A 288358-nucleotide genomic window follows, 5' to 3' on the forward strand; every position below is an offset into this window, starting at 1 on the left:
TCTTGCCTGCCTTGATTGGCCTCTGGAAGTCTCTTTGACCTCCATAATTTAGGTTCCTGACACAGTCCTGCTCCTGACCAGCTCCAAGCTGTTGCCGTTTAATTCCTTAGAAGGCAAATGGGAACAGAAATACGCCACGAGGAGTCTTGAATAGGAGGAGAGATCGATGGTTCTGTTGACATTGTGGAGTCCACTTCTCCCCAACAGATCAGTGTTTAGTGAAGTGGACCACACTACAGAAAATATTAAAGAAGCAGTCGTTGGCCACCATTCTAGCCACAGAAGGAGGTGTTGGGTGGGACCACAGAGTTCAGGGATGCTGATCTTCTACCTTATTTCAAGATGGCAGACTAAAGCACAATTTGGACTCGAGGTGTCCCTTGAAATTTTAAAATAACAAATTAAATTTTGCCAAATTTGATCAGTAGCCATCAGAACTGAAAAATTTTAAAACTGTATCAGAATGGAAAAAGGCTTATGATGCTTTAAAATGCACCAAGTTTCCAGCTATCTAGGAAGAAAAACAGCAGAAATATTATGATGAAATATTTATTGAAAAGAACAGAAAACAAATTAATATGCATACAAATAAGAACAGTGTGTAAAGTTTATTGTCATATGAAAAGATTACATGCTCTACAATTTAATAAGAACAAAACCCCCCATGAAAAAATGAACAAAATATTTGAACAGACCACAAAGGGAGACACAAATGGTCGATAAGCATGTGAAAAAGTGCCCAACATCATTAGCCATCAGGGAAATTCGAATCAGACCCACAGTGAGTTATCACTCATCCCCACCAGGATGGCTAAAGTTAAAGAGACTGACAGCACCAAAAGTTGGTGAGGGTGTGGAGCAGCCAGGACTCTCATGTGTATTTGATGGGTGCGTAAAATGGTACAAGCTCTTCAGGAAAGGTTCTGGCAGTTTCTTTTAATTTTATAACTGTATACCTACCCTCTGACCCAGCAATTCCGTGCCTGGATATTTGCCTGGGTATTTATCCAACAGAAAGGAAACATACTCACAAAAAGACTTGTACAAGAATGTTTGCAGCATCTTTGTTTGTGATAGCCCCAAACTGGAAACAACTCAAATGTCCAACAACAGGCGAATAAAGAAACAAGTTGTGATACGTCTGTATAATGGAATACTCCCCACCAGGAAAAATAAATGACTTACTGATAAACACAACGACTTGGAAGAATATCAAAACTATTACGCTGAGTAAAACCAAGCCAGACACAACCACAACATACTGTGTGGTCCTACTTACCTAACGTTTAATAGCAAGCAAAACTACTCTGTGGTGACAGAAGCCAAACACTGGTTCGCCTCGGGGGACTGAGGCCGGGGATTGACTGGAAAGAGGCGCGAGGTACCTTCTGCAGGGGTGGGGTTATTCTACATCTTGATTAGGTGTGAGTTACACATGGGTAGACATTCGTCAAAATTCATCAAACACAAGATTGGTGCATTTCACTGTGTGCAAATTTTAACTAGAAAAATTAAGAGCCATAAATAAATATTGAACTTTAGCTAATCATATGCGTGCTGAAGTATTTAGAGGTGAAGGGCACTGATTTCTGGAACTTATTTCTAAATGCATAAAAAAATAAATAACATGGATTGATGGATATGTGATAAAATATAGCAAAATGTTAATTACAGAAGCTGGGTGGTAAATATGAGTGTTTAATACAATTTTTTCAGGTTTTCTGTATGTACGAAAAATTTCAGGATGAAATAATATGAAGACAACATGCAAAACAAAGATACATTATAGAATTAAGATTATGAATGATTTAAAAAGAAATTTGTGTGTGTGTGTGAGGAATATTTGCCCTGAACTAACATCTGTTGCCAATCCTCCTTTTTCGTTTGTTTGAGAATGATTAGCCCTGAGCTAACATCTGTGCCTGTCTTCCTCTATTTTGTACGTGGGTCACTGCCACAGCAGGGCTGATGATTGGAATAGGTCTGCACAGGGGATCCAAACCCACAAACCCAGGCTGCCAAAGCAGAGTGTGCAGAACTTTAACCACTATGCCACAAAGATTGGCCCTGAACTACCATCTGTCGCCAATCTTCTTTTTTTTCTTCTTCTCCCCAAAGCCCCCCAGTACATAGTTGCATGTTCTAGTTGCGAGTGCCTCTGCTTGTGCTGTGTGGGACGCTGCCTCAGCATGGCCTGATGAGCAGGGCTAGGTCACGCCCAGGATCCTAACTGGCGAAACCTTGGGCCAACAAAGCAAAGTGCGCGAACTTAACCACTCGGCCACGGGGCTGGCCACAACTTTATATTTTATATTCAACTAAGATACTTTAACATCTTTCTTGTATTCCCAAAGAAAAAAAAAGCTTATTATAGAAATTTTGGAATATACAGAGAAGTAGAAACAAAAATTTTTAATCTGTAATCTCACAGAAAATCACTTAATGACATATTAGTATGTTGTTTTACTTAACATATCTTGAACACTCCCCTGTCATTAAATAGTCTTAAAAACATGACTTTTACCTAGTAGTACATTCCATCACACATATGTACTATATATAAATTGTTCATCTCTCCCTATTGTTAAATCGTGGCTTGTTTCCAAGTTTTTCTATTGCAAACAAAGCTGGGATGAGCGTTACTCTGCATGCATCTTTGACAACATTTTTATTTTCCTGAGGATGGATTCCTTGAAGTTGGGTTACTAGGTCAAAGTTAGAAGCATTTTGTACATTTAACACTCGCAAACTGCTTTCCAGAAAGGTTCTACAATTTACATACCCCACAAGTAGTGCACAAGAGTGCTTTTTTTCCCTGTTACTTAGTCACCTTTGTATATTTTTTAATTAATTTACTTTTTTGACCATTTCATAGGAAGAAGATTGTGTTTTATTATGGTTTTAATTTGTATTCCTTTGAATACTATTAAAGTTAAACATTTCTTTTTCCAAATTCTTATTAGTAATTTGTATTTCTTCTCTGAATTATCTGTCCATATCCTTTTCCCTACCATTCTGAGGGGATTTTTACTATTTTTATATTGATTTATTAAAGCTTTTTAAAAAATATTGATATTAAAGCTTTTTGTAAAATGAGTTTATGACTCCCACGCTGTATGTGTTTGCTACAGATATTTTCCTCTGTTGATCACTTCTCTTTTTTTTTGTTGTTGAACTTTTTATTTTGAGATAATTGTAGATTCACATGTGGTTATATGAAATAATGCAGAGAAATTACGTACGCCCTTCACCCAGTTTCCAGGTAAGATATTGCAAAATCATAGTATGATATCATGACCAGGATATTAACATTGATCCAGTCAATATACAGAACATTTCCATTAACACAAAGATCCCTCGTGTTGCCTTTTTTATAGCCACACCTCCTGCCCCCAATCTCTCATTAACCCCTGGTGACCATTATTCTGTTCTCCATTTCTATAATATTGTCATTTGAGAAATATTATATAAATGGAATCATACAGTATGTAACCTTTTGGGATTGTCTGTTTTGACTCAGCGTAATTCTCTGGAGATTCATCCCATTTGTTGCAGGTATCAACAGTTTGCTTTTTATTGCTAAGCAGTATTCCATGATACAGGCGTACTGTAGTTTATCAGTTCCACCCATTCTGGGACAACTGGGTTGTTTCTAGTTTTTGTCTGTTATAACTAAAGCTGTTGTAAGCATCATGTATAGGTTTCTATGTGAACACATCTTACTTTCTCTGAGATACGTGCCCAGGAGTGCGATAACTGGATCGGAGGGTAGTTTTATGTTTAGTTCTCAAAGAAACTGGCCAACTTTTCCAGAGAAGCCATGCCATCTTACATTCTCACCAGGAAGAAATAAATGGTGCGGTTTCTCATACTTGCCAGCATTTGGCCTTGTCACTATTTTTTACTTTAGAAATTCTGATAGGTGTGTAGTGATATCTTATGGTGGATTTAATTTGCCTTTCCCTAATGAGGAATCATGTTAAACATCTTTTCGTGTGCTTATTTGCCATCGCTACATCCTTCTTTGGTGAAAGGTCTCTTCACATATTTTGTCTATTTTCTGATTGGATTGCTTCTTTCTTTCTTCTACTTTTTTTTTACTGTTGAATTTTGAGAGTCCTTTATGTATACTAGTTTCTAGTATTCTGTCAAGTATATGGTTTGCAAATATTTTCTCCAAGTTTGTAGCTTACCTTTTCATCCTCTTAACATGGTCTTTTGCGGATCAAATTTTTTAATTTTGATGAAGTTCAATTAATCCCTTTATGGATGACACTTCTGGTGTCAAGACTAAGAGCGCTTTGTTTAGCCCTATATCTGGGAGAATTTCTCTTACGTTTTTTTCTAAAAGTTTCATAGTTATCCATTTTACGTTTAAATCCATGATCCATTTTGAGTTAATTTTTGCATAAAGTGTGAGGCTTAGGCTGAGGTGTTTTGTTTTGTTTTGTTTTTACCTGTGGATGTCCAATTGCTCCAGCACCGTATTCTGAATAGGCTTTCTTTCCTCCGTTGAATTGCTTTTGCACTTTTGTCGAATATCAGTTGGGTGTATATGTGGGCATATACGTATGTCTATTTCTGGGTGCTCTAGTCTGTTGACCTATCTGTTAATCCCTCCACCTATAGCATGCAGTCTTGATTACCATGGCTATTTAATAAATCTTGAAATTAGGTAGGCAAATTCCTCCCACTTTATTCTTATTATTCAAAATTGTTTTTGCTATTCAAGTCTCTTTGCCTTTTCATGAAAATTTTAGAAAAACCTTGTCTATTTCTGCAAAAAAATACTTTGTGGGATTTTAATAGAAATTGCGTTAAACTTATATATCAATTTACAGATAAGTGACATCCTTACTAAATTGAGTCTCTCAATCCATTAATGCAATCTGTCTCTCCATCTAGTTAGGTCGTTTTTTATTTCTTTCATTAGTGTTTTGTGGTTTTCAGCACACAAGTCCTGTATATTTTTTGTTAGATTTATACTTATGTCATGTTTTTAGCAATTTTAAACGGTATTTTATTATTAATTTCAGGGTCCACGTGTTCATTACACGAATAGGCCAGTTTTATTTCTTCCTTCCAATGTTTACGCCTTTAATTTCCTTCTCCTGCCTGAATGCTCTCACTAGAACTTCCTGCATTATGTTGAGTGATGAAAGTGAACATTCTTTCCTTGTTCCTGAAATTTGGAAGAAAGCATTCAGTCTTTCTCCAGTAAGTATAATGTTAGCTATAGATATTTTTGTATCAAATTGAGGAAGTTCCCCTCTGTTCCTTTTTTTCTGAGTCTTTATTAGGAATGGATCTTGAATTATATCACATGCTTTTCCTGCAGTGATTGATATCCTCACAGAATTTTTCTTCTTTAGACTGTTAACGTGGATTACATTAATAGAGTTTCAAACGTTGAACCAGCCTTGCATTCTAGCAATAAACCTCTCTCTGTCATATTGTAAAATTATTTTTATACAGTGCTGAATTCTCACTGCTAATATTTTGTTAAGGATTTTTGCATCTATGTTTATGATGGATATCGGTTTGTGATTTTCTTTTTTGTAATACTTTTATTCAGTTTTGGTATCAGGGTGATACTAGCTCCATAAAATGAGTTGGTAAGTATTCTTTTCTATTTTCTGGAAGAGATTGTATAGAGTTGGTGTCAATTCTTTAACTATTTGGTAGAATTTTCCAGTGAAACCACCTGGGCCTGAAGATTACTTTTTTAGAGGCTTTTAAGTTGTGAATTCAACTTCCTTAATGGTTACAGGGCTACTCAAGTTATCTATTTCACATTAAGTGAGTTGTGGCAGTTTGTGTTTTTTGAGGAATTGGTCTTTTTTTATCTAAGTTGCCAAATTTGTATGTTAGAGTTGTTCATACCATCATTACCTTATGGGTTTTTTTTTCTCTCTTCAGGGTTTGTAGTGAGTGCCTCAATTTCATTCCCGATATTGGTAAGTCATGCCTTCTCTCATTTTTTTTCTTTGTCTTCCCAGTTTCTTCAATTTCATCAATCTTTCCAAAGAACCAGCTCTTCTTTTCACTGATTTTTCTCTATTGTTTTTCTATTTTCAGTTTCATTAATTTCTCTTCTTGTCTTTATTATTTCCTTCCTTCTTCTTGCTTTGAGTTTATTTTGCTCTTTTTCTAGTTCTTTCTTTTTTTGAGGAAGATTAGCCCTGAGCTAACTACGGCTAATCCTCCTCTTTTTGCTGAGGTAGACTGGCCCTGAGCTAACATCCATGCCCATCTTCCTCTACCTTATACGTGGGACGCCTACCACACCATCGCTTTTGCCAAGTGGTGCCATGTCCGCACCTGGGATCCGAACTGGCAAACCTCGGGCCGCTGAGAAGTGGAATGTGCACAATTAACGGCTGCGCCACTGGGCTGGCCCCACTCTTTTTCTAGTTCTTGAGGTGAGAGTTTAGATTGTTGATTTGGAAGTTTCCTTCTTTTCAAGTGTATGCATTTTGTGCTAAAAATTCCCTCTCAGCACTGCTTTAACTGCATCCACAAATTTCGACGTTTTATTTTCATTTGACTTCAGTTCAATATATTTTTTTCTCTTGCGACATCTTTTTTGACCTATGGATTTTTTAAGCAGTGTTTTGTTTAGTTCCCAATTGTTCGAAAATTTCACTGTTATCTTTTTGTTATTGATATCTAGTTTGATTCCATTATGTTCTAAGAACAAACTCTGTATGATTTTGATTCTTAAATTCATTGAGGCTTGTTTTATGGTCCAGGACATTGTCTATCTTGGCATATGTTCTATGAGTGCTAGAAAGGAGTGAGGATTCTGCTGTTGTTGGGTGGAATGTTCTAAAAATGTCAATGAGGTCTCATTGGTTGTTGTGTTCTTCTCCATCCTTGCTGATTTTCTGTCTAGTTGTACCCATTGTTGAGAAAGTGGTATTGAAGTCTTCAACTGTAAGTGTGGGTTTGTCTATTTCTCCTTTCAGTTCTATCAGGTTTTGCTTCATATATTTTTCAGCTTTGTTGGTTGTACACACACATTTAGGGTTGCTATGCTTTCTTGGTAGACAGGCCCCATTATCACTGTGTAACGTCCCTGATAAAATTCTGTGCTCTGAAGTCTAATTTATCTGATATTAATACAGCCACTACTGCTTTATCTTGATTGATACTTGCCTGACAGCTATATTTTCTAAAGGGCTTCTTTAATGTGGAAAATGGATGATGAGAATTCTAGTTAATTCTCTTTTTTTAAATGGAGAGAACTCTTAGGTATCCACAGTGGAAAGAACCTAACAGTGCAAGGGCTAAGCAGCATGGCTGAATTTACTTCTTTGCTCCCAATGTGCCTTCTCATGGGTGAGCAAACTCATAAAAAATAGAAATGATCACAGGAACTTTGAGATGCCTGACTCAAAGCTGGCTACTACCAATCCTTAGAGAACTTATGCCAAAGAGCAGAACTACAGTCGGAGGTCTTCTCCAAATTTCTATTTTGTGTGACGAATTCTCTCCAGCCTCTAGAATTTTGCTGGATTCCCCCAGGCCTCATGTTCACAGAACATCTTTTTTTTTTTTTTTCATGCTTTATCTCCCCAAATCCCCCCTGGTACATAGTTGTATATCTTAGTTGCAGGTCCTTCTGGTTGCGGTATGTGGGACACCACCTCAGTGTGGCCTGACGAGCGGTGCCATGTCCATGCCCAGGATCCGAACCAGCGAAACCCTGGGCCACTGCAGTGGAGTGCGCAAACTTAACCACTCGGCCACGGGGCCGGCCCCAGAACATCTTAAATATAGAAGTTTAATCTTATTTCCAAATGAAATTATACATATAACCAGAGAGACACTATAACAAAGCTGAAAGAAGATGTTTACCCTACAACTTTAAACTTTTGGCCCATTACTGGACCATGCTGCTGCTCATGTGCTGTGAATTAATATTTTTTTTTTAAGATTTTATTTTTTCTTTTTTCTCCCCAAAGCCCCCCAGTACATAGTTGTATATTCTTCATTGTGGGTTCTTCCAGTTGTGGCATGTGGGACGCTGCCTCAGCGTGGTCTGATGAGCAGTGCCATGTCCGCGCCCAGGATTCAAACCAACAAAACACTGGGCCACCTGCAGCGGAGTGCACGAACTTAACCACTCGGCCACGGGGCCAGCCCCTGTGAATTAATATTTTTGCCAATTCTGTAATTATCTTCTGATAAGCACAAATATAGTGAATTTTGTTATCTCTGGGTTTTGTCTCAAAAAGGCCAATTTTAAAAATGTAGATATTGAAAATACTTAAAATTTTGGTGGCCCCATTTGGGCATCTCATCATTTTATAACTTATCAGGAATCTTAAAAACTGGCCTTAGCCGAGGTCGCTTTTGATGGTTCAGGGGGTCTACAGTGGGCCCTGAGTCCTTTGAATACAGTATGCCCTGATTTAGGATGACTGGATTCATATTAGCTGACTATTTAGGCCTTTATCTAGAAAGAAACAGAATCCGGGTATTTTCCCCTTGCGCTGGAAGAGCACCCTGGAAGAATCAGCACTTAGATGGCTGCTTTCTCCTCATCCCCACGGAGCATCAGGCTGGGATGCTGACCTGCAAACTCGAATAAACCGTTTAACAAAACCAAAAGGTACCACATCATGTCCTTCCTGTAAGTAATAGCAGGGGAGCTTCGCAAACTAAATACAAACTAAAAGTAGACATTTTACCATCTGTTCAGGGAAGCCAAAACTTTCTCTAAATTTACTTGAAAGCTGACGTCACAACTGTATAATATAAATACCGGCAATCCAAGCCTTCAGGAAAGATAGGATTTTGGGGAGAATCTAGATATTCAAGAGATTCAGCTCCTCCAAATTATGATGGAGGAAAATGCCGAGAGAGTCAACGGCGTTGCTAAATTGAACATGATAGTGAGTTAAAAGACAAAAAATCAATACACAACACAACTGATGGTCATACTGCTTCCCTGTTCACTCCCTGGAGCCAACAGCCCGAGACAGCACAGTGGTCAAAGAGAATGGTGGATTATGCGTGGGTTATACGTCACCCTTCTTGTGTCGGCATGATCTAGCAGAGCCACATATACGGGGTTACGGCAGGATTCAAGCCTTGAAATCATGGTATTTGTTTATCAGGATTAATGGAGGTTTGCATCTGTTATCCGTTGCTACTTTAACAATGATAAAACAAAATCCTTCTGAGGCTTAAAAGATAAATATTAAAACAGCAAGTGGGTACAGAAATCTCGTTAACTGAATACTTAGGACCACTTCTCTCACACCACCGGTATATGAATTCGAGGCAAAGTTAAAATTGTTGTTTTGTTTTAGTTTAAATAGGTAATACATTCACACGGATCAAAACTCAAATAACAAAAAGGTGTCCAATAAAAACTTTCATTCCCACCTCCCTCCAGTTACTCAGTTCCTACCCATGACCCTACTGATACTCTTACATTGTATTTTTTATCCATTTTTTTGCATTAATTTTTTTATTCCTTCTACGATTCCATTTTGCAAATAGGCATACATCATTATAATTCCCTCCTTTCTTTATACAAAAGATTTGCATAAGGAGCATTAAAGGCGTGATCTCTGAAGCAAGATTGCCAATGTTTTAACCTCAGTTCTCCCACTGATTGGCTGTGGGACTTCAAGCAATTTTCATAACCTCGTAGCACTTCGATTTCCTCATCTGCATAATGAGGTAATAACAGCATCCCTCTCACATGGTTATTTGAGGATTAGATGAGCTAATACATGTATGAAGCACTGAGGACAGGGGCTGGCCCCCAGGGAGCCCTGTCTATGTGGTCTGTGGTGCTGTCATCACAGGGAGAGTTGGTGTCAGGAGTCTAAGAGCACAGACTCTGGAGCGAGACTGCCCAAGGTCAAATCACATGTCCTTACCTGTAAAATGTACAAAATAATAGTACTTACCCTCCCAGAGTTGTTGTGAGATTGAAACGGATGGTGCCTCGCACTTGGTAAGCACTACTGTATTTCATCAAATCCAAGGTGCCATGGATTGTAAGACACATCATTATTTTATGGACTAGGAAAGAAAAACCATTCCAATTAAATTATGGCATGCCTTTGACTACAACACATCCTCATTTCAAAAATGTTACAAAGTGAAAAAAGGCACATCTTAGAATTGATGAAATACGGGATACAACTGTTAGCTATTACACTCCTATTTTCACTTAAAAATACCTCTCGGATATTGCTCTGTATTGGTACAACGGGAGCTTCTTCTTCTTTTTTTTTTTTAAATGACTATGTAGTAATCCATTGTGCGGATGAGCCATAAATTATTTAACTAGTCCCCTATTAGTTTCCAGTCTATTGCTGTTACAAACAATACCGCAATGAATAACCTTGTAGACATGTCATTTTGCAAGTCTGCCAGTATATCTGTAGGATAAATTCCCAGAATTGGCAATGCTGGGTCGAAGAGCATACGTATTTGAAATTTTGGCAGGTATTCCAAGCTCAAGTTTAAATTGCCAGGCTACTTGAAAGGGAGAAAATCATGGATCAAGAATGTTTGAAAAGGACCCACCTAATCTAAGAGGAGAGCTGAATAGCAGAGTCCCACCCCACAGGCACCGGAGAAAGTACATTCTCATACGTTACTCTGGCCACATAAATCGGTTAGACTTTTTGAAAGGCATTTTGGCATATCTGTTAAATTCTACTTCTAGAAAACAATTTTACAGAAATATTAGTACAAGTTGCAAAGACATATGTAATAATAATAGCAAGCACTTACAATGTGGCAGACACAGTGCAAAGGGCTGTACAGATATGAACTCACTAATCCTCTCAGCATTACTGGAGGGGCTACCATCCCAGCTTTACAGAATGGAGACTTGGGGCACAGAGAGGATAAAGCTCATAGGCTACAGAGGGAAGACTGGGCTCAAGAAGCCTGACACAAGTCTGTGCTCTTTAGCATTATACAAATAACTATTTCGAAAAAGTAAAAAAATATTTGAGAAGCCTAAATGTCCCAAAATGAGTTAGTTAATATTATTAAAAACACACACCGTGGGAAACAATGCAATAATGATAAGAATGAAGTAAATCTTTATACAGCAACTGCACCATATGAACATAATGTATTGTCATTAAAAAAATAAAAAGGAGAGTGACGTCAGCATCATGGCAGAGTGAGTCTTTCCCTTTGTCTCTCCCCTCTAAGTTGCAACCAGTCAGACATCCAGCTACCATCAAAGGACTCCCTACACAGCACAGCAGAACGCCTGAGTGATCCATGCATCTGTACAGCTGAAAGTGGGTGGACTGGACCTCCGGGAGGCAGTGAGGTAGGGAGCATCCCCCTGCCTCTCCTCCCGTGGTGGCGATCCAAAACGTGGATCTTCACACTGGTGTGCACACCAGTGACCACAGGCTACAAGGGCAAACACAGCACTCATGATTTGGCCCCTGCCCTCCCCAGTGGTGGCAAGTGGCACACAAGTCTTGAGGCTCTAGGACACAGTGAAGCTAGCGATGTGGCCTCTGCCTCCCCTGACAGTGGCACTGGTCTCTCCAGAAGTGAGGACAGCAACTAAAGTGGAGGTTTCACTGGCAGGAGTAGGGTGCCCTGACTTGAGATCTCAAAAAGCACATTGGCAGGTGTTAGTGACCAGAGACTTCAGGGCCAGCAACAACACTTGCCACTTAGCCCCCACTCCTCCCCTAGCAGTGACAGGTAGCATCTGTGACCTGAGACTTCAGTAACCACAGCAGAACCTGAGATCCTGCCCCAGTGGAGGCACCCCCAACATCGGCTCTACTAGCAAGGGGGGCTACATATAAGAACCTGGACCCCTGACACCATAGTGACACCTGTGTACCCAGCACCCCTGCCAATGGTGCTGCCAGCACCTCCAGATAACCCAGAAGCAGCAGCATAGGTGGTGCATGGGGAAGCAGTAACCAAGCCCATAGAGAGCCCATGGAGAGCAAGTGGAGGAACATGAGACCCAGGTGGCCCCAGAAGTAGCGGAAGTGCTCATAACTTGGTGAGCCCAGTGGCATCACCTGTGTCTGCAGTGACATCAAAAGCAGCAAGGCACCAGCAACCTCAGAGGCACAAGTGGCACAAAGAGGGCACTGACAATACCTCTAACAGAGGCAATGGATGGTAGGAAGTGCAGGCTCTCAAATACAACCAGAAGCGGCTCAGGACCAAAATAACCAAAGCTGTACCCAAATAAGAAAGCTGGTTACTACCACAAATGTGCCAGCAGAGGATCAACTCATCAAACGTCATAACGAGCTACAGTAACCCAGCAGAACAGAAGGATAATGACAGCACTCCAGAAGCCAAACTTGAAGTCACAGAAGATTACAATTTGACTGACAGAGAATTCAAAATGGTTGTCATAAAGAAACAATTAGTTACAAGAAAACTCAGACAGTTCAATGAGCTCAGGAATAAAATTAATGAACAAAAGGAATACTTCACCAAAGAGATTGAAACTCCTAAAAAAGCCAAGCAGAAATTCTGGATATAAAGAACACAATTAATGGATAAAAAATAATGTAGAAAGCATAAAAAATAGAGCAGATCTTATGGAGGAGAGGATCAGTGAGCTCAAAGATAGAAACCTAGAAATGATGCAGGTGGAGGAGGAGAGAGAAGTAAGATTTTTTAAAAATGAAGAAATTCTTTGAGAAATACCCAACTCAGTTGGGAAAAATAATATAAGGATTATAGGTATCCCAGAGGGAGAGAGAGGGAGAAAGGAGTGGAGAACTTATTCAAAGAAATAATAGCTGAGAAATTCTCAAACCTGAGGAACAAACTGGACATGCAAGGACATGAAGCTAACAGAACTCGCAATTACATCAATGCACAAAGACCTTCTCTAAGGCATGTAATCTTAAAAGTGTCAAAAGTCAAAAAAAAAAAAAGAGAGGAAGATTGGCAACAGATATTAGCTCAAGACCAATCTTCCTCATCAAAAAAAGATATGATAGGGCCAGCCCAGTGGTGCAGCAGTTAAGTGCACATGTTCTGCTTTGGCAGCCCGAGGTTCACCACTTCAGATCCCAGGTATGGACATGGCACTGCTTGGCAAGCCATGCTGTGGCAGGCATCCCACATATAAACTAGAGGGAGATGGGCACAGATGTTAGCTCAGCACCAGTCTTCCTCAGCAAAAAGAGGAGGACTGCAGCAGATGTTAGCTCAGGGCTGATCTTTCTCAAAAATACTAAATAAATAAATAAATAAATAAATAAAGAGAATTTTAAAAAAAAGATATGATGGAGAAATAAAAGCTTTCCCAGACAAACAAAAGCTGAGGGAGTTCATCACCACTAGACTTGCCTTACAAGAAATGATGAAGGGAGCCCTCTTACCTGAAATAAAAAGGCAAAGATTTACAAAGCTTTGAGCAAGAAGATAAATAGACAAAATCAGAAAGTTGCAGCTCCATATCAGAATAGGTTAATAAACATTTAATTATAAAATGAAAGATAAAGGGAAAGAAAGCATTAAAAATAACTATAACCACTTCAATTTGGCCACAAATTCACAGCACAAAAAAGAATAATTTGTGACAACAAAAACATAGAAAGGGAAGAGGGAAGGGATGGAACCTGCATAGGCTAATGGCGATAAGAGGCTTTCAGAAAAATGGACTATCTCATCTTTGAGATCTTTTATACAAACCTCACGGTAACCAAACACAAAAAAATCAGAGCAGAGTCACAAATATATAAAGAGAAAATCATCATGGCAAACTAAGAAACTGAAATGGCAGACAGAAATACAAGGGAAAAGAAACAATGGAAATATAGAACAACTGGAAAACAAAAGATAAAATGGCAATATTAAGCCCTCATATATCAATAATCACTCTAAATGTAAATGGATTGAATTCACCAATCAAAAGACACAGAGTGGCTGGATGGATTAAAAAACAAGAACCAACAATATGCTGCCTCTAGGAAATGGATCTCAGCTCTAAAGACAAGCATAGGCTCAGAGTGAAGGGATGGAAGATGGTAAGAAGAAGAAAGCGAGTATAACCATACTTATATCAGACAAAGCAGACTTCAAGATAAAAAAGACAATGAGAGACAAAAATGGCCATTATACAATGATAAAAAGGACATTCCACCAAGAAGACATAACACTTATTAATATAAATGCAACTAATACAGAAGCACCAAAGTATATAAAGCAACTATTAACAGACCTAAAGGGAGAAATTGACAGCAGCAATAATAGTAGGGGGCCTTAACACCCTACTTGTGTCAATGGATAGATCATCCAGACAGAAAGTCAACAAGGAAACAGTAGTCTTATATGAAACACTAGACCAGATGGACTTAATAGATACATAGGGAGAACACTCCATCCAACAACAGCAGGATACACATTCTTCTCCAGTGCACAGAGAACATTCCCAAAGACAGACCGTATGTTGGGAAACAAAGCAGGCCTCAATAAATTTAAGAAGATTGAAATCATATCAAGCATCTTTTCCAACCACAATGCTATGAAACTAGAAATCAAATACAAAAAAAAAAAACCCTGGGAAACTCACAAATATGTGGAGATTAAGCAACATGCTACTGAACAACTATTGGATCAATGAAGAAATCAAAGGAGAAATAAAAAAATACCTGGAGACAAATGAAAATGAAAACACAACATACCAAAACTTATGGGGTATAGCAAAAGCAGTACTAAGAAGGAAATTTATAGTCATACAGGCCTACCTCAAGAAACAAGAAAAATCTCAAATAAAAAAGCTTACTCCTTACCTAAAAGAACTAGAAAAAGAATAACACACAAAGCTCAAAGTCAGTAAAAGGAAGGAAATAATAAAAACCAGAGCAGAAATAAACAAAATAGAGACTGAAAAAAAACAATAGAAAGGATCAATGAAATTAAGAGCTGGATCTTTGAGAAGATAAACAAAATTAACTAACCCTTTGCCAAACTCACTAAGAAAAAAAGAGAGAAGACTCGAATAAATAAAATGAGAAATGAAAGAGGAGAAATTACAGTGGACACCACAGAAATACAAAGGATTATAAGAGAATACTGTGAAAAGCTATATGCTAACAAACTGGATAACTTAGAAGAAATGGATACATTCTCAGAATTATACAACCTCCCAAAACTGAATGAAGAAGAAATAAAGAATCTGAATAGACCAATCACAAGCAAAGAGACTGAAACAGCAATCAAAAACCTCCCAAAAAACAAAAGTGCAGGACCAGACAGCTTCTCTGGTGACTTCTACTCAACATTCAAAGAAAGTTTAATTCCTACCCTTCTCAAACTATTCTGAAAAATTAAAGAGGACAGGACACTTCCTAACTCATTCTACAAGGCCAACATTACCCTGATACCAAAACCAGACAAGGACAACACAAAGAAGAAAAATTACAGGCCGCTATCTCTAATGAATATAGATGCAAAAATCCTCAACAAAACATTAGCAAATCAAATACAACAATACATTTAATGGATCATACACCATACTCAAGTGGGATTTATTCCAGGGATGTAGGGATGGTTCAACATCTGCAAATCAATCAGTGTGATACACTACATTAACAAAATGAAGAATAAAAATCACATGATCATCTCAATAGACACAGAGAAAGCATTTGACAAGATCCAACAACCATTTATGATAAAAACTGTAAACAAAATGGGTATAGAAGGAAAGTACCTCAACATAATAAAGGCCATATATGACAAACCCACAGCCAACATCATACTCAATCAAGAAAAACTGAAAGCCATTCCTCTGAGAACAGAAACGAGACAAGGGTTCCCACTCTCACCACTCTTATTCAACATAGTACTGGAAGTTTTAGGCAGAGCAATTAGGCAAGAAAAAGAAATCAAAGAGATCTAAATTAGAAAAGAAGCAGAGAAACTCTCACTATTTGCAGATGATATGATTCTATACGTAGAAAACCCTAAAGAACTCACCAAAAATCTATTAGAAGTAATCAACAAACAAAGCTGCAAGATACAGAATGAGCATACAAAAATCAGTTGCATTTCTATACACTAATTGCAAACTAGCAAAGAGAAGTCAAGAATACAATCCCATTTACAATCACAACAAAAAGAATAAAATACCAGGGCCAGCCTGGTGGCATAGTGGTTAAGTTCGCATGATCTGCTTTGGTGGCCTGGGGTTCACTGGTTCAGATCCCAGGCATGGACCTATGCATCGCTTATCAAGCCATGCTGTGATAGGTGTCCCACATATAAAGTAAAGGAAGATGGGCATGGATGTTAGCTCAGGGCCAATCTTCCTCAGCAAAAAGAGGAGGATTGGCAGTGGATGTTAGCTCACAGCTTCCTAAAAAAATAAATAAATAAAATACCTAGGAATAAATTTAACCAAGGAGGTGAAAGACCTATACACTGAAAAACGTAATACATTATTGAAAGAAATCAAAGAACACATAAAGAAATGGAAAGATACTCCATGCTCATGGATTGGAAGAATAAACATAGTTAAAATGTCCATACTACCTAAAGCAATCTACAGATTCCATTCAATCCCAATCAGAATCCCAATGACATTCTTCATGGAAATAGAACAAAGGATCCTAAAATTTACATAGAACAACAACAACAAAAAGACCCTGAATAGCCAAAGGAATCCTAAGAAAAAAGAACAAAATTGGAGGAATCACACTCCCTGAATTCAAATTATACTACAAAGCTACAGCAATCAAAACAGTATGGTACTGGCAGAATAACAGACACACGGATCAATGGAACAGAATTGAGAGCCCTAAAATAAAACCACACATCTACGGACAGCTAATCTTTGGCAAAGGAGCCAAGAACATACAATAGAGAAAGGAAAATCTCTTCAATAAACAGTGCTGGGAAAACTGGACAGCCACGTGCAAAAGAATGAAAGTAGACCATTGTCCTACACCACACAAAAATTAACTCAAATTGGCTTAAAGACTTGAACGTAATAAGTAGGACATGAAACCATAAAATTCCTTGAAGAAAATATAGGCAGTAGACTCTTTGACATCAGTCTTAGCAATATCTTTTTGAATACCATGTCTACCCAGGCAAGGGAAACAAAAGAAAAAATAAACAAATGGGACTACATCAGACCAAAAAGTTTCTGTAAGGCAAAGGAAACCATGAACAAAATGAAAAGACAACCCACCAACTGGGAGAAAATATTTGCAAATCATATATCTGACAAGGGGTTAATTTCCGAAATATATAAAGAACTCATACAACTCAAGAAAAAAATGAAGGGGCCGGCTCCGTGGCCGAGTGGTTAAGTTCGCACGCTCTGCTGCGGCGGCCCAGGGTTCGGATCCTGGGCACGGACATGGCACCGCTCGTCAGGCCACGTTGAGGCGGCGTCCCACATCCCACAACTAGAAGGACGTGCAACTAAGATATACAACTGTGTACAGGAGGGGTTTGGGGAGATAAAGCAGAAAAAAAAAAAAAATGAAGAGCCCAATCAAAAAATGGGCAGAGGATCTGAACAGACATTTTCCCAAAGATATACAGATGGCCAACAGGTACATGAAAAGATGTTCAATGTCACTAATTATTAGGGAAATGCAAATCAAAGCTGCAATGAGATATCACCTCACACCTGTCAGAATGGCTCTAATTAATAAGACAAGAAATAACAAGTGTTGGAGAGGTTGTGGAGAAAAGGGAACCCTCATATACTGCTGGTGGGAATGCAAACTGGTGCAGCCACTATGGAAAACAGTATGGAGACTTCTCATAAAACTAAAAATAGAAATACCATATGATCCAGCTATTCCACTACTGGATATTTATCCCAAGAACTTGAAATCAACAATTCAAAAAAATTTATGCACCCCTGTGTTCATTGCAGCATTATTCACAATAGCCAAGACATGGAAGCAACCCAAGTGCCCATCAATGGATGAATGGATAAGGAAGATATGGTACATTTATACAATGGAATACTATTCAGCCATAAAAACAGACAAAATCGTGCCATTTGCGACAACATGAATGGACCTTGAGGGTATTGTGCTAAGCGAGATAAACCAGACAGAGAAAGACAAATACCATACGATTTCATTCACATGTGGAAGATAAACAAACACATAGATAAGGAGAACAGATTAGTGGTTACCAGAGGGGAAGAGAGTCGGGGGTGGGGCAAAAAGGGTAAAGGGACCCATGCGTGTGGTGACAGATTAAAACTAGACTATTGGTGGTGAACACAATGCAGTCTATACAGAAACTGAAATATAATAATGTACACCTGAAATTTATACAATGTTAAAAGCCAATATGACCTCAGTAAAATAGATTAAAAATAAATAATAAAAATAAGTAAAATAAAAAATAAAAAAGGAGGCTGCAGGGCGGTCTGCACAGCATGAGTACATCTCGATACATGTGAGTATGTGATGTATCAATCAGATAGATAGATAGACACATATTAAACGTTCTGGAAGAATAATTAAACAATTAAGGAGATTCACTCCACATCCCCCTGGATGTGAGAGAGTGGGAGGGAAGGTTTGATTCTCTTTAATGACAAGCGTGTTCTTGTCCTGAGGTTTTTGTTGTTATTAAGAGGGCATTTAATTCCAGACTCCTAAAATTTTACTTCATCCCTACACCAATGTAATCAGAAACAGCAAAAGTGATAGGATGTAAAATAGCACTATGGACCCTGTGAGTTAACGAAAGAGAACCAACTTAGACTCCGAGAGAAACAGCACTGAGCTGCCCCGCGCTCCCTGGAAATGATGCAGCGTGCTCATCTACCAAAGTCGCTTATCAAATACCGATATTCTTTAAGTCTTTAAAAGATGGTCCAGTTTTCTTTAGTATTTTTAGTACTGTTTCCTCCATTTCTAAGTTCTTTTTATTCCCTAGAATCTTCCCAAGCTGCTGTAATCTCTCTCTAAACACCTACCCCTTAAAGTAAAATGTAAGATATTTTACACCAGGACGTGCAAGGCGTCTGTGAGCGATCCTGAAGGGAATCTCTTTTTTGAAGGTCCCATCTCGGCTGAGGTGGTGGAGGAGGCCTGGGCACAGTGGCGAGGGGAAAGTCATTGATGATTCAGGTGAGCAAGGCGCAGCTGCCCGGAGAGGGAGGCAGTCTCGCCCCGACAGCCCAGCCTATGAAGGAACCCTGCCCCGCCCACTCACGGAGTGGGGTGCATGACCAGCTCACGGCTTCTTGGGAAGAGACTTGCTCTCAAGGAAGGAGGAGAATCAATGACGAGTGATGGCTTGATGTTCGGAGAAAGTCATTTGAAATCATTTAACGGGAATTTTTCAGGAATTGGTTCTCTCCCAGGAAAGCCGAGAAGAGAGGATCTGCAGTTTCGTCCTCTACTGAACTCGAGTGCAGGAAGCATCTACTTTAGAACACCCGGCCCTCTGAGGACAAAGTTGTTGCCCTCTAGCTTCAGGCTCTGGATAAAGTCCCCGACAGAGCATCCTAATTTCCCAAGCCTATTCCCCTTTGTATCACCCTTCTCAGACTTCATGAGGTCGTCAGCCTGCCTTCCTCCTTCCCCTTAGCAGTTTTTTTTTTTTTTTTTGCACTATTCTACTGAGAGTTTTCTGGAGTATAGGGCATTTGGAATCTTTTTTAGGAGAAAGATTCTTGGTTCTGCCTCCTTTCTTGTGCATCTTAAAATATGATGTTTGCTGTATCTTGGGGACCCTGCTCTACTGTCCTGTGACTCACTTTCCCATTTATTATCCTGCTCTGGTGTGTTGGAGGTGACTGGAAGGGGTTTCTTGAACTGAGAGGGTTCCTGAACTTGTAAATTCCCTTTGTGTCCAGAAGCCAGAGGAATCTGCAGTCTCTGGCCCTGGTGGGGAAGGCGTAGGCAGGGCTTTACAGCAGAAAGGGACGGACTTTGCCATCTTCCTTGAGATCTTTCCCGTCGGTGCTCATCCTCACTGGTGGACTTTTGCTACTGGCACTTTGGTGTTTGTGCTGCTTTTCCTTTTCCCTCTCCTGTTCTTTATTTTCCTTATTTAACTAAAGTGTTGTCTTGATTGCCTTCTGCTTCACAGAAGTATTCAAATGTCTATTCTTGTCAACTGTTCTTCCCTCATGATGAAAGAGGGTAAATGTGGAGCCTGGACGAAACCTGCTTCCTGGTCGTGTGTCATCTCAAGAACAGACTTGTTGATAGAGCCTTCCTCAGGGCTCGCTGCCTCCCCAGGGGTGACGCGTCCAGTTCTGTCTTCCTTCTCCTTTCTCCTCAGCTCTCACTTCTCCTGCAGAGCTCTGCATCTTACCCTGAGCCCTTTGCTCAGGAAGCTCCCTGTGCAGAGTCTCAGCAAGAAAGTCAGCCTCCCGTGCCTTCAACTGGAATGAATGCGCCGCTTCCTGGAGCAAGTCCCTAGGTAGGTAACTTCCCGGATTACAGCACTTCCTGGAGTTGAGCATCTCACTGGGCCCAGGGAACCAACTTCCCCATTCAATCTTGTCCTTGTCATCTACAGGTTACTTGGAAATCAGCCCCTGACTTTAGTCCCTGATTCCGTAATCAGGGACTAACCGTGCACCTCAAAATTTGTTAAGAGGGTGTTAAGCGTTCTTCTCACAAACAAACAAACAAAAAAGAACAGGAGGAAATTTTAGGAGGTAGTGGATGCGTCTGTTACCTTGTTTATGGTGAAGGTATCAGAAGTGTGTGCATATGTCCAAACTCATAAAATCGTACACATTAAATATGTGTAATTCTTTGTATGTCAGTTGTGCCTCAGTAGAGCTGGTTTAAAATAAATAACCCCAGTCTTAGAACGTTCTGCAGTCCAACCTGCCCAAGTCTTTTATAATGTTTTGCTCTGGAGGGACAAATGCAAGTGACTATCTTTTTTCAGGATATTATTCTTTCTAGTTTTTTTTTTTTTTTTTTTTTTTATTTCTCAACCAACTCTTCTCTTCTGAATATCATGTGTGCGCACACACTCAGTGGTGAAATTGAAGTGTCATATCTCTGATGGGCCGAAGGTGTGCTTCTCAGACTCCCTGTGAAGGATTTGGGGTTTAGCTGGTAGATGCCAGCCACACCAAACAGGTGTGTGTGGTAGGCCTGAGACTGTTTCCCTCATTTCTCAGTGTTGCTATTTGCTGTAAATGTTCTCTAGGCCCTCATTTCCCTAGAAGTCAGTGGGGCATCACAAATAATCCCCATATTTCAGCAGTACTTTTTTATCACTTAGAATTTTTTTATGTTGTATTTATTGAAAGTGTTGTTTTAGACTTATTTAGACATAGATTTTCCTTTATCATACATCTCTCTTATACACACATAAAAAAGAAAATATAAGTAAAATAAATTGGTTTGGGCATTCCTAAACTTGTCCACATTTAGAGTCTGGCTCTCGTGAAGCACCAGGGCTCGGCACCAGCAACGTCTGTGTTTTTCTACACAAGGTCGTCCTCCGCGCCATGAGGAGGCTGAGGAGGCAGTGTTTCTTAAATGGACCTTCACTCTAATCTTTGGAATTTTATTCCTAACCCCTGACACTGATTTTGGAAGCATAGGCAATAAAACTACCTAAAGATGCTGTGTGGCTAATATGGTTATGAGACACGTCCCAATACCAGAGATGTTAAAAGGGGGGAAATGGAGGTCTTTGAATTGGAGAAGTATAGCACGGAATATGTTTTTCCTCACGTGGTGTGATGATCAATAACCTGCCTATTGTTTCTTCATAACCTTTTGTGATGTAGGTCATATTATCGTCTCTATTTTTTATGTTTGGAAACTAAAGCTGAGAAAGGTACAGTAACTCGTGCAAGCAGTTGGAGGAAGGGCTTGCACCCACTTGTGTCCGACTCTCCATCCTCTTTCCACGTCCCTTCCCATTCCGCATGCTCCATCTGTCTGACCCTTTAAAGCCTCTTATTTTGCCCTTGGAGGTTGATAGACCTTTGGGCACAGTTTCTCTAGGCCACACCAGCTTGGGGGACAGAGTATAACTGTTTCATAAATAACATGAATAAAACAACATTTTCTGACTCAGCCTCTACCCAAGGGATTTCAGGAGTCCCAGAGCTTCTCCAATCCCTCCCAACCAGTTTAGGGAATACCCGGGGGGGCCTCACATGTCCTTCCCAATGAATCCTCCTGGCCCTTACTCAGTAGGTGTCCCTTCTCCCATTTGTCCTTCTGTGGGCCAAAGGTCACCGGCCGGATGTTCCAAAGGGAAGACCCCCCCATCCTGTGCTCCATCTGCTCTAAATACCCTCCATGTGTGGTGGGGCTCTCCTCCTGTTCCCTGCTCCAGGGCTGGGTCTTTCTTCTGAGAGAGGCTCTCTGACCTTCATGGAAAATGATTCTCCTTTTCCAGCCTTCTTGTCTGTGGCCTGCACCCCGCCCCCCTCAACCTTCCAGACACGCTCGGATACATGGGAATTTATAGCTGCGGCAGCTTAAGGCTAAGCTCTTAGTCAAGGAACTCCAAGACATCAGCCCCATCTCCCTGTATTAGTTTTCTGTTGCTGTAGTAACAAATCACCACAAATGCAGTGGCTTAAAACAACACGCATTTATTGTTCTGTGGGTTGGAAGTCCAGGCAAGCTTGGTTGACTGCTCTGCTTGTGGTTTCTATACGGCTGAAATCAAGGTGTCAGCAGGACCGAGCTCTGGTCTTGAGGCTCTGGGGGCGAATCTGCTTCCAGGCTCCTTCAGGTTGCTGGTTGAATTCAGTTGCTTGTGGTTGTAGGACTGAAGTCCCTGTTCCCTGACTGTCAGTCAGGGGCTGGTCTTTGCTCCTAGTCGCTGCCCTCATTCCTTCCGCTGCTTTCCATGTGCACCCCCCTCCACTCCTCAAGAAATAGTCAGTTGCCCTCATGCTCTGACTTTCTCTTCTGCCTCCTCTCTCTGATCTGGCTAGGGAAAGTGCTCTACTTTTAAGGGCTCATGTGATTAGATTGGCCCCACCCAGGTAACACAGGATATCTCCCTATCATCTTAAGATCCAAAACCCTTAAGTTTCTTGTGCTCTGCTTTGGCAGCCCGGGTTCAGTTCCCAGGCGTGGACCTACACCACTCATCAATGGCCATGCTGTGGTGGCGACCCACATACAAAATAGAGGAATATTTGCACACGTTAGCTCAGGAACAATCTTCCTCACCAAAAAAACCTCCCAAAACCCCAAACCTTAATTATATCTGCAAAGTCCCTTTAGTCACATAATAGAACACATTGACAGGTTTCAGGGCTAAGTGCATGGACGTCTTTGGGGGCCCATGATTTGACCTACCACTCTGCCCCCAACTAGTTTGGAATGTCCTTGAGGAGTGGGGCTACTGCTCAGTCCTGACACTGTGGGCATCTAATAAATTCTGTTACTGGGGGAACTTGGGAGTCCCACTGTCTAACACAGAGGATTAAAGAGAAGAGTTAAAATATTCTTTACTCAAAAATTGATGGGGGAAGAGACATTGCCTTCTTGTGGGAGGTAAATGCCTTCGAGTCAGTGGCTCTGGCTGGTGGTACTCATCAGAACTTGGTGTGAGGAAGGCTCTGGGTACCGTCTGCTGTTATCTGGGTGGATGGACCGGATGGCCCAGCTCCTGTTGGTGATCAGACTGGGCAGAGTGGGTTTGCTTGGGGCCCGGGAGCTGGGTGTAGAGAGGTGCAGTCTCCTCTATGCTAGCTTTCAGCCAGAGCTTTGGGAAACCTTGGAAGGGGAGCCTGTGTGGCTGAAAACAGTGCCACAGGCATTTGGTCAGGTCCCCTTTGTGCTGGAACTTCCACATTCAGGACCTCACCAGACCTCACAGAAAGCCCTCTAGGTAGGTTGTAGAAGCCCCATTTTATATAGGTGAGGAAACTCAGGCTCAGAGAAGTTAAATGGCACGCTCAGAGTCACGCAGTGAGGCACAGAAGCAGGACTAGAGCCTGCTCTTGTCTCATAGTTCAGTGCTCTTTCCTCTGTACTGTAGCTGCTTCCTGGGTTGGAGGTACAGAGCCATGGTTTGTCACTGATGTACTGGGTGACTGTGGAAGCTTCTCCACTTGTCATTCAAGTCCTAGCCTACCTCTTTCCTGACCACCTCAGTCTAAACTGATCTTTTTTTCCTGCTGAAAGAAAAAAAAAGGAACAGCATTCATTCATTCTGAACTAATACACTTATTGAGTATCTATGACACAGTCAGCACTATGCCAGATGCTGGATATGATGGGGAGAAAGACAGACGTGGTTCATCTGTCAATGAGCTTGCAGAGCTATCTTCACTCTTGGAGAAGACAATTCTATAACTAACAAGTGTGAAGTGTGATGAGTGTTGAGATGAGGAAGTCAAGGATGCTATGGGAGCAGCAGGGTGTAGATTCTAACCCCTTCCAGTGTTAGTAAGGACCTCCCTTGGGAGGTGGCAGTGAAGTTGAGACCGGAAGGATAAGAGGAAATTAGCTAGACCAGGAGAGTGGGCGGGAGTGATGCAAGCAGAAGGGATATGGTATACAAAAGTCAGGAGGCAAGAGAGTGCCTCCAAAAACAGCTCAGGAAATCAGGAAAACAAAAAGTATCCATCTGAGATGTTTTCTGACACCAGCCAATTCTCCAACACCAGTGGAGTGTTCAACAATTCAATTCTGAAACTAACTACCCAGAGTTAACACAGACCCGACTGCATACGGGCTCAGTCCCACAGGAGTACCCCCACTTCAGATGCCAATTGCAAGTCTCAGGCCTCCTGTACTTCTGACTGACCAACTATAAATTGGGGGCTCCCATAACCCACTCCTTGGATTTGATGATTTGCTAGAACAGCTCACAGAACTCAGGCAGACACTTTACTTACATTTGCCTGTTTATTATAAAGGATACAAATGAACAGCCGGGTGAAGAGGTACATAGGGAGAGGTTGGGAAGGGTCCCAGCAGAGGAACTTCTGTCTCCATGAAGTTGGGGTGCACCACCTTCCCAGCATGCAGATGTGTTCACCAACTCTGAAAATCTTGGAATCTTGTTGTTCAAGAGTTTTTTTTTTTTTTTAAAGATTTTATTTTTTCCTTTTTCTCCCCAAAGCCCCCCGGTACATAGTTGTGTATTCTTCGTTGTGGGTTCCTCTAGTTGTGGCATGTGGGACGCTGCCTCAGCGTGGTCTGACGAGCAGTGCCATGTCCGCGCCCAGGATTCGAACCGACGAAACACTGGGCCGCCTGCAGCAGAGCGCGCGAACTTAACCACTCGGCCACGGGGCCAGCCCCTGTTCAAGAGTTTTTATAGACCTCAACCTCCAGCCTCCTCTTCTCAACTCCCAGAAGGTCAGTGGGCGGGGCTGGAAGTTCCTACGCTCTAATCATTTGGTCATTCTGGTGGCCAGTCCCATCCTGAAGCTATCCAGGGACCCCATCCTAAGTCATCTCGTTAGTATAAATTCAGATGTGATGGAAAGGGAATTCCTAGGAACAACACAAGACACTCATCACTCAGCAAATCCCAAGGGTTTTAGGAACTCTGTGCCAGGAAAAGGGACAGAGACCAAATGTTTATTTTATTATACAGCAGTCTGTAGGGAGCAGAGAGTTTCAGGCAGGAAATGGCAAGAGATGAGGCCTGAGAGACAAGAGGACCAGATCAAGAAAGACTTGTTGATGAAGTTAAAGAATTTCAACTTTAGATTAGGGCAGTGGGAAGCCACTAAGGGTTGAAGTAAGGGAGTGACAGGGATGAGATTTGCATGTTATAAAGATCACTCTGTTTGAGAACTGATTAGAGGCCCAAGCCTGGAGTCAGAGAGACTAGTAAGGAAGTTATTATGATAATCCCGGTGTAGATAATGATGCCTTGGGTGGTCATGAAGGTGGAAAGAAGTGGGTGGTATCATGAGAAGGCTGAGCTGGCCCGACTTTGATTTTGGACACATTGTGATCTCTATTACTCTTGAACAGTTAATCATGCTCCTCCTTAAGACACTTATTTTTATTCCTATTTCTTTAACGGTGTTATTTGACATTTCATGCATTTCTATCTTGTCTCTCCAACATTCCTTAAGATCTGAGATTCTCTCTCGTACCAAATCCAAATTTAATATTTTGATTCTTTGGGCCTTGGTCTCCTCCTTGTTAACATGGAGTTGATAATCTATGCCTTTCCTGCTTCACAGGGTTGTTTTGAACACCCCGTATTCAATGAGACAAAATGGTGAAGAAACTTTAAATAGCATGCAGATGCAATAGATGATTATCATAAAGGAATTACCTGTCTGCATTAGATTAGCACTGCCTCCAGCATATATTGGTCAGGATGCAGTCAGAAAAGAGAAGAAAAAAGCTGATGTACTCTATCTTGTCTGGTTGATTCTTAAATTATGACTGAAGTTTAACCAATAATAGCCAAATAATATTGGCTTCAGCTAAAGAAGCCTGGAAAAATGTTTATTGTGATAATAGACAAGAATTGGGTGGCCGATGGTTTCAGATATCTACTGGGGTAATCCTAACACTTCAACTGTACAAGTGGCTGGTTTAAATTTCATCTCACAAGCTAGAGTAAACCCAAGCTTTGTCCAAGATGTCAGCAAATCCCCTGGATTTGTTTCTCAGTGTCATCTCTGGCTCTAAATTTCCCTCTTTGCTGTCTTGTGGCCACACCTTTATCTCTATCTCAGAATTTCCCCCAAAGTTGAATACAGCCCCTTCTCTTTGATGCCCACTAACCCTGCTCCCATGAGGTAGCTTGTGTACTAGACATGCACTGGAGTTTTGGGGAATGGATTACATTGCAGGGAGGGTTGGATTGCAGAATTTCAGTCAAGAGTTCTCTCTGTTCTTAAAAAGCTTCCCCAATTTCCCACCAGCTAGGGCTTTAGTCTCTGACTGATACTGAACCTCTAAATTTCAAGTGCATATGCCTGACGTGCAATAACCCAATCACTGAGACACCTGTGCTTGGAGATGGAGAAAGATTTATTCTAATTGGCCAGAACAAGAAGGTGGGAGGATAGGTTCTCTCAAATCCACCTTAGCAAAAGAAGAAAGCCGGGGGTCTTTATAGAGCTAAGAGGCTTGGGAGGAGGAGTTTTGGAGAAACAAAGGGGGAAATCTGTGTTTCTTTCACTCCAGATAAGCCCTTGGGCAATCAAACTTCTAGGCATCAATGCCAGCTGGGGGCTGGGTATCTGGTGATCACAACTTCCTTAAAGGCATTCTTTCTCTTCTGCAAAACAAGCTCATAAATCCTTGTGACCCTTAAGGCACCCCTCAGGTTAAACAAGAAAACAGCTAATTAACAAGGTAACTCCTTTTCACGTGTGTCTGTGCTGGGAACAAGGTCGAAGGGTAATCATGTTCTTGTTGAATATTTACAGTAACCTTCAGGTACCGGCTTCATGATCATATTGCTTAGTTTTCCTTTTTCCTCTGTTCTTCCTAGTACCCAAATTCTTGTTCACTTTTTGGGCAGATCTATTTAGCTATCTTTGTTTTTTCCTCCCCACTCACGTCCTCAGGGCCTCACCTTCTACCCCCAAGGGGTCTATCAAAGTATTTTCCTAAACAAACACACTTCCTTTCCTAAAAGGAACTCTGGTGCCCGCTGATAAAATAATAACTTGTCTCATCTGCTACAATGACAAGGTTGCCAAATCATGTTTCTTCTTGGGGAGATCTGATATTAGTTGGGCCTTCTGGCCAATGGGAAGAGTAACTGGTCTGCAGTCCCAGTAATTTAGGTTTGCACTCATGGTGTCATTTGATCTGATGTTCACCAGTTTGGGATAAAGCCTGGGTAGTTCTGTTTAGCCCATTTTATGATGGGCAAAAATGGGGTTTGGAAATGGCCCGTGACTGGATGAGTGAGCTTCTGAGCTAGGACTTGAACCCGGATCTCAGCTCATTCAATTCTCTTTCCCTTGAGAGTTTTCATGAAAATAGAAAATGTCCCTTGTTTGTTCATCCGGTGAGCTGTTTCAAGAATGAGCTTGATGCCCCTGTTTAGAAGGTCAAAAGAGATATGAGTTATTTGGCAGACAGGTTTTACATAAGTGCTAGAAGAAAAGATAAGCTGTCAGCAGATGCATTTCTGTGTTGAGACTGAAATATTATCCCCCCAAGATAACCATCTTGAGGCTTTTAGGAACAGGTCAGGCTAGGGCGGAATCTGGCAGGGCTGCTTGGGACTCATCTCTCAAGGCCTTCTCTCTCCGTGGACGCGTTTCCCTCTCCTCTCTCCTAATCCTTACCCAACTCTTCAAGGCCCACTTCCGACTTCTTTTTTTTGAGGAAGATTAGCCCTGAGCTAACATCTGTGCTCATCTTCCTCTACTTTCTGTGTGGGACGCCAACCACAGCATGGCTTGCCAAGCGGTGCCATGCCCGCACCCGGGATCTGAACTGGAAAACTCCGGGCCACCAAAATGGAATATGCGCACTTAACCGCTGCGCCACCAGGCCAGCTCCCCACTTCCCACTTCTGAACATCCTCTGGGAGCCATCCCGGACAGCTACACGTGGACTGAATCTCTCTCTCCTGGGAATCCCATTGGGAGTTACTCTCTGCTTTGCACCATTAGTGTATTCTAGACCAGTGGCTTTCAAACTAGATTTTGACCCACAGTGAATAACACATATTTTACCTTGCATCTCAGTACACACACCACACCACCCTCTCCCTCTTTCTCTTGCCTTCTGTCTTTCTCTCTCACACACACACAGCAATACAAACATGCATACTACTGAACAAAGTTTCATGCACAGATATTTACCCTTATTTTGTGAGATGTACACTAATATTTCTTTTCTGTTCTACTTAATTCTATTCTATTATACTAAAAAATGCTGGTTGAGACCCACTAAATTGACTTCATGACCTACTAAGAATCATTATTCCATTAATCTCTCTGCAGTGTAGAGTGTGATATTTTATTATATATTGCAGCCCACCTCCCACCCCTCCCTACTGCTCCTGATTCTCATGTTGGTGGGGGGGATTCCCTTCACTTTTCACCTGGGTACTCCCAGAAGTTCCTCACTAGCCTCCAGCCATTGGTCTCTCTCTTTTCCATCCTTCCTATTGATTTTTCTTAAATGCAAATTTCATCTGATCATTCCCATGCTTAAAAACCTTCTGAGGCTTTCCATTGCATAAAAGTGCATTCCAAATAAATAGCCTGAGTATAAGGTCCTTTGCAGACTGTCCACGTGCCAGCCTTCTCTTTGGCTTCAGCAACTCAAGGCCCTTTGTGACCACCCCAAATGCCAGCTGTTTCCTTTCTCCTTGACTTTGCACATGCTGTTCCCTGACTGGAATGCCTCTCTCTCTTCTCTGGTGGAAAACTGCTTTCACTTCAAGAACTCAGATTATTAGAAAGAAGGAAATCCTGCCATTTGTGACAACAAGGGTGGACCTTGAGGGCATTATGCTTAGTGAGATAAGCCAGAGAGAGAAAGACAAATACTGTACGATATCACTTCTATGTGGAATCTAAAAAAGCCAAGAGAAGAATGGTGGTTCCAGGGCTGGGCTGGGGGCGGGGGGAGGGGGAGTGGAATAGAGAGAAGTTGATCAAAGGGTAAAACTTGCAGTCAGAAGATGAATAAGTTCTGGGGATCTAATGTACAGCATGTTGACTATAGTTAACAAAACTGTATTATATACTTGAAAGTTGCTAAGAGACTAGATCTTAAAAGTTCTCACCACAAAAAAGAAATGGTAATTATGTGCCATGATAGAGATGTTAGCTAACGCTACAGCGGTAATCACGTTGCAATGTATAAATGTATCAAATCAACAATATTGTACACCTTAAACTTACACAATGTTATATGTCAATCATATTTCAATAAATAACAAATAGAACTCAGATTATCTATCACAATGAGGTCTTCTTCTGTCTTCCATGTTTTGATTGCTCCTATACATGGTTCTGATATAGGACTTATTACACTGAATTGTAGTTACTGATTCAATGTCTGCATCCCTCAATAACCCCAAGGCCAGCGACTTGTGTATCTGAATTGATTTTATGTCCCTGGCACTTAATGTAATGTCATTGTCTAGATGTTAATTGAAAATTAGTAAAAGAACACTATTCTCCAGTTCCATATCATTAACTCAATGTCTACTATTCTATGTAGTATTACTCTCTCTGGCCATTTTAATGATCCACTTATATATGTGTGTGTGTGTCTGTGTGTGTGCACATGCATGTGGTAGGCGGGTCAGTGGAGAGGGTGGATTTTGGAAAGATAGCAGTTGTAGATCCTGTAGTCCCTGATGTGCCTTCTCCCCACCCTGGACAGAGGTATTCTTTGCTCCAGGGAGGATCAGGATTCTGATAGCGGGAACGCATAAACAAGCCAACAAATAAATACTCAATACTCAGACTTTGAGTTTCCAAACAGATTTTCAAAATTTCGTGGTTGAGACAATAAAATAGTCTTGAAGGCCAAGAGTTTTGATTTGAAGAGGAGAAAGGGCTCCACGCCAAAGGAAGTGGGTTATAGGGTTCATGCCACAAACGATAGATTGTGAAGGGGCTGGGTGAAGAGCCAGTGTACCAGGAAGATTAGGGGTACAGCCACCTGGGGTGGAAGGGGATGAGGTCAGTGGGTGGACCAGAACCAGAGGGATCCGGGAAGGCCAAGTCAGCAACAAGAGGATGCAGGCAAGGCTGAGCCAAGGCCCGGTGGGCATCTTTGCCTGTGCAGGGATGTGAGCTGTGCATCTCAGTGGCAGGTTGCTGGGGGCTTCCTGTCAGGACCCTGCCTGTCAAGTGTCCAACAGAAGTAACACCTGGCCAGACCTGAGTCTGTTCCCACCATCCGACTACTCATGTGGGCAATCTCTTCTGGTCCAGGGGGGCAGTGCTAATGTGGGAGCAAAAGCCCCACAACCCATACCTGGCGAACTGAATGGAACAAGCCTGAAGTTTCATCCCCAGGGACACAGTTGGTGGCAAATCCTAAGGTGTTACTTGCGTTTAAAATATCTTTAAAGCTAAAAAATACCTCCCTCTCTTATTGGAAAAAAACGATTCTTGTAGAAAAATGCAGATATTCAAAATGAATAGAATTAATCCTTTATCCCATGGCCGTGAGACAATCACTGTTAACCACCTCAGTTCCTCCAGTCATTTTCTCTGCACTGCATATGAATTTCAGTTATAAATTAGACTGGAACCTCTTTGAGAGCAAGAACCATGTCTTGTTCATTTCTTTAGTCCCAGCACCTAGGATATCACTCGATGCAGACAAGGTGCTTGATAGATATTTGATAACATAGTTTTTGAATGAAAACTGTTTCTAATTTCCCAGTAGGCAAAGAAAGAGAGAAAAATAACCTATTTTCATTATCATTACAAATGCCTTAGCCGAAGGATGGACATATGTGTGAATTTCGGGCATCCTGAGAGGTTGGTGGGGGACAAGTTAGGGTGAGAGACCCTAGGGCGCATGGGGGCTTTCACATGACAGTGCCAGGCAGCCCCAGGGACAGCCAGGTCTTTTAGTCATGAAAGAACCCGACAGGTTTCTAAGAAAAGCCCTGCCTCTGTCAGCTGGTGGAAAGGACACCTGCGAAGCAGGGTGCAGCCAGCACTGTCCTAGGTTCCTTTTGGGGTGGTGCTGGGTTATGAGAGGTATAAAATGCCGTGCCTACCTCTGTGCAGTGCCCTATCTGATGGCAGGAGTTGGCTCGTCTCCCATCCCAGCTCTGGCTCCATTCCTGGGAGGTGTCCTAACGCGTCCCCTCCCTTTGCCTCTTCCCCACCTCCTCCCACCCCCAACCCAGTCTCCCCTCCTGACCAAAGATATCCATTCTCAAGTCTGCCTTGACCACTGAGCCAGCCACCCCACCCCCCACCCCCAGCTTCCCCCGGGATCACTAGCTCGCCAGCCCCAGCCTGGCTCCCTGCTTCAGTGCTGCCCTCGCATCCTTTCCCCTCGCAGCAGCCAGAGGGAGGTGTCCATTCCTGCTTCGAGCCCTTCCATGGCTCCTCGTTGTGGAGTCCAGCCCCCTGGGGCAAGGATTCCAGGCTTCCACGGTCTGGCCGCGACCCCTCTTCCTCTGCCCCCCGGGCTGTATCCGTGCCTGGGACGCCGCTCCTGTTTCTCTCATCAGTAACTTCCTGGAGACGGAGTGGCTGGAGCTGGGGGGCCCCGGGGCCCGGATGGGCTGTGACCACCGGGCTGCAGAGGTCTAGCCAGGACCCCTCCTGTGCCTCCCCTTGTTTTCTTCCCTCCCCTTCATATTCACGGCTCTACTTTCTGCTACCTCCTCAGTCCCAAGCTTCATCGATTGTAGACTCTCCAGGCAGAAAGGGCCCCTCCCTGTCATTGTCCCTGCTGGGAATCTGCTCAAGGTCAAAGAGCAGGACAGGGGCTGGGCTGGGACAGGAATCCAGATCCCAGTCTCTTTCCAGCTCTTCAGGGCAGGCAGCCTCACAGGAAGAAGGTGAGGGGAGCGCCCTCCTCTGGCTGGTCCTTGGAGACAGCTGACCTGAGGCAGTGGGAGGGTCTGGCTGCCTCCTTTTGAGCATCCCTTCTCTCCGATACTTGGGCTGTTTCAGATCCTGGCTGTTCTGTGTGCCTGCCTTGCCACAACGCCCTGGTGCCTCTGGTTGGGTCGTTAATTCTGGGGTGGAGTGGGAAGTGGCAGAAGGGATCCAGCTCAGGAAAAATGGGCTTGATAGGAAGACGGTAATCTGCCATCTGCTGGCTGGATTTAAGCTCCTACCAAACTCTTCCTGGTCTTTGAATCTTGCCTTGATCACTGTGACCTTGAAAGCCAAGATCTCTGTCCTCAGTGTCCCCACCTCCACTCCCACTGGAGACCCGTCCTTTTTCATTGTCTCCAGGTTCCTTCCCTCAGTCTGTTAACCCCGTTCACATTAGCATCCCAGTGCCAGGGGATTTGTACATGAAGAGGGCTCTGACAAGGCCAATGCTTAACCCAAAGGGACTGTGTGCTAATGGGGGGATTCCAGGCAGTGTGACAGTCCAGGTATAAGGGAGGGGCTCTGGGACAGGAGCTTCCTGGAACTCCTAAGACCCTACCCTGTAGACACTTACCTTCTCTAAGTAAGGCTGACCCATTTGTGTTTGTTACCGAATTAAAATTCCAAGGGAAGACAGGCTGCAGGTTGTTCCCAAATAGAAACACACATGCACAGAGAACAAGGAGCTCCTGCCAACATCCCAGACAGGGCCCTCTTCCCCTCCCTGCTCCACAGGCTGGCAGTCCCGGCTGGCCGACTCGGGGGAGGAGAGGGTCTGGTAATGCTTCCTGTGGTCGAAGTAAGTGTCTGCTCCTGCTCCAGGCAGCCCTTCCAAGCAGGGAGGCTGAGGGGCGGGGGCCCTAGGGTGGGGGTGTTTTCAATATGAAGTCATTTCCCACAGTAAAGAAGCAGCCACGTTCTGCACGGTCCACTGGTAGTCTGGGATGTTTGCCCAGCACCAGGAGAGAGTCTAAAAATGCCCAAGCCCATCTTGGGATCTCAGGAGGCTGTCTGGAAGAGAAGCCGGGAATCAGCAAACCCCAAAACCACTGCACCCAGCAGAGAGTGGAGCTCATTCCAGTCTCCAGGGGCTCTGCGTCCCGCTGGGTGACATTATGCCCATAGAGTGGCCACTGGCCGGAGCCCCTCAAGGACAGGCCTGTTTTTCTCCCCCATCTCTGGGTTTTCAGTGCCCAGTACTGAGTAGATCCAGCTACTCAGTGTGTTAGACTGAGTTGAAAATCCAAGTAGGTGTTGGGGGTGGGATAAGGAGTTCTAGGCATGCCCAGGAGGGACCTCTCCACAGCAGAGAAGGGTCTGGAGTTTAGCTTAAGGTGCCCTTACCTGGAGAAAAGAGGGGAGAAAGCACCTGGTGGGGGCATGGCAGTGGGAACGGGTTCAAAGTACCAGGAGAGGCTTGCTCTCCTACATCCTGACAATGATCAAAGCAGTGTGGTGGGATAGGCCGCAACTGGCAGGAGAGTACATCCTAATAGAGGACACGAGGACAACCAGGCAGGATGAGGAATTCATGGCCTTTCAACAAATGCAGCTGGAAAAATGGGCTACTTGTGGGGGGAAGTCCAGTTCAACCTTGACCTTGGACAATTGGCCACAATAAGAAATGATTAAAGAGCTGTCCAGTTGGGCTCAGAATTAGGGATTTGGTGGGAGAGAGGCACACAGGAGACATCACCTTATCTGTTCACCTGCTCTGGGCCCAGGCAGGGGAGGCCTCGGCCAGGCAACCAGCACCATCTTCCTCAGCATCCCTGGAGAAGGAGCTTATGAAAACAAGATTCTCAATGACTTGAGCATTTCTTTCAAGCACGGGACTTTGTGAACTGACCTAGGGCAAAAACTCCAGGGGTGTCTTTGTTCAAATTCACCTTCAGCAAAAGTACTTTTCTGCACCCAAGCCCTTGCAGGAAGCCATCCTACTGCTTCCCTTCTCCTGACATATTTCCTGTTGGCACCACTCATGCTAGACAATGGATGGTCTTGGGGATTTGTCCCCTTCTCCCAACTGCTGGGATAATGGCAACTTAAGATATTAGACCAGGAAGGGACCCTAGAAATTGTTCTGTGCCCTCATGTGATAGATAGAGAAAGTAAGGTCCAGAGAGGAGACGTGAATTACTCAATGTTGCATAACCAGTCGGAGGCCCAGTCTCCGATGTCCTGCCCACTGCTCCTCTGCTGCTCTTTATCTTTTCCTCTCCAGCCATCTTTTCCAGGACTTCATTGCTTTCCTCTGGCCCTTCCAAGTCTCCTGAGGTGTCCACACTGCTACTTGCCTGTCTACTTTGCAGCCTGACAACTCTGCTCCATGACTGTCCTGGCTTGGTGAGAGAGTGAGGGTGTCCCAGTGGCCTGGCCGTCCCTGCCCAACATCCCTTGTATCATGATGGCCACCTCCCCCAGAACAGACTGCGCCCAGCTCTGAGCCTGGCTGGGGGCTGCGAGCATGTACATTCTCTGGCTCTGGGCTCAGAAGATCCATGTCCCCGTGTGTCTCCCTCACTACATCAGCAGAGTGACCTACAGCATGTCACCACTCTAGACCTGACTGCTCTTCTTAAAAATAGGGATAACATTAGAACACACCACCCAGAGCTGCTGTGAAGATCAAAAGAGTCAAGGACGCGGAATAGTGCTTTGTAAACTGCAAAGCATAATTCCACTGTGAAACGCTGGTGTCCCCCAGGTCCCGACACAGGGCTGGGTATAGAGCAGATGCCTGCTGAATCACTGTAGGACACAGGTTCTCAACTGGGGGCGATTTTGACACCCTAGGGGACATTGGGTGATATCTAGAGACACGTTTATTTGACACAACTGGGTAGGGTTGCTATGGCATCTTATTGCAGAGGCCAGGGATGCTGCTAAACATCTTACAGTGCATGGGACAGCCCTCACAGCAAAAAATTACCTGGCCCCAAATGTCAATCATGCTGAGGTTCAGAAGCCTTGCTGTAGATGAATGAAAGCGTGAGATTATATCTGTAGATACAGACGTGGCTTGTTGTTCCAGAAGGAACCATGACTGGGGAGTTGACCATCAAGATACCATGGTGGCCAAGAGCAGGAACCCACTGGGGTTAAATGAGATGGCCGTGCCCAGCTTTGATAAGTTGAAAACATTTTATTTCAGTTCTATCCTTGGGAGGCAGCATAAATAATCACAGAAGACCGCAAAGGTCAATGGGGAAGAAAGAAAAGCTTGAGAAGTGTGCGGAAGAACAGATGAGAGCGGACACTGTCTAGCTGCAGGGAGTGGGCGGTGAGGAGACCCTGCTTTAGCAGGCCGGGGGCGGGGGGGAAGGTTATTGGAGGGAAAGCCCAAGGAGTGGGGGGCTTTCCCTGCCCAGGTCACCTGGAGGGGCCGAGGGAGCTCTGGCCTCTCGATGGATGTCCTGCAGGGTGGCCATGGGACGAGCAGGTGAGGAGTATAATGCATCTAGTTGATCCTAGCTAATGAGAGAGAAGAGTGGACACCCATTTCTTGATCCCCAGGCCAGATCTCACCTCAAACCGTGACTTTTCTGACAAGAACAGTGTTTATGGACTCTATGGGTGGTGGGAAATGAAGGGAGAAAAGGAGGAGAAAAAGAAAATGTGTAGAAGACCGAATGAAATGTGGCGGTTGAGAGTCCCGTGACCTCGGGCTACTTCTTGGTTTCTTCATCTGTAAAACGGAGAGAATGAGCCCTACCTCCCGGAGTGGATGTGAGGCTCCGTGATATCTTACGTGTCAAAGAACTGCGTAAACTTTAAAGTGCATACTGACGTGAGGGGCTGTGGTCATCCTGCTAGTGTAAGGCTGAGAGTGGCTGAGATCGCAGTGGCGAGAGACATGCAGAGCCTCTCTTGAAGCAATCAGACCCTGCTCTGCCTTCCCCAGGGCCGAGCTCCACCCTCCTCAGCCTCATCTTCCAGGAGGAAGAGGCCTCATCTCAGAGGGAGTCCCCGGAGGGGTGAGAGCCAAGGGCGGGGGCCAGGGGAATGTAGGGGCACTGAGTGTGAGGGGCCTCAACTGGGCAGTGTGACGCATTGGCACTACTGGTGTGGGGCAGACAGTAGAAGTAGCTTCCAGTTCTCAATCTCCACAGAGACTTGGGCACTGGCGAAGCCCCCATGGAATTGGCATCTTGATGCAGTGGGAAGGGCCCTGGCCTCGGGGTCTGGATACCGTAGGTCTTGGTCCTGTGTCCACTGTTGACCCGCTGGGTGACTTTGTAAGTCACTTCCCCATTGCAACCCTCGGTTCTGTCATTTGTAAAATGGGGACACTTTTCCCTACCCTCCCTGCCTCACGAATTAAATGGGAAAAGGGTGTTGCAAGAGCTTCGAAGAGAATCATGGGAAGGCAAGGGGTCATTATGGCCTTGGCGAGCAATCCTCTTAATTCCCTGAAGACAAGAAAGAGAGGGCAAGAGACAGAAAGGAGCTGGGCTGCTTGCAACCCTTGTCAGGAGAATCAGGCTTGCAGGGCTTCAGGGGAATAGAGGGAGGTGGGAGGAGGCAAGGGAGAATGGCTGACACCTGCAATCCGGCCCTTACGGTGTGGTCCATCAGGGACGTTGCGAGCTGCAGCAGGGAATGCTGAGATGTCCTGCCAGCCCCCTTTGCAGGGGAAAAGGTCAAGTTCTAAGTCTACTGGGATCCTGGCTTCCCCCTCTGCTCCCTGGTCCATTGACAGCACCCCTCAGGGAGTCCATGGTCTTTGCCTGGCCAAGGAGAAGCCGAGACTCCTGCTGGGGTGGCAGGTAAAGGGGCTGGTAGCGGTGGGTCTCCAGGGGAGGCTGGGGACTTGTATTAGCATGAGTTCAAGAGGTCAAAGGTCAGCTTCCAGTTCTTGAGGTGGCAGGTGAGGTCCTCAGGCTCTCCCCCAGCTCCAGTCCTGGCTCTGTCTCTGGGATCACCAGATAAGGGAAAGTTAAGGGATGAGTAGAAACAACGGAGAGATCGGCTTAGAAAGCAGCCCAGCCGGGGAGCTAACAGTTCTTGGGGCTGTTGCGCAAGTTTTTCAGTTCCAGCTGTAGCTGCCGAATGCGGATGTCCTTCTGCGCCAGCTCCTCTTTCAACCGCCGAATCTCATCCTGCTGCCGGAAGAACATTCGGAGAAGCTGGGGTGGACGAAGAGAGGGGGCCGTGGAGGGCCAGGGAGAGAGCAGGTGAGAAGTGACTTCCTGAGTCCAGACCCCCGCCCCGCCCTCCCCATGGCAGCCTCTGCCCTTCTCCCCCCAGGCCTTCCAGTGCCCCCCCACTTTAGCGTCCCAGGTGACTCATGTCACTGCAGCTCTCCTTTCTCCGGGCTCAGCTCATAGCCCCTACTTTCCCCTGTGAGGTGGGAAAAAAAGAAAGCTGTGGCCTGTGCAGAGCTGCCTCAGGCAGCGGCTCAGGGTCACCAAGGAAGGGGGAGTCCACACGGGCCAGTTTTCCAAACATCCTAAGCGTACCTTTTTAGGGGTCCAAATCTAACAAATTTATTTACCATTCTGGATGGAAACCTTTCTAAAATGTTTTACATCCTTCTCTTCTTAAGAAAGCTTAGGGTACAGAATGGAATCTAGCTTTTTTCCTGCTGACATGGGACTACCAAGGGGATACCGCGGTTTGCACTGGGCAGTGATGCATTTGTGGCCATGGGTGCAGGCAAAGCACAGGTATCCTGACAGCCCTTCACGGAGATGAGTCCCTGGATCAACCAGTCTCTCCATTTCTTGCGTAAAACAGATCGACAGATGCTCACAAAACACTGAGCCCTGGAAGGCAGGCGGCTACTTGAGGACTCCAACATGTTTAAGTTGAACGTTACCAACAAGCAGTTGTGTTTGTCCTCAAATTTCCTGGTGTGAGTCGAATTTGTTCTTATAATTGCATAATTTAATTAAATCTGATATAAACACAAGAAAGAGAAGTTGCTGTTTCTATAAAAACTAAGTTGAATGCATTAGAAAGTCTTGATAGAGGTGATGCTAAAAACCTTGCTGCTGAGCTAGGTGTGGATGACGTCACCATAGAAGATTGGGGAATATTCTACATCTCGACTGTGGGGTAGTGGTTACACAGCTGTATGCATTTGTTAAAACTTGTGGAACTGTGCATTATGAAGAGTGAATTTTACCATAGGTAAATTAGACCTCAATAACCAGTCTTAAAAAAAAATGCGGAAAACTCCGAGAAAACTAGGGCTTTGTTTTCAGATTGACATTAAGTTCCTGTTCCACCTAAAAGAAACTGAAACTGGAAATTGGAGTTAAAGTGCGATATATGTGAGAGGGACATAGCTGACCCCAGCCGGGGGAGGCCTCAAAGAAAAGACCTTGATGCTGCATCAAAATATGTTGGAGGAATCTATGTTTTTGTTTTAAATGAAAATAAATGGTTTAAAGAATGTATATATCATTTTTATGATTCTTTCCTTTAATTGACTTTAAAAAAAATTAACCAACAAACCAGCCCTGGTTACGTGTCTTCAGGGGGCTGATAAGCTTTTTGCCCACACCAAATGATTCCATGCAGTCTTGTGCCTTCCAAGTTCTTGAAATTTCTTTGCATAATTTATTGGTTAGCTTTTTCCACAAAAACAGCTTTATTGAGGCATAATTCACATACAATAAAGTTCACTCATTTTAAGTGTACAATTCAGTGATATTTAGTAAAGTTACAGTTATGCAACCATTAAACTCCTCCCCTGGGTCAAGCTACCAATTGTCTCTTCACACAGACCAATGTGTCCAGCACCTACAGCCCCATTTTCTAATTAGTTGCTTCTGATCTGCTCTGATGATTAAAATTGCTGGTAAACCAGAGTTAGCAGGCTCTAAGCGAATTTCTTCCTAACGAAGAGGTGCACAAGCTTTAATGTAGAGAGACTGTGGCATCTGTGTTGTTGGCTCAGAGACCCTTTAAAATTGTCCTCCACGTCCTCAGTTCTGATTCATATAGACAAGCCTATAGCTAGATGTTACTCAGTGTGACTACTCTTCCACTCTGCCTTCTCCACACTCGATACTAGAACTGGATTCAGGCTCTTGTTCTGACTCACGCCCACCTGGGCTACTGTGGCAACTCAGGTATCTCTATCTTCTCAGGATACTTAAAAATATATTTTTTTAAATGGAAAATGCCAAATATATGCAAAAGTATAAAGAATAGCCTCATGAACCTTCAGGTACTCATCAGCTAGCTTCAACAGATAATATGTGACCATTTTTGCTTTGTATCTACTCCTACCCACTTCTCCTGCACACCCCCCCGGGGGATTATTTTGAAACAAATCCTATTTATCACATAATTTCATCCAGCCCTAGAAATCTGAACATCCCTCTTATAGACTTGTCTATATGACTCAGAACTGTGAAGTCCCAGAGGTCAGGAATCATTTTATTTTTATGAATCATAATGGTAATTGTAAGTTGGTGTGACAAGAAGCCTCTAAGATTCCCCCCCACCACGTTCTCCCCTCCCCTCAATGGTGGACTGGACCTAGTCACTTATTTCAATGAATAGAATATGGCAGAAGTGATGGGATATCATTTCCAAGGTTAGGTCACAAAAAGACTGTGGCTTCCATCGTGGACACCCTCTCTTGCTCACTCACCCTGAGGGATGCCAGCTGCCATGTTTTGAGCTGCCCTCTGGAGAGGTCCATTTGGCAAGGACCTGAGGGAGGTTTCTGGCCAACAACCCATGAGGAACTGAGACCCTCAGCCCAACAGCCTGTGAGGAAACGAGTCCTGCCAACAACCATGTGAGTGAACTTGGAAGGAGATCCTTCCACGGCTGAGCCTTCAGATGTGGCTGCGGCCTCAGTTGACAGTTTAACTACACCCTCATGAAGACTTTGAGCCACAGGCACCCAAAGAAACGATGAGATAAATGTTTGTGGGTTTAAGTCACTCAGTTTTGGGGCTAATTTGTTACATGGCAATAGTTAGCTAATACGGTTAGCCACTTTGAGCACTTGATATGAGCCAGGAAGACTGGTAGACACTTAGGGATTATCTTTTTAATGCTCACAGCATTTCATATCTCCATTTTACCATGAGGAAATGGACTTAGAAAAGTCAGGAAACTTGCTCAGGCACAGCCAGGAAATGGCAGAGCCGGGATTCAAATGCAGGTGGGTCCATGCAGCCATCTCTACTTCAGCTGCATCAAGCCAAGTGCCTGGCACAGGGAAGGCATTCTGCAGATCACGGCTGAGCTGAACTGTATTGGCACCAGGGAGTGAGGGTGTGGTTGGAAGGAGAAGCCTTTGGGGGACACGGACAAGGCCTAGCTATGGTTGCCCCTGACTGAGCTGCTCCCATTCTAACGGCACAAAGAATACTTTCATAAACACTCAGCCTCTTCCACAAAAACAGGAAATTGTCAGACCCCATGGCCATGCAACACCAGGGGGAAGGCAGTGCTGTAATGCACGAGGCCGGCTGTTCCCTGTGAGTCAGGACTTTATAACTCCCGTAACACCAAAGACAGTGACATTCTGAAATGGATTCACGAGGAGACACATAACTCTGTGGTTTAGTGAATTTGAGGTAGGGGGAGGGGCATCAATATCCGTTCCATATGCCAGCCTCTATTTATTGGGGTCAGAGGCAATGGAAGCCAATAGCAGGTTACTTATGGTATTTGTCACCAAAAGAAAAATGCCTCAGAATGGAGCTGGCTTAAAGGCCTGAAGCCCATAATTGAAATGTAAGGTCTCACTCCTCCAGGGCCTGTGGAGGTAATAACTTATTTCCTTACCTCGTTCTCTGTCCGAGGTGGGACATTTTCTAATAAATCTATTCCATTGACCACAACACTCTTCTTTTCTTTGATGGGAGCCTTAAATACCATTTTTGAGGACTTCTTATAGCCTTCTTTCAGTGACATCAACACAGGATCTAGGAAAGGCAAGGAACATATTCTCACTGACCATTCGATGGACTGTCAGGTGACGGTGTCTCTCATTGACACCATGCTTGACAGTTGGCCATTGTGAGGGGAAGTTCAAACAGGAGGATGTGCAAGGGAAATGGGGCAAGCTAGACCGCAGGCGAAGGCTGCAGTCCCTGCGCCTCTTCTGTGAAGCCCACCCCTTGCAGTACCTCGGTCGATGCCTCCCAGCCATTCATCGGGGGTCAGAGCTGGCTCCGTGCCTGGCGTCATGGGGTAAATGTCTTCCTGGTAGGAATCCGACTGCAATGAGGGGAACAGAAGAGTGGACAGATGGGGGGCTGCTGAGAGAAGCCCTGTTCTCCAGCCAGACGCTTCTCCTTGCCAACCTCCAACCGTGTTACCTGCTTTGCTGCCTCCAAGGCTTTGCACTCAGTGTCTCCCCCCTGGAATTCCCACCCTGCATACATGAGCAAGCCAAACTGTCCCCACCTCAGAATCACCCCCACCCCCACCCCAAATTGGGCCTGAAGACCCCAGTCCACAGGACCTATAACTTATGTCTTCTTCTGGGCTTCCCCAGGCTTACAGTCAGCGGCGAGTGAGCTAGGATTCAATGCAGGGGGCCCTTGGAGGCGGGCCCAGCCTCACTCACCCTCCGGGGCACGATCATGGAGATGGGCTCGATCAGGCCCTTGAGAGTCACCAGCTTGTAGAAGCGGAACACCTCGCAGGCCGACACATCCAGCCCGTGCTTGGGCATGACCCCTGTGGACAGGCACACACGACTCCAGGGGGGCCTGGGATTCCCCCTCCATGCCCCTCCTCCCTGAGGTCCTTGGCCAGGGGAAAGGCCCAGGGTGTGGGCACTAGGTGTGTAGGCAACGATCCAAGGAGAGGGGAGCAGGTGGGCTGGGGGCTTCTTGAATCGGGCCTGTCTCTGGGTGGTAGCTTCTCAAATAAGCCCCGTGGGCTAGACCTGCCTCAGGAAGGTGCACACTTTAGGATCGGGGCCTTTCAGAACTGGACGGTGCTGCAGAAATATTTGAATCTAGTCCATTCTGTCTACAGATGAGACTCATGAGGGTCAGAAGGGAAGGGGCTTGCCCAGGGTCACAGAGTGTTGTCACAGCATAAGCCACAGAGCCTTCTGAAACGAACTGGCTTCCCTAAGCCTCTGTGTCACTGGTCCTCAGAGAGAAAGAAGGAGGGAGAAACCTTCCCCCGCGCACCCCAGGAATTTAAATGCAGCCAAAGACAGCTGTTCTCTCATACGTCTTCCAGGACCAACAGCGTGTGTGTATATTGTCCGCGTGTGTGCACTAGCCACGGTGTGCCTAGGAGCTGCACCGACTGGACACTCACTGGGGGAGTTGTGCAGTGTGGTGTTGAGAGCACAAGCTTTGGGGTCGTACAGACCTGGGTCTGAATCCTGACTCTGCCCCTCTTCCTGGCTGGGAGCTCTTGGGCAAATCACTACTCCTCGGAGCTTCGGGTCCCTTGGCTGCTCAGTGGAGGGCCGTGGTGCCCTCGTGAGGGGGTCAGGGGACTGAGCACAAAGATGCTCAGTAACTACCCGGCACCGTGACGAGCACAGGTAACACTAGTTCTTTCCTCACGATGTGAGTATGAGTTAAGGTTCTACCTCTTCTCGACTGGAATGGAGGGCTGTTCTTCCAGATAAGGGAATTCCAGGCACTGGAGAGAAGTGGCCTAATGGTACCCAAGTGGAATTTGAAGCCACTGGACTTGGGTTTGAGTTCTGGCTCTGCCACTTACGTGACCTGCCTGTGGTGAGCTCCTTAGGCACTTTGAATCTACAGGAAGTGCCTGGCTCATGGTAAATGCTCAGTAGTCGCCACAGGTGAGGAGGATGAGTAGAAATTGTTATCCTCGGCTCCTCCCTCTCCTCCCTACGTCCTGCTGACAATACTGTCCACACATCTTCTGGGCTTATCTTCTCCTCCCTGTCTTCAGGCCATCCCCCAAGCTACCATCCTCTCTTGCCTAGAAGTTCACAAAGGCCTCTAACTGGCCTCTCTGCCTCCCTCCTGCCCTTTCAAAATCCATTCTCCCAATCCAATCTCCCTACAGAAGCAAGAGCAATCTTAAATTAACCTTTTAGGTCACATAGCATTGCCCCATCTCCAACGCCCGTCACCCCCAAGAAAAAGAAGACCTTCCAGTGAGTTCCCCAAAAATCCAAACCCTTCCCCCGTGTGATGGTTAATTTCACATGCTGGTGGACTCGGTAAAGCAGACTGCCCTCCTCGAGGGGGGTGGGCATCACCCAATCAGTTGAGGGCCTGAGTGGAACAAAAGGCGGAGGAGGGGGGAGGGGCCTCTTTTATTCTGCCTCCCTGCTTGAGCTGGGACGTCTCCTCTCATCTTCTTCTGCCCTCAGACTGGGATTTACGTCATCGTCTCCCCTGGTTCTCAGGCCTTCAGACTCAGACTGAATTACACCACTGGCTTTCCTGGCGTCATTCTCCAGCTTGCAGATGGCAGATTGTGGGACTTCTCAGCCGCCATAATCATGGGAGCCAATTCCTCATAAATCCCTTTCTACATACATTTGGTTGTTTCTCTGGAGAACCCTAATACACCCTGTCTAATGCACCCCCCCGGATCTGGCCCCTGCCCACCTCTCCAGCTCAGTCTCCTGACGCTCTCTCCATCTTGCGCTATGTCAGAGTCTACTCCGTGCTTAGCCATGTTGACCGCCCTTCCATTCCTAGAACATGCCAGGCTCATTCTTTGAACTAACTGGTCTTCCTGCTGTCTTTCCTTTTGCCCCTTCCTGCCTTTCAGAGCTTATCTTAAAATGCCACCTCCACAGTGAGGCCTTCTCTGACCACCTGGTCTAAAATCACCGCCAGTCACTCTGTGTCCTATCACCCCATTTGATTCTCTGCTTAGAACTTACTACCATCAATATTTTCCTTCCTTCTTTGTTTATGGTCTGTCTGCCCCTCAGTGGAAAGTGAGTAAGGTCGTGTTCTGTTTTATTTATCACTGCACCCTTGGACCTAGTGCAGCGTCTGGCACCTGGCTGGCACGCATTAAATGTTTGTTGAACAGCTACATGAAGGAGCAGGTGCTCTGCCAGGTGCATTGTACACACGGCTTCTAAGCTTCACAAGAGCCCCTCAAGGTAGGTTTGATTATCCCTATTTTACAGATGAGGAAAACCGAGACTCAGAGGGGTAAGTATGCAGTTGAATCCGAAAATAAACCTAGTTCGGGCTCCAAAGTCCAGGCTGCTTTTTATACTATCTGATAAAGAGATGACAGTGAGGAAGCTGAGGATGACAGAGAGTTGGGGAAGGGTGAAGTCAATGGAACGGCCGTTAGGACCGCAGGGGTTGTTAGGACCTTGGGCATACGTCTGGGCCTCCATTTTCCTGTTGGTCACTGGGCCAGGCTTCTAGCCCTGATGTCTTTGAAGCTGGCCCTAAGGCCCTGTCCATAATACCAGATCCTCTGAGGGAACAAGCCAGACTCAAGTCCTAAGGAGGGTGGGAACAGAGCCTCTGAAGAGATTTCTTCTACTGGGTGATTTGGACCCCAAATGGGGAACAGCTGAATAGTGTGCACTGCCAGGGTTAGTTAATAAGAATGACAATTTCACTGTAAGATTTTCGTGGCGGGAGAGTGTGGGGTGTCCAGAATGTCTCGCCCCCCACCCTGACTCACTACACTCCGTCAATCCTGGGTCCTCTCTAGGATTTGCCTGAGAACCTGGGGGTCCTGGGGATGCAGTGATGGGGACAACCTGGAACTTCCTCCTTCCTCTCAGGCAAGGATAGAGCTGTTCCTGGGGACCAGGAATCCTGGCTTCTCAGAGGCTTCCAGAAGGGGCCTGCGTCTAGCCCCTGCTCTGACCTTTGGCTGCTGAACCACCTCCCCCCAGTGTCAGAACCATGCTGGGCTTCAGCTTCCCCCTCTGCAATGGGGATGAAGATATGGTGTGGGCTGCTGATAACCAGAGGTGGCGGAGGATGCCAGCGTCACGGAATGATGGAGCCGGTCAAGTGGGTGGTGACAGGCTGGCTGGAGGAGGGCAGGCTGGCCTTCATAGGGGCAACACCTGTAGGTTCAACTCTGACTTGCCCATGAGCTGTGGCCTTCTGCGTCTGAGTTTTCATTTGGCGGGGAGGGAGATCCCATGAGCCAAATGTCCAGGCTCTTCTTCCATAGCCTAACAGCCACGGCAGCCTCTGGACCGCCTTACCGAGGCCTTTCTGCGGGGCTGGGGAGCGGAACTCCATGAGGTAACTCAGGTAGGGCTTCTCAGTGCTGATCTCGTAGTACCGGATGTTTCCATCTCCCTGGGGGCAAGGAGAGGGAGGTGAGGAAGGCAGGGGGAGGCGAGGGCTGAGCAGGCTCTGGTCCCTGAGGTCTGCTGAAAGAGCCTCTGCTGTGCCCCAGAGGTGGTCAAAAGACCAGGGAGACCTGGCCTCTAGACCCCCGGTGGGTCTGCCACAGGGGACTTGCTGGGTGTGTGTGTGTGTGTGTGTGTGTTTTTGCGCACCGTGCGTGTGACTATGGACAGCCTTTCTAACAAACAAGGCCATATTTGTCAAAGATCTCCTGGCAGGTTCCTCACATTCCATCACTAGTCATTGTCCTCTGCACTTCAGGCTCTGATCTTATTCCAACAGAAAACCCTCTCCAGCCCACCTCTGAGGGAATTCTTCGTGATTGAATTTCAGTGAGAATGAGTGTCCAACTTGAGGGTAGGTTTCGATGGAAGAGGGTGAGACCCAGGCTGGGTCAGGGGAAGGCCAGAGAGGTCAGGCTGGCTCTTCTTAGGGGAGCAGGGCGGGGTCTCTCACAGGCTGCCCCAGTCCCACCCCCCCCAACCTTCTAGTACCTTTCCAGCCAGGTAGAGCATGTGGGTGTCAGCGTCATAGAAGGGGAACAGGAGGCCGGAGAGCCCATCAATTTCCTCCTCTATCAGGGGCATGGACAGGTCCTCCTGTGGACCGGAGCGGGGCCAGCGTCAGCCGATGTCCAGGCAGGACAGCTCCTCACCTTCCCAAACCCCAGCAGAGGCCCCAGAGTTAACATGAAACATCCTTTTCTGTTAACACTCAGCCTCCCTGCGGCTGACCTGGTCCCAGAGGGCGATCTGTCTTGTGTTCCACCTGGAGACCCCCGTGGTGAGCAGCCGCTTCATGTTTCCCAGGAACACCACCCGGTTCACTCTGTGGTTTTTGCAGTTCGCCTCCTGACGGGGACAGAGACAGCTGGTGAGCCAGGGCCCCCAGACACCAGGGGACTGTGGTGGGCTGGATGGCGGCCCCAAAAGATATGTCCACGTATTAATCCCCGGAAGTGTGAATGTTTCCTTATTTGGAAAAGAGTCTTTGCAGATGTAATTTTAAGTTAAGGATCCTGAGATGGGAGATGGCCCTGGATCATCCAAGTGGGCCCTCAGTGCCATCATGAGTGTCCTTATGAGAGACAGGCAAAGGCAGATCCCATAGACACACGGAGGAGAAGGTGACGTGACTGCGGAGACAGAGACCAGAGTGATGCGGCCACAAGCTAAGGAAGCCAGCAGCCACTGGAAGCTGGAAGAGGCCAGGACGGGTTCTCCCCGGGAGCCTCCGGAGGGAGTGCGGCTCTGCCATACCTTGACATCGGACTTCTGAACTCCAGACTGTGAGAGGATCCCTTTCTGTTGTTGTAAGCCGCCCCATTTGTGGTATTTGTTGTGGTAGCCCCATGACACGAATACGGGTGATGTGGAGCACTGAGCCCCGGGACCAGGACAGAGGTCTCTCTGCACATCCCAGAGCCACCCGGGAGGCAGGGAGCTAACACTGACAAAGTCCAGCAGCACCAGAACTGCAAGCGCTCTCGCCACAATACCTCACAACCATCCCTACCGGGAGGAAGCTCCAAGGGGAGGACCCAGAGGTGCAGGAGGACCCGGACTCAGCCGGACTCAGCCGGTTCCCTGAGCAACACTTCCCCTTGCCAGGGGCTCCATCTGAGCTGGGCCATCCTCTGCCTCCTCTCCTGCCTCTCAGCTCATGACACCTCCTTTTCCTCCTGACCCACATGGTTCTTTGCCAGGATGAGTCAGCATCAGGCCAGAGACCAGAGGCTGGTGGAGCCATGCAAAGACCCAGGCTGGTGTCACTTGCTCTGGATTTTAGTTCCACGGTCTGTCAAAAAAGTGTAACCTGGGAGGAGTCCCTCACCCCTTCTGGGCCTGCGTCCATGTCTGTGAGGTGGAGGCTGGATTCTCTGCCCTCTAACGTCTTTTCTGCTCGGCATCGGCGCCGGGTTTGAATTCTAGCTCCTCCTGTAACTGAGATTCAAGTCTCCGACGCTCTCCAAGGCTCAGTGTTCCCATGTGTGAAATGGGAGGGTAACAGCAGCCCCTCAGAGGGACTGTTCTGAGTACTGACTGAGGTGGAGCTCTTGGCGTAGTGTGTGCCACACAGCGAGCTCTGAGTCAATGCTGGTGAGTACTGATGCTGCTAATAACCATGATTATTAGTATTTATAGTAGTATCAGTACATGACTTTCTCTTTTTTTTTTTTGAGGAAGATTAGCCCCCAGCTAACATCTGCGGCCAATCTTCCTCTTTTTGCTGAGGAAGACTGGCCCTGAGCTAACATCCGTGCCCATCTTCCTCTACTTTACATGTGGGATGCCTACTACAGCATGGCTTGCCAAGCGGTGCCATGTCCGCACCCGGGATCCGAACCAGCGAACCCCAGGCCGTCGAAGTGGAACGTGCGAACTTAACTGCTGTGCCACCAGGCCGGCCCCAGATGACTTTCTGGTCTTGCAATATTGGACTCTTTCAAGATAAACACAACCAGGTCATGCATCAGTCCTTTCTAGTGTAGGAGGTAAACCTCAAATTTCATCTAAATTTTCCATCCCACCTAGCTCCATGACTGGCACACAGTAGGTGCTCAAGAAATGTTAATTTCTTACTCCCAAATGGCATATAATCCCTTCCTCACAGTCAAGACACAGGAGACTCAAAGACTAAAACTGGAGCTACGTTCACAATCAACCTCCCCACTTGGAGGTGAGCTGGCACTCTGAGCCATTTCTGCCAGGCTCATCCCATGAAGATGGCTGGGCAGTGAGTTCAAAGGCCCCTCCTCCTGTGCCCATGATTGGGTTCGGTCAAAACCCAGGGATTTATATGTTGAAGGATTTCACCAGCTGGGCCCCCAGAGCAGGCCAGAAGAAACCCAGGGCTGATGAGAAAGGGTACTGAGGTCCCTCGCCACCCAGAACAAGGCAGGGTTCCTATGAGCTGAGAAGGGCCCAGAACAGACAGGCTGGTCAACAGGTGCAGGACCGGTGCATGAGAGAAGGAGAGCTGGCACAGCCTTTTCCTCCAGGTCTGGCTGAAAGCAGAACCCCAGGTCCCAATATCTTCCCTTCCCCCCGAAAAAATGTGGGGCTTCACCTGCAGAACGCGGCCGGAGCGGGGCTCGATCACACGCAGTTTCTTGTCCTTGCATGTGGTGGTGAGCAGGCTCCCGTCGGTGTTGAAGGACATGCAGAGGATCACGTCCGAGTGGCAGTCGATCATCTTGACTGGCTCACCCACGTCCAGGTTCCAGATGAGGACCTGGGAGGGTGGACATGCAGGAAGTGGGGCCAGTGCTGCTGCTGCTGTCATGGGGCGCCTGTCCCTGGTCTGCACCAACTGGCTCTGGGAGAGACACCCTGTGCAGAGCCCCAGGTGTCCTGGGATGCAGGACGGTGTCATTGGGTTCTGCATCATAGGCTGATGTGTCCCGGTCACACAAATCCACGAATATCCTTGGGTCAATCCCAGACCCAGCCTGGGCTCAGTTTCTGCAACTAGCAAGAAGGATAAACATTCCTTGCCAAGTCTGAGCAGCTGGCACTCCTCTTTTGAGGGCCTCCCTGCGGGTAGGGGCTGGGCTCTTTTCTCTTCCCTCTAGCAGCTTCAGTTGCTCCTTTTTCCTACCAGGAGGGCAGCATCCACTTCTTAGTTAAGAAGTGGCCAGGCAGAGAGGGTGGGCATTCTCCTCCAGTCCATCAGTGCCAGAAAAGGCAACAGAGATGCCTCCAGCCTCTGTGGAGCCCAGGAATGATGGGGTGCAGAGAAGATGCTCAGTCATGTGTAGTGAATGAATGAATGGATGAGATAGTATTGGTTAACATGCTCAGGAAAGTAATAGTGCTCCCTACAGGCCCCCCCAAAGATGCCCTTCTCTCTCCCTGCCCCTCCCCACTGAGTTGGCTCTGGCCACAGCTGCCCCCCCCAGTTGCCCACCTTGTAGTCGTAGCCAGCACTGAACAGGATGTTGTTGGTGGTGGGGTGCCACTCGACCAGCCCCACGCGCCGGCTGTGCCCGTGCAGCTCCAGGAGAGCCTCTGTCATGTTCCGCTTCAGCCCGCCCTCGGGGATCTCCCAGATCCGCACCTGCAGGGGCAACAGAGAGCCTAGGTTGGGTGGGCAGGCCCAGGAGAAGCTTTCCGAGGTCTTCCTGGTGAGGCACCTCCCTGGCAGGGCAGTGGGCAGAGCCTGACCGAGGCCTGAGGGAGGTTCCAGGGTGTGGTCAGAAAGGAAAGAGAACATCTCCTCTTTACTTTTGGGAGGGTTTTCTCCGAGAAGTCTCTGCAGATCTCGGCAACTATTATTACTGGCATGTTGTTATTGTTATGGTCTAACCAGGCCCAGAGGACCACACCCCAAGCAGCTTTCAGCAAGGGCTGTGTCAGAAGCCTATCTCTGCTTCCCTTTCCACACCCTTCTAGAGATGTGCCTTCAGCCCCAGCTCCTCTGTTTGACCACGTGGCCTTGTCCCCCACCCTCTCCCCAACCCAGGGTGGACACCTGAGCAGAGGGAAACCCATCTGGGAGGCTGGGAGGCCCTGAGTCTCTCCTGAGAGATGATGAACTAAGGGGCAGAGACTGAGGAAATGTTGGGCCCAAGCCGAAAGGACGGGCAGAGCCTGGACGCAGCTGCTATTTTCAGACGTACGGATGCTGATAAAGAAGCAGAAAGAGATGATCTGCAGAGAGGAGGATGAGACACACAGAGAAGCAGAGAGAAGAGACCATGTGGTCCCAGAGAGAGAGAAACTCAGTTTCTCTGCAATCCTTGAATAACCCCCTGGTCATTTGCATCAGCCCTGGTGAACCTCTGTTTCTCTAGCCAAACATGCTCTGCGTAGTTTCAGCCGTTTCATCTATAAATGGGGAAAAAAATCTTTGCCTTGCCTACAGGTAGAATAAAATAAGCTACTGGTTATGAAATTTGTAAATTGTAAAGTGCTCTGAATACCTAAGGAATTGACATTCTTGTTATAGTTGTTGTTATTATCATCATTAATGCTATTTGTTATGATCTAACTGGAAGGAGAGGAAAGAACACACGTGACTACAACTGAGGACATCTTTAAAACAAACGTTTTGAAAATCTGAACTCCACCCTTGCTAGTAAGGAGAAAAACAGGAAAAACAGCTTTGAGATACCATTCATGATCTTTTAAAATAGCCAACTGGAAAAAAAAAAAGAGCCAGTGTCGGTAAGATCATACTGCCACTCGTAGATTCAATCAGGGTTGGTAGTATTACCGATCAAGGTAATCTTTTAGAAGCCATTTGGCAATCTTTAGCAGGAATCATAAAGACATCTGTATTATGTTCTTTGACCTAGTAATTTCACTCCTAAATCCAGTATAGACAAAAACCTCCACATGTGAAGATGTTCGTTGCAACACAGCAAATGCAGAAACACTAAGGGACCAACATTAGGGGAACCATTTCACATGTCCTATCAACATGGAATCTTAGCCATTCGACTGTAATTCTGAAGGCTATGAAGAAACAGGGGAAGTATGTGAAAGAAAGCCAAAGGCCGTCCCAGGGAGGGGTAGCAAGGCTGGGAACTGGGGGTGCCCCAGAGGGAACTCCCTTGGCGGGTGTCCCTCCTTGGCACTTTGCTCTCAGACTATAGGAATTAGGATTCCCCACAAGTGTGTCTCCCAAAGACCCAGCTCTGTGCCTGTAGACACGGGAGGTTTCAGGGTAAGGAAGGAGGGTCCCATCAAGGATTTGGGGTCACCTTTAGGTGCACCATTCTCAGTTTAAGGACACACTCGAGAAAAGTTTATAATTAGGGGACAGTTGAATGTTTTCCCATCCCCACTGTAATCTCCTTTGCTTGCTCCAGCTCTCAGTAAAGCCCTCCCACGCAGCCCTGCAAGGTGATGGGGCCTTGGAGAGGGAGGTGACATAAAGGGCATCCAGCATGCCCCATGATCTGTCCTGGACAGGCCCAGTGCAAGGGCATTCCAAGATGAGGTCTGATCTGGAAATGGCAGGGAGGGCAGAGTAGGGACCGAGGTAGATGACTCAGTAGTCACCGGTAAGACACACAGTCCTCTTGTCCCCAAATGTACTAGAGGAAGTGATCCTTGAAGAGAGGAGACTAATGCTTGGGTTAGGCACACACACACCACATACACATCACACCATACCCCACCCCAATACACACCACACCAGGCACACACCCAACTACAACATCCCCTCACCCCCCCACATACCACATACCCCCACCCCACTACACACACACACATACCACACACACCACACCCCACACACACGACACCCCGACACACTCCTCTCACACACACAGACACACATTTGTTTTTACCCAAGGGATGCTATCATACTCGTGCTTCTGCAACTTTCTTCTCTCACGTAACAGCAGAGAGGGCATCTTTCCGCACCACTACACGCAGATCTACCTTATCTTTTTTCTTTCTTTCTTTCTTTTTTTAAAGATGGGCACCTGAGCTAACATCTGTTGCCAATCTTTTTTTTTTCTTTCTCTTCTTCTCCCCAAAGCCCCCGTACATAGTTGTATATTCTAGTTGCAGGTCCTTCTATTTGTGGCATGTGGGACGCTGCCTCAACGTGGCTGACGAGCAGTGCCATGTCCGCGCCCAGGATCCGAACCGGCGAAACCCTGGGCCGCTGCACATGGGCTTAACCATTCGGCCTCAGGGCTGGCCCCCTGCCTTCTCTTTTTAAGTGGCCAGAGGGACATCTGTTGTATGCCTGTGCCATGATGGGTTTAATCACCCTTCATCCACGGACGTCTGAGTCCTGCCCCATTTGCACCGTACAATTCATTTATGGTTAATAGCCCTGTAATGCGGTTTGTGCACGGGTGTGAGTATTCCTGTAGGACAACTGCCTGGCAGCGTTTCATTTTTTTATAGTTACTATGAAATTGTCCCCAAAGGCTATCCCAGTTTTCCCCAACAGAGTCTGAGGGTGCTGCTTTCCCTGTCTCTCTAAAACTGTATCTTCAAACATGGATGTGCCCCTCGGATGAAATGCCTTCTGTCTGGATTTGCATTTCTTTTATCCCTAGAAATACTGGGCACCTTCTTCCATGCTCACTGGCCACCCTTGTTTGCACTTGAGTAGGAAGCTCAAGAAGCTTTCAGACTCAAGGAGATGAGAGTTCAAGGGGCCGAATGTCAGGCTGGTGTGGAGGCGTTTGGGGGCAGAGGACCGTGTCTATAGACACCTCATACAGCATCTTGAGGACAGCGGACAAGTATGCACATGCACGGATACCAAGTCATTCAATGCGTAAATGTTGACTGAGGCAGGAGAGTGGCCTCTGGGCTTTGAGAAAGATCTTTGAAACAGAAAGTTGAGCCTCATTCATTCCACACGCACCTCTTAAGAGCCAGACCCTTGCCAGTCATGGGATGGGTGCAGAGCTGGCCCCGTGCCTGCTCTTGAGCAGCACACAGTGGGGCTGGCAAGGCTGAGAACCCACAGGAGCACAGATTGAGGGGAGCCTCGAATGCAGTCTTGGGGGTGACGGGGTGGGATGGTCTGGGAGGAGCAGGTTAGAAGAGGGCATGTTGACCCATGTTTGAAAACAGACTGGGAATGTGGGGAAGGGTGAAGAGACACACAAACGGCCGGGGTGTGTGGGTTTGGGGACAGTGAGTGGGGCAATTGCAGGCAGCTGGCCTGGCTGGTGTGGAGCAGGCTGGCAGGGAACAGCGGAGGCCGGAGGCCATGTGTGTCACACCTGGTCACCAGGGCCCAAAGAAGCCCTGCTTGGGTGGAGTTTCAGAAAGACCCTGGCCCAGAATAGTCTAATTCCTGAGCAGCCAGTTGAGGTTTCCCTGGGTGCCTCAGGGGCCAGATGGAGGCAGTGGTACGCAGAGCTGTGTGGCGAGGCTGCACCCGGGCTCCTATCTCACTGACCGGCTATGTGATCTTGGACCAGCCAGTTAACCTCTCTGGGGTTCAGGCTCCTCGTCTAGAAGATCAACTGGGACGTGTGCACCTTTAGAGGGGTGTGCATTAAACCAACTGGGCTTCAGAGTCCTCGTAAGTGTGAGCCTTTCCAGCCACAAGCTGATTTGTTGGTGTGACAGCTCTGCGTGAGAAGCTAGGGGCTAAGCCAAGGGGACAGGGAAGGCGGGTAGTGTCTGTCCCCAGCTCAGCCCCTGGACTGGATCCAAGTCCTGGGGAGCCAAGGGTGGCAGGGGGAAGCCAAGAGCTGTTTTTACCAATAACTGTGAGATGTAGGGTCCTGGGCAGGGTTTGGGGAACCCAGGTGAAAAATGTCCCACAGAGAAGGAGAAAGAGCCTTGCCTTATCTCCACTAGATAGCAGCCACTTCCTCCCTGGGCCCTGGTTTTCTCAGCTGCACATTGACAAGGTATTAGTTAACCTTTCACACTTCTCTGCTTTTGACATCACTGAATACATCATGGGGTGGAGGGTGGGGCAATGGCTCTGCTTGATCTGTCCTTACAGCAAAGAGTGGGTACCACAAGCTATAGGAGTGCAGAGGAGGAGCTGGAGTTCACAGTGGGCCTAAGTAGCTGGAAAAGGAATTCTAATCCCTCAGTATTCAAGGGATTTGTTGGAAACAAAGAGTGGATGGGTGGGAGGAGCGCTGTGGACCTGCCCGGAGGTCGCTCTGGGAGGGTGCTTTAATTCAACAGGAAATCCAATAGGGTCTGCCAAACCGGATTTCTGGAAGGAAGGGGAGGGGGAAAGTGGCAAAAGCACTCTCTCCAACGAGCCAGCTGTGCCCGGGACTGTCCCCTCCACAGGTCCTGGGGTCAGAGCCCTGTTTAACTCAGTTACATTCAATCCAACAAAATATGCTCAGCCCCTCCCTGTGTCACACACGTTAGACACGGGGGACAGTCCTTGGTCTCAAGTGGCTCACAGCACTGTGGTGGGGAGAGCAGACGCCTGCGGCCAAGGCTAAGGAAAGGTGGCTGACAAGCACGGTTAATAAGGCTACAAAACCAAGTGTCCCTGTGTCCGGGGGAGGGAGCCGCTGGCCAACCAGGTGAGAGCTTTGGGGTGAGACAAGCTCAGTTCAAATCCAGGCTCTGACCTTATTGGCTGTGAGACTTTAGCCAAATTACTTAGCGTCTCTGAGCCTCAGTCTTCTCACCTGTAAGAATAATCACACCCATAATTGTAGTTGCTATGAAGACTAAATAAAGATAAAAACATATACCCTATCAAGCAGGTTACCAAGCACTTAATAATACTTAACAATGCTTGCTTAATATTAATTACGGATTATATACAAGTTTTATAGAGATCAAATTTTAGATGTGATTTATATTTTTCATGTGCATTTTGTTGCCCCCTGTCTAGTCAATGTATGTAGTATGAAGTTTGTCTCCATTTTATGGAATGCAGCATAAATTTCCTCTTTAAAATTATTATGTGATTATGAAGGTGTCTGGTTGGGTCTCTCCGCTTTGCGACACACTAAGAGTCGTGGCCATTAGTGACTGAGTGTCAGGGCCCTGTGAAGGCCTGCTGAGCCCCTCTGACAACACTGCTCCCAAGGGAAAGAATGCTCCATTTAGGGGATCTGCTTGTTATACAGCTACAGCAAACGGACACTATTTATTGTCTGTATCTTGGTATAGGAGCTCAGAGGAAAAACTGGAGTTCCCAGTGGCCCTAAGTAGCTGGGAGAAGATATGGATTCCAACTCCTTAGTATTTACTTAAAAAGCAACTCTGTTTTGAGTAGTGTGGGGCGGAACAGGAAAGTATAAGACATGGGTTCCACGCTCTGGAAGCATCCAATTTAGCTGTACTACATCACAGAGTCATCGGCCCTAGGATTTCCATCCAACCCCTCCACAGATACATTGCTTGGAGCCAGGATCACAGCAACTTTCACGTCTTCTGCAGTGAGATGAGCTCAATGGTGAGGGTCTTGCCCAGAGCCAGGAGGCTCCTGGAACTCTCACCTCCCCATTTCTTGCCAATTATTCTGTTTACTCCTAGAAACTGAGTTTATCGTCACTCACCTAAACAAGAGGTAGAATCTCAAAGTCTACCTTAATGTTGATATCTTCTGACCACCTCACTGTTTGCCACCATGGGAAACAAATCCCTCCAAACCCAGGGAGGTGAGAGAGGCTGCCTGAGGCCCCAGGAGGGAGCACGGCTGAGCATCTACTGCTGAGTCCTGTGAGGCGGCTGCGAGAGAACTTAAGGAAATGAGTAAATGTGGGGCTGGACACATAAAAGGATACGTGCTACCTAATACTACTACTATTATTATTTTGATAATTATCCTTACACAGATAAGGAAATGAAGTACAGAGAGGGTAGGAAACTTGCTCAGGTCGCACAGCTAGGAAGCGAGGATCTGGGACTCAAACTCAGGATTTGAATCAGGCAAACTATCCAGTTCCTTTCTTCTGAAGCCCTGCCCCTGCCCCATCCCTTTCTTCTCCCCTGGATGGAATCTGACAACCTGGAGAGGGCATAGTCTGTCCTTCTGCCCATCTATTCCAGGAAAGAGATGCAGCTCCCTGACTCCAAGGATCTAGAAGTCACCCTTCTTGGGGCACAGACAACCTGCCAGGCCACCCATTGGATGGTCAACTCCTCCATAGAGGGGTGGGGTCTTTTAATTCACTGCCCTATCTCCGAGGCAAGCAACAGTGCCCGGCACAAGATAGGCATCCAAGACATACTTGTTGAAAGAATGAACCAATGGAAGAACCCAAGAAACCCAGACACCTTTCTGCCATCAGCAAGTTCAGCAATGACTCAGCCCCCAATCCGGGGGGCGCAGGCTGGCTCTTACTCTGGCTAGCGGTGAGCTGGGTAGATAGTCCTGGATTGCAAGGGGGACCTAGCGGGGAGTTTCTTTCCTGGATTTTGAGGCTCAGCTCTTAGTCCTTCTTGGATACCAGTGATGGCAGGCCTATCTGGGGCTCAACGAGCACAGAGTGAGATACGGTGGAAAGAGCACTGGGTCTCTGACTCCCAGCCCTCTGGCCACCCCTCACTGGGGCCACTTATTTGCTTTGGTCCCCACTTAGGGCAAGAAAGTAGCAAGAAAGTAGCAGTTAATGTTTATGGAGTTCTTAGTAGCTAAGACACACTTTTACATCCATTTAGTTCTCATACAAGTCCAATGTGATCACCATTTTACAGCAGAGAGGTAAAGAAGCTAGCCTGAGGTCAGAGATCTGGGAAGTGGCAGAGGCAGGATTTGAGCCTAGGCCTGTGGCCTCCTGAGTCTGGCTGCTTAACGATTGAGCCACACTGCCACCCTGCTAGCTTCTCTGCCAGGTGCGCTGGTGAGGCCTCTTGGGGCTGCTGTCCTTCCATCTCTAAAAGGAGTGTGTTGCTCCCTTCCAGCTTCAAGAGGTATTGGTTCTCGAGCTTGCGTGTGTGTGTGTGTGTGTGTGTGTGTGTGTGTGTGTGTGTGTGTGTAGGAGGGCTGGGTGGTGGGTGGCTTCTGGCTGCTTCCAGCAGGGCTGACATCCTGTCCCATCCCACCCCCAGCTCCTCCAGGAGAGGCAGCATCTCTCCTGGGAAGGGGGTGGGGTGAGGGCAGCCGCTGGATGGAGGAGCAAAGGAATAGAAGGCAGAGAAAAGATGCTGAGCTGGGCCCACCGGGCAGAGGGGCCTGCCTCTCGTTCCTCCACCTCTCTCCTGGGATCACTCTCTCCTCTCCTTGAGATGTCAGCGACCTCTCTCTCTCTCTCTCTCTCTCTCTCTCTCTCTCTCCATCTCTCTCTCTCTCTCTCTCTCTGTCTGTCTCTCTGTCTGTCTCTCTCTCTCTCTCTCTCTCTCTCTCTCTCTCTCTCTCTCTCTCTCTCTCTCTCTCGGCGGCTGCTGCCGAGAAGAGCCGGGAGCACGAGGCCTGGAGACTCACAGCGCCCTTCCCTGCCGCCTGCCAGCCGCTCTCCTCAGCTGCGGCAGGGGCTATAAAAAGCACAGCCCTTCAACAATAGGTGACATCACCCAGCGGCGGAAAGAACTGGATTCTGCCAGATGCCAGGAGAGTTACAGCCCCCACCCCTCCCTCAGGACAGAAGCCCTTGGAAAAGGGCTCGGGTATGTTCCACTGGCCCCCTGGAGGGATGGGGCTACACTCCTGAGGACCCAACCACATTGCAAGAGGGAAGGCTGATCCAGAGGGGCACGGGCAATGGGCTTGACTGGAGAGTTTTCAAGGGGTGGGAAAATGGGAAAGGAGCTGGGAGGCGGGTGGAGGCTTGCTGGACCCCCTCAGGGTCCTCTGAATCTTCTGAGACAAGTAGAGGTGGGCGGGCTGGGAGTAGGTACACAGGCATTGCCAGGAGACATGGGCCAAACCTGCTGGAACAGCGTCTTCCTGGGGCCCTTCCGGCAGGTTCCCCCCAGCCCTGGTGTGCAGCAGTGTCTGGCATGTAGCAGGCTTGCTGACTGACCTCTTAGACCTGGTTCTGGATGCCACGTCTGCTGCACAGTACGTTGACCACTTGGGCTGGAGTGGGTGGAGGAAGGGTGGCTCAGGGGCCTGCCCCACCCCCTGCCACCGTGGTGCTTTGATGGAGGCAGGAAGGGCAGTCAGAACAGCCCCGCAGTGCTGCCGGCCTCCTCAGCCCACCCTGGGAGCTGCAGCCTCCATCGCCTGCACATCTCATCCCTCCCAGGGCTGGCTGAGGATGCCTCTGCTCCGTGTGCCCCTGGTACCCCGCACAGCTCTGCACAGAGAGGACCCCGAGATGTAGATATTGAGTGCTTGACGGGTCGGAACTGTCAGCCCTTCACGGCTCTGAGCCTCAGCTTCCTCACCTGTAAAACTAGGGCTGCTGGGGAGGTGCTCAGAGCACCGGCCGGCTGGGGAGTCAGGAGACCTGGCTCCCCTGCCAAGATCCCGGGCCCTGAGGCTGGGGAGGGGCAGAGACCTGAGGGGCAGTCGGCCGGAGCCTGCTTCTGGGGCAGTTGGACTGGCAGGCGTAACACAAGAGCTTAGTTCCTCTCTGGCCTCCTTCTTAATCTCCTTCTCTCTAGATCAGCAGCCCCAGGCCAGCCCCTCCCTCCCTGTGCCCCCAAGCCCAGCGTCTTTTCTTTTTACACATCCCCCAACCATGCCCCTCCCCTGGGTGCTCCCCTTCTCTCTGCTCAGCCACATTCCAGCACTTGTTCAGCTTGTTTGGGCCCCACCTCCTCCACAAAGCTGGCCATGATCCCTCCAGCCGGACTGGCTCCCCTTCCCTGATCCCCCGGAGTGTGTGGTGTCTCCCACACAGTGACACAGTGCAGGTGGGGCGTCCCGCCTCGTGCGGGATGGCTGGAGAAGCACAGGTCTCACTTCAAAGTCCAGCCGCTCACCCTGGCATCCTGAGCCTTCTCTCTCTGGTCCCAACCTCCCTTGGTAGCCTCCTCTCCTGCCCACTCTCCTCCCTGGCCACCATCCCAGGACTCCAGCCACACCAGAGGACTCGGTTTTCCAAACACACCATATGAACTCTGCTGTGGTCTGAATGTTTGTGTTGCCTACGAATTCCCATGCTGAAATCCTACCCTCAAAGGTGAGGATATTAGTAGGTGGGATCTTTGGGAGATGATTAGGTCATGGGGGTGGAGCCCTCATGAATGGGATTAGCGCCCTTATGAAAGAGGCTCCCGAGAGCTCCTAGCCTTTCCACTGGGTGAGGACCCAATGAGAAGAGGACCTTCCTGACCTTGCTGGCGCCTGATCTTGGACTTTCTAGCCTCAGAACTGTGAGCAATAAATTTCTGTTGCTTATAAGCCTGGTATTTTGTATCTAGCAGCCTGAGCGGACTAGGACACACTCCTCCAGGGCTTTGCCTGCGCCCTCTTCCTGGGCCTCCTTCAACCCTTTCTCTGCCATCAAAGTCCTCCTTCTCCAGGGCCCAGCTCTCTCTAAACCCTCTGCCCTGCCTGCACCTCGCTCAAAATGAATCCCTCTCTCCTGCCCATGCACACAGCTCTCTGCGTGACTTCGGTGGCTGCAGTGACGTCATTCTGCATTCCTTCTTGGTGAGTGGGTAGGATCCTGTCCTACTGGCAAGGTTTCCAGGGCAGGGCTGAGACCAGCAGGCATAGTGCTGGCTAGCTCTCCTTTCATCCCCATAGCAACTGCCGAAGGGACATATCATCATGAGCAAACTGAGGCTCAGAGAGGGTGAGGAACACGCCCTGCTGGTAAACGGTGAGGCTGAAGTTCAATCCTGGGTCCACCAGATTCCACGGTCGAGTTGCTTTGAAGCCCAGCACCCAGGAGCAGGGGGCACATGGTGGTCCTTCCGTCAGTGAGCGAAACTGAAGAGAGCTGCTTGGCCTGTGTGGCCAGGGCAGGGGCCTTGTGCTCGTCTTGAACACACCGCATGGATGTCTGGTTTCTTAGCACGGGTCCCAGAGCATGAGGCACATCTCAGGTGAAACACGTGCTGAGCCAGAACCGGCCAGGGCCACTAGGGCCAGTGTCCCCTCCCACCCTCGCCCCTGTTTCTGCAGAAGTTTGGCCCTGAGGCAGAGCCAGAGTGGTAGGGACTCTGAGAGCCCCGGCCTGACTGCCCCTCCCTCATCGTCCCTGGACACTGCTCTTCTCTTTCCCAGCTGGCTCCCCTAGCGACACACGACACCAAGAGGGGCCTGAGGCTTGCGGCCCAGACTCTGTGGATTCGTGTCATGATGAGACTTCACAGAACAGAAAGAGCACGGGCTATGGGGCTAGCAGCCCTCCTCTGCTTCCTAGCTTGTGACCTGCCCCCAACTCTTGGTTTGGGGGCGTCAGTGCCTGTCTCTCAGGGTGGGGGCTAACTGTGTGCAAAGTGTCTAGCCTCGAGTGGGTGGAGGAGCTGGGTATAAGGTAGCCCCAAGTTTCAGGGGTGTTTGCTCCCTGATGGCCGATGACAGTGCTCACTGGCACTCCTTCTTGGGCTTCCTGAACCCAGAAGAGAAGAATGGGCAGCACCCCACCTGCCCTCTCTCCCACTGAGCCCAGTCCTTACCCGCACTGACCACTGAGCTCTCCACCCCCACCAGCTCCATCTGCCTCCTTCACAACCCAGGAAGCAACCAGTGACCTTGTTCTCCCCAGGCTTCCTCATTTGTCCTGGGATCCATCACCTCATGCCCATCCTCTGGCCCGCCTGTCCTCTGACCCCTGGTCACTGTCTCCATTTTGCTAAAGAAAGTAACCAAACCTGAGGACCATATTCACCACAAGTTCCTGCTCTCTCTGCTCACACAGACCCTGCTCTCACTGTTGCTGCTCTCAGGAATCCTCTTGGGTTGACTTAGGGCTTTGACCTTCAGGAGGTGGTCAAGCCCATTCCGCTCTCTTAGCCCCCTCTTCAGCACTCCCATTTACTAGGTACTGTGCCAGCTGACCTCCTCCCAACTTTATTAACCAACGGGGACTATTTACTGTGAATCTCTCTCTTTCTTTGGATAATTAGTTAGTTGGGCTATATTCATTCACTCATGCATTCATTTGTTTATCTTTCCATTCTTCCATCTATCCATTCATCTTCATCCAGTCATCCATTCATTGAGTCATCCTTTCCTCCTTCTGTTCGTCTATCCATTTTCTGTCCATTCAGGCATCTCTCTATCCATCAGTGTAGGCATCCATGCAACAATCCATCCATTTAGCCTTCTGTCCAGGCACGCATGCAGGCATGCATCCATCCATCTATCCAGGCATCCACCCATTTATCCATCTATCCAGGCACCCATCCACCCACCACCCACCCACCCACTCACCCATCCATCCATCCATCCATCCATCCCATCTAGTACCTACTAAGCATTTCCTAGGTAGTAGGCTCTGTGCTGGATGCTTGGGATTCAGAACCAAACAGGCCATGGTCTCTACTCTCAGGGGCTCACAGTCTAGTATGGGAAGACAGGAGACATGAGCTCCAAAGTTCCTTCCATTTCCAATCTCCTGGGAGCCTATGATCTGTCCCCAGGCTCTGCCAGTGAGCACTAGGTAGATACTTGTGGCCTGACAGCAAGGCTGATCTTCCTCCACCCGGGACACTTGGGGTGCAGGCAGCCCTCCACGCCAGCTCAGCTGAGGCCCTGAAATCCCCTCTTGCTTCTAAGCTGGTGTGTTGATGTTGCTCAGGGCGGTGTGAGGAAAGGCATGGGGCCCCTCTCCAGAAACACGGAGGCCACTGCCAACACCTGACCCCACCTGCACTGTGAAAATCAGCAGAGCCCGGGGACAGGGTGGTCAGAGAGCAGCTTCAAATTTTACTCTCCCTGGATTCTTGATTTCCCCTCTGCAAAATCTCTCTCCTTTCTTCCTTCCTCCCATCCCCATCTCTCCTGTCTGTTCTCTCTTCCCCTTCCCTCCCTTTCCTCCAGGCTCCCTCCTCCTCATTTCCCTGCTCCTATTTTTTCTGTCTTCCCATTAAGTGGTGGGACACATGGACTTCAAATTCTGGGCCACCGTTGTGGGACAATTCATGACGGTTCTTAGTCAGTGTCCTTCCCTAAAACCATGGCTCACAGAGGACAAAAGCAGATGGTGCGTTCGCCCCGCCCAGCCTGCAAGAAGGGGCTCCTTCCCCACGGCTCATGCATTGCCTTCCTTTTCCCCTTCCTCCTTGTCCATCGTCTTCCCCCGGCCCCTCTCCTTTTCAGACCACAGACGGGTGCTGAATCACATACTTAATCTTTTTGCTCTAATTCTCACCTACAAAATCAACACCTCCAAGCGAAATCAGGCTAAAGGCACAAGAGCTGCCAAATAGTTCATGGATTCGATCTCTGGGGCCTTTTCCTAACTCCCTCCCCAGCCCGGGGTTAGCTGGAAAGAGGCAAGGAAGAGAGAAGAAGGGCAAAGAAGGGAGAGGAGGCGGGAGGCTTCCAGGAGGAAGCAGAGAGGAGCCCCCGTGGCCCCCCCCCGCCTTGGGGAGCGCCCCCCTGCTCACCGACGTGTCCTCCGAGCATGAGGCGATGATGTTGTCGATGAAGGGGTTCCACTTGATGTCCAGCACGTTACCCTGGTGACCACAGACCTTGGGGTAGTTGGGTTCAATCCTGCCTGTCTGCCGAGGAGACAGAAAGAGAAGGAGATTAGTTTGAAGGTCCTGGGGTGGCCCTGAAAGGACGGCCCTTATTCTGGGCTTCTCAACTGGACTGGAAAGTCCTCGAGGATCCACCGATGTCTTATTCGTCTTCAGGTCCCTGCCACAGGCTGGGCCAAAGTGCTCTGTGGCTGCGTCCTCCCCAACACCCACTGCGATGGAGAGGGCCACACAGCACGGTGGGGGGCAGGGCCGCTGTTGGTCCAGACGTGGCCTCTGAGCAAGTTAGGAAAAGGTGCCTCTTCCTCAATAGAAACGTTTAAAGTCAAGATGTTCCCCTCTGCCTGAGTGACCAAAGCCTGGCAGTCGGTGGCCCCGGCAGTGCACACACCCAGACATGGGGTGCTCATGCTCACCCCAGTACCCACTTCCCCCATGCCCAGGGAGGTGCCGCCATTGGGTCCACATCAGGAGGAGGCTCTTTGCTGCTGCTCCAGGACTCAGTAGAGAGGCCTGAACCACTGGGTCCACCTACACACTCCCATGTAAGTTATCCTGCCCATGATGTGAACAGTGCTGCTCCCAGATGTAGCATCCTTGTTCTGTGTGCATCTTAAACTCCTGTACATAGTGCCCTGTGGTTGAAAGCATAGTCTTTGGAGTCACACAGGCCTGTGTTTGAATCACAGCTCTGCCACTTTTTAGCTATGTGGCCTTGGGAAAGTCGATGACTTTCTCTGAGCCTCAGTTTCCTCACTTCTAAAATGGGGATAGCAACAGCTACTTAGCATTGTCGTGAAGATTAAATGAGCTAATGTGCTTAGCAAAGTGCTTAATGTGCAGATGATCATCACAGTGAACACTCAGTATAGACAGTAGTTATTATTATGGTACATGCTAGGTGACATCTCCTCCAGGAAGTCTTCCTGATCCCTCAGTGGGTTAAGAGCTCCTCCTCTGTGCCCTCACAGCATTCTGTGCTTCCCTCTAGTACAGGCATCACTATGCGGAATTGCAGTCTGTTTTTATTTGTCTGTGAGCAACTGAGGACAGCGTCTGCATCTTCCTCATCTCTGAACCTCCAGCTCCTTACAAGCCTGGCACACAGTAGGTGCTCAGCACATGATCTGAAAGACATCCTGTGAGGGGAATGGAGTCCCCAAAAGATGGAACAAGGGAGGTGAGGGTGTGAGGAGGGAAGGGTAGGCCCATGTTTGGTGCCTATAAAGGTGGCAGGAAAGGGAAGGAAGATTGTAGGCAGAAGCTGTGTCTCCATCCCAAAGTCTTTCTGATGCCAGCTTTTGGTGGGTGTGGGGGGAACAAGGTTTTCCGGTCACTGCCATCTGCTAATAGTGCTGGGGGTCAGAGACACCTTGGGCAGGTCACCCCTCACTCTCCTTTTGGTTCCTTGACAGAATAAGGAGGAAGAGAACCAGTTTCTGCCAAACCCTTGCTACACGCCGTAGAGTTCACCAGTGTGATGGGCAAGAGCTGTTTCAGAGGGTGTGTCCTGTCCGACCTCTTCCCCACCCACTTCCTGCCTGCGTCTCTACCAGCTCATTTCCAGAGCCTTTGATTTTTTGTGACACAGCAATGGTGAGATAAGTAGAGAAAAAAGAGACCTAGAGAAAATGGCAGTGGTGTGGAGGATGAGGAACGAGGCAGAGAAAGAAAGAGGGGCAATTGCCTCCGAGGTTGCACCCAGGAGAACTTCACTGGCACTGTATGTTGTGGGGAAACTAAAGAATGGAGGAAAAGGGCTTGGGGAGTATTGCTACCAGGTAGAAATGGAATCCCCTTCAACATTCTATGAGGGAGGCCATTCCAATTGGAATATCTTTTCCAGTTACTTTTGGGCTGTCAGATTATGTTTCTTTAAATGAGCCTCTGAGCAGAGACTGGGCCACATGTGACCCTGGGATTTAGTACGGTTACACCTGATCTTCCCTAATTCTCACAACCACCTTGTGGGTTAGGCAGGAGGAAATTAAGGCCCAGAAAGGCTAAGCAAGTTGCTCAAGGTTACCCAGCTGAAAGCAAAGCTGGGATTCCCACACAGGGGTGACTCTCAAAGCTGAGCTTTCTGAACCCCACTGCTCATTGTTGGCCAGCTCCCCCCTCCAGCTCTGACTGCCACGCAGACAGGCCCTGCATTGTCTGCTTCCACGACTCACTTACTCTCTGACAGAGCCATTCCTTACGTCTGATCCCAAAGGCTGCACTGGAGCCACCCCTGAGCAAAGCAGTCTGCACTGAACTTCTGGCACCCAGCCCAGCCCAGGCAAAGCTGAGGGGTGCCAAGTCAGTCAGTAGGTGGCCCTCAGCTACCAGCAGCTTCCGGCCAGCAGCCTGTGGGGGGTGCAGTGGAGGGACAATGCAGCAACATCACTGGAACCTAGTCAGACGGGGAGAGGTCAGAGCCGTGCGCCGGGAAGGGAGTAAGTCCTTCTCAAGCAGAGTGTGATCCCCAATTCAGGTATCCTGCCAGGTGGACCTCTCTTTACACAATGGATGCATCCCCAATGCAGCGGGTGAGTATGATTTTCGTGACTGAATCACATTGTTGTTTGCGTGAACAGTGAGCCCTAGGGTTGTGCAGTGCACAACCCGCTTGGCTAGACCCAACAGCCCTGGAGGGAGGGACCACCTTTCAACCTGGCAGCTCTGATTTTTCTGTCGTATACAGTAGGGTTCCAAAATTTTGTTTGAAAGACAAGTTCCATTGCTAAGAAGAAAAATTTGAAAACCATTGTTCTATGGAGAAATCAAGCAAATTAAAATACAATTATTAACTCTAGGAAAACTTGTATAAGAAAGCTAATGTAATCATAGTGATAATGATTTATGCACAATATTTACATAGTTATAATAATGTAAATCCTGCATATTTATTTAAACAAGAGTTGTGCTATACTACACTGGCAGGACAGAGGTAGGGAAAGGCGTGTGTGTGTGTGTGTGTGTGTGTGTGTGTGTGTGGTAAGAGGGGAGACAGAGCTGGAAGAAAGCGAGATCCTCATCGTCCATAATAGGAAGTCAACAGACAATGTCTAAGATTTAAAAAATCTAGCCATGGTAGTAAAAGCATGTAATTAAGAAATACAGGGATAAGTGCAAAAAGAAATAGCTAAAAGCAATGAAAGCAGCTACATTTAGGGGGTAGGAAATGGGGGGTTGTATCAAAGTGGGACAGGGAGGGAGGTTATAGGTGGTGGTATGCTGGTAAATGCTTAACAACTGGTTCTCCAGGTAAAAAAGGCCCTCTTTAACATTCACCAATTTCCAAGGTGTAATATTCCCACCGTGGCTGACTTCAAGTTACCGAGGTGAAATCACCAAAAGTAGAGTTAGCGACTCACCATCATTATATAATATTTCTACCATACACATATAATAGATACAAATAATCGCAAGAACACGGAGAGTAATCCAATAAGCAGGAAGCATTGAGTTTTTAATATTTACTACCTCTGTTTTTAATATAATTTACTTAATCAAAAGTTTGCATAACTTAATTTTTAATAATGGCCATGTTTAACAACTGGTTTGCAAAACTCCTAAAAATTTAACCATAGGCTCTCACGAGCCAGCGCCGGCCGGCTCCAGCGCGTCACTTGCAGTGCCACGGGCCTCGCGGCCCTATTAGCCTTTATGAACTCTGCTCAATTATTACTTGGACAGACATAAAAATTAAAGAACAAACAACTAAAAGGCATGTGCCAAGTGTTCTAAAGGATGCTTGACCTGAATTTTTTAAAAATGTGAATAATCCTCTCCTCGGACCCCACAAATGCCTCTGTTTTCTGTTCCAAGTTCTGCGAGGGGGTGTGGCTGGAGACCAGCCCCAGATCTGATTCCTACCTGCTACACAATACTGCCTTCTCATACTCGTACTCACACTCCTACCAACCCACACCAACACTAATAGCTACTATTAGCATAACATTATATGAAAACAATCAACTCAATCCTCCTAACAGCCCATCTAACAGCTGAGAACACAGAGGTTTAGAGAGCTTCTCCGGAGCGGAGTCGAGGTTTTGCGACGTTTCCTAACCGTAGAATAGCATTCAGATGGTCAGCTCACAGAAGTGTCCTGATGGTAGGGTTCCCAGGGGTCCTGGGGTCTAACCTGCCATCTGGTCCTCGAACTGCAAAGAGAGCCCCAGCATCAACAGGGCTGGGGCAGAGCCCCCGCTGCACGGGGCGGGGTGGGGGAGCCTGTTACTTGGAGTCTGTAGTCACTAGGGAGACCTTCACAAGGTTGCAGTCCGTGTGGCCTTATCCTGAGGCCTCAAAGGACGATCCAGCCCCCTTCACTGGGTGGACCTTCAGCATCAAATGTTGGAGGGCAGCTGCTGCATGCGCTGCGTCTCCTCAAGGCGGAGCCCGGCGCTGAGGACCAGGCTGTATCTCAGACACACCCCACCTGCCCAAAGACAGAGCTGGGAGGCGCTGGGACGCAGGCAGGCCTCTCCAGGGCGGGGGAGCGTGGAGGAGGGCAACTCTCCCCGCAGGCCCCTTTGAAAGGGTCTCTCAGAGACTTGTAAAAGGCTCAGAGCCTGCGACCAGTAACTGTGCTTTGGGACTCTGCCCCAGGGAAAACAGAGGAGCACAGAGCACTCACTGCTGAGTGGTTTCCAAGAGGGAAGAATGGAGCACATGCCCAGACGGTATTGCCAGAGGGCGTTACAGGCCACCAATGTGAGGGGACACTGGGAAGCTGTCTAAAATCATATTTCCAAAGAATATCCAATGTCATGGGAATTTCTCAAGACCTAATGTTTAGCGAAACAGAATCGACTTATATACACATTAAAATGATGCCAATCTATTAAAAAATACCCAGTCGGTAAGAAAAAACATCAAAATGTTAATAGTGGCGCTCTCTGGTTTCCAATTCTTCCGCAATGAACATTTAAGATTTCTATTAAAAAGGCAGATGTTATTAACAACACCCTACACACCCCCCCCATCCCCCCCCCCCCCATAGATTTGATCGAAAACCATTCCTCTCTGGTTTTGGTCAAAAAGGCCTTAAGGAAATGAGATGCAGCTGCTGTCTACCAGATTCACACATCTCAGAAGCTTTTGTGGAACATAAATGTGTTTGCTATACAGGCTTCTCTACTCCCCTGTTACCACATGCATGGTTTGGGGGAAAATAAGATCCTTGAAATTGTATAATTAATTGAAAGTGGGTTTCAGAGTGTGTGTGTGTGTGTGTGTGTGTGTGCATGTGTGTGAGTGTGTGTGTGAGGCGTCCATGCAGGCAGCCGAGCTCAGGCCCGCCCTTGGAAAGGCTGGCGGGTGCAGCTCACCCAGCAGGCTGCCCCGGGGAGTGGCGGGTGCTCAGGCCTCAGTCCAGGCTTTATCTGAACCCAGTGAACTGACTGAGGACAAGATATTTTCAAAACAACCCGCATTGCAGCTTCAGCGTCCTAGAACCTCCCATTGCTGCAAAGCTGAGTTTTGTAGAGAGAAGCACAATGTTTTCTCACCTGGGGAATCAGCTTAGCGAGGCAGAAGGAACAAACTTTGAGCAGGAGGCAGGGTTTCTAAGCTCAGTCCTGGCAGTCATGTCACCAGCTGAGTGACTTTGAACATGGCCCCCGGCCTCTCTGGGTTTCCCAGATTCCCAGACCCTGGGATAAAGCCCTTTCTGCTTCTTTGTGGCTCCGCTTTTTATTTGATGAAACAAGGCACACCAGCAACCAGAGTGCCTTGCTTGTGGCCTCCCAGCTCAGAATGCGGGGATCCACGTCAAGTCATGGGATGGCAATACTAATGATGACAATGGAAAAGACAAGGATGGTAATCAGAGACCATTTGACAAGAGCTTACAAAGCGCTAGTCCTTCTGCTAAGCAATTTATATACTTCATTTAATTCTTGAAACAACCCTATAAAATTGTATTAAGTGTTTATAACTCTCCTGTAACAATCCATTTTATGGATGAGAAAACTGAGCTCTGGGACATGACCTGCGAAGGGTGATGCAGCTGGCAGTGAGGAGCTGCCGTGTGGACTGGGCGCCATCTGGCTGCGAGGCACCTCGGCTATGCCGCCTCCTACTTCTGAATGTAGGTGGGACACTTGCTAAATTAGGGGGAAAGTTGTCACAAATCAGAAGTAGGACCTCAGAATTTCTAGTGGGGTTCTCAAAGGAGCCAGCTGGCACCTCCGTTGTGGAGCCCCTTAACCTTCTCTTGGAGACTCTCCCCTCCCTCCAGTGGTTCCCAAACTGCAACATTTTAGAATCACGTAGGATATTTAAAAAAATCCCAGCGCCCAGGTTGCACTCTGTATCAACTTTTTTAATCTTTTTCTTCTTCTGCTTCCTAAAGCGCCCATTTAATACACAGCTGTATATTCTAGTTGCAGGTCCTTCATGGTTGTGCTGTGTGGGACACCCCCTCACCATGGCTTGGTGAGCAATGCCATGTCCGTGCCCAGGATCCGAACCGGGGAAACGCTGGGCTGCTGAAGGGCGAGCGCGCGAACTTAACTACTCGGCCACGGGGCTGGCCCACACTCTGTACCAATTTAATCACAATGTCTGCGAGCAGGGAGCCAGGCATCTGTATTTTTTAAAGATCCCCAAGTGACTCCAAAGGCAGTGAAGTTTGGGACCTGCTACCCTCGAAGCTCCATCTTCTGCTAGGGGCTCAGGGAAGCACCTGCAGTGCACATGCATCCTGAGACAGGGTCCGAGAGGGCCGATGCGGGAGTGGGGGGCAGTGAGACAGCAAAGAACCTTATTGCACATTTAATACAGGCTCATTTGTGGAGACCACAGATAAAGAGAAGAGCAAGATAACAGTCACATCATCAGGTGATGCACGATTGAAAGGAAGACCTGGGGCAATGGAGAATGCTGAGCCAGGAGATGGGTGTCTAATGCTGGAATCCCAAGCTTCAGTGGGGGAGACCTTTTTGGATGGGCCACCCGGGTCATCAGACTCCCTCCTCCACGTCCTGCCCCCCGCACCCCAGACCATCTGGTCAGCCTGCGTGCAGTCTTCTCTGCCCTCTCTTCTCTGGATGGAAGTTGGTATTAAATGAGAGTCATTATAAAATGGGCACTGTAGTCCTTCTCCCCAGAGCCCTGGGCAAAGGTCAGGCCCCTGGAGTCTCAGCCTCCTGGGCCTGAAGGAGACCTTGCCCCCAACTCACAGCACTCGACACTTCACAAAGCTCTTACACATACACAATCTTAATTGATATTGCCCAGGGAAGGTGTGAGTCAAGAGACCAGGAAACTTGCCTCTGGCCAGCCCACCTGGCAGCAACAGCCAGAGGTTGTGCAGGTTCAGAGCTCTGGGTCCAACCATGGCCTTCTCGGCAGGGGTGGGGGCCAGGTCTCATGCTCCTAAAAATTGTGTGCCCTTCATCCACAGTGCGGGTGCCCCCACCCCTGAGTGTGCCCCATTTGCCAGTGACTGTCCCCCACACTCTTGCACACACACTCACACATTTATACACCACCCCCCTATGCCAGCTCCTCTCCATGGCCATTCCTGCCCACGCCGCTGGCTCTGCGTTCCCTTCCTCTGTCCCATAACTTACTGGTCTCACGTCCCATAGTGCGGGACCCTGCTCTTTTCAGCCAGTTAATCCAACAAAAGAACCCTGCTAAGGAGGCCGCCAGGGGATAACCGGCAAGTCCCTTTCTCCTCGCAGGTCATCTGTGTCCATGGGGACAGGCGCCTTTTCGAGGGAGCCTTTTGGCCCCGAGGCGGGCCCTCCTGGCTGTGCAGGCTCTCGGGCAGTCTGCTGGGAGGGCTCTCTTGGCTGGAGGGGCTCACGGGACTGTTCTGCAGGATTTCCAAAGCAGGTCCGCTGGTCTGTCACCGAGCCTCTGTGTCTGCCCTCTTCAATTCTCTCTCCAATCCATCTTACATACTGTTGCCTAATTTTTCTAGAGTACAGCTCTGCTGCAATAACTCTCTCCCTCCCAAATCTTCAATGGCTCCCTACTGCCGAGACTTTAAAAGCCAAACTCCTTGTCCAGACATCAGAGCTGTTGTAGTACTGGCTTGATCCTGCTGACACCATCCCTCACCCCACTGCCTGTGCCATACACATGACTACACACTCCCCTCCACACCCCGGCCTGCAATGCTCCCACCGCCTGGATGACCTTTGGTTCCTGGTTCGTCCCTGCCCTAGGCTAAGCACCATCAGGATGGTGACCTTGACCAAGGCGTCTCCAGGGGCCTCCTTCAGTGCCCAGCTCACAGGAAGATCTCAAGCTGGGTGAACAAATGTCACCCTGTCCCCACCTCTGGGCCTTTGCTGACGCAGCTCCTCCAGCTCAGACCCCTCTTCCCTTCTCTGTGCACATCCATCCTCAGCACCCAGGAAACATCATCCAGCTAACAGACAGACGCTCTCTCCCTTCTCCTTGCTGGGAGATGATTCTGGATCCTGCTCTTCTGGCTTGAGAAATTCTAGATCTGGGCTGATGGGTGTGGAGTGCAGTCAGAGGGCAGAGTGTGATAAAGCTGGCGAACGCACTGAAGTTTGAGAGAAGTTCAGGTGAGACCTCAGCAAGCCTCCTCACTTCCTGTTTTGACTTCCCCTCGCTCCTTCTTCGTCTTTGTGTCTTTCAGATGGAAAGGGTTTGCTGGTTTTTCAGGTTAGAGCCCCTGGCAGTGCCTGTGCTGGGGAGGCGGCTTTGTCTGGGGAAGAGCAGTAAGGAATTCTATTTCTTGGAGAGGAACTTGTTCTCCAGGCTCCAGGAAGAGAGGGCACGGGCCACCTTGTCCTTGGTCCTAGGCCCCAGGAGGAGAGATAAGAGGCTCCCTGAGCCAGACATGGGAAGATGTTGAGTGACAGTTGGGGGCGTGTGTGTGTGTGTGTGTGTGTGTGTGTGTGTGTGTGTGTGTGTTAGGGAGGGGCTGCCTGGGACCTCAGGTTTCCTGATTACTGGCCCTTTCTATAAAACCCTGTGAAACACACATAAGAAAGGAACTCCAAACCCGGGCCTGACAGAGCTGCCTGGGGTGGGGTTTCTGATGGGGTGTCCTGGAAGTGTGAATCTCCACCCCGGCTGCTGACAGTCTAGCGGGGGAGCCAAAGAGCCAGACAATTGAAGCGCACGGTGGGGGCTGTGGGAGCACAGAGGGGAGGCAAGTACTGCAGATTCTGAAATCAGGCAGCACCTCCCCGGGGGAGGTGCCGGGGGCTCGTGATAGCACGCAGCCAGGGATGGCACGGGGAGTGCCTGAGACAAAAGGATCTGCACCTGCAGAGGCCCAGGCGCATTTGGGAAAACCAAGTACGCGGAGAGAGACGAGGCCACAGAGGAAGGCCCAGACCAGACGGTTCAGGAACTCACTGGCCTCATGAAGGAGTCTAGGCTTTATACCCCACGGCAATGGGGAGCCACTGATGGTTTAATGCAGGGGAATGGACTGCAGTGGGATCCATAATTGCACCAGGCAATTACTACACTGTGAGAATGATGTTCAGGGCACCCAGGGGCCTGAGGGAGGGCAGGAGGGGCCCCAACCCAGGGAGCAGGTTTCCGGGCATCAGAGGCCTGAGTATGATGAAGGGGGAGACCAGCAGAAGGAAGGAGGGGGGGTGGGCAAAAATCTGTAACTGTTGGAAACGTGAAAGAATTGGCAAAAAATACATGACAGCATCTATGCAAATTGTGGGGAAAGCCTTAGTTTCGTTTGTTCTATAACGAGCAGAAAAGCAAATTTCTGGTTCAGGCAGAAAATCAGAAGAAAAAGAGAGTGCTTGCACCACCACGGGCCGTCCACACCAGCACTGGCCTCCTCCTGCCACAGAGCAAGGCCTCCCAGGAGGCGGGCAGCGCGGGGGACATGGGGTCCCAGTGCTCTCCAGTGTCTCCCCGTTTCTGGGCCCCAAGCAGGCCTTGTCCTTCATGCTCCCCCCAGAGCCCGGTGCTTCTCCCTGAGGCCCTGTCCCGGAGAGGGCCCAGTGGAAACCCACCCCAAATGTGGGTGACCCAGGGGGGGACGGAGGCATGCGTGACCCTGAGGTGGAACCAGGTCAAGGTCAGGAGCAGTTCCCAGGTGACAAACAGAAATGGCAAGTGATCGGATATACTGGAGTACATGAGGAAGCCATTTGGTAAAACTAATTCGGCCTGACTTTGTTTTTTCCAAAAGGGCCTGACATGGCTGTTGAGCACGCATTGTGTATCTGCTTTAAACATTTACTGTGGCAAGAACAAATGCCCTTAAGATAAAGGTGCAACTTCCCCCCACATTGGCATTTCCTTAAGGATAAGCATCTCTCCCTAGGCTAGGAACTGATTTCTGTGCTCACCTTTGACCACCTAGCTTACCTGTGGACCACCCAGCTCGAGACAACAGACCTGCCACCCTGCTGTGTCCACAGAGACAGCAGACCTACCTGCCGTGTCCATCAATCACTGTGCTGACAGAGCAGTCTCCCGACTATTGTAAAAGGGACATTTCAATCCTAAGTGAAATATCCTCTTTGGGGGTATATAACCACTCTGTGCACCCCACTTCTTGGGTGCCTTTTCTTCCTGGGCCATGGTCCTCACATTTTAGCTCAATCAACTCACCCAAATTTTCATTTATAGGTTGGTTATGGATTATTTTCGTCAACACAGGTCAGCCCTCTGTTTTTTGGCCCAGAGGTCTGGACCTCTGCTGTATTAAGGGCCATCTTAAGAGAGGCCCCAGCAGACCCTGTCGTGTTTTTCAGGGGCTGCTGCCAAGAGTATAAAAAATCCCTCCTTCCGTTTGCTGACTGGCCCAGGGAGGGAGGGAGGAAGGGGGACCCGCCCCCAGAAGCCCTTCAGGCCTCCTGCAGGTGAAAGGAACTCGTTCTGGGCTACTTCTGCCCCGCCCGCCGGGGGTTCCCAGAGCATCACCAAACTTCTGTTCCAGTGGACAAGGCAACAGCCCCAGAGTCAGGGCACCTGGCTCGTCTCAGCCCTGCGGCTCCCTGGCTGGACGGCCTGGGACAAGTCTCTGCCTCTCTGGGCCTCAGTCTCTCCCTCTGGAAAGTGGAGACATTCTAGAGGGATGGAGATACCAAACACGGGGTACACCTGCCACCCTCGGGTCTCCCTCTCTACACCAGGCACGGCCGGTCACTCACTGCATCCCACAATCCTTCCCAAAGATCAGAGTGAGCAAATGAGATGGAGGCTGACAGGCTGCCTGGGGCCACGTGAGCCCCCAGAGCTCTGACAGCTGTTTGCTAAGCCTCAGAGACTCCGCGATGTCTCCACATTCAGAGCGGATTCCCAGAAGCCTCCGGTAAGTTAATCCTCACAAATGCCTTCACAGCTGCCCCTCCTCTCCAGGCCCACCCGCCCCCACCCCAGCGCTCCAACTGGTGGGCTCGGTGCTCGTCTCTTCTCAAACACCAGTGAGAGATTGGCATTCCATAATTAGCACTTTCACTGTGCAGCTCCTCCAGAATCTTCCGTGGTTGTAACCATTTGCAGGGGTTTTGGTGGTTGGGCAATCAAGCCCCCTTCCTGATTTGGGGGACTGTCTGCTGTCCTGATGGGATGCAGGGCGTCACCTTCCATCACCAGAGCTAGGGCAGGGGCTCCTCCCACCTGGGGTCCTCTGCTGGCTGAGGAGGGGCACACGTGCGTGGAACTTGACCAATCAGACCCTCCCACGCAGCGCGGCCACAGACTGACTTACCTTCCTGCTCCGGCCCCCAGGAGCTGACCCGGTGCTCACCTGCGTTCCGACTCGGGCTCTCCACTGCCCCCAGCCCCTGGAATCTGTGAAGGCCCCCATCCCTCTCTGCTTAAGAGGCCTCGGTGACTGCTGCTGCTGTTGTTGGCAACCCAGAACCCTGATGGAGGAGCTCCCTTGTCCCCACCTCCGCAGATCCAGCTCGTCTTCTTGGCCTTGCGCAGGCCCACACACCCTGTTTCCGCCCCCAACTGCTCCAGCCCCACCGGTCAGTTTGCTCACCCTATTGGGGCCACACTTCTTAGACTGTCAAGAGACAGACCCAATTTTAACTGTTATGCCTCAGGTCCTAATAAATACTGAAATCTCCCCAAATCCTAATACTTTGCCGACCACACAGTTTCTCAGACTGCTCCTCACATCCAGAAGAAATACAGAACTTCTCTGCCAGATCACGTGTGTCCTAACCCTTGGTTTCGGAAAATATGGTCCTCAAATCAGGGTGTTCCTCATCGTCCCCGACAGCATCCTCCCCCTCCCCACCTTCCTCACGACACCCATCCTCGGAAGGACCTGCTCCTCCAGGCCTCTGCAAGCATAGCCGTCATTCAAGAGCCCCCGGCACTTGCTCCTGCTCAGACGTCTCCTCCTCCTCCACGTCTTGTGATCTCCCTTTTCCTCCAACTTTCACAAGCCTGTCTCCCCATAACCCACCATCTGTGATAACACTGGCTATCACTTGCTACGGGCCCATGTGTCAGACCTGAAACCAAGTGTTATTTCAATGACTCACTACAATCACCTTACGAACTACATGTCATTGTGTCCATTTTATAGATGAGGATACTGAAGCTCAGCGATATCAGTTAATACAGCGGCAAAGCCAGGACTCAAGCCTCAGTCTGACTTCTGAACTAGAATGTCAGCTGCATAAGGGGTGGTGCTTTGTCTTGTTCTGCTGTAATCCCAGTGTGTGGAATCATGCCTGAGTGATGGTAGGCTCTCAGCACATTTTTGTTGAAGGAATTAATGATGCCATAAACTGTAGACATAATCAGATCCCCTGTACAGTTGCAAGGGTTGTACACTGCACAACTCAAGGAAGAGGGGTACCAGTCACATGGTATGCAGCCTTCTTTGGTGCTCTGGGCATAACCAGGATACTGCCCTGCTTCTCAACTTAGCATTGCCTTGTATTGTTTGCCTTATTTCAGGCTCTTGGTTGCCTTCCCCAAGAGATTATCAGCACCTTCATCTTAAATAAGATAATCATGCAGGATTCCCAGCAGAATGGGATGCAAGTGAAATCTAAGAAGTATAAGACATGCTTCTTATGCCCTCTGGCTCCAAACACAATGTCAAGTCTATATTCAGGATCTAATGATCCCCCAACCACATGGCGCCAGTCACACAGATGCTGCTTTGCTCAGCCGTGGGAGTGGATCACAGGGCACTATCCAGGCTCCCCCGAGCGGGGCCACTCCTCTGCCTTGCCTCTTTGGGATTATCCACTGATAGAACCCACCATCCATCAGGAGCATGCAGACTCTGCAGGGGCCCACTGCCTGCCATAATCCCTGACTAGACACCACCAAGACTCAGCCCTGGGCCGCCACTGCCCACATGGAAGCTGTGGAATCAGTGGGCAGGGCAGAGGACCTGTGGCTCCGACCCCCAGCCCTGCTCCATCAGGGACATCTAAGAGGCCAGAGAAGGGGCTGCCCCACCTCCCAGGCAATGGCCCTGGGACCTCAATGGCCTTGAAAACGCCCTTTAAATGGAAAGAGAGCAGCTCAGTCCTTGGATGCTGTACCTGCCCCAAGCCGTCCCCCTGCTCAACCTGCTGGGGGTGCTGCTCAGGGGCTGGGGCCCGGAGAAGGAACCTGGTGCCCTCCAAGCTCCTAGGATCTGGGCTCCAGTTTTGGCTCTGCTCACACGGCTGGGTGATGAGCGAGCTCCCTGCTGCCTGGGCTTCAGTCTCCTCGTGAGACAATAAACGGACGCTCACTCCACACGGCGCCTGGCACCAAACAAGCTGAGCAAATGGCAGTCATCATTCTCGTTGCAAAATGAGGGTTCGGTCCCCTCTGCCCTGTGCTCCGCACACGCCCTCCCCTTGCCGTGCTCAGTGTCTCGTGGCTCCGTCCCTTACCTGACAGTGAGCTCTCGGGCATGCGTCTACCCATCTTCGCTCTCCCACACCCAGCTCAGCCCCTGGCACACGTGCTCAGAAGCCTCTGCCGAACAGAAGCGAAACACCAGGGCCCCTCTGGCTCTGACGGCCTGTGGTTATACACTGACCCTCCACCCCTCCGCCTACCAAACGCAGACAAGGACCCTCCCTGGGCTGGGCGTTGGCCCCTAGAGATGAACCCCTCCTTCAAAGTCAGCTCCATGACAATCTGTCTGTCTGGTCCCTGCTGTATCCCCAACACCTACACAGGGCCAGGCGCACAGGAAACTCTTAATAAATGTCTATCTAATGAGTGCGTGGGTGAGAAGCAGGTGACATTTCCAGGCATCCCACACCCTCCCTCACCCGCCCAGGGCCAGGGCAGGACTGGCTCCCACTGTCAGGCAGAGCTGGGCTGTCAGAGAGGGCAGGGAGGGGAACGCCTCCCTCAGACCCTGTCACCTGGCCTCCAGGCAGATCCATTATCTTTCAGTGACCTGGGGCCACTCTAATCCTCCACCGATAAACCAGACGTGAGCCCACGTTGAGCACTGGGGGATGCAGCCCTGAAGGCTGGAGGTTGCTTGGGCAGCGCCTGTGCATCCATCGCTCCACACGGGAGACAGTGTGGGCAGCTCCTCCGAGCGGGCCCTGCCTGCCCCACCTGTCCATCCCTGGGACCACGCAGCCACTGCCTCTTCCCCTCCTGCCCCGTGGCCCCGCAGCCACCTTCTGGAGGCTCTGTCGAGAGAGGGCAGACAGGGCTTCCATGTGCATGGAAACTGGGGCTTCCTCGTGTTCCAGAGCCCATACTCCAAGCCGTAGAGCCCCGCCATTCTGCCTGGCTCCTCGCCAGGGCAGCACCAGGCTCAGCGGTTTCCCCAGTCTGGGTTGGGGCGGGGGCTCTTAACCCACCCGCGGTTGCAGGATGAGCTGGCAGCCAGCGGCAGGGGTGCTGAGCAGCTCTCCTGGGATGCTAAGTGCACCTTAGGCCTTAGAAAAGGACTGTAGCTTTAGGTGCACAAAGGGGCTGCTGTCAATTACAGAGGGCAGGGTCAGCCTCTTCTGTTGTCAATTACGGGAGGGCAGGCAGGGCATCTCCCTGAGGCCTGGTCTCCGCTTGGGAGGGGAAGGCAGCCCCCAGCCCCATCCAGCCTCCCATCTTTCTGCAGGTGTGGAGAACCTGTGGCCAGCTGAGCCAGGGGATGCGGATCTGTTCTTGACAGGACAGCAGAGGGAACGTGCCCACCCAGCCGCTGGTGCAGGAGAGAGGAGAGAGAGGTGGTGGGGGAGGGGGAAGGACACGCACGCAAGGGGGCTGGGCAGCGGGAGAGTGATGCCTCTGACCCAGCAGGTCTGTTTCACTAGCGAGGGGGATGGGGTGGCCCAAGCGGGCAATCTCCCAACACACAGTCACCGACCGACGCCTGTGGGTAGCAAGAGCAGCTATTTCCTTTCTGTTCATGGAGGCCTTGACTTCCAGCTCCCAAATAACCTTTGCCTCTCCAAGCAAACCCTTGAAACCTCTGGTCACAGCCTCATCCCATCCTGCTGGGCCACCTGGAAAACCCACCTCCCAGCCGCCCAAGGAAATGCCTTCTCTGCAGCAGAAAGAGCCCTGCTCCTCCGCGTCCCCTGGCAGGAAGGTCTCAGCGCCCCCACTGCTGTGCGGCCTTGAGCCACCCTGTCCCTGGCTGGGCCTCATGTGTACCATTTGTACAATGGGGCTTTGCGCTGGGAGACCTCTGAGGTTCTGGAATTTTCTGACTCGTGGACTCAGACTCAGTGGAGGTGAACAGTGACGCGTGGGTAAATACAGCAGCGGGATCAGAAGTGAGGGGACACGGGCAGCAGGGCTGAGGAGTAGCAGGGGCGGGACCCTGACAGGTGGCCCAGAAGAGCGGGAGGGTGTGCGCGCAGGGCTCCAGGCCTGGCCGGGATGGCGGCCCCAGAGGCACTGTCCAAAGACAGATCCGGGCCTCCTCCACATCTACCGAGTCAGGGTCTCTGGGGAAGCAGCATTTTAAACACACTCCCCAAGTGGCTCCGATGTCCCAGACCAGCACCGAGGCGGCAGCAGGCTGTGGGAGCCACTGCTGCAGCGGCCTGAGCACCAGCTCAGGAGTCTCATGGCCCTGGGTTCGAGGCCTGCCTCTGCGGCTCTCTGGGAATATAGCCCGTCTTGCAAGGAACCAGAGACAGTGTGTGGATGTGCCGGCATCTGGTGGGTTTAGTCAGTGGGTTCTCCTCGCTGTCAGTGCAGCCCCCCACCCTCTGTCGCCTCAGTCCTGACAGGTGAAGAAAACGACCTTTGGCTGGAATGGTCCTGGGAAGTTGAAGGCCAAGGTGGGCCAGGAGGAGGAGGAGGGTCTGCCTGAATTCAGGGTGCCTTCCAGTGTCTGCGCAGCTCACAACGACTCCCTAACTATGGCTCTGACCCACAGATGCCAGGCTGACAGCCAAGGTAACCACCCCGACGCACATGTTAAGCTGATTGGATCAGAACGAACGTTGAATTCAAGCTGAGCCAATCAGATTCCTGATCCTCGGTCCCACACACATACCCACAGCCCATTGGACCAGGATGAGCATCTAATTCACATGTAAGCCAGTCAGATTCCCTGACAACCTGTTTAAAGTTGTAACTACCCTCTATCCTCCCACATCCCTGTCCCCTTCCCTAATTTGTTTCTCTTCCCAGCATTAACTAGCTTCTGTTATACTCTGTGATTTACTTAATTGTCTGTCTCCCATACTAGAATGTAGGCCCCACGAAGGCCAGGATATTTGCCTGTTTTGTTCTCTGCTGGGTCCCCAGTGCTCCCCACAGTGCCTGGCCCATAGGCAGTGCTCAGTAAAAACTGGTGAGTGAATGAAGTCTCTCTCCCAGGTGATGTGATAATGGCTAATATTTACTGAGAACCTACTATGTGTTAGTGTTTTCTAAGCACTTTAAATATGTATTAACCTATTATTATCTCCATTTTATGACTTGCCCAAGGTCACATCGGGGAGAGGCAGTTCAAAGCTGTCTCGCAGGGCCTGGCAGTGTGTATACTCTATTAGTGACCTTACTTTTATGGTTTACAAACATGTTTATAAACATCTTTCTTGAGTCTCACCACTCCCCGCTCCACCACTCCCCAGATATTATTTCCCTAATTTTAGAGATGAAAGAACTGAGGCTCAGAAGGGCGAATTGACTTGCTCAAGGTCACACAGCAAAAAAGTGACAGACCTGAAACTAGAACCTAGGACTTCACACCTTCCCCTGACGTCCCCATTCTTTCCAGACCCCAGGCTACCCCTCCTGTGTCTAGAAGATGCTGTTCCTGCCTGCAGCAGCTTACGCTTTTCCTGTGAAGAAGAAGGGACTGATCTGCAGGCCCAAGCGGAGGCTGAACTGACTCAGGCAGGGAAGTGAACGCAAGCTTGTTTCCCCACAGCCCTTGTGAAATCCACGCAAAGGACCGACGGCAGAGCGGAAAGTGCACGCTGAAAGAGGACCCCCAGAGCTCGCTGAAGCGGGGACAATCACCTTAATTCACGCTGGATCAGAAGAATTTTCACCATCATGGCTCCTTCTTCAGATTACCTTCTGCTCTATTTCCCAATTAAAGTATGGCTCACGGAGCTGAGAACAATACTGTACTTCCAGCCTGTGGTCTGACCCGCACAAAAGGGAGGGGAAAGATTTCCTCCTTTCTGATTCTAAGATCTTGCCACCTCATAGAAGGATCTCTGACTCTCCAGTTGACTTATATCTGAGATTCCATCATTAGGGATTCATTCCTTTGGTGGTACACCTTGCAGCTCTTAAAATGTACATACTACTGAGGAGGGCATAGTGGTGGAAAATGTTGTTGGTCACTGCCACTCCTTCTGAACGAGCTTTAGGAACTTTCCTAGGGGTGGATCTGAGGAGACAGAGCAGGAGGGCACTGGTGGAAAGGGTGGAGAGGGGAAAATACAAAAGAAAGAATAAGGCGATTAAGGGCCAGCCCCAGGGGCCAAGTGGTTAAATTTGGCACACTGTGCTTCAGTGGCCTGGGTCCAGTTTCCCGGCGCGGACCTACACTACTTGTCTGTCAGTGGCCGTGCTGTGGTGGTGGCCTACATACAAACTAGAGGAAGCCTGGCAGTGGATGTTAGCTCAGGGCAAATCTTCCTCAGCAAAAACAAAAATAAAAGAATAGGTGGCTGAGGTCAGTACAAACTCTCAACTTCAGCCTGTGCCTGAAGAAGTCATTGGGTGTCACTGAGTTTGGTGTTCTGCACACTGTCCCACAGAGGAGCTCCTACCCATGATCCTCTCTGGCAGTCAGAGCTCCTGCACCCCCACCCCACCAACAATGTGAGGACCAGAGAGGGGAGGGCACTTGTTCAAGGTCACCCAGTGAACAAGGGGTCGATGGCTATGCCCAGGGCCACACCCAGGTTTGCAGAGACCCAGGTCAGTGCCGAGTGCTGGCCCTGTCAGTTCTGGAGGCCCTGCTCACAGGAAGGGGCAGTAAGGTCACCTTGGAGGATAGAGGGCACACACCAGTCACCAGAGGGCAGTTCCCATCTGGCTTCACTCCCGTCTACAGACACTGGTGGGGCATTTCGCCGGTCTCGCCTGCCTTCCTGCAACATGTGTGCAGAGGATACCCTCACCCCCTCCTCTGAAGCCCACCGCGGGAGCTCTCAGAGCCGGAAGGGTTGCCTCCCTTCTGGAAAGCCTGGCCCGGCGGAGGACAGCATAGCGGCCAGGGAGGGGAGCCGTGCTGCCCGCGTTCCGCCAGCAGAGGGCGACGGCTGCGCTGATCTCCGCAGGTCCAGACAGTGGCCCAGGCGGGTGGAGACAGCTGGCCAGCTCCTCCCAGGCTGGGGTTCCTGAGGCACGCTCCAGCCTTGGCTTGGTCGCTTCCAGGCCACTCCAGCTCAGGACTGTGCTCCACTCACTAGAAGATTCTGTACATGGAGATGGAAGTCCGCCTCCTTGTAATTCTCACCATAAGCACTTAGCTCTGCTCCTGGGGCCACACTGAAAAAGTCAACCCCTTTTTTATTTGCCAGCTGTTGGGAGCTGGAACCCCTTTCTTAGTTGGCCACCCATAGTGCTGTGTGACTTTGGGCAAGACACTTTGCTTCTCTCAGTCTTTATTTCTTACCTATAAGACAATGTGCTGGACCCTGATAAATTCTAAGCTCCTTCTCACTCTGACATTCCAAATGACATCCCTTTCACAGTTACCACTGAGGGCAGAAGGGGGGACACTCTGCACCCCTCACTCTTGGCCCAGGGTTCTAGCTCCCAGGTCCTCCTTTACGGCACCTCCAAGCTAAGCCCGTTCTTAGACCTTTCCCTTGGGGTTTGGGTTCTCCTGGCTGCTGCAGGCTCACACTCACTTCCGCTGGAGCCCGTTCTCAGCCCAGGCCGCCCCGACACCTTCCACCAAGTGCATCCGTCCCCAGGGCCCTGTGGGGGGGTGCTCGCAGTCACCCCCTGGCTCACCCCCTGGCTCGCGCCCTTGCACCTGTGGTCCCATAGGGCCTGGCCTCCTGGTGGGGAGTGGGGAGGAGAGGGTCATGGGGGCAGGCCCCCACCTCCTAACCTGGAGGTGCCCTGATTGGCCGTATTTGCTTTCTACCTCCCCCAGCCTCTCTGTCCTGGACCAGGATTCTTCCTGGTTCTCGCGGGGACTTTTCTTCTCACTTCCAGAGCTGGGCCACTGCATCATCTGTGGTTTCTTTTGAGAGTCAGATGAACACCCTGTCCTCGGACATTTTTGTTTTAATTTCAAAAGTTAGGCATACGCAAAGAAGACAATTTGAAAAACACCTAAAAAGTACACACACACACACAAACACCCCTACTCCGAATTACCAAGTTGTTTTAGCCCTCTCCCCAGGGATAATACTATTAGTTTTGGTCTAAGTCTTCCCTCAGCTGCACTCAGTGAACAGGTGGAGTAGGGTCCTTTCATTCCTGTTCACTATCCCTGTGGGCTCCCCATCACCCCAACTCCAGGGCTTCCAAAAAAGTCGAGCATAGTCAGAATCTTGTGAGCTGACGCAGCCCCCACTGCCCCCTGTGAAGCACCTGACCCCTGGGATGTGGTGGCAGGCAGCCTCCAGGATGGCCCCTGCAATCTTCACCCTTGTGTAGCCCCCTCCCACATCGCGCCGGGGCTGGTCTGTGACGCTAACAGAACGTGGCGAGAGCTATAAAAGCTTGTGGCTTCTTCCACGGGCTCCCTTCCTCTCTAGGATCGCCCCTCGGGGGAGACCAGCTGCCATGAGTGAGGACACTTAGCTTACGGAGAGGCCCAGGAGGTGGGGAACCAAGGCCGCCTGCCAGTCGCCATGTCAGCGAGCCTGGAAGTATAAGTTCCCCTAGTCGAGCCTTCAGCTGACTGCAGCCCCAGGGGACAGTCTAACAGCAACCTCACGAGAGATCCTGAGCCAGAACTACCCAGCTCAGTTTTGGGGTAATTTGTTATGCAATAGTAGAAACCTAATACCGACATATTTTCCATTTGTTGTGAGGGAGGCAGAAGAGGCATATGTCAGATTTCGATGTGAGAAACTGAGGCCCACAGCAGGTAAGCCCTGTGGGTGAGACTTTCACCTACATGTGGGTCCACAGCAGGTGGGGAGTGGACCTGGTGCGCGAACTTTTCTGGGTCCCCAGTATGGGCTCCAACCCCTGACATTTCAGAGGCTCCCTCCTCACTTTTTAAAAAAGTCGTAAAAAAAAGAAGGATAGGAAAGTTGAGAAATATAGTGAAGGGATAACTGTTACGATGTCCTGGGGAATACCAGCTCCATTTTACACCCAGCTGGAGAGAGTTTGCTTTGTTTTTCCTGTGCCATTAAATATTCATTGACATCATTTTTAATGGATGCATTGTATTTCATAGGATGGCTTCTCACGGTCTATTATGCAACCCACTGCTTTTGGACCCATAAGTGGTTTATAATTTCCAATACTTTAAAAAGGTTGTGGTAAATATAGCTGAATCTTTGCACATATTTGTGATTTTTTTTTTAAAGGACAAATTCCTATAAGTGAAAATGCTGGGTTAACAGGACTGCACTAAAAAAATGCTTTTGTTATGAATTTTCAAATGCCCTTCAAAAAGGTTGAACTAATTTGTATTCCCATCAGCAGCTCAAGAGAATGGCCATTTCCCCACACCCCTGACAGCACAGGATACTACAGTATTTTTAATTTGCTTATTTTTAGATGCATAATAAGACCTATTGTTTTCATTTGCAAGTCTTTGGTGCCTAGTAAGGCTGATTGTGTCCTCATTTACTTATTGGACATCTGCATTTCTTTGCTTGTGAATTAGCTCATTAAATGAGGTACTCAATTTTTTTCTAATGAGATGTTTATCTTTTTCTTAATGATTTATAAGAGCTCTCTGTATATTAGAGATATTAACTCTCTGTATTAATTCTTTACCACATTTATTGTCCCTTTTTAGTTTTGATCCATCTACAAAGACTGACGACTCTAAATATTTCTACTTTGGCTTCTTGGTCCCTATCTAGTTCTCCAACTAGTTGGTCATCTATAAACAATCCTTTTATTAGCAGGAAAGTGTCAAGGATTTCTTCATCGAGCCCTAAAACCACCCTTGGAATGATTTCTTCAGAAAGTTCAGATTTATTTCTGGCCCAAAGGCGTAAAATCAGAGCTGGCTCAGGGATGGCCCCACTCATTGCCCCCAGAGGAAGTGGGGCCGCCCAGTGATACACCAAAAGTCAGGGCAGTCTCGGGCACGGGTTCCTCTTGTTGGCTCTCGTGGCCCCGGCCCACTCCTGTCTTTATGCAAAGCATTGCAATTTCTTTCAGAGAACATGTCCTACCCACTGGGCCAGAAAGATCTGCTGCACTCTTCACACCCACACCCACTTTACTGTGGCCAGAGAGAGGCCCTGTTTGGATCCCAGCGGGGAGCCTGCCCACTCGCAGGCTGGCAAAGGCGCGCGTGCAGATTTCAAATATGCAAATTGCAAAGATGCAAATAAGCCAAGTCCAAGTGTTACAAGGTGCCCTGCTTCTCAAGGCCCATCCAGTCTCAGGCTTTCTAAGGGATGTATTACGATGTGTATTTCTTTGTTCAGTTCCAGTAAGAGGCACTCTTGAGCTTGAAATCCTCCAGCGGCTTCCCATAGCAACTAGTGAAAATTCAAGCTCCTTGGGACGATCTCCACACTTCTGGGTAATCTAGCCCCTGCTGGTCTCTCCAACTGCCTCTCCCACTGCTCTCCTGCTCACCCACAGTTCTTCCCCTATGTTGGCCTTCTTTTTTGCCTCGGGCCTTAGCACATGCTGTTCCCTCTTGCTGAGACAATCTTCCCTGTGGTCTTTACATGACTGCCTCCTTCCCATCTAAGTTTTCAGAGAGGTCTTTCTCTTTTTTTTCTCTGAGGAAGATTAGCCCTGAGCTAACATCTGCCACCAATCCTCCTCTTTTTTGCTGAGGAAGACTGGCCCTGAGCTAACATCCGTGCCCATCTTCCTCTACTTTATATGTAGGACGCCTACCACAACATGGCTTGACAAACGTTGTATAGATCCGCACCTGGGATCCAAACTGGGAAACCCTGGGCTGCCGAAGCAGAGTGTGCGAACTTAACTGCTGTGTCACCGGGCTGGCCCCCGGAGAGATCTTTCTTGACCATCTTATCTAACAGAGCCCTCCGGAGCCTCTGTTACATTACTGAGTCGGGTTTTTTTTCACAGCTCTATCGCCATCTGAAACAATCTTCATGACCAGTTTGTTTGCTTCTTTACTGTTTATCTCCTTGACTGGCCCACACGGCTCCTGAGAACAGGGACCTTGTCTGTACACCTCATCTGTGTTGTCTACATGATCTAGAATGTTCTCTGACCTCCTGTAGCTCTCCTTGCTGCTCTCCCTTCCCCTCCCTTCCCCAATCCTGCCTCCAGATGGCCAAGTGGCAACCGCAGACGACCCAGGCCATCTTGCCGACTGAGGCCGGCTACGTGCCGAGTCCTCTGTCCCCTCTTGGCCCACATCAGCCAGTTTTCTTCTGGTTCTGTCACTTTCCAGCTGTGTGACCTTGGGTAATTTTACCTAACTTTCCTGTGCCTCAGTTTCCTCCTTGGTAAAATGGGGCAGCCCCTGTCTCACAGGGGTGCCGTGAGCATTCAGTGAGGCAAGGAGCAGTCCCCGGGCCAGTGCACGTGCTCCACAGGGGTGAGTGATCACTGTCGTCCTAACAGCCCTGAAAGGCAGGCTTTACGACCTCGTCTGGAAACAGGGAAACCAAGGCAGGGTCCAATAGCTCAGCTGGGAGGTCGCTGGTCAGGATTCTCAGCCCCGAAGCTCATGACTTCACAGACACACATTCTAGTTCTTTTCAGAGATGAGCCAAGGGGTCTGAAGCTCTCTCCCTTTCCAGCAACTCCCTCCCCACTAATACAGAACTAACTGTTTCTGTATTCCTGAGCGGGAGGCGACACCCACAGTGCCCCAGACTTCACACACTCTCCCGCCTCACAGAGGGGGAAACTGAGGCTGAGAAGGGCCGGTGAGTGAGGAGAGAAGCCAACCTGGTTTCTTGACTCTAAGCTCCCTGGATACTGCTCCCAGATGCTCGAGCAGGCAGCTTCTCCACATGGGGGAACGGCTGCGGGCAGCTGGGTGCTGGAAGCCGCTGTCTTGTCCACGGGGTCTCGCCCATCGCATCCCTCACCCAGAGTCTTAACTTCAAAGCTCTGCAGCCAGGCAGATGTGGGTGGGGCTTTGGCCAAGACTCATCACCACCCTGAGCCTCAAAACATTTCCCCATCCAAAGGGACCCTGGTCCAGCATCCTGGCAGAACCCTGGCTGTTGGGAGTAGAAGGATGAGTGGGCATCATCCCTGGCCTTAAGGAGGCCAGAAAGTAGTAGCAGGAACAGGTGTGAAGACAGACAGAGACACCTGCCCTCCCTCACCCCCCAACCCCCGCCAATGGCGGGGATGGGTGGGAGCAGAACCTGGTGGCAGACCTACAAGCCCGGTGGCCCCAGGAGGCTCCCCTGAGGCGGTGCGCTGGAGCTGTGCGGGGGAGGAAGGCAGTGAAAGAGGAGGGAGAAGGGCAAGGAGGTGGGAGGACCAGGACTGGCTCAGGGCTGGGGTGGAGGGCAGGGTGACTCCCCAAGGAGGGGTGGGTGGGAGACTCACGGAGCCAGGGTAGGCGTGGACTTCATCCGGAAAGGGGAAAGGGAGGGGACGCCTGGGGAGTACTCAGAATAGGGGGGCCCTGGGAGAGTGAGGGGAGATTCGGGAGGGGCAAGGCTGGGGAGAGGGACACCCAGTGCCCGTTTGCCAAGGGCCTTCCTCTGACGGGCACAGACTGGCACTTCCATGCGATTGCAGATCCTCCCGCCACCCAAGGAGGAGTTGAGAGCCGTGACCAAGGTCACACAGCTAGTTTCTGGCAGCGCCAAGATTTGAACCCAAGTCTGCCTGACTATCAAACTGTGTACCTTCTTTCAGATCTTTTTTTTTAAACTCAAGGAGGTGATTGCAACAGTATAAATAAAAAATGACAATGCAGAGGCCCCTTGTCCACCACGGCGTTGAGAGAGATACAGAGCTCCTCTGGCCCCATCCTTACCCACCCCCCAGCTCGCACTCCTCACACCCCGCCCTGCTGCCCTGCTCCAGCTGTCCAGGAAGAGCTCATTCAGGGGAGGGAAGCACCTTCGAAGGCCACTTCCCTTTCTTTGATGGGGCTCTGCCAGGAGGGGCCGGCTGGGCAGGAGCAGAAGACAGAGAGAGAAAGGAAGAGAGGAAATTCCCACCAGCTGTCAGGAAAGAGACTCTCTCGGAGCCGCTATCATCCCCTCCAGGGGTCCTGCAGAAGTTCAGGACACTGAGGGGTGGGGGTGGCTGTCATCCTTTGCCTCCTTTCATGGGAGCATCACCCCACTCACATCATGTCCCAACATCTCAGCTTCCCTCTACTTCTGAAACCCACGTGACACCTTGGGCAGGGCGCTAAACTGCCTGGAGCCTCACTGTCAGTATTTGTACATCTGAGCATCATCTGATGACTCAGCACATGCCAGGTCCTGTGCCGGCTACACAGAGTGTCCCCAAGAAATTCTCCATCTGAAGCTCCTTCCCCACGTCAAATGGGGCGCCCACTATTGGCAAGTACAGTAAGCTGTTAACAGTAGAACCCAGGCGGTATTCTCTGCAAAACTATTTAAACACTGAGGTATGTTTGAAAAGTTTCATAATGAAATGTTGGTGGAAAAAAGCTATCTTTCTCAATGCAAAGTAGTTACTGGGGAAACACTTGACGTATTGCCATCAGAGTTGGGATAAGACACCACTTTCCCCGAGGTACCATCCAAGGCAGTGAGAAAAGAAAGAGATACTAGAGGTATAACAATTCTAAGTAAAGAGGTAAAATTATCACTACTTGCAAATGATAAGATAGTAACCCTGGAAAATCTAAAAGAAAGCACTGAAAACCACTACAAATAATCAGTAAATTTAGTAACATGGTGGGATAAAAGTTAACCTGTAGAAAACAATGGCTTTTAAATATATAATCACCAATTAGCAGATACAATGGGAAAAGGTCTCTATATACAATAGCAACAAAAGAGGGTAAGTACATGTAACGAGAAATGTGTAAGTTCTATGGGAAGGAAATTTTTGACACATTACGAAAGGACACAAAAGACAAGAACAAGTAAACAATGTTCAAAGATAGATTCAACATCATCAGGTTGTCCACTCTCTTTAATTTATTCCATGAATTTAATACAATCCCAGTTCTGAAATTAAACACTAAACAAGCAGGAAGAGGCAGCTAACGTTTGAGCAAAGACAATGATGAATGATGACTAGTACTGATATTAAAACATATGATAAAGCCGTAGTAACAGCATTGAGGTCTGGCAGGCGCATAGAGACAGATCGGTGGAAAAGAATGGACAGTCCACAAATCCACACAGAAATGTAGCATGCGGCAGAAACAGTATCTCAAATCAGAGGAGGAAAGATGGATCACTCACTAAGTGGTTAAGACAACTAGACAGCCAGCTGGAAAAAAAATTAAGTTGAAACTATACCTTATACATTACACTAAGACAAATTTCAAATATATCAAAGATTTAAACATAAAACTGAAATTATAAAAGTACTGGAAGCCTGGTGGGAAGGGTTAGTTCATAACAAGGGAGAAGGGACAGCTTTTCTAACCTCGGCCCAGGATCCAGAGCCGTAAAAGAAAAGACAGGCAAATTAAACTTCTTGAAATTTAAAAGAAGACATCTGCATTGCAAAAAGCACCATTTGAAAGGTATATTTGCAACTCAAATCCTAAACAAAGGGCTAATTTCCCTAATATATAATGATTAAACCAATAAGAAAAGAATTAATGACCCTGTAGAAAAATGGGTAAAGATATGGATAGACAATTCACACAAAAAGGAAACGCAAATAGATTTTAAACATATAAAGATATTTCAACCTCTTTTTTCTTTTGAGGAAGATTAGCCCTGTGCTTACATCTGCCACCAATCCTCCTCTTTTTGCTGAGTAAGACTGGCCCTGAGCTAACATCTGTGCTCATCTTCCTCTATTTTATATGTGGGATGACTGCCACAGCATGGCTTGATAAGCAGCGCGTAGGTCCATGCCCGGGATCCGAACCAGTGAACCCTGGGCCACTGAAGTGGAGTGCATGAACTCTACCACTACTCCACTGGGCTGGCCCCTCAACCTCACTTTTAATAAAAATGATACTTGAAACTACTCAGAAAGTTTCCCACACATCATCTTAGCAAAAATTTTAAAAGTATGGTAACACTCCATTTTCAGGGGGATAAAGAAACAGCCCCACTTATCCTTTGCTGGTGGGTATGTAAATTATTATAACTTCAAGGGAAGATGATTTTGTCAATATCTATCAAAAGCACATACCTTCTCCTCCCTAGTTCAAAATTTTTAACTAAGGTGTATTTTTAGCCAATAAAATACAGAGATCTTAGCTGCACAGCTCCTTGAATTTTTACCTATGTATGCAGTCATGTAACTACTACCATGTTCCAGATACAGAACGTTTCTATCACCCTAAAGGTTTTCTCCTGCCAATACAACACACAACGACTATTCTGACTTCTGTCACCACAGATGAATTTTGCACGTTCTTGAACTTCGAATAAGTAGAATCACATAGTATGTACTACTTTGCATCTGGATTCTTCTGCTCAACGTGTTTTAAAGATCCTCATGCTGCTGTGGGTGTGGGTGGTTATTCTTTTTTCACTGCTGCATACTATTCCATTTTATGAATGTACCACAATGTATTTACGCTGCTGAGAGATGTCTGGGTTGTTTCCACTTCGGGGCTATTATGAATAAAGCTGGTATGCGTATTCTTTTACAAGTCTTTTTGGTGGATATACACACTCCTTTTTCTTGGGTATTAACCTATGAGTGGGATTGTTCAGTCATAGGATAGACATTTGTTTAACTTTATTAGACACTGGAGAACAGTTTTCCTAAGTGGCTGTAACATTTTACACTCCCACCAGCAAAGTAAGAGAGTTCCAGTTGCTCCTTATCCTCATCAACACTTGATTGTCAGTTTTTAAAATTTTGGTCATTCTGGTGGGTGTATAGTAGTAACTCGTGGTTTTTGTTTTTTTTAAAAGCAGGTTTCTGTGTCTTACTCCAGAGACTTTAATTAATTGGGCCAGGAATCTGTACTTCTTCTTCTTCTTTTTGGTGAGGAAGATTGGCCCTGAGCTACCATCTGTTGCCTGTCTTCCTCTTTTTTTCTCTCCCCAAAGCCCCAGGACATAGTTGTATATCCTCCTTGTAAATCATTCTAGTTCTTCTATGTGGGATGCTGCCACAACATGGCTTGATGAGCGGTTTGTAGATCTGCTCCCAGGATCTGAACTGGTGAACCCCAGGCCACTGAAGTGGAGTGTGCAAACTTAATCACTCAGCCACGGGGCTGGCCCCTGACTCATGGTTTTAATTTCATTTTCCTAGTGAGTATTCATGGGCACAGCATGTAGATAAACAATTCACACAAAATGAAGTACAAAGAGGTCTTGAACATAGAAAGATTTTTTTAGCCGTAGTCTTAATAAAATTGCTAACTGAAACTACTCTGAGAAAGCAGCACCTCTTCATAGGCATACTCGCCACTGGGATATCCTCTTTTACGAGATGCCAGTTTAAATCTTGCCTTTTTACTTTTGCCCATTTGAAAACTCAGTCGTGTATTGTGGATGCCGGCCCTGTGTCCAATAGAGGCATTGCAAATGTCACCTCAGTCTGCGGGTCGTCGTTTCACCTTCTTAATGTTTATCTTTTGATGAGCAAAAGTTTTTAATTTTGAAAAAGTCCAGTTTGTCTGTTGTTTTTATAATCATTGTTTTCTGTGTCCTGTTAAACAATCTGCCTGCTACAATGTCAGGGAGAAATGCTCCTCTGGGTGTGTGTGTCTCCTGGGAGAAAACATGTACTTCTTGAACCATCAGTTCAACTTCTAGGAATTTTTTCTACAGATACATGAAACAAGGCACGGCCATAGTTATTCTCTGCAGCACCGTTTGTGATAGCGAAAGTTTGGAAACCATCTAGATGCCAGTCGGTAGGCAATATGTGGCTCAACGAATAATGGTCTGTCCAAACAGTGGATCCTGTGTAGCTGTAAACAAGGGTGAGGACACTTTCTGTATTTGATGTGGAAAGATCTCCGAGATCTATAATTACACAGAAGACAGCAAGATACAGAGAGAACAATGCAAGCAGTGTGCTATCCTTGTGTAGAGAGATACATCTATCTTTGGATATATATAAAATTTCAGAGAAGACACTTGAGAACTCTGAACACTGGTTGCCTCCCGGTAAAAGAACTGAGTCACCAGAAGCTAGTTTGAGGGGCCGACTTTTCACTGTGTGTCCTTTGATTGCTTTTAAAGTTCAAACTGTGTGAAAGTTTTACTATCTGAAGATAAATACTTCCTTATAAATAGATGTTATTCTAAATGGGGAAGACTTTCCACACCTGGGTATCAGCGACTAAGGGCCGTCCAGAGGAGACCAGAGCTGGAGCTCAGGCTTGGAGGAGGGGAGGGCCCCCATGCCTGGGGGCAGTGAGAGCATTTTACAGGCCTTTGTCCAGGGTCTCACCACGGCCTCAGTGTCCATTCCAACCAGCAGGGGCTTTCACTGTCCCAGGGGTAAGTCCTCTCGGGATGGCCTGTAGCACTGAGCCGGGGGAAGTGCCTACCACTGTCAGCACTGTGTTGGGTACTTACTTTATCTACACTTGTTCCCACCCCAAGGGGCTGTCTTAGGAATGATGTCTATTGGACGGAGGAGGAAAGTGAAGCTCAGAGTGGTTACGTAATTTGCCCAGGGTCACATAGCCTTTAAGTAGCCTAGCTGGACCCAGGGCTGTGTATCCTGCCCTCTCCAGAACCCTGGAAGACTGGGGTGGGAAAAGGTGGTGGAAAGAGTCAAGTACCCACCATCAGGGAACCAGGCTCTTCCCTGGCACTTTCTCGGCAGCCCTTCCCCCCCCAACCCAGGTTGCTGTCTGGCCCGGGGCCCCACCGGCAGCCCCCACCTGCCCCCGCCTGCGGACTGCAGGAAGGAGGCACAGATGGCAGGCGAGGACGAGGCCCCCAGCCAGGCTCCCCCAGCTGTCACTTTGGAGAGCACCACGCAACTCCTCCTCCTCCTCCTTGAACAATTGGGAGCTGGCCAGCCCGGCCCCAGCTGTTCCCTCTCCTTGGTCCAGGGTTCGTGCAGACCCACGCTCTGAGGCCCTTATCTCTAGGGGAGGAGAAACACGGACTCCTGAGACATCAGAGCTGGACAAGACCTCAGAGGACAACGGGGCCAACGTCTCATTTTACAGCTAGGGAAACTGAGGCTTGAAAAGGCAAAGGGACTTGTCCAAGGTCACAAAGAACCAGAGAAGTCAGGCTTCCTCACTGCCAGCAAAGCTTAGGATTTGGGGGTGCCCCACAGGGGTGAAGGGTGCTCATGCAGGTGGCATGCCCCCGCCTACCAGGGTTCAGCCAGAGTGGTTCTGCTTGGCCTGATTTTACACAGTGAAAATCCGTCTGCGATGCTGTTTCAGGGGTCTTTAACCTGGGTCCATAGACCGTGTAGGAGGTATGTGAGCCTGGAGAGGAGAAAAATTGCATCTATATTTTCACTAGCCTCTAACTGAAATTTAATATTTCCTTTGTTTATAAATGCAGGCTATAAAACCCAGTAGTATTGGCTGAACCTGTAACTTTTTCAATAGACATCACAGACACCTCCAGATCCGATGACCCTGTCACTGCCATCTCAAAGCACGGTTCATGCACTTGTCGGGCCTTCCACCTGGTCGTGTTATTGACTGCGTTAATATAAAGCACAGATGCTACCATATCACAATTCTGATAGACACTTTGATAACTATATTTCAATATAATTGGTTTCTTTTGTAATCCTACTTATTTTATTTTATGTACTTAAAAAACTTTATTCTTTGAAGGGGTCCATGAGCTTTTCCAGATTGCCAAAAGGGTCTACCCCCCACCTCCCCAAAGTTAGGAACCTATTTTATTTGAACAACATGTTCCAGTGTTAAAAACTGAAGTCTGAATACTTGTGTACTACATCTGTAACTTCATAAGACTGATAAGATGGGGGTAGAACTCCCTTGAGATGAACAAGTAAGCCCGGGGGACCAGGGTGGGTGCTGGTGCCCTAGGAGGGGAGCCCACACGCACGCCTGTACCAGGCATCCCTCCAGGCTTTGCATAACACCCACTGAATCCTCAGAACGGCCTTGGCGTTGGGACTAGGATTTCTCCCATTTTGCAGCTGAGGAAACTGAGGCACAGAAGAGTTAGGTAACTTGCTCAAAGCACATGGCTAGTAAATGGTGGATGGGGGATTTGAATCCAGGCCAACCGATGCCAGAGCCTTTGTGCCTCATCACTGGGCATCCTGCCTCCCTATCTGGGTAGATGGAAGCCTCCTACAGAAAGATCCTAAGGTGAGGTCGGGGGAAAGAGATCCTGAAGGGTTTGCGGCCCAACTAATTATCTGATACATAGGGCACTAACTAGCTGAGCAACCTTGACCAACTCCCTTGCCTTCTCTGGGCTTCAGTGTCTCCACCTATAAAATGCAGGGTTCTAAGCACTGCCAACCCTGCCTTCTCCCTCCCTTGTTCACCTGAGGACCCACTCTGAAACTTAGGCATAGGTTGCTTAGCAACTAAAATCAAGGTCTCGTCTGAGTGGAATGGAAAGGGAGGAGGACAGGCTAGCACCAGGCAATACTGATGCCACAGCAACGTCTCTTGTTTTAAGAGGCTGAATGCTGTGACCAACCCCCTCACCCCTGCAATCAGGGTGACCTGGCCCTTTAAGAGCCTTGGGATGGGGGTGGGGACAGGGACAGGAGGAAGGGCCATCCTGAAAAGGAAACTGCCCTAAGAACTAAATCAAGTCTGGAGATTCTCAGGCAAGAAAAACACATACTCATTGTTCTGGAAGCTGCGTGAGAAGGGCCAGTTAGTAGGGGTCTTGGCCAAAGCCTCAGGGCCCCCTTGGCCCCTAGGGTGATGCTCTGTTTCAAGCCAGGCCACCTAAGTTCCACTCCCCAGCCCCTCCTGCACCCTGTATCACTTTTGTCCCCTGCAGTGTTGGGAGTCCATGGACAGGAGAGGAGGGCCGCGTCAGGAGCTGCGTCTCTCCCGAGGGCTTGGGATGGCTGCACCGCTGAGCGGATTGCCCTCGGTCTGAAATCCCACTCTTAGCAACATTCCTTTGGGTCTCACCCGAACCTTAACCAAGAGCAAATTCCCGTGTGAAGGAGCAGTCACTACCATCACCAACACCTCAGTAGGTCTGATTTTGGACTCAGAAGTGGGTGATTGCAAAGATTCCTGGGAAAACACACAGAGGGTGTCCAGGCATGCCATGTGTGCGACCTTGGATAAGACACTTCTCTTTGGGACCAGGATTTCTTATGGGTACAAGAAGTCGCTCGGAACATGTGATGGCTGGAGTCCCCTCTGACTCTGGCATTGTGTCAATGTCAGACTGGAACTGGGGCACCCGGGAGGTGGGCTAGGGAGGGCTATGGGCTGTGAGGGCTGCGTGGCCTCGGGCCAGCTCAGAGCATAGAATCTCAAACTCACACCACCCCCCTTCCCACCTGCCCCCCCCCCCACCCTGTGCCTCGGATCTGGGCCAGCCAGATTCCAGAGAGCCCTTGTCCCCAATTCCCAGCACCCTGTCCCCCCTGAACCTGGAGCTCATTACAGTAGTTATAATAAAAGGGGCAGCATAGCTCAGGTTACTGAGCACCTGCTGTATACCAGACACTATGGTAAAGCTTCACACGCCTGACCTCCCGTAACCCTGGCAGTTAGGCAGAGTCCGGAGAAGCAGGCAGGCTGACGTCAGAGGGGCAGGCCCAGGCGCCTCCCCAGAGCCCCCTCCCTCCAGCACTCAGCCTGTACAGCCCTTGGCGTGCCCCCTGGAGACCCTGCACCACCCCCCCATTCCCTTTTGGGTGCCTGTTCCCTTTTGGGCTCTGGGTGCCTTGCCCCGTAGGTAGGGTGGGCCTCACTGCTAGGAACGCTCAGGGACAGTACCGGACAACCGAGACAGTAGTGAGAAGGCTGAAGACAAGCCTCCCACTTGCTGGCTGCAGGCAGGGAGCCCTTGGGCCTGGGGGACTGAGGAAGCCGACTGGATGGTGGAGAGCCCTTGGCATCACGTGGCTCCTAGTACTGAGCAGATACCATGTGCCCGGCTGTACGCTAAGAGCTTTATACAGCACCTTAACTCATCATTATGGCCCTTGAGAAACCAGGACACGCAGTTATCATTTCACACACAGAGACAATGAGGCACAGAGAGGTTATGCATCTAGGGTTTCATGGCTAAGGGATGAAGCTATGATTTCAAAAGGCGTGGGATGCCCCAGGCCGGTGCCTCTGGGCAGGTAGGGCCCGTGGCCAGTTCACAGTGTCCTGGCTAACCAGACCCTATTATTCCTGCCTCAGTGGCTCTGTGAGGACTGAGGGGAATGAAGCTCCAAGACAGCCAGTGGAGGCCCTGGCCCGAGGCAGAGGGAGGGGTTCTTTGACCTCCCCTGACACCACCAGCCAGGCTGCATCCAGGCCCCTGCACCTCAAATCCAGAGAGTTCCCCAACCCGTACCCGTGAAATAAAGTGAGGGAGCAACCCTTCCATTTCTGCAGAGCTTGCCGGCACTTTTCTGAAAATAAGCAGTCATTCTTCCAAAAAAGGGAAAAACACAGAGCACAGCTGTCAATCTCGGGCCTCAGACAAATGGAATAAAGTTGCGACTTCTCTCTCTCTCTTCCAGCACAGTTCCCCCCCAAAGTCACTGCGCATTCAGGCTGTCACATGCTTTGAGATGCAAATTACAGCGAGCCTGCGGAAGGCAGCTTGAAGAACAAAGACCAATTGAGGAAAGATCTGAAAAATGGATGGGGAACAGTCTGAATTCCCGGAGAGGGGAGACCTCTCTGCAGACAGGCCCAGTGGTGAAGATTTGGGGTTTTCCGGGAGAGGAGGATGGAGGACTCGATGCTGGTTGTGGGGAGTGATGGGGGGTGGGGGAGTGTTACAGAAATCGGAACAGAAGCAAAGGCTTCGGGTGAGCAAAAAGGTCTGATTTTATTCCAGTCTTCAGCACTGAGCTGGGCACTTTTCTTCCCCCTTCTTTTACTATTAGGCCTCAGACATGCTGTGAGCCATGGAGAGAACTGGTCTGCCAACTTCCACGTTCAGTTTCAGAGCAGGAGCAGCTGGGTCAGGTGACACTCTTCTAAGAGCTTTAAGGGGAGCTCTCAGAGCCCCGCTTTGGTCTGGGCAGCCCCTGCAGGGCACCACATTCTCCCGGGGGCCTGGCGGGGAGGGGGTCCCAAGACCAGCAAAGAGCCAGGGGGAGATGGGACACAGAGCCCCTGGGACTTGGCCTCAGGTCAGCCCAATGCCCCCTTGCTGAGGACCTACTGTGTGCAGGCCCTGTACAAATCAGACATGGTCTCTACTCCCGGGGGCTATCAGTCCAATCGAAGCAGTTAACTGGACTGCAAACTCCATGCTGACAGGGATCTGGTCTTGTTTACTGCTGCATCCTTAGTCCCGAAAGTGTGACTAGAACATAGTAGGTGCTCAATAAACACTTGTTGGATGGATAGGTGGGTGGTCGATGGATGAATGGATGGATAGGTGGACCGATTGGGGGATGGACGGAGGGATGGATGGATGGATGGATGGATGGGTAGAAGGAAGGATGTATGGGTGGGTGGATGGACTAACCACCTATATAATAAGGAGGCATGTAGGAAGTACTCCAATCTCTATAGATACAAAACACCTCTGGATGGGTACTGGGATGGAGAAAGCTTCATGGAGCTGGCCCCATTTGAGTTGGGGCCTTGAGGGATGAGACAGATTCATTCTTGTATTCTGCACAATACCTACCAGGACACCCGTGAGGACACATTTGAATAAAAAGATGTTAGAAGGGAACAGAATGTGAGGGCTAAATTGAACTCTAAAGATCATGTGGTCCAACTCCATCATTTTGCAGAAGGGAAAAGTAGGGCACAGGAAGGTTAAGTGACTCACCTAAGGTCACAGAGCAACTAAGTGGCAAGGCAGGGATTCAAGTAAGGTCTGTCTGCTTCTAGAGCCTGATCTTTTAGCCCTGTCCTGTGCTGCTCTCCTGCTCCAGGGCTCTGCTCTCCTCACTGAGATGCCCTGTGGATTTTTGCTACCACTCCTGCCCCAGCCCACCTCCACCACCCACTCCTGCAGGGCTGGGGAGAAGCAGAGGAATTGGTTAGGCCTCCCACCCTTGAACAGCAGAGACAGGAGAAGAAGCAAGAGTGTGCAAGAGGAGGCCACACTGAGTGGGTTGGGGAAGGAGAATGCAGCACCCAGAGCTCAGCCCCAGAGAACAAGGGGGCAGTGTCCTGCCTCCAGGCCGTTGAGACTGAGCAAGGTGTGGGGGAGGAGGGGAGGCCAGAGGGCTTGGACAAGGGGCAGGAATGACCCCCACCTGCAGACCAAGCCCAGCGCCCCAATCCCAGAATCGGATTATTTTCATTACATGCAGCTAAATCTGAACGTAAATTAACCAGGGACTCCAGTTTCTGGAGAATGCGATGGTGCCCCGTGATTTTTACCTGCTGGCGGGGCAGGTAAGAAGCAGGTGTTCAAGAGCTCCCTCCACATACCATGGAGACGGGTCCTTGAGCAGGACGTGGACAGGACCCTGTCAGGACACCCCCACCTGCCAGGTCACCAACGGGATGTCCCCGGGCCTCTCAGAGACCAGGCCTGACATTACTTGGGCCCCCAGTGCCCAGCACGGTGCCCAGTGTCCAGTCCACACCCCAGGACTAAAGGAATGACACCACCTCGTCTGGTCCCCTGCTCCAGCACTCCTCTCTCTACCTCTCCTTGCCGCCCCAAAATCGCTGCTTCAGTCCTTCAGAAAGGAAGCTCCCCAAAGGGTCTGGGAAATGCCTGCTCTCCTGGCTTCCAGAAGACGTGGGCACGCGGTGTCGCACGTCAGAGGAGCTCATCAAGTATTGGCTGAATTAATGCTCAAGGAAGTCCCTGGAGACATTCAAATGACAGTAATAATAACACAAGGCACATCTACAGACATGCCTCTCCTCAACCCTCTGTGAGGTGGGCAGGCACGTGGCTGGGAGAGCCCTGGGTTTAAATTCTGCCACTTGTGTGCTGTGCAGTCTTGAAGGAGTTGCTTGACTTCTCAGAGCCTCTGTTTCTTCATCTGTAAAATGGGGAGAATAACTGTACTTTCATCATGGGACTTGAGGTGAGATTCAAAAAGAGCAGGTATGTCAGACCCGCAAAGGCTCCCCAGGTGGTCCTAGCATGCAGCCAGGGCTGAGAACTGCCGGTTACAGGGAGAACCAAGACTCCTCATGCCCAGGCCAGGTTTCTTTCCTTTCTATCAGGTGCCAGTTGGGGTACCAGGTAAGTGGCTAAAGCTTGGGCTCGTAGGACTCTGCTTCCAGCCGTGGCCTCCTTGTGGCCTGGATGTGGAGGCGGCAGGCGGCCCCTGTGGAGAGCAGCAGGAAAGGGCAGCGCACCTGGGGAGCCCCGAGCCATTAATCAGGCCGCTGGGCACAGTGCCCGGTCTCTGGAATATTCATAAGGCCCCTCCAGCTGTGCCAGGCAATCAGGGTGCTGATCGCTCCCCCATCTGCAGCTTAACATTCCACTCCAGAAAGGAGAGCTGGCGGCTGAATGTTAACTAGGGAAAAACAGGGTCTGGCCTTCACAACAGCAGCCTGAACAAGAGCCGGGGAGACAAATCCGCTCCTTCGGGATCTGCCAGCCACCCAGAACTGCGCCGGTCACCAAGCCCTGGGCAGTGGAGGGAGTTGCGCCTTCAGAAGTAAGCGAGCTGGTTTCAGGGCCAGCTCCTGCCCTGAGCAGCCGTCCGCCGTCTCTGCAGCCTCCGTCTCCCCAGCCGCAGGACGGGGCCAGCTCCGCCTCCCACCCAAGAGGACGGGCAAAGACAGTTTGTTGAACGAGGGTGCTGCTCAGAGGCAAGGCGTCGTCATCGCTGTTGTTTGTAGCTGTTGTGCACGTGGCTTCCAACCCTGAGAAACGTTTTTAATCGCAAATATGGACATCCCCAGCAAGCGGGCTCTGGGCGAATCTGAACAAAGGGAGAGGCCCCCTCACCCCCCTCAGAAGGCAGGGCGGCCTAGGGAGGGGTTCGGGGTCCCGGTTAGCGCTGCTCTCATCTCATCTGGCTGCAGCCTCTCAGAGAAGCAAGACAGGAACGGGAAGGACACCGGACAGCTGCCGGAAAATTTCCGAGAAGAACTGCAAAAACAGACGACGGTCTGTGGCCTTCTGGCTGCTCAGGAAAAGTCTGGGGCCCTTCAGTGGAGGGGCAAAAGCGTGCCACGTGAGTGCACAGCTCATCATCAGTGCCTCAGGCGACGATTAGCATTCGCCAAGAAATGGCCAAAATCTTTTCTGTGTTGGTATCGAATGATGTAAGAAACTGTAAGAGATTTCTATCAAACTGAGGGGAAAAACCCAGAGCTAAAATAACATAAGTTTCTGCTTCCTAGAAAAGTGACGGATGTGGAGCAGCTCATCTCTACTGCTGCCCTGTCACGAGGCGTCCTGGACTTGGCATTATTGTCATTGTTAGTTGTCAGCCCTGCCTCCCAGTCGCCCCAGCCCAGCCCGGCCCTCGCCTGCGGGCTCAGCCCTGATCACTGCGGGTGGGACACCGACGGCCTCCACAGGGGCTGCAGGGCAGGGAGCAGGCTGCCCTCACTGCTAAGCCGCCCGTCTTCAGGGCAGGGCCCTGCTCCACAAAGTCTCAGACCCCAGGCTCCTGCCTCAGACCACAGGGACCCCTAGATCACGGGCACCGCCACCTGCCGCCACCACCCCTGGCCCTCAGCACAGGTACTTCCATCTTGTTCGCATTTTCTCCAGCGAGCTCATCAGCATGTTACTCTGGGAGAAAACACTTGCAACACACATAAAGGAGAGCAGAATTGAGCTCCAGCACTGGGCGGCACGGCCTCTGAAACTTCAGGGGCTCCCTCTTCACGTCAACAAACTGCTTCTATTGTTTTTTTCTCTAAAGCACGAAATGTTGTGTTCATCTAAAAAAAGTTTAGAAAATATAGCTAAGGAAAAAAGAAGAAAATGAGAGCACTCGTGATTCCAATATTCACAGAGAACCACTTTTAACATTAGATGTATATTCTCCCAGTCTTTTCTAGATGGGTAGATGGATAGATAGATGTTGGTTTTTTTCTTTTGCTTGAGGAAGATTGTTGCTGAGCTAACATCTGTGCCCATCTTCCTCCATTTTTTTTTTAACGTGGGACGACACTGCCACAGCATGGCTTGACGAGTGGTGCTATCTCCATGCCTGGGATCCAAACCTGCGAACCCCAGGCCACTAAAATGGAGCGCACGAATTTAACCACCACACCACTGGGCCAGCCATGATGGATATTTTTTAATGGGATTAATCATATTTTATCTTTTTTTTCACTTAACAGTATGTCATAACATTTTCTCTCGTTAAATATCCCCCTGCATCGGTGGAGGATCCCCAAGACTTTTTCAGGGACTCTGTTGGGTTAAAACTATTTTCATAATAGTGCTAAGGCATTATTTGCCTTTTCACTCTCATTCTTTCAGGAGCATACAGTGGAGTTTTCCAGAGACTGCGTGACGTGTGATACGGCAACGGGCTGAGTGCAGAACAAGGTTTGCCAAGTCAGACGTCTTCTGTTAATCTGGACCAATTTAAAGAGATTTGCAAAGGTGTAAAACAGTGCCATTCATCTAATGTTTTTTGTTTTGGAAAATATAGTTATTTTTCATAAACGTTTTTTAGGAGAAGATGGAATGGGTTTATTATCGTTATTTTAAGTTAATTAACAAATACATATTTTTGAAATTCCTTCATTTTTATTTTGAATACACTAAATATTGACAGAGATAGCCAATTTAAGCAAAAGCTCCTTGGGGGTCCTCAATAACTTTTAAGAGTGTAAAGTGATTCTGAGGCTGAACAACTGAGAACGAATGCTTGGGTGTTTCCTACTTTGTTCCCCCATTTCTTTATTGATGGACTTGCAAGTTGCTTCCAATTTTCACTATTAGAAATGTGCTGCACAAATCAAGTACTTATATAAAGTGAAAACTTCTTGAAATTAGAGACAACAATAGAAACCAACTGGTAGGCTGAGCCATCACTATCAGTCTATCATTAATCAACTCAAACAAAAGGTATCACAGAATGTGAACAAAGAAAGTTGAAAGGTATGCATACACTGAGTATGTATATATGTGTACAGACACAATGTATATTTTAGAGAGACGGACTTACACTCTGTAAAGAGTACTTTTTCTCCTGCAGTGTTTTTTATGAAGTGTTTACAAAATCTGAGCATACTCTAGACCAGTGCTACTGATGGTATAAAACTCTTTGGTACCATTGCAGAAATTGAGAGGAAGATTTAGAAGCTTTTAAGGAGTTTGAGAGAAAAATTTTATTTCTGTAGGAAATAATAAAAAATTGATGTTTGTAAAAAAAATTGAGTACTAAAAAATGCTGCAAACCCTTTTTCCTAAATATATCCTTGAGAATATTTCTGTGGGATAGATCCTAGAAGCGGAATTGCTGGGCAGGTGGACATGCATCTTTAAACTTTAAGAAATATTGCAAAGTTGCCTTTATCTACCTTTCACCAAGAGTGAGCTGTAAATTCACCAAATGCACCAAGAGTGTATTTGAGTGCCTGCTCTCTCACTCCTTTGGCAATACCAAAGATAATTACTGTTTTGAATCTTTTCCTATTTAGTAGGTTAAAAGAAAGATTCTGTCTTCTGTGAATTGCTTATTCATATCCTTTGCCCATTTTCTGAGTTCTTTTTCTTATTGATTTTTCTGGAAACTTTATATTTTCTGGACTTTTGTCTCTTTGCAAATATTGTACTCAATTACGTGGCTTGCTTCTAATTTTGCTCACGTGTCTCATTGTAGTACGGAAACTTTACCTTTTTAAAAAATTTATTCTAATCTATTAGTTGTTTCCTTTACGGCTTGGAGGATTCTCGTCCTGCTTAGGAAGGCTTTCCCCATCACATGATTTTTAAAATGCTCTCCGTCTTCCTCTAATACATTTGTAGCTTTCCTTTCCTTTTCTTTTTCTTCTTTTTTTAATGTTTAGATCTTTAACCCACGGGGAATTAATTTCGTTGCAGTGCGAGGCGCTGATTGTTGACCCTTGTACGCCATCAGTGGCGTCTGGCAGGGTGCCAGCAATGGGCTCGAGCCCCAGTAAGCACCGGCCCACATGTGCTGGGGACCCGCAGGTCTGCTATGGCAGGAGCTCGGCCGGTCCCTGAGGTAGACAGATATCTGAGCCCATCTGGTTTGGGAAGGGAAGCAAGCTACATTTCAGAATCCTTCTGAGTGTGTTACAGTTGTGGTGGGCATCTGCAACGTGAGCAAGCAGAGCTGACGACTTACCTAAGAAAATGCCAAAACACCCTTAACATGCTGTGTGGTTCACCAGGAGCTTTTATGTCCATTACCTGACTCGATACCAACATCACAGATGCAGGGAGAGGAGAATTTAGGATGCCCATTTTACCGTCACAGGAGAATAAGGTGCAAGGAGGTTAAATGACATGCCTGAGGTCACACAGCCGGCAAGTGGCAGAGCCCAACTAGAACCCAGACCTCCTGCCACGAAGTCCATGGCTCCCCTCTCTGTGCCTCAGGCTCTGTCCTCAGTGTCTGTGCAGCTGCCCCCTTCAGTGGAAGGGAGGATCTGGCCTAGCCTTTCCCAAATTTGTGCTCCCTCATTGTGGGTAGGAGAGACTGGAAAAATCCATCCTCCACCACTAGCTGACAGTGGATTTCAGGAACCACGGCTTCCTGCTGCACGCGCCTCCTCCTTCCCCTGAGGGGCTTGGCGGACGCTGGGAGTGGAGATGAGTCAGGCCGGGAAGGGAGAGCTCAGCCATAAACAAGAGGGACTGACAGCGAGCACTTTCCCTGAGGCGCGTGACCTCCCAGGGGCCTCGGGGACTCTGCCTGAATGGCAGAGCTTCAAAATTTCATGATCCAGGCTTGGCAGATTTAATTTGCTATATTCACGGAGGCAGCCACAGAGGGGGAAACCTTTAGACAGGAGGTGGGGGATGAGGGAGAAGGTAGATTATTTCCAGCCTCTCAGTGGAGAGCTCACATGGTTTTTTAATGCGTGTCATTTTTGCACATGCCCAATGTGTCTATGGCTGGGTGCTCATCCCTTCCAGCTCCCAACCAAAAGGACATCCAGGACTGAGAACTGTAGCGCTGAACCGGCCTTGGAGATCAGGCGTCCCAATTCCTCGGGTTAAGGAACCACATGTCCCCCGAGGGAAGGGACTTGTCCAAATGCACACTTTTGGGGAGTTCTGGAAACAGATCTCGGGTCTCCTGTATCCCGGCCTGCACTTGTTCTGGTGAATCTCAGGAAAACCGTAGAGAAGGCACAGCCACTGACACAGGATGAGGAAGTAAAAGACGGGGGAAGGGGCAGAAATAAGGGCAAGAGTCCCAACAGTGAGGTTCTCCCCGCCCTGGGGCTGCAGCCCTGGCGAGGGACGTGCAAGGCGCCTACCTGCTCCAGGGGGATGACGAGAAAGGAGCCTCCTCCCGCGCTCTCCGTGACGATGGCCAGGAAGCGGGCGTTGACAGCACAGAAGTGGTTATCATGCACATTCTTGGTGATGGGGATCCCGTCGAAGCAGTGCTCCCGGTTGGCCACTTTCCCATAGACGTTCCGGAACTTGGAGCTGCGGTATTGCGGACGCCAGGACATCTGTGAGGGGCCAGGAGGGACAAGGGTCAGGCTGGTCACTGCTTCCTGAAGGGGCTGGGCTGGAGACTGGGGAGGGGACGCTGCTCCCCAGGGATGCAGGAGGAGAGCGAGCCCTGGTGACCCCGCTCAGGGCGCAGGGAGAGGACAAGGAGCCTCCAAGAATTGCATGCCCGGTCCTGCGCTGGAGGACATGCTCTTTCAATAAAGTCCTACAGGGGCAAAGAGTGGCATGAGTGCATTCACACATTTCCTGCTGTTGGTCCACACTCCCATCCCACTTTCCAGAAAGGATGCCGGGTCCTTTCCCTTCCAAGGGAGGTACCACCTGATAGAGCAGACCATCCACCCAACAACATGTATGGGCTGCCTCCTGCGTGCCAGAAACTGCTCAATTCAGTAGGGAGGCAGAGGGAGGAGCTGGGTGTTCACAGATGGAGAGAACACTGCTGATGAGCAGGGGGCAGGGGAAGAAGATGTGCCCCTCTACGTGCAAGGAGGCAAAAGACCACCCATTGTCATACCCTCCTCTGGTTCTCTCTAGGACTTCTAATCCACAAGTGCACCCTCAGAAACCTCTTAGTCCTATATATCATCATCATCACTAGGCACAGAGAGGGTAAGTGACTTGTCCAAGGCCACACAGCTAAGGAGTGGGGCCATGAACACAGGTCTCCTGACTGGAAATCTGAGACTTTTTCCTATGCCAGACTACCCTTTGTAGCCAGGTTTCTCAGTGTGTGGCCCACAGATCACCTGTATCAAAATCGTCTGGGGTGGAAGAGGTTTCTGAGCCTCCCACATCACTTGTTAGAAATGCTGATTCCTGGGTCCCAATCCAGACCTCCTGAATCCAATATTTGGGGATGGGGCCCAGAAATTAGCACTTAATCCAGCTTCTCCCCTCCACTCTCAGGGGGACAGAAGCACACGGAAGTTTGGGAGCCCCTGTTCTAGCGAATGGAATGAGTGGTCCCCTCCCCAACCCTCCCCACTCACCATCAGTGACTCAGGCTCAAACCAACCAACCAACCAGCTCCTACCACACGCCTGTCCCATGCTATGCACAGCAGAGAACATGGGTGTGCACGAGGGGGTGGGGGCAATGGATGGGCCGCCCACAATGGAGTCCAGCGTCGCTGTAAGGTGGCACCTTCCTATGGGGAAGCCCCAAAGATAGGCAGCATGGCACATGGAGCCCCACAGGTGTTATCCTGGCAGACACGTAACCAAGTGCAACGAGCCACACGCATGTCCCCAGCCAGGGGCGTGGCATACAGCAGGCGCTCAATAAGTGCTCTGTAAAACGAACATGCTTCTGACCCAACTTCACCATCATCTATGGTCTCTCCTTCCTGCCAAATCTCCTGAGGTGCCTTGAGTCTCCCACCCCATCTCAGGGCAGAAAGGGACAAGCTCATTTCTTCACATGAAATTTCCGAGGGGAAGAAAACAAAAGGAGCCACCACCACACAGAATCAGGAAACCCACCGAAGGAATTTGACTGAAAACAAAACTTTGCATTTGATTTAAATAAAGCAGGGAGCTCAGCTACAAAGGCCTTTCTTGAAGGAACAAGTTCAGCTCCAATGAGGAGAATCCCAGGGAAGCCTCCTCACCTTCAGGCAACCCCTCTTCCCCAGCTCTCTGGGCCCCCCACCCCGAGCCCTTCTCCTCTCCCCCAGGTCACTCTCCACTCCTCCCTACGCCCCATCCCCTGCCCACACTGCACCCCATTCCCGCCTGCCTTCTGCTCTCTCTGCCAAGTTCTGCCCAAGGCTGTTCAGGACAAAGTCTGCTGGAGAGGCCGGCTCACCGGCTGGCCGGGAGCCTGGCTGGTCACTCCTGGCTGTGTGACCCCAGGCAAGCCCCTTCCGCCCTGGTTTCTGACTCCTCATCTGGATTACATTATCGATCCCCAGAGTGGAGTTCTGGGGGCGTCATTCACGGTTCCTTTACGTGGTACAGAGATGAAGTTTTAAATTTTAGTAGTTAGTCTTTATTTTACTTTGCATCTGAAAAAATATAACTTGCATGCAAAATCCATCATTTCACGGATATTATTGCTAATAAGGCTAAGTTAAAAAATAAAGAATCAATTCAAAGAAAAATACAGCATGAAAAATATAGTATAGGTGGTTCATGGGCCTGGCAAAAATTCAATCTGATACAGCAGTGCTGGGAATCGCTCTGTCTCTTCCAGAACATTTTAGAACATTCTAGAAGATTCTAGATCTCACAGTTCCCACAGAAGAGAAAGGAGGTGGCACACTTGCTCATTCCAACCTGTTGTTCCTTGCTGGCCTGGAATGCCTTTGCCCCCCTCCTCTGCCCAGCCCAACCTCAGCCTTCAGGGCTGGACTCAACTCTGCCGGCACAGTGCGCGGCGACCTCCTCAGAACCGGAGATCCAGCACCTCCCCCTCGGCTCCTGGTCTAGACCTTTTCAGAGGCTCTCTCGTCCCGAAGGCAGGTCTCAGCTCTGTGAAGGCAGGCAGTGACCCCAGGACCTCTGAGCAGGACTGAAGACTGGTCTGTGATCTTCCTGGGCACCTCAGATGGGTCCCAGATGCCGTGGGGAGCCCTGCTGGGCACCCAGTCCTGTGACAGGCCAGCCCCTCCTTGGAGGGAGCCCAGCCTGGTGGGAGACAGACGGGAGCAGTTCAGCCTCCAACAGAACACAAGGCCCAGAGAGCCGCTTCCTAGCCCACGTCCGTGAGCAGGATCTCAATTTCTCTCCACCCCCAGCACAGCCCGTGGCTGGGTACCTGGGAGGGGCCGAACAAGGCCTGTTGATAATGGCCCAGCTTTGTGCTCTTCCCAGGTGCAGACTTCACTGCAGGGTCTCAGGGCGGCTGTGAGGGGAAGGGTAATAAGAACTGGACTGGGAGCCACGCAGACCTAGACGCCAGTGCTGCTTCTGCTGCTGCCTAGCTGTGTGACTTGGGCAATCTGCTTGACCTCTCTGTGCCACCTCCATCTGCTCTTATACAAAGGAAGCTAATAATCCCCACTACCTCCAAGTGTGCGGAGGAGTCAGTCCCAAGCTGCCAAGATGTGCACAGCACGGCCTGGCCCCTCTCGGGACGCTCACTTAACAGAGCAGAATACGAGGCAGGAGAGGAAGGGCTGGGCTCTGTGCTGCCCACCCCCAGTCCATGTGGAACCCTCCAAAGCCCTGCAGGCTGAGAGGAGGGGCCTGGGTCCAACATGGCTGAGGGATTGACACGGGCCTCCTGGGAAACGTGCTGTCCCAGAGCTCCGAGACATCTGTGTGAGCTGGCCCGGCTGGCTCTCCGCTGCCCTCCACACAGTACCCATGTTGCCTGGGAGGAGCCAGCGACCCCTGGCTGTTTTCCCATCTGACCTCGCCTCTTCCTCCTCTCCCTCCTTCCTCCTTTTGCTCTTTCGGCCCTTTCTCCCTCTCTCCGTCCTCTCCCCAGCTCCCCAGTCCTAGGGGAGCAGACATAGCAAAGAGGCGCTGGTGGCTGAGGCTCCTGGCGGGCACCCTGGCAGCCTTCTTGCACACAGTCCGGTGGCCCCTCGCAGCCCATCTGGCTTTCCCGAGCTGGATGCTACGTCCTGGAGGACCAGGGCCTGCACTCAGCAGGCACGTTCTTCCCGTGAGCGTGGAAGTGGGGCTTCCCGGCAGGGCCTAGGATGATATAGTCCTCTCTCTTGGGAAAAACGGAGAATGTTGTCCCAAAACCTTTGTTCTCAGCATCCAGGGCACTGGCCTCTCCCCATTGGCTGGTAGTCCGGGGCTGGGTCCCGATAGAGACTCTCTTCCTGGGCCTTTGGAAAGACTGGGGGAGGGAGGCCAGGGGGCCCTTGATGAGCTGTGGTTCCTCGTCACTGGGCCTGCAGCTTCACCCCACACGAACCCCCAGCAAGCCTGCAGGGCCGAGCGCTGAACCGGGAGTCTGCGTCCTGGGCTTCCACACCCACTCGGACTCCTACTAACCTTGGGGAAGACACTTCGTCTCCCTGAGGTGCTCCATCTCTAAAATGAGATCCATAATTTCTGACTTTATGTGGTTGTTTTAAGAATCAAATGAGATTACACAGGCGCAAGGCCCTATTCAAGATAAAATATCACTGCTGTTCCCGTGGGCCCAGCCTAATGAGAGGCGCCCTGGAAAACACCAGACGCAGACCCTGCTTTCGAGTCTCTTACAGGCCACTGCAGGGAATGAAACCGATGCCTGAGAAGTTTACGGGAATCAGACAGAGGCTTGGTGGCAAGCAGACTATAGAGAGAGTGAGTGCTACAGGAATGAGAGGTCAGGGAAGCGGGCGGATCAGGGCAGGCTTCATGGAGGAGGGGGCCATGAACTGAAACAGCACCAGGCACTGGGCACACATGGTTAGTCTCATAACCCCCAAGAAGGTTGGACCATCCTTGTTGTACAGGGTGGGAAACAGACTCAGCCCAAGTTCAGACAGTTAGCAAGCCCAGGGTTGACTTGAACCTGTCGTGACTCTGCAGTCCATATTGTGTTCCTTCCAACTGTTTTTTTTGTCTTTTTGGTGAGGAAGATTGGCCCTGAGCTAACATCTGTTCCAATCTTCCTCTATTTTGTATGTGGGATGCCACCACAGCGTGGCTTGATGAGTGGTGTACAGGTTCGTGCCTGGGATCGGAACCCACAAACCCCGGGCCGCCAAAGTGGAGTGCACAAACTTAACCACAATGCTACCAGGCCAGCCCCTTCTCCAACTTTTTATTATGAAATATTTTAACATATAAAAATAGTTGGGAGAATGGTACAATCATCACCCACCACCTAGGTTAATTATCATTAACATTTTACCATATTTCTTTTTCTGTGTGCATGTGTGTGTGTAGCTACTTATTTCTTTTCTTTCTTTTGTGCAATCATTTGAAAGGAAGTTGCAAACATCATGACTCCTGCCCTCATTACATCAGCACGCATTTCCCACAAAGGAAGCCAATTTCCTATGTTAGGACAGCACCATGATCGCACCTAAGAAAATTCACAATTCCTTGATACCATCCAATACCCAGCCCATACTCAAAATTCTCCAAAATGCCTTTTACAGCTATTCCATATTTTGAACTAGGATTGGGAGCCACGTTGCTCCCAAGTGTTTTCATTTGGTTGTGACACCTCTTGTGCCTCCTTTAAATCCAGAACACTCCCTTCACCTTTTTTTTTTTAGTGACATTGATCTTTTGAAGACATCAAGTCCGTTCTCTTAAATGTTCCAGTGATTTGTCTCACGTTGCTCTGTGACATCTTCTAAGTCATTCCTGTATCCCCTGTAACCCTGAGGAGTCAGGTGTAAAGCCTTGGTTTGATTCGGGTTAAGGATGCCCCTGTTACTATTCGCTTGGCTTTGGTGGGGGTGAGGATAGAGAGGAGAGGGCAGAGCATGTGAGCATGCCCTGCTCTCGGTGGCGGCAGTGAGGGGCCCAGCTGGCCAGTGCTGAGGGTTTGTTCTGGAGGTTGGTGCACAGAAGCCTGGAAGGCTCGGGAGGCTAGATCAGGTACAGGCGCACAGTGTGGGCCAAAGCAGGGCGTCTGCAGGCCCTGGAGGTCTGACCTTTCCGCCCGAGGTTACTAAGAGGCTGACTTCAGTCTGAGGTCACACACTTGGGGGCGCGGGCAGGAAGCAGAAAAGACTCCTCCCTATGCCGCCCGGGGGAGGAGGCCACACCGAGGCTGGCACTGGAGGAGCTGCCCAGGCCTCAAGGGAAGTCAGAGTGGGCAGCCAAGAGGGGACCTGAAAATGTGGCCCTTTGCCCTTTGCCCCTCACCCCCACGGCCAGCCTAGATCCTGGTGGATTTCCCACCAGCTAGTTCTACTGAGGGGAGGACACTCTCTCTCTCTCTGAACCTTTCAAGAGCAATGAGCACAAGATTGAGACACATTTGAGCTCCCCCAAAGGAAGGACTTTCTTAATGGTTAGAGCTGCCTGAGATGGAAAAAGAAGCTGCCTTGACAGATAATGAGCTTCCCAACACTGGAGGCGTTCAAGATTTCAGTGAGTGACCTCTGGTCAAGGGCAACAGGGAAGAAAGGATGGGACTAGATGGGCTCCCAGCCCCCAGATAAGAGAGTTCCTCTACTTTATTAAAGACACCTTGTTGCAACAGAGAGGAGCGTTGGGGTGGGAGCGTACCAGCAGCCATCCCAGGTCTGCCACCCTGGCCAGGGACCTTGCTTCTCTGTAAAACAGGGATCATAATGCCTCCCACTCCCACTGGGTAGCAGTGACCCTGAAAGACAAGGGCTCCGGTGACAAGTGCCATCTCCCCCTAGGGCATCCCACAGAGGAGATTATGCTTTGCCACTTGCTTCCAGCTTTAGGTATTGTATGTTTTCTCTCTTTGGTTACCGGATTGTAAGTTATCAGATCATCCAACTCCTTCTGGCCCTGCACAGCCCCACCGCCCTGCACAGCCCCACGGGCCCAGGCCGGGTCCAGGTTCCTGTCTGGCAGGAGCCTCTGAGTGGCTCTGCCTGAGTACTCTTTCAGGTCGGCAGGAGGGCAAGAGCCAAGGTCAGGTTCATGCCTGCTTCCCTGGACGCCAGGCTGGTCTCCCTCAGAGCTCGCCCAGGGCTGTGACTCAGCCTGCTGAGATGCTGAGGTCCATTTTCAGGGGGATGCTCCAGCCCTGCCCAAAGGATGCGGTCTGTCCCCTGCCTCCCCCCATTAGTGCTTCTGGGTCAAAGCTCTTCCTCTCCATTGTGTGTTCTTCTCATCATGCAGCCCCATCTCCTTGGGCTCCTTGTCACCAGGACACAAGGCCTCTGAATTCAGCACAGCTCTCAGGCTGGGGCTGAGAGAGTCTCTGTGGCCGACAGCACAGAATCGGTAAGGGGACCAGTGGCTGTGGAACTGTCCCTAAAAGCCCACCCACAGCCACAGCTGTGACCCTCTGCAGACACCACCTCATTCACCAACCCCCCAGCTGACCAGTGGGCGGAGCTGGGCAGACACTATAATCCCATTGAAAATATAGCCTATATATACGACTAAGTTGAGGCTCAGAGGGGTTAAGAAACTAGCCCAAAGTCACAAGCTGTAAAAGCGGCAGAGCAAGACTTCAGCCAAGAACTTCTGACTCCTGATCTACTGTTTATTCCAATCTAACACACATCTTCTCCTCCTCTGGGCTCTCTACTCAAACTCTTACCCTCCACCCTTGCTCCATATACTGAAGGGCACTACACAGAAGTGTAAAGAAACTCTATAGTAGTCAGGGTTTTTAGAGTCAGAAAGAATCCAAAGGTTTCTATCTTGCCTCTGCCATTTGTTAGCTGTGTGACTTTAGACTAGTTACTCAACCTTTCTGAGCATCAGTTTCTTTACTTGTAAAATGGGAACAGTGTCCGTTGCCCAGCTCACTGGATGCAATGAAGTGACCAAATGCAAAGTGCCTGGCAAGGTGTCTGGCCCAGGGTGGGTACCACCCACTAGCTCCACCCTCTCCCCTTCTCCTGCAAGGGAGAGGCTCTGACCTGAATTAAGTATTTACTTGGGGAGGCCAGGCTCTGCCAGGAGGAGGAGGGGGCCGGCTGGGCTGGGCCAAGGGTCAGGAGGAGGGAGGGCAGGCTCTGGCCTCCAGATGTGCCCAGCTGCTGGCCCGCTCCCTGGCGGCGTCTCCCCAGGCCCAGGGCCAACCTGGTTTCCCTCGAGATGGGAGGGTCCGGAATGAAGAGTATTCATTTCACAGCTGAATGGCCCTTATAGACTCTTAAGAAATGGAGGCTGGCTTTTTGCTCCTCTGAGATAATCACTACGTACACTCCACATGGAAGCAAATTGTATCCTGTCCTCGGGTCCCGAGAATGATTTATTGCGGCCAGCAGGCGCAGTTTCTAGACGATGATGGCTAAAATTCAGTCCTTTAACTGGAATGGAAAAACGTACCAGGGCAGTTTTTCTCTTGTCTCCAGCTCAGGTGAGGGGGCAGCTCAGGGCAATATACTTGGGGGAGAGCTGTCAGCTGAGGGAGCCCAGGAGCCCCCGGGATCTGCCCTGGCGACTGCTGGGCACTCGTTCCCAGGCGGCTGCCCATCCGGATCTGTGGCAGAACCTCTCTTTGTCCCACTGCTGTCGGAGAAGGGCTGGCGTTTTCACTCTGGTTTGGGTCACTAGCTGTGTGACCCGGGACAAGCCACCTTCCCTCTCCAGGCTCAGTGTCCTCTTGGGTGAAATGTGGGTATCAACCGCACCTGCATCCTGGAATCCCTCTGAAGATGGGAGAGGAGAACCCGGGGGAGGGGCTTTGCAAATGGTGTGCGGCTCTCAGGACGGCAGATATACTCTCGACATCTCCGTCGCATTCGCCTCCGACATTCTGGGTCCCTGAGCGACAGCCGGTCACTTGTTCCTCCCGCATCTCTGAGCCAGTTCTGCTTTCCCGAGCCCAGGGCTGGGCACACAGGAGGAACAGTGCATGATCCCAAACTGGAGGGAGCAGCAGTGAATCTGCCGCAGCCCGAGAAGCTCCAGGGCCAGGCGGTAACTACGGAGATGGACGCTAATCTTCAGTTTCCTCCTCTGTAAAATGAAAGGCTATGATCTTACCTTTTTAGTAATAAATATTACTCAGAACTCCAAAGGTAAAATGAGCAAAGTCAGAGCTATTTGCGTTCAAGTCTAGCAGGAAGCTGGCAGCACCTTCAAGCCATGGTCCTGGGACTGCCCTGTGGAACCCGGGGCCCACACGGAACCCAATTTGAGAACCTCTGGTGTGAGGAAAGATGCCAGAAACCTGCCTTCCAGCTGGCTCAGCCACTAACTCGCTGGGGACCCTCAGGCAGATCCTGGCTCTTCCCCCACAGGCGTTTGGGCCATCACCCTACCCTCCAGCTCTGCCATTGCATGGTCTTCCTGGTTCTCACTGGCTTCCAGAACTCTGAGGAGAACCCCAGCATGAAGAAGCCACATACCTTCTGTCTGAGTTCTCCGCACCCTACGCCACGGCCAGTTTTCGCAGGGGCGCAGGGCGGAGGAGGCTGCCTCACTGACCCCGTCCCACTTTCAGGCCAAGAGCTCGCAGGGTCAGGAGAGCGGACTCTGTGGCCAGTGACCCGTGTGCCAGTCCTGCTCCACCTCCCCCAGGCCGACCTCCCTGAGACTCAGTTCGCTGTATCCATAGCATGACCTCCTCGCGAGGGTGCCATCCCCCTTCTTGGAATGCTTCTTTTCTCACTTCCTGCAGGTCTTTGCTCAAAAGCGACCTCTCAGTGAGACCTTCCCTGAGCATGTCATTATCAACACGCGACATATTTCACTACTCTGGTCATGCCCTCCTCCCCCAGAACGTCAGCTCCAGGAGGGCAGGGCTTCCTGTCTCTTCTGCTTCCTGCTGTATCAGCAAGGCCTACCAACAGTATTTGGTGCGTGGTAAATGCTAGAAGAACGTACCTGCCATGGGTCTAGGGCAGTGGTGTGCTGGTGAGTGGTTAACAACCAGCTCTCTGAGGCAGACGGGAGACCTGATACAGTGTTGGCCAATTTCCATGGTGTAAGTACTCTCACCACGGCTATTTCAAGGTCCCCATGTGGCATCACTGCATGTGTCGTTGGGCTAGAGTTAAACTGCAATGGAAATAAGATGACAGGAAAAGAGGTAGGTGCCACTGAGATAGACAGCGAATGGAAGATCACATGAACTGTATGGTTTTTACGACTTCCCCCAGGACAGCATCTCTCAGACCCCTGGTCTGGTGATCCCCTAACCTGGCTATGCATCGGAGTCGACTGAGGAGCATGTTAGGAAGGCACTATCTGTAGACACTAGTGTCAGAGAATATCTGCTCTAGCCAATCCACCTAAGAACAGGCCAAAGCTGGACCGTCCCACACGGCAGCTACCAGCCACATGCCAGTGTTTACATTCAGAGTCACTGAAGTTAAACCAGATTAAAAATTCGGCTCCTCAGACTAAGCGTTACATTTTGAGGGCTCACTAGCCACATGTGACTAGTGGCTACCATATTGAACAGCACAGATTACAGAGCATTTCCATCACTGCAAACAATTCTATTGGACAGCACTGGTAGAATATTAATTAGCCCCCCAAAGGTCACATCCTAGAAGAAAGAACCAAACTGAACCTCCACACCTGGGAGTTCCTGGCTGGGATGCACAGGGACCAAGGAAAGCCATGACCTGGAGTCACCCCAATGACTTTCTCTCCATCCCCCGCAAATGTGGACTGCCCGGGTTCCAGGGCAGCTCTCCTAAGAACCCTCAGAGCCTCTCGGGCGGGCCCTCAGTCTTCTCAACCACGAAATGAAGATTCCTCCCCTCCACCGAGCTCTGTTCGGCCTCCCTTACACTATCAAGCAGCAGATCAAAGTCAAGTGGGAATGAACAAGGCTGGGATGGCGCCTTCTCAACAGTCTGCTGAAGGGAGGGTAAGATCCAGCCTGTGTGGATGCTGCACTCTGCCCATCCCCCAACACAAGTCCAGCCAGACACGGAGTCTGTTCCTGGAGCAGCCTCTGCCCTGAATCCCCGCTGCCTTTCCCGCTCTGCTGAGAGCACCGGACATGTGAAGAGAAGACTGCCGGCCTCCTCTGCTCCACGCTCTTCCGGAGAGCTTGCCACCTCCCCCTGAGATGGCCCCTGAGCTGGGAAGTGTTTCCTGAAGCCCCCAGATTCTGTCCTGTGATCCCCTTTTCCTGGCTCATCACACTAATAACAACAGCCAACATTTATCGAGTGCTCACTGTGAGCCAAGAATTTTACTTTCATTATATCCTGTAATCCTTATGACAACCCCAAGGACCACCATTATTCCCATTTACAGATGCAAATGGGCTTGCCCAACATCTCTTAAGTGGGCGAGCTGGGATCTGAGCTCAGACCTGACACCAGGTCCTCAGCCACGCTGGATGTTATGAGGGCAGGGACTGAGTCTCACTCTGACTTATTTTTCCAGGACTTACCACTGGGCTGAGTAAATGTTTACTGAATACACGAATGAGTGAAGGAACAGGACAGGGATAAGGAAGCGTGACCCTGACTCTTCCTCTCAAAGCCTCTAAAAGCCCCTGTGGTACTCCCAGATATAAACCTCATCCATCTGCTTATCTGCAGGACCAGATCCCAACTTGTAAGATGCGGCCTGGGCAGAAAGCCGGGAGAAGGAAATGTCTGCCTCCCTATGGGCCTGACTTTTCCTACATGTAGTCTTGAAACAAAAAGGCTTTCACAGAACCATACCCTGCCGGATCTGAAAAGGACCCTTGGGTCCACTAAAATCCAGCCTCTCATTTCACAGACTGAGGGCCAGAGAGGGGAAGTGACTTGTCCAAGGTCACACAGCAAGGTCACCTGATGACCAGTCCCCATTGCAAGCCTCCTTTCCGGGAGGTGGTGGGACATGGTGCTGCCGCCTCTTCCCTGAGGCCAACCCAGAGTGGAGTGTCTGAGGCAGGGAGGCCCCATCCTGGGAAGCACCCACCCCCCACGGGGGTTCTGAGTTCTGTGTTTCTCTGCACAGTGCAGCAGGGGCGGTGGAACTCAAAGCACAGGCCCAACAGATGGTTTCTATTTGCAGCCACCGAGCCTGGTCTGTGCCAGACTCCTGACCTATTTTGAGGAACTGAGGGCCCCACTGGCTCAGGGATGGCCTCCCACTCGTACCCCTTAACCCACAGTTTGGCAGGAAATCAGATGGGTGGTTCAAGGCCAGTGGAGATGGGGTGTGGAGGAGGAAAACCTTTGAAAATGAGGCTAGGGTGGGTATCTGCAAGCCTGAACTCTAGAGAAGAGATCCTCAGAGTGTGAGGCCCCGGCAACCTGGAGGATTTGTGGAAATTCAGGTTCCTGGGCCCCACCTCTGCCAGCAGGATCGCACCCTCTGGGAGCGGGCTGGGGAATCTGCATTTGAACCAAGCTCCCAGGTGATAACCAAGAACACTGGTTAGAAATGCAGAATCGCAGGCCCACCAGGGACTGAAGCAGAATCTACCATTGAAGAAGATCCCAGGTGATTCGCAGGAGTGTTAAAGCTGGGGAGCACGGCCAGTCTTCAGCACTTCTCAAACTTGAGCTTGCATCCGAACCACCTGGGGGCTTGTGAAAACCCAGATGGCTGCCCACACCCTGGGTTTCTGACTCAGGAAGTCTGGGGCAGGGCCCAAAAATGAGCATTTCTAACGAGTTGCCAGGTGATGCTGAAGCTACTTAAGTCCCTGAGCTGTAATGCAAGCAGCATTGTGTCCTCTGAAGCCCTAGCTCATGACCTTTCATAAGTCGCTGGCCTCTCTGAATTTGTTTCTCCATCTGTACAATGGATATAATTCACAGCTTTTTCCTAGGACAGCTGTGAGGCTCCAATGAAATAAAGGGTGTGAAAGTGCTTTGTGGACTGCTATAAGACACTATTATGAAAATCAAGTTGTACCTTAACAAGTCTTTGAGGTGCTCTCATTTGCCTGTCACAGCCACCCTGCTGTACAGTGAGGTCAGTCAAAGAGCCAGGCCTCATGCGTTCCTCAAGGGCCTTCTGCATTCCTGGACTGCCGAGCACAAGACCGGCTGTGCGGCAAGTGCTCCACAAGGGCTGCGGGAATGCAACCCGGGATTTCTCATCTCAGCTCCATTCTCTTTCCACTGCGGCCTCTACTCCTCACACTCTCCTTTGTGGCCCCCCGGCCTCTTGGTAGGACAGGCCAAGCAACTTTTTTAAAAAAAGATTGTTTGATAGCCAAGGCTAAGGCTGAGCTGGCAGATGCCGGGCACCCCCAGGGCCCCTCAGCTGTGAAATACCCGCCTGACTCCGGGGATGACTGGGCACCCCGTCTTCAGAGCGCCCGGCCCAGGCCCCGGCACACGGCAGGCGTGCCCTCGATGCAGGGGTCCTCCAGCTCTGCCTTACTGTGCAGGCATCCCCAAGCCAGGGCTGTTTGGGGTTCACATGTTTATAGTCAGATCAAGCTCGGGCTGACGCTGCTCCCCGTCTACTAACGCTCCTAAAACAACGTGTTGCGTATGCCTGCTGGGCACGAGGGAACACAGCTGCCCGTGGGGTGGAGTCCCATGGGCTTCCCCCCAGCCCTGCAGAGGGACCCTACACGTTGGTTCCGGTAGCCAGGGAACCCTCAGACCACCTGCCTTACAGATCAAGAGCTTGGCTCCCTGTCACCTGGCACTGCAGGAAAAGATGGGCTGATAAGCTGTCCCTGGGGGAACGTGGTAAGCGGCTCGGGCCTTCCTCTTCCCAAGAGACAATTTCTCTAAACGGCCACCAGGGACGGCAGGGAGGAGAAGCATGGCCTGTGCGCTGGTGTAGTGTCTCTGTCAGAGACCAGAGGAAGCCGGCCCATCCCTCAGAGCCCCGGCTGAGAAAGGGAAGGAGGAAAATCCTTACATTACCGTGATCATCTGGGGTATAAGAGAGTGCGGTCATCGACCTGCCCACAGAAATAAACTCCTTGCATTGCTTACCCTCCACTGCCCCCAAGAGATGTGTGTGTGTGTGCATGTGTCTGTGTGGTGTGTGTGTGTTTGTGTGGTGCCTGTGTGTGTGTGTGGGGTGTGTGCATGTGTCTATGTGGTGTGTGTGTGTTTGTGTGGTGCCTGTGTGTGTGTGTGGGGTGTGTGCATGTGTCTGTGTGGTGTGTGTGTGCATGTGTCTGTGTGGTGCCTGTGTGTGTGTGTGGGGTGTGTGCATGTGTCTATGTGGAGTGTGTGTGTGTGTGCATGTGTGGTGCCTGTGTGTGTGTGTGGGGTGTGTGCATGTGTCTGTGTGGTGTGTGTGCATGTGTGGTGCCTGTGTGTGTGTGTGGGGTGTGTGCATGTGTCTGTGTGGTGTGTGCATGTGTGCGTGTGTGTCTATGTGTGGTGCCTGTGTCTCTGTGGGGTGTGTGTGTGTGTGTGTGTGTGTGTGTGCACGCGTGCATAGGAATCACCATTTCCTCCTGGACTTTGGAAACAATTCAAGGGGCCTCACCAGCTGAGGATCTAGAAACTAGACAGGAACTTTTTGATTCAACTTAATGTTACTGAGAAAATACAACGGCTTTGTTTAAAAAGCCTCCTGGCTGGTGGCTGTCTTCTGACGTGCTCTACCTTTCACTCACTGCCTATAAAACGAGTCTACAGGTAATTTAGGACCAGCAAGGAAAGGAGGGTCTTCCTGGATCTTTGGCCAACAATTCCCCTAGGGCAGCCTCGGCTCCTTAAACTCACAAGGGACGCAGCCTCATCTAGATGGCCCTGCTGTGTCCCACGTGACATCCCGCTCCGCTCCGGAGCTCTACCAGTAGGGGTGACCCCCTCCTTCGGGAGGTTTAAATGTGAGCCAGGTGCAGGCAGTGCTGGCCGCACAGGCAGCGGCCCTGCACTGAGAGGAGGCACGGAGAGGAGAACAGAGGGAAGTGTGAAGAGGGTCGTGGTCACTTCTGAGGTGTGTTGGTGTGCTTACTCCTTTGTGCTGCCTGACTGCGACCCTCCCTCTCTTCTTCTTCATCGCATCTACTCACCCGGCGAGAGTTTGGACTGTGAAAGCAGGAATCCAAAAAATCCAGGCTCTGCCGTCCAAAATAGGATTGTGCAGCTAAGCAACAGTCTTAAGAGCCAGCCTTGCGAAGCTTTTCTGGCCTCCCATCTCCCCCTGTTAGCAGACGAGGAGTCCCGCCTGGCTGACTGGACCCCAGAGAGGTCCTGGGCAGACAGCAGGGGAAGGGAACGCCACCCATGCAGACGGGAAGGCTGAGAAGGAGGAGGCGCAGGGAGGGAAGGGCATGTTCACAAGTGTGTCCTGACTTTCCAGACTCCGGGCCAAAATCTCAGGAAATGTGCTCGGTAGGGTGAGGGTGGCGCCGAGGGCAGAGGGTAGAGGGGTTTCTCTCCAACTACTTGGTTAGGATTCTGGAAGGAGAGAGACCACTATTCAGGATGGCCCTGGGCCAAACAATATGTGGCCTCACAGAATGAAGATGGCCAACAGGACAGCCAGACAGAGGGCCAGGCGGGCACTCTTGAGCCTCCCCCCGCTTGAGACTGGTGGAGAGAACCCAGCAGGCAGTCCCCGCAGCCCCGAGGGAGGACATGGAAAACCCAAGAGCCACAGGACACCAAGAGGTTGCCATGGTGAGGACAAGCCAACTGCATCAGAGGCTGTGAGGAGACAGTCCAGGCCTGGGGCAAGATGGATAGTGAGACAAAGACCCAGCTGGGGATGGACCCCGCCATCGGGGCCAAGAAGAAATGGACCATGAGTTTGTCAGCTGCAGACTGCAGTGGCAGATGTCCAAAGAATGCCCTGGGATGGAAGAGACTAGCCACACATCAGTGGAGGTAAGCCAGGAATGTCTAAGGACCAGCTCAGAGCCAGAGGTCTCCCTTCCACGGACACCTGAGGTCACATAGGCCCCAGCTGTCTATATCCCCAGATGCCATTTTGAAAAAAAGCCAGACAAGGAGCTCTGAAAGATGAGCCCTTGCAGTCATTCAAGCTGAAGGCAAATTATCCCAAAGAGGCTGACCTTTACATCACAAGACTGTTGAAATTAGCAAATCAGACTGACGCCACTGGGCGGGCCACACGTGTTGTATCACAGTGACCCTGCGAGGTGGGGCTCCCTAATGAGCTCACACCAGCTTCAGGGGAAAATAAAGAATCTGCATCTTCTTTGCACATCTAAGTTGTCAGGGCCTCCAGGTAAGGCCGTGATGGCTGTGTGCATGGGCTCTGCAAATCCTATCACAAGGAAGAAGTGGCTGCAGAAGCAAGAGTGGAGTAAGAGAGCTCTCATTACCATCGCAGCGTCTTGAGCAGACAACAAGATAACCGGGGGATCCCGAGCCCTGGGAGCTCTGAAACGTCACTGTAGGCTTCTTATGTCTGGTCGTGTGGCTACCCCCGGGAGCCCGTGAGGCCTGCCCGCTGGACACTCTCCTGCCTCCCATTACTAACAGTAGACAGACGGAGTCTGTTTCTAGCAACCAACACAGAGCCCACTTGAATGATGAGGAGGGACAACATGTGGCCTTCCCTGGGCAGCAGTCCTGAGCCATTCCAGCAGCCAGTCTACACTGCCAAGTGTCTATACTGGCAAGTGGAAGCATCTGATCCCTGGCAGCTCAAGAGAAGGGGCTCTCCTCGTGCAGGTGTGTCAGGACTTTCTTCCGTGTGGTTGCTTGTGTCAAGAGGCTAATGCACTGACCCCATGGGTCTCTGACCACCCTATCCCTGGGGACTTGCCTTTCCTGAGCACCTGCAGCGCTTCCTGGCTGCAGCTCCAGGGGGCACCTGGTGTGCACTTCACGGTTTGACTGGCTCTGTTCACATGTACAGAGAAGGCTTTAGAAGGCTCTAAGCTGGCCCACATGCAAGTTCTGAAGGTTGGAAAGAGCAGGAACTAAGAAATTAGATAGACCTAGCTTTAAATTCTAGTGGCGCCACTTACTAGGTAGGTCCCACCCAGACTTTGGACAAGTTCAGCAGGTTTTTGGAACTTGGATTCTCATCTTAAAAAGGGAGGATAACAGTGCCTACTTCTCAGGGCAGTTCCCATCCTTTTGGTCTCCCTCAGGGTGCCCTGCACACACACTCAGCAGCCAATCGTTGGGTAAGCGACTGGCTTTTTTGGGATGTGGGGGAGGGAGTCAAGCACAGCTTCAGGACTGTTCCATGATTCTGCCATCTGGATGTTCCCTGGGAGCAGTGGGACAAGTGCCTGGAAACGGGAGGTGTGGCAGATGCTGCTGACTGGCTACATGCCAGCCCTTCCCACCCCCTTCCACCCACCGCAGGAAGGAGGCTTACTCTCCCAGCATCCCTCACACTTAGGAGAGGCCCTATGACCCAGTTTTGTGCTGGGGGACTTCTGAGAAAGCTTTTTTCTTATTAATAAAAGAAGAGAGAATCATAAAAAAAAAAAAAGCTCTTTCTTGATATACCGGTGGATGCACTGCTTCCTGCCTTTGTTTGTGTTTGAGAATGTAAGGCCTGGAACTGTGGCATCTTGGGCCCATGAGGTGATAAGTCCATGATCAAAAGCCAAAATGAGGAAGAGGCAAATAGAAGGACAGAAAAAGCCTACATGGTTAATGACACTGTTGAGCCACAAAACCAACGCCAGGAGCTCCTCCTTGGGCCTCTTGTCCAATAAGCCATAAACATGCTCACAGCTTGAGTCATTCTTGGTTGACATTTTTTGTTACTTGCAGCCAAAATCATCCCAACTGACGAGAGATGAAGAAGAGAGGGCAGGAGGTGGCGAACGTCTGAATCTTTGGACGCTGCCCATGACCTGTGTCCACGAGGTCTCTGTGTCTCAGAGGCCCTGCCCCCACAGCCAAAACCCCAGCGATCATGAGGAGGCCTAGAGCCCACACAGGCCTGCCCATGCCCAGCAAGCCTGACCCCGCCAGAAGGCCAAGAAAACCAAGGGCCCCTCCATTCCCTTCCCAGCTTTCCTCGCGTCTCTCAGCAGAGTCCCTCAGGGTGGGCTGACACGGCCGCCTCTGCCTCCTGTGCGGTTGCTGGAAAAGTTGCACAGCTCGGGGGGTAATAATGATGACCATTGGGGGAAAAAGCAATAATGAGATTCATACTGCCTGCTGCTACACAGCCACCCACATGGCCCCTCTCGGGTCCAGCAACACCGTCAAGACTTGGAAGGAGATCCCCCCTCTCTTTATTGATTCCCCTGAATGCTGTCACTACTACAGAAACCGTGGAGGAGGGGTGGAGATGGAAACGAGGTAATGCGTGTAAAATGTCTGGCCCAGTGCCTAGTGGGCACTGAGCAAAGAGACACCCTCCCTCTTCCCTTCCAATGTAACAGCAATGCAGGTGACAAAACATGGCCGCTGGGCAGCTCCTGGAGGGTGGCAGTGCCTCTACAGGTACCCTCCCACGGTCCTTCCGGGATTCTTGCTTTTTGGAGTACTCTTTCTCCCTTCCCTCATGGTATTCACACACACACACACGCACACACACGCACACACACACACAGCTGACTCAAGAGCCCACCCCCCCGACTCTAGTGAGCTGGGGTCATGGTCATGGGGGCAGGGTTCTCAATTAGCATCTTCTTCAGGCCCATCCACATCTTGCTGGTCTGGTCCCCACAGAGGCTGCTCCTGTCACTCACCCTTCTGCTGGTCCCCTGTCTATTTCACAAGCGCATTGCGAAGCCCCTGAAGTTGCTCAGTGCTCAGCCTTTCCGTACACATCATTGCATCCCGGTCCTGGTCCCGGCTGTGGTCTTGCTTCAGGCCCCCCTGGTCACTGTGAAAGTCAAAGCTGCAGTTCCCTAAGTGCCAACCCATTGGCATCATCTGGCCTCTGCAGACTCACCTCTGCAGGCTTACCTCTGCAGGTAAAGTCTCTCTGTTCAACCCCTCCATAGAGTCAGGACCACCCCAGTCTGTAGGGCACTTTTGTAAACACAGAAAAAGGTGCCCCTTCCTCCGGGCAGATGCAGCTCCAGATCGGAGCCCACAGCTTGGTGAGTGGAACATGGGCTGGATTTCAGCCCCTACTTGCTCCTCTGCCAGGCGCCCTTGTACAGGGCACAACTCGTACAACTGTACATGGCGGCCATGCAGGGAGCCTTTCCAATTACTCTCCTGTATCTCTGACCTAAGTGCTACTCTCGGTTATTGACTGCTCCGGAACTTCCAATGTGAAGCAGCCCAGCTCAGGCGGCAACAACTTTATAAAACCCCAAGACCTACTTTGTCATCCTCAGCATAGTCCCATGGCTCACCCAGCAGCTCCTTGCAGGTCTCATCTCCCGGGCTCTTCTCTGCTAACCCTAGTTACAGTCATAACTCCTCTGCCACCCAATTCCAATTCATTCCTCCCTGCCCCATCTGGAGGGGAATCACACAGCTGTCCCCGGAGACAAGGGGGGCCCTCCCTCCTATGTTCTCATCCCCTGGTTAGAGGCCTTTCTCTACCACTAACCAGCTCCTGTCTCGGACAGGTGCTTTACTCCTCATGGCTGTGTCTGTCCAATGGGGCTAAGAGTGGTGCTTCGTCATGGATTTGATGTGGGGAGTAAATGAGAAAATGCATGTAAAATGCTCATGACATCACCTGGCACGCTGTGTGCTTAATACAGTAGCTACTGTCAAGTCTTTGACCGCACTCCTCCTGTTTCCTTGTTTATAACATGGATAAAGCAATATATTGCATACTTCAATGTATTTGACGCTTAGAGTTGTACCTGCTGTGTGTCAGGTACCGTTCTAAGCTTCTTGAAAATATTAACTTGATCCTCAGAGCAACCCAATGAGGTAGGTGCAGAGGTTAAGGTCACCTAGGGAAGAGGCAGAGGAGGGATTTGAAGCCAGGGTTTCCAGCTCCACTGGGTGTGTCCTTGACAAGCAGCCTCTGGGGCTCCTCAATGGCTGTTGTGGGGGTTAAATGAGATAATGCAGGCAAAGTGTTTGGCACGAAGACATTCCACACGTGGTCGTTATGTTAATGCCTGGTTATTGTTGAACGTTCATCATCGTTATTACTAATATATGCAGAGTGCCCACCGAAATCAAGCTGCCCCTCTTTCTCTTTCTCCCTCCCTCCCGCGCTGATGGTCTGCGTTGTGGTGGTGGGCAGGAGCCTTGGCCCTCTGTGTAGAAGGCTTCCTGCTGGGTCCCAGTGTGTGGGCAGGGAGAGAAGATTTCCAGTACAAAGGAGAGGGCAGACAACTCCCTCAGCACAGAGCCTCGCAGACTGGGGGTACATCTGACACACAGCAAATCATGCTGGCGACAGTCGGGAGAGGCTGGGAGATGAGGGTAAGCACTGGGGCCCGGGGCAGAAAGGAAGCCATCCCCATGAGCCTGGGGTCTGCGGGGTGAGGAAGCAGATGGAGAGAGACCAGGCTGTCCTGCAAGATTCAACTCAGCAAATGACTGAGCCACCGAATACCATCTCTGAGGCTCACTTCCTCCAGGAAGTCTTTCTAGATCTCCCAGTCATCAACCCTTCTTCCCCTCTGCTCCCAGAACACTTTATCTTTCTAGCCCTGCCCTGCCTATATTATACCTACTTTATTTTAGATACACAGCACAAAGAGGCCAAATGACTCTGACTACAGGCTCCGGGAGAGCAGGGACCAGATCTGCATTACCTATCTCCCCTACAGGGCCTTTCAAACAGTGGAGGCTTAGTGAATGCCTGTTGAGTGAATAGTGAGTGAATGAGGCACAGTTCCCGCCCACTTCGGGCCTCTCTCTTCTGCGCCCTCATCACTGCAGGGCTGCAATGTGGTTGGTGAGACCTCAGAGTGGGCCTGGGAGGTAAACACCACGAGGGCTCAGCTGAATGTGGAGAGACCATGGGGGAGGCTGCGGCTCCTTCCCACTGAGGACGAGGGCTCTGCCTCACCAGGAGGAGGGTAGCACCACGCCCCAGGCCACCGTTCCTTCCCTGGCCCTGGCTTCGGCCAGCACCCAGTCATCCCCTCAGGCCGGAACGCAGCCCAGGTCTGTCCAGGCGCCTCTCCTGCTCATGTCACCCTACCCTGCCCCACAGACAAAGACCAGACTTGTCACAGTGCTTCTCGGCCAATCATCACCTTGGGTCTCCTCTCTCACTGACTCCATGTGCTGCAATCAGATTCAGCTCGTTGTTTCAGGCGCTGCTCACCTCCCCCCCAACTCCAAAATGGTCCAAGGGGACACTTGCCCTCTCCTCTCAGGGTCCTGGAATCCTACCCGTCTCTCCCGCACAGCCCCAGTGCCCTCCCCACAACACACACCTTCCCAGGCAACCCCACCCACACGCTCCTTCCTCCTGGGGCCGGCACACACTTAAGGTCCCTTCACAGGGCTGTGGTCGCCCTGCTCTGGTGCCTTGCTTTTCCCACATTCAGGTCTTTCCTCCCCGTGGAGGAATTCCCTGTGGGTTAGGATGATGTCCCAGTCATCTTCAAATTCCCCCTACGAAACCCACCCTGGGGAAAATGATCAATATACACAATTAAAGTAAAACAAACAACCATGCAAAAATGAAACGTAATAAGTACTAAGTAATTTAACAAATAACACTTAGTGCCTACTGTGTGCCAGGCACCATTAGAAGCAGTTTACATGAACTAACTAATTTAGTCCTTATTATCCTTATGAGGCTGACATTATCGTGCCCATTTTGCAGATACAAGAATGGAGGCAGAGAGACCGCAAGTATCCTGCTAAGGTCCTGCAGTTAACAGTGGTGGGACTGGCAGCTAAACTCGGGAGTCTGCACTCAGAGCCGGGAACTGCACCCCCATCAGTAATTGCTCAGTGGCTCAGTGGTACGTGGTCTCTTACCTGCTCTCCAAATCCACACCCTGTGCAGGGAGGCTGGCAGGGAGGCAGGGCTGGAGAGGCGCGGCTGGGCCCCGCCTCTGGCCACATCTCCCAGCCACTCTCTTAAGCCGCGTTCTCAGCCCTTGCAGCACCTTAAATTGATCGGGAGGGATCTTTTTTCATAAGTACTGACACCTGGGCCACCTCGGTCAAAGAGACGGAATTGATGACGAGGCCTGGGCATCTGTATTTTGAAGAGCTCCCCATGGTGGCTCTAAAGGCAGTGATTCCCGTGGGCTCCCTGGCTCTGACTTGCTACCTCCTCCCCTCACTCAGAGGCTGGGAGTTCTGCAGCGGTGTCATCCAGGCCGCTGTCTTCTGCTTTCTGTCCACATCACTCCTCCCCAGAGGGCACAGGGCAGGCCAAAAGAGCAGAACTCAACCCAGTCATGGCCCGACCCACCGACATGCAGCCGGAGGGGGCCTCTGGGAGTATGAATGTGGTCTGGAGTAGTCTCAAGAGTTTCTTTCACTTTCTCTAGGACACTGAACGTTCCCCTCTCAGTATTTCCATCCTTAAGGCTTAATGACACAGTCCCAACTGCCTGGTGACGGGTGCTGTTTTTCCATTATTTATATGTTTGTGCAACAGTCTTCCATTCTTCTTGGGAGCCGGCTTTGATGATTTTACTCGCAGGGCCCTTATGCACATTCAGTACGCCAAGCACATCTGATGGTGAGGGCAGAGAGCCCCAGAGCCCTGGGCCCCCAAGGGACAGGTGAGCTGCTGGAGACAGGGCCACAACTTGACGCCCAAAGGGCGTAGCAAGACTCCTAGGACGAGGGAGAGTTAGGGCTTTGGTAGAGTAGATTACGAGAACAAAACAATCCCGGGGCAGTGCCGACTTCCTAGTTGAAACTAGAGCATCTCAGGGTCAAGTCCGTGAAAGGAATTGATAATGAATCAACCACTGTGCCCAAAGTGCCCGCCCAGACCCGCTGACCCGTCATTCTCCACCGGGTCCAGCCTCCTCCACGCCCATATCCCTTGCTCATGCTGATCCTTCCGAATGGCAATGTCCCGCCTGATGGGCAAACTCCTACTCATGCGTCAAGGCCCACCTCAAGGTCACCTCATCTGGGGAGCCTTTCCTGATAGTCCTAGGTACGAGGTATAGTACTGTCTTCTCAAAATACCGTTTTGCATGGCTCAGGGAGCCCTCACCCCAGTGTGCAGTTTCTGTTCTACAAGGCTGGTTCCTCCCACTAGAATATGACCAACTCAGGGGCACGAATCCTTCCTCTTTGCATCCCCAGCACTTAGAGCAGTTTCAGCTGCAGGCCATGAGACAGAGATCCACAGATTCAATCTGGCCTGCAGATGTGAGGGCTGGCACAGTGATTAAAACTGTTCTGCATTAGTTGCCAACATTAAAAAAATCAGGATACTTCACATAAAAATCCAGAATTCTTTCTTTTCTTGAAAAACCGGAAATCAGAAGATCTGGGCCCACGTTCCCACTGCTGCACCCCAGAGTGGAGGGGCTGCTCCAGGGAAGGCCCAGCCACCTCCCTCATTGAGGCTCTTGTCTGAGTCTGGCACACACTGGAACTATGTGCCCTGCGAGGGGCACGCAGTAGGTAATTTTTGAAGCAGCCAGTGCAGAAAGATCCACATGTGAGTCAAACAAACTGCACTTCTTGCTAGATAGCATTTCTGGACGAAAGCTAGGGACAATTAAACTACCCCAGGAAGACCAACTGTGGCACATCCATATGATGGAACACAACTCAGCAACAAAAAGGGATAAACTACCGAAACCCCCGACACCACGTACGAGTCTCAGATACATTATGCTGCGTGAAGCGAGCCAGACAGAAGGGCTGCACGGATCACTCCATTGATACAACATTCTGGAAAAGAAAAAACTATAAAGGCAGGAAACAGATCAGTGGCCAGGCCTGGTGCTGGGAGGAGGGGGCGACTACAAAGGGGCAGGAGGGACTGCTGTGGGGGAGTGATGGAAAAGTTCTCTATCGTGATTGTCACGATGGTTACACAACTGTAGGCACTTCCTGAAACACACAGAACTGTACGCTAAAAAGGATGACTATTACTGCATGTCAGTTATACCTCAAGAAACATGACTTTTAAAAAAATCACCTCAAGGAATTTTCGCCCTGGTCCTTGGTACAGAAAGCTGCACGCCAGAAACTGTGGTGAGCATCCAGAGCAGAGATTCTAGGCCTTGTCTGATGGATGAGGAGACCTGAGTCCCTTCACCCACATGCTGGCATGCTCTGGGCACCCACTGCAAGGAACCTTAGTGTGGCGTAGAGGAAAGGTCTGTGGGAATGCTGCCGCTCATCCCCTAAGGTCCCCACTGTGGGCAGGTGTGGCCTTCCGTCACCAGCATCGAAGTTAAAAACAGAGACCTTCCCCGGCCCCATCTCCGACCCACGGAATCAGAATCTCTGGGGGTGGACCCCAGGAACCTGTCGGAGTGATGTTTGCAAAGCACCTCAGGCGGTTCCAATGCACAATTAATACTGGAGATACATCATCTCTTGGTTTTAGGCCCAAAGATAGTGGTTCAAAACATGAATTCCAGACTGGGGAAAACACTGAATGGTACCTTTCAAAGACCGATGATGTGCACATCACTATTGTTATCTGCGTCAGTAACTGCGTTCACTGTTGATTCTAATATCTAACCTTGGTGGGGCGCTTCAGGCTTGCAAAGCCCCCTGCCATGAATACCCCATGGAAGCCAGGCAGCTGGGGGCTTTTGTTACCCTTGTTGGTTGGAGGAGGAAACAGAATCAGAGAGAGAGGTCAGGTCACCTGCCAAGATGGGGCAGGGGCCAGGATCCACGGCCCCCATCCTTTGAGTCCATCATCCTGCCCCTGGGGCTCGAAATTCTCCTTCCCACTAGAGGCTGAACTGAGGAGGGCTGGGGAGAGGGAGGAATCAGAAAGGGTTTCCTCAACCCAGCCATCAAGAAACCTGTTTGTGCTCCCTGTGCCCAGTCTCCAAGTGGCTGCTGGAATCCATGTCAGCAGTGGGGAGTGGGGGCTGCTCAAGGCACCCACCTCCAATCTCACTTGCCTAGCAAGTGGCACAAACTGGATTTACCAGGGGGCTGTGATCCAGCATGCAGGAATCGCACCCAGCCCACTCACCCACCTCTGCCGCTCCCCAGGGGACCAGGCTCCTGGGTGCTGGCATGGAGAAGCCCGGCAGGATTTCCAGAGCAAAGGAAGCTGAAGACCGCCCTTGCCTTCTCCCACCAAGTAACCCGCACTGCCCGAGATGACTCCTGGACATTGCCCAGGATGGCCTCAGTTGACATTGCCACTGGGAGAGGCTGGCCTCACCCACTCTGTCCCTTTGGGATGGGATAGGGTGGGGCTGAGGAGATGGGGTAAACATGGCTGTGGGTGGGGAGGGCTGGAGGTCACTCATGTCAGCTTGCACATGTTGGATACTGCCAGGGTTCCCGCAGGACATTCCAGTGGTGGTGCAAAGGGCCCAGAGTCTCGCTCCAGCTGCTTCAGCTCTGGCCCCAGCTCTACCGCTCTGGCAAGTCCCAGGGCCTCAATTTCAGAGGCAATACAGGGTGGAGGTGAAAAGAGCTGGGCCACTCCCTCGCTGTGTCACCCCAAGCAAGTAACATGACTTCTCTGAGCCTGCTTCCCCACCCATAAAATGGGGATGATATTAACAGTGCTTGCTTCATAGGGTTGATGTGAAGATTAGACTCCATAAAGTACATAAAGGCCTCTATAAATTTTAGCTATCGCCATTGCCACCACCATCCTCAGTTTCCCAGTCCGTTAAAAGGGAATAATCCTAATCCCTGCCACGCCAACCTCACCGGGCTGTAGTGAGATAAGGAAAACAAAACTGCAAACTCCACGAGGACAGAGTCTATGTCTGCCTTGTCCCCTAATGCATCTCCAGGATCTAGAATACTTCCTGGCTATGGTAGGTGCTCAGCAAATGTCTATGAATGAATGAATGAGTGAATGAATGAACAAAGGAATGAGTGGAGTGTGGGGATGTTCTTGTGACTGAAGATATTCCATTGAGGTGAGCTGCTCTTGTTTCCAATGAGTAATCGGTGATGTCCAACGACAGAATGGATTGTGTTGGGAAATAGCAAGTTCCCCATCACTGGAGGCAATCAAAGAAACTGGAAGGTCACTTGGCACAGGCGTCAGAGATGGTCTTACACATCACACTCAGGCTGAACTAGACGATGCCTCCAGAGTCCTTTCCAGCTCAGGGGGAATGACAGGCTCACCCCTCCCATCTCAACTCCTTCCAGCCACCAGCAGCCCTCAGTCAAGTCTGGTCAACTCACGCTCAAGGGAATGTAAAACCAACCCTCTCGCATCCTCACACTGTGGGCACATACTCCACCCAGACCACTGGTCTCAAAAACATGCTCATGGCCAGGCACACTTACCCCACTTTGCATACACAGCCACTCACCGAGCAGCTGCCACCATCATCACTAACAACAGTGGCAGCTAATGCACTGAGCACTCGCTACAAAACAGGCTTTGGGCCAACCCCTCCTCCAACTTGATCTCATTTAATTCTCACTCCTAAGAGGAGGGGCTCATTATCCACATCTTAAAGGTGGAAAACCAAGGTCAGAAGGTGAAATGACTTGCCCAAGGTCACATGGCTGGTGGCAGCAGAGCTGGGCTTTGAACCCAGCTCTGTCTCACTCTAGAGCCTGCCCTCTTGGGCCACACTGCCTCCCTAACACAAACCGACAAGCAGACAAAGCGAGCCCAGCTGGGTCTCACAAGGCGGCATCCAGCCCAGCCATCAGCCCAACCTTGAGGGATGGTGGAGCCACCTGGGCAACCTGCTCCATGGGCAAGGCAGAGTCGTGAAGCAAAAGGCACAATCTCCCCTTGGGTGCATGTGCGCTGGTCTCCAGGTTCATGCAAGGATGGAACCCCAGCCAACTGTGGACTCCTGCTTGGGCGTGAGCAGCACATGGACCCCAGCTTGCAAGTGGTTCCAACCCACCTTTGTAGCTCGTTTCTCCTACCTCCTGCCTAAACCCTACATCCCAGCCAAAGTGGACCCTTCCTGGTTACCTCTGGGCCTTTGCTCAGCCAGTCCCTTGTCAGGAACGCCTCTCCTCTTCTCCCAGCAAATCCTACTCAACAGCACAAGTACAGCTCAGATGTCTCCTGCTCCATGAAGCCTCTCTGATCCTTGCAAGGGAGAACTCGTGCTCCCTCCATAACATGTGGTCCATTCCTCCATTCCAGCATTTACTGCGTTGTCCTCTGGCTAGTTGTTTATGTGTCTGCCTCCCTCGCCAGACTGAGTCCCTTGGGGCCAAGGCAGTGTCTGACTCAATGTGAGAGTCCATCTGTGAGCACAGGGCCGGGCACCCAAAGATGCCCGACGAATGCTGTGATTTCATTCCTGATGCCCAGGAAGGTCCCCACACACGGCGCTGGCAGAGTTTGTGGGGGGTCACATACTTGGGAACGTTCACCGCTGACATCATCCGTCCACACGGAGCCGAGTGACAAGCCCATTAGCAAGCCGGCGAGGAGAACATCTGCAGCTCCTTCAGAAAGCAGTAACTTCCTGGAAGTGGACTGGTGGGGAATCAGCGATGCATTGTTCACGCAGCTCCCAGGCGGAGCCCGGCCAGCAGACTCTCTCTGATTTCATCACAGACACCGGCTCCTTGCTCGGCCCTGCCCAACACACACAGTGGGAAGGACTGGAAATGCTCTAACCCTGGTCCTGCCACCGCTGGCTGGGTGATGGCAGGCCCATCCGACTCTGGGCCTCAGTTCGTTCATCCACAAGACAGGAGAAACAGCAACCCCAGCTCTGCCTGCCTTATAGGGCTGGAGTAAAAGGGAACGGGTGAGTAAAAGGCAGAAGGCACCTTGGAAATATAAAAATCATTCAAAAGCAAGAGGCGGGGCCAGATGAGGTTGGAAGACGAGGACTCTCTTCATTCCTGTGGCTTAAAATCACCTCCGAGCTGCACGGACAAGGTGCTTTCTGGGCCTCAGTTTTGTCATTTGACAGTTGAGGGGTTGAACCGGGTCAGTGTTTTCCAAACTCCATACTCTGTGTACCACTGCCAATACGCTGCCATCGCTACAAATCACCTGAACCACATTTATCTTAAAATTTTGTTTAAATGGACTCTTTTTAAAATTTAAATATCTGCTTGAGCCTCATTCTAAGCAATTTTAACCACGACACAACTGGTTTGATGTGTTAGCTACATTTTTTTTCTAATACACATCAAATAAATACGTGATGATTAAACCAAACCGTAATCCTCCAGGCCCCCTGAAACCATTCTGTGCGCCACTGCTGATCCACATCCATTCTTTGAGAAACAGAGAGAAAGAGAGAAGACCCTTCAGGCTCTTTCCAGCTCCAACAGCCCAAGGTTTACACTCACACGATGCACTCATCTGGCACCCAGCCCAGGGACAGAGCCCCAGGAGATGGTAAGACAATCCTCACTCTCCAGGAGCTTCCAATCTTGTCTGTGAAAAAATGCTCTCCAATTACTTCAGTGTGTTTTACCTGTATTTAATTTAAAACTTGCTCTAAGGCATTGTACCAAAATGTATATATCACAGCAAGATGAAAAATTAAGTGGGTGATGAAATTCAGATTAAAGGAAAGTGAGGGTAGGAGAAATGAGGCAAGACAAAAAGAGGCATAAAAGCCTTACTGGAACTCTCAAATGCTCCCTGGAAGAGTACCACAGATTGGAGCTCTGAGCTCCCTAGCAGCCAAAGTAAAAAGGGAAAACATGATTCGTTCTCATCAGCATTTGATACATGAACAAAGTCCTCAACTACATCCCTAAGATAAATATAACGTAATGGGTCTCTGGGGCTGCTGATCTGGGCAGAAAGATGCTGCTCTTGTCTCCTGACAGGTGTCCCTGCCTCTCCTAAAACCCATCTCCTATGCTGATGCCACCGTGATCTTCCCCCAAAATAAAATTTTGATCATATACAAAAATATATAATGTTTTCCTTTTACTTCCCAAATGAAATTAAAAATTTCAGGCTTGCATTCATGCATCTCTATGAACTAGCCCCAAAATATCTTTAGGGTCACATCTCTTGGTACCTCATATTTAGATCTCAGTGGAACTGCCTGAGTTCAAATCTTGGCTCTACCACGTAGTAGCCATGTGACCCTGGGCAAGTTACAAAACTTCTCTGAGTCTCAGTTTGCTCATCTGTAACATGAAGACATAAAAAGTTCTTGTCTCCTAGGATTATCATGAGACCTGAATGTGGCAACCCAGGAGCAGTGCTGCTCCCCTGCCAGGCGCATCAATGGGAGCTCTTCCGCAGCGCATTCTCATCTCTCCTGGCCTGTGCTCGTGTCAATGCTTCAGACTGGCTCCTCCTCCCTTTCTCTGTTGACTGAAATCCTGATCATCCAGACCCAGTTCAAGTGCCACTTGAACTGGGGGCCTTCCCTGATCTCCCAATCAAAAGAACCCATTCCTTGCTCTCTTTTCCCACAGCACATAATTTATGTGCAATACAATCTATGCAATCTATGCAACACTCAACCGGTGTTTCTCACCCTGGAGGGTCACCTCCTACTAGGAGGTGATGAAATCCAAGTGGTAGGCTGCTGCCAGCACTTAAAAAAAAGAGACAGAGTAGAAAAGACTAGAAAATACCACAGTGCATGGTATGACTTTTGATTTGGTTTTGTATACGTAATATATATTTGTGAATGTGCTTGGTCACAACATAAAATGATTTGCTTATTAGGAGTTGCAGCCAAAATATGTCTGAAAGCCACAGTATTAACTGTGGGTTCCTGGAGGGCACAGATCAAGTCAGGTCCGCCACTGTGTCTCCAGCACTTAGCACAGAGCCTTGCACATAGTAGGCACTCAAAAAACACTTAGTGAAGTGAACTGAAAATCTAGGACCAGAGAGTGCGTTTACTAGGGCATTCCAGGTGCCTGAGATTCAGGTACAAACACCCATGTCCAGCCACAACTTCTGAGGACCCCACTCAATGACAAGACCCACTCAGCAGGGTGGCAGCCATCCAGTGGGGATTCCAAAATCAAGGTTGTTGAGTGTGGGTGGAAAAGAACAATATGGTTAGTCCCCACTTACCCAATTCCCAAGACTCTACCTTCGTCTCCCACCCCACGGAAGAGACCACGGTGAAGAAAGGCCCAGAGTTTGCTGAGAAGGAACAGACACAAGCACACACTTACACACACATACATGCATGCACACTCACACACATACACGCATATATACTCACAGACATGTAGACATGTTACTCTTCATTTCATAGGTGGGGACGTGGGGGCCCAGTGAGGGCAAGTGACTTGCTCAAGGTCACACAGCTGGTTAGTGGCAGAGCTGGGACTAGAACCAAGTCTCTTGGTTCCTAGACCAAGAGTGAAGACACAATAAATGATACATTAAACAGAAAATGCTTAGAAAAACCCAGAAGGTCCCTTCCCAGAGTGAGAGGTGATGTCATGCCCAGCTCCAGGATCTGCAGAGCTAGAGGCCACAGTGGCCGACATGCCTGTCTCCTCCTGCGCTGCCTCTAGGTTCCTGCCCATCCCCAGCTGCCAGTCCCCCAGGGCCACCTGTGCCAGGATAGCACCCTGTCCTGCTTTGTAGAACCGAGGGAGCTGATGTCATTGGAAAGCACGGGCCTGGAGACAGACAGACGGCTGTAACTCAGTCCCAACAACCCCTGGGCCCTATTCCTACCCCTCAGAGCCCTGGCTCCTCATTTGGTAACTACCGTTCCTGCTCTCTACTTCAGGTTCTCAGGAGGATTAAACGAGACCAGGTCAGTTAAGCACCTGGTAGGTGTGTGCAAACGTTAGTTCCCTCCCTTCTCTCTCCCTTGAAACCCTTTATTTCATCCTCAGAGATTTCTTCCAAGTGAAAACAAAACACTTCTGACCATATCCTCTTCTGCTCTAACACCTTCAATGTCCCTACAAGTCCAAACTCCCAGCCCAGCTCTCAAAATCCTTCACGACTGGGACCTTTTCTTCACCTCTTTTAGCCCTCTTGTCCATCAATGGGATGGACCAGTCACCTGTCACCTGGGATCACAGTTTGCTGAGAATGAGCATGCACACACATAAGCACACGCTTCTACACAAATACACGCATGCACACACACACACACACACAGGGCACTCTCCTCTCAGACTTGCCTTCCTCATATCCACCTTTCAAAAATCCCGATTCCGAAAGCTTTGTCAGGCCCATGCAGTTGGAATTCGTCAGCCTGTATGAGTTTGGTTCTGGAACCAAATGCACTTCAGCACACTACGTAATCACTCCTGGTGCGCCTGCCTATCTTTCCCGGGAGACCGCGAGTGCCCAGGAGGCAAGACATAGATCGCAGGCCCCCGGGTAGGGCCAGCCCCTGGCCCATGGTGACCTCACCGATGACTGGAACGTGGGATTCCCCACACGTGTTGCAGCCCGCGTGCTGACACGGCCTCACTTGTGGCCTGTTAGAATCATTCGCACGGCCTGGAAGACTCGCACAATTGCCCACGCCAGCCAGCAGGTGGTGTGAACCTGGATCCAGGGCAGCCGCCCGCTTTTAAGGGAGTGTGGCATGCCAGACAGGCCAGCAGGCCAGGCGGCCAGAGACCCTGGTGGAGGCTGGGTGACCTTGAGCAAAGCTTTGCCTTTCCATTGGAGTCACAGTAAAACTCTGAAATCTATAAATAAGACCAAAAATAAGGCTAAATACCTGTCTGAGAAGGAACTAGGACAACCAGAGAGCTTTTTCCAGCTACATGCATCCTGCCCAAGATTCTTAACCCTCCTCCCTCTGACAAACGTCTATCAGAATCTGGGGAGGTAGAGAAGAGGCATGCGTATTATCTAGAACAGGCTCCCAAGAGAAGTTTGATTAGTCACGTCCTCAACAGCAGCCCAGTTTTACCCATCAGTATACTGTTCACGACCAAAGCACAACTGTAGAATCACTCCTCGAGCGCCCTAAGCCAGGATGCAACACTTAATCAACCTGAGCTTCACCAGTCTGAGGCAGGACACCCTGCGCTCCAGGCAGAGCTGAGGGTGGTGGACACAGGGCTCTTCCGGCACAGGGTGGAGAGAAGGGCTCCCTGGACAGGGCTGCTGGGAGAGGGGAGTGAGTCCTGTGGGTCAACCTCCCAGCAGGTCTGGCCTGCAGGAGGGGCTCTATAAACGGCAGCCATTCCCCGCCACCCCCGGCGAAGTTGATGTCTTCCACAGGCAGTAAGCATCGAGGAGGGAGGGCTGCCCGTCTTCCTTCTGCTTCTCTGAGCCTGAGCCCCAGCCCCTGGCTCAGGAACGAACCCATCGCAAACGCTCAAAAACCCTTCCTCATTCCACAAACATCTACTGTGTGGCTGCCCTGCACCAGGCCCCCAATTAGGGAAGAGAGAGAAGAGCAAGACCCGCCCGCACCCTTCCTAAGGCCCCCAGTCCGGGGGAATGGCTGATTCTCTGTCCACTCTGAGTAGGAAGGTCCACATTAGTCCTGTCTCCTGAGTGTCTCAGGCCACACCACAGGTGCGTCAGGGAATTCCTGGCTGTTTGGGGCCAGAGCTGGCCAGAGAGCATCTGTGAATGACCAAACAGTGCATTCCGAGCAGGCCTGGGAGCCCTGGGAAGTGGAGGGACGGTGTCACTGGTTGCCCTGAGCTTGAAGTTAGCCATCACTCCCTCTTCAGCCAGGAAGGCCTGCAGCAGCACCCATGACGCCTCACCTGTCTCCTCTCAGAGGCCCCACTGCAAAACCCATCTCCTGTATGCAGCAACCCCCCATCCCAGCTTCTGGGCATCCAGTGCCTGGTAAACAGAACTCTGTGGGGGGTCAAGCCCCTACCCAACCCGGCTCCCACACACAGAAGCTTTGTCTGAGCTGCTGATGCATAATACATGGGCGCAGGCCCGGACCAGCCTCGGGCCCATCTTGGACAACAAGCCCGTCACTAAGAGGCTGTGAGGGGCACAGCCAGGACACAATGCGCTCCAGTCAGAGCTGAGGGCAGTGGATAAAGGGCCTGCTGGGTCCCTGGAACCGGCCCCTCCCCCAGTGCACTCTGCAGGGTGGAGAGGAAGGCAGTCCCCAGAAAGCCCTGGGGAGGGTGTGTGTGCGTGTGTCCTGAAACCCTCCCAGCCACTTTCCAGTGCACCCTCCAGCCACATCCTCGACTCACAGGCTTAGCTGTTTCCCCCGTGCAAGCCAGAGAGAGCCATCCAAGGCCCCTCCTTGTCTCGGGCCCCGTGTGACTTTTTTAAAAGAGTTTTCCCAGCAGGTGATGCCACCCATCAGGGTCTAGTATGCTCCTTGGGGTCCTGGGCTCCTTGATCTTGGCTGGCCCAGAGGCCCCTCACCTACATGTCAGTGGGAAAACAACATGGAGATAACAGAATAAGAGAGAGGCATTATGAATCACCTCCAACACACTTCCTAAAAGAGGCTATGCACAATTTTATGTGCTAAAATAGCACCCTTTCTCTTGCAGAATATTTAGGTAGACAAATCCACATGCAACCCATCTCAACATAAGCAGAACTGGGGAATTGCATGTACAGCTGCTTTAGCAATAAGAGTTGGAGAGATTCATTTTGACTCATCATGCAAACACACCAAAGGTGTGTTCAGAGGCTCTTGCGGGCACAGCTTGTCCTAGGGCCCACTCCCACAGATTCAGGGTGAGAGCCAAGAAATCTGCATTTTGACAAGCACCTAAGAGATCCCAACGCAGGTGGTCCACAGGTGACACTTTAAGACACAGTGGTTAATGAGAAATTATAGGTTTCAAACACTCAAATAAGTACCACACACTGGTGGTTCACTAAACAACCCACAACAAACTAAATCAATAATGATGGAGCTAAACTCACAGCAATTTATAATTAAAAAGCAGGAATAGCAGCAACTGGACATTGGAGCCAACTCAAGATGACAATGAGGGCAAAATGTCCTTCCTGAGAATTTTGGGAGTTCCAGCTGTCTATACAGGTGCACACAGTAGGAGCTTTGCCAAGGACTGCTAGGGCACCGGCCACCTTCACAGAATACTGATTTCAAGGGCCCAACAAACTCCAAGGATATACTAATTTTGGTTTACAAATACCATGGTTTGATAATCTTGTTTGATACAGGAGGCTATCTGTAAGCAGTTTTTGGTGTATAATAAAATAAAATCTACGGAATTGTGCTTTATTGGCTCTTAAACCCAAGGAAGGGCTTGCAATTCTGAATCTGTTCTCAACCCTTCAGGGAGAGCCTTGCCATCCATCACAGGACTGAAGACTGGTCCTTCAAGACTTGCCACAGAGAGAGAAAGGAGGGAAGGCATGTGAGGGTTGTGAAGAGAAAGGATCAGTCTATTTTGATAAATCTCAATTTGGTAAGCCATTTTAATAAACTGCCACTGCCATCATGCAGCTGTTTGGAGTTCTGAAATTCTGAGCTTTAAGATCTGTTTTTTTGCAGAGATTGCTCATGTCCCCCAGATTCTGTCCTCCTATTTTCATAGTGACGGTCTCAATTTTTAGCAGGGAAAAAGACTACATTTCCCAGCTACCTTTGCAACTGAGTGTGTGGTCACGTGATGAACTTCTGGCCAATAGGATGTGAACAGAAGTATCATGAGGCAGCTCCAGGCCATCCTCTGTAAAGGAAGTGGGAGCCATCCTCTCTCTTCCCTTATCTAGCAGGCAGAAATGCAGACATGGGGGTGAGCCATTTTAGATGACAGAGCAACAAGAGAGAACCTGGGCCGCTGACCACTTTGAAAAGAAGAGCCACCTTAACAGCCTCAACACTTACACTAGACTGATGTGAGAGAAAAATAAACTTCAGTTTTGTTTATGCCACTTTGGGTCTTTTGTAGAGCAGCCCAAACCATGTCCTAACTGAAGCACTGTTTCTAACTCCCATTTCTCACTCTTTCATGACCCTGGGGAGGGCCCGGGGAAGGGATCTGACCTCTGATTTTGAGAGGCCAGTTAAGATAAAATACACAAGCTAAGACTAAAGGCTTCTATCACCTGCCCCTTCTGGAACTCCTGGGGAAGAGGAGAAAGTAGGCGGCTTCTCTGAAGGGTCATCAGGAGTTTTGGTGAAGCTAGGGAAGGGAGTCCCATGTCATGCTTAACCTGGCCATCCCTGTGCAATCCCAGGGACAGTTGATGGCTCTGATGTTCCACCTGGGTAAGGGATGCCAAGAAAGTTCTTCTAGGCCTCAGGGAGCAAACGGGCCCAGGTCCCAAAAAACCAAGAGGAGGAGGGCTAGGATCAGTTATAAACCAGCTACTGCCATCTGTCTCTCATGAAATGGTGGAAACTCCCAAGCCATAGATCTGCAGAGCTGGAAGAATCCTAAAGATCATCTAATCCCACTACCTCATTTAGAGAGGAGAAAACTGAGGTGTGAGGAGGGGAAGTTATGTGTTCAAGGTCAGTCAGAGAGCAAGTTATCAGCAGGCCAAGGCTTGAACCCAGGTCTCCCACCCCAGCCAGTTCCATGCTCTTTCTAGACTTTGTGCTCCAACTGCTGGAACAGCCCTGCTCCCAGGAACTTAGGGGTATGCAAGATCTTACCAAACAACCTTTCCTCCCCCAGCAGCTCTCCTGCCCACCCCAGACCTCAGAGCGCTCACTCCTACATCTTCCATTCCAGTACCTGAGGGTTCCCCTGCAGGGCTGGGCATTTCTCAGTCTCTCCCGTTCTCTCTCTCTGTCACACACACACACAACCTGATAAATAATGGAGTTACTCACTGCTGATCTGTCTTTATGATCATCATTTCAAAGTCTACGGACAAAGAACTTCAGAGATAATAAAAACTTGTAAGTGTAATCCCAACTTTATTCCTCGACATCACTTTTGGTCCTTGTCAACAAACACCACGTGTCTGCATCAAGCGCCTTTAAGACCCTCATTCACTTTGTCTCATTATACCTATTCCTGGGAATTCACTCCAATAAATACCGAGCAATGTGGACACATTTCACGTATCAGGATATTTCTTAAAAGTAGAAAGCTAGACCCACCTAAATGTCCGATACTAAGAGGCTGATAAAATCAATTATGTTTATGTTCAAGTGACAGACTAACATACAAGCATTAAAAATCATGCTTCTGAAGCATATACCACATTTCATCAAATCAAATTCAATTAACTGTAGGACTGAGCATTATGTTATGTTCTTCTAAGAAAGAAAACCAAGTAGTAATTAACAATGACATGCTATCAAGTGAAGAAGGTATATTCCAATTTCGGAGATCACAAAAATGCGAAATACTATAATCAATGAAATATAGCATAAATAGTAGCATGGGGAACTGCTCCTGACACAATGTTATAATATTAAAGGCAAAAGGTAAGATATACTCACATTAGGAAAAAGAACAAGGGAAAGGAAAAGCTACAAAATGCAAAAGATGGTCCCTTAGGAGGGTGGGAGAAAGGGTGAGAGTTTACTTCCATTTTCACACTGTTCTGATTTTCCAAATTTCCAGAAAGAACATATACCGTTTTATAATCTGACAAAGATACTATTTTAAAAATACATATAAAAAGAATACAATGGGCAAGTAAAATCACGGTGAGCATGCGCACGCCCACACGGAGAGTCGGTGCCACGAGCCCCACTCAGTGGCCGGGGCGCGTGCCCTCGAGCTGAAGAAGCGCACTTGGCTTAGCGTAGTTGTTCAGTACACGGAATCTTTCCCAATCTTTTGCCAACACAAATAAAGCTTTGTGCAAAGTGCTTCTTTTATTCTCCCTCTTGGGTTACTTTCTTGGCCACTTCCGGGGTGTGGAGTGGACGTTGTGACCTGCCATCTCTGAGGTTAGTTGTTGTCTCTGTGAGTTGGAGTCAAGGGACAGGGTGGTGCCTAAGGTCCATTTTTCACTCTGATCCTCTGTTTCTATACGTGAACTTTCTGGACTGGCCAGATGCCCTGTTGGCCTCCCAAACTTGCCTCACAGAAGCTGAAATGCAATGGGGGGGCAGAGTATTGTTCTCTGCAAGGTGATAAGCCAATTTAATAAGTGAAATGACATCAGTTCCTCAAGAGATGAGCCCCTGGGATACACGTACCCTCAGCTATAGAGGTGGACATAGGATCCAGTCTGAGACCACGTTTCCACAAACAGAACTTAAAGGTTCAGCGGGGAGGGGGAAGGAAGGGATGGGAGAGTAGGAGCGGATGTACGGGAGAGGGGACCTGAAGGAAAATGCAGAAGGATGTGACACTAAAGGAAAGGGAACAAATGAGGAGACCTGGGGCGTGGGAGACAAGCTTCTCCAGGGAGAGCAGCGAGCTGGAGTTGACACCTGCTGTCCTGCAGGGCCAGGGAAATGACGCGTCTCGGCCATCTTTGGATGCCATGCCACTCTCCCTAGGGGTATTTGTAGCAGTAGGAAAAAGGGGAGGCAGTGAGCAGAAGGACATGAAGATGCAGGATTCTCACAAAGAATTCATCCCCGTCAGGCCGTCCCCTGGTCATGCCCACGCCCAGCAGCCCCAAGGGGCCAGCCAACATGTCAGGAATGGTCAGGAGCTTGGCCTAGGACCAGGAGACCGAGGTTTGCATAGTGACTCTTTCAGGTAACCTGTGGTACATCATGTGCCCTCCAGTGTTCAGGGTCAGGAAACAGAACATGGAAGCATAAACTAAGTCATCTTTAAGGTCCCTCCCGATTTGGACATCTGATGATTCCAGAATAGACGCAACTCAGTCAAGCCACTCATTTAAAAATTTTCATTTTATTTTAAAAATAATAATGTCTATATTTAAGGTGAACATGATGACTTGATACACATATACATAGTGAGATGATTACTACAGCCAAGCTAGTTAACATCCAGCTCCTCGCCTCGTGTGTGTGTGGTGAGAGCACCTGAAATCTACTCTCAGCAAGTTTCCCGTCTTCAGTACAGTATTATTAAGGGTCGTCATCACGCTGCACGTCAGACCTCCAGACCTACTCATCCTACGGAGCTGCAACTTCGTCCCCTTTGACCAACATCTCCCCATCTCCCCACCTTCCCGCCCCTGCTAACTGCCCTGCTGTTCTTTGCTTCTACGTATCCAGCTTTTAAAGTATAAGTGATGTCATGTTTTTTTCTTTCTCTGTCTGCTTCATTTCACCGAACATAATTTCATCTCTAGTTTCATCTATGTTGTTGCAAATGGCAGGATCTCCTCTTTTTTAAGGCCGAATAATATTCCATTGTCTCTATATACCACATTTTCTTTACCCATTTATCCTTCAATGGACACTTAGGTTGTTTCCATACCTTGGCTATTGTGAATAATCTTGCAGTGAACATGGTGGTACAGATATCTCTTCAAGGTACTGATTTCATTTCCTTTGGATATATATGCAGAAGAGGAATTGCTGGATTATATGGTAGTTCTATTTTTAATTTTTTGAGGAATCTCCATACTGTTTTCCATATGGCTGCCCCAATTCACATTCCCACCCACAGCACACAAGTGTTCCTTTTTCTCCACATCCTCACCAACACTTGTTATCTCATCTTTTTGATAGCCATCCCAACAGGCATGAGGTGATATCTCATGTGGTTTTGATGTGCGTTTCCCTGATGATTAGTGATGGTGAGCATCTTTTCATGCGCCTGTTGGCCATTTGTATGGAAAATGTCTAGCAGATCCTTTGCCCATTTTTTAATTGGAATTTTTGTTTTTTGCTATTGCATTGTATGAGTTCCTTTTATATTTTGACTATTAACCCCTTATTGGATATATGCTTTGCAAATGTTTTCTCCAAATCACAGGTTGCCTTTTCATTTTCTTGGTTTCCTTTGCTGTGCAGAACTTTCTAGTTTGATATAGTCTCACTTGTTTATTTTTGCTTTTGTTGCCTGAGCTTTTGAAGTCATATCCAAAAAATTATCACCCAGACCAGTGTTAAGGAGCATTTTCCCCTATGTTTTCTTCTCAGAGTTTTATGGTTTCATGTCTTACATTTAAGTCTTTAATCCATTTTGAGTTGTTTTTGTGTATGCTGTAAGATAAGGGTCCAATTTCATTCTTTTGCACGTGGATATCCAGTTTCCCTAGCACAATTTATTGAGCACACTATGCTTTCCCCATTGTGCATTCTTGGCGCCCTTGTAGAAAATCAGTTAACCATATATGCTCAGGTTTATTTCTGAGCTCAACTCACTCATTTTATTCATCCAACAATGAACATATTATCTGTGCAAGGCGCAGCATTAGGACCACAGGAACTGCAAAGCAGAATGGGAGGAGGGAAACACATTTACAGACCATACTCATCAGGCACCGAGCTACCCTACCATTAGTGACAATCCTAGGAGGCAGGTATTATTTTCCCCCATTATACAGACAACAAAACTGAAGCTCAGACCTGTTAGATCACCTGCCCAAGGTCAAAATGGTAGGTGGTTGAGTTAAGAGCCTAAGCCAAGTTAACCCACTATGCCTCATCTTCCCTCTAGGAAAAAAAGCACCATTTTTGCCTTCAAAGAACTCACAATCCTATAAGTGCCTGGGTTAGACAACTAACTGCAATACCGAGCAGGAGGCAGAACAATGCCTGATTGACCTCAACAGAGAAATGGGGAAGGAGTCGAGGAAAAGCCGGCATGGGAATCCGCCTGCAGCTTGACTCAGATTCCAGATTGGGAGTGCAGAACCAAGAGCAAGGGACCGGAGAAATGGCATTGGCATTTCGGGTAGAGGAAACAGCACAGAGACATGAATGGAGAGAGGGTCAAGTACATGGGCCATTCGAGAAAGAGAAAAGAGTCTGTTGTTGCTGGAACAAGAGGGTCTAGAGATCTGTGCAGGAGGCAAGCCTGGGAAGATGGGTGGGGCCAGGCAGCAAGGGGTCTTGGATGTTAAATCAAGATTAGGTAGTGAAGGGGTGCACCCAGGAGGTAAGCCAGCCCCCAGCTCTTCCTCCATGGGGCATGAGGAAAACGCCGGACTTCAGGGCAGAGTGGTGGCTCACCACTCACTTTGTAAACCAGGCACTGGGGACCCCACACCATCCTGTGGAGTCCTGGTTCTACTTCTAGGCTGCATCCATCCACGTTTAATGAGGACTGCTGGAGCTGGTGCCAGAGGACCACAGGCTCCCTGAGGACAGGGCCCATTTCTCACAGACCTTCAATGCCCACCTCCTAGGAGGTGCTGAAGAAATATTCACCCAGTTAATTCTGAATAACAAATGGAATTATTACCACATCCATTTTCTCTCTGTGCCTGAGTCTGTGGCCAGGTTTCTACCAAGAGAACTGGGGGGTGGAGAGGAGAGGCTGGTTGCACAATTTCAGGGCCCCTGGGGATGGGCTAGCTGGCCAATCTGGATGATTCATGCTGGTTCCAGGTCAAGCCAGTGGACTGAAGGAGACCTCTTGGCCCTCCCCCACCCCATTCCATCCTGTCTGCCATCATAGCTAGTGACGGGGCCCAGAAGGTACATCCACATGGGTTTGTAGTGAGAAGCAGCTCTCCAGTCTCATGTCCTCACTGGCTGACCCCGGCTCACCCCTGCACAGCCAGAGCAGCATCCTTCCACCGGTAGCTTTTATGCCTCCGGGTAAGTCATGGGACTCTCTGGGAAAAGAACAGGAGAAGGAAGCAAGGGCCAGAAGAACAGCTCAGGCCTGGCACAGGAAGGAGCCTGAGGCCAGCTGCAGAGAGAAGATGGAGACCCCAGTCACCCCCCCCCCAACTCCAAGGAAACCTTCCACAAAGACACCCCAGCAAGCGCCCACTGAGCACCTCCTGGGTCAGGCAGGCCATGTGGGACGCAAGGCCCGGCCTGGAGTTCTGAGGCTTTCCTTCCTTTTCCTCTCCACTGACCCTGCTCTGGTCCAGGCCCTCGTTACCGCACACCTAGATGCTGCAATGGGCCACAAGCTGAGCCCCTGTCCAAAGCCCACACAGCCAGGGCCCTCTTCAACGCAGACCCCAGAGGAGAAGGAGGGAAGACCGTTCCTAAGGCCCTGATGTGACCCAGTTCACCAGATCCTCTTCCCTCTGCCAGAAAAGGCTCGAGAGGGGGAATGCTGGAGGATGAGGACAAACTCTCTGGATATAGTAAACAAGCCCTTGCAGTGCGGCTGCCCCCGGTCCTGACAAGGCCCCACGCCCATGCCGTTCCTGTCACCAGGAGTCCCTCTGCCTCTCCCTGCCCCACCTGCTGGTTGGAACCCCAGCCACCCCTGGAGGCCCAGGGCAATGCTGCTCCTCCACGAACGCTGCTCTGCTTGCCCGGCACCCTGTGCCTACACCCTGGGGCCCTGGGCACTTCTGGCGGGGCACGGCTGCTAGGGCACGTCAGCTTTCTCTTTGCTGCCCCTCAAGGACAGGTCTGAGTTCGATTCTTTCTCTCTGCTCCTGGCACTGAGTAGAGTTTTAGTAAATACTTACTGGGTTTTGGTAAATACTTGTCACCAATACTTGTTGAATGGGTGAATGGAGGGCTGGAATAGTGGACACAGGGGAGGCAGATGATGATGACAAAGAAAATGACAATGAAGAATTCCAAGTCCCCTCCTGGAGCCCCATCAGTCCAGCTACGAGGGGCCTGAGAAAGGGCACTGGGGCGTCTGGCAGGAAGTGGCAGAGAACAATGCCTTGAGGCTGCGGCCACTGAAGATTCAGGAATTCTGGTTCCTTGGGGCACTCACTCCCTAGGAGAGGAGGAACCGGGAAGAAGAGGGGAGCATGTCCCTGACATCCATTCTCCCACCATTCTCCAACAAAGCCCTTCACTGCACAAAGAGTCAAATCCTTGAAAAACAGAAATGCACCCCCAACACACACACACACACACACACACACACTCACACGAAGGTGGAGAGAGCTGGGCCCCCAGCCAGCCAGCAGGTCAGCCTACACGGATTGGCCTGACCACGGGAGCTGTTCTCAAGGCTGCAGCCCTGCGGGGGCCAGAGCATGGAGGGGTGGGGGGAGAAACTGCCTTGCTGGCCCTTTTCCCCGGAGGCCTGGGAACCGTAACCACCACCCCTCGGGTCTGGCCATGGGCAGCCAGCCACAAGAGGCCCAACCTTGATCACTGCCCAGCCGATGTCAGAGGAAGACAGCCTCCGATTTCCGGCTCTGGGCCTGCAGGGACCCTGGTGAGGCCACCAGGTCTCATTCTGGTTGCCTAGGGCCAAGGGAAAGGAAATGCTTGCCCAGAGGTGGGTCTCAGGAAAAGCACGGTAAGTCCTCTCTCAAGGGCAGCATTTCAGTCTGCAAAGCCTCGGCAAAGCTGTAGGCCAGGAGGCCCAGCTGAGCCCAGGGGCGGCAGCTGGGCACAGGGGATCCCTCACTCCCAAGCCCCCACTTCATGAGGTGCTATGCCTGAGGGCATCTGGTTTTGACTGAAAAGTGATAAAGACCTGGGGTCTGGGAAACCCGGGGACATGAACGTGGGATGGCATCTGTTCCCGGACACCCACTACCTTAGAGAGGGGCTAGAAGTGAGAACCAGAGTTCTTTCTGAAAAGCACTCCGAGGGAGGTTCCAAGGCCCCTCCCCTTGAATCTGGGCGTGGAAGTGACACTGTGCGACTCTGAGTGGGTCAGAAGAGGTCATGCATCTTCTGTCTCGTTTGCGGGAACACTGGCTCCCTGAGTCGTCATGTAAGAAATCTGGCTACTCTGATGCTGCCATGCCAGGAGGAAGCCCAAGCCACACCAAGACGTCATATGTAGATGCTCCCGGCCCCAGTCCCAGCTGGCCCAGACCCCAGACATTGTAGAACAGAGACAAGCTACGCCTGTGTGCCCTGTCTGAATGTCTGACCCACAGAATCCATGAGGCCCCAGTAACCCCTCCACCTTCTCCAAAAGCCGGACACGTGTCTCCACCCTGGTGAGCCAGGGAGAAAGCCAGCGGAGACTGGGGGTTTCACAGGAAGCTTCTTTCCAGCTTGGGAGACCCCTTCCACGGCTCCAAATCAATCCACAGCTAATGCAGGAGGTACTGAGCACTTACAAAGTACCTGGCCCCCGCCAGCAGCTCCAGGGGATGCTAACAATGCCTTCCATGCCCAGCCCTCTGTGCTCAAGAAACTTACCCTCTATCTGGAGCCCTCAGAGGCTAACTGGAGACATGAGGGGAGATGTAACTCTGCTCAGTTATGATCCGGATTTTTCTGTGCCTGTCCCAGTTTCAAATATTCTGCCCTGCTGGACCCATGAGCTATCAAAACAGCCCTGTCCTTTCCATGTTTCCATATCCAAATTGCATTTTCTACATGACCTCTTCCACCCAGAAGCAGCTCAGAAATCTTGCAGACCATATGCCAGAATTCAGGGTATGGAAAATGTTTACTTTGAGGAGAGCTGCTGACCAACAAGTGTTTTGTTCAGTGCAACAGAATGGACGCTTACAGCCTGCCGCCTGTATGGAAGGCGCTGTGCTGGGCACTTCGGGGCCCATCGCTGCTGTTCTCGATTCAGGAATCCCAGAGCTGGAAGGGCCCCATCCACACTGCAAAATCCAGAGGCCAAGGCTTCCTCATGCTTGCCCTCTGGACGGCACTTGGTGCAGAGGACCACTCCCTCCTCCTCATCCCTTGGCCACAACTTCTCAGTCACTTCCCAAGGCTCTTCCCCTCCTGAGTCTCAGCCATGAAGAGCTCCAGGTTCAAATCCAGCCACTGCTCTTTCATTTAACCCAACCGCTCCCACCAGTTAAACTACCTAGGAGCTTCGAATAAATGCTGGTGCCAACCCCACCCCAGAGATTCTGACTTACTTGCCTGGAGGGATCCAGGGGACACTAACAGCATCCATGGATGAGACCCACTGTCCCAACTCCTCCCTGCCTGAGGTCTTCCACACACAGGGATTTAAGCCCAATGGACAAACTGATGGCTCCTAAATTTCCACCCAGGCCAGCACCTCTTTCCTGAGCTTCAGACCCATCCATTTGGATTCTCCCAGACATCTCTGACCTAATATATCGGGGACTACTGACCTCCCCACCCCATCTGCTCCTCCTCTACCACCGTGACTCCCAGGAAACGGGACTCTCATCCACCCAGCTGCTCATCCCACAAACCTGAGAGGCATCTGTAAATCCCCCTTTCTCTCTCCCCCAGCCCACCCTGGGTCCTGTCAGTTCTCCCCTCACTTTTCAGTCTCAGAACATCTGTATTATCCAAAGAATTTTTGCACAGTTATAATCATGACGTGTGTAAAACTTTGCATCTGCCTCCCTCACTTAGCACGCACATGTTTCCACATTGCCGTATCATTTTGGTATTATAATTTTTAACGTCTGCAGAGTGTTCCATTGAATGAATGCTGCCTAATTTACTTAGCAAGTCCCATACTGATAGGTCTTTATTTTGCTTCCAATTTTTAGTTGTTATAAATAATGCTGCGATGAGCATCTTGATGCATAGAGCCTTTCACCGCCTTCGGATTATTTCCTTTGGACAGATTCCCAGAAGTGGGATTACTAGGTCACAGGATATGGCCATTTTTATGGCTTGTGATGCACGTTGCCAAATTGCACTCCAAAAGGGTGATACTCTTTTATTTGTATGTGTCTTTGATAAATGGCTTATACAATGTTGGAATATGACTCTACGGGACCTCAGACAGTCCTGGCAGCTGGGAGTTTGGAGTTTTTCTCTTTTTCAAAAGCCTTCTTAAAAGTTTGCATAATTTTCTCTTAATTATCAAAGTAATAAATGCATAACACAGAAAGGCAAACACAGAAATGTATAACCGAGTAACACAAAAGCCCCTATAATGCCACCTTTCCATGGGTTCTCAGAGACATGATTTCTGACTGTCAAAATGCTAGGATAAGGACCCCGGCAGAATCTACACAGAAGTGAGGCTATCGCTTTAAATCACTACTTATACAGACAGAGGACCCCGGCCTTTCTGGAGCAGTCCTCTGGGAAGAACAGGCACATATTCTAGTCATTGTTGAGATTAAATCACCTCTTTTTTTTTAAAAAAAAACAAAAAAATCACTTTTTAAACTCCTTTTGTGAAATCCCACTTAGGACTGGCTAGGGATGTCTTCAACGCGGGCATATCTTTATTAATAGGGTTCCTCTCTTTAGCGGTAACCCAGAGTCATTCAGACACAACCTGGCTCCTTTCAAGGCCAGGAAAATGGTTTGGGGGTTGGGGGGACTCTGGCCAAGAAGCACCAAACTGATTTCCTGACCTTAGAAGCTGGTACTGAAAGCTGCTCTCAAGGTGGTCCCAAAATGTCCTGAACAATGGCCGGAGCCCCCAGAATATGTGTTGAGAGAAGGGTGATGACACTGACAGGAAACCAATAAAGATGAAGAAGGACGATGAAGCTCCTGTTTATTGAGGACTTACCATGTGCCAGGGTCTGTGCTAAGCGCTTTCCACATATAAAATCAATGTAATGCTCACAATGCTACTTGTACGACCAGGAGTTAGAACAGTAACTAATATTATTATCACCACTTACAGATGAGGAAACGGAGGGTTTAAACTTGCCCGGGACCTCACACCTACAGGGTGGAAAGGGTCAGGATCTGGACTCAGGCAGTCTGACTCCACAGCCCGGGCTCTGATTCTGAGTCTCCTGGGTGCAGGTGTCCTAGCAGGAGCCCCCGAAGGAGACCAGCTGCCCTTCTGAATCCTATGACTCAGCTCTCCTGCCCCTGCAGTCCATCCACCTTGACTCCCCGCTCAGATCCAGCATCCTGTGTGCACTAGTCAGCTAGGGCTGCCATAACTGGACAGCTTATACAACCTCACAGTTCTGGAGGCTGGAAGTTCAAGGTCAAGGGGCCAGCAGGGCTGGTTTCTGGTGAGACCTCCCTTCCTGGCTTGCAGATGGCCCCTTCTTGCCATGTGCTCACACGGCCTTTTCCCTGTGTCCTGCACACTCCTGCTCTCTTCCTCTTCTCACAGGGACATTGGTCCTATAGGATTAGGGTCCTACCCTTATGACCTAGTTTAACTTTAATTATCTCCTTACAGGCCCTATCTCCAAATACATTGGGGGTTAAGGCTTTAACATATGAATGGAGGGGGCAATCAGTCCATAACACTGTGTCAACCTAACTCTGCTCTGAGAAATGCAGACTCCTGGATCTGCCAGATGACCCTGCACTGTCCCTACAGCTCCTCCTCCAAGAAAGCTCCTCTATCATCAGGCCTCACATCAGCATTATCAACAAGCATGCTTTTCCTTACTAGATGATGATTACTTGGAAGCTACAGGCCAACTTTCACTCATCTATGCATACTTTCCAATTCATTCATTCAACTCATTCATTCATTTGGTCAGCCACTCAGCTGTCCAACAACCAGTTTAGTAAGCACCTATTAGAAGCCAGGGACGGTGTCAGCCCTGGGACAGCCACAGTGCACAAAACACAGTGACGATTCTGCATCCTAATGGCCAACCTGCCCACTTCTGTCTCCCTGATGCGCTCCCTAACCCCGGGCCACCTGCCGTCTCTCACCTCCCGTCCTAACAGACCCTTGACAAACCCACACCTGGCAGGGGGCTCTTTATCACCCTCCTGCTCAGGGAAACAGACGGTGTGAATCCAGTGGGGCAGCTGTATCTAGGCAAGGGATTACAAAGCTGTGTATTGCCCCCCAGAAAACAAAATTAGGCATGTCCCAACAAGAGAAACAAGTGTGTGCTTGCAAAATTCGTATAAGCAGTCCCTTTGTGCCTGGGAAACAGGTTTGCTTCCAGGAAATATTTCTATTAGAAAACAGAAAAGAACCACCTCTCGCTGTTCTCGGAGAGGAAGAAGGTGAGCACTGCTTATCTCCCAGAACCTCCCTCCGTAGAAGCAGAGAAGCACAAAACACACGGCTACCGTCCTTACCCTGGGGAGGAGCAGGGCAACAGGAGGAGGCAAAACCACGGGACCCCCACCAACCAGGGCTATCAGAGCCCCGGGCGCCTGGAGATGAGAGCCAGACCCTGTGTAACTTGGTACGGGATAGAGATAGGCATTAAGGGCACATATTATAAAGGGCAGTGAGAGCCTCTTTGCTCATCTCTCTCCTAGTGGCCTGAAGTTTCCATATCAAGGTGAATTAAAGCATCGAGGTAAAATGTGTGTGTGTATGTCCAGGACCAGACCCTAATTTGGGCCAAATATCCCAATCTCTGTAACACCCTCCTTGCCTCTCACTTGTTCCCTTCCACAGCCCCAGCAGCGGAATGAAAATGTTCTCAGATTTTTAAATGAAAACCTGAGAATATTTTTATTTTTTAATCATAAAAAAGTCCATACTAGAGTGGTCTTTTTAAAACCTAAATCTAGTGTCATTCCCCTGCATAAAGCCACTAAACGGTTCCCTCCCCAACCTCAGGATCCTGTCTGTGGTCCTTACACACTGGAGAATGATGGCCCTCCTTGGCCTGGGCCCCACCACGGCACAGCTGTGCTCCCAGTGTGCTCAACGTCTTTCTCTTCCTCAAAGTCTGTTTCTCCTTTCCGGGACTTGCACACGCTGCTGTTTCCTCTACCTCGGTCTCTCTTCCCAAGTGTCCACTTGGCCAAACCCTCCTCTTCCTTCAGGTCTCTGCTTCAGGGCCCCTTCCTCAGGCAAGCCTTCTCGTCCCCGAGCCTGCGCGGGCTGCTCCTCCTCCGGGCCCCGCACACTCCCTCATCCTGGCACCGTCCTCGCGCAGCTCTGCAGCAGGTGCGGCCCTCGGCTGTAAGCTCCACGCAAGAGGAACCTCTGCCGCCCTCACCACTTTATCCAGGGATGTCGGCTCGGAGAAGGCCTGGGGACGGGCAGGCCCCTCAGCCACTCAGGGCCTGCCCTGCCCCCTGCCCTGGAGGCTGGCCAGGGCAGTCTCTCTTCCATCTCTGCATCTCCTGGCACAGGGCCTGGTGCACAGTGGGGGCTCGAGAAATGTTTGCCGCATTAACGGGACGGGGTGTGAAGGAACGAGCAGAGAACTCAGCTTTCTGGATGGATTTTCAAATCTCTGCTTCTGTCAGTTAGCCAATCACACACCTGAACATCTGCACACCACTCCACCCCTCCGTGGAGACACACATGTCTCAGAATGCCACTGTTAAGCTGGCCGGGAGGCATCCTGTCCCTTCTAATTAAAAGTCACGAAGGCAGCCTCCTCCCTACTCATTCCTCTCTCTCCAGGTCATTTCTGGAAACTGAGACTCAGCAGGACAGCTGAGAAGGAGGTGTGGTGGATGTGGAGAAATTGCTGGGGTTGCATCTCTCCCTTCCAACCCTCCTCCCACGCTATACCGTCTTCCTGTGGGTGACGAGGCTGAGGCAATGAAGGGCCAGGGGCCTGGGGGCCTGGCCACCAGGAGGCTAGGGGCTGGGCCAGGGCTGTCCCCAGCTTACTGTTTTCATTTCCTTTCCACTCCTTCCCCAAAGGCCTGGTTTTAGGGCACCCCCTTTTCCTCAAGAGGAGAAGGCAAAGCGCCAGCGCCCTGGCCATCGCCCACAGTCATGGGAAGCAGGAGTGTCTCTGAAGGCCCCAGGAGCCACGTCGGTGGAGAAGCTCCCAGGCCTGGGCCCAGAGAGAGGCTGCTTAGCCAAGACCCCTTTCCCCTTCTGACTGAGCCCCATGGGAGCCTAGGTCTGGGGCTCCAGAAAGGAAGGCAGGGGACTACCTGTGTTGTAGGAGCTTATCACCTGGTGTGAAGCAAACCTGGTATGCTCTTGGCAAAGTCCACTCCTGGGCAGACTGTGCTGAAAAACATCCCCGAGGCACAGACCAAGCACAGTGGCAAAATGAAGCTGGGAGAAAGACAAACATTCCAGGAAGGCTTCCTAGAGGAGGTGGCATTTGAGCCAGGCCTCCAAGGAGGAGTGCAGCTTCCATATTTTAGAAAGATTTGCAAAACAAATAGCACTTAAACCCCTGATTTTGGTGGTGTGTGCGCGTGTGTGTTTTAGACGAAGGGGTGTTTGTTTGATGGATTGATTGTGGCGGAAGGGAAACTCCCTGGCCAGCAATGAGGTTATGGGATCATCTGTGAGTATCTTTTATTGCTGCAGCGCTGGAAGGAATTGTGAACTACACCTCAGGGGTCTTGGTGGCTGCTGTGGAGGCTGCCTCCATCCTCTCTCCCCAGCCCCAGGTCCCCCTGGATGGGGCCTCCACCAAGCAGTAGGGACAGCAGCAGCAGTCCACGTGGAGGGGTGGGCGGGGGAACCCCAAGCCAGTCTCCAAGGACACAGTTCATCAGGACGCATCCTCTGTTGCCATGGAGACTCCAGGCCCACAGGGCCGGCTAATAGTCCCTGAATTCACTCAGGCCTCCAGCACAATTAGACAAGATGAATTTCTGAGTTGGAGCATAATGAGACCCGGACATCCGGAATGCATATGGCAGCCTCCCAGGGGACAGCAGAGCCCCGAGAGAGTACCCTGCTGTCACGAGGTCACCAGGCCACCCGCCTCTCTTGGGCGGAAGGTCTGGAAGGCCCTAGGGAGCACTTCCCCTCCTTTAGAATTCTTCAAGGGCAGCACGGCCTCTGTCTGAGCAGCGTGGGGGATGGGAGAAAGGGAGAATAAGCCCCCTCCATCTGTCCCAGGCCCTGCTGGGGACAGGGTCCGGAGGCTTTATTCTGCACCCTTGGATGAATTCTCCAGCAAATGCATCTCAGCTATGCTGCACACACAGAATAGATTCTTCTCTCCATGCAATAAGTACAAATATGTCATTCAAAAATCTCTACTTGGACATCCACAGGGCCAGGAACAAGGGAACACACCATGGGACCCGTGGCATCGCACACTCCCTCCCACGAAGGGCACAGGGCTTGCCCTCTGGCAGGGGAGACAGGACATGTTCAGCTTTAGCCATCTCAACACAGCAGTGTCATGAGAAGGATGGAGTCTGGAGTCAGGAGAGATCAGAGAAGGCTCCACGGAGGAGGCGGCATTTGGGCTGGGCTTGAAAGCAGGGATCAGGAGGCCTTCGGAGTAGAGAGGGAGCAGAAAAGCACAGGTTGAGTTTGGGGGCAGCAAGCACACCAGTGTGGCTGGAGGGCAGGGTCTGGGCAGGGGCCAAGGAGGGAAACGGTGGCCAGAGAGGGAAGGCTTTGAACGCCCAGCTAAGTGGCCTGGACAGTGGGAAGCCAAAGAATACGGCCACCCAGGTGGCCAATGGGCTCCAGGAGTACACACTGGTAGGATCCCACCCCCTAATTTCCCTAACCAAGGGCAGCCCTGGCCCACCTTGGGCCCGAGCCCAGGACAGGCTAGCTGCCCAGCTCCCAGCCCCACCAGCTTCCCTCGGGTAACATCACTCTTCCAGAAGTTCCAGTCAGAATAGAAACTTCCTTCTGGCAATGCTCCTGCACAAACCCCCAGGGGTCCCAACACAGCCCAGTTTACAGATTAGCTGCTGGTGCCCAGCACAGATCCCCGTGAAGGGAGGGGACGGGAGGAGGAGAGTCAAGGTTTGTGTAGAGTTAAAAGTGGGAAGTCGGGAGCTGGGGAGAGAAGGCTGCTGCAGAGGGGACACCCGGCCTGGCGGTCCCGGGGAAGAACGGCACAGGGCTGGCCTCTCCGGGGCACCACCCTCCCCCTGACTTCTCCAAGGTCTCGGCTTTTTAGAAGGCAAGCCTACTCCACTGAGAAAATTGGATTACCATCCTTGGATCAATTTTTTTCCAGGAGGTTGCTATTAACAAAAACCACTGACCCTGCGTGATAGAGGAGCAGAGACAGTAAAACTTTCCGTATGTTCTCTCTCTCTCTCTCTCAGGCGGGGAACTCAGCTTAGTTCCCCGGGAGCCAGGACACCCCGATTCCAGTCGGCTGTCACCCCTCTTCTCCAGGGGCCTACGGAGCCCAAGGTACCGAGCCTCAGCCTCTGCAGGACCTGATTTCCAAAACTGAAAATGCACTCAGGGCCAAGTGTGTGGAACGAAGCAGATGATCAGGCTGAGGGGGCGGGGCTGGTCTGGAACACGGCCACTGACCAGAGAGGCCTTCTTCGCCAGTACTCGCCTCCCCTCTCATCAACCCATCAACCTCCAAAACGTCACCCTGCATCCTGTTTTCTCCCAGCCAACTCAGGCCCCTTGCCTGGACCACCACAATGGCCCCCAACAGGTTTGCTGCCCCTATGCCCACCGAGAGCAGTGCTCTGACCGTGCCGGCCCCCAGGAAAGGCACAGGGATGGCTCACAGCCCCCGGGACTTTGGCCTGTGGCCCTCTCTGCTCTGGTTTATCTCTGCAACTCCGGTGAAGCCTCTGCATTCCACAGCAATGAGGGCTTTTCGTTTGTTTGGTCTTTATTTTTGACAGGAGGGAAACAAAAATTAGGGAGAAGCTATTGGTTAAACGCACTGCTTTTAAGGGACAAAACAGCCAATTAGGGCACGGGCTTCGGAGTGTCTCGGGGCTCTGACAGAAGCCTGGCTCCATCTCAGTTAACCAGCTGTGTGACCTTGGGCATGTTCCAACCCCTCTGAGCCTCAGTTTCCCCATCCATAAAATGGACATAAGGGTAGCACCCCCCCCCCGCCCCACCCATGCCTCAAGGCTGTTGAAAGAACGCCTCGAGATGCATGCGAGACAGCAAGTCCCTGGAACACGGTCAGCACTCAATACACAGTAATGGTTAGTATTTTGTTACTGGCGAATTCCAATCCTACAGCACCTCCCTCCTTGGCGCTCAAACGCCAGCCAGCCCAGAACAGATGTGCCAGCAGCCAGCAAGGCAGCCACATTGCTTCCCTCTGTCATTTCTCCTTGACCTGAGAAGGCTGTGCCTCTTAATTGCTCTTTGGTTTTACTCAATTTGAAATGAGCAGGGCACCGATTCCCTGCAGGAAAAAAGAAATATGCTTCTGCTCAAAATACTAATGAGGTTGGACGCGAGGTGAGGCTGGCAGGGCAGGGCGGCCCCTGGGGACTTCCGCCAGCCCTGCCAGCCCAGCAGGGGGACCCGGCCCAGGGTGGAGCATCCTCGAGAGGGCAGAGGAACCAGAGGCTTGGCTTTGCCCCGCAGGCCGAGGTGGGGTGGGGGCCGGCCCGGCTCAGGTGGCCTGTGGAGGGGGCGTGGGAAGCCCGCTGCAGCAACGCCCCGTGGATTCGAGGATCTGCTGTGCTCTGGGGAGCTCCAGGAGCACCCTAGCTGTTGTCCTCCTTTTTTCCCATCCAGTCACCAAGGCCTGGAGATTCCTTTTCCCTGTGCCCACTGCCTCTCTCCTGGCTCAGATTCTCACCAGCTCAGCGTAGCCACCAGGCTACAGGCCTCCAGCCTCTTCCCTCTCCAGTCTGTCTTCCCCCGAGCTCCCTGAGTGGTCATCCTCAAACAGTCAGTCAACAAACATTAGTGAGTGGGAAGCAAGTGCCAGCTTGTGGGAGGCAGAAGGACTCACTATGACCCAGACCAGCTTCCCCCTCCTTTCTGACCTCTCCCCTCACACTCCGCAGACCCGGGCCTCACACTGTGCCTGGAAAGGCAGGCCGCCTCCTCCTAGGAGTCTCCAGCTTGCTGCTCCCTCAGCCAGAAGGATCTTCCCAGATTCCACGTGGCTCCATCTCTCCCCTCATTCCACTCTGGGCCCCGATGTCCCCTTTTCAGAGCCAACCTGTCTGAAACAGCTCCTCCCACGGCTCTACCCCTAGACCCCGCTGCACTTTTCTTCATGGCATTTACCATACCCTGACATGCTAACGTTTATGTGTTTGCGTTCTATCCTGTCGCCTACCCTCCAGGGCCAGTCTCCCGAGGACAGGGGCTTCTGTCCAGGTCACTGATGTCGACACATCCCGTCACCTAGAACAGGGGCTGGCACTGCATGCGCTGAATGAACACTGACTGTCGTGGAGTCTAATGAATGAGCCAGGTCTCCTGCAAAGAGCCCTTCACTGACTCACGCACGACTAGCCTGGCCTCCGTCTTCACCGCCCCTCTGGCTCCCCCTCCATTCCCCTCCCCACCTTCCCAGCCCCTGACTCTCCACATTCAAACCTCCCTGGTCAACCTGGAAACCCTGGGACACGCCAGGAGCCCGCTGCCCTCACCTCTACTCACGCTGCACCCCTGCTCCACCCCGTCCCAACCCACGCACCCTTCACAGTCAGCCGCAAACACCCCCGCCCCTTGGAGGCCTGGCCCGTCTCCCCGTGCTCCGGGCCTTTGGGGCCTTTAGGGTCAGCGCCGCTCCATCACTTCATCGGTGTCTGTGTCTGCCTCCCAGACAGAACTCAACATCCTTACAGGTCGGGGAATGGGGTTCCCCGTGTGTCCCCTGAGCCAGCGCCGTGCCTGGCAGGGAGCAGGTGCTTGGCGCACGGTAGTCTGTATGAAGATTCAGATGGCTCTAATGCTAACAACCATCATGAACTATTACGTCTTACAGAGCCCACTATGGGAGACCGGGACAGCAAGCCAGTGATGGAGCCGGGAACAGGACCCCAGCCCTGGGAGGAGCCCCTGAAGCCCTGCCTCAGGGACCAAGCTGAGGGCAGGGGGTCCCGGCCCCTGGCCGTGGATAGCAGGTGATCTGAGGCCCGCCACGGGCTGGTGGCGTGGAGCCAGACTTTCACATCTGCAGACGAGGCCGGTCCCAGCATCAGGGGGAAGTGCTGCCTTGCTCCCCAGCGCCTGCAACTCCCAGGGGATGTAAACCGGACACCCATGGCCCCTTCCTGGGAGGAAATCCTGCCAGCGTTCTCAGGGACATGGGAGGGCGGGGCTCAGCTGAAGGAGGAAGGAGGGAAGGGGCCCCAGGGTAGGCCTGGGTCGCAGGAGCACTCCCTCTGCTTGGCCCCACAGGCCACAGTCGAGGCTGCCGGCTGGGCCGGCCACTCAGTCCTGCTTCCAGCCAGTTCTCTGGACTTAAACACTGCATAGCTGGGACTTCTGCATGGTACAATGCTCCCTACACCTCTTCCTACCCCTCCACTGCTTCAGAGCAAACCCACGCCACAGCTCATCTGACTCTCCAAACACTATCAAGGGGCAGGCAGAACTGGATTGATACCTCCCTCTTTTCAGAGTTGGAAACAAAGACCCAGAGAGGTTAAGCAATTCGCCAGAGGTCACACAGCATGTTGGAGGCAGAGCCAAGAATAGAAACTAGGCTGAGATTTCAGTTGCTATTATTGGGAGTCACCAGGAAGGCATGTGCCTGGGACTGGAAGCAGGAGGTTTAGAGGGCTTTCTGCCCCCTCCAGATATCCCACCCCCTTCCTTCTGCAAGCACACAGGCTCTGTCTGGCTTCAAACCCAAAGAAATTCCATGTCTGCGCACTGGCTCCCCAACACGGGAAGCAGCCCATTCCCTGTGGCTTCTTCCCTGGAGGATGCGTTCAATAAACAGAGCCCCTTTCTCACCTTCCTGCATAAATATTTCAGGAGACTAAGAAGCAAACAGATCTGCGTTTGATCCGCTGCTGGCTACTCAGAAATGGGGGCTCCTCCATCCCAGGCGGGCCTCTCCCCCCTCCCCAGGCGCTGCCGCGTCCCCCAGGCCGAGGGAAATACAAGGTGGCAGGGACGGCTACCTTCTTGCAGGGGCTGTTCACCGGGGCTGGGAACCTGGGGGAGCTGGAGAGCAGAGGCTCCCCACACTGTTCGCTGTTCCTAGAAACGGGAGAGCATGGTCTGCTCAGCGTCCGCTGTTCTTGGGGACACTTCAATCACTGCTGCCTGAGACCACCCGGCAGGGGACACGAGGCTCCTGCAGACGGGCAGCGCCCACGGGAAGAGGGCGCAGAGCCTCCAAGAGCAGGTGGACCGAGTTCTGCTGGAAACCTCGGCAGCTTAGCCGGCCACTCCAAGTCTCCCACAAACATTCCTTTTGTTTATTCATCAGATGTTCACGGAGCACATTATTCTTGGATCCGGAACATTCAGCGGCTCCCCATTGCCGGGGGGTTCTGCCTTCTCAGACTGTCATTTCCTGTGCTTCCAATCTCGCCCCACCCCAGCTTCCCAGCCACATCTCTCTGCTCCAGTCCCACTCTGCACTCCAGTCAGCCTGCGCCCCTCCCCCCGAGAGTCCTGCCCTTTCCTAAGTGCTGGCCTGCCTTTGCCTTTTCTCCTCTCCCATTCTTTTCTCCTGCCCTTCTCAGGATGGCACATGCACCACCGCCTCCATGAAGCCTTCCTTGACCATCCCACCCCACAGAGATTCCCCTCTCCTCCCTGAGCTCCCTCATGGACCGCTGCCACCACTGCCACATGGAACTGCTCCTGCGACACTCTCACATGTGAGGGCTTATCATTCCAACTCAGTTACAAGCGTCTAGAGCGCCAGGCTCCAGCTTCTGTTGCAGCCCAGTGTCTAAGGATGAGAGCTGCGTCTGGACAGGGCTGCTCCAGAGCGGAGCTCAGCTTTGAAGAAGAGCTGGTGCCTGGGCCCTCCTACCGGAGATCATGATCCTACTGCTCTGGAGGAAGCGGGGGAGGCAGGACCAACCACATAATTTGTAGGGCCCCTTGATCAAAAATTATGAATTTCAAGACAGTGTCAGCAGAACACTAAATCAAGCATTGCACAGGTTCCACACCCATGAAGCCAGCCCTGCAGACAAGCACTTAAACCTCCCCAGGGGATTTGCAGCTGGAGTTGAGAACCACCACTAATGGTAATGGGGAGCCACCGAAGGTTCTGCACCACGGAGCTCCCACGACAGTACACGCATCTGTGTCTCCTTCACCTCTGCATGCCTGGGCTGCCTGAAGCCCAAACAAATATTTGTAGAGTGAATACATGAGTGGACGGAGAGAGATGGAACTTGAGCTGAAAGCTGGGAAGAATGTTTTTCCCATTTGTATTTAAAATCAAATATAGATATATTAAATATTAATATATTATTATTAATAAATAGATTTTATATAATAAAATAAAATATTACTATTTTAATATTACTACATATAAATATATCTGACAAGCCTATAGTGCATGAATCTTGTGTTCAGCTTGAAAAATTTTTACACATGCACACATTCACCTACCACCATCACTCCAGAAGGTTCTCTCGTGCCCCATCCCAGTTAACACTACATCCCAGCTCCAACCCAGGTCGCCATTGAAAACTGGCTAGAATTTTCACCAGGAAGGGCTCTCTGGCTGAAGGAGGCAGAATCGGGGTCGGGGGGCGTATGGAGGAGACTGACTCATAAATCCCCTTCCGTGTGTGAAGGGCTGATGTTTATGCCAAATGGGAGGGAAATGGCAGAAGGCCTCAGACAGGCTGGACTGCCGCGCTCAGAGTCACAGGAAGCGCTGGTGGCTGGGCCGAGACTCGAACTCTGCTCCCCAACCTCCAAGTTTCGTGAACTTTTCACAGCCTTGGTGGTCTGCAGTGAGTGTGTACATGCTGGAGGACACAGCTCAGGAGGAGACTCTCGCTGCAGTGTCTCGGGAAGCTGGGGGAGGGAGGAGGCTGGGCAGGATCCAAGGCTGGGCCGCAACAGGGCTTAAGCTCTTGGCATAAGCACGCCCATAAACTCACTCCTGCACACAGCCTCGAACGGGTGAAATTATCCTAAGACAGCTGAGGAAACTGAGTCCCAACCAGGAGGGAGGGGACTGACCCCAAGCACACAGCCCCCAAGGGTCAGAGGTGGGGTTTCGGCAGGAGCCTCCAAACCCAGCGGCAGTGGTCTCCTCAGCATGCCAGGGCCAAGCCTCACCAGAAGGACACTTATGGCCCTCTGCCCGCTCCTTCTGTCTTCTCAACGCCCAGATCCAACCTTTCTGGCAATCAGGCAGGTGGGAAAGGCAGTACGGCACAGTGGTCCCACCAGGGCTCTCCCTGGGGGACGGGTTCACCTTCAGGCACAGGTAGAGCCTGCAGGAAGTCCGGGCCGGGGGCCCTGAAGCCCCTGCTCCCACCTCACTGCACCCAGACTGGGAACATCCGCTCACATCTCGGCCTCTAGGGCCACTGGGGCTGGGGCAGCCAACGTGCAGTGCGAGTTAGACTGTGTCACTCCTCTGCTTAAAATCCCCCCGCTCCCACGCCTCTGCAGGGAGAAGCTCGGGTCCTTGACCAGCCACGGCCCCGGCTCCTGCCTGCCTTCCAGCCTCATTTACCAATCACCGTCCCACCCCTCCCGGCTGGCAGCCGCAATCCTGCCTCCTTGGAATAAGCCAGACTGTGGCCCCCTGCCACGCCTTTGCTCACGACACCCGTCTCCCTGGAATGCCTTTCCCTCCTCTTCACCCATCTCTGCCTACTCCTCCATGAAGCCGGGGCCAAGATCTCTTCCTCCAGAGACCCCCTTGGCCTCCCCACCCCGTCCCCAGGCTTCAGAGTTCTGTGCACACATCTCTGTCACTGTCCTCCCACACCCCTGCTCACAGCCTCCCCGCCCGTCATGGCTGCAGCCCTGCATCCTTCTGAGCGGCCTGTCTCCCCCCATAGCCTGGGAGCCCCTGGGGAGGGGCCTGCTGGGGTCCTGCCCTGCATCTCATTGCCACGTGCTTTGGGCCCGGCACGCAAGCGCTGGACAAAGGTTTTCTGAATGAATCTAGGGCCTCATTTTATTTGCAGGGGAGGCGGTGGGGAGTGGGGAGGGGAGAGGTGGTCAGGGTCAGGAGAGCAAGGCAGCCAGGGTGCAGAGGGACTCTGCACGATAGCCGGCCCCTCCACCCCCATTTCCCTAGCAAAACTGGCTCACGGTCACCAGCTCTCCCCTCCTGCTCCCCTTCCTCCTCAGGGAGCTCTCCTGAGCCCCATCATTCTAGGGTCTTGCTGTCAGCAGGCTGGACCCAGTCAACGGCAACTACTTAAGGCCTTACCCCTCCCACGAGAATATGTATTTTAATAACATCTAAAAGGCCCAAAGGAACTAAATTCTCTGGTGGGTTCTGGGCACCCTGATCGGGAGGGCATTCTTAAAAAATCAATCACAGTGTGGTCAGCCATCACTGCCAGGCCAGAGGAACACTGAGCTCCTGCAGGTCCCTGAGACTGTGCCATCAGACCCACCCCGGGCAGGGCCCAGTTCACTCTTCCCCACTGTGGGTGCCCGGGCAAGTGCTGGCTCAGGTTCCCCCTCCATAAAGCAGGGATAAGAGCAGAGTTGTAGGGGTGCATGGGGGGCAGGTTCAGGGGAGCCTGTGTGCCTGCTGCTTTCCTAAAGCAGAGGCCCAAGGGCCTGCAGCTCCCACGGCCAGCTCCAGCGCCCTGGGTCTCCAGGGACTGCAGGGGGCGGCCTCTCTGTGGCTCTGGAGCCCCCCTCTCCTCCTCTCCACCCACTCTTCCCTCCTCCCTCCCTCCTTCTCTCCAAGCCAGAGTTCCAGGGAAAACTCTGCCTGGAGACTTCTCAAGCCAGTGATAAGGTCTGGCCAGAGGAAAGCTCTTAGCAACCCAGGCTCCCAACCCAGAGGCCCTTCTAATGGTTTCTGAGAAACAAAGCAGGGAAAGATTGCCCACGGCCCCGCGTGGTGCCAGGTGGGCCGGCTTCCAGGAGGGAGAGGGCGGTTCGCAAGCCGTGGTGGAGGCCAGGGTGGCAGCCTGGCACGGAGGGCATGCGCTGCCAGACCTCGGCAATCACAGCCCCGCAGCCGAGCAGACAGCGCCTCATAAGTCGCTCCTCCTGCCTCTGCCATGGCCACGTCCAGGCCCCAGGGTGGGGCACTCCTCGCTGGTCACCTGGGGAGCCAGGCCCCTCCATTCAGGGGCCCCCAGCCACCTAGGCTAAGTCCTCAAAGTCTCCTTTCTGGAACTTTCCCCCACCCCCACTTTTGAATCAGTCCTGATTTCTACCGGAAGCCTAGAAAAACCCACTGAACCGAAACTCGCCCAAAGCGATCCGGCCACCACCTGAAGGGAGCCCCGGTTCCCGTTCGCTGCTTGTACCCCCTTGGATAAAGCTTCTGGGGCCTCAAGGTTTCTCCTCTGCAAAAGAAGGGACGCCACTACATCTCCTTAGCGTCCCTCACAGCTCTAGCAGCCATGGACCCACAGGAGGAAGGATTCGGCCCAAGCAGCAACAGCCAGGGAACAGTTCAGGCTTGCTCCAAATCCTGCCCAATTTTGTGTCTTTACAACTGGAACGTGACGAGCTCGGCCTTTACCCGTGGCAGGTACAGTGGAGCCTGGAGGCAACAGGAGCTCCAAGGCCCGAGAAATTACCACGGATGGGACCCTGACAAGGCCAGTTTCTCCAGGCAGTTCGGGCCCTGAAATGGCCTCCATCCGTAACAACTTGAGTTTGTTCTCAGATGCGGTAACGACTATGGCAGCAAGGCAGGCCCAGAGCCCGGGAGGACAGTTTTGATAATAAAAAGTTATCGGATGGACCCTCAGGTACACAGAAATCCCCATTCCCAGAATTCCAAATTTCTCGGAATCCCAAATTCCCCCAGGCATTCCTGCAAACTCATCTTTCACGGGAGGTCAGCGGGGCAGGCATAAGCAGTATTTTCTTTACGAAGTCAAACAAAACACTCAGGAATTAAACTCTTTTGTCCCCTTCCACCAACACCTTTCTTTTCATCAGTTGCTCCACGTCCTGGAAATTCCCCCAGATCCCAGATCATAAAGCTATTAGTTCTGAAATGTTTGCCACAAATGCCTCAAGCTCGTAGAGGATATTCATTTCCGGGAACCCAGAAGAAAAGTAGGTCTGAGCCCCCAGGGCGTCAGGAGAAAGGTCAAGGCCATGTGCCAGTGGGGCCGGGTGTCTCAGAGACCCACCGGGTGGGACTGTGCTCTGGGACCCATGCCCCCTTCCACTGGGAGCTGGGCCTTAGGGGAGCCAGGAAGATAAGCAGCAAGACCTAGATGCTTTATTTGGCTCATTTTTCCAATGAAAGCAGGACACCCAATTTTTGTAGCCAGGTTATTTGTCCCAAGCATATTAAAACAGCCCAAATAGACAGAACGGGAAGAGAGAAAAGCAACTTTTCATCTGCACCAAACTAGCCTGACAGAGCAAAAAGAGACCGAGGCTGTTTGGAAGAGGCGACCTCGTCTCCTCCACCAACAGAGAATGAACCAATTCTGAAGTCAAGACTACAGCGGGGGACGTGGGTTGGCTGTTGGACGGAAGCACCTAACTCTAGTGGTGGGAGGGGGCCGGAGGGTGTGAATTAGACTCTATGACAACAAGCCACTCTCTCCGTGACAGCTGTAAGTGCCTTACTTACTATCACAGCACCCCGTGAGGTTGAGAACTAATTCCATTTTCACAGATGAGAACAGAGAGGCTCAGAGACCTTGAAGACTGCCCCAAGGTCACACAGTAAGGAGCAGAGGCAAGAGCAAGACTTAGGTCTTCTGCCTCCGGGACCCCTTCTCTGGCCTCACGTTTCGAGGTCATTCCAGCCTGACAGACTGACTAGTAAGACAGAAGGCCCGGGAGGCAGGCTCAGCCCCAACCAGCTTTATGACCTTAATAAGTTACCTCCCTTCCTTCTCTGGGCCTCTGGGCCTGCAACTATAGAAAGGGAACACTCAGGAGGAACGAGCACATACGTGTGAGACACTTCCTAGGTGCCTGGCACAGACTAACGCTCCGGAAGGGTAGGCTGCTTCTGTTGCTGTTGTCGATTACACCATCGGCCCCCTGAAAGCAGGGACCTAACACCTGGTCCAAAGCTGGGGACAGCCTACTAATCAATCAGTATTTACTAAACTAATCTAAGTTAGGATCAGGAGTCATTCTCGTGTTCCTGGAAAGTGCGGAGTGCCAAGGAGGCAGAGGGCTGGCCCAGCCGGCCCCAGAGGGCTCCGGAGTCAAACACTGAACACGGGGGCTTCTCCCCAGGGATCAGTGCGAGCACCCGCCAGAGCCAGCCTCCCCACATGCCCCCCGCGGGCAGCCAGGCCTCCAATGGTGTTGCCGTCAGCCTCACGCAGGGACTGGGAAGCTGAAGCCTGGGGCGCGGACTCCGAGTCAAACTCAAGCTTGAGCAGGGCGGGCACCTAATTGGCTCGTGACATTAAAAATCACCTACATGTCCCTGCAGTTTTACTTTCAAGACCAAGGCCCAATCCAAGAATCAGAAAGATTTAAAGAACAAAAATAGTCGTAATTGGGCCCAGTAACAATGTAAGATGGAAATTTTCCTGTCAGAGCAAAGTTTCCTTTTGGAAAAATACATGCCCCCTTCCTGGGGCTGCCTTGGAGCCAAGAGGGCCCCTGCCCTCCCTCCCGCAGCCCAGGAGGCTCTGTGAGGGGCGGCAGAGGGCTGCACAACTGAACGAGGCACTTCCACACCCCTCTTGGCGGGGTCAGTTTAAGAAGTGGCCCAGGGACAAGCCATCCTCCCTATGAGCGTCAAGCCACAGGAAGGAGGAAGGAAAGCGTGCCGGAGTCAGGAGGCTCCAGTCTGGACCAGCCTCTACTCTGCCTCGCTGGGCAACCTTTTGTAGCTTACTTGGCCTCTCTGTGCCTGTTTCTTCACCCATAAAGTGGGGATAACCACAGTAACCTACACCGTGAAATCACTCTGAGGATTAAATGAGCCCAGACACATACCGAGCTCTCCCCAAGGCTGGCCGGCAGGAAGCAATCCTGTGAGCTGCTTTTGGCTCCAGACATTCGCCCATGCTCTTCCCTCTGTCTATTCTCCTCTCCTCAGCTCCCCTCCCTCCCCTGCTACCTCCCACTCATCCTTCATGATTCAGCTTAAAAGTCACTTCCTAACCGCCCCTGGCTAGATCAGGCCCCCTGCGATTATTCCCAGAGTTCCCTATGCTTCTCATTTCATAACCCCCAGGACACTCATTGTAACCATTTGTTTAATTTTCTGTCTTCCCGATGTTAATAGCTGACACTAACTGCCAGGCATGTGGTAAGTGCTTCACACGGATCAGCTCATTTAATCTTCATAATAATCATTTTAAATACTACTATTATCAATCCCAATTAATGGATAGGGAAACAGATGTTCAGAGAGGTTAGGCAACTTGCCCAAGAACACACAGCAAGTAAATGATACAGTGCCATCTGTCTGACTCTGAAGCTGGCATTCTTAGCCGCTGGCACCCTGGTGGTCATCAGGGGCCATCTCGAGAGACAGCCACTTCTGATAAGGGTTGCAGGCCTGGACCACAGACCTGCATTCCCTACACAAAGCTAGCTTCACGGAAACGGAGACGGTGGTCCTGCTCCTGTCACACTTGTTCTACCCCTGGGCTGGCTGCCCTGCTCAAGTAGCCCTATCTGATGTCAGACACCACGTGCAGGATGCCCTCCTCACCCAGCACCCTTCCCCAAATTATTTACGTGGTTCCCCGCTCCAGTGAAGGCCAGAGGGAAGTCTAAGCAGGATACATCACGAGTGTCACCCTCAAGGCAAGTAGCATTTGCCCAGCACACCCTGGTGCCAGGGCCGCAGACACACAGAGAGGAGCCCTCCGCCTGGGGGTGGGGGCAGGGGCAGAGTAGGATGGAGCACCAGCCCCAGAGGCCTGGGAATTAGAGGAACATGTGCTCGGGTCAGCCAGCCCAGGCAGATGCTCGCTCCCCCATCCACTAAACCTGCAACCTCGAGCAGCTCACCTACCCTCGCTGAGCCTCCATCTCCTCCTCTCGAAAGTGGGATCCTCTGATGACAGAGCCGACCTCATGGCTGTAGGGAGTAGATGCCATCATGCGCGCCCAGTGCCTGCATAATAACTGTGATTCTGGGGACGACGATGATTAATCTTCACAGGACGTGGGCCACAACGTGATCGGATTGAGAAGGTTCTGGCGCCAAGTCACAGATCTGGATGTGCACCCCAGCTCTGACCCACACGAGCTCTGTGACTAGGGCGTGGCCCTCTCTCCACTCAGAGACTCCGTTTATTCATCTGCAAAGAGGGGGAACCAGCTCCACCACCGAGAGACCCTCGGATGCTGGAAGGGATTCAGCACAGGAGCCCATGTTTGTGTTCTGCAAACGGGACAGTCCTGAGCAAACCCGGGTGCCTCCCATCGCTGTGTTAATTAATCGGAAGGAGGGTGCCAGCCAGAAACCAATTATAAAGTCCCTCCAGGGGCCTCTGCGGGGGGAGGGGAGGAGGAGAGGAAGACAGTGGCGGCCCCTCCCCCACTCCCTCTCCACACACACTTGAGCCTCCTTCGCAGCTGGTCCCACACTCCAGGCCCACAAAGGAGAGGCTCATTCTAAACAGCTTCTTTTCATGTGGAAGCCACTGGATTTGCATCTGTCCTTCTCTGGCAGGGTCCGCTCCCTGCCAGCTGCTCCCAGCTTCCCAGGCTGCAGGCGGCTCTGGCCCAGGCCTGAGCCTGCAGGTCCACAAGCAAAGAAAGCAAAGAAAGGAAGGGGGACAAACAAGCTGATCAGGAGAGGAGGGAAGGAGAGGCAGCTGGGCACAGAGGGAATCTGCACATTTTCTCATCTCCTAGACACCAGACAAATGCTGTGGCCAGCACATCCAAATCAGAATCTGGGCCGCCCCGGTGCCAGGAGCCGGCGATGGCTGAGGCCATGTCTGCTCCATCTCCAGCCAACCTGGAAGAATGGAAAAACTCACTCTATCGCGGAGCTGCCAAGGCCTGATGCTGCCAGGCCGTTGGTCCAGCCAGCGTCCACATTCCCAAACCGGCCAAGCTCACATCTTTGCTGACTCCATAGGGTAGGCCAGTTGTGGGGTGATTCTGGAGCCCTAGGAGCCCCACAATTCTGCCCAGATGCCTCTAAGTGCTGCCATAAGTGCCAAGGAGGCAATGCCCCCAGGCAAGAGAGCACAGGGCATCTGGGCACACTCGGGAAGAAGGGAACTCGCCAGAGCTCTCCTGCGAGTGAGTGCCAGCACCTCGAGACAGTAAGGAAGGAAAGAGCCTGCATTTATTGAGCACTTAGAGTACGCAGGCAAGACAGACCTCTCCTGGCTCGCGTCCCCTGGACCTTCCACATGCATCTCCTTGAAAGTCTTAGCCAGCAGGAGATGTGGCTCATGCATTCTGTGACCCCAATGCCTAACACAGGGCCCAGCCCAGAGGAGGAGCTCCGAGGGTGAGTGAATGTTAGCTGCATCCCTTCTGCACGGAATGCTCGACATCTGGAAGGAGGAGGTGTAATGAGGGTGTGGAGCAGAGAAGGCAGAACCCTCACCCACCCCCGAGTATCTGGGAGCTGGGTGTGTGCAGGCACCTCTCAGCCTTTTAACTGAGGCTCTGTTAACTCTGGCTCTCTCATCTCTTCTCCCAGGAAGAGGCAGACAGGAAAGAAGTGCTGGGAAGAGGAATGTCCACGGATCCAATCATCTCCTAGGTAGACCAGATGCTGGGTCAGTGAGTCAGAGGCGGAGGGACCTTGCAACCCCCTCCTCTCCATCCTGACCCTGGTTGTAGCAAGGGCTTCCACACACCTCGACCCCAAAATGGAAGAGGCTGCCCAGCAGAGGGAAACCCAGATACTACAGTACAGGCTGGGGTGACGCAGTGGAGTAACTAGAACGGAGCCGAAACACCTGCCCCTGCTCAGGAGCCCCCACAGGGCAGCCAGGTGGGAAGAGCACTGACCAGCCCTCAGGAGGACCCAGTTCCAGCCCCTCCAGCCTCCAACTTCCTGAGTGACTTCAGGCAAGTTACGATCTGCTCCCTGGGCCTGACTTCCCCCATTTGTCAAGGAAGATGGTTGGGTGACGTGACTGTTCAAACATTCTATTCTCCTACGAGCCACTCTATAGGGGCCCTAGAGACACGTGATCTTTGCCAAACAATTAACTGGTATTAACTTCCTGGGCAGAGCAACACCATCCTCACTCCTTCACATTCAGCGGGAGCCAGGGGCTCCTATTGTGAGCTGAGTTCTGCCGGGACGGCGGCAGGAGAGAGAAAGCTGACCTGCAAAAAGAGGGGCTCTGGCGTGGCTGACGATGCTGCTTGCAGACAGGGTGTCAACTGCTCAGTGGGGAAGAGGATGCTGACATCCAGGGTCTTCTCTGCCCACCTTCCTCCTCTTAAGTCCTTCTGAGGTACCACTCCTGCTGCTGAAGGTAGTCTGTTCTTGGACCGCAGGGCCTCTGGGGCAGCCTCGGGAACTTGGATGGCACTTAGCTCACCGGCACCTAACCTGACAAGGCACGCCTGGGAACGAGGAAGCCCAGTCACCGTCAGCCACCACCTTCCTACCTTAGGAGCCCCATCCCTGGTCACATCAAAGACAAAAGCCAGGAAATCACTGCAAAGTCCTCTGAGCAGCAAAAAGGAGTTGCAAAGTCCAACATGAAAGCTCAAGACTTCTCTTATACCCCATTGACTTGTACTTGACACACAATTCTAATGTATTTTGTTCTGTGTTCCCAGTTGGTGGCAGTTTAGAAATGGATATTTAGAAGTGGAGCAGCCCTGCCAGCCTGGCGCACGACTGAAACGGACGAGACAGAGAAAGAGTACAAAACGCAGGCGCGGGAACTTCAAGAACAAAGTCATCTGGAATAAGATCATCTCGTCGCTAGGAAGCAGCCTTCACTCCCTCTCCCCTGACCTGCCCCATGTGAGCATATTGGACTAAACTGGGAGGAGGAGGGGCCTTGACCTCCCGGGGATGTTTGAGGTCTGGGAAGCTGCATCTGGTCTTTCCCTCTGCTCTCTCTTCCTTTTTCATTCCTTTGTTCTCCTCGTCGTTACATAAAGAAACGAAGTCGGCCTACTAAAATACACACCATCAAATAGGGATTCAGACGTCATAACGAGGACAATGCCGTCGGGCTGGAAGGTTACAATCCAGAGATCTGCACGGCTCCAGCCCTAGGGCTCTCAGGGCAGGAGTCCCTCCAGAACCCCCAGGCTTCATAGGCAGCTGCACTAGCGGTACCCCCCATGAAGGGGGCTGGGGTGTGCATGAGAGGGAGGGTGATAGATGGAAACTGAGGCCCACCTCCTCAGAGGAACTGCTACTGAGCGTCTAGCAACTTGCCATCTGACTTCCTCTTCTCCACTTTCCAGGCTCTGGAGCTAACCAGAGCAGCTCTGCCAACTCACCCCTGACCCTGGCCAAGGACTCCGCGCTCAGGGGGCCTGACACAAAGGCTCAGGGCAGGTGTCCAAGGGACAGAAAGCTGGGGCTCGCCTGAAAGGGGTGACCCTTTGCCTGGAGGAGGAGCAGCAAGCCCTGGGGTCCACAGTCTCATCTATTGTCCCCCAACACAACCCCGGTTTGTGAGCACTGACTCTGCCCCCAGACCTCCACCTCCAGTTTGTGAGCAGTGGCTCCTTTTAGGGTTCTTCTTCATATCTGTCTTGTAACCAGACCTCCCTTGCAGAGAACAAAGAGGCCCCAGGCTCCATCAGAACTGACTCCTTGCCAGAGCTGAAGCTCTCCCGAGGCCCAGAGGAAGGGACCCCAGAGATCATCAAAACCAATTCCTGCATCTCACAGATGGGAGTGACTGGTCCAAGGTCACACAGCCTGGTAGTGGCCGACTTAGGACGAGAGGCCAGGCCTTCAGACTCCCAGAGCACCGCGGTTCCTTCTAGAACTTGTGACGGAGCCTCTTCCAGCAGGCTTTCAGACAGCAGCAGCGCCCCAGGCCCCCCCCCCCCCACATTGCTCCCACTCCTCCAGCTCCCCCTACAGAAACACGACTAGTAGGTGAAGGGCTGGCAAGGGGAGAGAAGACAGGGTTAAGATGGGGATTTCATGTAATCCTCTGAGCTGGCTTAAACTGATGCCACACTGGTTAGAGCAGGAGGACAGAGACACAGAGGGGTTTGGAGGGGGAGGGGAGAAAGGGGGAGCATTAGTGAATAATCACTAGATCCCAAGGGGCCAGGCCTGCCAATGGGTTTAACAGACAAGTACCCACCTTCATGGACTCCCTACCCTGGGCCCCAGACCTGCAAGTAGCGCCCCTCTGCCATGGGAATAACCCAGTCTCCAGGGTCCTCAACAGTGCAGAGCAACGGAAAGATCACAGGCCATAGACTGAGACAGTGCTGAGGGCAAACCCCAGCTCTGCGACTTCCTCGCTGTGTGACCTTAGGCAAGTCACTTTACCTCTCTGAGCCTCAGTTTCTTCCTCTGTTAAAGGGGACTGAACACACCTTCCTTGCAGGCCTCCTGGGAAGGAAGGTTGCCTGCGCTCATGTACATAAGGAGACACAGGGGAGGCACTGAATCAAATCTCAGCATTATTATTACAAATCCCACATTCTTTATCTCTCATCCAGGTTCATCCATTACTCTTCTGCCCCAGCGTGCTTGCGTCTTTGACATTAATAACCTTAATGAAAATAATCCTTCCCAGCTGAATGGCATTTGCATCATCTCAAAACACTAAGCCTCCTCCCCTCTGTGGGTCACAGCAGCCCTGCCGGCAGTGGCCAGAACTGAGGTAGCCCTGAGCCCCCAAATTCTTCTTCCCCCAATGTTTCCAAGTCCTAGTTTTGGAATTGAGCCCAAAGACCCTGAACAAACACGCTGTCTTATGGCAGATTTCATGGGGGCATGGGAAGCCCCCGGCTTGGCGGAAGGAGCCAGAACCGCCCCTCCCATCACCTCCACCGTGACCCTCCATCTGGCCCACTGCTCTGACCACAAACGGGCTGCTCTTCCCACTTGGGCCTCCAACGCTCCAATCCCGAGAGCCGGCTGGGCAGCTGGTGGAGGCAGGCCCTGGGTGTGTGGGTCGCCAAACCCAAGGCCCAGGCCAGGCTGTGAGCTCTTACCCACAGAGCTCTCTGAAAGTGTGGGTTCACCCCCTACATCTTACAGGTTCTTCAGCTGCCCGCCACCATCCCCAGAATCCAGGCTACTCTCCTCACACTCCACAAGAGGAAACTGAGGCCCAAAGCAGAAGGGCCCAGCCAAGGTCACCCAGGGCGTGTGGGGTAGAGAAGGGGAGTGAACTCAGGTCTCGCAGTCCTGGACACCTTCCACCAGCCCGGCCGCTTTCCTCTTAACTCTTTCCTCCTCCTAACAGGGAAGGCCCAAGTCTCTCCGATAACCTGCGCCCCCGTGGCAAAGTGCAAGAACTCTCCTCCAACATGCGGGCTGTCAGAACGCCCACCGCCCCTTGCCCTCCCCAAATCTTCAAGTCGGTCACCGCAGACCTTTCCTATGCCTGGTAGCAGCTCCCGGGACTGGGGAGCGCCTTCTCCGCTGACTGGCTCTGGAGAGGACCCCAGAGTTACCGCAATGGGTGATGAGCGGGGAGAAGCCGGCAGGTGAGGTGGGCTTTCCCTCAGCTGGCCTCCTCGGGGCGGCAAGCCCATCCCACGCCCACTGCCCAGGGCCAGTCCCTGCCAGCGACGGTCCCCGCGGCGTGCTCCAACGGGGGACACCAAGGAGCTGCCCGATGCTGCTCTCCAGGGGTTAAAAATGCAGCATCCTAAACACGGGTTAAAAATGCAGTCCCGGGGTTGGGCCGGTGCGGAGGGATGTTGTCCAGATCACAGCGGCATCCTCCCCGTTCCCTCCGCAGTCCTTGGGGGCCCGAGCGACTCGAGCGACTGGGGGAGCAAGAGAGGCGCCCGCCGCACCTTCCCGGCCCCAGCGCCCCCTCCCACACCCACACTCCCGCGCCCCCCGCAGCTGAGGCGGGGGGCTGCCGGTGCCGGCGGGTCCCGGGAGCGGCGGGCGAGCGGCGCTTACCTTTGTGACAGTCATGCAGAAACTCCGGGGCGGGGCGGGGGCGCGGCGCGGCGTGCGGGGCGGCGGCCGGGGTCCGGCGGGAAGGGGTCCGGCGCGGCGGGCGCGCTCGCGGCCCGGGCGGCTCTCGGCGCGCTCCCCGCTCCCCGCGCCCCGCGCCCCGCGGGAGGCCCCGCCGAGCTGGGGCCGCGCTCCGGGCTGGCAGCGCGCGGGGACCGCTCGTTGGCGCTCGCCCGCCGCCCGGCGCTGATGTCAGCCCCGAATGTGCATTTATAATAGATGAGCCTCCTTCGCCGCAGGAAGGCGAGGCAGGAAGAAAGGGAGAGAGGGAGAGGGCCCGGGCTGCGGGCGGGGGGAGGAAGAGGGCCCGGGAACTCGCTACAAAGGAGGAGGCGCAGGGGGGAGGAGGAGGAGGAGGAGGAGGAAGCGCACGCCCGCCCGCCGCCGTGCCCCGCGCCTCCGGGCTCGATGGCCGGCCGCCGGGCACCGCCGCTCCCGGAGCCCCCGGCAGGCGCCCAGGCCCGCGGCCTTAACCCCTTCGGGCCCGCGGGCGCCACGCGGCTGGGCGAGGCTGGGTCCTGGCACCTGCCGGCCGGGGGAGTGGGCGGCGACTTGGGCTCTCGGTGCCCTGTTGGCCCTGGGACGCTGGTGAAGTCACACGCTGGAGGCCCAGGCGCCGCGTTAGGGCGAGAGGACCGCGGGCTCGCCCCCTGGAGGTTCGCAAAGTCGGCCCGCGGGCCGTGAGTGCGGCGGGGCGGGCGGAGAGGAGCGTGGCGGCCGCAAGCCCGGAGTTCTGCCCGCTCCCCTGCCCCGCGCAGACCCCTGGGCACAGGGTTGTGTAAGCAATCGTTTAATTCTAATTCCCGCAGAGATTAGCTGGCCCAGAGTGGATCGTAGTCCATTTTAGAGAGGAGGAAACTGAGGACCAGAGTGGGGAGTGACTTAGCCAAGGGCACACAGCCAGCTGTACTGGCCCCAGGCGTTCCTCCTGGCGCCCGCTCTTTCCACGTCGCCGCAAGCTCTCTAGGAACCCCTCCTTATGAAACCGGCCTTCTAGAGACCTGACGGGCCCCGCGCTAGGTGTGTCTACACCGCCGGTGGGCGCAGCGCTGCTCCGGGGGAACACAGGTGCATTCTCTGTGGTGCACTAACGTGACCCGGGTCACACCATATCCTGGAGCTGCTGCCGAAACTGGAGGGATGTCCACCTGAAGGTGACCCCGCAAGTCTCGAGAAGGGAGTCCTCCTCGGGAGTACCTGAGCAGAACCGGTTTCGGCAGATGCTGAGACTGAGGAGGGTGGGGTTAGCGGAGATGGAGGCGGAGGGACCTGCCGCGCAACGCCATCGCCCGGCTAGCCCGGAAGTGCTGGCTTCCTGCTCCGCCGCGAATACGCAGTGCAATTAACCAGGGTCACGTCGTCGACGGGGTGGCATGTGAGCACCTGTGCTGGGGGATAGAGAGGAGACGGGGCGCCTGCCTTCAAGGAGCCCGCTGTTTAGAGCAATAATGATGGAGCACTCAGCGTCTGGAGAGCGCTTTGTGGATGATCATGCTATTCTGATTTACAGTTTCTCCTGTACTCCTAAATGCAACAGCAGGAGGAAGGAATTACCATCCTCACTTTGCTGATGAGTGAACAGACTCAGAGAGGGAGGAGACCCGCCCAAGATCACACAGTGACGGAGTCAGAACTTCAACAGAAGTCTTTTTGAATCAAGCACAGCCCTGTGCTTTGGATCTGTGAATGCCAGGGCCCCTCGTACCTGTTGCCTTATTTGAGCTTCACACCTGTCTTGGGAGGCAGACGGAGGGTTGTCAGGCCTGGTTTCACAGGCCAGGAGTTTGAGTCACTGACTACATCTCCTGAGGAGCAGATCGCTGTGGCTGCAGGCCTAAGCATCTCCTTCGTGCAGCCCCGTATAGGCGTGTTCCTGGGTTGGACCTCCTGCCTCTGACACGCTGCTTGCCTGCCGAGAACGCCCTCCTCATTCTGCGCTACTGCAAACCCTGCCTGCGCTCACAGCCCCATCTCCTCCACATGTCCCTGACGCCCCCTCCGGCCCCCGCGGGTCCCCCTATTGCATTTGGGTCTGAGTGTCTGGTCTTGCTTCCATGAGCTTCCTGTGGTGTAGACGGTGAGCCGACCAGCGTCCTGAGAAAAAGGGTGTGCCTTCTCTTCCTGTGTACCCCGGGCATGCAGCAGGTGCTCAGCGAATACTTAATGCTGCCAAGAACAAATCAAGCAAAATAAACCTTCAACCTGCAGCAGAAGAAATTTATGGTGGACTGGCGAAAGCACATCCTCCCAGCGAGCTGTACAGCGGCAGAAGGGTCATGTTCTGCCTGAACTGTCTTGGGTAGGTCAGCCTCAAGACAGGAGCATGGACCTCAAAACCTTTCCAAGGCCCCTCCAGCCCTTGGAAGCCGTTAAAGGGCAACTCAAGAACACTAGTCACCCTTCCCCCATGGCTGTGACTTGTCCACTTTTATCTCTCACGGATGTTTGGGATCCCAGATTGTCATCCTCAGCTACCCAGCATGCCTCTTGGCACCTTCCCCGCCATCCGTCAGCACTGTGGGCTCTGGGAATGAGACAAATACTTAATATCAGCTTGAGCCAAATGTAATTAGGAACATCAATCTGCTGCCCACAACCACGTGACGTGCTCCAAAGGCAGAAAGAAACCATTTTTTATCCCTCCTGCGCTGTGGGCTGGGCCCTCTGTCACATCTCCCCCGTCAGAGGGGAGGGCTGGAGAGCAAGGGCCCTCTGCAGGAACTCTGCACCCCTCGTCAGGTCCAGGGCTTAGCCTGTAGGGGATGCTCAGAAACGTGTGTGTTTTCTGTGGTGTGGTTGTCTACACCACAGCACCTGCCGCCTGGGTCCCCAGCAGTGTGGCCCATCTTAGTCTGGATCCTCCCTGAAGCAGAAGCTGAGAAAAGAGTTGGGTGCAGGTGGTTTGGTGGGAAAGAGATCCCAGGAGGCAGAAGTGGATAAGCAGGTGGAGGTAAGCAGTGAGATCAGGAAGGAGAAGCCCATGGAAAGCTGAACTTTCTATCGCATGTTCACAGGGCCCCTGCTGAAGGCAAGGGGCCCGCTTCCCCCGAGACCTCGGGGCTGTGTCCGAAATTGCCTCCAGGCATCCGTCCTCAGCGCCTCTTCCCCAGTGTTGGAGAGCTGCCCCTGAGGGCATTACTTCAGCTTGGAGAATGCCCTGGGGCAGAAAGCCGAAAGACTCCCAGCTCTTACTTGAAGTGGGATGCTGTCAGCTCAGGTCTAAGCTCCCAGACCATCCGCTGAGGCGCAGATGAAACCAGGGGAAGGCCAAGGGAATGTGCTATAAATTGTGGAATAAATAAGAGTTTGCAGTAGTAGCTCTGGTTTCCTCTAGACTCTTTCATGCCTCAGTGCTTTAGACCACACTCTCTCCTCAGACTTGAATGCCTTTACACCTCTTTCTCTGCATGGCAAACTCCTATTCATCCTTCAAAATCCAGCTCAAATGTCCCCTCCTCTATGTAGCTTTCCTGACACTACCTCCACAGTGGCCTGATTCACACTGTGTTATAATTATCATGATTAAATATATCTCTCCTGTCTCTTTTGATAGGCTGTGACCATGTGTTCTCACTCTCTCTGTTTTTGATCACAAGGAGTAGCTGACGCATAGGAGATGCTGGGTAATGCTCAAGCAATCCAATAAGGCTGCCATGGGCACCTTTAGCTTCTACTTTAGTAACTCCTTGGCTCAAGTCCCAGCACTGCATAATGAGGCATCGGGCCTCCCGACACTAAGCTTTGCCCCACCTAGTGTGCTCACTTGCCCAGCATCTGCCCAGGCCCTCTGTCGGGTGCCACTGTACAGAGTGAGGGGGGGCTTGGTCCCAGCCTGCAAGAACTCTGCCGTCTCCTAGGAAAGATGCCCAGACATGGGTGGATGCTGCACTGTAGCCAGGGCCAGAGGGAGAGTCCCAGAGCCAGGGAGCCCGTGGGAGGGAGGTCCTCCAGTCCTCGTGGCTGCCTCGTTCATGCCACCCCAGGTCACACACCCCATTCCACCTGCCCTCAGGGACTCAGTCTTCAAGCCCCGCAGATCCCACCGCCCCTCCAACCCTCCCCTCTTGTCCATCTCCACTCATACTGCCCTCACACAGCGTTATATTTGGCTCAGGCCACTCTGACTGACTGGCCCTCCTGCTTCCTATCTTGTGCCCACCAATCCATTCTCCACTGAGCAGCTCACGCACCCCTTGTCAAACACACACAGATCTGCCTCCTCAAAACCCATCAGGGGCCCTCTGCTGCCTTCAGGATGAGGCCCAAACACGGTTGTCAGAGACCTGCCTTCAGTCTCCAGGTTTCCCTTCCCATCACACTCTTGCCCTTCTCTCCCCCTCAGCACCTACCAGACTCTTCCTTATTCTTTCCTTGGATGTTGCCTCCTCCAGGAAGCCCTCCTAGACGATGACCAGCCTGATTTAGATGCCCAGCCTCTGTGCTACTTTACACCACTCCCTGAGTCCCCTTCTCTCTGCCCTTGTGCATTGTTTTATCATTTCCTGTTTGTGGGTGTGACATCCTCCTGGAGGATGAGCTGCATGAGGATAGGGACCACTCTCTCTTGGCAGTTCCAGCACACAGCAAGTGCCTTGCTCAGCCCCCTTCCTGCTCTGTAATTCTCCTGGTTCCCATTTCTTCCTCTCTGTCTCTTTTTATTGTCTTCCCAACCTCTCTCCCCCATGTCTACGCTCCCAGCTTCTCCCCACCCCTGCTTCTCTGTTGTGTCCACCTTTCCGTGCTTCGAATCTCCGTGTCTGTGTCCTCCCCACACGTCTTCACCAACAGGCACCCCTACGGCCTGCCTTTCCCACTCTGCCCCCCTCCCCTCCCCACACCATGTCCACTGCTCCTCATGCCTGGGTCCTCTCCCCCTCTCTCCTCTTGACTTTCATGGTTTCTCTCTTCCAGCTGTCCTCCCACTGCGTCTGCTTCTCTGTTCCTCCTGCCTTCTCATCTCTCTGTGTGTTTCCGTCTCCTTCTGCCTGTCTCTGTGGCTCTGCCTCTCTTCTCTGTCTCGCTCATCCTTCATCCCCCTCCCCCTTTCCCCATGGCCTCTGTACAGCGCACACAGTGCTGACTTGGGCATGAGGGAGTGCTGGGCCAGGTGGGACCTTGCCCCGGGGGTGTCATCTTTCCTTCCATATCTGAGGGGTGCGGATGGGTGAGCCGCCTGGGAGCAGGCACATCTGGGCCTCTGAGAGCTGCGTCCTCGACCAGAGATGCCATCACCTGGGCAGCAGCCTCTCCGTCCGTGACCCACTCTGTGAGCTTGCGTGAGTGTGTGTGGGATTGTGGGTGTCCGTATGTGTGCTGCGAGTCTGTGGGATGTATGCAAATGGATGATGAAGTGGGGAGCCTCAGATCTGGGTTCAGAGAGGGAAGCCCGGGTCAGCCTTCTCCCAGAGGTCTGCTCCCCCAGCTCTCTCTGCGGCCATAACAGCAGACAGGCACATTCAGCCACAGCGAGGGCAGAGGCACGCCCTGGTAGGGCGCCCTGTCAGACACTGCACGTGACAGCTGTGCTCCAGAAGCATCGTCCGCTCTCACATAGTGCAGTGGTTGAGTGCCCGGCTCTTGAGCTGTAATACCTGAATTCCAATTCCGGCTCCTCCACACGCTATCCGTGTGATCAGGACAGTTGCTTGAGAGCTGTTACGAGATCTCAGTGAGAGAAAGCACTCAAGTAGTGCTTCCACTCCACGAATCCTGCTGTTACTGTTAGAAAGCAACAGCGTTCCCATCATTCAATCCTCTGCTTTCTGTTGGGTCCTCATGATATTCTAGTCAAGGTAAAATGAACAACTGTTGTCATCCCCATCTCTCAGAAAAGGAACCTGAGGCTGGGCAAGACCACGCGGCTTGCCCAGCCTCACGGCTAACATGCAGCAGAGTGGGCCCAGGGCCCAGGGCTGACTACCCCTCCTGCACTTTCCATAACGCCGAGCGTCCGCCTGAGCGGCTTGTGGATTAGGGCTCCTCCCGGCACAGGGAAGGGCAGCAGGATGCCTGAGGTCCAGCTCGACATTCGCCGCATATGAGCATGGAGCTTGCCACAGCCCCAGAGCCTAGCCAAGCCATGGTTTGCTCGGTATACAATGGGGCCACAGAACTATCGATTGGTAAACATTTTATTTAAGATGAAATTTTTTGTTTATTTTAAGATGAAAAACGTTGGGGAAAAAAAGAAAAAAAAAGCCTGCCATGCCGCCAACCTCCAACAGAGGGCGTGAGCGGTCCCTTGGACAGAGCCACTGGGACCAGGGAACCTTGAGATCCTTTAGCATCTGCGTCACACCTACGTCAGTGGTTCTCCAAGTGTGGGTCCCAAACCAGCATCAGCTTCGCCTGGGAGCTTGTCATAAATGCAGATGCTTGGGCCCCACTCCAGGCTCATTGATTCAGAACTCTGGAGGTGGGGTCCAGCAGTCTGTTTAAAGAACCCTCTCGGGGATGGTGAGAACCACTGATTTACATCAGAAGGTATGGTGAGCAATAACAGGTGAGAAAGTGCTTTATAGACTATGCGAAACCTATCGGAAGGAGTTGTTTCTCTGTCCTTCTCCTAGGTAGCGTAGTTGGATTTTAATTTGGGCTTCAATATCTTAACCGGAGGACTTTAGAATCTTTCCTCTGAAGACAGGCAGATTACAAGCATGGCAGGGAGCAGAAGGATGAAGGGAGGTGGCCTGAAACAGCTCCGGCAAGGGGCCCCAGGTTTGACGGTTCCTGCTTTGGCTTGAAATTGTGTGCGATCTCAGCGGTTCCAGGGACTGTCCTGGTTTAGCCCCACTCACCAATCTGGGGCTGAACCTCAAGATACCCCCAGCAGTGGGAGTGGCCAGTATCCTGACCGCCTCCTGGGAGACAAACGCTTCTCAATTTGGAGAGCAAGGATGGGGCCTCAGAGACTGGGAGAAAGGTGTCCAAGATCCACTTACAGCCCAGTGGACTTTTCCGGGTGCCTCTCAACCAGACCAGTCCCTCCAGTGCCCCCACAGGTCCTGATCGCTCCTGTCCCTCTGTGCCCGGCCCTCACAGGTCCTGATCACTCCTGTCCCTCTGTGCCCAGCCCCCACGCCCCAGGAATGCTCTGCTCCATTCTCCTCCAGGCTGGCCAGATCCGGCTACACTTCAGGGCTCAGCAGAAAACCCTCTCATTCCAGGGAGACCCCCTCCCAACTCCCAGACACTCTGTCCTCTCCTTCCACTGCGGTCGGGCACTTACCAGCTTGTCCATGTTGAATACCCCGAGGCATCTGTCATTGCTGCGTTTCAGTCCCTTATCGTCTGTAAAGAGCAGGCTTTAGACCAGATGGTTGCCAAGGACTTGTCTGCCTGCTGCAAGATGTTCCGAACTTAGTTCACAAGAACAAGGCTTGTCTCCCTGAGTCAGGGCTGCCCTTAGTGTGTGCAGGGCCTTGGGTAAATCTGTGCATGTGGGGGACCCATGTCTACATAAACAATTTGATTTTAAAATGCAATGCAAAACTCAGCCTATATGAGGTATTGTGATTTACTGATGAAGATGTAAGGTGGGTGGAGAAAGGGCGCTCACATTTTTGATCATTGTCCAAACAGTGCGCCTGAAGATTCTTCGTGGCGTCTAAGAGCCATCTTTTCCTGTTCAGGTCCAGGAACCATCTCTTCGTGTTCTTTATTGTTAAATATGTCATTCCTGGTTAATTTCTTTATTTTTTTTAAAGATTTTATTTTTTTCCTTTTTCTCCCCAAAGCCCCCCAGTACATAGTTGTATATTCTTCATTGTGGGTCCTTCTAGTTGTAGCATGTGGGATGCTGCCTCAGCGTGGTCTGACGAGCAGTGCCATGTCCGCGCCCAGGATTCGAACCAACGAAACACTGGGCCGCCTGCCGCGGAGCACGCGAACTTAACCACTTGGCCACGGGGCCAGCCTCCCTGGTTAATTTCTTATCTCCCACCAAGAGAAAAAGGTGACAACACTGTTATTCACAATGCCATGGCTCATAGGGACCTGTTTGTATCGAAACAATATGGGTCTTCTTGCCTCTGCAGTTCCCCTTTTATTTAAAGCTGGCCGCATCATTACTCATGATGCTGCGTCATCCATCGTGTTGCCCATGAATACCGGCTTCCAGTGACTCTCTCAAAGGGTTTTCGTGTGCTTCCCTGATGATGGGCATAAACACAAGTCTTACCCAGTGTGCAGGAGAATGAGAAGGATCCTTTGTTTTCTGGTCATAAATTGACCATTCAGAATGTTAGAGTGTAAATGACAGACACTTTAGGCCATGGAAGACCGCAGGGGGAAAGGGGGACACCTGGGTGCTAATGGAGATTGGCACCAGGGTAAAACATGCTTGCTGCCATTCCTACCACTCTTGGTGCTTAGACCAGAGGTGACACCATGATCAGACATGGATGGGCAAGAGCCACCACACAGACCCACACACAGGGCTCAAGCCCAAGGGTCAGCAGGGTCTGATGGTGGCTCAGAGGCCTGAACTTGTCCTGAGTCCCATGTGGCAGTCACTCAAAATCAGCATGTCAGCACCATTCTGGTGGCCCAGTCTCTCACGATCTCGATCCTGCGAAAGTGATATGATCCCAGCCTGCATGTGGAACAATCTGCTCCCAGACCACGTGTTGGAAATGGGACCTGGCCGCCCGGCTCTGGGACAGCTCCCCACGCGTGAGTCCTGAGCTCCTAGTGGGGCATTATCTAGCCAACCCCCTGCCTAGAGTAAAGATCAGAGAGCACCCAAAGGAGAGAAATGGGGGGCTGAGACCCAGACAGGATCCAGGCCAGGCTCCCAGGCACCTTGCATAGGTGGCACTATACGCCCCAGAAGGTCCCAGTACTGGAGGGGAACTTAAGAGGTTTTGAAAAAGGCGCTCCACTGTGAGGGCCTGTGAGGTGTAAGCAGTATCACCGTGGAGATCTTTACCCTCCTGGGAAGGACTTTGCTTTGTACTTCTTTCCATCCCTCCCTGCCTTGACCTTCTGTGCCCAATAATTACTTGTGGATGGGCTCACGCAGGTAAAGGCCAGCTGCAGAGTCTCCTCCTGCAAACCATGCTGTGAGGCAGTGCTTCTCAAGTTTAATGAGTCCCCTGGGCATCTTGTTCCCATGCAGATTCTGATTCGGTGGGGCTGGGACTGGACCCACACTCTGCATCTCTTAGAGCTCCCGGATGCTGCTGGCGCTGCTGGTCTGCAGACCACAGCCAGCAGCAAAGCTCCCCTCAGGTCTGGGCTTGCCTCCAAGGCAGGCGACACCTGCTTTCAGAAAGAACAGTGAGGGTGACTTGAGTGGTGGAGAGAACGCAGGGCTGTGGGTGAGAGGAGCTGAGCCTCCCCACCTACTTAGCAGCCACGTGAGCTTGTGTAAGAGTCCCCCCCACCCACGGTTAGCCCTGGGAGGGCTTGTGACAGGAAGACGCTGGCGGCTGGACCATGTGGCCATGTGGCCTAGCCTCCTGCCCCCCGAATCTTCCCTTCCCCTTGGGGCTGTCTCTCTTCCATTGCTGCTCCTTCCACCAGGATAATAGCATTAATTAGATGATTCATTTGACAAATACTTAACAGGCTCCTACTCTGTACCAGCCACTGTGCTGGGGGCTGGGGATATAGGTGGGAACAAAGCCAAGTTCTTGCCCCCCATAAGCTTTTGTTCTGTGGGGGTGTATGGGGCCTGGGATACAGACAATGAGCAAATTACGAGTAAATACATGTCAGGGGTACTAAGTGTGATGCAAGATGAGAGGTAAAGAGATGGGCTGGGGGCATTTCTGGGGTGGTTAGGGGAGGCCTGATTAATACAGTGACATGGGCAGAGCCTTAAGGAGGACAGGACAGGGTTCCTGCAGGGGTCTGGGGACAAGGAGCCCAGGTGGAGGGATGGTATGAGCCTAAATATCCTGGTGGAGGCCCGTGTGGGTGGACAGAATGAGAGAGAAGGATTCTGCGACCAATCCGTCAGAAGCTTACAAAGAAGCCAGTTTAAACATTCTTGGGCAGCTCTTCAGAGAGACATGAGCCATCAGATCTCTACCCTCAAACTCTTCCACAGCCTGGGCACGGCTTTCAGAAGCCAGCTATCCATTACCGCCCCTCCTCGTCCTCAGACTTCCTTCCAAAAGAACAAAATCCTACCGGGCACCCCTCGACGTGGGAAGATTAAGTGTTTTCTGCCATCATCAGAAATCAGGACCCAAGACTGAGAATTCGGGAGCCTTCCCTGTGCTGGCTACTGTAGGTCCACTGTCTGAATCCATCTTCACCACAGTCCTCGGGGGCCTTATCCCCATTTACAGACGAGGAAATTGAGGCACAGAGAGCTGGAGCCCAAAGTCATCCCAAGAGGCCGTGATGGAGACAAGACTCGACCTGGGTCGGCCTGGCTCCAACCTGGGCTCTTTCTGCCTCACCACGCGGATCTCTGCCTGTGGGGACATAGGTCCCTCCCTTGTGCTCCCCTCAGCACAGCTGGGACAGGTGCAGCTCCCACAGTCTTCACTGAGCCCAGGGGAGAAGAGAAGGAGAGCTCAAAAGCACCCCTCCTTTCCTACCAGTGGTTCCCCAGGCCCTCAGATCAGCCCTCCTTTGGGGGCACTTTTTTTGTTCCCAACATCTCAGCCCCCGGGCTTGTCTCAATGTGAAGATACCAGCTTATGGGGCACCACCCAGAAGTTTCCCCCGATGGCTTACAATATCATGATCAAGACGCAGAATAGCCCCCAACTCATTCTGTGGGGCCACAATTACCCTGACACCCAATCCAGACAAAGACATCCTAAGAAAGGAAAACTACAGACCAATACCCCTTATGAATATAGATGGTCTGAGTTCCAGGTAACTGCTGTGTTTGCATGCAGGCACTTCACACGCAGAGTCCTCCGTGATCCTCCAACAACCCCAGGAAGTTGCACGCATTTTTTCAGGTGGGAAAGCTACGGCTTGGAGAGTCTAAGTGCTTTCTGTGCATCACAGCTCGTGAGCGGCACAGCTGGGATTCCAAGCACGGCTCTTCTGCCACACTGCCCAGCCATCCGCAGAGGGAAAGAGAAACAGCTGACCCCGCAGGTTTGCCCCCTTGTTCCGGTACCACCTCTTCTTGTCCAGGTGTCTCACCGGAGTAGCCTCTTCCTGAAGGTGAGACCCTTCCCAAAGCCTGCTGGGAAGGACAGACCCACTGGAAAACAACTCCTCAGCCAAAGAATACCCATCAGCCTGGACACTGTGAGTGACGTGTGGAGGAAGAAGGTAGAGCCGGAGGGCTGTCTGTCAATGCCTGGGGGGAGCCTTCACTCTCTGCACTTTAGTCTTCTCATCTGCAAAATGAGGGCAAAACTCCAAAACACTCTCAACACCAAACACTGGGGAGGATGTGGATGACGGGCGCTCTCGTTCACTGCTGGCAGGAATGCAAAATGGTGCCGCCGCTTGGGAAGACAGTTCGGTGGTTTCTTACAAAACCAAACGTGCTCTTACCACGTAGTCTGGCAATTGCTCTCCTTGGTCTTTACCCAAATGAGTTGAAAACTTATGTCCACACAAAAACCTACACACAGAGGTTTATCGTAGTATGGGGGATCAGAATTGGCCACCCCAAAATGTGTCTCTTTGCCTTACCTTGATTATTTTTAAGAACAAAAAACTCTGAAAGAAACTTTGACCTCCCCACCTAACTGCCTAAAAGAAATTTAAGATAAAGCCCTGTCCCTAGGATAACTCTGGGTATGGGGAGACTGGGAGGGTCCTTGCTAAGCCCTTTCTTATCAAAGTTCTGTTTACCAAACATTTGCTTCCATTTCCATGTAAACTGCCTTGCTCCCCTTTGAAACCCCAAACCACCACTCCCAACATCCTCCTTTGTCTTTAGCTGAAGATGGTATTTAAGCTGGCAGCTTTGGCCATTTGGGCGAGTTACTCAGCTTTCCTGGGTTTCTCCCAGATATGCATGTTATAGAGCTTTGGTTGATTTTCTCCTGTTATTCTGGCTCATATCGATCTAATTCGTAGGCCAGCCAGAAGGACCTAGAGAGGGTCGAAGATTTGTCTTCCTCACCTGCGGTAGCTTATTCAGAATGGCCAAAACCTGGAAGCAACCCAGATGTCCTTCAGCAGGCGAGTGGATAGTAACCTGTGGCACATCCAGATAATGGAATATTACTCAGCATTAAAAAGAAATGAGCCATCAAGCCGTGAATAGTAATGGGGGAAACTTAATGCACATGGCTAAGTGAAAGAAGCCAACCTGGAAAGTCTACATACAGTATGAGTCCAATGATAAGACATCCTGGAAAAGCAAAGCTGTGGAGACAGTAGAAAGATCAGTGGTTGCCAGGGGTAAGGAGGAGGGGAGGGATGAACAGGCAGAGCCAGAGGCTTTTGGGGCAGTGAAATTATTCTGTGTGATACTATAATGGTGGATACAAGGCAATATGCATTTGTCAAAACCCATGGAACCTACTGACACCAAGACTGAACCCTAACGTCCGCTATGGACTTTGGGTGATAATGAGGTGTCAGTGAGGGTTCATGGATTGTAGCAAAGGTACCCCTCTGGTGCCAGATGGTGAGAGTTGGGGAGGCTGTGTCTGTGTGGGGGAGGGGGACGTGGCAACTCTTCTATACTTTCTGCTGAACCTAAAACTGCTCTAAAAAATAAAATTTTAAAAAATGGGGGCAAAACCACCCAGTGGTCTCAGGCTGGGGTAAACAAGCTAATGTCTGTAGAGACAATTTGTAGACGGCAAGTTGGTTTGTTATCAGGCATCGGAACTGTTATGTTTTTAAGTCCAAGTTGTGCCAACAATCTGCACAATCTGGGAGTTCAGGTAGGTCATTTAGATTTCTTGGGTCCCAGTGTCCTCACCTGCAAACCGGGACAATAATCCTTGCTCTTTGTTCCCGTCCCCATGACAACCTCTCAGAGAGTGAGTGGCAGTAATGATGACGAAGGGAGCCACCATTTATGTCTAGCACTGTGTCAAGCACTCTCTACACACGATCTCATGTAATCCTTGCAACCATCCTGAGTTTTCAGATGAGAAAACTACAGCATGGGGCTGGGGGCCATGGGGAGCAGGAGGCGGTGTGGGGATAGGCACCTTGCCCTGGGTAACACAGCTGGTCAGTGTGTTTTGGAAGACCCAGTGCTTGTACTCAACCTCCAGCTTCACCCTGTGCTTCCCAGGCTGACCCTGGAGGGCAACCCAGGGGGTGGTCCCATTGCCTGATCACTGGGGCCTGGCTTCATATTAACAAATGATGATCACAGCCAACATTTCTATAGGACTTGTATGAGCCAGGACTATTCTTCAGCTTGTGACATGCACTATCTCACTTAATTCTTACAATAACTCCGCAAGTAGGTACTATATCGTGCCCATCTCACAGATGAGTATACTGAAGCATGGAACTCAAGGAACAGAAAACGTCAGACCCAAGTGGGAGTGTGGGGACCAGCTGGCCCGACTCCTTTACTGGACATTCTGCCTCCTCCCTGGGTCACCTCAGGTCCTCGAGCTGTCAGTTGGGTCAGGTGTGAGTGAGCAAGTGAGTGTGTGTGTGTGTAATGCACACTGTGCTATACTGTTGCTGCAACCCTTCCTTTTGGGACCCACCAGATCAACGGCAGAAGGAGGCCACACCTGGGCCTCAGAGCTCTGTCTCCTGCTGTGTGCCCCCCAGGAGCACCCGGCAGTGCAGGCCTCTTCCACACCCAGAAGGACTTTTTGTTCCCAGATTCCAGGCTTGGGAAAGAAAGTCAGGAGCATGGAGTCTAATTTCCCCCTTCTCATGGAAGAGGCCTGTGGAGCAGGAATGGGCCAGGGCCTGGGAAGGGGGCAGACAGGAGTCCAGGGAAGGAAAGCATGGAGGGCCCGTAAGTACATCCCCTCTGTCCTGCCTCCCAGCAGGTGTGACCCAGGGAGAGGAGGGGCCAGTACCCCTGCAGTCACCTCCTCTTGGTATCCACAGGATCAGAGACCTGGTTTTAAGTGGGAGCCTCTTAGAGGTGTGGTGTGCTTATCGGAAACATAAGACTTTAGAACCAGCCAGATCTGAGTCCAAATCCTTTCTCTCTGCTCCCTGGCTGTGTGGCCTTGGTCGAATTACTCAGCCTCTCTTGGCCCCAGTTTCCTCCTCTGTCAAATGGGGATAATGATGGCAGCCACCTCAAAGGGCAAAGTCTCTACCTGGCCTGGGACAGGGACTGGCACAGAGTAAGGACTCAGATCGCATTAGCTGCTTTTCAGCTGTAAAATGAGATTTCTAACAGTACCTGCCTTGTTATGAAGGTTAAATGAGTAACATACATGAAAAGTGCTTAGGAAGGATCCTGGGCCCGAGAAAGTGCTGACCGTCTTCACTGTTAACATCCTCTTTCTCCCGACCCCTTCTTGTCCAGGCAGGGCACCTGGGGCATGAGGAGGGGGCGGCTTGACTCTAGGATACCAAGAGCAAAGCCGGCATTGTTCTCAGCTGCCTCCCCACAGAGGTGGAGGAAGGATGGGGCTGCAGGAATTCGTTAGCACCAATTAACACTGTGAGGCTCCCTTCTGCTCTCACCCTGCTCTGCCTCCCTGCTGGCTGGGGGCCTGGAGCCACATGGCAGGGGAAGCAGACAGACAGGGGGGTGAGGGGGATGTGGTGGAACCATCCGCTAAGGCTGGGGTGCCCCAGCGGAGGCCAAGCGGGTATTATTCTAGCTGCACAGGAAGGCTCTAGAAAGGAGCGAGGCGGCTATGGAGCATGAGGCAGGCCTTGCTCCTCAGGGCAGGACAAGTGCCTCTCCCACTTGGTGGTCCTCCTTGTGCATCTGACATCCAGAGTGGGGGTCATCCCTTCCCCCATACGACAGACACTTTCAGTTATAGTCCTGCAATGAAAGAAATCATAAAAATGGCTGGAAAAGAAACCAGACAGTGAAAATGCTTTTTTTGCAACTTCATATATATATATTCATGCCAATAAAAAAAAATCTAAAAATAATAACACAAAAAAGAAAAATAGTAATGGATTAATACTTTTTAATTACATTAATGTGTTTTTGAAAACCAAGAAAAACTTCTATCTCTATATTAGTCTGTCACAGTGGCAAATAATGACATTACAGCTTCTGCAGATCTGTGAATGACAACGGCCAAATTGATCTTCTCGAATTCATATTCACTGCACAGTAAAGCCCTATTTGTCCACCTATTTTTGCTTGTAATTCATTAAATACACTTTTTATTAATTTCAACTTTGAAAACTTACTTTCACAAGAAGTAACAGATGAATAAATAGTTAGGAAAAGTCTTAAACATAAGGATAGATTTAGTAGAGATTCTAAAAATCCCATTTCACACAAATTCCAGAAATTGCAATGCTTGTTTATATGTTTGTTTCTTTAGTATTGATTATAGTGGTTGTCAAATGTTTCTTAGAGTTGAAAATTTACAGTAAAATATCTTCACCAGAAATTTTTTTCACTCGCTCTGGTAAAACCTTCTGAAGTTTTTCTTCTCCAAAAATAGAAAAAATGGCTGAAAGAGAACATCGACGTGATCTGACCCACTGCTTTAGAAGGATGACAATGGAGGCCCTCAAGTTCTATTCCCCATCTTTACAATGGCTCTGTAGTCATTGATAATTTCGAATCTACTGAGACACGAACTACGCCAGAAGAAAGTCTGAAAGATTTCACTGTAATTAAATTGTTCTCTAAACAATTCTGTATAGAAGCTTAGTTTAGGTGTGTCAAGGCCCGCTGTATAATTGGGAGTTCTCCAAATGGACTTGCTTGTTGGAAACGATGTTTATTAAAGGGTAAGTAATAAGAAGTGGTAACTTACAGCACATGCCTTCCCCCCGACACACATTCAACAATAAACACAGCACAGCAATTACCTAGCACCTACACCACCTAAGGTTCGTAAGGGACCTTGGCCTGTAGTTTTCTTTTCTTGTAACATCTTTGTCCGGATTTGGTATGAGGGTAATGCCACCCTCGCAGAATTAGTTAGGAAGTATTCTCTCCTCTTCTATTTTTGGGAGAGTTTGAGAAGGATTGGTGTTGATTTTTCTTTAAACGTTTGGTGGAATTCACCAGTGAAGCCACTGGGTCCTGGGCTTTTTTGTTGGGAGGTTTTTCATTATTGATTCAATCTCTTCGCTTCTCGTAAATCTGTTCAGATTTTCTATTTCTTCTTGAGTCAGTTCTGGTGGTTTGTGTGTTTCTAGGAATTAGTCCATTTCACTTAGGTTATCCAGTTTTGTGGCACGTTCATATTCTTACAGTCTTTTTTTTATTTCTGTAAAGTTGGTAGTGATGTCCCCAATTTCATTTCTGATTTTAGTAAGGTGAGTCTTAACTCTTTTTTTCTTACTCAGTCTAGCTAATGGTGTATGTCAATTTTGTTGATCTTTTTGAAGAAACTACTTTTGGTTTCATTGTTTTCTCTATTATTTTCTATTCTTTATTCCATTGATCTCTGCTCTAATCGTTATTATTTCCTTCCTTCTACTAGCTTTGGGTTCAGTTTCCTCTTATTTTTCTGGTTTCTTAGGATGTAAAGTTAGGCTATTGATTTGAGATCTTTCTTCTTTTATAATACAAATATTTACAGCTATAAAGTTCCCTCTAAGCACTGTTTTTGCTGAATCCTAGAAGGTTTGGTATATTGTGTTTCTGTTGTCATTGTCTCAAAGTATTTTCTAATTTTCTCATTTCCTTTGGGATTTCTTCTTTGACCCATTGGTGGTTTAAGCTTGTGCTGTTTAATTTCCAAATATTTGTGAATTTTCCAGTTTTCCTTCTGTTGTTGGTTTCTAGTTTCATTCTGTTGTGGTCAGAGAAGATACTTTGGATGATTTTAATTTTTTAAACTTATTGGGACTTGCTTTGTGGCTGACATATGGTCGATCCTGGAGAATGCTCCATGTGCGCACCAGAAGAACATCTATTCTGTTGTTGGGTGGAATGTTCTGTATGTGCCTATCGGTTTATAGTTCAGTTTACAGGCTGGTTTATGGTTCTGTTCAAGTCCTCCATTTCCTTACTGATCTTCTTCCTAGTTGTTCTATGCATTACTGAAAGTGGGGTATTGAAATCGCCAACTACTATTGTAGAAATGTGTATTTCTCCCTTCAGTTCTGTCTTCATATATTTTGGGACTCTATTGTTAGATTCATATTTGTTTATAATTGTGTATATCTTCTTGATGAATTGACCCTTCTATGAATATACAATGTCCTTCTTTGTCTCTTACAACATTTGACTTAAAATCTCTTTTGTCCAATATTAGTATAGCCAGCCCAGCTCTATTTTGGTTACTACTTACATGGAATATCTTTTTCCATCCTTTCACTTTCAACCTATTTGCGTTTTCAGGGGCTTCCAGCATAGCACTGCTAGATTTAGCAAATAAAAATATAGGACACCCAGTTAGATTTGAATTTCAAGACACAGTAAGTAATTTTTTTAGTGTAAGTATATTCCATGCAATATTTGAGGTGCATTTATACTAAAAAAATTTGTTCTCCATCTGAAATTCAAATTTGACTAGCTATCCTATAGTTTATCCTAGAACCCTATTCTAATAAGAATATAAAGACATAGGCCCTGCACTCTGAGATCTTCTGATCTAAGGGGGAAATCAGGGCCCACCCTGGAGAGGCTCCCAGTTCAAGGAGGAAACACAATCCCTGTACAGGGAGCTTACAATCTGAGGAGAAGGGAGAAGAGAAGGGGAGACATGGCACAGTCTTCCCATGAAGGTAAGGGGGCGAGCCACACATGCCTTCCTGTCACCGTCCCTGCTCCTCCTGGGTCTCCCAAATTTCCCCCATCTACACCTCACTGTCCACCCAGTGCCAGCATCGAAAGTCCACCTTTAAACCCAGTGGGTAGGAGCTGGGGTGTCTCAGCCAGCCTGCTTTTGGAGACAAGGTCTGTGGGAGAACAGGGCACTCACAACCCCCTCCAGTCATCCACATTCCTAGGCATGTGCACAAACTCATGACATGCACTCCTGTTCACGCCCACAGGCACACCTTTATACCCATCCCCGTGCATTACCATACACACAGGCCCACCAATCACACTAGCGGGATAAACATGGTCTTGTACACTCATACCCACTGGCACATGCTCCACTCACACAGACACATAGCCCTGCACGCATCTGCATACTTGTCTACACTCTCTCAACCCTGCATATAAGGAAACACAGACCAAAGTCACAACAAACCTCATGTACTCTGCTTGTCCTCTCAGGCTCTGGATGTGTGTGTGTGTGCGTGTGTGTGTGAGCATTTTCCCCTGCTACCTCTATCTGGATGAGCGTCCTCCTCCACTCTCACACCCCAGCTGTCTGCCTCCCTCCCTGCAGGAAGGCTGAGGGAAGCTGGGCAGGGCTGGTCTCCAGGACAACCAGGGACTCTGCCCTGGAAGGAGAAGGTGCTGGGAGGCACGGTTGACTTTTGCCCAGTCCCTTGCTCTGAGTGGGGCTGAGGGCAGTGAGGAGAGTGGGGGCGGGGAGGAGTGGGATGACCATCTGGACCTGAGAGTGAGCTGCAGGCACTGTCCAAGTACTCCAAAACGGCAGATGGGCATCGCGGTGCCTGAGAGGAACTGGGAGGAGGGGCAGCCCAGTGTGGCATATGCAGGAGAACCTCTACCGCCCCCCACCCCCTTTATCTCCCTGAGCACCCTCAGATCTGACTGATTCTGGAAAACTCCTCTCAAAGCTCCTTTTCCCGGAACCCAACCAGTACTGAGGGATGGCCTTGTGCTGGGGGTGTGGGTGAGGCACAAACCCCTTAAAACCCTCCAGGCTCTGGCCTCCTTTGTGTGCCATCCCTTTGGGGGAATGTGGCCCCTCCTACACTCCCATTTAGGATCCTCTTCCTGGGGGCCGGTGGGGAAGGTTACTCTGCCGTGGGAAACCCAGAAGAGTGGCTGCTAATTTGTGCAAACCCCACAGCTTGGTGAGGAGGGCTGGGCTCTCCCCTCACGTCTAATCCATTAGTAAGAGGCCCTGCGTACGCCTGGCCCTGCCCTTCGGGTCCTAAAAGGCAGACCTGAACGGGAGGGGTTTGGGGAAGGCAGCTAGAGAGGACCCCGCCCAGCAAGAAGCAGAGACGAGGGAAATGGATTGTTTGTGAAGGACCGTGCTTTGCGAGGGAGCAGGCTGCGTGCTGCTCTGCTCCCTCATCAAGAAAGAACTTGCAGATCAGCGGCAAGGAGCGCAGTTAGCGGACAGCTTCCAGCACCTTCTGTCCGTGGAACGTGAAGCCCTATCTTCCCAAACAGTCCTCAGCCAGTGACTGAGCACAGCGAGTTTCAGGGCCCGCCTGCTGGGGTTGCAGCCCATCGCGGGACTCCTCGGAAGGCAGTCCAGCTCCAGAGTTCCCTGCTGGGGGCCGGGGGTGGACAGACTTTGGAGGATCTGCATCATGGTCTGAGGCCTTCCTTGCCAGTCCTGCTTCCTCCCTCCCTATCTTTCACAAGTTTGAGCTTCAACAAGCCTCTTGCACTCCTAATTCCGTCTCATTGTCTGCTTAACAGAAGACCCAAACTGACACAGATGCCAAGAGCCACAGTCGTCCGTGCGTGCGCGCGCGCGCGTGGCGTTTGGGGGAACCAGGGTTCCTCTTTGAGCCCTGGAGTTCTGAAGGAGGATGCGGGCCGCCTCGCCCTCTGGTGGACACTCCGTGGAACGACACCTCCGAAACGGGAGGCCCATGGGAAAGAGGAAAGGTTCTCTTTGCGGACTCAGGCTCATAGACTGTTCCCTGTGAGAACTTCAAAGATCACTGTACCAACGGGGAAACTGAGGCCGAGAGAGGGCAAGGATTAAAAACAGAAAAGCCCTTGGGGGACATCTTGTCACCACTAAGGTTATGTCCTCTGCCCTGCATCCTGTCCCTTCAGCTCTTCTTGTGGGCCCCAGCTCTGGTACTATCCACCTTGCCCCTATCTCCTCCCCTGGTAGCCGATCCCACCCATGCATCCTTTCCTACACTGGCCTTCATCCCCCTCCCCAGGACCACTGTGACAGCCTCTCCCCAAGCCCCTTGGTCCATCCACCTCTCCACAGCCAGGTGACCTTCCTGAAGCACAAGTCAGACCCCATTTCTTTCTGGCCTAGAGCCCACATGGCACCTCAGGCTGCCAGGCCCTCTGCACTGTGGTCCCTGCCCACCCACCCTCCCTTCTGGCTCATTCCCCACCCAGTTGTCGCCAAGCACCCCAAAACTGCAGAAGTCCCACATCCTCCAGCCCAGGTGAGGCTATTTCTTCCACGTGGACTGAGCTTGCCTCCCATATGGCAGGTGTCAAAATTTCTTGTTGCTGCTGTAACAAGTGACCACAAACGTAGTGGCTTATCAACAGTACACGTTTATTATCTTCCGGTGCTGGAGGCCAGCAGCCAGATTCAGTCTCACTGGGCTACGTTGAGGGGTCAGCAGGGGTGGTTCCTGCCGGAGGCTCTAGGGAGAGTCTTCCCTTTTCCAGTTTCTGGAGGCCGCCTACTTCCACTGGCCTCCTCCACAATAGGATCACTCTGACTTCTGCTCCATCATCATAGTGCTTTTCCTGCCTCTGACCCTCCTGCCTCCTTACGAGGACTCTGGACCCACCCAGATAATCCAGAACAATCTCCCCATCTCAAGATCCTTAATTTAATCCCATCTGCAAAGGTTTTTTCAACCCTGCGACCTAATGTGTCCACAGTTCCTGGGATCAGGACTCGGACATTTTTGGATGGGCGGGGCTGGGGTGTGCGTCTTTATTCAGCCCACCGATTCAGGCCACTCTTCAGCAGGTAAGGTTCAATCCACGCTTTCACAGTGTGTGAAAGGGGACAGGGCTTTATTTTCCTAAGCCAAATTGACCTCCATCGAGGCCTCCAATCTGTATTTTTTCCCCACACCACCAAGCAGCTCTCCAGTTCTCAGCAGATGGTGACCAGGCGTCCCATAAATTTAACTCAATTCTGACATTGTCTCCCTAGAGATGGCATCAGATCCCACAGCGGAAGGGCCCAGTCCTACAAGACTGCCACCCCCAACCCTTCCAAGGCCAGTCAAAGTCCAGGTTGTCACCTGTGCTTCTGACCAAGGAATTGGCTGTAGATCCGAGGTTCCCATGACCCCTTCTCAGGTCTGATTAATTTGCTAGAGCAGATGGCAGAACTCAGAGAAACATTTACTTACGTTTACCAGTTTATTATAAAAGGATATAACTCAGGAACGGCCAGATGGAAGAGACACACAGGGCAAGGGACGTGGGAAGGGGCGCAGAGCTTCCGAGCTCTCTGGGCGCCTCACTCTGCCTGAGTCACCAGGAAGCTCATCCACTCTTGTTGTTGAAGGGTTTTTATAGAGCTGAATCTGTAGGGCCCTCCCCCCTCCCCGCCCCTTCCCGGAGAGGGGTGGTGGGTCTGGAAGTTCCCACCCTCTAATCACTTGGTCTTTCTGGTGACCAGCCCCCTCCAGAGTCACCTCATTAGCATAAACTCAGGCGTGCTCAAAGGGGACTGCTAATGAATGACGAGACACTCTTAATACTTGGGAAACTCCAAGGGTTTTAGGAGCTCTGTGCCAGAAATCCAGGACCAAAACCATATATATTTCTGACTACCAAAGGCACCAACCAAGGTTGTTGGCGGGAAGTTGCCCACGGACTTCCCAAAGATGCCAGGAAACTGTTGATCCAGTCAGCAAAGTCGCTGAGGCCTCTGGCAGGAAGGGAGCGTGCACCTGGACAGGCTGTCAGCTAGGTCTCAAAACGGGGAAATCAGGGAGGAGACTGACGGGCCCGCGCCTGGGGAGCTGGGTGGGACTGGGGAAACGTACAGAGCTTTGGGTTGGAGGGCTCAGGCATGTGAGGATCTGGAAGTGAGACTGGACGAGCTGATTGTAAGTGAACGGTTGATTGAGCCCACAGTCTTAACGTAACCGCGGGCCCTCCAAGACCAGTTCAACAGACCCCATCTTATCAACAGAGTAATTAAGAAAATCTGCAAAGTCATGTAGCCAGAGCATGCACAGAAGAAGAAATCTTGACCTGAAATGACTGTGGAACCAAAGATTCTCCTCCCCACGGAACCAAAGGACTGGGTCACGACCGGAACCTAAAAGTTGGACTCTTATCAGAAGCGAGGGGTCCCTCATTCAGGAAGGGCCAGTGTTAAAATTCCTCCCCCATCTCATCGTCAATGTTTAGAACCCTATCGTAAAAGTTCAGAACCTCACTATAAATGTTCGGAACCTCACTATAAATGCCTGCAGCCACCAATCAAAGCCTGTCCTGCCAGCATTTCCACGTGCCAGCGTGTTCTCCTTAACCTCTTAAATTTTGCCCCAAATCCCGAATCAGGGAGACAGATCTCAGGGCACATGCCCCCTGTCTCCTGCAGATCCATCTCACAGAATAAAGCGGATCTCTTTCCCCAAAGGCTGCTGCTGTAATTAGTTGGCTTGTTTATGCGCTCGGGGCAAGAGAACGCCCTTTGTGCCGTGACATTAACATTCCCGGGGCAAGTAAGGAAGATGTTTTTGCTTGGTCTGCGGATGGTTTAATACGAGGATGGGGAATTTTCTTCATTTCATCTCTCACTTCACAAAGGACTTCAGCTGCAGACGGTCACTGCCTCGTGCTGCCCCTCTGGGGCTAGGCACTGCCACTCCCGTGAAGGGCTGCATAGAGCAGAGACGGCCTCCCAGGCATGGCCCCACAGCGGGGCCCTCCCTCAGGCTGCGAGGCCTCCTGGCTCATGGTTTGTCCCACAGCGCTCACTGAGGCCACCCCCTCTGAGGTCCTGGCTCCTCAGGGGCTCCGTGTGGCCTGACCTCTGACCTCCCCAGGCAGGGCCACTGCCCATTCCAGCCCTCAACGCCCACAGGGCCAATCCCACAGTTTGTGCAACCCCACCCAGTCCCACCGATGGCCGTGCAGACCCCTGTATGCTCCAAATCCTGTGGGCAGCTTGCTAAAATGCAGGTTTCTGGGCTCTGTTCCCAGAGTTACTGCTTCAGTAGAGCAGGAGTGGGGGCTGGGAGTCTGCTTAAATAAGCACTTTGAGTTATTCAGATTCGGGTGGTCTTCTGACGACACTTTGAGAAAGATGGACCAGAATTTCTAAAATGAATGCCTGTGAGTGAGTTCATCAAAGGCTGTGGATTCCCCCCAAAGGAGTTCCAAACTCCCCAGAAGGCTGCCCCTCCTCCTGCCAGTGGGCAGGGGAAATTTACGCCTTTGTTATTTTTTCTTCTGCGGTTGCTCCAGGCAAGACAAAGCACAGGATAATTTCTACATTAAAGTATTAATGAAACACCCTTCCCTTTGAACTAGCGCTGATGTCGGCGAATTACAATCGCTCCTTGCCTCTGTGGTGCTCTGCTCTTCTGGTAAAGCACAGCCACGTCTTATGCGCATCTGCTACCCAGCCCTTCCTTTACATAACACGTGCTCCGTAAATATTTACTGATTAAAATTGAAGATGATAGGCAGCAAAAGAGAACCAAGCTCACTCCTACGAGGCCTGCACGGTTGGTTGCCTCATCCCTTATCTCATTTGATTCCTCACCACACCTCCATGGGGTGAGTTTCCAGACCTGGAGACAAGGGGACTGGGGCTCAGAGAGGGGAATTAACTTGTCCAATGTCACACAGCAGGTCAAGGCAGAGCTGGGATTTGCTCAAAGAGCCGTATCCCGCTCCTCGCACTTCTCCTGCAGCTATCAACCAGGACCTAGGAAGGAGGCTGGTGGCCCCATATCTGCCCTCCCCCTTTATCTTGCAGACCACATCCTGTCTGGAGTCCAGGGGAAGCACGTTTGCTCCCCCTCCCCCCCAGCCATATGGAGTTCTAGCATGATTGTGGGCCTGCCAAGCAGTGGCAGCAGGAGACAGCTTCCTGAGAGGCTGGGTTTAGCCCAAAGACGCATTATGCATTGGGGGTCCCCATGGAGCCCCACAGTGTATCCTTGCAGCAGGTCCGGTGGGTCAGGAGCCACCCTGGCCCGTTAGCTTCTCATCTGCCCTCCCTCAGGCCTTCGCTGGCCCCAGCTGACTGGCCTCTGTGGAAGCCCCTGCGCCCACACTCCCATCCCTACCATTCCATTCCGGGAGGTGCCCACAAGTCACCATTGGGCTGCCCTGCCTGCCACAGGGTTAAGGCATCCCTCAACTGCCAAGACACCCCCCAAGGGCCACCACAATGCTGAAATGCCCCCCTTGCGGTGTGTCTTTGGGGTCTTCCAGAGGTAATACCTTACGTGGAAGGTGTGTGTTTCACGGCCATCATTCACTGCACCCCTGTCCTTGTTTAACTCCTGGACGACCAGGACTCGAGCCTGTGGAGGCCTGGTTGGCAGTGCAGACCCTGATGGCAGACTGGCTGCCTGCTGGGCAGTGCCCAGCAGAACTTGGGTTCAAGTCCCGGCCTTGCCACCTGCCAGCTCTGTGACCTTGGACAATTACTTAACTTTTCTGTGCTTCAAAGTGATAATGAAAATAATGGTACCTATGTCACAGGGTTACATGTTAAAACCTAGACCAGGAAAATCTTTAAAAAAAAAAAAAAGGGGCTGGCCCCGTGGCCGAGTGGTTAAGTTCGCGCGCTCCGCTGCTGGCGGCCCAGTGTTTCGTTGGTTCGAATCCTGGGCGCGGACATGGCACTGCTCATCAGACCACGCTGAGGCAGCGTCCCACATGCCACAACTAGAAGAACCCACAACGAAGAATACACAACTATGTACTGGGGGGCTTTGGGGAGAAAAAGGAAAAAATAAAATCTTTAAAAAAAAACCTAGACCAGGGCCTGGCCTGCCGAAAGCCCTCGGAGAAGATGCTGCTGTGGTTATGATGCTGCGTGCAAAGTGCGGGTCTGAGTTCCCCTCCCTGCACTGCCGTTTCCCAGGTGTCTGCCCTTGGATAGGTTAGCCCTGAACCCCAGCTTCCTCATCTGCAACCCTCCCAGGTTTCTGTCCAGGATTAGACTCTGTATTATCATTCTCTGTGTATCCCGTTCAGAGTGTTGAAGAAAGTGTAAGTGGGACAAGATGGTGTGTGGAGCTGTGTGGTCCCATTGCCTCATTTCAGTGAGCAGCAGGCCTTGCATCTCCCACCCTCAGGCATGCTCACAGCCAGACCAAGCAAGACTTGCCAGCAAGAGCCTACCTGCCTCTGGCTTTTGTCTCCACAGCTGGAAGCCTGTTAGAAGGAGTAGCTATGACAAGAGGCCTTGAGACGTCAGCAGAGGGCTGATTCTGAGAGGAAGAAAGAAGGGGAGAAGCTTTTCCTGAGTCCCCTCCCCACCAGGACGAGAGAGAGGCCCATGGGTCCCACCAGGAGGAAGGACTCCAGGACGTGGGCAGGTCTCCATGGGACGGCTCGCTCCCAGGATCCCGTGGGCTTGGACAGTGAGGACGTCAGCAGCCATTGCCACAGAATAAATGTTTCAGGTTCTGGTGCCATCCTGGGAGGGAGAGAAGACCCCTAATTGTAGCCATGTGGACTTTCTCAACAATCTGGTGGGATGAGCTCTCTGCAGAGTGAAGATGATTTTATGAGAATAAAGTACAATTCAGACACTCCAAGGTTATGGACTGGGGTTCGCCCTGCTGCCCGGGCAAAGCACCTGAGCTCTGTGGGGCTGCTCTGGGGTCCTTTTGACCCCCCCATCTCTGGCCTGAGCCATGTGGGTCCTGGCTTTATTCACCTTACATCCGGGGATTTCGTGAGCATGGTGGTCCTTCTAGATGGAAAGCCGACCCCCCTAAATACTGCACTTATATCAAAAAGGGAACACCTGACAGGCCGGGGGTTGGGGGAGGGTCCAGTGCTTAGTTTGGGAAGGGGGGCCATCCTCCCAGCACTGACCCCTCCCCACTGCTTCCGGAAGCCTGGGCGAGCCCTGCCACTCTCATTCCCTCAGAGCTCAGAGAGGGGTAGGCTCTGCTCTTCCCTTTTCTGAACCCCACTCTCCTCCACACCAACCTTTAACCCTTCCACTTATAACAGTTCCAGATCCTCTGCCCCCCAACTCTCAGGTCACACCGACGGAGGTGCCCGATGAACCTGACCAGACTCACCACAAACCCTGGCTCCCAGCACAGACCCTTGTGTGGGAACCCAGCCCCTGCTCCCCCTCCCAGACTCTGCCTCGTGTCATCAGAGAAGCCTCGGAGATGGAAGGCCACGTCCCCCTCCCCCGACTTCTCAGAGCTGGAGAAATCCTCTGGAATGTGACCCAAACCGTGAGCACAGTTGTTTTCTTCTGTGACAATGTGCTATCATACAAATTTCATCAAGATGGAAAACAAAAATCTCTTCGGCCCACAACCAAGTAATCTGGGCCCCTCCCCCAACATCGTGCTCACAGACTCCTGCACCCAGACGCAGGATGGGGGTGTCGCAGGATGGGGGTGTCGAGGGAGTGAGTTCCAGAACCACCCGGGGCTGCCACTGCCTCCCCTCCCCCCTGCCCAGCCCCTCAGCCCTGATCTGGGAGTTAGGAACCGTGAGTTCTGTCCTGATGGTTTTTAAATGGCTTGGGTCACCCCGAGTAGGGAGCTCTTTCTCTCAGTCTCTCAGTTTGTTCATTTGCAAAAAGAGGGGCCGGGACTAGAACCTTCTCCAGCTCTGGGGGGAGGGGAAAGGTGGAAGAAGGGAAGGAGCAGCGTTTGTGGAGAGCAGGTCTGGGGTGGGACAAGATGGGAGGGTCAAGCCTCCCTCAGGCCTGACTCCTGGCGCCTGGAGGTGTTCCTACTCCAAGGTCTAGTTGCCCAGCCTGGAGATCCTGCCGCTGGGGCTAAACTCGGGCTCTGTTTGGCCGATAGGTGCGTTCTTTCTGCTTCTCAGTGACTCCTCCAGGTGTTCTGACAAGCTGAGCATGACATCTATTTTTAGGGCTGTTGCATTTCTGCAAAGCACTTCATACACTCTGACCCCTGCCCGCAACGACCCAGGGAGGAAGCAGGGCTGGTGGGAGGGCCCAGTTTCCCAAATGGTGGATTGGGGCTCAGGGAATGGGTGGCCCGCCAGGACGGGGAGTGGGAAGCTGAGGAGCAGGGCCCTGCAGGACTTCACGTGGGTGGAGAAGCAGAGGGAAACAATAGCCTGGGGGGCCGGCACTGGCAGAGGCCCACCTGGGAATTGCTAGAGGACAAGCCCAGACAGCCACCCCATGGCTCTGGAAACAGCATAGGGCTCTGGCTCCTCCGAGCCAGCCCCAGAGGGGGCAGGGAGCAGACAGAGCCATGCTGGGAGGGCAGGGCTCCAGGCCCGCTTTCTCATGCCACCTCCAACTAGCTGTGGACCTGGGACAAGACAGCACCCGGGAGTCTTCAAGTTGGAAGGGACTTTAGAGAATCCAGCCCCATGGTTCTCATTCCTGGGTGCACAGTGACACCACCTGGGGACTTAAAACGCAGGTGCCCAGGCCCCGCCCCAGAGAGCCTGTTTTAAGTGGCTTGGGGGCGAGGCCTCAACATCTGTATTTTTAAAAAACTTCCCAGGTGACTCTAATGTGCACCCAGGCTGGGAAGCGTCATGTCATCCAATCCGATCCTTTCACTGGAGACACCCCTAGATTTGGTATCATGTGCTTCAGAGTCAGACAGGCCTGGGTTCAAATCCCAGCTCTGCCATTGACTGGCTGTGAAGGGTGACCTTGTCTGACCTTGGCCCCAAACACTGGGGCCCCCTTCCTGGCTCTAGGACTTTGGACAACTTATCCATCAGCTTACTAGCCTCTCTGAGCCTCAGTTTCCTCATCTACAGAGGGGGAATAGCACCTTTTTCATAGAGCGGATGAGAAGGTCAGACCGAGGGCTGCAGGTGGAGTACTGGCAGCGAATGGCGGGCCGCTGGTGGCCCCTGATGTCCGTAGACGAGGAGGACAGGACTTCAGCTCTCACTCGGGGCACTGATCAGAGGCTGGAGCGCCCAGGTGACCGATGTGTAGGTGGTCTGTCTTCTCACGGGAGCTCACCCTCACTTGCACCCCCGCTGGGGCTCTCAAGGGGACAGGGGAGGCGCAGACCCATCTGTTCGGGGGAAAGCCCCAGCCTTGTGAGGCAGACCAGCTCCTGACTTCCAAGTAGATTTTTTCATTTATGACGCTTTTTTCTTTTTGAAAAAGTGGTATCTGTATATTGCAGAAAATGCAGAAAATTCAGAAAATTATAAAGAAGCAAAAAAAGAAAAAACAAAATAACAAAAACAAAACAAAAAAACCCAAAGCACCAAATTTATAGGCAGTCAAGGTTTCACTGTGGCATATTGCCTTTAAATTTCTTTCTTTGCGATTTTCTTGGCAGAGTTGAGTTTATACCATTAAGACAATTTTGCATGATATAAGTATTTTATGAGTATTTTCCCACATCATTAAATTTTTTTTGAAACAGCTTCTTTTTAAGGCCTCAGAATATTCCTTCTCTATGACGGGCCCTAAATTCCATAACCATTGCCTGTTGAAGATTGTTTCCATTTTCCCAATTACAAACCCTGCCATGAGATACATCTTTGTACGTAAATCTTCCTTGTCATGTTTCTGCTCGTTTCCTCAGGGCGCATTCCCAGAAGAGAAATTACTGGATGAAGGCGTATGAGCATTTGGTAAGCTGGTTCTCAAGTTGCTTTCCTGACCTGTTGACCCGCTCTCTCCCCAGTGTCCTGCACACACTGGCCATCAGTGGAGAGACCCGCTCTCTCCCCAGCATCCTGCACACACTGGCCGTCAGTGGAGAGACCCGCTCTCTCCCTAGTGTCTGGCACACACTAGCCGTCAGTGGATAAGAGGATGTTGTGCAGTTTAATAGTCATTTCTTTGATTTCTCATAACGGTGAGCGTCGTTTTCCATCTGGTTCCTATCATTTGTTTTTGGAGCCTTCATAGCCCCTAACCCAAGGCCAGGGTCACACAGGGTGTGAAGGGGACACTCTAGCCCCAACTCCTCCTGACAGTGGGGGCACCACCGCTCTGGGAATTCAACAGTTCAGAGCACCTGCCTCCCGCAAGCCCAGGCCTGCCTCTGAATGTGCTTGAACGGGAATTTGGAATAAAGGGGTAAAAGAGCAGAGTCGTTTCACCAGGAACTGAGCCAACGCCCCAGCTGCAGCAGTGGCAGCCGTGGGATCTTAGAACTGGCACACTTCTTCCTCTAGGTGTACGAGGAGGGAGGGGCCTCGGCTGGAGGGCTGCCTGAGGGAGGCGGTAAGGATCTGTTCAGGCCCTGGCAGCCACATGTTCTCCGGGAGGCATCTCCTGGCCTCTTGAGCGTTTTGCTTGGGGCCCTTGGCAGAGCTCAGATGGGATTTCTGCTCAGGATTGCATCTACCTGCTCCAAGTCCCAAGGCACGAGCCCCTGGATGGTCCTGCCAACAGCTGCCTCTGAGTTCAGTGTCCTTGACCTCCTCCAGGTGCTCACCTAGGCTCCCCAAATGTGACCGATGGCACCACCTACTGGCAAAGCTGAAATCTCTGTGTTACTTGACTCTTCTTTCTCCTTCTCCCCTTATCCCCACAGCACAAGCAGGCCAAATCAGTCCACCTGCTGAGCTCCTTCCACCTGGCACTGCCTCTCCAGTCTGTCGCTGCAATGCTCGTCTTCCCCCTGGATGACTGCCCAGCTTTCAACTTGCTCTCCCCACATCCTTTTGTCCCCTGCAATCCTTTCTCCCTTTGGAAGCCAGAGTGATCTTTCTAGAATTTCAATGTGATCCAGACACCCCCTGCTTAGAATCCTCAATGGCTCCCCATTGCTCTCAGGGAGACGTCCAAACTCCTTTTCATGGCTTGCAAGGCCCTGCATGGTCTGGCCCCTGCCCTGGTTTCCCTCCTCACCTCTGACAGCCCGCTCCCCCCACAATCCTCACAGCACCGCTGCCACCACTTTTGTGCCAGGAGCTCTCTCTTGCTCTCTGGGCTTTGCCCAGGCTGATTCCCCTGCCCCTTTGCTAGACTCACTTCTACTATCTTTTCAAAACTCTGCTAGACATCACCTCCTCCAAGCAGCCTTCACCTTCCTATTAGAGTCTTGTGGCCGACATAACAAATTACCACAAACTTAGTGGATTAAAACAACACAAATTTACTCTCTTACAGCCCTGGAGGCCAGAAGTCCAAAATGAGCCTTATAGGACTAAAACCTAGCTGTCGGCAGGGCTGCACTCCTTCTGGAGTGTTCAGGGGAAGATCTGATCTCTGCCTGTTTCGGCTTCTGAGGCTGCCTGCTTTCCTGGCTTCGTGGCCCCTTCCTCGCATCCCTCCAGCCTCTTGCTTCTGTCCTCATGTCTCCTCTGACCCTCCCGTCACCCTCTTAGAAGGGCCTGTGATCACACTGGGCTACTCAGCTAATCCAGGATAAGCTTCCATCTCAAGAGCCTTAACTCCATCAATCTATAAACATTTGTAACATAAGGTGACGTTCACGGGTTCTGGAGATTGGGACACAGACATCTTTGGGGGCCACTCTTCAGCCCACCCCCCCGCAACCAGCCGTGGATGAGCTGTCGTTCTCCTCTGCCCACACAGCTCCTGGGATGGTCTCTTTCCTGTAGCACCTCCACCTGCGTTCAACGCTTAGTTTGCTTGTGTGACTCCCCTGTGCACCTGAGCTGCAGGAGCTGTGCTGTCCCATGCACCCCCATGTTCCCGAGGCCTGACATGGGGCCTGGCGTGTGAGACGTGCTCACTGAATGATTGGTGAATGAATGGATGGCTACCTCTCTGGCTTCTTCAGTCACCCAAAGGCCAACAGCAGGGAGCCCAGCTCAGGGGTAGCCTCTGCAACTGCCCAGCATCCTGGACTGGTGGCAAACCTCCCTGTTCCCTGCTGTCTGTCCCTAGGAGGCAGTGATCCCAGCAAGCCACTAGGTTGGGGGAACTGCTTGAGCAAAAGTCTGGAGGCGAGATGGAGGATGTTGCAATCGGAGAGACTGACAACTTGGGGTGGGTGAGAAGGCAGGAAATGAGGCAGGAAAGGGTCTTCACCATGTCTGGGGGGCCTCAAATATGTGCAGGAGGCAGGATGCAATGGGGGAGGAGGTGGCTCCAGCCAGCTGGTGCTGAAAAGACTGGAGACTCATAGGCACACACTTTGCATGCAGCCTCCCTCTGATGGGGCTGTCACCGAGGCAACACATGGAGCTGGTTGCCCAGCAACAAGGCCCTGCCTCCCCATCCCTCCTATGGCCATTTCTGCCCCTTAAGAGCTTCGTGCCCTTTCCAGATTGCTCCAGTGTTTAGCTGGAACCAGGTTCCCTCTGTGGCCAAACACCAAGGGTAGCAGATGAAAGGGGCTGCTTTGCAATTGTTGCGGTCGGGGTTGTGGATTTGGCATCAGGAGAGAGGAGGGCGTAGGTGGCCTAGGTGAGAGGAGCGGAACAAGGGGGTGTTTCAGCCTCAATCTCTCCTGAGTGTTTTCCTTTTCCATTTCACTACGTGAAGCAGGAAGCGCACCAGCCTGGGGGTCCGGAGACCTGGAGCACGTCCTGGATCTGCCTCTCACTCGCTGAGTGTCCTCCCCCCTGATTCAGTTTCCCCGTCTGTGAGAGGATGGTTTGGGCAAGCTGAAGGCCAAGGTCCCTTCTGGGTCTGACATTCTGTGATTCCAGAACCTCAGGGGCAAAGACAGAGCAGACCCCAGGCCCCACGTTCCAGCCAGCTCTCTGCACTCTACACCCCCTGGCCCACAGCATCTGGCCTTGGTCCCCAGGGGGAGGCGGAAGGAAGGCCACTTGGTGCTGGGCCTCACATTCATGAAAGGCCCCAAATCTAGACTTTAGATGTCATACAGTTATAGTCACCGTCATGTTTTATAAGTGAAAAGTATTAATCCATAATCTTAAACATTTAAAATAAGCTGCAGTCTTTGTAACTCTATTTTCCATTTTTCATTTTTCAAGTATACCTTGGTCTAAAGAAATGGAAGTGGTCCAGACGTCTGTCCACCCACGAGGGCCCTGGATCCTTGGTCCCAGGGGGCTAGCTGCTCAGTGTCCCTTCCAGGGGCTCTGGGAGTCTGGGCTGCCCTTCTGTGGAAGAAGGGAGAGGACACAGGACCTTCAGAGAGAGTGAGGTGGCCGGTCAATGAGACACTAGGGGGCCCAGTGTTAAGGAGAAGAAGAGGCTAAGGAAGCATTGCTGGAGGAGGGGCCCCCCAGGCCACCTCTGCTCCCTCTACTCCTGGAGAGCTGCTGAGAACAAGAGCCTCGAGCCACATGGCCTTGTGCACAGCCCATGAAGGGATCTGGGGGCTAAGGATCTCCAAGATGAGCTGAGCAACCCCTAGGATACACCTTGAGCCTGCAGAGAGAATCCCTGGGGCCCATTCACTGGGTTTCCCAGCCCCCAGCCCCCTGAGAGTGAGGTACCTGGGTGCGCTGGACTGGAGGTTGGGCACTCACACAGAATGAGTCCCCCGAGAGCATCCTGGCTCTGTATCCTCTCAGCTGCCTCTTTCGAGTCATGCCTTAGTTTCTCCCAACTGCAACCCTCTCTGCCCACCTCCAGATATGACAGTTGGCAAAGGTTGAGCGGGCAACTCCATTCAAGGTCATCCAAGGGGTGAGCAGCCTGGGCCCCCCTCCCCTGGGGAGTCAGCACCTGCCTCTCCATCCAGACACACACCCAGCACGCTGTGGGAAGCCGGTGGCCCAAGCTCTTTGAGCAACCTCTGCCCACCAAACAGCCGGCACCCATGGGGGAGGGTGGCCCGCAGGTGGGAGGGACGCTGCAGGTGTGGAGAAAGTAAAGTGTTGCCCTCTGGGAGGCATGGGGCCTGGATTCGAGCCCTGGCTCTGTCATGAGTGCAGGAAAGCAGCATGCTCTCTTTAGTGCCAGGGTCCCCCTCTGGGAAATGCGGGAGCTGGGCTCTCCAGAGGCACTTCCATCTCAGCCCACTCTGGCTCCGCAGGGACCTCCCTGCCGCCGGAGAAAGCCTGCCCACGGAGCGGCGGGGAGATTTGTTCTGAGACAGCACCACCTGCTGGCCACTCTGAGAATGACGCTCATCCTTTCTGGGGCGACCCCAGAATCCCAAAACTCCGCGGCGACGTGAAAATGATTGTTAAAAGTACCTGGTGAGTCTTAATTTGCGCCTGGATCATTTCGTTAAAATATTACAATAAACTATATGAGATAGGTGCTACTGTGTTCTAATTTTACAGATTATGAAACTGAGCTTCAGCGAGATTAAGTGACTGGCCTAAATTGGTCAGTAGTGGAGGTGAAATTCAAGGCTGCTATTCTGACTCCATAGCCCCTCATGTCACTAACTAGCCCCATGAAGGGGAGTTTTCGTGAGGGGTCCCGAGGCCCAGGCTGAGGGACTTGCTAAGGCCACATGGCAAGTCAATGACAAAGCTGGGAAAGGGCCTAAATAACTTGAAGGAGCATTACGTCCCAGGGGCCTCCACGGAGCTTGCTTCTGGGGCTTGTCTGAGCAGCTGGCAAGAAGGGAGCAGCTTCAAACCTGCCTCAGCCAAGCAGGTTTCTCCCTAGAGAGCCCCCCGCTTCCGGACTCCTTGGGGCCTGGCATCACTCCTACCCCCTCTTGGCCCACTCTACCTTCTCCCAGGTCTGAAAAACCTCCTGAGCGTAGTTTGCACCCTCCAGGAAGCAGGAAGCAGGAAGCAAGAAGCTCACGAAGACCGCACGTGGTCACCAGCTGCTTCCTGGAGGAGCTGGGACTAGAATGGAGCCATCCCATGGCCAGCTCAGGGCTTTTCCCATTCCAGCTCCCTGTGGCCCCTTCCCCCTGCCCCCAGATGCCCGGAGCTGGTTCAGCCAGAGGCCAGCCAAGGGCCAGAGGGTGAGAAGGAGGGAAGGAGCTGGAAGTCTTTGCTCAAGACAGCAGTTTTGGGGACCACAAGAGCAAACACATTAAAACAACCAACCAACCAACCAACCAACCAATTAAAAGACAAAAACCAAGATAGAAGGTCCAGATCTAAAATGCCAGGAAGGAAGTCTGACAGATTAAAAAGTGCTAAACCTAATTCTCAGAGAGCCGCGTGCCACACGGCATGATGCCCTCAGTGGTGTGACATCCCTGCCTTCTTCGAAGGACAGTGTATATAAACAGTCCTATACATACAAAGACCAGAAGGCGATATGTCAACATAATGACAGCGGTTATTTCTGGGTAGTAGGATTGTAAGTGATTTTTCTGCTTCTCAATTATATGTATTTTCTCGTTTTTCTGCAAAGAATTTGTATTGCTCTGTAATAAGAAAAAAAGTTATTTGTAAAGAGGAAGCAAGGAAGAGAGTATGTTTGTGATTTGAGGAAGGGGAGGAAGAATTTCCTAAGAAAACTACAAAAAGCATAAACCAATAAGGAAAAGATTAGTAGGTTAGACTAAAGACATTTGCTGTTCATGTACCAGAAAAGGGACTAGGATATGATGTAGGAAGGACTCCTATCAATCGTTAAGAAAAAGATAAATAACCCAAGATAAAAAAGGGCTTAGAATAGGAATAAGCAATTTGTAGAAGAGGAAATCCAAGTCGTTAATAAACACGTGAGAAGTTGTTCAACCTCACTGGTTGTACGATTTCTCATTCATTCTATTGGTCAAATGGAAAAGTCTGGAAGTCTTGAGTATCAGTAAAGCTGTGGAGACACAAATACTCTCTTATAGCGCTGGAGGCATGTAAATGAGTGAGGCCACTTCGGAGAGAAATTTGGCCATAAGTGGCGAACTTGAGAACGCCCGCAGCAGCTCCGTTTTGAGCTATAGCCCTGGAGAAATGCTCCTCTATGCACACAGGGGGGCCTCTCTGCAGGGGTGTGCGGGGGCCAACGGGTGCCAGCATGCACAACCCGACGAGGTTCAACTCTCCCCAACTTCGCATTCAGTGACACCGAGTTGGTTGCTTGACATCAGTCATGGTGGGAGCATTCGTACCACGGGGACAAGCAGACACAACCTATGGGGCTCTTTTTGTCAGAGAGCTGGTGGTTAGACGTTTACCAGCTCATCCCTCAAGTTTGTTTTTTGCAGCTTTGATTTTAATAAAAAGATGTTGGCTAATCACATGTCCATTAACGGGAAAGTAGATGAATGAGATGTGGTATGCTTCTTCTACGACACAGTGTACAGAGGTCAAAAGAAAAGAATTAGATTTATATATCAACACAGACTGATCTAAAAAACATACTGGGGATCTAGAAAAACCAAGTGACTGAATGAAATGTTTAGTAGGATACTGCTATGTAGATTAAAAACGATATTTGATATCATTTATGGAACCTATGTCTGTATTTGAAGCGGACTGAGAAGATAAACACCAAATTCATCATGGCAGCTGCCTTTGGGAAGAGGAAGGTGAGAGGAAGGAGCTGGACGGCTTATCGGAGGTGTTTTGTTTCCTTTATTTATTAATTTGGACAAAATATTCACAACTGTCCTTGTAGGTGGTGGGGCTGCACAAGTTTGTGACAGTCTCTGTATTTTCTATATTTTTAAAATAAAGGCAGCAGTGCTGTGAACTTTCTTGCTCTATTTATGGTTACTGAGGCTGTAAATATGGATGCAGTTGATTCACACAGACTGTTTATGCAGAGGCATAATTCCAGGAACAGCTGGGTTTCTCTACCTGATTTGTCTTTATCTTACAGACACTAAGGAATCCTGTAACTAACCAGGTTGCCCTCTTTGCACTGGCTGCTAGGAAGCTCGGCAGCAGATATTCAGCCTATCTTTAGCAATTATACTGGACCTCCCAGTTTGCCTTTACCTCATTCTTTATTTTACATTCTCTTTCTTACCGTCACTTTCCCCTTGCTGTGATTTCTGCATTTGTTTGTTTTATAATTTACTTCATTTCATTTTATATTTAAATTTATAAACCACTTTGAGTTGTTTCTGGAATGAGGCTGGTTATAAATTAATTTATCTTTGAAATCCAGTAAATAGATAAGACAGGATCCAAGAGAGGGAGAAAGTATCCTGAGTGCTTGCCTAAAATGTTAGCTCATATTCGTAGCTTTCTTTTGGCCTGACCTTAGGGATCAGGGGATAGAGAAGACAGAGGGTTGCAAATACTAGCTAAGTTCAAATACTAGCTAAGGCCCAAGTCACTGGAGGGGAAAGTCAGTATAAGACCAGAGAGGGGCAGGAGCAAGGCAGTATCAAGAATGTAACAACACAACATTCGTTTGTTGATTCACTCATTCATTCATTCATTCATTCAATGACTATTGGGCGCCAGGCACTGAGTCCAAGGCAGGCAGACTGCAGGCGATGAAGAAAGCGCACAGCACCGGGCAGTAAACAGGCCAGGCGGGAGGCCGGCAGCAGCTCCTGGGGGCCCATCCAGACACCCCAGGCTCTAGAGTTATCAAAACCCAGCTTGGGCAAAACACCACCGGCAGCCAGGGGAGCTGGGCTGAGGCAGCTGATCGCTCCCACTCCAACAGGACTCCCTGCAGGTCCCTGGAAAGCTTGGAAGTCCTTGGGGTAGCTGAGCCAGGGTCCAGTTTACAGAAGCCCCTTCCGCACGCAGCCCGCAGCCGTGCATGCTGTTGGAAATGAGGAAACAGAAACAGTGCAGAATGGCAGACTCTTCAACCAGGTACTGGGGAGTATCGGAGCACATCATTCCACGTCTCTGAGATGGGTTTCTTCATTTGCAAGAGGAACAACGCTTCCCTGTCTGGTCAGCCTCCTGGCAGGAAACGTGAGGGGGCGCGGCCTGGGGTATAATGGACAATCAACAAGAGAGCGGCTCTGTGTTCAGGAGGGAGCCTCGGGTCCATGTTTTGCCCAGAGAACTGAGGGTGGCAGGCACAACTTGCAGTTGGTGTTGTGCCCCGGAAAGTAAGTGACGTGAGTTGGCAAAAGAGGGAGAGCAGAGTGGGGTGAGCTCTGGGGCTTTAGGAGACTCTGTGCTGGGGAAATGAGACCTTTTTGGAGGAAATGCCAAGTCTCTGGGTGGCCACTGGCCCTGACAGGCTTTCTGGGCCCTGGCACAGCTCTGCGCCACTTTCCTAACCACAACCTTGGGGCTGGGGGCTGGGGACATCTGGGCCTGGGCCCAGGAGGTGACCTCAGCGCCCGCCACTGCCATAGGGCTGCCTGCAGCCTCCCAGGCAGGCCCCATTTACCCTGGCTCTTTACCCTACTGCATTGGATGTGGGATTTTTCTCTCTCCAGAAAAGTACGTTTCTGCCAGGACCTACGGAAAGGGAAGCCTCTTTGGCTCCTTCGAACGCCCACCCTGACTGTTGCTCTGAGCCCCTCTCCCAGTATTGCCACCCCTTCTCCCTGTTCCAGGCAGGACTCCAAGTAGGGGAGGGCACGTGACTGGGCCTTCACCTCAGGGAGATTCTGGAATGGTGGGAAAGGCCATTCTTTATCTCAAGAACTTTGTAATGTGGGAGCAGCCACACACACAGGCGATGCAATTCAATTCACACAATTCAATTTACCATCCAATGTATGCAGTAGGAAGGCCACAAACTGTGGAGTCATGTAAACCTGAGACCTAACATTTACAGCAGCAGATGCCTTTCCATAGCAATGCACTGAAAAATTGAAAATAAGGGAATCAAATCCCCAGACTGAAAAGTCAGGGAACAACCCAGGAAGGCTCAGAGGCAGGATTTTCATATATTTGTACCTTGCTCGTTTGTTGAGTAAACCATATGTGCTAGGCATATTAAATTTTATTTATCATTACACCTTCAGTCCTCACAATCCCACGGAGAAGGAACCATCATTTCCACCATTTCATAGATGAAGAAAATGAGGCACAGAACAGTTACAAAACTAGTAGGTTACTTAACCTCTCCATGCCTTACCCATTCCTCGAGTATGGCCCCACTCCTGCAGTGTGCGGGGCCAGGCACTAGGGGGAGCACAGAGGTGTCCGGGGTGTGTCCCCATCCTCTAAGAGTTTAGGGTCAAGTCGGGGTGTGGAGCCCTCCCCCTTGTCCACCTTGATCCTGGCTCAGGTCTTCTCCCCCAGGCAGAAGGACCACTCCCTGTTCTCTGCCCCCAGTGCATGGACACAGTGCTGGACACGCATATCACAGTGTCCAGACAACTGTTCACCTGGCTATCTCCCCAGGAAAAAGAAATATATTGTAGAAATAAGTATGTTCTACAAATTATTGTAGAAATAATACAGAAGATGGTTGAAATTCTTAATGAGGAAACAACCAAAATGTTTCCAATGTATAAAGGCTCTTTCCCTGCAAGAAATGGGGTGAAGGTGAAGGCTCAGTGGGTTTCGCTGCAGAAAAATGTACAAAATAACTTAGAAAAACCAGTCGAGGTCACATGTGGTGCGTTCACTACTTGTACTGCCCACTCTTGATCTGAGGAAAGTTGATGACCACGGTGCAAGGCAGAGCTGAAGGTGGGACACCCGAGTTCCCCATCCGGGAGTCCATCCTCTGTGAGCATTCCAGGAACAGCTGGAGGAAAACAGGCCCTTGGTGAAGTCTGAGGTTCGCGGTTGGCTGACGGGATGTCCTCCGCGGTTGTGCTGCCCTCGTTGAAGGAGAGCTCCTTGAGGGCATGGACTGAGCCCTGGGCATCTCTGTGTCCCCAGCAGTGAGCTCAGAGACTGGCACAAACAAGGGACTCAGTACATGTGTGCCAGATGGATGGGTCAATAGATGGATTAAATGATGACTAGTGCCACAGGCTGCTAGTCACACTCACACACACACACACACACACACACTGCATATTGTTCCATGTTGTCTCTCAGTTACTCCTCTCAGTAACCTTCTGAGGAAGGTACCAGCATCTCCCTTTTACGGATGGGGAAATTGAGCCACAGAGAGATATAGGCACTTGCTCAGCACAAGTAGAGCCAGAATGTGGATCCTGCAGTCGGGTGCCAGTGCCTCTGCTCTCAACCGCTACCCTACACAGTTGGCTGTCTACAGAGGGGGCCGTAAGAGCTCGGGGTGGGCGTGTGGTCACCAGGTGGGGTCTGAGATGCCTCTTAGACAATCAGAGAAAGGGATGGGGAGGATATTCCAGGAGGAAAGTGTGTGGCTTGTCCAGCAGGCTCATTGTCTGAATATGGCTGGGAGAGGTAAGGGAAGGACCCAGAGTCGCAGTGGGGCTCCATCTCCTCACCTGGGCAGCTGTTGGAGGCCGCTGAGCAGGACACTGCAAAGGTGAAGCTGGGAAGCCTGCATTGGCCGTCACAAGCTGGGTGGATGAGGAACGTGGGGAGAGACTAGGTCAGGAGGCAGATGGGAGATTTCTACAGCTGTCTTTGAGGGGGAGGAATGGAAGCCCCGAGTTCAGAGACAGGCACAGGGGCTGGCAAGGAGGCCTAAATTCAACAGTCATTAAAAGGGAAGGCTCCTTGAAAGCAAATGGGAGGTCGCCATGGGAGCCGTCGATTCTGCCCCTGGGAAGTTGGCCTTGCTGGCCTTCCAGTCGTATTTCAGCTATTCCCACAAGCCCCTGGGGTGGTGGAGGAAGGAGGGGAGAGGGCGGAAGGGTGGGGGCGGGGATCCACCAGCCCCTCGGATGCCTTTAGTCTCCCTGTCTCTGCACCATCAGGAATGGGCTCAGACACCAAGATAAACAACTCGTTGACCTGGCCCAGGCCAAAGAATGATGCCGATAATGACTATGAATCAGGCCAGGCTCTGGTCCAGAAGAGAGAGAGATTTCTCAGCCAGGAGGAAGGCAACAAGCCAGCCACTGTTCTGGGAATTTCCACTCACATTATCCCCCTTGTAGAGGGGAGAAAGCTGAGGGCTACAGAGGGGACATGACTTGTGCAAGGTCACATGGCCCGTCAGTGGCAGAGACAGTGTTGGAGAATGCCTCCGTGGGACCTGAGCCCAGGGTCACTGCGATTGCGAGCATTCCTGGCTCATGCTGCCTCCGCCTGGTGGAAGGCTTCTGGTCCAGCCTGATGCCTTTTGGATTTGCCTCACCTTGGCGGTTAAGAGTTTCCTTTGTTTGACAACAAATTCTGACAACACAGGAGAAGTCTGGAACAAAGGATTTCTTGTTAAATATTCCTGGTAGCAGAGTGTTATTCAACAAATCACTTATCGACCATGGACGATCAAAGAGGGCGCATACGCAACATATGAGTAGGCATTAGGGTGGTTGAAAATATCTCCTTTTCCCTCCTCGGCACATGGTAGGACTGCATGTCTTTGCTCTCTTTGGAAGTTCAGTGAAGCCATACGATTTGCCCTGATCTGTGAAACGTGAACAGAAGTGATGTATGACACTTTGGGGAAGCTTTAAGAGCCAGTGCACAATTTTGGCCATGTCCCCTTCCTGTTCACCAACTATGAAAGCAGGTGTCAAGATGCAACCTTGGATGGCCTGGTTGCTGAGTGACTACCATGAGTGAGGTCCCCTTCCTTCTGGTCCACAGTGGACACATAGTGTGAGCCAGAAATAAACTCTTGTTCATTTGGGGGTGGTTGCTAGCATAGCTTAGCCTATCCTATTCTGACCAACACAGACATTTGTATTTGGAAGTGGGGTGCTATTGAAACAAAAAACTAAATGATGTGGCCTTCTCTTCGAGGTTCAGTGGCAGGCAGTGATGACGCTGCTGTTGGAGGCTGGCAAGATGCTGTTCCATGCAGGGGAGAAGCATTTGGTGAAACTATTGCCTGTGGTTACTTGGAATGTACCCTAGGGAAAGAAGTTTGAAGACAGAAAGTTAATAATGTGATTTGCTTTATGTTGGCTGTCGTTGGCAAGGTACCGCAAAAAACGGATGAGCTCAGAAAGTGTGTGGTTAAGGATGGGTCAGCCTAATACATGGGTGCCTATGACAGGATGAGATCTGACATTCGGGGTCTTCCAATCCCAGCCAAGAACAAGTAAGGGACTGGATTCACTGGCCTAACTGAAACAACTTAAAATATGAAACAACGGCTGTTCAAGACACTGGACCTCAGGCAACAAAGATCAGTGATCCCGGAGACAAACCCATGAGACGAGCCCTGCCATCGCTGCCTCCGGCTGCCTGGAGAGTCTCCAGGCCGCAGGGCAGTGAGAAGGAGCACAGGCAGAGCCCAGCAGACCTCCTGAGTTGAGGAGGCAGAACTGAATCCAGGGAGACCAAGGTGGCTAGAAATCATGGGGCACAGCCCTGGAGATGGGAGGGCCCCACAGAGAAAGAATTCCAGCGATCCACAGAGAGGCCCCCTCAAGTCTTCAGCAGAGTACGGAGAAGCACACGCGTGTGAGGAAACCACATGAGCCAGGAGAAGAACCGCCCGGAAGGATCAGAGGGAACAGCGGCAGAGGCTGACACAGGGCCAGGAATAACGCTTGTTCTCGGGCCGGACTGAACACCCTCGTAATTCACAGGGCCCCGGGCGAAGCCCGCGACGGGTCTCGCTTCAGTAGTGGGGATAATTAGCTCTACATGATGTTATTTTGATGAAAGTCAATCACCACTGGCACTGTGATTATGGTACTGACTGCAACGACACAGATTCCTTTGGGTTCAGCATATCATTTTCCTGTGTAATGAGCCAACTCTCCCATCACTTTTTCCTGTCTCCAAACTACTATAAAACGTTTGTTCACATAGTTTGACATTGCTTGGTGTGAATTCATCGTCTGTGTGCTACGCCTCCTCCTAGTCTCACTAGCTCTTAAAAATAAAACAGTACTACTAGGTGGCAAGAGGGACTCTTAATTCAAACGGAAATTAGGGCTCTGAAATCACGTGATGATACTTTGTTATAAAATGTTTAAGTAGATCCACGGTTTTTAAAGTGTCGGCCACAGAACTGTGGAGGTTCCTGAGAACTTTCAGGGGGTCTACAAAGTCAAAACTATTTTCATAACAATACTTAGACACTATTTTCCCCTTTTACTGTGTTGAAATTTGCGTTGATGGCGAAAAGCAAAAGTGGGTAAAACTGCTGATACTTTAGAATGACTTGGGGTAGCGGCACCCGGCTGGCCTCGTGGCCGCTGACTGTGTTTCACCACCACGCATTTGCAGTAAAAACAAAAAAAAAGCTAGTTTCACTTAAGAATGTCTTTGATGAAGCAGTAAAAATTATTTTATTCAATCCTGATCCTTGAGTACATGCCTTTTTAATTTCTGACTCTGTGTGACAAAATGGGGAAAATGCAGCAGTTCTGTTCCATACCAAAGTGTGAGGGTTGTCTGAGGAGAAGCATTTGGGCGGTTGAGTTGTCAGCTAAACTAGGCACTTTTATCATGGAACCCCACTTTTGCTTGAGAGACAGACAAAGTATAGTTTTCTGACTTGGGTATTTGGCAGATAGAATCTTGAAAATGAATGAAATGAGCCTACCACTTCAAGGAAAAATAGTTGACAATAATTGTTGCCAATTAAAAATTCAAGCTTTCAAGTGTAAATCAGAATTTTGGAAAGCATGTGTTTGCCACTGTCAGAGGGACAGCTTCCCAATACATTGCGACAGGTTGTGATATTAAGGCATGTTATCTTTTTATACTGTATACAATGCATCAACATTTGGAAGATCTAGCTAACTCAGTGGACCAATATTTTCCAAATGATCCATGTCTGATGTTTCAAAATCACGCACAAGCAAAAGATCCATTTAAAGTGCGAGGTTGACAAGTGGATTTTGATGTGATAGAGTAGCAACTAACCTTTAAGAAACTACCACTTGGTGAGCTTTCGTGCACTGTCAAAGAAGACCGCTCACTCAGTCATCTTTAAAAATACTAGTATTTTTAAAGTATTAAAATACTCCTCGCTTTTCCAACTACACATCTGTGTGAAGCCAGATTTCTTTTTAAAGAGTTTATTTTTCCTTCTATTACATAGTTGTATATTCTAGTTGTAGATCCTTCTGATTGTGCTGTGTGGGACGCCGCCTCAGCATGGCTTGATGAGCGGTGCCATATCTGTGCCCAGGATCTGAACCAGTGAAACGCTGGGCCACCAACGTGGAGCACACAAACTTAACCCCTTGGCCATGGGGCTAGCCCCAGATTTTCTTTTTTTTTAACTTTTAAAAACAGCTTATTGAGACATCATTGACATGTAAAAATTGTATATACTTAAGGTGTACAACTTGATATTTTGATATATATATACATTATGAAAGATCACTACAATCAATCTAATTAACATATCCATCACGTCACATAGTTAGAATTTTGTGTGTCTGTGGTGAAAAGCAGATTTTCTTCATGTATTTCAACCAAAACAACATATCACAATAGATTGACTTCCTAAGCCAATAGGAGAATCCAGCTGTCTTCTATTAAGCCAAACATCAAAGAGATCCCCAAAAATATAAAATGATGCCACTCTCTTTACTAATTTTATTTGTTTTAGAAAATGCAGTTGTTTCATAAAAATGCTATATGTTAATACATAATGAGTTTATTATTTAAAATTTTTAATTAATAAATATTTTTAAAATTTCTCAGTTTTTCTAGTATGATAATTGTGGATACACATAGCCCATGTGTGTCAGTTATCAATTTACTGACTCTCAGTTCTAAATTCACCCTTCACTGCCTGCTCTGCAAAAATGGAACTGGGTCCTTTAAATATTTTTTTCTTTTCCAGCTGCCACAGTGTTCAGTTTTGTCAGTAGAGGGTGCTAGAGAGACCTTGCGGGAGGGAGGGGCTTCCTCTCTGGTTCAGCGTTCTCTTGGCAGCCTCCTGCGGCTCAGGCTTCTGTAATGCCCAGCTCTGTTACACTGTGACTGAAATTTCTCTTTGAGAAATTTCCTCTTTGATACTGAACTGTCTCCCATGTTCTAGAAGCATGGATGTTAAATAGCATAATACAATTCAAAAATAATGCCAAAATTTGAATGTACATACTATAAGTGAAAGATGAGTGATTGCCATTCTATGATACAATAATTTAAAAGGATTAATGGTTTTACAAACCATCAATGCTTCAGGACTTTTGTCAGCTCACCCCACGGAAATGAGGACCCCCAGCCACCTCTCCTTCCCTGAAGAGACAGGGTGAGACCCAGATTGGTGAGAACCTGCAGGCAGCCAAAATGACTCCTAGTCCCCTCCCTGGGGGGACTCCGTACCCTGCCGAGAGTGCTGGAAGCCCTAATGTGTCCAGAACCCTCTTCTTCTCTCCCACTGGGTCGAAGGGAGGTTGGGAGATGACAATAAAGCTGACTTTTTGTTGTAGTCATAAACTCGTGAGTTTCCTTTCTCTAGGTAAAGATCTATTCATTTAGAGAGAACTTGAAGACCAGGCTTTATTTGAAATAACAGACATCAGGAACCAAAGTGGGGCTAAATAAGCTGGAGCGATGTGGGCTCTGAGCATGCAGAGGGAAAGGGAGCGTGGTCCAGAAGTTACAGCAACCAGAGACTTTAGCAGTGGACGCCGGGCCACACCCAGGACCTCCTCACAGTCACCAGTCCCGGGAGTACTCAGGACCAGCCCCTCTGCTGCTGAGGTGGGCAATTCCAGAGGATGCTTCATGAATCCAAAGACCCATCTCTCCCCCACTGCCACATCCTGTATATTTTACCTGATGAAACCAAGCATTGCTTTAAAGACTAATCATAGTGTTTCTTGCCTCTGTTACCTAACGGATGGAGACTCAAAGCGGATCAGATCGATTATTGGAGAAGAAAAATAAACTTATACCTTTCTCTGAACATCTGCAGGCACCATAAGAAAGTTTGAGGTCTTGCTACCTTGACATACTTGACTGCTCCCTTAAATGATAACCATTCTATCACCAAGACTCTCCCCTTCCCCACAGCAGAGATCTCATATTCAATACATACTTATTTAATTGAAGTTACTGAACTACAACCATGCGCCAGATAGCAGGAATTGGTAAACTTTTTCTCTCCAGGGCCAGATAGTAAATATTTTAGGCATGGCAGGTCACATGTGTATAGTTCCTACAGCAACTGCTCAACTCTGCTGTGTATAAAAGCAGCTATATGTAAATATGTAAACATGGCTGTGTTCCGATAAAACTTTATTTACAAAAACAAGTAGTGGGCCAGTTTGGCCCGTGTGCTATAGTTTGCTAACCTCGGCTCTAAGGCATCCCAGAGTCCACCCATGCTGGTGCTTATTACTGTCTCTGGAGACTAATGGTCTCTCCTCTTCCACATTCCAAATCTCATGTCAGTGCCCCTCACAGGCAAATTCTCATCCAGAAACTACTAAATGGAATTCTGGGAAACATAATTCTTGGCTTCTCCTCTTCAAGAGGGTGGCAATGATGCTCAGTTGGCAACAGATAATCCAGCACACCAAGGTATCTGAATCATACTTATAGGCCATGATGCCAGAATAACAGAAACCAAGCCTTCAGAATCACGTATTGTTCTTTGGAATAAAACAATGGATTTGGCTTGCTTAAATGAGGCAGTTGAATTTTCTCTCATATCATGTAAAGTTAAGATGGCACTCCTAGTGTCTGGAGCTCAGACTCCTTCCATCTTGTTGCTCCATCATTCCTGGCTTTCCTGCCAAGGTCATTTTATGGTTCAAGGTGGCTACTGGAGCCCAGTCCATATTCCAGCCACAGGAAGGAGGATGGGTGGATGAAAGGCATAGCCCCTCCATAAATGAACATTTCCTGAAAGTGTGTGTGCCACTTCTGCTTACATATCATTGGCCAGAGCTTAGTCACAATGACAAATCTAAATGCAAGAGAGGATGAGAAATTTAGTTTTTATTTCAGGTGGCCATGTGCCCAGCTAAAATTCAGGTGGTCTAAAACCAAGGAAGAATATTAAAAGACAGCCAGTGATCTTTACTATACCAAGGTTTCACAGTCACACCTCACACAAACTAAGGTTCTGACACCACATCATGTTATTACAGGAATAAAGAGTATCAAAAATAGTAAATACGTGAGTATTTTTTCTCATTTTGTAAGTTCTTTAGAAGATAATTGAATAAATGCATGACATAACAGTATAAAGGATAGGAGGAGGAAATAGAAGTATAGTGTTTGAGGGTCAAAGACTGTGCACAAAAGGATAGAATTTTATTCAAAGGTGGACTGTGATGAGCTAAAGATGCATATTGTAAGTAGTAGAACAATGACTAAAAAATAAAACAAACAGGTGTACCTAATTAGTCAATAGAGGAGACTGAATGGAATTAAAACAAAATTCAATTAATCCAAAAGAAGGCAGGAAAAAAAAGAAGCAAAGAGCCAAAGGAACAAATAGGAAACCAACAGGAAGATGGTAGATTCATACCAAAAATTACATTAACTGTAAATGGTCTACACACGCCAATTTAAAAATCAGACACTATCAGATAGAATAAAAAGGCAGATCCAACCATATGCTGTCTACCAGAAGCCCACTTTAAATATAAAGGCGGAGATAGTTTCCAAGTAAGAGGATAGAATCAGATACACCATGAAAACAGTAAGCATAAGAAAACTGGTGATGATATCAGTATCAGAAAAAGGAATATTACCAGAGATAAAAATGAATATTTAATTATAATAAAACACAATTCATCAGGAGGACGCAAAATCCTAAATATGTATACTTCTACTAGTACAGATTTAAGATGCATGAAGCAAAACTTCTAGAACTGCAAAGATAAATAGACAGATCCACATTATTGTTGGAGATTTCAATACTTTTCTCTCAATTATTGATGGAACAAGTAGTTAGAAAGTAGAACAAGTAGTAGATTTGAACAATACTTTCAGCCAATTTGACCTAATTGACATTTATTAATTAAAACTTAAATTTTTTTCAAGTGCACATGGGACATGTATCAAGATAGACCATTTTCTGTGCCATAAAAAAAATCTCAATATATTTTGAAGGATTTAAAACAAAGTATGTTTGATTCCATCAAAATGGAGTTAAACCACAATTCAATAACAGAGACATATCTAAAACCCCAAAATATGTGGAAACTAAACAACATACTTCTAAATAACCCTTGGTTCCTTAGAGTAAATCACAAGGGATATTTTTAAAATATTTTAACTAAATGAAAACTCAACATAAAATTTGTGGGATACTGCTCAATGAAAAATTTCTGGCTTTAAATTCTTATTTTAGAAAGGTATTTATTGACATTCTAGCTTCATTCTTAAATAAATTAGAGAAAGAAGAGCAAATTACACCCAAAGACAGTGGGAAGAAATAATAAGGAACAGAAATAGAAAATGGACAAATAATTGAAGAGTCAACAAAACCAAAAGCTGACCTTTGAAAACATCAGTAAATTCAAAAACTTATGCCAAGATTCATCATAGGGGGGGATACAAATTACTAACATAATGAATGAAAGAGAAGGTATAACTACAGATTCTAGAAACAACAACCACACAGTAAGGGAATTTAATGAATAACTTTGTGCCAATATGATCAACAACTTGGATGAAATGGCCAATTGCTTAAAGATATAATTTACTTAAGAAGAAATTAAAAACCTAAATAGTCTTATATGTGTTATGAATATGTCTCTTGAACCTTGTGAATGATACCCCAACCTCTTATCAGAGTTATTTGTATAACCTATTGTGACCTGCTTTGATTAACATGACTTGCATAACATTAAAGAACATGAGCAAATAAAATGCTTTGGCTGGTTACTCGTAAATTGATAAAGACATATAGAGCAAAAAGCAGTAAATAGAGTTTTGCTTACCAAAACATTAAATATGGAAGCATACTGACGAAAAATATGGTATCTTCTGATCAGTCACAGTAAGGGCACACCCAGAGAGGGTCAGGGAATAAAACCCCCGTCTGCCACGCCATCATTAAGCTACTTCTCATTGAGCAACCCATGTGCTTGGCTCCTTGTGTCTCTCCAAGAAATATGGGAATGCCGGAGATCAGAGGACACCTGATAGCAGTGGAGGCAAAGAGAAAGTCTGACCAATTCAGGGATTCAGATTGTCTATCCCATAAGCACTTTTTAAGTTTACTTTAGCCACTTAGCTTTTAAAGGAAATAATTGTTCAAATTTATTCAAGCTCAAGGTTTCTTAGTTCTTCTTCTGCATATAGTTTTTGCTAAAATCTGAGTAAAATTGAAACTGAAATTGGAAACTCAAACAAAACATATATTCATTAAAGAAATTGAATTAACAATTTAAAAGGTTCCTCCAGAAACAAAACACCCCAAATCCAGATAGCTTCACTAGAGAATTCCAACATTTAAGAAAGAGATAAACATTCAGAAAAAGGAGGAGAAAATATGTTCCAACTCTTTACAAGGCCATCATACCCCAATACTAAAATTACGTAAAGACATTATCAAAAAAGAAAGAAGGAAAACTACAGATCAATATTACACATGAATGCATTCTCAAAAATCCTTGCAAAATATAAGCAAATAGAACTAGCAATGCTTTAAGGCATACTACACGATACAAAGGTAGGACTTATCCCAGGAATGCAAGGCTGCTTTAATACTCAAAAATCACTCAATGTAAAGCACGACATGAATAAAATGAAGAATAAAAGGCATATAACCACCTCAATAGATGCAAAGAAAGTATTTGAGAAAATTCAACAGGAATTTGTGATAAAAATTCTCAATAAACCAGGATTACAAAGGACCTTCCTCAATCTGATAAAGAGGATCCATGAAAATCTACAACCTAATAAAGAGGATCAGCTAATGATGGAAGACTGTTTCCCTTCTAGGGTGAGAAACGAGAAAAGTGTCTGCTTTTACCACTTCTATGCAACATTGCTTGGAGACCCTACCCAGCGCAATAAGGCAAGAAAAATAAATAAAAGGCATCTGAATCGGAAAGGAAGAAGTAAAACTGACTTCATTCCCAGACAGCGTGATTGTGCACATAGAAAATACTAAGAAATTTTTTTAAAAAATCTACTAGCATTAATAAGTGACTTTAACAAGGTGACAGGATGCAAGCCCAGTACACAAAAGTCAACTGTTTTTCTGTTAGCAACAACAACTATAAATCAAAATTTAATGAAATGCCCTTTACAGTAGTATCAAATAATAGGAAATACTTAGGGATACATTTGACAAAATATATGCAAGACGTGTACTTTAAAAACTACAAAACATTGCTGAGAAAAATTAAAGAAGACCTAAATGAATGAAGAGCTATACTATGTTCGTGGATTGGAATATCATTAAGATGTTAATCCACTCTGCAGTGACCAACAGATTCAAAGCACTCACAATGAAATTCCAAAAGGCATTTTTTTAAAAGAAGTTGACAATTGTGTTCTAAAATTTATATGCAAATGCAAAAGACTTAAAATAACCAGAAAAATTTTGAAAAAAATGTTGGAATACTTATATTACTTGAGTTCAACAATACTTACTATAAAGCACAGGACAGTGTGATACTGGCATCAAAGTAGTCATACAGATCAACGGAACAGAATAAAGAGTCCAAAATAACTCAGACATGGTCGACTGATGTTTGACATATTTCAGTAAAGGGAAGGACATTCTTTTAACACATGGTGCTAGAATAACTAGATGTCCACATGGGAAAAAAATGAACCTCCATCTCTACCAAACACCACACATAAAAATGAACTCAAAATAGCTAAGAGACCTAAAGGTAAAAGATAAAACTATAAAACCTATAGAAAACACATAGGAGAAAATCTTTGCAACTTTGAGGTGGGCAAGGATTTGTTAGCTAGGAAAGAAAAAGTAAGACTTAAGAAGAAAAATTGACAGCTTGTTCTCTGTATTAGTCCGCGAGGGCTCCCATGAAAGAATACTACAGACTGCACGGCTCCAACAACAGAAACTGATTTTCTACCAGTTCTGGAGACTATGAATCCATGACCAAGGTGCCAGCAGGCTGGTTTCTAGTGAGACCTCTCCTTGGCTTGCAGATGGCTGCCTTCTTACAGTGTCCTCACGCAGCCTTTTCTCTGCACACGCACATCTCCTCTTTTTATAAGGTACCATTTCTACTGGATTAGAGCCTCACCCTTATGACCTCATTTAAGCTTAATCACCTCCTTAAAGGCCCTGTCACTAAATACAGTCACATTGGGGACTAGGGCTTCAACCTATGAATTTTAGCAGGGACACACAGTCCGTAACAGTCTTCATCAAAACTAAAAACTTCTGCTCTTTGAGGCGCCGGCCCAGCAACATAGTGGTTAAGTTCAAGCTCTGTGCTTTGGTGGCCCAGAGTTCACAGGTTTGGATCCCAGGCACAGACTTACGTGCTGCTCATCAAGCCATGCTGTGGCAGTGTCCCACAAACAGAAAATAGAGGAAGATTGGCACAGATGTTAGCTCAGGGACAATCTTCCTCACCAAAAAAAAACCCATCTGCCCTTTGAAAAACATTTTAATAAATAAAAGGACAAGCCATAGACTGGGAGAAAATATTCACTTTACATATATCTGACAAAGGACTTATATCCTGAATATATGAAGAACTCTTAGAACTCAATAATAACAGAAAACCCAACTAAAATATGTTCAATAGATTCAAAGAGATACTTCACAAAAGAAGACATGTGAATGGATAATAAACACATGAAAAGATGCCCAACATCGTTAGTCATTGGGGAAATAAAAATTAAAAACCATAATGAAATATGACTACACACTTATTAGAATGGTTAATATTTAAAAACTGACAATTCCAAGAATTGGGAGGATGTGGAACATTGTTGGGGATAGTGTAAAATGGTGTAACCCCTTCAGAAAATGTTGGCAGTTTTTATGACATTAAATAGACATTTATCATATGACCCAGCAATTCTATTCCTAGGCCAAGAGAAATGTGCCCAAGAGAGGTGAAAACATATGTCCACGAAAGACCCACACATAAATGTCTATTAGCAGCTTAATAAGAGCCAAAAGCTAAAAATAACCAAAATGTCCATAAACTAGTGAGTGGATAAATAAATTGTGGTACATGCATACAAGAGCATACATCTCAACAATAAAAAGGAATGACTATTGATACATGCAACCACATGGATGAACCTCAAAATAATTATGCTGCGTGAAAGAAGCCATACTTAGGATTCCGTTCATTTGAAACTCTGGAAACTCTAGAAACAGCAAATCTATGCTCCAGTGACAAAAAGCCGATCAGTTGGTTGCCTAGGGCTGCCTGTCAGAGTGATTGCCTGGGACCGGGCACCAGCGCGCTTTTAGGGGTGAAAGAAGTGTTCTATATCTTTATTTTGATGTTTTTTACACGAATGTATACACGCGTTAAAACTCTTTACACTGTGCGTTTTAAATGGGAGCATTTTACTGTATATACAACGTAGACACCACATTTGTGTGTGCATATATAAACAGTACCTCAATAAAGTTGATTAAAAGAATTTCAAAAATCCAGCAAGCTAATTTTGACTCTCAGCCCAGCAACCCATTCTATAAACAGTGTTTACAATTTTGACCTTCTTCATGGATTGTGGTTTCTGTGCTTGGGACAGATGTGAATTAGGCTAAATTTGAGACAGGAGTTTGGAGAATTTCACTGAGTGAGTAACAGAAATTGCATTTCTACTTTTTAACGAATGAAAAGTATTTCCCCCAAACCCTGCAAAAGGCGTCTGTGGAGAGTCAAGTTCATTTCAGCTTGGTAACTCCTGAAGCCTTGCTGAATCCTCCCATGACCCAGAATGGGGGGGCGCTGTCCTTTTCGAAATTTTGACAAACTCACCAGCAATTTGCTTCAGAACATCTGCAGTCCCTCCTGACTTTCTCAGCAATGTCTCACAAACAGCTCTTCTTTTCTTTTCAAAATGCTTCAGAATTTACTTTGAAAATAAGGCTGTATTCCCTTCTCCCCCGGAATTTTGAATGACTTATTTTAGAAATGGCTTCAATTTACATGCTTGTCATTTTGGACCATAATAGGTCCCATTAACTGTTAAATGATGTCAGTTTGCTTTATTTTGGGGTTTTGGTGGGTTTTTTGTGGGTGAAGCTGCCTGTCTGAAAGGGGCAGATTTGTCTGATTTAGTTATACCCAGATGCGCCTAAATATAAGATAGAGGAGAATAAATACTGAGTAAGAGTTTTAGTGAATTTATGCTGTATTTCTCATAAATTCCTGTGGGTTTCTTTTGGCACCAGAATTTAATTTATTATTCTCAGAGCCTTTCCAAATAAAATCTGATGCAATAGTTAAAGGCCAGTGTCAGGCGAGGAGCCTCCACCTCTGATTAGCTGCTGTGACACCATGTAAATCAACTCAGCAAGCATTTCTAGAGTGTCTGTTGTGTGCTCAGACCTTTGGTGAGCCTGATGGAATATTCAGAAGAAGGTTCTGGCTTCAGGAAGCCTACAACAAAAAGAAGCATGAATGGCAGCTAGACTTTGAACTAGAATAATTTTTTTTTTCTTTTGGTGAGGAAGATTGACCCTGAGCTAACATCTGTACCAATCTTCCTCTATTTCGTATGTTGGTTGCCACCACAGCATGGCTTGATGAGTCGTGTAACTCCCCGCCCGGGATCTGAACCTATGAACTCCAGGCTGCCAAAGCAGAGTGTGTGAACTTAACCACTATGCCGCTGGGCTGGCCCCTAGGATAATTAGATTTTAGTGAGGATTCCTCCACTTAATTAGCATCATTCATTCAAGAATTCATTTAAACTTCTTTGTTAAATGAATTTTAGTGAGCTTTAGTGTCATTATTTTCAACTTAGGAAAAAGTATCCCTATTTACTCCACAAGATTGGGGTGAGGCTCAAAAAAGATAATGCTTAGAATGTCAGTTTATGAAATATAAATGCAATAAAACTGTAAAGTTCGTTTACTAGAACATGATTGGAGAGAGAAGCTTAGACAACTCAGCAAAAAAATTGCATAAAAATATTTATGATTTATTTGTTTATGTCCTCATAGATTAGCAAAAAGGGATTAGGGAAAATAATGGTTTCAATTAACCTGAAAATCATTGAAGCGATTTTAAAAGATGAAGAAGTATAGTTCTACTTCTGGCTATGATGGAGGAGCTTGTGTCAGATCAAAGTTGTCACTGAGATCAACTGAAAGGGCTGGATAAAATGTTTTTTTAAATTTCTTTGAAGAGTTGTTGGACTCCCAAGGCGGCCACTATTCAAGGGACCAAGATTTCAGAGAAGAAGAGAAAGCTCTTGGAAAGATCCCAACATTTGGTCATCATTTTTTCCCTAGGGACATTTGGTGGAGGGTGAGAGGCAGAGGGCCTGACAGAAATTACCCAAAGAGGCAGAGAAGGCAGCAGAGCTTCAGGCTGTTTCACAGGGCAGAGAAACAAAAAGCACCGGTCTGGGCTTCCAAGACAGCCAGTACTTGAGGAGTCAAGATCCCAGAGACGATGGAAGCCCAGAGCAGTCAGCCTGGCAGGGGCCATTTTTCTCCTTGAGACATTTTCCGATTCTTAGCTACGCAGGGTAAGAAGCTAAGAAGCCAAGTAAAGGTGGCTGAAAAATTTCCACAGTCCTTGGGAGACAAGACTTTGAATTTAGGCTTTGCCAAGGATGAAGGATCCAAGAATTACCTCAGGTTCTCAGCTGGGACCGCTGGAGAGCTACAGTCTGAGAGGAAAGATCAACCAGAGGAAGGCCAAGTCTTCCAAAGACCGAAACTGGGCCTCCAGTCGGGTCAGCCCTTCACCGAAGGAGATGGACAGACAGCCCCGACTGCAGCTGCTCGCCGGAGGAGAGGGGGAGTCCTCTGTAGAAGAAGATGGCATCATGCAAAGTGTCCACACACTTTGGTATAAGCTCTCCAGTGTCCCATGAAAAATGCTGGGTGTGCCAAGTCATGAGACCAAGAGATAAAAGAGATGAAAACCAGACAGGAAAAACAAACCCACAGAGAACCTAGATACTAGGGTGATAGACACGAACTTTAAAAGAACTGTGACTAATGATCATAAAAAAAGATATAACAAGATGGAGAATTTTACTTGAGAATGCAATCTATAAAAAAGGAATCAAACAAATGCTAAAACTGAAAAATGTAATTCATGAAATTAAGAATTCAATAGATGGTCCAACAGCAGATTGGAGCAGCGGTGGAGGTTAGCTAAGCCATAAGCAAGTCATCAGAAATAGCCAGTCAGAAGTCCAAGAGCAAAAAAATACTGAAAAGAGCATAAGACGCATATGAGACATGATGGAAAGTTGAAATATACGTTCAAATACACATATGATTGAAGTCCCAAAAGTGGAAGAGAGAAGAGTGGTGTTTAAAGAAACAGTGACCAAGAATATTCCAAAATGACAAGCTATCAAGCTAGAGATTCAAGAAGCACCACAACATTCATGCAGGATAACTGAAGAGAAAATTGCACCCAGGAATATCATAATGGATCTCTGAACATCAAAGATGAAGAGAATAGTCTTAAAAGTGTTCAGGGTAAAAAGATGCATATTTTCAAAAGCACAATAATAAGATGAAAGGCAGGAGAACATGGAATGATATCTTCAAATTGCTAAAATAATAATAATAAGAAGAGACAGATTAGAATTCTATACCCAGTGAAAAAATCTTCCAAAAATGTAGGCAAAATAAGGTTATTTCCAGACAGACAAGAAGCAGGGGAATCCAGCACCAGTAGACTTGCACTAAAATAAACACCGAAGCGAGTGCTTCAGGCAGAAGTAAAAAGATCCAAGATGGAAAAAAAGGACACGTAAGAAGGAATGAAGGACAAAAGAAAGGGCGAATGTGCAAGCAAGTCTAAATGAATATTGACTTTACGATGACATGTAACATGAAGTTTCAAATAGACAGAGAATTGAAGTGCAAATAGGAGGGGAGTAAACGGAGCTAAGTGTTCCCAGCTTCTAGCGTTAGCTAAAGACTTACAAAAGCACCACTTTACATTGGAATCCAAGAAGGTAAGTCATCGGGGCAAGCTCTAAAATGATAGTAAAACTGACAAGCTAATGGAGTAGATGGAATAATGAGAAATATTTTATTAATATAGAAGAAGGCAAGAAAAGAAAAACAAGACATAAAACAGGTAGAAAGATAGAAAGCAGATAGTAGAGATAAAACCAAATGTGTCAGCCAAAAAACTAAATACTCTGATTAAATGTAAAAAAGAAAAGTACTGAAAAGAGGTAAAAGACATATGGAGCATGGACTAAATACTCCATTTAAAAGGCAAAGGTTTTCAGCGGCCAGCCTAGTGGTACAGCGGTTAAGTTCACACGTTCTGCTTCAGCAGCCCGGGGTTTGCTGGTTCAGATCCTGGGCGTGGACCTGCACACCACCTGTCAGGCCATGCTGTGGTAGGCATCCCACCTATGAAGTAGAGGAAGACGGGCATGGGTGTTAGCTCAGGAGAGGAAGATGGGCATGGGTATTAGCTCAGGGCCAGTCTTCCTCAGCAAAAAGAGGAGGATTGGCAGCAGATGTTAGCTCAGGGCTAATCTTCCTCAAAAAAAAAAAAAAAGACAAAGATTTTCAGACTAGATTTAAAAAATCTATATGCAGCTTACAAAAGACTCACCTCAAATATTAAGTTAAATCATATGAAAGTGCCAATATTCAGCCACTTTTGACTTATGAAAATGGCAGTTTCACGTGATTTAACCTAAAATGATGGCACAGTGAAGCTGAAAATAAAGAGAAAAAATATGCTGTATGAACAGTAACCAAGAGAAAGTAGAGTTTAAGGCAAGAAGCATTTCTAGAGTCAAAGAGAGGCATTTCTTAATGATAAAAGCACCAATCTATCAAAAGATACAACTCTCCTAAATTTTTATGCACCTAATGGCATAGCTTCAAAATATATAAAACAAAAATCAACAAAACTGACAGAAGAAATAGGCAAAATCACAAAGACAAGGAGAGACTCTAATACATCTCTTTTAGTAACTGATGAAACAAGCAACAAAAAAATCTATAAGGTTATAGATATGAACAATGCAACTGACAAAATTCACCTAATCAGCATACGCAGAAACTGCACCTAACGTTAGTAGGAAGCACGCTCATATCAAGTGCACACAAAACATTGATGGATGTTGACCACGTGCTGGCCCATAAAGCAAGTCTCAACAAATTTCAAATGGCAGGAATGATTCAAAGTGTGTTCTTGGATCATAGTGGATTAAATCTAGAAATCAATAAGAAAAAAGATAAACAGAAAATTCCTAGATGTTTGAAAATTGAACACTATACTTCATGTAATACACAGATGAAAAAATCACAATAGAAATTAGAAAATAATTTCAACTGAGTGATATGATAAATATGACATATCAAAGCTTATGAAGCTAAAGCTGTGCTTAAAGGAAAATGTGCTTAACTATGTCCATGTCAGAAAAGAAGGGCTGAAATCAATTTATCTAGTATTCATCTGAAGATACACCTAAAGATATACTTAGAGAGAAATGTATAGCCTTAAATTCATTTATTAGAAAAGGAGAAAGGCTTAAAATCGCTTATGTAAGTATCCATCTCAAGAAATCAGAAGAATTATAAATTCTTCCAAAGAATTATATTCCAAAGAATATATTCCAAAAAAAATAGTAGGAAGGAAATAATAGATATAAGAGCAAATATTAAAAATAGAATATAAACAATAAAGGAAAATCAATAAAGTCAAAACTTGGTTGTCTGAAAGACTAATGAAATTGATAAACCTCTAGAAAGACTAATCAAGGAACAAAGAGAGAGGGCACAAACTACCACTATCAGTAATGAAAAGAGAAATATTCATAATGGATTTATGCCAACCATATCACAGAAAGGTTAAGAGTGCAGCCTCTAAAACCAGACTGCCTTAGGTCTTTGGGGTTTAAAATAGAATTAATAAGGGGCCAATCCAGTGGTGTAGTGGTTAAGTTCACGTGCTCTGCTTCAGCAGCCCAGGGTTCGCAGGTTCAGATCCTGGGCCCAGACCTAGCACCGCTCATCAAGCCATTCTGTGGTGGCCTCCCACATACAAAATAGAGGAAGACTGGCACAGTGTTAGCTCAGGGCCAATCTTCCTCATCAAATAATAATAATAATAATAAATAAAAATAAAATAGAATTAAAATTATTCACAATAGCCAAGATATGGAAACAACCTAAGTGTTCATCAACAGATGAATGGATAACAGAAGAAGGCGTATATGCTACAATGGAATATTTCAGCCATGAGAAGAAGGAGCATCCTGCCATTTGCAACAACATGGATGGACATTGAGGGCATTATGCTAAGTCAAACAGAGAAAGACAAAAACTATATGATATCACTTATAAGTGGAATCTAAAAAAGCCAAACTCATAGAAGCAGACACTAGAATAGTGGTTGTCAAGGGCTAGAGGGTGGGGGAAGTGAGATGCTGGTCAAAGGGGACAAACTTCCGTTATAGATGAGTAAGTCCTGGGGATGTAATGTCCAGCGTGGTGGCCATAGTTAACAATACCCTATTATACTTGAATGTTGCTGAGAGAGTAAATCTTAAATGTTCTCACCACAAAAAAGAAATGGGAATTATGGGATGTGATGCAGGTGTTAGCTAACGCTATGGTGGTAATCATTTTACGACACATAAATGTACCAAATCAACACATTATGCACCTTAAACTTTCACAATGTTGTATGTCAATTATATCTCAATAAGCCTGAAAAAAAAGAAAATGGAATAAATTAACAATGTAGAGTTAATAAGGTAGAATTAACCTGCCTGACAATTTTGGAAAATTCTTGGCCACTGTCTTTTCAAATATGGCTTTTGCCCCATTTCCTCATTTTTCTCTGAGACTCCAACCACACACATTTATGAATGTGTGCTTTTGTGCATTTGCACACTTTCTAAAGAGTCAGATCTCCTTGGCCTTGTCTGTCCTGGCCACATTCTCTGCAGGCTTCTGGAATTGGGTTCTCTCGAGTTACCCTCTGCGGGACACATCTTCTGTCCTGGGGTGGGTGGGGTGGGGCACAGGGGCAGCTGAAGCTGTCTTGCAGCAGTGGCCTCTGTGCACACATGCACGATGCACAGCCCGGTCGGGGCCTCCCCAGGTGTGCTGAGCTCCTGGGGCCCTGTGTGCTCTGCTTTTCTTCCTGTACTGGCAGGCTTGCACCCGGAGCTGGACAGCCGGGTCATGTTGTCTGAAATCAGCGACCTGAAATCAGCAGAAGCCCACCCAAGCTCCTCCTAAACTGGAGATCCTTCCAGGGCACTGAATCAAGGCTCTGGACCAGGCACATCTGCCTTGCTCTGTGTCTATAAGGCCGCTTGACCTTTCATTGTTTACAGCTCCAGAGAGAAGATCTCTGTTTTCTTTAGCCAGCGCCCACCCCCGCTCCATCTGAAAGGAGCAAGAAAGACCGTCACAGGGTCACCAGGGAACCCCTGCGAAGCCCTAGGGTGGAGAGCAGCCCGGAGTGTGTTTCTCCAGCTGCAGCTGAAGTACAGGCTCAGAGGGTCCCGATTCTAGCAGCACGACTGCAATGCTGCCGATTGGAGTCCTGTGGAAAGGGGACTGCAGGCCGCCTCCTGGGGAGGAGAGCCCCAAGGCAGGGGGAGAGAAGAGACGAGGAAATGGGGAGAGAGCGGAAAATGGGGGTGTGAGTGGGCAAGTCAGTGGGAGGGAATAGGGGGAGGGAAGAAGCTGAGGGGAAGCAGGAGAGGGCAGAGAAGAGAGGAACCACGGAGGAGAGGGGCCTGTTCCTAGGTCGCTGCCACCCACGCCTTTCAGGTGCCGGCTAAAAAGGCTTTGCATTTTGCTAGGGATGGTGCCTACCATCCCAAGCAGGCAGGGCTCATGGTGGGATTTCAGGGCTTTCAAACGCAAGAGACTCCCCACAGGCTCAGAGGGCCCTAATTCCCTGTCTAGGTTTAGGATTCATCCCAGGAAGCTGGAGCCTGACCCCGTGACTGAGAGCTGGAAATGGGATAAGCTTTTCTTGTGCATTTTCAAAAAGTTTCTGCTCTTTCAAAACAACTTCTTTTCAGGGAGGAACTTGAAAACCAGAATCACTCCCAAAGAATAAAACGGCCTCCCCACCAAGCAGAGGATGTGTTCTAGATCACAGGAACTTCTCTCTCCCCCGGGAACGTGTGCTCAGTCTCCCCGTGGCCGCCAGAGGACACAGGCAGTGTGAGGAATGTCATTTCAAAGCCGAGACAGCAAGATCCATAATAAATCACTGTCCAACATGTATGGTTTGGCTCAGTGGCCCTTCTGGGAATGGGGATTCAGGGCGAAGGAATCTGCCCTAATGGTTTTTCCAAAGGCCGGGTGCTGTGCTTTCGTGCCCTGGCCCTCAGAGGCCCCCTTTGCCCCTGCCCGGCCCTTAGCCAGGCCCGTCTCCTCCCCGGGCTCTCAGACTCTGGAACTGAAAGAGGCTTGTGGCCTGAGAGACGGGCCCTCAGCGGTGGGAGAGATCGATGGAGAAGGCAGTCCATCCATTCTGTGAGGAGGAGGAGCAGCGCTACCAGCTGCAAAACAGAACCGGCAGCCAGGCCACCGCTGGCAGGGGAGGCTGCTTTCCAAGTGGAAAGTGGTGAGAAATATGCTGAAATCCGCCTCCAGAGTCATGGAATTTTTTTAAATGTCCTTTTCAAACACGTACTTTGAAAAAATATTTAAAGGCAGGGGAAATTAATTAGGGCCCTTTGTGCCGGAATTGCCTTCTCAGAGCTCCTCTGGCTAGAGAAGTAAAAATAGAACCTGTGAGGGGCTGAAAATGCACTGCAAACAAAGATCATATTTAGGAGCCCAACTCGGCATGACAGTCCAAATAGGAAGAAGGAGCTCATTATTTCCATCGCTGCCGAGGGAGATGGTGGCGGTCTTCTTGGGGTCGTTGGAACAGCCTGAAAACTGGAAAACCCCCAGGAGGCTGGGAGGAGAGGCTTTTCCAAGGGACAGACCCTGATTATGTCCCCAGATAATCATCACTCTGTCCTGACTCTGTTACTGAAGAGGCACGAAGACATCGGAAAGGAGAAGTGGAGAAAAGCAAAGAGCGTGGAGGGTATTAAAAAGCTCTTCCACTTATGCAACAATTTGACCTTTTTAATATATTCTTCCGTTCATTTGATCCTCAACTACTCCCCCAGAGGTGGGCCTAGAGGGAGTTTTTAATTTCAAAGTGAGACAAAGGTGTTGCTGGCAGGCCACGTAAGGTCCAGAAGGCAGATGTCTGATTCCTAGACCCGGCCAAGTTCAGCCACTTACTGGCGAGTCACTCCTGCTCTCTGAGCCTCAGTTTCTTCATCCATAACATTTTCTCCCGGGATCTTTAGGCCTAAATAGACCCCACTTTTAAAGATCGTCATGAGGACGAAAGGAAATGAGGTGTCTAAGAATTTAGCGCAGAGCCTGGTGAACAGCAAGCACTCGGTCAAGTGTTGCTCTCATTTATCGTTGTGTGGGACACAGACCACAGGGGAATGTTGCTGGAGAAGGACGAGGAGGCAGCCCTCAGGAACACGCCACGCTGAGGCAGCCCGTGTCATGGTGCAAGCGCCAAAACAGGAGTCAGAGATCCCCTGAGTCATTCGATCATGGGTAGATCATGTAATCTTCAGGGCTCAGAATCCTCAGCTGTAAAACGGGGATACAGTATCTTCCGTGGCTGAGACAACGCTCTGTGTTCACCATCCCATTTCCTTTTCCGGGTTCACAGTGGAACCACGTGTCCCAGCTCTTCACAGGTCCATCGAGGGCCCGGTAACAGTTCTTCCCAGTGGAATGTAGGTGGAAGTCATGTAAGCTTTTCCAGCCCTGGGCCTTGAAAACATTCACGGGTTCCCACAGCCCTATTTTCTCCCTCTGAGGAGACAGAGTGGACGGGGCCTGGGTCCCTGAGGCATGACCCGGAGCAACACCACCCAACCTGTGTTGAACTCGGACGTGAGGGAGAAGGAAGCCTTTGCTGTGACAAATTGCCAAGGTGAGGGGGATGACTTGTGCTCTCGGCATTTCCAGCTTCTCCTGGCTCACATACCTCCCAGCAGGGAGGGGCGGTGAGGAGCAGATGCAATCTTGTGTGCAGCAGGGCTTTGTCAAATGTGGACAGCTGTTTCAGGACAGAGGGCTGGGGCACAGATTCAGTAGCCCGAACCCGCACATCCCACTGACATTTCTCCTGGCATCTTTAGGCTTAAATACTAGTAATGAAGAAAGCTGCCATTTAGTGAGCATGCACTCTGTGCCAGATACTGGGTGACGAGCTTTTTGTTTTTACATACCTGCCTTTAATTCGCTTTTATTTGTAATTTGATTTAAATAAATAGAAAGGTTCACAGAGGTTAATAAAAAGACAGGAGCGTTTGCTGCATGGCTGTGAAATAACCTGCTCTCCTGGTGCATACTGATGGCAGCATCGGATGACACCACGAGGGGCCTCCTCCTGCTGCTCGTTTCCTGCACCCGTCCCCGTCAGCACTTCACCTGCCCAGCGCTCCTTTGGTATCCACTCTGGCGCTAATCCCCAGGATGACCCTGTGATGGAGGGTAGAGAGGGCAGCCTAGAGGTCAGTGGAGTATGGAGGCCGGAGCCAGGACTCAGGGGCCATCTGACCAGGATGTGTCTCCTGACTGTGTGACTCTGGACGGTTTATTGACCTCTTTGGGCCTCAGTATCCTCACCTGTGCAATGTTGCGAGGATTGGAATGAGTGATTCCGTGTGTGGCACTTAACACGTAATAAATACTCCAAAAATGTTGGCCATTCTGAGTGTTTCCCTTTACAGACGATGAGGCTCAGAGAGGCAACGGGCTTGGCCCGTGGACACAAGTCCAGTAAGAGGTCGAGCCTGGACTTGAAGATTGTGTGCCTCCAAAGCTGGTGCTTCTCTCTCTGTATCTGCAGGAGCAAACACTCTGTGTCCCGCCAGGAGACTCCAGGAGAATAAATAGTTCTCATGCTCCGTTGTCATTATCATCACCATCACCATCCCCTACTTTGCAATAGCACTTTACAGTTTGGACTACCAATTTCAACATTCTATCTCACCTCATCCTCACAGAAATTCCCATTCACATTTTACAAACAAGAAAACTGAAGTTGGGAGAGAGTGATGACTTACCCAAAATAGCTCACTCCATGGTGGGAGAAGCAGGACCCTTCCACCCACACAGCAGGGCCCCTGGGGAGCACGTTAGGGCACCTTCAGGCTTGCCTCCAGCAGATGCATTTTCCTCCAAGGCCTGTTCCTGCCTTTCTAGGTTAGCCTCCAGCCTCTCTGGGGGAGGGTGGGCTGGAGGCCTGGCTCGGGGAGCAGGGCAGGCCCATCTCACAGCAGTGTTACCTGGATGTGTTGGAAGCAGAGTGAAAGGCCACCCCAGGGCTGAGTGGAGCTCCTGTGAGGGGAAGGGGACAAGATTGGCCCTGGTCCAGGAGGCTAAGGAGGATCTGGCCAGAGCACACACTGTACAGCCCAGAGCAGAGGCCGTTTGGTCAAAGGGGTAAGGCCTGGGCTTCTGCAGTGCATAGGGTAATGAGAGCTGCTCACGGGCCAAGGTCAGCCCAGGCCCCACGGGGGCTGCTCTCTGGTCCATGGCTCCAGTCACATACTGACTCCTAACCCTAGCCAGGACTGATCTCAACCCTGGCCACACACAGACCCCTAAAGCCAGGCACAAACTGGCTCCAAACCTCAGTCACAGGCTGACTGTGATCCCAGCCACAGAGTTACCCCACCTAGAAACTGACTCTGAGCATTAATCATACTTAAATATTGACCCCAACCCTCAAGGGCTGCTCCTAACTTCCATGAACTAACCACTTACTGACCACTGACTGACCTCTAACCCCAGCTCCAGACTGGCCTATTGCGCCCTGGCCAGCCTGACCCTGGAACAACCAGATCTGGAGCCCATGTCATTGCTCATGCAAGTAAGAGGGGCAGGTGGGGCCACCCAGCACGTCTTCACTGGAGAATACTTCGACTCCCGGAGGGCTGGGAGGGGGGACAGGGTCATCTCTATAAACACATATGTAACCAGTATTCTTGGAGGAAAAACCTTGATTTGAGGAAAACACAAGGGGAGCTTGTCTCAGCCACCAGCTCTAGGCCTGGGCAGCACTACAGTCCACCCCAACAGAAAGAGAGAAACCTGCCTAACTCTTTTTATGAGGCCACTATAATATTGCTTTCAAAACGTTAGAAGGACAGCACAAGAAAAAGAAATTACAGACCATTCACTTATTGCCATAGTTGTAATTCCTCATAAAACATCATCAAATTGTTTTAAAAATAGCACACCGTGACTAAGAGGGGTTCATCCCAGGAGTGGAAGGATGGTCCAATATCAGGAAATCTATCCATGTATTCTACCACATTAATAAACTAAGGGAGAAAAATCACATGATGTCTCAACAGATGCATAAAAAGTATTTGGAAATTTCATCATGATAAAAATTCTTAGAGACTAAAATTAGAAGGTAACTTCTTTAACTTTAGAAAGATTCTCTGCTAAAATCCTACAGCAAATATACTTACAAGAAATTTTTTTAAAATTTAGATACACTCTTCTTATGTTAAGGCACAAGACAGGGATTCCCACATTGACAGCTATTATTCAGTATAGTACTGGCAGGCCTGGCCAATGCAATAAAATAAGAAAAAGGAATGAGGATAATAATACAACTACTGTAATGGAAAAGAGGAAACTATCAGTTATAGACAACATGATTATCTTCAAATAAAAAGTAACATCCAGCAGGCAAACTAATAGGACAAAAATAAATAGTTCTTCAAGATGGCTGGATATAAGATCAATCTACAAAATTCACGAACATTCCTCTAAAATACCAATAATCCCATTAGAAAATGTAGTAGAAAATAAACCTCTATTCATGATAGCAACAAATTTACAAGTCATCTAGGGATTAACCAAGCAAAAAATTAGTAAGACATTTGTGGATCAAATTGTAAAACTTTTTAAGAAAGGTAAGCACCAGCTGGATGTAAAGGTGAATCTAAAAACTTACAGAAGAAATGTAAGAACAGTATCTTTCATCTGGGGAGAGAATGATTTCTTATGCAAGGCCCCAAATGTATAAACCTCAAAAGGGAAAAGTGATGATTTGTCTACATCAAAATTAACAATTTTTGTTCAATAAAGAATACAATGTGCAAAGTTAAACAAATGATAACCTGGGAGGAAATATTTTCAATGACTAAAATGGAGGATGGATACAGAAAGATACTTAAGGAACTCTTGCAAATCAACAAGTTAAGATATACAAGCCAATGCCAATTGATAAATTGGCGTAGGAGGTAAATAAGCAATTCACAGAAGAAAAATGCCAAATGACTAAGAAGCATGTGAAGGGAGACACAAGCTCATGACCCTCAGAGAAATGCAAATTCAGACCACCATGACATGCCTCCTTACACTCATAATCCTGGCAAAAATTAGACAGTTGAATAACACCAAACTGTGTTGGCGAGATGGGGGAGCAGGGGCCACTTACACAGGTGGGAGCATCTATTCTGAAGAGCAACCTGGCTGTACCTAGTGAATGGACTTTGTGCGCTGCTCATGGACCAACAATCCCACTACTGAGTAGACAAACCAGAGAAACTCTCTCACAGGTCCTTGAAGAAGATGTGAGGATGTTCACCCCAGAAATGCTGGTAGCAGCAGAGCCTTGGCAGAAATATTAGTGTTCCAAGTCAATTGTTGTCCGTGTGTACTGTGGAACCTGTGTAACAGGCAGACGCAATGCATTGCATGTACACTTAGCAATAGGGATAGGTTTTTAAAAGTTTAGCATTGACAGGGGCCAGCGCTGTGGCACAGTGGTCAAGTCTGTGTGCTCTGCTTCGGCAGCCCAGGTTCGCAGGTTCAGATCCTGGGTGTGGACCTACACCACTCGTCAAGCCATGCTGTGGCAGCATCCCACATACAAAATAGAAGAAGACTGCACAGATGTTAGCTCAGGGCGAGTCTTTCTGATACACACAGAAAACCAGCATTGACATAAAAAATGTAAGGAAGTGTGAGAGCTAAAGCACAATAATATTTATGTAAATTCAAAACATGTACACATAAAAGAGCCCTGTATGTTTCCCCAAGATAAGCACATATCTAAAGACATAGAGGACATACATTGGAGCGGGGGCCAATGTGAGGGAGGGGAACTAGACTAGTTTGGGGGATGAAAGCAAAAAGTAAAACAAAACAGGGTTGTATTAATTTCCTACTGCTGGTAACACATTTCTGCAAACGTAGTGGCTTACAACAACGCTAGTTTCTTATCTTACAGTGCTGAAGGTCCGGAGTCCAAAATCAGTCTCACAGCGAAAGTCAGGGTGCCTGCAGGGCATGTTCCTTCTGGAGGCTCCTGGGCAGAGCCTGTTTTCTTTCCGGCTGCCTACCTTCCTTGACTCATGGCCCCTTCCTCCATCCATAGAGCAGCAGCGAGCATCTTTAAATCTCCTTCACCGACTGCTGCCATCATCACATCGCTTTCACTGACTCTGCCCTTGACAGGTAGAAATGTCTCCCACTTATGTGGCCCCTTGTGATTACACTGGGCCCTCCCAGATAATCCAGGACTGTCTCCTGATCTCAAAATCCTTTTCTTAATCACATCTGCAAAGTCTGTTTCACCATGTGAGGTGACATACTCACAGGTGCCTGGGACCAGGGCATGGACGTCTTCGGGGGGCCATTATTCTGCCTACCACAGGGACCTGGCATGGAATGATGATGTCAGAATCCCATGAATCCAAGAGAATAATTTTCTCAACTCTCTGTAATTAAGTTTTTATGGGAAAGTGCTTGGAAGGAGAAGTGTGGATTGCTGGGAGAGTGTATGTTGCCAGTACTGTGTCCCTCTCGGAAGGCTTGGATGGCTTTCCTGAAGATGTGACATTTGGGCAGATCTCTGAAGGATGAGGTGACATTCTGCAGGGCTAAAAGGTGAGAAAGAGGAAGAAGAAAGCTGGGGGATGCTGGTGTTGAGCGTTTTTCAAGACCTCAGTGCTCCCACAGCCCTGCACTCAGTCCCGCCATGGGGCTGTGGCCCTTGACCAGCAGAGCCGCCTTGCCCCCCTCTCTTCCTCCCCTTCTTCCTCCATGGGCTCCTCCTCTGTGAGCTCTGGGTCCCGGCCCCTCTTACCTTAGTGAGGACTGGCACCTTCACGTATCCTGCCCTCCTTTCTCCACCTCTCCTCTTTATTCTGTTGGGGATGCAACATGTTGATGTCATTCCCATCTCAGAGATGAGAAAGGAGCGACTAGACATCCCCCCATTCCCCATTCTCCCCATCTAGGAGCTCCCTCTCTCCCAGTTCCCTCTCTAGCCCAATTTCTGGCGAGAGTCCCCTCATGCACAGTGCTCACCCCGCAGCCCCCACCACAACCTGGTGTTTGCCCCAACCTCTGGCGATGAAACAGCTTCTGCCAAGATTACCAATGACTTCCTTGTCAATAAATTGGGGGCATATATTTGTTTCCTCATCTTTCTTGACTTCTAGACAGCATTTGACACTGCTGGCCATTTCCACCTTGTCGAATGTTCTGCGTGGCTTCCATGACGTCTCTCCCTCGGCTTCCCCCCTCCTTCTCCAGCCACTGCTTCCCAGTCCCCTCCACAGATTTCTCTCCTCTCATCAGGCCTCCCAGCGCGATGCTCCTCAGGGTCTGTCCGAGGCCATTTTCTCATTTCCCTCTAAGCATACGCTCCCCGAGCATCACGCCCATGGCTTCCCTTACTCTTTCTAGGTGAAAGACTTCCAAACTGGTGTCTCCAGAGAGGTGATGTGCCTCTGTTCATTTCCTAGAGCTGCTGTAACAAAGGACCATAAACCAGGTGGCTTTAAAGAACAGCAATTTTCTCTCTCACAGTTCTGGAGGCTTGAAGTCCGAAATCAAGGCGTCAGCAGGGCCACGCTCTCTTTGAAGGCTCCGGGGAGAAGCTATCTCATGCCTTTTATTTAGCCTCTGGTGTTGCCTGCAGTTCTTGGTGTAGAAGCGTCAATCCAGTCTCTGCCTCCCTGGTCACATGGCGTCCTCCCTAAGCGTCTCTGTGTCTGTGGCTCTTCTCTTCTTCTAAGGACACCAGTCATAACAGACTAGGGCCTCTCTAATGACCTCATCTTGGTTGCATTTGCAAAGACCCTCTTCCCAAGTAAGTGCACATTCACAGGTACCAGGAGTTAGGACTTTAACATACCTTTTTGGGGGGCACAATTCAGTCCATAGCAGTGCCTTCTCATTGGCTCCCACAGCACAGCAGCACTTGTCCACTGTGTTGCCAGTGCTGGTCCACCTGCCTACTCCCCCACCAGAATGTGAGCTCCACGGGAGCAGGACCATAACAGCGGACTCACCATTCCATCCCAGGGTGGCGCACAGTGCATAAAATAGTGTTTGAACGAATGAAGGCTGATGTCATGAGTCGATGGATCCTGCGCCATCTGTACCTGCTTGCTCCTTCTTGCCTTGGTGACCTGCCTGGATCTGAAAGTGTCTGCCAGATCACAGCCATTTAGCACCATGGAGGAGTCTTAGTTTGAAAGGAGGAGACAGTAGTGGTCACAGAGCCACTCCTGTGACTTCAAACCAGTCCTTCCCAGCAGCAACCCAGGAGCAGAGGATGCCAAGGCGAAGGCTGCATGCTCGCCCCCACATCGGCCGCCTGCAAATCCACCGGAGGCTGCAGCCAGTGCTGCAGACCCAGCTCCAACGATCCCGTCTGCACAGGTCCTACGTTCAGAGGAGAGGGGAAGAGCTGCACCCCCAGCACCCCGCGACAGTCACCTGACTCCTCGTCCAAGAGCTTCCTCAGCAGTGTCAAAGGTGAGGTGGGCGGGAGGAGGTGGGAGGGAAAAGGGGGGAAAGCAAATCCCTTTGACGTGGTTCTCATTTAGAAACCATAAGTTAGTCCCATTGTCATCACCTGTGGGAGTGAGGGGGTATTGGGAACACGGGAGAAGCCGGCCTGCCCCCTCATCAACTTCCCACGTGGGTTTGCCCGAGGACGTTGGCACTCCTCCATGGCACTGCAAATGTCAGTGCAGATAACCATAGGGGGAACTGATTATTCCTCCGGATCTAGAAGCATCATTCCCTTTAAATTACTTGGTGGGAGGTACTGAGGGGGTGGCCTGAACCAAATTCTGTACAAAGGAAAAAACGAGATCATGGGGAACCTTGAACCAAAGAAGCACAGACTCCTGCAAATAGTGGGGACAGCAGCGTGTGACACTGACAATTACATAATCTCATCAGTTCATTTTCTCAGCAGCCTTGTGGGGTGGGAAGGCAGGTATGGTACCCCAGGAGCCCCAAGGGCAGACAGTGAAGTAGGGTGCTGGCCATGCCAGAGATCAAGCCCAGGGCTGGGCTGCACTTGCCGGGGCTGGAGCCTGGGGTCCCTGCTACCTCCTGGCTTTGCCTAGTGTATAATAATTGGATTTGCCCCATCCAGTAAGACCCCAGGCCCTAGAGGTTTCTAGGAGGGTGAAGAAGCCTTCAGAAAGACTGGCTCGGGGATTCTGGGACCCCAAAGCGATGGCTGTCAGGAGGCAGAGCTGCCGTGCACAGGAGCTGAAAGACAGGCCTCGGGGCCTGCAAATGTCATTACCCTGAAGAGACGTGTCTGGCTGTCCAGAACTTTTGAGTCTTTTGATGAAAACCAACCTGTTAACGCTTCAGGAATTTGCTGGCTGGCTCTCGAGCAGCCCACTCCCCCTGCTTCCTTGTGGATGGAATTTCCAGCAGAAGCAGGCCAGCTGTGGGGCAGCTGAGGATGAACAAGAAGGGCTGGTGAGAGGCTGCTTCAGGGAGAGTGAGTTGGGGCGGTGGGGGGGGTGGGGGGGTGAGACCTCTGAGGTCTGGACCGGCTCCAGAGGCTCAGAGCAGACATTAGCATCTACCTGGAAAAGAGAAATGAAAACTCCTCGCTGCCCTGTCTGACAGAACCCTTCCCCTCCTTCAAGGCACTGCTCAAAATCTTCCCTTTGGTGGCGAGACCTGTCTTTCCTCAGACCCTCCTCAGCGGCCCCTCTGACCGGTCACCACACGCAGCCCACAGGTCCGCGCTCAGCCCAGCGAGCACTTACCCAGCCCAGAGGCGTCTCAGGGGCAAACCCACTTTATTCTCAAATCTGTGGATTCTGTTTATTCGAATCCTCAAACAGCCCCCGCCTCCCTCTGCAGAATCGCTCTCTTCATCCTGTTCCTGCCGAAATGTTAGCCCAGTTTAGGGGTGCTGTGATCCAGTGAGGTTCCTAGGGTCTCAGTCTCTTGGGTGAGTACCCAGCCAAACTGAAGTACTGCTGTCACTGTCCTCAGTTCCAACTTCTCTTTAACTCTGAATGGCACTCTTCCCCTGCCCCCCTTTTTGACTCCAAATTCACCTGGGGGGCTACAGTAGCCATCCCCCAAGATGGCCTCCTAGTGTTCACCTCCAAGATGGCCTCCTAGTGTTCACATCTGTGTAGCCTCCTCCCACTTGGTGCCAGGGATGGTCAGTGTGGACAATAGAATATGGCAGAAGTGAGGGCAAGCCACTTTTGGGATTCAGTCTCCAAAGAATAAGAGACACTACAGCTTCTGCCTTGGGGGCTCCTCTCTCTCTCTTTCTCTTTCTCCCTCTCTCTGCTAGCTCTTTCTCTCTCTCATCACTCACTCTGGGGGAAGCCAGCTGCCATGTCATGAGCAGCTCTGAGGAACTGAGGCCTCCAGCAGCCATTAGAGTGAACCCGGAAGTGGGTCCTCCAGCCCCAGTGAAGCCTCGGATGGTTCCAGCCCCGGCCGACAGCTTGACAGCAGCCTCATGAGACCCTGAACCAGAACCACTGCTAGGCTGCTCCCAGATTCCTGCCCCTCAGAAACTGTGTGAGGTGACAGATGTTGGTTGTTTTAAGCTGCTAAGCTTTGGGGTGATTTGTCATGCAGCAATAGGTAGCTAATACAGGGGCTCCTGGGCCAATGGGGATCTCTGGGACAGCACTGCCAGCTGCCAGCCAGGGTGGCAGGGATGGGGGAGACTTTACTCACAGGCCTGTAGGCACGACTGGCAGGAGGGAGACCCCTGCTTCTGGGTAAGGGCAGCAGCCTCTGCAGAGGGAGGGCCCTGGCTGAGCTGGTGGGGCGTGTCCCTGGCCAGGGCCCAGCTTTGTGTCACCCCTGTGTGGTCAAGGAACCCTTGTCCCATGCTCAATGAGTAGTGGCTGTTGCTATAGCTGACTGTGCTATTTTCTTGGTTTTGGCCCCGCTGGGGATTTTCTTTGGTGAGAAGGTGTCAGATTTCTGCAAGTTCCGGAAGGTTCAGCTGTTTGGAGCAAGCCTAGTATGTGTGGACAGAGTCCATCACTAAGTCTGAGGCTGCCACAGGCTGAGAGGGCAGGTGTTGCTAGCACAGGGCACTGCAGGGCCAGCCAGAACAGTGAGTCAGTGGCCCCTGTTCCAAGGGAGACCAATGGGTCGGGAAAGAAAGAAGCTGAGGCCCGGTCAATGGACATATCTGCATCCAGGCTCGCCAGGCCCCTGGGACGCCCAGGTTGCCTAGTTTCAGTTCTTGCCCGGTGAGTGAGGGTCCTAGAGGATACACTGTTCATCAGAACTGGCTCACGTTATGCGTGGGGATGCCTGAGGGGCTATGCTCGAGCAGAGAAGAGACCGAGAGCCATAGTGTCCGGCCCTGTGGACAGTTCCGTCACGGCGGGGCCAGTTGTCCGGCTTTCTCCCATGCCAGCCTTAGAAAACACTCCCCACCATGGCACCACGAAGCAGTGAGGACTCTCAGCTGCAGGTGACAGAAACCCAGCGCAATGTGGATAATAACCAAAGCTTCTCTAGAGTGTGCGCTTGCTTTAGGTAGATTAACTCACGTAATCCTCACAGTGACCTGGAGGTAGGTATTTCATCCCCATTACAGATGAGGACTGCCAGGCGGAGCAGACTCACCCCAGGCCCCACTGCTGGCGAGCAGTAGAGCCAAGGTCTGGCCTGGGCAGGCTGCCTCCACAGCCCACATCCTTAACCCCCACCCTGCCTCCACCCCAGAAAATCCCAGAAGAACTCCCTTCCCTTCAGGTACGCCTGCATCCAGAGGCTCTGGCACCTTCACCAGCACCCCGCTCTCCTTGCTGGCTCTCAGCGGGCTCCTGGTGCTGGCTCAGCCTCAGGTGTCTCCATGTGGCCGCCAGCAGCTCGAGGCTTACCCGGCCCCACAGTTCAAACGAAAGCCCGGGTAATGAGTCTCACTGGGCTACCTGGGGTCATATGCTCACCTCCGAGCCGCCCGCTGTGGCTGAGGGTGTCTGATGCTCTAAAGAGCCAGTGTTGGGTCCCAGCCTGGAATCAGAACCCCAGAACTCCATGGCCTGGGAGTGCGGAGAGGGATATTATTTGCCCGGAAGACAGGGGAAAAGGTGCTACCCAGGCAAACACAGCAAATGTGTCTGCAACATTTACTTACTTTATTTATTTACTTCCAGTGTTTTTTAATGGGGGGTGTGGGGACATAACAATGCCATTGGAGAATGATCTGGAAATACAGACATATCCCTCTATGCCACACCTAACAGAACAACTCTTTTTACTCTTGCTTGTTCCCTCCAGGCCTTGTCCTCACCCATGTGTCTTAGGAGGCAGTTACAGCCAATAGCACACTTTTCTTGTCTGCAGGGACGACCCTGAAAGACGGCGGTTAACCTGGGCATGCTGTGGCTGACTCCTTCCATAAGCCATATAAAGGAATCTGGTCACTCTGGGCCTCTGACTGCAAGCCTACTGTTTCCAGGGTGTCTTTTGGGTTCATTTGTTTTCTGATGTTGGGATTTTGCCGTGTGTCTCCATGAGGATGAGAGTTTCTGGGGTGCTGAGACGGGTGTGACTGGGAGGTGCCAGGTGGCAGCTCTGGCCCTGACCTCCCCCAGGCCCGTGCCACACAGAAAGGCCTGTCCAGGGTCCTGGACACTGGTGGCCCTTACGCATGGTCCTTCCCCAGGCACTTCCCTGGGCCAGGCTCTCAGTGCCTGGGCCTGCGAGCTGCTGGCCGGGATCTTTCTTTAAGCCAAGTGGTCACAGTAGGAGTAGTTAACACAGTGCGCGTTTCTGAGCACAGTCTTTATATGTCAAGTACCGTGCAGACCCTTTTTGCACACGTTTTTTCACTGACCTCTCATAACGACACTGCGATATGGGTACTGTTCTGGCTCCTATTGCACACATGAGGAGACGAAAGTGACCTCATCCAAGTCACACAGTTAGGGAAGGCGGAGCCCTGCTTCAAACCCACCAGTCAGACCCCATGTTCACAACCACTTTGAGAAGGGGAGCGGGAGGGTGAAGGGCACAGACTCTGCATCCAAACTGTCCAGAGTTAAATCCGGGGTTTGCCACTTACTGGCTGTGTGGCTCTGAGCAGGTTAATTAACATCTCTGTGCCTTAGCTTGCTCATCTGTAAAATGGGGTAATCTTAGTACCTACTTCATAGGGCTGTTATAAGGGTACGTGAGTTAGTGCTCATAAAATACTTAGACTTTGGCCAGGCACACAGTAAGCACTCAGTAAATGCTAGCTCTTAGTATTACACTGATGCAAAGTTTTGAAAGAGAGTCAATCTTCAACAAGGACACTGAGAACCCACTTCAAACGAGACGCTGTGCTTGGCACTGGGTGGGGGTGCAGGAAGGGCGTTAGACCCCGAGAGATGTGGGTGGGATATCAGATATGTACGATCAATGCTGAAGCAAGGCAGACTGATTCTGGCTAACGGACCTCACACATATGTGGCCAGAGACAGAGAGGAAATTGTTCAATTCTGGCAGAAATCTGGAAGAGCTTCAAGGAAGAGGCAGCTTTTGACCTGGACCTTGATAGAAGCCCAGGACTGTGTAGCCGGATGAGAAGGAGGCATTCTAAGTAGAAACAAGGAGGTAAGGAGGGGTGGGAAATGGGCATGTGATCGGAGGGTCAGTGCTGGGACGGAGGGAGAGAGGCCCTGGGGGGAGGGGGAAGAGGAAGGGAATGAGGGGGGAGCCCAGAGCGCCTGGCAGGAGCCCCCAGAAATGGGGAAGTGTTTGCTCCGGGAGGTGGGCTGCCTGGTAGCTGAACGGGCGGTGTTTACAATAAAGCCCTGCCGCCTCGGCCGTGGTCCCCGCCACCCCGTCTCTGTGTGTTCAGGGCCCATGGGAGTCACAGCCCTGTCTACCACCACCTGGGTGGGCTGCGCTGCTTGGCACAGGATCCCTGGCGTCCCCGCCCACAGAGACCCCAGGAGGGAAAGCAATCACTCCGCTCAGACTCATACCTCCCCCAGGCCCCTTCGTGCACAAAGCCAGCATTGACAGCCGGGGCTCTGGGGTAGGGTTACCGGGCTGTTTACAGCTTGGGATAGAGGATTTTCCTGGAGAGCAGAAGCCCCTTTCTGTCCCGTTTGAAAGCTATTTGAGCTTTTGGAAAGGGTCTGGGTGATGGCATTTTGCCCTCTAAAATACAGGGAAGACCAGAACCTGGAAAGAACTCTGATGAAGTCACTCCTCCTTGCGGAGAGCTGCCTGGGCCTTGACGGGACTCCCAGGTTCTGAAACTCAGGAAGTCCCCAGAGGGGGCAATTCCAGTGAGCAGCAGCCGCCCTCCAGGCCAGGGGGCCCCTGGCGCCCTGGCTCCAGGCCCGCCTGTTGGAAGCGGGGAGAAGACCTCCAGGCTCTTGCCCACGCGTGCCGGGCCCATCTCTCTCCTGTCTGGCCAGGAGCTCCAGCTGCAGAGGGGACATGCCGGTGAGCCAGGCGTGCTCTAAGGCCTTGTGTTGACGCTGGGCCCTCTGCTGAAACCCCTTCAGGCCAGCGAAGGGTGGGACATGCAGAAGTGTCAAGCAGCCTCTACTCTCCTTACTGAGAACCATGGGTTGCCACCCAGGCCCAGATTTAAGGCCCCAGCTGATCTCGTGTGCCCACAGGCTGCCCGAGAATCCAGGCCATGCAGAGAGATGGGAGATCTCCAGCATGCTGTCCTCACCAGGGCGTGCCCCCAGCTGTCCACCTCCTACTGCTCAGAGCGGTTTGAGGGGCTCCAGGAGAAGGAGACCTCTTTCCTTTCCCAAACGGTTACCCCACCCCCTGCCACGGGCCTGCTGTGGGGCCAGGTGTTTCCACAGTCAGATTCACAACTTGTGGTTCAGGGACTGTCTCCAGAAGGCTCACCTTCCAAGGAGGCACGACATGTCAGGAAAGGGAGGGGAGAGGCAGGGGCAGGGACCCCGGCAATGGAGACAGGGCCTGGGAGGATGAGGCACACTCAGGAAAGAGAAAGGGTTTGGAGAAAGTTTCTGACCAGACTTTAAAGCCTAGCAGGATGATGAGAAGTCAAGAAGAGGGGAGTGGAAGTAAGAAAGGGAGCAGGAAGGAAGGGATGAGAAGTGAGGGGAAAGAAGAAGGCAGAGAGGCTGAGAACAAGGAGATGGGCTGAGAAGGGAAGAGAAAGGAGAAGGAGAGGAGGGAGAGAGGGGTGGTAGTAATAGAAGGGAGAATGGGGGGGGAGGGGGAGCAGCCCAAAAGAACACTGGGATGGCGGGTCTTCTGGGTCTGGGCCTGTCGTCTGTCCTGGGGTCCTGGTGGCGGGCCCCAGGGGGCATCCACGGCCTCTGGGTGGGGGCTTCTCCTCCAAAGTTATGGGCCAGAGGCGCTCCTCATCTGCTATTTGACCTGGGGCTGCTGGGGGCTTTTTATCTCCCACCTCTACCCACCAGTATATGGCCTATAATAAGCCTCTCTTTCCATTCTGGGGGAGAGAGAATAGAAGTGTTCCCACGAAAGCAGAGCTCTGTGGCAGCCCCTTGGTTACCTAGCCAATGGACAGACACACACACGCCCACGCATGCACACCCGCACACTCACATACCCTCTCTGGAGCAGCCAAGCCCAATACTGCAGGCATACTCTTTCAAATCATGGAGCACAGACAGAGAACATTTCCATTATTGCAGAATGTTCTACTGGACAGCACCACTCTAGGTTCTTGCCAGAGCCCAGATTTTGCTTAGGTGCTCACCTTCCCACGTATTCTGGAAGGTGACACCCAGGCCCAGGCCCACCCAGGGGTGGGTGTGGATGAGCCTAAGCCACTCAGTAATTCCCTATTCCTTGCCAGTGATGCATTTAGTCTGGGCCTGTGATGCAGCCCTGACCAATGAGAAATAAGGGGAATTCTGCTCCGGGAGAAGGTGAAGCTTCTGGAAAATCTTCCTTACTGATAAGCAGAGACCCTGGGCAGGAAACACCCCTCTCCTTCCCTGAGCTCCATCCTGCCTGTGTGCAGCCCCTGGAACTGCTGCATCCGCCCTGCCACTCGCTGGTGGTGGCATCGAGCCCCGAATTCACCAGCTCTGGGGCCGCTGGGCTGCTGGTTGTGTGATGTCATATATTTTCCTTGTATTTTATTTATGAATTATTACTTGCTGCCAAAAGTATCGTAATACACAAGACAGTTTTTAATGAAAGAAATTTTTAGCAACCCTCTGAAAACAGAGACATGTGGACTGACCCAGACACAAGATGGGTGTTTACGTGGGGAGGCAGATGTTTGACTTCTGGCGAGTGGAAGAACACGGAACTGGGAATGAGCAGAGCTAAGATCTAGACCTGACACTCCTGCTAACTCCCTGTGTGACCCTGGGGACGAGTCCAGTCCTGTCTCTGGGTGCTAGTATTCCCATCTGTGCAGTGCGGAGAATGACACACCATTCCTAGAAAACATGTTGGGTCTAAGACAGTTATAATCATTGCTGATATTAATGATGCCTTTCTTTTGTGCTGTCGATAAATGGTTTCGGTTGTCTGACCTATAACACCCTACAGGGGTAGGATTTACGGCCTCCATTTCAGAGAAGAGGACCCCGAGGCCCAGAGTGCTTTAAGGTTGCTCAAGGCCACAGTGGTCGAGTGGCAGAGCTGGGATTTGTACTTAACGTCAAATCCTGGGCTCTGTCTGCTCTGATTTGGGAGGGACTGAGTGGCATCCATTCACCCTTTAGAGTGAGTTAGCTTCACACTGTCCAACTGCTGGTCATAGCTGAAACCTCGGCTCCAGGAAAGAGGCTAAGGCTGGGGAGGAGACAGGAGCTCAAGAGGCCTGGGGCCTTGGATCTACCTGAGGAAGGCAGGCAGGCGAGCTAGCCCAGGTGCTCTGCCATGGTGACGATGCATCAGGGCTGGGAGCTGGCACCTTCAGAGGCGCCTGGTGTTGGGCAGAGTTCTGGCTGAGGCCTCAGGAGACCTGGGTTCAATTCCCAACTCTGCCCTTTCTAGCTGTGTGATCACAGACAAGTCCCTTAACTTGGCCCTCTGTTTCCGTAACTGTAAAATGGAAACAGTCCTCGCCCATCCCATGTTGATATTACACAGATCAGCTGAGGTGCCTTATACACAATAAAGCATTAGAGAAATCTAAGCAGTTGCTTTAAGGGCAAAAAGAACATTGAGAAAGAAGACCTATATATTGACAGACAAAGCACAAGATCCCTTGTATGGTGGGGTCTGGGTCCTGCTTCAGGATCACTGGAGACTTCTCCTAGCACCAGGAGAAGCACCAGTTTGCCTGGAAAATGTTGACAAAACGCCAGAGCACGCTGAAGGGCAGCTTGTTAAAAACCAACCCGGTGAGGCAGCGGGGTGGGGGGACATTGATGAGGTGTGATCCTGAAAGTGCGAGACCTGGGTGGATTCTGCAGAAAGCCTGCTGGCTTTGATCCCCCTTCTCCCATAAAATGTTATTTCTGCTTTTGGCTCCTCAAATTCCTAGACAGACGAATCAGTCTGGGTTGCCCATGGAATTTGAAAAGAATAAGTTTTCAAAAAACCACACTTGGGAACAATGGTTACCAGAAGTGTCTGGGTCTCAAAGGGAAAACAAACACCCTAACCCTGGCTCGCAAGTGTTTCCTGAACATCCTTGCCCCTAATGCTGCCCATCATGCCCCACCTAACAGGAGGCGCGCCGTTGAATGAGGGTCTGGTTTACCCTGTGCTTCTGAGGCGTGAACATAACACTCGACCAGACTCAGCAGCTGTGTCCTGGCAGATTCCCCTGACACCCTTCCCAAGGGATGGACGGCCCCAGGGGGCGGAGGGCAGGCGGCTCCCTCCAGCCCTGCTCCACCGCTGCTCCCAGGACTAGGGGGTGTGGAGGTCAGTGTCTGCTCTGCGGGAGTAACAGCAGTCGACTTGTCTTCTACCTACCTTCAAATGTTTTTAATTGAGATTGTAATTCTAGTTGAAGCAATATATGTGCTTAGCTTTAAAAAGTCAATAAGTACCATAAATTTATAACAAAAACACAGTATCCTGATTTTGAATATGAGGGGACTGTTTCCAACACTTTCTGGAGTGCATTTACTTGTGTGTTTCTATAGAACAAGCTTATAATTCTGATTCCTGATTTTTCAATTTTAGACATTAGCCATTAACCGTCAAAGATGGCAGCTGAGCTGTCTTATACTTCTCTCCCAGCTCTAACACACACACACGTGCACACACACTTCCCAAACTCCCATCCTTTCAATACTGTGGTATCACAATTTTTACTCAAATCTCTATTCAATGTTGACACGATTATAATTATGTGACTAATACAGCACATATAGTGTGCTATGATTACATTTTCTTTTGAGTAGCTTTTGTTCTCTTCCTGGAGTTGATAATTGCTTTTCCCCTCTCGTCTGTTTATTTTCCATGAACCTATGATTAATTCAGGCCTTAACTTTTGGTTGAAACTATTTCTCCAGTGAGTTCAATCCCCTTTGTGAGCCTAGGCTCTTCCTTTCTGAGCCATCCCTTTTGGAACCCCTGTCCTCCTGCTCCAGTCCTAGCTGGTTACTCCCTGAGCCTGGGTAGATCTGTCATCCTGGGAAATGAGAAGAATAAGTGAGGTGAACAGGTTGGAGAACAACTCGCTTGGTGAGTGGAGTCCACACTGCTGGGAGCCCAGTGCGAGAACCAACTAGAGAGCAGCCTACTGTGGCACGCTCTGCAGGAGAATGGAAGGTGTTGGCTGGAAAGTGAGGCGGGCGTAATGAGGTGTGTGAGTCAGGCTGCCCAGGAACAGAGAGCAGTCAGCATTCATTCTGACCATTCGCATCAAAGAAAGCTTCCCAGTGGAGGTGGCATGTGAGCTGGGCCTTGGGAAATGGATAAAATTTCAATACACCCAGGAATGGAAAATCCCCAAATCATTTGGGGCAGAGGAAACAGTATAAGGAAGGGAGCAGAGACCTGAAAGTGAATTGTAAGGAGTGGTTGTGTGTTGCCAGAGCATGAACCATATGGAATGGATGTGCTGGGAACGAGGCTGGGAGGGAAGGAGCCTAGCCCGGGTACAGAGGGTGAGGGAAATGTGCACGTGTGGGTACCAAGGAGTGTGTGGGAGTGGTGGTCCCAAGGAGACCTCATTTATCCCACTGTAATGGCACGCTCTGCCAGGGAGTATGTACTTTAGCTTTCGCTGAAATGAAGCCACCGGATATCAAGGTTTTGAGCAAGAGAGCGTCGCTCTGCTGTTGGACAGGATGAGCAAGCAGAGGCAGGAGCAGGGAACTCAGGGAGGGTGAAGAATCAGGGCCAGGAGCTGGAGGAGAGACTCTCACTCTACAAAATGGAGTGTGTCATTATTTTCTTAAAGTCTGTCTTATTTACCACAGTGTCCCTGGAACCTAGACGGGCATGGACACGGTGGGTTTCGGGGAATATCTCATGAGTGAATGAATTAATCTCCCTAGGCCTGTAGTCCAGCCGTTGCCCCGGGGAGGGGACCTCGGGTCCCCCTGCCCGCAAACCCACCGACTTCCAGCCCTTCCCAGAGAGATGGGAGTCTCCACCATCTGCTGCCGCCTCGCTGCCCCAGCGTCGCTGCCTGTCCTCTTTTCTGGCACCATCTCCTCGGTAAGCTTGGGCTTTCTCAGAAGCCTGCAAAGAACACTATTTCAGATTCACTTCTCTTTCTCCCTGCAGACATCTCTGGGGAGGGGGGCCCAAAACCCAGCTCCAGCCTCTGAGTGGGAAAGATCTAAAAACCCAAGGAGATCTCATTCTCCCGATTCTTCCACAGAGCAAAAGTAACATCTCTGCACTCAGCCCTGTGCGGGGCACGCAACGGGTGCTGCAACCTTCCTGTTGGTATTAGTAGCCGCTGCCCAGTGCCACCTGGGGTTACTAAACGGGCCGTCCTTGGGTGGGACGAGGTGGGACTTTCCCTCCTTTCCAGCCAGCTGGCAACAGAGCCCTGAGAATGATGCCCGGGTCAGGGTCGGTGCGCCCAGCCACGCAAGCGAGTTCTGCACTGGGTCTGAGCTCTCTGCAGGCTCCGGCTGCTGGGCCCTGGGGAGCTGTCTGTGAGGTCACCTCCGGCAAAGGCACTCCCGTCCACATCCTCCTTTCCTCGAGTCAAAGCAACCAGTGATCTGGCCTCCAGGGAAGAGGAGTGGAGAAGAGCATTGAAAACAACCTGAAGGGCACAAGGAAAAGACGCAGGGCAACAAGGCTGCCGGAGTAACTGATGAGGTCATATGACACGAGCGAGATGGGACATTGCTTTTAGAGACAGAGTGAACCTCTGCTGTCTGCAACCTGCTAGTTTGGTGTGGGCCAGGGTAGGTTATAAACCTCTTTGAGTCTCAGTTTTCTCATCTGTAAATGGAGAATCAAAGTGCCCAACGGTTGGGTTGTTGTGAGGTTTTAAGTGGACAGCACCCATTCATAAACTACGTTTTTACTAGTCTGCAGAGAGATAAAAATAGAAACAGAGGGCAAGTGTTCAGAAACATTTATAGCACTTTGAAATTTCCTGACATCCAAGCATGTAAGCAGAGTGTAGACCAAAATATTGATCTTAGTTGGACTGGAAATACGTTTAAAAAACAAAAACCAAACGCCAAAAACCTGGCTTCAAACTGGTGGTCCTTCACCACCAGTAGTTTGGGGAGCACTGTTGTAAAGAATTTAGCTACCCAGAACCCAACATCACGATCAGAACATGGAGATGTTCAGAGTGGCATTGGGGTCAGTGTACCTCCCCTGTCCCCAGACGCCCAAGTCGGCCTATTGCAACCTCACCCTTCCTTTCCTGAGGTCTCCTCCATGCCTGGCACTGGGCTCAGGACTGGGTCGTCACCTCTGACTCAGCCTCCAGCTCAGCCCTCACGTCCAACCAGTTGTCAAGCCCTGTCTCAGCTACCACCTGTGTGTCCCTTGTTCCTGCCCCCTTCCCTCAGGCCCCTCTGCCACCAGCAAAGTACAGATCTCACCACCACAAGGATGCCTTGGCCCTCCCCACTCAACTCCATCCTCCACGCTGCCTGCAGGGGAGTTGTTTTTAATTTATTTAAATAAACTTTTTTTTTTAGAGATTTTATTTTTTTCTTTTTTCTCCCCAAAGCCCCCCAGTACATAGTTGTATATTCTTCATTGTGGGTCCTTCTAGTTGTGGCATGTGGGACACCGCCTCAGCGTGGCTTGATGAGCAGTGCCATGTCCGCACCCAGGATTCGAACCAATGAAACACTGAGCCGCCTGCAGCAGAGCGCGTGAACCCAACCACTCGGCCATGGGGCCGGCCCCTTTAAATAAACTTTTTGAGAATAGTTTTAGATTTACAGAAAAGTTGCAAAGGTAGTATAAAGAGTTCCCTTATACCTCTCACCCAGTTTCCCCTATGTTAACATCCTATGATACACTTCTCACAACTAATGAACCAACGCTGGTACGTTGCTCTTCACTAAACTCCACGCACATTTGAATGTCGTTAGTTTGTCCCTAACGTTCTTCTTCTGTTCCAGGTGCCCATCCAGGATGCCTCATTGCATTTAGGTATCAGGCCTCCTTAGCACCCTCTGGTCTGTGATAGTTTCTCAGGAAAGAGAGTATTTTAAAGCAGACCTCATGCAATCTCGCTCTGCAAAAACCTTCAATGGCTCCCCATTGCCAAATTCCACAGCCTTCCATGACCTGGCTCACACTACTCACCCTCCTATTCCATCCATTGTATTCTCCAACCACCCCACTGCCAACCAACAGACAGCCCTGGGTGTGGCTCAGCTGTCCAAATCTGAAAGCCTGAGGACCAGGACAACCAGCGCTGTGAGGTCAGTCGGACGGCAGGAGACCGACGCCCCCTTCAGTGGGTGGGCAGAGGGCCTTGCAACTCTCCAAGGCTTCATTGCCCTCTTTTCCTTCTCAGCCTTTGAAAACCCTTCTTATCCTTCAAGAACCATGTGGAACAAAACCTCCTCAGCCTTTTTCATCACCCTTGCACGGCTCCCTCCGTGGCACACTATCTGTCCCTCTACTTAACATTGATTCTGCCCAACTTCCACATCTTTCTCCCCACTGCATATGACCCCCACAAGCCAGGCGGTTTGTAGTGTAGCAGTTAAACAGGCAGGACCAACCCAGTTATGTTACGTTAGACAATGTCTTAGCCTCTCGGTGACTAAATTCCCTTATCTTATATCCCTTATTAAAATGAGGCCAAAAATTCATGTTCACAGGATTGGAGTAAGGGCTTAAGTAAGGAATACACGCAGAGCGTGTCAGATAGTAAATGCTCAATAAACAGTAGTCACATTAATGTCACGATTATTACCTGTGTATCCACCCCAATCCCACCCCCCTAGAGGCTAGCACATAAAAGGCAATCAGAATTAAATTTTTTTAAAAGCTCCCTCATGCTGCCAAGGTTTTTAGCGTTTATAAAGAGGACCCCCCCCCACACACACACAGAACAATGCTGAATCCAGTGAAATAAATCACAAATGGTAGCATTTCAGGCACCAGCAGAAGAGGTATTTGGGAAAGACAATTTCTGTCTGTGCTCTGGAGTCACACCCATCTGGCTGTGAACCCTGGCCACAGGGTCCTTGAGTCCAGCTCCCCTGGCCCTGGGGAATCCTCGCTGACTGCACAACAGCGCTGCTGGATCTTAGCCCCATACTAACAGCGTGAGCAGCTGTCTCTGGGGCAAAATCACCCAGCCATAGCTTTGGGGACTGCCACACAGGCCCCATTTGGGCAGATACGGCAAAACGGGCTTCCAACCACACAGGCATGCTGCTGTCACATTAGTCATCAGATGCTGGCAGTGAAGGGGCCCTTAGACAACATCTTGGTGGACAGATGGGGAAACTGAAGCTCAGAGAATAGAAGGTGCTTGCCTACTGTAAGTCATCATTCATTCATTCACTTGTCAATTCATTCATTCAATAAACATTTGGGGAACATCTTCTCTAAACCAGATCCCTTGCTGTTGGAGACAAAATGATGAATGTGATTTCACAATTAAAAGAAAGAAGCGCAGTGGTGCAGGGATGTCCCTAGAATTCCTTCCAGACAGCTGCACCCCTGTGCTGGAGGCAGGGTGATGGTTTACTGTGGAAGGCTCGTGAATGCTCTGGCCAATATGTACAGAGCCTGAATCCCCCACTGGGCACCATCCCTTCCAGTTAAAGCTTTGTCTCCAAATCAGTCACTGGTTGTTTCTCTCTGCCTACCAGTCCCAATCCATTCTCTCCCCTTGCCTGTGCCCTGTGTCAAAGTTATTCACCCCCAGAACCCTAGCACCTAGAACAGTGCCCAGCTCATGGAGGTACTCGGTAGATATTCTCCAAACGAATGGAGATGCAACATAAACTTGAGAGCACAATACAGATGCCAGGACTCGTAGCATTGTGGTTGGGAGGGCTACACGTGGTTGGATTCAGTTGCTGTAGCTACTAGGGTGGGCTTGGGTTCAAATCTCAGTCCAGCTTTGGGCTAGACAACTAGCTGGTGACCTAGGACAAGTCACTTCCCCTCTGTGAGCCTGTTTCCTCCTTTGCCTTCTAAGATCAAATGAGGTAGCACTCCATAAAACACCTGGTCCCTTGTATGCCTCCCACACGAAGGATAATCTAGCAAAACAATTTGGTTACGGTTTGTCTTTTGTTGTTTCATTTGTTCTCACACAGGTGGGCAGCTGGATGTTAGGGAAGAAGATTAGGGACAGGAAATAGCCTCCACTCAGAGCTCTCTGAAAATTCGCTGCGGGCGTCAGCCACTGAGATTTGGGGATTGTTTGTTACCATGGCGTTACCTAGTCTATCCTGACTAATACGGGGCCCCTTTGGCGATCTGATGAAAGCTTGGACCACAAGAAAACTGCACATACACGCAAAATTAAGAACCTTCCAACCTTAATGCCTTGAGATTTCATCTTCTAAGACCCTTGATGACGCATGGCCTCCTCTTCTCAGCCTTGGAGTCTGGATGTGAATGATGCTGGGTCAGGGGTCGTGAAGGTTCACAACGCTGAAATGTGGAAGAGGAAGACCAACCCTGTCACCATGGAGCAAGGCGCAGGGTGGTGCAAATGAGTCAGGAGCTGGGGAGAGAGCTCAAGCCCAAGTTGGGTTTTCTTGGATGCTCTCTTGAGTGCGAGCTTGTTTTCCAGATGCTTTCATGAGCCTAGGCTTGTTTTTTGGATGCTATCTGCTGCCAGCTACTTTCTAGCCCCTCCTAGTGTGACGGCATTTTGCTATCAAAGGGCTGCAGAAGAAGGGGTGCTTGTTGCTATTGTGAGCAAACACTGCATAAACAATCAGCTCACATCGTCCCAGAGCATGTGACCCATGGCCTGGATGGAGGCGGTGGAAGGAGGGGCATTTTGGGGTCAACAGGAGCCTCACTTGGGGGGCACCTCTATAGGTGAGAACAGGGAGAGAGTCTTTGCCAAGGCCACATGCCCAGGATAGAGGTCACAACTGCCAGATAGAGCTGAGAACAGGGGGCCTTCAGCACCCCGAAGAGTCTACACTCTCAGCTTGAGTCACACTTGAAGTATCTCTGGGTCACACATTCCCCTCTGGCTGAAAGTCTGAGCTGTTCAAGGGCCAACTGGTGAGTTCAGACGGCGCCTAGGGATGTCTCCAGCCACTCCAGGGCGTGGACTTGAAAGCCCACAGTGGGTGTGAAGGAAGGACCTAAGCCTGGGGGTCAGGACTCGTGGTTCAAATCCTGCCTCACCATCAGCCTCCAGGGCGATGGGGGTAGGTCACCCCTTTCTGGGCACTGGAGGTGCTCTCCCAGCTTTGAAGGGCCTCACTCAGAGGACTCTGCCGGCTCAGGGTCAGGGCTGACTTCTCGGGTGTTGGCAAGTGGCCAACAGGTGGAGCTCAACCACCTCCACCTGTCAGATTCTCAGAGCTCAGTCCCCAGGGAAGGGGCCACAAGAAGCCTCCATCCTCCCCAGCGTCTCCCGCTGGTTACTGTGGTTTAGCGTAGGAAGAGGAGACCACTCACCTGCAATTGCAGCAGCAGCAGAAGACCTAAGGCCCCACTATCGTAGCTTCACACTCAGGCAGATGCAATGGTTCCTAGTAACATGCAGTGCCCCCAGGCAGAGGTGACTCCTGGAGCTGTGAGCAGCTGTGTACACCTTAGTAGGAACCATTCATAGGCCCTCTCCAGAGCCAGCTGGCAGGGAACAGATTTGGTAAAAGGGAGGACGGAAACTTGGGTGCCTAGAGGATGGGAGCATGTTTGGGGGGGGCCTGGTAACAATATGGGAATAGTAAACACACAGCATGTATTATGTGCCAGGCACTGTTCTAAGCACTAGATATAGACGTAGAGATTTATTCCTTTAGTTCTGACAACAGCCCTATGACACAGATGTCATTATCATCACCGTTTTACAAATGACGGTGGTCCTGGGTGCTGGCCTTTGCTCCTCCAGATCCACCCTCCAGCTTTTGCCCCGCTGCTCTGTGCCCTGAGAGGCTGATTCACAGTCAGCTTCTCTCGCTCCCTTGTCCTCTGGCTTCTAGTTGCGTTCGGCCAGTGGGGGCCCTGGCAGGAGGACAGGGGGGTCGACGTGCTTGCCCAGCTCCTTCTCTGCAGGGCATGGTTTCCTCTTCTGGCCACATCTCCAGACCTCAGCGCCTATCCCAGGGCCACAGCTCTCACCACTTCCCGTCACACACTCCCTCTTCTTACCCCAGGGGTGAGGCCCAGGAGCAGGGCGACCTCCTGTGTAGGAGTCCCCGGGGCTGCCCCAGCCTTTGAGGGACCCCTCACCCCTGTGTGCACCTCTGTGAATAACTCCTTCTGCAAATTCTGCTCAGTTGAACCCTGTGAGGAGCTGTTTCCTGCGAGGCCCTGCTCAGGGTCACTCATCTAGCAAGAAGCAGAGCCAGGACTCAAAGCTTGCACCACTTGAACTCTCTCCCACCCCCAGTCTTGGGAGTGTGGGTGCTTTAATCCCCGGAAAAGTTATGAAGACCGAGCTTTATAGGGAGAGGGTGTGTGTTGACGTAGCAAGATGGCGCAGACCTCGGGGCAAGGGAAGATTACGCCATACCAGGCTCGCCTTGAAGTCATGGGTGGGGCAGGGAGTTCTGTAGAGGTCGTCTGGTCCGTCCCCCTGCATCTGGGTTCCCTTCCTGAACCAGCCCAAGCAAGTGGTCATCCATCTGATTCTCCAAGCTTGAAACCGCCTCAAGAAGGCTCCCTGGCCAGCCCATCTGAGCCCACTGACTGTTTTCTCTCCCTGCTCCAAACTCAGAGGAAGGATGGGTTTTTCCCCAAAGTTCCATGCAGTGTTTTGAATAGGAGCCCCTGCCAGGGATCAGCCTTGTCTCTGTGGTCTGTTGACAAAGAATACACCCCTAGAATGTAGCAGAATGGTCTGAGGGCCGGGGGCATGGTCACCACAACCCCTGCTGCTTGTGCCACACGGAAGCGCAGCAGAGCACATCCAGCCGGACAGGGCCTTGAGACCACTCAGTCCCGCCTCCTCACTTGCAGAGGGGGAAACTGAGGCCCCAAGAGGGGTGTGACTTGCACCAGTTCTCCTGGCAGCCTGTCTACTGGTCTTTCTCTGGCACCCAGCTGCCAGAGGAGGCGTTCGGCTCTGGGCAGGCAGGCTGACGATTTCACTGCAAAGAGCCGAACATAGAGTCGGCAGGCGGGATCGGAGCTCACGTCCTTGCCACCACCGACATTCCAAGGCTCCTCCGTTGGAAGCTTTCTTTGGAGCCTAAAAGCTGGTAATTGGAAGAAGCCGGGGTGACTCATGTACCAAACGCTGTTTTTGTTTTTTCTCTTTCTTAAAAATCTCAACTACTGGCTATTTTTATTTCAGAGCCAGATTCGATTTCATCATTTTCCTTCTCCCTTCTTGGGATTCTTTGGCCCGTTGCCGTGGGAACCCTAAGCCCCCTCCCAGCTGTTATGAAAGTGCCTGCATGACAGTCAGGGAGGTGACGGAGGGGCTCAAAGGCCCCTGCCGCAGCTGCAGCCAGCGCAGGACTGAGATTCCACACTCCACGCCTCACTCCGAGGCCAGCCCAGGACGCCTGCCTCGCCGGCCCTGTGGTATTCCTGTCCTCAGCTGACCCTGGGTCCCCCAACGCTGGAGCCTTCTGGGGCCCCACACCTGCAGCTGCTCACTCGGGCCCCGCCCTGGCACCCCTCCCCTGGAAAGCTGCCTCCCCAGGCCCTGTCCTGTGCCCCTCCCACCCAGCCTCCAGGCCTCCTTGCCTCTAGTCTCATTGCCTGCATCCATACTCAACAGGGCCACCAAAGCCATCTTTTATTTTTCAATTTGTATTTAATCAAAGTACCACATACACATTACTTTTAAAAATAGTGCTAAAAACTGATGAGAAACTGTAGTCATCTGCCCCTTACCCTTGAGTCCTCTCCCTAGTGCCACCAACTTTCAATTCTTTTAGCTCTTCCTTCTGGTTTTGACTTTCAGATTTTTAAAAAGAAATATATATGTGTTTATACTGCTGTTTCTTGGCCTGTGGGCTTTTGGCAGAATCTCTTGGCTTCCTGTCATGAGTTTGAGATCTAACACGTTTACCGACGAACCTCCCGCTTCCTTACTCCCCTGTTTCCCAAAGCACGACTTTCAGTTAATCAGTCAGCAGGGTTCATGTTATTATACCTATGGAGAAATTGTTCCTGGAGCTGGCCTGGTGGTGCAGCGGTTAAGTGCACATGTTCTGCTTCGGTGGCCCGGGGTTCGCCAGTTCGGATCTCAGGTGCGGACATGACACCGCTTGACAAGCCATGCTGTGGTAGGTGTCCCACATATAAAGTAGAGGAAGATGGGCATGGATGTGAGCTCAGGGCCACTCTTCCTCAGCAAAAAGAGGAGGATTGGCAGTTAGCTCAGGGCTAATCTTCCTCAAAAAAACAAAAGAAAGAAAGAAATTGTTCCTGATGGGTCATGTGGGGACTGTGTTTGCTCCCTTTGGCACCTAACTCTGTTTTCCTCCTGAAGTTCACCCCCATTAGACCTGAGGTTCCTGCCGTGGGCCCCACACTGGCCCTCTGCTGACTGCATCTCTCTGGAAGGACTGAGGACTTCACAAGGCCAAAGGGATGTCCCTTTCTGGGCCTACACCCTTCCCTTCTTGACCATGCTGTGCGATCCTGGCACCCCAGAATTCCCGGGTCAAATGGCCCCAAAACCATGTCCAGGGAGTCCTCTCTAGAACCATCTCTCCCAAGGAGCATCCACACTGCCAAGTGCACACCCCTAGGCCCTAGGGGTGGCCAAGAGGTGGATGGTCTCTGAAGGAGTGTGGCTGGAACTTGGACATGAAGGCTGGCGTGGCCACGCACATGTGCACAAGGCCCCCCATGTGGCAGGATGCAGGGCAGGCCTCAGCCAGGGAGCTGGACTTGTCCTCTTGCCAGGAGCAGGATTAGACTTAATAACGGCTTTCTTCCTGTCCCCCCAAATACCTCCATTTACTTGCTTTTCTATATTCCCATAGTCATTTCCCCACAGTGTTCCAAGATACCTGTCAAATGTTCATCAATAATTTTACCAAATGCTCCAATTCCTCAAACTCTCTAATCCATCCATTCTACTTTTCCCCATCTTGTGTGAAAAAACTAAAGAAGAAACACTCAACCCCTACTGGGAGCAGGCAGTGGGCTAGATGCTGGGGGACGTGCAGTGAGCAAGGACAGTCCCTGTCCTCAGAGCTTGCAGTCTGGTGAGAAGCAAGTGCGCGCTTTGAGGCAGCTTTCTGAGCACTGTGCAGGTCCGGCACCCATGGCGGCTGGGGAACCCACACACACAGAGAAAGACAGGCGGATGAGACACAGGGTGTGATAGTTCCATCTTATGGATCTGTAGACTTCTTAATGTGAAATTCTTTCAAACAACTGGAATGGGAGAAACATAAAACCAATGAGAGAGATAAGAACCAATAAGAAGCAAGCTGTTTATGGAGTCCCAGGGGTGGCTCAGAGCACAGTTTGAGAACCACTTCTCCAGGATATTATACCAAGGATGTTTACAACCATGTTGCCTTTTTTGCAACTCTAAGCATCCAGTAGGGTCGTCACTTGTTGCTACTTGCTCCATACGTGAGTTGAAATGAAGCCAAGGGCTTCATTTAGCCAGGGGAGAGGGGCTTCCTACCTCTATCCTAACTCAAAGCCGGAAATGGCTAATAGTGGATGTGAAGGGCAGCCTCAGGCTGGCAGGGGAAGGGGGTGGGTTTGATCCAGGGGAGCTGGATCCTGCACTCCTCGAATCATACCATGGAGACAACTGTCTTCTCCAAAACGCATCAGGCCCCCTGTCTGCCTGGTACCCATCTCTCCATCCTTTCCTCTGTTTGCTTACTCATCATACACCTGGGGAGCACCAGTGTGTGCAGGCTCTTTGTTAGGTGTTTGGGGCTATGGTAGAGAACCTGACACCTGTCTTGTGGGTCAGTAGAGGAGATAAGACATGTGCCACAAGGGAGGAACTGGCCAAGTGTCATGGGAACTCAGAGATGGGAGAAATCCTCTCTGACTGGAAATATCAGGAAAGGCCCCCTGTGGGAGATGACCAAGCTTTGAAGGCTGGTGGGACCTGAACATGGGGAATCAAGGGGTCCTATTTCAGGCCAAGGCCCTGGTTGGGAAGGCATGAGGAATAGCTCCTTTTGGCCAGAGCATAGGTGGAGTGGAGGACGGTAGAGCAGTGGTGAAATACACCTCGCCCCCCTACAAGCTGCCATGAACTCAGATCCATCAGAACAACATTACCTCCTATGTGCGTCTGTGTCTAGCATTTTCCATGTGGACATCTTGTCCTATCAACTGTAGCATGAGTACCCCAAGGGCCAGCGCTATTTCTTCTCTCACGGGACAGGTAGCTGCATGAAGGGGGTGTGCAAGAAATGCTTGTTAGCTTCGTTGGCTCATTTAATGGATGTTTCCTGAGCACCTACAGGCCCCGTTCTAGGCACTGGGATGTAGAAGTAAACAGAAGAGATGGCGGCCCTGCGTTGTGGTACTGACAGCTGAGTGAGAAGCTGCAGGCACAGGCTCTTTCACGGCTGGCTAGGAAGTCGGTCCCCAACTGCCCCTGAAGATTGAGAAAAACAAACAAGGGCCCTGTCTGGGCACCAGGCGGGCCTGGGTTCTAAGCTCACCTCCCCGCTTAGCCGTGAGACTTAGGGAAGTCTATGCTGTTGCTCTGAGTTTGTATGCTGTTTATTAAACTGATGTTCATAGTCCTACCCTGCAGTGCCTTTCCCGGGCTAAGACAGAACAATCCAGAAAAGTGTCCAACACAGTGCCTGGGCTCCATGGTGACTCTATGTCACAAGTATTCGTCCCCTTCCCTTCCCACTCTGAGGCCGCAGTTTTCTTGTCTTTAGAATGACCAGTTCTGGCCACATCACGTGCTTGCACAGCTATAACATTTTCTGATCCCCAAAATTCAAACAGGCAGGGGCAGTGGGAGGGCTTGTGTGTCAATCGTTGCGGTAAATCAGTTCCTGTATGAAGTCACCTCACCCCCCTGGCATTTGTCAGGTTTTCTCTTTATGTACTGAGAGGTTTGAGACCTGCCAACCCCCCAAAGCCACACTGGCTGCTTCTCCACGTGTAAATGGCTTTACCATCCATGAGCAGCTTAACCATCCCCTTGCAAGCCCGCCGGGAGGAAAACAGCCCCTTCTTATGTAACCCTGTCTGGAGAGACAGACAGCAAATGAGCACGGCTAAAAATATTTCATTTTCATGTGTGTGGTGGGGGGCAAAGGGGTGGGGAGCTGTGGGAAGCTGAGACACATTCCCAAAGGCTCTGGATTTTTATCTGTGTTTTGCTGGGAATACCAGACTTAAAAACAGAAGAGTGGCAGCCTGGCCACATTGAATCCACCCAACAGTGCCATCAGTCCTGGATGCTGAAATGTCCTCCTCTTTCCTAGCTCGTGCATCCAGCCTCAAGGTGCTATCCCAGGCTTCAGTAACAGACACATCCATACTCCGCCCAGATTCTCTCAGCTCCGGTCCTCCAGCTTCTAGGGCCTCTGTTGCTAATGGCTGGTACCCGTGACTCTCAGTGCATTGCTCTTGGACACTAGAACAGCCTCTCTGCAGGGAAAGCTGGACATGGCAGGAATTGCTCCCCACCCATCCACCCTACAGCTGATGACTGGCCACGTGGAAGGATGGGGTTGTCATTCACACTTCAGAGCTCCCCTGGGATCAGGCTGAGTGGGGCACTTCACCTGCAGGTGCACCGGCTTGGCTTCTTCCCCTGGCGTGTCCTGCTTCACCCACTCCTTTCCAGTTTTCTGTCAGAGCACGCCCTTAACCAATCCACTGCACTTGACTCCTTGGCTCCGGGTCTGCTTCTGGGAGAATCCTACCTATGCAGCCCTCCAGGAGCCCATCCTAACTCCAGACCAGCTGCCTTTTCTGCACTTTCCTGATGAACCTTGCTCTGATTGTCTGCAGCAAGCATTTAATGCTCCCTTTCCACATGTTCTTGTCCTATTTTCTAGTCACTAGGGCAAGATTCTCAGAGTGTGACACCAGAATGACCTGGGTGTTTGTAAGAAGGAAGAGATGTGCATCTCGAAAGCCTGCCGTACTCCTCAAGTTATTCATATGCACACTGTATTTTAAGAACCTCTGCCTGCAGGATTCTTGGAGTATTACTTATCTCTGTTGCCAGACTGCAAGCTCCTCGTAAGATGATAACTATTTTCTTACATTTTATGCAAAATGCTTTGATACGCATCAAGCTGTTTGATCCTCCAAACCACACCATGTGCTATAAAAAAGTGGTTATTATCCTCATTATAAAAAAATAAGACTCAAGAAAGTTGAATGGGAGAGTAGGAAAGAGTCAAGTATTGGATGCGTGCTCTAGATGATCTTTAAGCCCCTCCAACCTGTTAGTCTTTTGTGCCGTCATCTTCCCTGCACCTGGGCCCAAGTTAATCAACTGTTGGGGGGAGGAGGAAGGAACAAAGATTTATATGTGTGATCTATTTGAGTACAATAATCCAATGAGATTATTATTATTATATCTATTTTAGAGATAATAAAACAGGCTCAAAGTAGTTAAAGGAAATAATAATCATAGTACCAAGTGCCAGTGACAGAAGCCTTGATCAAACTAGCATCAGTAAAAACAGATATTTATTGCCTGGCTAGGTCTGGGAACTCTGATAATATCAACTTTTTGCTTCTTCCATGTGGCTTGGAAGAAGATCTCAAGTAGTTCTCATGTCATTCTTACACTCATGGTCCCAGAGGAGAAAGAGAATGACCTTTCTGATAGCTCTTGGGGAAGGGGAAGGAAGAAGAAGAAAAGGGGAGGAGGAGGAGGAGGAAGAAGAAAAAGAAGGCTTAAGAAAGACTCTAATTTGTCCTGCCTTGACCACAGTCTAATCCCAGAACCAACCATTTTGGCTAGGTTGATGAATCTTTGAATGGCCAGACCTCAGCTCTGTGCCTACGCCTGGCCAGAAGGACACTTCAGCCCCATCTGAACCAAAGGGAATGTAGAAGAGGATGACGGTAGACCAAGAAACTGAGCCATGAGTGACTTGCCAGAGGTCAAGGGCTTAGTAAGAGTAAGGTTGGGATTTGAACCCAGTCTCCCATCTTGACGCTGAGGGTTGCTTACTTTAAAGCAGAGCTGTGATCCACAGTCTTTAGTCAGCACTAGAGGTACCGGCACGGTCAACATCAGCAGCCATAGCAGCTGTTATATCTGTAGAACACCATTGACTTTTCAAATTACTTCGACTAATGCTCTCTTTTTCCTTATCCCCAGAAAAGTGAGAGACACGTAGTTTAATTGTAGATTCACAAGCGCTTGTGAGAAACAACATAGAGATCCCACCTGTCTTTCACCCAGTTTCCGCCAGTGGTAACATCTCGTAAACTCTAGTACAGTATCACAACCAGGATACTGACATTGATACAGCCGGGAAGACACAACGTTTCCAACCACCAGGATCTCCCACAACGCCCTTTTATAGCCACATCTACTTCTTTCCTGTCCCCATCTCCTCCTTAACCCCTGACAACCGCAGGGGAGACACATGTTCTCTATTTCTGTAACTTTGTCATTTAAAGAATGTTAGATAAATGGAATCATACGACGTGTAACCTTTTGGAATTGGCATTTTTCACTCAGCCTAGTTCTCTGGAAATTCAGCGCGGTTGTTGCATGTGTCAATAGTTTATTCCTTTTTATTGCTGAATAGCATTCCATGGTGTGGAGGTTCCGCAGTTTGTTTAGCCATTTACCTGTTAAAGGACATCTGAATTGTTTCCAGTTTTTGGCTGTTACAAATAAAATTGTTGTAAGCATTCATTACAGATTTTCGTGTGGACATAAGTCTTCCTTTCTCTGGAATCAGTGCCCAGGAGTGCAATTGCTGGGTCATCTGGTAGTTGCATGTTTAGTTTTAAGAGAAATGGCCAAACTGTTTTCCAGAGAAGCTGTACCATTTGACGTTCTCACTGGCAATACATGAGTGATCCGGTCTCTCCACACTGTCGCTGTTTTTTATTTCAGCCACCCCAAGAGCAGTGGTATCTCATTGTAGTTTGAATTCGTGCTACCTCAATGGCTGATGATGATGGACGTCTCTTTGTGTCCTTATTTGCCCTCTGCATATCTTCTCTGGTGAAATGTCTGTGCACATCCTTTGTCTTTTTCCTAACTGGATTGTTTGGATTTTTTACTGTTGAGTTTTGAGAACTCTTTAGATATTCTAAATACCAGTCCTTTATCAGTCATGCGGCTTGCAAATATTTTCCCTCAGTCTGTAGCTTGTTTTTCACCATATGGTGAAGCAAGGTATTTTTCAGAATAAAGTTTTTAATTTTGATGAGGTCCAACTTACACGTTTCCTTTTATGGCTCATGCTTTTGGTGTCAAGTCTCAGAACTGTTGGCCGAGCCCCAGATCACAAAGATTTTCCCATATGTTTTTTTCCAAAAGTTTTACAGTTTTGTGCTTTACGTTTAAGTCTGTAATTTCGTTTTGAATTAATTTTTCTCTAAGGTGAGAGATTTGGATCGAGGTTCGTTTTCCCGCCTGTGGTTGTTCCATTACTCCAGCACCATTTGTTGAAAACGCTATCCTTTCTCTCTTGAATTGCTTTTTCGCCTTTGTCAAAAATGTTTGGCATATTTGTGTGGGTCTGTTTCTGAGTTCTCTATTCTGTGCTATTGATCTGCGCGTCTATCCTGTCACCAACACGTACCACAATCTTGATTGCTGTAGCGATTTAGTAAGTCTTGAAATTGGTGGATTGATTGCCCCCAATTTATTGTTCTTTGTCAAGATGATTTTAGTATTCTAGTTCTTTTGTCTGTCCACATAAAGTTTAGAATGATCTTGCCTATATCTGCAAAGTATCTTACTGGGATTTTGATAGGAATTGCGTTAAACATATATGTCGATCTTGGGAGAATTAACATCTTTACCGTGTTGAGTCTTCAATCCGCAAACACAAACACAGATGCACAAACGGCACAATGCCACTTTTATAAAGATTAAAAACAAAAACACGCTGAAACTAAATGAGCGTATTTGGCAAGCATGTTTTTAAAGTAGCGGAATGATGAACAGAAGATTCAGGACAGTGGTTATCTCAGCAGAAGGAGGCAGGAAGATGGGATGGGAGAAATAATTTCCCAGCGTTCTGTTTCTTGGTATTGAGTGGTGGGTTCAAGGGGGTTTATTAAATACCTACACTAAAAAATAGGCAGTGACCACAGCAATGATGAATGTCTGTCATGAACCATACAGACATATCCATGCTGTGCAGGTCCCATGTTGTACAATTTTGGGGAGGGGAGACCCTCCAAGAAAAAAATATATAAAATATAAATATAAAATCAGGTGTAAAAGTGAATATTTATTTAGAATTAGAAATTCTAATTTGCAAAATTTAAATTCAAATTGCAAAATTTAAAAAATACGACAAATAACACAAACATCACAAAATCCAGATTACCAAAATATTTTTATTATTAATAATTGACAACATAACAGACCACAATGATACTGATACTTTTTTCTCCCTATATTTTAACATTTCTAACTGCATCCTTTTTGATCACCCCTTTACATAATAATGACTTTTATAAAATTCTTAAGAAAGAGGGAGTTAGAAAGATAACAAAGAAAGAGAGAATTCAGTCTTCCCTTGGGCATGGGTGATCAAAATGTGTTCTGTGTAGTTGATAGTTGGAAAAAGTCAGCTCCGCGGCTTGTTTCCGGTAATATCACACAAGTAACTTCCCCTGCAGTTTCTTGCTCAGCGGGTGCTTTGTGCCCAGGGGTCATACCCGGGCACCTGGCCCAGCTCAGCTGCACCTGCCAGACAGGTCCCAAGGAGCAGAGTGACGGTACAGCCTGGATCTTAGAGGTGTCGCCTTCAGATTCTTCTCCATGGGCTTTAAAGGCAGGCCTGCACGCTCAGTGACATCCCCCAGGGGTTGGGGAGCTCTGCGGTTGTGGGGTGGTGCTGACACCACTGGGGAATAGGTTAATATAGAGGCCCTGCACCCCCACAGAGAATGCCCAGCCTTGGAAGGGCCAGTACATGAGAAAGGCCCTGAAGCTTCAGCCTCACTAGCTCCATCTCTGGAACCCAGGCTCATGAGTAATCCCTTCTGCTCCTCTGAGGTCACTGACAATGAGATCCTTCACACAGAGCCAGAGGCAGTTGCTGCACCTCTCGGGAGCTCCCTCTGGAGGGGAAACTACAGCTTGATCATATAACCTGGGCACGAGAGAGCGGCAAGACCAATGGTCTCACTCACATTTACTGCCTGGCTGTATTTAATCATTTACTCAATAAATAGTTATCAAGCATCTTCTATGTGCCAGGCTCTGTGCTAGGCAATGTGGTACACAATGGACCTGCCCTGGGGGAGCTTCCTCAGAGGGAAGATGGCATCAGTGTAAGTCTGGGCACATCTCCTCTCAGAGTTAAGTGTCCCTGACCTTGGCCTCCTCTGGCCCCTGCTCTTACTCCATCAAACCATCAAGTGTCTGTTCTATGCACACTGGGCATGTTGGTACATCTGTTTCTGTGTCCCCAGTGCCCATCACACTGCTCAGCACACAGCTGGAGTCAGCGTTGAGTGGAGCTGGGTGAGCAGAAGAACCCAGGGCAGGCAGACTGAGAGGCTGTGTTCTGAAGGAGCCTGTGAAGGAGGTAGAATGGAGACTGCAGCATTCACCTTAGAGACACACCCAGACTCCTGTGACTGTGGTTTCTGAGGCTCCACAGGAAGCTGGCCACAGCCAAAGTGGATCTCTCTCCACTCTGCCCCCAGGACTGTTGGGAATCAGAGTGGAGGAAGCAGAGAGAACTCTCCTGAGGAGAGAGAGTGGGTGAGGGAAGCAGCATTGTCTGGTCTTTAGGAGCAGACAGCATTGGACTCCAAGCTCTGTCACACCGTTCACCTCTCAGCAGTCCTGGGGCCTCCCTGACCCGGCATTGTCAGGACCTCATTCTCTGCGAGTGATGATGGCACCGGCCCAGCAGCATCTCCTGGGAGGGCAGAGGGAAGGCTGCACATTCAGAAAGTCCACAGAGGGCTCAGCACAGGCTTCTAGCCCCTCTGGACACCTCAAAGCCTCTGTGCTCCCCAGGTCTGATCTTAGATCAGGGGATGAACTCCAGGAGGGTCGGGGCTGGTCCTCATTCCCATTGAGCATTTAGGACCATGCCTGGGACATCATAGTACAAGATCAATATTTATTGAAGGGTGGAGGGAAAGAAGATGCTGTGTAAATATAATTAACATAAAATTGTATTGTGAAAATGACACATCACTAAGCTAGTTGCTTTGGTTAAAACAACTTCCCAACTATAAAAAATCTGACCTCAAAAATGTGTTTTCCACTCTTTAGGAGGACAAACGCCAGTTCGGTGCTACTTGAAGAGCTCTCTCCTTTGTTGATGCTGTCATTACTGACTCACTGTGAAAAGTTCGATTGCAGACTAGGAGGAGTGGAGAGCTGCACAGGAATGAGATCGTCAAAGATCTTCTGCTCAGAGGTCAGAAAACAGCCCATACTCTTCCCTCCTTTAACCTCTGCACTTCAGATGTCCCAACCAACCCCACCAGCCGCCTTTCTAGCCCGGATCTAATCCCCACCCCGTACTTAACAATCTCCGTGTGACAAAGGAAGGAGAGTGACTGTGTGCACATGTTGTGCATGCGTGTGTGTGCACACACCTGTGAGCCTGTGTGACGTCCCTTTCCCCTGACGGGTGTTCAGAATGCACGTTTCACTTGTGCCTTTGGTGAGCCCTGGAGCCAGGCCCTCCCCTCTGTCCTGTCCCATATGTCAGGAAAGGGGCCAGTGCACCATGTTCAATAGATACAGAACTACATAAGGATGAGCCAAACCTACAAACTATCTGCTTGGAGGATCCCCAGCCCTGTCCAGGTTGCCTGCACCCATACTGAAACCTTGTCTCCCCTGTATACCCAGCTTTATGGCTCACTTTCCTGAACATCAGGCTCACACCTCCTCACTCTGACATTCCCTTCCCTCTCTGCCTTCCCAGCTCCCCAGCTATGGCTACTACCTCCCTAGAGGTTGTCAGTCTACTGCATAGGCCCTGGCCCTTTCTAGCTGGCATAAGATCCGGTATCATCTTGGAACAGTTTCTGATCACCTTCAGAGTGCCTCACTTCCCCCATCCCTCCTCTACTGTTGGGTATCTCCTTTATGTCCTCCTCACGGGTCACCTCTATCAGGTATGCCTCAACCCCACAGCTCATTGCATTTTCTTCCCCCAAAGGAGAGCTAACATCACTCACCTGCTGCTGTTGTCTCCTTTCTTCTTCTTTGTCCCCGTGGGTTTGTTCCTTCTCCACTAGAAAGTAAGCTCTATGAGGCTAGGATATTTGTCTATTTTGTTTACCAAAGTATCCCCAGTGCCAGGCATGAGGTAGGCACTCAACAAATATTACTGAACACAAATAACTGCAAAATATGGTTGAGCAACTAGCCAATGGATTTGGAACCAGCTCAATTCATCAGCTTCTAGAGCATTTTTGGAAATCCTAGTAGTTCCAGAAATGATCTTATTAAAGCCCCAGGAAGGGAATATTCTATTACATGGTAAACAACCTCCCCTCATTAAAGAAGAAAAACCCACTTCTCTCCTCCTCACCACCAGCTCCATCAAGAATTCCATCCTTTTTTAGACAAACCTACTTGGGGAGTAACAGCAATAGAATGTGCAAGGGTCCCAATTTTCCTAGGTGCATCTCTGGTTTCTTTAGAGTTGTGGTTTGCAATTTTGACTGTGCATCATAACTCCTGGGGACTTTGTTTAAAACGCTATTCCTGGACCCTATCCCCAGAGGCTTGGTTTTAGTAGGTCTGGGATGAAGCCCAGAATCTGCATTTTTAATAATCTCCGCAGACAGCCCGGAGGCAAGTGGCTCTCACATCTCATTTTGAGAGAATGTATCTTAGAGTTTATTACAGGAAATAAAAAATTCAGCTGAGTGTGGTCAGATAGGACCTGATGCAAAGGAGGTTAAGGGGAGTTGGTCAACAAACCCAATATGGCGGCATCAGACCCTCCATGAGCCACAGCTGGAAAAGGGCATAGATGAAAGCTGAAAGGACAGACAGACATACAGGCAAGAACAAATGCAAAGGCGCCATGTGGAATTCTTGACAGAGCTGAAGACCAGAATAAACTGAGGGACGTTTCTTAGAGGAAATTGTGTGAGGATTTGAGGACTTGCCCTCTGAAGGAGAGTGTGGACTTCAGAGGAGCTGTTCCTGGGTGTAGAAGGTACAGGGAGATGGACCCCAGCTCAGCATAAGAAAGAACTTTATCACAGACTCACCCTGCAGTGGACTGGGCTCGTGATTTGCTTAAAAATTAGAGAATATTATATTTACCATAATTCCCTCTTAGAGAAAGCGCTCTGTGAGGCTAGAAAGAGGAATAGTGAACAGCAGCTGGGCTTAAGAGAGGAATGAACCCCCAAAGGGAAAGCTTCCATCCCAGTATGGGATCCCGCTGTTAAATCACTGCTGATGGGGGCAGGTCTGTGAAACCATGAGCTTTCATATTCCTGCGTGGCGAAGGCGAGTTTGGGCCGGAGCTGAACTGCTGGACAGTGTAGCTGAGTGCATAAGGAGAAGGTGGAGGAAGGGCAGCCCTGCAGAATGGGGGATGGCAGCCTTGAGGAGAGCGAACCTGACGGGAAGATGTCTGGGGGCTTTCACTGTTGCGTGCCGGAGTATAACACACAACCCTCTTTCGTCCCTCCTCAAACTCTCCATTAAGCTTTGTGGTTTTCACCAATGCTCTGGGCAGTGAACTCACGTTTGAGAGACATGATAAAGTCTTGATTCCTGGTCAAGACTGACCGGATATAAAACCAAGGATTGTTCACAGGAGAAGAGCCAAATGCAGGTTTAGCGATACCAATAGCTACACGCGAGGAAGCTCCTACTGTGTGGCAAGCACTGTGGTAAGTACAGTAAATGCAGTATTACGTTTAATTTTCACCGCACTCCTATAAGGTGGAAGTCATCATCTGTTTTTCAAGGAAGGAAACCAAGGCTCCCAATTGTTAAATGGCTTTTTCAGTGAGGAAGCTGAGATTCCAACCCAGGCCTGTCTGACCTCAGGGTCTATGTTTTTAAATATGACTTGCGCCTGTCACAGGAACGTCCAGTCTGAGGCTGGTGACCCTCTGTCAGCCATGTGGTAGAGGGACTTCTGCCCTGATAGGAGTTTGGGCCACAGGGTTATGCCTACACACAACTACACTGGATGTGAACGCACACGCACTTTCTAAGGATGCACACACATCTTTCCACACTTACAAAGGGGCTAAACCATCCATAGCCCTCAACTCTGCTGTGTCTTTTTCCCCGAGCCCTGTGTGACCTCCATCAAGAGCTCCCAGGCCACAGGAGTTTGGCACCAGAAAGACTGAGCACTTGCTTCCCCAACTCCGCAAATATTGATGGGCACTTGCCCTGTGCCAATCAGGGTGCTAGGCACTGGGGATGCAGGAGTGAGCAAAAGTAGGTGAGTTCCCTGCTCTCATGGAAGAAACAGACACAGACCAAATCACCTCAAAGACAAACGTGCCATTGTACCATGACTCTGCTGTGCTGAGGAGACCCATGGTATGGTGAGGGGGGACCCTGAAGGACTGCGATTGAGCTGGACTTGGGGACACATGGACTGAAGTCTGAGGATAAGTAGGTGTTGTCAGGTGACGGAGCACTCAGGCAGAAGGAACAGCATGTACAAGGGTCCTGTGGTGAGAGAGAGCGTGGCCTGGGTAGTGATGGAGGCAAAATGAGGCCTGAGAGAAACTGGAGGATAAGCAGGCTGACCAGGCAGGGATTCAGAGGTGTGACAGTGACAATTCTCCAAAAGCAGTACGGAGCATCGATAGACACAGAGAAGTCATAATACTTTACATTTCAGAGAAGGGAGTCTGGCTGCCTTGTGGGAAAGAGATGAAGGCTGACCAGCCCCACCCAGATTCTCTCGGCTCCCCTCCTCCAGACCCCTGGAGCTTAGCAGCTAATGGCTAGCAGTTCTCAATCTACTTGACTCTGTTTCAAACCTGCTTGTTTCTTGTTCATATTTATAAGATACTTTCTATTTCTTTAAACGTATTAAACCTAGTTTTTCGGTCTACTAATGCCAGCACGTGGAGTCTTTGAGGATCTGTTTCCACAGTTTGTTGTTTCCGCTGACCCTACCTTTTTGCAGCGAACCCTGCTGAGAGGTGAGGGCACGGTCCAGAGCCATCACCATCAGAGGTGATGGTGACAGACGCCAAGGTCTTTTAGGAACGAATACCAGGCCTGTACCAGCCCGAGTCCTCAGCTTCCTCTGCAGGGCATTGGGGTCCAGAGAACAAAACAGGCACCTGGAGGTAGCAAGAAGTCCCTGCTTTGTCCTCCGGAGAACCGTCTCCTCTTCAGCTAAACTCAGGCATTTTGCAAAATGGTGGAGGCATGGGGGAGGGTGAAGAAAGGAGGCAAGTTCTCTAATTTCTGGGCCATTTTCCCATTTTTTGTGGGAAAGTGCCCTGCAGTTATCTGCACAGATTGTCAGATTGTCTGGAAGAAATCCCAGCTGGGGCCCTTTGGGGAGAAGAAATGCATGATTCAGCCAGTAGGATGGAGCCAGAAAGGTTTGCGATGGATGAGGGAGGCCAGAGGCAGACTGGGGGGTGAGGGGTGAGGAGTGGGGAGCATGGATTCCTCCAGGCTAGAGAGCTCTTAGGAGCAGGACAGAGATGGCGAGGAGGCCAGAATGAAGCGGGCCAGAGCCCCAGGCAAGCCAAGCAGAAGGCAGGCTCCTGGGTGCCACTCCCTGGAGGCAAAGCTGCTCCACCAGAGAGCCAAGAAATAATAAGATAGGATGATCGAGTGACTGATTCAGCAGTGGGGTTGCTCTTGATCCAGGCCCAGCCTGGAAATTATAGGCATGGGTTGCAGCTTCCGGGACAGCTACTGGAATCAGGGCCCTGCTGGTGATTGTGGTTGACAGCCACATGGTCCTGCCTCTCCTCCCTGGGCCATGGTCATCTCTGATTTGGGGAGGGCTCTTGCCCCTGCCCAGGCTGGAGAGATGCTCTCAGGAAGGCCCTGCCAGGGTTGCCCCAGCCGCGCAGATGTCAGAGAACATTTCTTCTGCGACCCACTGCCAAGATTAGCCTGGCCTCCCCTGGGTCGACAAGACAAGGATTTTCACGACCACTGTGAATGGAGACTTACAATTCATTCAAAGGGGCCGTGAAATTGTGGGTGCTGCCACAGTACAAAGGAAACAAGAAGTGGCTTTCTAACTCTAGCTCTGCCATTGCTGTGTGGCTTTGGAAAATCCACTTCCCTTTTCTGAGCCTCAGTTTCCCAACCTGGAAATGGAGACAATAGTATCTGCTCTGCCTCGCAAGACTATTGTGGTGGCCAAAGTTCAACATTTTGAAGAAAAACGAGATAAGGATACAATGCGGATGAGGACATCCCATCTGCCTTCACCTTGTGAGAAAGGGACCCGCAACCCTATTTGAGAGACAAGAAGGCAGAGGCCCAGGGAGGTTAAGATTCTGACTAAGACCAAGTAGATGGTGAGCGGCTGAGCCAGCGCCCCAGCCACATCCGCAACTCCAGGACGGAGGTTTCTTCCACCACCCCACTGCCGGCTGGCCGTGTGGGTTCGGCAGGAGCCAATTTGCATTTAAAGAGGTTTTTAAAATAACATTAGTCCTGAAATTCAGAACCAGAGACAACAGTTGCTTGCTGATTTCCAGACTTATGAGTAAGCGAGACTGTAAGTGTGAACTCACAGCAGCCTCTCCACGAACTCCAACCAAATAAAATATCTGGAGGTTTGTCCCCCAAATCTTTGAAACAGCAATACAAGCTTAGAGTTGGGTGGGTTTTATGCAGAGATCACAAAGAAGCAGGAACTTCAGAGATCAGGTATTTCCCCCATCGCCATCTTGCAAATAAGGAAACTGAGGACCCAGGGAGGGGGTGACCAGCACGGTGTCGTCTCTTCTTTCTCCTCCGGTTAGAGACAGAGCTAGGACCTGAACTTGAGTCTCCTTGTTCTCCACATGAACCAGGTCTTTCCAAAATATTTCCAAAATATTTTGGTCTTTCCAAAATAGCAGCTGCCTCCTGAATTCATCGCAGGTGACTGGGTGACCTCAGGAAGCGAGGGGTGCTGCTTCCAGGGAGCCCTTCAGCAGGTCACAGGGTCCTTGCCTCTCTTAAGGTGCTAAGAGCTCCGTCGACGGAGGTTCAAGGCCCACGCTCACCCCCAACAGGTCCCACCCACTCTCCTTCCTCACCCCTCGAGACTCCCCAGCTCCATCTCTGTGCTCCAGCCCAGAGGGCTCCTCACCACCAGCTCCACCCACTCCTCTATTGCCTGCCTCAGTTTTCCCCACTGCCACCATCCTTTCCATGTACCCAATTTTTACTCTTCTTTTGAGGGAGTCATCCTGCCTGCTCCATGAAGCTTATCCAGGGTTTTCCAGCCCTCTCTCCCTTCTCTGAAGAAGGATGCTAATAATGTTTATTATTATAGTAACTAACATTTATCGAGTTTTAGTACAAGCCAAGTGCTATGGGAAGAGATCACCTCGTGTAAATCCTAGGTGCAGTATCGCTCCCCAGCGGGTACTATCTTTTGCCCATTTTGAAGGGAAGGAGGATACAAGGATGTGGAGTTTAAGCAACTTGCTCAAGGTTACATGGCTTGTCAGTGGTAGAGCTGGCTGTGTGAGCCTGGAGCCTTGCTCTAACCATTGGCATACCCTGCAGCTCATTCGGTCTCTAACACCCATCCTGGCAGCTCCTTACACCCTGTCTCATTGGTAACCACTTCCCATGGTCAGTCCTGTCTGACCAGCGAGACTGTGACCTCTCAAGGGAAGAACAGGTAAATGCCAGCTCATTTCACTGTCCTTGGCTCCTGGAGAAATAGGCAGAGTTGGCTCCCAGAAAAGACCATCCTCACCTCACTTGCCAGAGAAGGACTCCATGCTGCTGAGAAACGGCAGACTTAAGTCAGCCTGGCCCCTCCGCTAGATGGCTTTCCACATCCCAGAACACAAGTCTCTTTCCGCAGTAGCAGAGCAGCTGGGCTCCTTCCATCCAGTGCTCTAAAATTTCCTTGGTTGACTGGCTGTAGAATTCCTTCCTTTTCTTTCCTCCCTCCTTGCCTCCCCACTCTCTGATCCCTCTGAGTATTTGCAAGGACCTTGCCCCGGCTGTCTCCTCTGCAGATTGACAGCTCCTCACCGCCTGTGGCCCAGAATCCCCACTTCTGCCTGGTAAGGCTGGGCAGCACGTGGAATAGGCTCACGCCTGCTGTGTAGAGGAGGTGGCATCTCCTGGCTCCCTGAGCATTTCCCATGGGTGAGATGTGATCAGCATCTCACCATCACATTACTCTAATAACACCTGGGATACTCTGTGACAGCCACGTAAGTGTTGTGGGTGTTGGTGGCCTCCGGGACATGCTCCCCCTAGAACTTAGGTCAGGGCAGTCATAAGCAAAGTTACCTTCAGGGTCACACTGGCTCCTGTGTCAGCAAGACTGAGCCACATCCTGATGGAAAGGTTTAAAGAAAGAATGCGTAGGTCCAATGGGGAGGGACTGGCCAGTCACAGAAAAGTGGAGAAAGGTGCCAACACTTGTATTGCCTGGAAACACAGGGAGAGGTGGCCCTGGCCTCTGGACTGGCAGTCTTTTCATTCACAGAGCAAATTTATCTCACCTAATCTCTAGTCATTCATTTATTCATCAGACGCACCTGTGCCAGACACTCCTCCTGGTGTGGGATTCGTCAGTGAACAGAACAGATGAGTTTCCGTTGCATTTATCACAATCCGTAACTTTATTTTTAGCTATGTGGTTAACCCGCCTCCACTGTTGGATTGCTCTGTTCTGTTCAACGCTGTATCCCCCATGCTCACCATGGGACCTGGTTCACAGCAGCACTTATAAATATGTCCTGGCTGAGTGCAGGACATGTCATCCCTGTAGAGACGAGAGATGCAGGAAATGCATCAATACACCCTGAGGATTCCAGTCTCACTGGTAAGGGCTTCCAGGTGTGAGAAGTGTGGTTCTCCTGTCCTCACTGTCAGTACGCTGAGCCACTTCCTACTGGGGATAAGGGTCGCCATTTAGTCCCCCTTCAGAAAGAGAATGTGGGCACATCAACGTGGGTACTGAGTTCTATTTGCAAATTAACAATGTAGCAGTTCGGTTAACCCATGAGATTCAGATGCTTTATTCATGAGAACCTGCCCCTCCCTGCTGAGGCGGAGTCTCTGGGTGGGAGCCCTGATGGAGCTGACAGCTGTAGGCATCCGATGTGCCTGGCTGGGAGTCAATGTGATGATCGCCCCCTTGAAACTCTCCAGGAGGTGGCCAGCCCATCAATCCCTAGAGGCCACCCTCAGGTTCAGCCTGGGAGACTGCCTTTCCACTTGAATGTCCACACCAAGGACAGGTGCGGGATCACTTCCCAGTTCTGGAGCACCAGCACATCTATGCTCAAGAACTGTGTCTACTCCCCCCTCACTTCCACAGAGCTGGAAGCCATCTGGGCAAAGAGGACTCTCGGAGATCGTCTAATCCAACTCCCTCACTTGATTATTTTGTTTATTGTAACATGGATCGTACATACAGGAGTGCGCAAGAGACAGGTGTTTAGTTTATAGAACCATAAAAACGAACACCTTGTACACGTCATCCAAATGAAGGAAAAAAACATTATCAACGCGTTAGAACTGCCCACCCCATTCCCTGTGATGACCTCCTCAACGCACACACCAGAGGGAATCATCTTCACTTTGGGTGAACCAGTCTTTACTTTTGAAAATAGTTTTACCACCGAACAATGACATGGTTTTTCGTATGTTTACATGGTTGTGCAACCATCGCCATTATCTAACTACAGAACATTTTTATCACCCCCAAAAGAAACCCTATACCCATTAGCAGTCCCTCCCCGTAACCTCTAGAAACCATTGATCTACTTTCTGTCTCTATAGATTTGCCTGTTCTCGATGTTTCATGTAAATGGAATCACATGATAAGTGACGATTTATGACTGGCTTCTTTCACTAAGTAGAATGTTTTCAAGGATGATCCGTGTTGTTGCAGGGATTAATTCTTCATTCCTTTTTATGGCTGAATAATATTCCATTGTGTGGATATGCCCCATTTTGTTTATCTGTCCATCAGGTGGTGATGGATATTTGGTTGTTTCTGCTTTATGGCTATTATGAATAACACTGCTATGAGCAATTGTGTACAAGTTTTTGTGTGAACATGTGTTTTCAGTTCTCTTTGATATATACCTAGGAGTCGAATTTCTAGGTCATATGGTAACTCTGTTTAATCCTTTGAGGAACTGCCAAATTGTCTTTAAAAGTGTCTGCACCATTTTACCACCAACAATGTGTGTGGTCCAACTTCTCTACATCCTCTCCAGCACTTGTTATTGTCTGTCTTTTTTATTATAACCATACTAGTGCGTGTGAAGTGGTGTCTCATTGCAGTTTTGATTTGCATTTCCCTAATGACTAATGACATTGAGCATCTTTTCATGTGCTTATTGGCCATTTATGTTTCTTCTTTGGAGAAATGTCTATTCAAACGCTGTGCTCATTTTTTAATTGGGCAATGTGTATTTTTAAAAAAGGAATTTCCACAGGCAAAAGTGTGAAGTTGGACTCCTGCCTCACATCGTATGCAAAAATTAACTCAAAATGGATCAAAGACCTAAATGTAAGAGCTACAACTGTAAAACTCTTAGAAGAAAACATGTGTGTAGATCTTCGTGAGCTTGGCTTAGAAAATGACTTCTTAGATGTGACACCAAAAGTACAAGTGACAAAAAAATAAACTGAACATAATCAAAATTGAAACTTTTTGTGCCTCATAGGACATCATCAAGAAAGTAAAAAGATGACATACACATGGGAGAAAATTTTTGCAAATTAAGTACTTGACAAAGAATTTGTATTTAGAATACATAAAGAACCATCACAATTCAATAACAAAAAGACAACCTATTTTTGCCAATAACAAAAAGGCAACCTAATTAAAAATAGGCAAAGGATCTGAATTTTCTCTGGATAGACATTTGAGTTGTCTCCAGTTTGGGGCTATTACAAAGACTTCTATTATGAACATTCTTGAAAGTGTTCCCTGGTGCACGTGTGCAAAAATGTCTTTATCTGAGTGGAATTTGAGTTATAGAGTTTGTACACGTTCAGCTCTACCAGGTAATGCTAAACTGCTTTCCTAATAGTTTCCTCAATTTATATTCCCACCAGCAGTGGAAGAGAGTTTCATGGCTCTGCATCTTTACCAACAGTTAACATTGTCAGACTTTTTACTTTTTTTTCTATCTCATGAATGTGTAATTGTTTCTTGTTTTAACTTGCATTTGCCTGATTGCTAATGAAGTTGAGCATCTCTTCCTACACTTACAAGCCGTTTATGTTTCTTTGTCTATGATATCCCTGTTTACATTTATTGCCTATTTTTCAATTGTTTGTCATTCTCTTATTGATTCATATTTATGCATTCTGGATGTTATTTAATATTTTGTTAATTTTATGTGTTGCAATTATCTTCTGCCCATTTGTGGTTTGTCTTCTTACTCCATAACATTATGGTTGTTTTTTTTTTTTTTTTTTTTGCCGAGGAGGATTTGCCCTGAGCTAATATTCATGCCAATCCTTTACTTTGTATGTGGGTCACCACCACAGCATGGCTGACAGTGGGGTAGGTCCACACCTGGGATCCGAACCTGCAAACCTGGGCCACTGAAGCAGAGTATGCCTAGCTTAACCACTACATCACGGGGCTGGCTGTAGGGTGTCTTTTGATGAGCAAAAATTCTTAATTTTAGTGTAGTCTAATTTATCAATCTTTGTCTTTATAGTTTGTACTTCTTGTGTCTTATTTAAGAAATCTTTTCCTACCCTGAGGTCACAAAAATATTCTCCTATATTATCTTCCAATAGTTTTATAGTTTTTCCTATTATATTTAAGCCTTTATCCCATCTGGAATTGATTTTGTGTATTGTGTAAGGTAGGAATCTAATTTCATTTTTTTCCATATGGATAACCAGCCGTCCTAGCACTACAGATCTGCAACATCTGGTCTGTCACAAACCGAGTTTCTACGTATGTGAGGGTTTCTTTCTGGGCTCTCTATTCTGTTTCATGCTATGCTAATATCACACTGTCTTAATTATCATATCATTATGATAAATCCTGATGTCTGGCATGGTGAGTCCACCACCTGGCTTGTTGGAGTTTTTTAAATCAGAACATCTTGGCTATTCTTGACTTTTTTGCTCTTCCATATAAATTTGAGAATCAGCTTGTTAAATTCTAAAAAAAAAAATACTGTTGGGATTTCAATCGGAATTATATTAAATTTACATGCCAACCTAGGGAGAATTGACGTCATGATTATATTGGTTTTTCTATCCAAGAACATGGTCTATGTTTCCACTTATTTATATCTCCTTTAATGTCTTTCAATAAAGTTTTATAATCTACCCATAAAAGGCTAGCCTATCTCTGTTAAATTCATTCCTAAGTTCTTTATAATTTTTGCTGTTTTTGTATTTAGTATTTAACGAAATTTTTTATTGATGTATAATACACATTAGAAAAGTATACATTTCATAAGTTAATAGCCCACTAAATTGTCACAAACAGAACACACGCATTTAAACAGATCTCAGATTAAGAAATAGAGCAATAATAACATCCTCAAAAGTCCCTTGTGCCCCCTGCCAGTCACCGTCCTGCAAAGAGAAGCACTGACCTAACTTCTAACCCCACTAAGCACTGCTTTATTTCACCTGTTTTCAAACTTCATTTAAATGAAGTCGTATAGTAGATACTCTTTGAGGTCTGGCTTCCTCACTCAGCGTTATATTGATGAGAATTATTCATATCGTCACATGTAATTGTAAATCATTCATTCTCATTGCAGCATAGTATTGCATTATGTGAAAACATCACAACTCGTTTATCCACTCCCCTCTTCATGAGCATTCTGTAGTTTCTTGTTTGGGGCTATTATGAATGATGTGGTTGAAAACATTCTAGTGCACGTCTTTTGGGAATATATTCTGGAGTGGAACTGCCAAATCATAGAGTACCTGTAAGTTCACCTTTAGGAGATATTGCCCAACAATTTTCCAAAGTGATTGTACCAATTTACATTCCCACCAGCGATGTAAGAAGTTCTGAGTGTTCCCCCTTCGTCATCGCTAAATGATATTTTGTCTTTTTCATTTTAACATTCTGGTGGGGGTTAAGTTGTATTTTATTGTGTGTTTGTTTTAACGACTTTATTGAGATATAATTTACACACAATAAAGTTCATCCATTTAAAGTGTACAATTCAATGTGTTTTAGTATATTTCTGGAGTTTTGCAACCATCATCATAATCTAATTTTAGGACATTTTCATCATTCCACAAAGAAATTTTGTACTCTTTAGCAATCACGCCACAATCTCCCTCATTTCCTCCCCTTCTCACCTCACCCCTGGGCACTATAATCTATTTTTTTCTATAAATCTGCTTATTCTGGACATTCTATACAAGTGGAATCATAAAATATGTAGTCATTTTTGACTAGCTTCTTTCACTTAGCATAGTATCTCAAGATTCATCCATGTTGTAGTATGTGCCAGTACTTCATCCTTTTTCTTGCCAAATAATATTCCATTGTATGGATATACTACGTTTAATTTATCCATTCATCAGTTGATGAACGTGTGTGTTTTTTCACTTTTGGCTATTATGATTAATGCTGCTATGAACATCCATGTATAAGTTTTGTGTGGACATATGTTTTCATTTCTCTTGAATAGATATCTAGCAGAGTTGCTGAATAATATGTAACTCCATGGGGAACTGCCAAACTATTTTGCATGGTGGCTGCTGCATTTTCATTTTACATTCTCACCAGTGATGTATGAGAGTCCCAAATTCTCCACATTTTTATCAATACTTGTTATTGCCTGTTATTATTATTATTATGATGGGTGTGAAGTGGTGTCTCATTGTGATTTTGTGCATTTCTCTAATGACTGACAGTGTTGAACATCTTTTCCTGTGCTTATTGGCCATTTAGATGTCTTTTTCAGAGAAATGTCTATTCAAATCTTTTGCTCATGTTTAATTGGGCTATTCCTCTTTATTATTAATAATGAGTTGCAATAGTTCTTTATACATTCTGGCTACAAGTTCCTTTTGAGATTTATGATTTGCAAAAATTTTTTCTGAAAATTTCTTTGAATTGTCTTTTACTTTCTTGATGGCATCTTTTGAAGCACAAAGTTTTTGATCTTGATAAAGTACAACTTCTCAATCTTCTCTTTTATCACTTCTAAGAAATCATTTCTTGACTCAAGGTCATGAAGATTTACACTCATATGTTCTTCTAAGAGTTTTATAGTTTTAACTTAGATTTAGGTCTTTGACCCATTTTGAGTTAATTTTTATGTATGTATGAAGTAAGGATCCAAATTCATTCACGTTGTGGCTTTAATTTGCATTTCTCTGATGGCTAATGAACTTGAGCACCTTTTCATATATTTATTGGCAATTTGGATGTCCTCTTTATGAAATGTCTGATCGTCAAGTATTTTGCTCATTTAGTAATTGAAATGTTTGTCTTTTTCTTAGTGATTTGCACAGGTTCTTTATATATTCTGGATATGAGTACTTTGTTGGATGACTCACTTTGTGGATTTCATTTCACTCTCCTAATGATGTCTTTTGATGAACAGAAGTTCTAATGTTAATGTGGTTTGATTTATCATCTTTTCTTTCTGGTTAGTGCTGTTTGTGACCTATTTAAGAAATCATTGCCTACTCCGTCATGGAAATTTTCTCTAATATTTTATTCTATATTTTTTTATTGTTTAGCTTTTCACTTTTAGATCTGCAATCCCTCTGGATTTGATTTTTGTGTGTGAGCTAGCGAACCGAGTACATTATTTTAATATGTAGATAATCAACAATCCATTGTCATACTACATTATTGTGTCACCTTTATCGTAAATCAGGTGACAGAATATGTTTGGATCAGTTAATAGACTCCCTAACCTGTGCCATTAGTCTGCTTGCATATCTGCTGCACAGTTTTAACCACTATAGCTTCATGGCTGTTCTTGTTATCTGGTAGTGAAAGTCCTCCAGCTTAGTTTTTCTTGAAGATTGTTTTAAATATTTTAGATCTTTTGCATTTTCATATGAATTTTAGAATCAACTTGTCTATGTTCACCAAATGCACATGCACACACAGATTTCCTTTAGTGAAGATTTTTGATGATAAACTTGGTTTTATTTGTTAGGAGATGTCTTTATCTTACCCTAATTCTTGAAGGATAGTTTCACTAGGTATAGAATTATACATCAGTAGCTATTTTCTCTCAACCTTTTTTTTTTTTTTCTATTAAGACATCAGCTGCCGATCTAACTGTCTTTTCTCTCTGGCTGCTTTTACAACATGAAGTATCTGTCTAGGAGTGTGTGTGTGTTTGTGTGTGTGTGTGCGTGTGCATATGCATGCATGTATTTATTCTTTTGGAGTTCATTAGGCTTTCTAGATATAAGGATTAGAAGTTTTCAACAATTCTGGAAAATTATTAGTATTTATCTCTTCAAACATTGTCTCTTCCCCATTTTCTCCATTACCTCTTTCTGTGAATCAGTTCAAAACATATTGAAAGTTCTTGCTCAATCTTCCATGTCTCTCAACACCTCCCTCTCTTTCATATTTTATAGCTCTTTGTGTCATTAGCCTATATCTGGCTAGTTCTTTGAAACTATTTTCCAGTTTACGGATTCTCTCTTCAGTGTCTAATCTGCTCATTAACCAATTCATTTGGGTTTTTAGTTTCAGTTCTTATATTTTTAATTCTCAATCTACTTGACCCTGTTTCAGATCTGCTTGTTTCTTGCTTATATTTCTAAGATATTTTTTTATTTCTTTAAATGTATTAAACCTAGTTTTCCTGTCTCCTAAGTCAATAGGAAGTCTTGGTGGATCTGTTTCTGCTGACCCTACCTTTTGGTACCTTAGTTCCTTGTGTGTTTTGTTTCATTTTGTTTTTACTGTAAGCTGTTCATTTTACTTGGAAGTTTATTTGTGGGAATTCTTAGAGGGCTAGGTTTAAGCTTAGTTCCTCCAGAGATTATTTGTATTTACTTCTTTGGACATAGGACCACTTAAAATTAAATTCTCCATTTGAAATTTTTGGGCTACACCTGTAGTATGAATTTGGACTGCAAACTCACATAAAGATTAGCTTATAGTTTTGAATTTTCAGAGTTTTTTCCTTCTCCAACCACATCAAAAAGAATTTTTTAAAGCTAGTTTTTATGCTTTATCCTCCTTGCACAGTCCATTTCGTATTCACTTACACTAAAAATAAAGCTTTTTATGGATGTCCTAAATTAATGCAAGGATCTCCTATTTGATTTTCCACCTTCGGTGGCCCCTAGGCTTCCTATTCTGTTCCCTGCTTCTGTAAAACCATGAAACAGAAGCTCAAGATCTTCAAATTTTGACAGAAACCTACAATTCAAAAGAGAGCTTTGGCATCAATTTATACCCAAGAATTTCTGGTTTCACCTCATTTGTGATTCCTTACCTTTATAGAAGCTCAGCGATGCAATTAAAAGTATTTTTTTATTCTTTATTCATGATTGTCTATTTCATTTGGTAGAGTCATTCGTGGTACCTAGTCTGCCATTCATGCAGGAAAAAAGAAGTCTCCATCACTTTGCAAAAGAGGAGACTAAGGGCTAAAGAGAAGAAGCCAGCTCACAGCCACACAGATGCTGACACTGTCAGCGCAGTCCAACGAGTCCACTGAGAGCACCACTCAAAGAAGGATCCCTGGGGCCAGGGCTGACCTGGCTCATTGTTCACCATGGCCACTGTGGGCAGCATGGCCAGAAGTCTCTGATTTATGGTCAAGGAGGGTCAAGTGTCCCCCAGCACCCTTCCATCCTTCCATGCCTCCTCTTCCGCTACCATACTTACATCCCACTGTGCATGCCATCACCTTCCACTTCACAAGAGGATGACATGGAGCACAGCAGGATGACAAGGCCGTCTAGTTGGAGGTGGAATCATGAGCTCCTTCCTAATTATGGTCCACATTGGAAAATGCTCTTTGCCCCTTCTCCTAGCATCCACTGGCACTTGCTGGGTTTCAGCTGGCCTCTATTGGCTCACATTCAGCAGCAGCCACTTGATGTCTGGCTTCTGGACTTCTGGTGACCAGTCAGATATTGACCTGGGTGCCTGGGTAGGGAATACTGGCCTTGGGGAGTGCAGAGCCACCTTTGGCTCCTGAATACTTCACTGCACTTGTTTTCCAGTCTCTGCCCCCAGGAGAAGCAAGTAGAAAAAGTTGGGCAGAGTCTTATTACCTTCATTATGCAGATTCAGTATCTTCACGTCTCAAGAGTTCATAACTTATTTACTGAGTGCTTCCTTTACACTAGGCCCTGTGCTACACTCTTAACACGTAGCAATTCATTTAATTCTCAAGCCAACCCTAGAGTTAAGAGGGTTTAACTTCCTTACCCAAGGTCCCCCATTGATAAGTGGTGCTGGGATTCAAACTGGGTCTGTCTGATTCCTGAGTCCATGATCCTAACCCCCTCATAGTGCTTTATAAGCTGAAGTGATCTTTGGAAAATCTAATACAATCCTTTCCTTTGCAAACTGAGTCTCAGGAAACTGAGACTCAGAGAGGTAAAGCACTTGGCCCAAGGTGACACAGCTTGCCAGTGGGAGTGCCACAGTGGTGTGATTTTCCTCGTGATGCCCCGGGTTTAAAAGCAGAATCTGGCTACTTTCACTGATGAAAAGAACCTGTTTTTCGTCCAGGGAGAAGGGAGAACACAGTCCATGGGAGAGTCCCACAACATTATCCCTGCAAAGCCCTGGCCTCAGCCAGATTCCAGACACACAGGATCCAGAGAGCCCAGCTCCAGGCCCTCTCCTGTCTCCCACACACCCAGCTGGAGGCATACACCCCACCTCCTTCTCTGGGTCCTCCCTTCACTGCCAGCCCAGCTGCCTGCCTGCTGTCTATCCACAGGGCTGCGGTCAGGCTGGCAGGGGAAGTATCAGATGCTACTGGATTTCCATCTTCCCATCCAGCCTTGGAAGGCCCCCTCTCAGATCTTTGGGCAACAAGCGATTTGTAGAAAACTGCAAAGTTGGCTCTCCTATCTGAAATCCTGCGAAGCACCAGGCAGGGAACAAAAAATAGAGGCATCACAACACGGCACAGTCTAATTTAAAGATGAGAGCCCCATGTGGTGACAAGTCAGGCTACCCAAACGAATGAAGTGTGCCAACCTCCAAAGACACAAAGGCGCAAACTATGGCCTTTTCTTTCTACTAGATTTTATTGTTTGTGTTGCTGTTGTTTCATATGACTTTCCTCCTGGAAACAATTATCTGAAGAAGCTGGTCCCTGCCCAGAGGAGTGTGCAGTGTAGACCAGAAGGATGCGTGTAGCGTTTATATGGGGAGGTGGCAAGTTGGGGCTAGTTCGGGGAACAGCGGTGGTTCTATGGAATAGAGGTCTCATGAGACAGTGTTTAAAAGCGTTCCCTCAGGTGGGGCTCGAGGGACCTCCCAGACCACCCAGCCCTAGGCTCTCATTCTGCAAGTGAAGAAACTGAGGCCCAGGGGAGGGACCTGCCTGAGATCACGTCGCCAGTGAGCAGCAGCTATAGCTCAGGAGCCAGATAGTACCCTCCCGCTCAGAGCAAGTCTTGCCTTGTTCACAGTCTGTCAGTTGTCAGCCAGAATCCACAGGGGGAAATCCTCTCCAGTGTGGACACAGAGATCGTCAGCCCCAACTCTTGGGGGAGGGAACATGAGACATTCCCCTGGGCTGCTTTGGGGCATCTCCCCAGGGTCTTTATGGCCCACACCTCACCTCTAGGGGCTCTTCCCTTGATTTGTCCGTGGCACTGACCTCTTGTGGTCCAGCACCCATCACATTGTACTGCACCCATGTCGTATCTATCTCCTCCATCAGACTGAGCCTCTGAAGGCCATCTTCATAGTGCCAGCACCATGCACATAGTAGGCAGTCAATATATGTTTGTTGAGTGAATGAACAAATAAGTGGATGGATGAATGGATAAACAATACAGTACTTTCCCAATGAACATGATCTCCGTTCAATGCATCTGGAAAAAAAGGCAGATGTTTCAATCTGGACTCACTGCTCACCAGCCATATGACCTTACGCAAGTCACCGGCCAGTGCCTGGCACTTGGCAGCAGTTCCGTCTGCCATGTGCCAGGCCTTGTATTAAATGTTTAGCCCACGTTGTCTCATTCTAAACTCACAAATATCCAGTGAATAAAGCACTATTGTCCCTATTTTACAGATGAAGAAACAAAGGTGCAACAAGGTTAAGAAACAGCAACACAAGGCCTGAAATTCAGGCTCAGTATTATGTACTGCCTTGATATCTGGTGAAATTAAGGGCCCCAAATGTCCACACAGAGAGTTCCCCTCTCCACTCTGCTCTCAGGAATAAGGTTCTCTGGCCAAACACCTTTTCCTCTCCGAGGGGCCAGAGGCAATTCCAGTTTACCCCTAAATAATGGGCTTCTGTTCCCTGCCAGCCTGTGGAATGATTCAGACCAGCCAATCACATCCTCCTGTGGGCACAGAAGAAACCACACCCTCTTGACACTACAACGCCTGCCTCCCACAGCCCCCAGGGTTCACCCGCATGTGGCCCTGTGAGGTGTGTGGTGTCCTCCTCCCCAGGCAGTGAGTACAGGTGACTAGTAAACTACTGTTGAGCTCAGCTGTCTAGAGCTGGGGTTGTGTTCAGCTATCCCCGTAAGCCTAGGATGGTAATCTTCCCTTCACTGATGGGGTGAAGAGGAGGCCACCAAAACGGAGACTGGCCCAAGGTCTCACAGCTTGTGAGCCATAAAGCTGGGACTTGAACCCTAGAATGTGACGCCAGATCGCTCTGCAAACACTCAGTAGTTACTATGCACTAGTCTGTAAGCGTTAGAAGATCAAGGGCAGTGTCTTGTTCAGAACTGCACCCCTAGAGACCAGCATAGCACCAGGAGTATTAAAGGACTCAGTAAAGGTTTGTTAAGTGAATAAGTGGGTGAATGAACCTCACATTTCTGAACCTCAGTTTCCTCATCTGAAAAATCAGAACAATCATTTCCATCTACCTTGCTAGAGACAGTTGATCAAAGAAGTTAAAATCATTAGCTTTGCAACCAGATGACCTGGGTTTAAACTCAGGTTCCACCAAACATATAACCTTGGACAAGGTCCTCAACACTGTGACTCAGTTTTGCCACTGTAAAATGAGGATACTAATAAGACCAGCTCGTCAGGCTGTCATAAGGTCTAAACGAGTTCATGTATGTGAACACGTGATAATGTTAGCCATGACTGCCGGTTTATGGGGTTATTATGAAGTAGGTGTCAGAATGTGTTTGTAAAACACTCTGGGGAATTGTGAAATGGGTGGTTTGTCTTTGGGGATGCCCCCCTCTACTACCAACCCCCTGTGATGGACACTGCTGACTGTCTGCCCAACGGCCACTCTGCTCCTTCCTTCTTCCTTCCTAATAGAACCCCCATTTCATTGAGGAGTTGGACTCTCCCACACATGACTCAAGGGAATATGGCCCCATGCCCAGCCAGGAACAGAGTGTGATTAGGATAAGTCCATTGTGGTAACTTTATTCCCTTTGCCAGTGATTGGTATAGGAATGACTCAATTCTGCCCAGTGACAAACGAGGAGAGATGTGCTAGGGATTTCCTGTTCTTCCTCTGGATATTTTCACGACTGGATGAGACGGATGGAACTTCAGTTGCCATCTTGTACCAGCCTGCGGACAATGAGAGAGAAGAGGCAGAGGAGCAGCCAGAGTCATGATGGCTTCTGTCTGAGGTTCCTCCACCTCTGGGCTTATTGTTTTGTGAGGGATAATGCATTCAGTCATTATTTAGGCCCATTTGGGTCCAGTTTTCTGCTGCTTGCAGACAAAGCATCACAACTGATGGAATTCTTCTTGTACTTGGCACCCTCATCCTCTTCCTATTGCAATCGATTGTTCTCAATCAATTTTCCTCTCAATCTCCCATCACATTTGAGTGTAGCTATTCTTTTTACTTGTTCCTCTCTCTATCTCCAGACGTTAAACTTTGGGAGAGAAAGGAAGGTGTCTGCTCTGCTAACCACCAAATCTCCAGGGCCCAGAAAAGTGCCCGGGACATAGTAGACACTCAATAAATATCTGTTGAATAAGTGAATGAACTCGTGTCTTAGTCCTCAAGTTGTTATTAGATAAGACTGGATAAAATCACCATCTCAGGGTTACTTTCCTTTGCATAAGAAATTCTAGGAGGCTCACCAGAAAATTCTTGTTGAGTTTTATGAGCTGTTACTAAAGGTCATCTTGAGGAATTGACATTGTCATATTTTGGATTACACTTTCAATTTTGGCAGATTAAGTTGTGTGGACAAATTTTCTCTCTGAGGAGAAATTGACAAATTGGACAAAATATTTTCCAAAAGTCAGCTGAAAGTATGGGAAAGCTATCAAGGTGGTAAAAAAAAATTGCTAGACTGAGGCCTGAAAGAGGAAGGAAGCCCAGAGAAGGTAGCCTGGCATTTAGGAGGAGGCATCTGCAAATCCCGGAGACGCAGCTGAGAAACTGGGAGACATTTTGGACAGTGTTTGTGGGTAGGGAAAAAGGCT

At 49.7% G+C, this 288358-nt stretch overlaps 1 protein-coding gene and 1 long non-coding RNA gene across 8 annotated transcripts; one reads left to right on the forward strand and one right to left on the reverse strand.

Annotated features, from left to right (window-relative positions):
- Nucleotides 1–35583: 35583 nt before the first annotated feature.
- Nucleotides 35584–175337, reverse strand: CORO2B (coronin 2B). Of its 2 annotated transcripts, none has more exons than XM_044764641.2 (12): nt 171814–175337; nt 103789–103989; nt 62601–62717; nt 49642–49791; nt 48802–48966; nt 46467–46583; nt 46227–46331; nt 45585–45681; nt 42006–42118; nt 41563–41653; nt 41219–41358; nt 35584–37587 (listed from the first exon to the last, which is right to left on the reverse strand). In XM_044764641.2, exons 1-12 carry the CDS (start codon nt 171826–171828, stop codon nt 37456–37458), a joined length of 1443 nt encoding a protein of 480 aa, XP_044620576.1. In that variant the 5' UTR covers nt 171829–175337; the 3' UTR covers nt 35584–37455. The 2 variants fall into 2 exon arrangements, with proteins under 2 accessions (XP_044620576.1, XP_070355307.1); XM_070499206.1 differs by lacking the exon at nt 171814–175337 and adding an exon at nt 130357–130864.
- On the forward strand, nt 57452–85441 carry LOC123282876 (uncharacterized). Of its 6 annotated transcripts, XR_011498638.1 has the most exons (7): nt 57452–57755; nt 58054–58149; nt 58337–59411; nt 63688–63803; nt 64112–64292; nt 65173–73971; nt 74391–85441. It is a non-coding gene; the product is annotated as an uncharacterized lncRNA (long non-coding RNA). The 6 variants fall into 6 exon arrangements; XR_011498634.1 differs by lacking the exon at nt 58337–59411 and having other exon boundaries at nt 57532–57755; nt 64112–65227; nt 69074–73971; XR_006523180.2 differs by lacking the exon at nt 58337–59411 and having other exon boundaries at nt 57455–57755; nt 64112–73971.
- Nucleotides 175338–288358: the final 113021 nt, after the last annotated feature.

Source organism: Equus asinus, chromosome 2 (genome assembly GCF_041296235.1).
Source record: "Equus asinus isolate D_3611 breed Donkey chromosome 2, EquAss-T2T_v2, whole genome shotgun sequence".
Classification (NCBI taxonomy): Eukaryota; Metazoa; Chordata; class Mammalia; order Perissodactyla; family Equidae; genus Equus; species Equus asinus.

Bases quoted from the DNA above. Each gene is read 5' to 3' on its own strand.
- CORO2B (XM_044764641.2), bottom strand. The intron at 46,584-48,801 runs GTGAAGCCCCAC...TGTCCCCGTCAG, and splicing joins GCTCCGGCCGCGTTCTGCAG to GAGGCGAACTGCAAAAACCA. The intron at 46,332-46,466 runs GTCAGCCGCAGG...TCCGGTCCACAG, and splicing joins AGATCGCCCTCTGGGACCAG to GAGGACCTGTCCATGCCCCT.